Below are 288,358 nucleotides of genomic sequence, written 5' to 3' on the forward strand. Positions count from 1 at the left end.
CCTTGCCTCTGATTAGAGACTATATTTAAGTAGGGTTTTTTCTCATTGTGTTTGTGGGTGGTTATTTTCTGTTCAGTGTTTCATGTACCTGACAGTACTGTTTGGCTGTCGTGTTTTTCTTGTTTTGTTTAGTGTTCTAAATAAAGTTAATTATGAGCACTCAACCCGCTGCGCCTTGGTCTACTCCCTTCGACGGCCGTTACAGTGGTGGTAGGGCTTTGGAGCTGGGGGTAATGATTCATACAGTAGGCATTCACAATGGATCGTGACCAGTGTCATTTTAGAAAAAAAGGCCATTTTATTCTGGCTAGGAAATGTAAATGAATTGAACATTTGCAATGGTTGACAAAGGTACCAATGCGAATAATAGTTTTGCTTGAAAAATATGAGTTTTTCTTTATGGTATTATCATAACATCACACCAAGATGATTTGTTGTTTTTGAGTGGGACGACATTCATGACACGGTGATGGTGGTATAGAATAAGATATTTAAAGGTAGTGTTAAAGTGTTTCCCCCTGACTTACAGTATCAGTGGCTAAAAACAGACCTCCCTCCAATCTTCCACCAGCTTGCTACCTATGGCCCGGCTAGCTGTCTGAATCTCACTGGACCCTTGATCACTCGGCTAAGCATGCCTCTCCTTAATGTCAATATGCCTTCTCCATTGCTGTTCTGGTTAGTGTTTATTGGCTTATTTCACTGTAGAGCCTCTAGCCCTGCTCATTATACCTTATCCAACCTCTCAGTTCCTCCACCCACACATGCTATGACATCTTCTGGTTTCAATGATGTTTCTAGAGACAATATCTCTCTCATAATCACTAAATGCCTAGGTTTACCTCCTCTGTACTCTCATCCCACCATACCTTTGTCTGTACATTATACCTTGAAGCTATTTTATCGCCCCCAGAAACCTGCTCCTTTTTCTCTCTATTCTGGACGTCACAGACGACCAATTCTTATAGCTTTTAGCCGTACCCTCATACTTATTCTTCTCTGCTCCTCTGGGGATGTAGAGGTGAATCCAGGCCCTGCAGTGCCTGGCTCCACTCCTACTCCCCAGGCGCTCTCTTTGATGACTTCTGTAACCGTAATAACCTTGGTTTCATGCATGTTAACATTAGAAGCCTCCTCCCTAAGTTTGTTTTATTCACTGCTTTAGCACACTCTGCCAACCCGGATGTCCTAGCTGTGTCTGAATCTTGGCTTAGGAAGTCCACCAAAAACTCTGAAATCTTCATCCCTAACTACAACGTTTTCAGACAAGATAGAACGACCAAAGGGGGCGGTGTTGCAATCTACTGCAGAGATAGCCTGCAGAGTTCTGTCCTGCTATCCAGGTCTGTACCCAAATAATTTGAACTTCTACTTTTAAAAATCCACCTCTCCAAAAACAAGTCTCTCACCGTTGCCGCCTGCTATAGACTCCCCTCGGCCCCTAGTTGTGCTCTGGACACCATATGTGAACTGATTGCCCCCCATCTATCTTCAGAGCTCGTGCTACTAGGTGACCTAAACTGGGACATGCTTAACACCCCAGCCATCCTACAATCCAAGCTTGATGCCCTCAATCTCACACAAATTATTAATGAACCCACCAGGTACAACCCCAAAGCCGCAAACACTGGCACCCTCATAGATATCATCCTAACCAACGTGCCCTCTAAATACACCTCTACTGTTTTCAACCAAGATCTCAGCGATCACTGCCTCATTGCCTGCACCCGTAATGGGTCAGCGGTCAAACGACCTCCACTCATCACTGTCAAACGCTCCCTGAAACATTTCAACGAGCAAGCCTTTCTAATCGACCTGGCCCTGGTATCCTGGAAGGATATTGAGCTCATACCGTCAGTAGAGGATGCCTGGTTATTTTTTTAAATGCCTTCCTCTCCATCTTAAATAAGCATGCCCCTTTCAAGAAATGTAGAACCAGGAACAGATATAGCCCTTGGTTCTCCCCAGACCTGACTGCCCTTAACCAACACAAAAATATCCTGTGGCGTTCTGCATTAGCATCGAACTGCCCCCGCGATATGCAACTTTTTAGGGAAGTTAGAAACCAATACACACAGGCAGTTAGAAACGCCAAGGCTAGCTTTTTCAAACAGAAATTCACTTCGTGCAACTCCAACTCTAAAAGGTTCTGGGACATTGTAAAGTCCATGGAGAATAAGAACACCTCCTCCCAACTGCCCACTGCACTGAGGATAGGAAACTCTGTCACCACCGATAAGCCCACTATAATTGAGAATTTCAATAAGCATTTTTCTACGGCTGGCCATGCTTTCCACCTAACTACCCCTACTGCATTCAACAGCACTGCACCCCCCACAGCTACTCGCCCAAGCCTCCCCCATTTCTCCTTCTCCCAAATCCATTCAGCTGATGTTCTGAAAGAGCTGCAAAATCTGGACCCCTACAAATCAGCTGGGCTTGACAATCTGGACCCTTTCTTTCTAAAATTATCTGCCGAAATTATTGCAACCCCTATTACTAGCCTGTTCAACCTCTCTTTCGTGTCGTCTGAGATTCCCATAGATTGGAAAGCAGCTGCTGTCATCCCCCTCTTCAAAGGAGGTGACACTCTTGACCCAAATTGCTACAGACCTATATCCATCCTACCCTGCCTTTCTAAGGTCTTCGAAAGCCAAGTCAACAAACAGATTACCGACCATTTCGAATCCCACCGCACCCTCTCCGCTATGCAATCTGGTTTCAGAGCTGGTCATGGGTGCACCTCAGCCACGCTCAAGGTCCTAAACGACATCGTAACCGCCATCGATAAGAAACAATACTGTGCTGCCGTATTCATTGACCTGGCCAAAGCTTTTGACTCTGTTAATCACCACATCCTCATCGGCAGACTCAGTAGCCTTGGTTTCTCAAACGATTGCGTCGCCTAGTTCACCAACTACTTCTCTGACAGAGTTCAGTGTGTCAAATCGGAGGGCCTACTGTCTGGACCTCTGGCAGTCTCTATGGGGGTACCACAGGGTTCAATTCTTGGGCCAACTCTTTTCTCTGTATACATAAATGATGTCGCTCTTGCTGCTGGTGAATCTCTGATCCACCTCTACGCAGACGACACCATTCTGTACACTTCTGGCCCTTCTTTGGACACTGTGTTAACAACCCTCCAGACGAGCTTCAATGCCATTCAACTCTCCTTCCGTGGTCTCCAACTGCTCCTAAACACAAGTAAAACTAAATGCATGCTCTTCAACCGATCGCTGCCTGCACCTGCCCGCCTGTCCAGCATCACTTCTCTGGACGGTTCTAACTTAGAATTTGTGGACAACTACAAATACCTAGGTGTCTGGTTAGACTGTAAACTCTCCTTCCAGACTCACATCAATCATCTCCAATCCAAAGTGAAATCTCGAATTGGCTTCCTATTTCGCAACAAAGCATCCTTCACTCATGCTGCCAAACATACCCTCGTAAAACTGACCATCCTACCAATCCTCGACTTCGGCGATGTAATTTACAAAATAGCTTCCAATACCCTACTCAACAAGCTGGATGCAGTCTATCACAGTGCCATCCGTTTTGTCACCAAAGCCCCATATACTACCCACCACTGCGACCTGTACGCTCTCGTTGGCTGGCCTTCGCTTCATAATCGTCGCCAAACACATTGGCTCCAGGTCATCTACAAGACCCTGCTAGGTAAAGTCCCCCCTTATCTCCGCTCACTGGTCACCATAGCAGCACCCACCTGTAGCACGCGCACCAGCAGGTATATCTCTCTGGTCACCCCTAAAGCCAACTCCTCCTTTGGTCGTCTCTCCTTCCAGTTCTCTGCTGCCAATGACTGGAACGAACTACAAAAATCTCTGAAACTGGAAACACTTATCTCCCTCACTAGCTTTAAGCACCAGCTGTCAGAGCAGCTCACAGATCACTGCACCTGTACATAGCCCATCTATAATTTAGCCCAAACTACTACCTCTTCCCCTACTGTATTTATTTATTTTATTTATTTTGCTCCTTTGGCCCATATTATTTATATTTTATCTCTGAACTTTCTTCAAACTACAAATCTACCATTCCAGTGTTTTTCTTGCTATACTTTATTTACTTTGCCACCATGGCATTTTTTTGCCTTTACCTCCCTTATCTCACATCATTTGCTCACATTGTATATAGTCTTATTTTATTTTTCTACTGCATCATTGATTGTATGTTGTTTTACTCCATGTGTAACTCTGTGTTTTTGTATGTTGTCGAACTGCTTTGCTTTATCTTGGCCAGGTCGCAATTGTAAATGAGAACTTGTTCTCAACTTGCCTACCTGGTTAAATAAAGGTGAAATAAATAAATAAAATAAAAAAATTACTCTATTGATGCCATTTGGCTGTGTGGAGAGAGTCAGTCAGAGGGGAGTTGGGAGAGAGTCGGTCAGAGAGGGGAGTTGGGAGAGAGTCGGTCAGAGAAGGGGGTTGGGAGAGAGTCGGTCAGAGAAGGGGGTTGGGAGAGAGTCGGTCAGAGAAGGGGGTTGGGAGAGAGTCGGTCAGAGAGGGGAGTTGGGAGAGAGTCGGTCAGAGAAGGGGGTTGGGAGAGAGTCGGTCAGAGAAGGGGGTTGGGAGAGAGTCGGTCAGAGAAGGGGGTTGGGAGAGAGTCGGTCAGAGAAGGGGGTTGGGAGAGAGTCGGTCAGAGAAGGGGGTTGGGAGAGAGTCGGTCAGAGAAGGGGGTTGGGAGAGAGTCGGTCAGAGAAGGGGGTTGGGAGAGAGTCGGTCAGAGAGGGGAGTTGGGAGTGAGTCGGTCAGAGGGGGGTTGAGAGAGAGTCGGTCAGAGGGGAGTTGAGAGAGAGTCGGTCAGAGGGGAGTTGGGAGAGAGTCGGTAGAGAGGGGAGTTGGGAGTGAGTCGGTCAGAGAATGGGGGTTGTGAGAGTCGGTCAGAGAATGGGGGTTGTGAGAGTCGGTCAGAGAATGGGGGTTGTGAGAGTCGGTCAGAGAGTGGGGGTATAGCTCTGTGTATAATCTATGAAGTCTCTCTCTCTCTCTCTCTCTCTAGCCGACGAGGTGTTTTGTGAGATGGTAAAGTCCAACCGGCTGTGTGTATAATCTATGAAGTCTCTCTCTCTCTCTCCCTCTAGCCGACGAGGCGTTTTGTGAGATGATAAAGTCCAACCGGCTGTGTGTATAATCTATGAAGTCTCTCTCTCTCTCCCTCTAGCCGACGAGGTGTTTTGTGAGATGGTAAAGTCCAACCGGCTGTGTGTATAATCTATGAAGTCTCTCTCTCTCTCTCTAGCCGACGAGGTGTTTTGTGAGATGGTAACGTCCAACCGGCTGTGTGTATAATCTATGAAGTCTCTCTCTCTCCCTCTAGCCGACGAGGTGTTTTGTGAGATGGTAAAGTCCAACCGGCTGTGTGTATAATCTATGAAGTCTCTCTCTCTCTCTCCCTCTAGCCGACGAGGTGTTTTGTGAGATGGTAAAGTCCAACCGGCTGTGTGTATAATCTATGAAGTCTCTCTCTCTCTCTCCCTCTAGCCGACGAGGTGTTTTGTGAGATGGTAAAGTCCAACCGGCTGTGTGTATAATCTATGAAGTCTCTCTCTCTCTCCCTCTAGCCGACGAGGTGTTTTGTGAGATGGTAAAGTCCAACCGGCTGTGTGTATAATCTATGAAGTCTCTCTCTCTCTCTCCCTCTAGCCGACGAGGTGTTTTGTGAGATGGTAAAGTCCAACCGGCTGTGTGAGAAGAAGCTGTTCCGCCAGTTCTGCTGCAGAACCTGTCTGATGACCGGTTGAGAATCCTAGTAGAGAACCTGAAGAGTGGAACCTGGAGAGGAACCCTGCGTGGAACCCACCACTTCCTCATCTGCTGTACATTTACAAACTAGCTAATGTCTGTGTCTGAATGAAAAGAAAGAATGAATAGGCCTTCACCAGGGTTGGGGGTCAATTCCATTTCCCTCAATGCGTTCCCGAATCCGCTGAATTGAAATGGAATTGACCCCAACCCTGGAACACACACTATTCCTCCCATCAATTTTACCCCGCAAAGGGTAGACTTGATTTTCATACGATATATACAGTATTTTAAAGTTGTCTTTTTTATTAAAAAAACTATATACAGTATGTAACATGTATATTTTTTATTCTAATGCTGCATTGTTGTAAAGTACAGTACTTTTTACGACTACACATGTTAGTCGATAACTCTCTGATTGAACCACTATTTTTTGGAAGTGAATTGGTCACCTGAATAGTATGAGCTGGTTGATAAAGAAACAGCATCACTCAAAATGGGGATCGTATTATAAGGCACCAAATGGAACAAGACAAACTGAAACATGAAGGGACTACTTGAACTTTTCTGTTTTCTGTTGTGTGCCCTACCGAATACGACCCGGATCAACTTTTTCATACTTAAGATACAAACTTCCTCACATTTTTTTTTTATACTGTATAAGGCTTTTCGTTTTTTTTATAAAGAAATATGTAAAACAATGAATTACTGTAATTGTATTTACATTTTAGCAGACACTATTATTCAGAGTGACTAGTGAGTGCATACATTTTCTCATACTGGTCCCCGTGGGAATCACACCCACAACCCTGGCATTGCAAGCACCATGCTCTACCAACTGAGCTACATGGGACTATTACTGAATACTGTACAATTCTTGTATACTGTACCATTTCAAATGCTGTTGTACATTTTAGAATGTGTATTTGATGTTTTTATCGTTTGTTTTTATGTATTAAATAAAATACGTAAATTGTGTATGATCTCTTGTTGCACAGAAATGTTTGACACAGGCTTTCAAACTCACTAAAGCTTCAACCCGAATATGACTCTTATCAAATTTTAACAAACCAATAAAAGGTGTTTGTGAAGTCAACATTGTTGTTAAGTTGTTTCTAAAGCCTCAGGCCTAGATTCAATCGATTCACCATGTTTAGCCGATGTCGGAGGTGGAACTGCGTTGAGCTGCCACATCCACAAGTGGCTTCCAGTCAGTTATGCCAATTTAGCAATTTTGTTGCTAGATTTAGCAACTTTTCAGACTACCCTGGCAACTTTTTTTTTCAAACAGCACCTAGCAACAAATTTAGCTACTTTTAAAATGTATTTGGAACTTTTAGCAACTTTTGAAAAGTGACTCAAACGCTAGAATGCATTTTCCCTCTAAATAACACAACGATTTTCTCTGTCACACACTCAGTCACAACACGTGCCTGGCGGCAAAAGTGTGAGTGACGTCAGCAGCAGGCGCTCAGCTCGTGCACAGGCCAGCAGCAATTTCAGCAAATTGCAAATTATTGTTGGCTGACTGCAGCAGCAATAGTACGAGCCAAACCCAATGAATACAGTTGGTCACGAATGTTTGATCTTGAACAGAACTTACAACATAAATCAACATGTCTCAATCAAATTTGTACAGCCAGAAGTACAGAAAAGAGTGGGAGTCTGTACCTGAACAAATGTCAAATCGTATTTTTTGCCGAGATGGCCAGTCAATTTGAGCAACGTTATTGCGTATTCTACGTAATGACGCAATTTTACGTTTTTAGCAACAAATCAACCTGCCTCTAGCAACTTAACCTGAAAATGAGTTGGCAACACTGCTTCCAGTATTATACCTATCGTAGACATGAGTCGCATAGACGGGCTAGCTGACAACGTCACGTAAACAATGCGCTCGCTTCGATGGGGCAGACGTCTGTCTGTGTGTTGTTGTGATTCTGGATGACCAGATAGCTAGCAACAATGACGAGAAGCTGCAATGTGGGGAATCGTAGGTGACTCGTTTCAGCTCGTTGTATATTGATCACATGTTGTTTTGAGGTGTTTTGACTGTTCATGTCTAAGCTGATATGGCAAAAAAAACCGCTAGCTAGCTAACCAACAACTGTAATGTATCGGTGAAGACAATAAATGCTCATTGTGCAAATTGATTTATGTTTTTAATAAACATTGTGGACGTAATATAGTGTACATGTAAACAGTCGAAGCCAACCCTGTCTGTGTTGCCCAATAGTTGCGCACCCGTCGGCTTAGTTGTTAAACAACCAACGTCTTTTAGTAGAAATCCCATGTGGCACAAGTTGAACACTGGAATGTGTGATGTAATCTTCACTTTGATAAGGCTGATATAGATCTTTATTATTTTGTTGAATGATTTTAAATGTAAATGTAATTTCTATATTTCCTACACTTTCTCGTTCTGAACTTCTAAAGCGAGTGGAAAGGGTGTGGCTTTGTGACAATGACCACATGAGCAGTCGCTCACCGTTACACCTATGACATCGCCTAAATAAAAACAATGATATGCTATGCAATTGTCGGTTAACGCTGAACTGATTGAATCTAAGCCTCAGTTTTCACCAGCATGAATTAAACATCATTTCATTTAGCTTGGCACATTACAATGCGTTCTCTAATTGAAAACACCTTGCAGGGATTTCACTTAATCTCTTTCCCTTTACATTTGCATACCTTCTTACTAACATGATGGTTTAAATAGGATTTAGTGTCAAAATTCTGATCACTTCAGGGTGTCTGATAACACCATGCTCTCTGGAAATCATGTTCGTTTGAGCTTTCTCAGTCTAACGCTGACTTCCCAGAAAACACACAACAACCCCACAACTATGTCTGACGTTGCAATTTACAAAAATGTCCTGTGGTAATCCTGGTAAATTTAACACACAGTCAAATATTCCTGTGGTACTTTTCCTGTGGTAGTCTTGTGGTACTCTGAGTTATTCCTGTGGTACAAGAGGGTTATTCCTGTGGTACAAGCCACAAGAGTATTAGTGAGGTCGGGCACTGACCAATTCATCCCAAAAGTGTTCGATGGGGTAGCGTTCTCCTGGCATCCGCCAAACATAGATTTGTCCGTCTGACTATCAGATGGTGAAGTGTCATTCATCACTCCAGAGAATGCGGATGAAAAACATGGCATTGCCCATGGTGATCTTAGGCTTGTGTGCTGCTCGGCCATGGAAACCCTTTTCATGAAGCTCCCGATGAACAGTTATTGTGCTGACGTTGCTTCCAGAGGCAGTTTGTAACTCGGTAGTGATTGTTGCAACCGAGGACAGATGATTTTTACGCGCTACGCGCTTCAGCAGTCCTGTTCTGTGAGCTTGTGTAGCCTAACACTTCGCGGCTGAGCCGATGCTCCTAGATGTTTCCACTCCACAATAACAGCACACAATAACAGATGGTGCTACATTGAAAGTCACTGAGCTCTTGAGTAAGGACATTCTACTGCCAATGTTTGTCTATGGTGATTGCATGGCTGTGTGCTCGATTTTATACTACTATCTGCAACGGGTGTGGCTGAAGTAGCTGAATTCACAAATTTGAAGGGGTGTCCACATACTTTTGTATATACAGTATATTTTGGACCATTTTACCACACACGTGTTATTGCTGTGGTACAAATCCTGTGTTGTGTGTGGTAATTTTAGTTTTTTAATGTGGTCATTCTATGTTTTTGGTGTGGTTATTTAGTGGTACCACATGGTATGGTAATCTTTGCATTTTATCTATGTGAAACTGATCTGTAAAATGCAACTCACAAATGTGAGGCAACTCACAAATATGTATATACATGTGCCATGATCTATTGAATTGATGTCAAGTATGCCTATTCTTAATTACATTTGATACCTGGGCTCCAGACGAAGTGTATAATGAATAAAAATAAACAATAAACTTGTACAAAATAAATACCTGTCTTATTTCTCCTGAAAGAGGCTGTTTTAAGATTTGAACAGTCCAATTTGTCTAATCCTACTCAGAACATGATATTGAGTTACCTATTAGCTACATTTTGAGGATTATTCTGTTCAGGTTGTATGGTACCACAGGAATAGCTTGCCTTTGATGATTTCTGTCAAATACTGCAAGATTACCACCACATTACCACAGAAAAAGACATTATCACTACATTTCTTTACTCTTGTGGTAACTACCACATTACTTGTATTCTTGTGGTACGGTAGGTACCACAGGACCTTTCTGTTGTATTCCTGTCATTCTAACAGGTTTTAATGAACCTTTTACTGCAGTGGGCTAAATCAGGGTCACACAGAGTGTTTCTTGGTATTAAACAATTCTACTTTGAAACAAAAGTATATACCTCACACACATGGTTATGATCTTCAAAAAGACACCTGAGACACCTGTACCATGTCAGATATGGAGCTGAAATGTATTCCATTTTGAGTTTGCGTCCCAATATTACACTTTATATGCATCACAGAAGACAGAAATATAACAAAACTGTTTGACATAGAAACACAAGATTTTCAGTGTTTTTGTTGTTTAAATAATGTTGATTAATTATGAAAAATATGAATAACGTTCTACCCATGAGGCCACTAGAAGGCGATTTGGTCATTTGGCTTCATGATTCTTGTGGTACTTTCTGATCTGCAATACTAGTCAAAAGTTTGGACACACGTACTCATTCCAGGGTTTTTCTTAATTTTTTACAATTTTCTACATTGTAGAATAATAGTGAAGACATCAACACTATGAAATAACACATATGGAATCATGTAGCAACCACAAAAGTGTTAAACAAATCCAAATATATTTTATATTTCAGATTGTTCAAAGTAGCCACCCTTTGCCTTGATGATGGCTTTGCACACTCTTGGCAATATTTGAGGTGTGTTCTTGAAAACAAGCACAAAAGTGACAATTTCATGCAGCGCTAAAGAGAATTTTTAAGACCCACCAAAAGCCTTAACTGTGACGCAGTTGGTAATGACATGATTTTGAGAGCGGAAGTGCAGCCTACCCAGCAGTGATGCACAGTGCCCATGGAGCAAGAGATCTGCCTTTTGTGCCCGAGAATGTCGTATTTAGAAACAGAGAAAACCGATTGGTTTACCCCATTTAGTTGAATTTTATTTAAAAAAACAAGCATAGCCTACCCTCCCCTTAACTTATGGATGGGTGGCAGTATTGAGTAACTTGGATGATTGACATGCCCAGAGTAAACTGCCTCCTACTCACGCCCAGAAGCTAAGATATGCATATTATGTGTAGATTTGGATAGAAAACACTCCGAAGTTTCTAAAACTGTTTGAATGATATCTGTGAGTATAACAGAACTCATATGGCAATGATGTCAACAGGAGATTTTGGCATAAAATCCAGTTACGCACAACGACCTCAAGATTTGGACCTCGCTGACCCTTTGTGCTGGGAATGTGGCTGTGTATTCTCCTATGGTAAATCACCATGTCTGTGTAAAACATGGCAACCTATTCCCCATTTAGTACACAAAGAAGTGCACTATATAGAGATGAAGGTGCTATTTAGGATGCAGCCCACTTAGCTTTCAACACTCACAGACCCTGAGTTGCCTAACATTGGGAGCATGAAGTTCACTGGAAGAGGATTTGTATGTTGTATTCACTATCAGCACATTGCTCCTTGAGGAGAAAATGTGCTCTGCTGTGTTCGACTGGGGTTATCCTCCTATTAGCCTTGTATTTTGTCCTCTTGCCCTACTTTACTTGTACCCTGAGGATTGTGTATGTGCATGTATGTTTGTGTATTTGGTCGTACGTGTGCGTCAGTCCATTCAATACTGCCCTTGCACATGAACTAATCTCATCCTCTTACAGTCATTTCCTCTCATCATGGATTCCCCAACATTTGACAGCTTTCAGATTTCCATAACGTTTAGCAGCCTGCGCCTGTTGACAGAACGACCAACAGTTAACACATATTTTTGCATCCAGTATTGTTAACTTGCTAACACACACAAAGGAGTCAAGCATATTGAGGAGAAACAGCTGGCTTCTGGTGAACAACCAAAGGGCTAAGAAGTCTTGACCTGACCAGATTAATGCTCATGTGCTGGTGGAGGAACACCTTGTGTCCCACTGCTGCTGTTTCCCCCTCACTGCTACTGTTTCCACCTCAGTGCTGCTGTTTCCCCCTCACTGCTACTGTTTCCACCTCAGTGCTGCTGTTTCCCCCCCACTTCTACTGTTTCCACCTCAGTGCTGCTGTTTCCCCCTCACTTCTACTGTTTCCACCTCAGTGCTGCTGTTTCCCCCCCACTTCTACTGTTTCCACCTCAGTGCTGCTGTTTCCCCCCCACTTCTACTGTTTCCACCTCAGTGCTGCTGTTTCCCCCCACTTCTACTGTTTCCACCTCAGTGCTGCTGTTTCCCCCCCACTTCTACTGTTTCCACCTCAGTGCTGCTGTTTCCCCCCACTTCTACTGTTTCCACCTCAGTGCTGCTGTTTCCCCCCCACTTCTACTGTTTCCACCTCAGTGCTGCTGTTTCCCCCCCACTTCTACTGTTTCCACCTCAGTGCTGCTGTTTCCCCCCACTTCTACTGTTTCCACCTCAGTGCTGCTGTTTCCCCCCACTTCTACTGTTTCCACCTCAGTGCTGCTGTTTCCCCCCACTCCAACTGTTTCCACCGCACTGCTGCTGTTACCCTGTCACTGCTACTGTTTCCCCCTCACTTCTACTGTTTCCCCCTCACTGCTACTTTTCCCCTGTCACTGCTGCTGTTTCCCCCTCACTGCTACTGTTTCCACCTCCCTGCTGCTGTTTCCCTGTCACTGCTGCTGTTTTCCCCTCACTGCTACTGTTTCCCATCACTGCTGCTGTTTCCCCCCCACTGCTACTGTTTCCACCTCACTGCTGCTGTTTCCCTGTCACTGCTGCTGCTTCCCCCTCACTTCTACTGTTTCCCCCTCACTGCTCATTTTTCCCTGTCACTGCTGCTGTTTCCCTCTCACTGCTACTGTTTCCACCTCACTGCTGCTGTTCCCCGTCACTGCTGCTGTTTCCCCCTCACTGCTGCTGTTTCCCCCTCACTGCTGCTGTTTTCCCCTTACTGCTACTGTTTCCACCTCACTGTTGCTGTTTCCACCTCAGTGCTACTGTTCCCATCACTGCTGCTGTTTCCCCCTCACTGCTCATTTTTCCCTGTCACTGCTGCTGTTTCCCTCTCACTGCTACTGTTTCCCCCTTACTTCTACTGTTTCCCATCACTGCCGCTGTTTCCCCCTTACGGCTACTGTTTCCCATCACTGCCGCTGTTTCCCCATCACTTGCTACTGTTTCCACCTCACTGCAGCTGTTTCCACCTCAGTGCTGCTGTTTCCACCTCACTGCTGCTGTTTCCCCCTCACTGCTACTGTTTCCCCCTCACTTCTACTGTTTCCACCTCACTTCTGCTGTTTCCCTGTCACTGCTGCTGTTTCCCCCTTACTGCTGCTGTTTTCCATCACTGCTACTGTTTCCCATCACTTCCGCTGTTTCCCCCTTACGGCTACTGTTTCCCATCACTGCTGCTGTTTCCCCCTCACTGCCACTGTTTCCACCTCACTTCTACTGTTTCCACCTCAGTGCGGCTGTTTCCACCTCACTGCTGCTGTTTCCCCCTCCCTTCCACTGTTTCCACCTCACTGCTGCTGTTTCCCTGTCACTGCTGCTGTTTCCACCTCACTGCTGCTGTTTCCCCCTCCCTTCTACTGTTCCCCCCTTACTGCAACTGTTTCCCATCACTGCTGCTGTTTCCCCATCACTGCTGCTGTTTCCCCCTCACTGCTACTGTTTTCACCTCACTTCTACTGTTTCCACCTCAGTGCGGCTGTTTCCACCTCACTGCTGCTGTTTCCCCCTCCCTTCCGCTGTTTCCACCTCACTGCTGCTGTTTCCCTGTCACTGCTGCTTTTTCCACCTCACTGTGCTGTTTCCCCCTCCCTTCTACTGTTCCCCCCTTACTGCAACTGTTTCCCATCACTGCTGCTGTTTCCCCATCACTGCTGCTGTTTCCCATCACTGCTGCTGTTCCCCCTCACTTTCTGTTTCCCTGTCCCTGCTGCTGTTTCCCCTTACTGCTGCTGTTTCCCTGTCCCTGCTGCTGTTTCCCCTTAGTGTTACTGTTCCCCATCACTGCTGCTGTTTCCCCTTACTGCTACTGTTTCCCATCACTGCTGCTATTTTCCTGTCACTGCAACTGTTTCCCATCACTGCTGCTGTTTTCCCCTCACTGCTGCTGTTTTCCCCTCACTGCTACTGTTTCCCCTCACTGCTACTGTTTCCCCCCCACTGCTACTGTTTCCACCTCACTGCTGCTGTTTTCCCCTCACTGCTGCTGTTTCCCCTCACTGCTACTGTTTTCCCATCACTGCTACTGTTTCCCATCACTTCAGCTGTTTCCCCCTTACTGCTACTGTTTCCCATCACTGCTGCTGTTTCCCCCTCACTTCTACTGTTTCCACCTCACTTCTACTGTTTCCACCTCAGTGCGGCTGTTTCCACCTCACTGCTGCTGTTTCCCCCTCCCTTCTACTGTTTCCACCTCACTGCTGCTGTTTCCCTGTCACTGCTGCTGTTTCCACCTCACTGCTGCTGTTTCCCCATCACTGCTGCTGTTTCCCATCACTGCTGCTGTTCCCCCTCACTTTCTGTTTCCCCTCACTGCTACTGTTTCCCTGTCCCTGCTGCTGTTTCCCCTTACTGCTGCTGTTTCCCTGTCCCTGCTGCTGTTTCCCCTTAGTGTTACTGTTCCCCATCACTGCTGCTGTTTCCCCTTACTGCTACTGTTTCCCATCACTGCTGCTGTTTTCCTGTCACTGCAACTGTTTCCCATCACTGCTACTGTTTCCCATCACTGCTGCTGTTTTCCCCTCACTGCTGCTGTTTTCCCCTCACTGCTACTGTTTCCCCTCACTGCTACTGTTTCCCCTCACTGCTACTGTTTCCCCCCCACTGCTACTGTTTCCCCTTACTGCTACTGTTTCCCATCACTGCTGCTGTTTTCCTGTCACTGCAACTGTTTCCCATCACTGCTGCTGTTTTCCCCTCACTGCTGCTGTTTTCCCCTCACTGCTACTGTTTCCCCTCACTGCTACTGTTTCCCCTCACTGCTACTGTTTCCCATCCCTGCTGCTGTTTCCCCCCCACTGCTACTGTTTCCACCTCACTGCTGCTGTTTCCCTGTCACTGCTGCTGTTTCCCCCTCACTTCTACTGTTTCCCCCTCACTGCTAATTTTTCCCTGTCACTGCTGCTGTTTCCCCTCTCACTGCTACTGTTTCCACCTCACTGCTGCTGTTTCCCCCTCACTGCTGCTGTTTCCCCCTCACTGCTGCTGTTTCCCCTTACTGCTACTGTTTCCCATCACTACTGCTGTTTCCCCCTCACTGCTGCTGTTTCCCATTACTGCTACTGTTTCCACCTCACTGCTGCTGTTCCCCATCACTGCTACTGTTTCCACCTCACTGTTGCTGTTTCCACCTCAGTGCTGCTGTTTCCACCTCACTGCAAGTGTTTCCCCCTCAATGCTACTGTTTCCCATCACTGCTGCTGTTTCCCCCTCACTGCACTGTTTCCACCTCACTTCTACTGTTTCCACCTCGGTGCTGCTGTTTCCACCTCACTGCTACTGTTTCCCCCTCACTTCTGCTGTTTCCACCTCACTGCTGCTGTTTCCCTGTCACTGCTGCTGTTTCCCCCTCACTGCTGCTGTTTCCCCCTCACTTCTGCTGTTTCCACCTCACTGCTGCTGTTTCCCTGTCACTGCTGCTGTTTCCCCCTCACTGCTGCTGTTTCCCCCTTACTGCTACTGTTTCCCCCTTACTGCAACTGTTTCCCATCACTGCTGCTGTTCCCCCTCACTTCTACTGTTTCCCATCACTGCTGCTGTTCCCCCTCACTTCTACTGTTTCCCTGTCACTGCTTCTGTTTCCCCTCACTGCTACTGTTTCCCTGTCCCTGCTGCTGTTTCCCCTTACTGCTACTGTTTCCCTGTCCCTGCTGCTGTTTCCCCTTACTGCTACTGTTTCCCCTTACTGCTACTGTTTCCCATCACTGCTGCTGTTTCCCCATCACTGCAACTGTTTCCCATCACTGCTGCTGTTCCCCCTCACTTCTACTGTTTCCCTGTCACTGCTTCTGTTTCCCCTCACTGCTACTGTTTCCCTGTCCCTGCTGCTGTTTCCCCTTACTGCTACTGTTTCCCTGTCCCTGCTGCTGTTTCCCCTTACTGCTACTGTTTCCCCTTACTGCTACTGTTTCCCTGTCCCTGCTGCTGTTTCCCCTTACTGCTACTGTTTTCCATCACTTTTACTGTTTCCCGTCACTGCTACTGTTTCCCATCACTGCTACTGTTTCCAATCACTTCTGCTGTTTCCCCCTTACTGCTACTGTTTCCCATCACTGCTGCTGTTTCCCCCTCACTGCCACTGTTTCCACCTCACTTCTACTGTTTCCACCTCGGTGCTGCTGTTTCCACCTCACTGCTACTGTTTCCCCCTCACTTCTGCTGTTTCCACCTCACTGCTGCTGTTTCCCTGTCACTGCTGCTGTTTCCCCCTCACTGCTGCTGTTTCCCCCTCACTGCTGCTGTTCCCCCTCACTGCTGCTGTTTCCCATCACTGCTGCTGTTTCCCCATCACTGCAACTGTTTCCCATCACTGCTGCTGTTCCCCCTCACTTCTACTGTTTCCCTGTCACTGCTTCTGTTTCCCCTCACTGCTACTGTTTCCCTGTCCCTGCTGCTGTTTCCCCTTACTGCTACTGTTTCCCTGTCCCTGCTGCTGTTTCCCCTTACTGCTACTGTTTCCCCTTACTGCTACTGTTTCCCCTTACTGCTACTGTTTCCCCTTACTGCTACTGTTTCCCATCACTGCTACTGTTTCCCATCACTGCTACTGTTTCCCCTTACTGCTACTGTTTCCCCTTACTGCTACTGTTTCCCATCACTGCTACTGTTTCCCATCACTGCTACTGTTTCCCCTTACTGCTACTGTTTCCCTGTCCCTGCTACTGTTTCCCATCACTGCTGCTGTTTCCCCCTTACTGCTACTGTTTCCCCATCACTGCTACTGTTTACCTGTCACTGCTGCTGTTTCCCCTTACTGCTACTGTTTCCCATCACTGCTGCTTTTACAGATCGAGAATCGAGAGCATCCTGTCGGGCTGTATCACCGCCTGGTACGGCAACTGCTCCGCCCAAAACCGTAAGGCTCTCCAGAGGGTAGTGAGGTCTGCACAACGCATCGCCGGGGGCAAACTACCTGCCCTCCAGGATACCTACACCACCCGATGTCACAGGAAGGCTAAAAAGATCATCAAGGACAACAACCACCCATCACTGCTGCTGTTTCCCCATCACTGCTGCTGTTTCCCCATCACTGCTGCTGTTTCCCCATCACTGCTGTTGTTTCCCATCACTGCTGCTGTTTCCCCATCACTGCTACTGTTTTCCCATCACTGCTGCTGTTTCCCCATCACTGCTACTGTTTTCCCATCACTGCTGCTGTTTCCCCATCACTGCTACTGTTTTCCCATCACTGCTGCTGTTTCCCCATCACTGCTGCTGTTTCCCATCACTGCTGCTGTTTCCCCATCACTGCTACTGTTTTCCCATCACTGCTGCTGTTTCCCCATCACTGCTACTGTTTTCCCATCACTGCTGCTGTTCCCCCCATCACTGCTGCTGTTCCCCATCACTGCTGCTGTTCCCCATCACTGCTGCTGTTCCCCATCACTGCTGCTGTTCCCCCATCACTGCTGCTGTTCCCCCATCACTGCTGCTGTTCCCCCATCACTGCTGCTGTTCCCCATCACTGCTGCTGTTTCCCCGTCACTGCTGCTGTTTCCCATCACTGCTGCTGTTTCCCCATCACTGCTGCTGTTTCCCATCACTGCTGCTGTTCCCCATCACTGCTGCTGTTTTCCTGTCACTGCAACTGTTTCCCATCACTGCTGCTGTTTCCCCCTCACTGCTGCTGTTTTCCCCTCACTGCTGCTGTTTTCCCCTCACTGCTACTGTTTCCCCTCACTGCTACTGTTTCCCCCCCACTGCTACTGTTTCCCCTTACTGCTACTGTTTCCCATCACTGCTGCTGTTTTCCTGTCACTGCAACTGTTTCCCATCACTGCTGCTGTTTTCCCCTCACTGCTGCTGTTTTCCCCTCACTGCTACTGTTTCCCCTCACTGCTACTGTTTCCCCTCACTGCTACTGTTTCCCATCCCTGCTGCTGTTTCCCCCCCACTGCTACTGTTTCCACCTCACTGCTGCTGTTTCCCTGTCACTGCTGCTGTTTCCCCCTCACTTCTACTGTTTCCCCCTCACTGCTAATTTTTCCCTGTCACTGCTGCTGTTTCCCCTCTCACTGCTACTGTTTCCACCTCACTGCTGCTGTTTCCCCCTCACTGCTGCTGTTTCCCCCTCACTGCTGCTGTTTCCCCTGCTACTGTTTCCCATCACTACTGCTGTTTCCCTCACTGCTGCTGTTTCCCATTACTGCTACTGTTTCCACCTCACTGCTGCTGTTCCCCATCACTGCTACTGTTTCCACCTCACTGTTGCTGTTTCCACCTCAGTGCTGCTGTTTCCACCTCACTGCAAGTGTTTCCCCCTCAATGCTACTGTTTCCCATCACTGCTGCTGTTTCCCCCTCACTGCACTGTTTCCACCTCACTTCTACTGTTTCCACCTCGGTGCTGCTGTTTCCACCTCACTGCTACTGTTTCCCCCTCACTTCTGCTGTTTCCACCTCACTGCTGCTGTTTCCCTGTCACTGCTGCTGTTTCCCCCTCACTGCTGCTGTTTCCCCATCACTGCTGCTGTTTCCCCCTTACTGCTACTGTTTCCCCTTACTGCTACTGTTTCCCATCACTGCTGCTGTTTCCCCATCACTGCAACTGTTTCCCATCACTGCTGCTGTTCCCCCTCACTTCTACTGTTTCCCTGTCACTGCTTCTGTTTCCCCTCACTGCTACTGTTTCCCTGTCCCTGCTGCTGTTTCCCCTTACTGCTACTGTTTCCCTGTCCCTGCTGCTGTTTCCCCTTACTGCTACTGTTTCCCCTTACTGCTACTGTTTCCCTGTCCCTGCTGCTGTTTCCCCTTACTGCTACTGTTTTCCATCACTTTTACTGTTTCCCGTCACTGCTACTGTTTCCCATCACTGCTACTGTTTCCAATCACTTCTGCTGTTTCCCCCTTACTGCTACTGTTTCCCATCACTGCTGCTGTTTCCCCCTCACTGCCACTGTTTCCACCTCACTTCTACTGTTTCCACCTCGGTGCTGCTGTTTCCACCTCACTGCTACTGTTTCCCCCTCACTTCTGCTGTTTCCACCTCACTGCTGCTGTTTCCCTGTCACTGCTGCTGTTTCCCCCTCACTGCTGCTGTTTCCCATCACTGCTGCTGTTTCCCCATCACTGCAACTGTTTCCCATCACTGCTGCTGTTTCCCCTCACTTCTACTGTTTCCCTGTCACTGCTTCTGTTTCCCCTCACTGCTACTGTTTCCCTGTCCCTGCTGCTGTTTCCCCTTACTGCTACTGTTTCCCTGTCCCTGCTGCTGTTTCCCCTTACTGCTACTGTTTCCCCTTACTGCTACTGTTTCCCCTTACTGCTACTGTTTCCCCTCACTGCTACTGTTTCCCATCACTGCTACTGTTTCCCCTTACTGCTACTGTTTCCCATCACTGCTACTGTTTCCCATCACTGCTACTGTTTCCCCTTACTGCTACTGTTTCCCCTTACTGCTACTGTTTCCCCTTACTGCTACTGTTTCCCCTTACTGCTACTGTTTCCCATCACTGCTACTGTTTCCCATCACTGCTACTGTTTCCCCTTACTGCTACTGTTTCCCATCACTGCTGCTGTTTCCCCTTACTGCTACTGTTTCCCCATCACTGCTACTGTTTACCTGTCACTGCTGCTGTTTCCCATTACTGCTACTGTTTCCCCATCACTGCTGCTGTTTCCCCCTTACTGCTACTGTTTCCCCATCACTGCTACTGTTTACCTGTCACTGCTGCTGTTTCCCCTTACTGCTACTGTTTCCCATCACTGCTACTGTTTCCCATCACTGCTGCTGTTTCCCATTACTGCTACTGTTTCCCATCACTGCTGCTTTTACAGATCGAGAATCGAGAGCATCCTGTCGGGCTGTATCACCGCCTGGTACGGCAACTGCTCCGCCCAAAACCGTAAGGCTCTCCAGAGGGTAGTGAGGTCTGCACAACGCATCGCCGGGGGCAAACTACCTGCCCTCCAGGATACCTACACCACCCGATGTCACAGGAAGGCTAAAAAGATCATCAAGGACAACAACCACCCATCACTGCTGCTGTTTCCCCATCACTGCTGCTGTTTCCCATCACTGCTGCTGTTCCCCCATCACTGCTGCTGTTTCCCCATCACTGCTGCTGTTCCCCATCACTGCTGCTGTTTCCCATCACTGCTGCTGTTCCCCCATCACTGCTGCTGTTTCCCATCACTGCTGCTGTTCCCCATCACTGCTGCTGTTTCCCATCACTGCTGCTGTTTCCCCATCACTGCTGCTGTTTCCCATCACTGCTGCTGTTTCCCATCACTGCTGCTGTTCCCCATCACTGCTACTGTTTTCCCATCACTGCTGCTGTTCCCCATCACTGCTGCTGTTCCCCATCACTGCTGCTGTTCCCCATCACTGCTACTGTTTTCCCATCACTGCTGCTGTTCCCCATCACTGCTGCTGTTTCCCATCACTGCTGCTGTTTCCCCATCACTGCTGCTGTTTCCCATCACTGCTGCTGTTCCCCCATCACTGCTGCTGTTCCCCATCACTGCTGCTGTTCCCCATCACTGCTGCTGTTCCCCATCACTGCTGCTGTTCCCCATCACTGCTGCTGTTCCCCATCACTGCTGCTGTTCCCCATCACTGCTGCTGTTCCCCATCACTGCTGCTGTTCCCCATCACTGCTACTGTTTTCCCATCACTGCTGCTGTTTTCCCATCACTGCTACTGTTTTCCCATCACTGCTGCTGTTCCCCCATCACTGCTGCTGTTCCCCATCACTGCTGCTGTTTCCCCTTACTGCTGCTGTTTCCCTCTCACTGCTGCTGTTCCCCCATCACTGCTGCTGTTTCCCATCACTGCTGCTGTTCCCCATCACTGCTGCTGTTTCCCCATCACTGCTGCTGTTTCCCATCACTGCTGCTGTTCCCCCATCACTGCTGCTGTTCCCCATCACTGCTACTGTTTTCCCATCACTGCTGCTGTTTTCCCATCACTGCTACTGTTTTCCCATCACTGCTGCTGTTCCCCCATCACTGCTGCTGTTCCCCATCACTGCTGCTGTTCCCCATCACTGCTGCTGTTCCCCATCACTGCTGCTGTTCCCCATCACTGCTGCTGTTTCCCATCACTGCTGCTGTTTTCCCATCACTGCTACTGTTTTCCCATCACTGCTGCTGTTCCCCCATCACTGCTGCTGTTCCCCATCACTGCTGCTGTTCCCCATCACTGCTGCTGTTCCCCCATCACTGCTGCTGTTCCCCATCACTGCTGCTGTTCCCCCATCACTGCTGCTGTTCCCCCATCACTGCTGCTGTTCCCCATCACTGCTGCTGTTCCCCCATCACTGCTGCTGTTCCCCATCACTGCTGCTGTTCCCCATCACTGCTGCTGTTCCCCCATCACTGCTGCTGTTTCCCATCACTGCTGCTGTTTTCCCATCACTGCTACTGTTTTCCCATCACTGCTGCTGTTCCCCCATCACTGCTGCTGTTTCCCCATCACTGCTGCTGTTTCCCATCACTGCTGCTGTTCCCCCATCACTGCTACTGTTCCCCATCACTGCTGCTGTTCCCCATCACTGCTGCTGTTTCCCATCACTGCTGCTGTTCCCCATCACTGCTGCTGTTTCCCATCACTGCTGCTGTTCCCCCATCACTGCTGCTGTTTCCCATCACTGCTACTGTTTTCCCATCACTGCTGCTGTTTCCCATCACTGCTGCTGTTTCCCATCACTGCTGCTGTTCCCCATCACTGCTGCTGTTTCCCATCACTGCTGCTGTTCCCCATCACTGCTGCTGTTTCCCATCACTGCTGCTGTTTCCCATCACTGCTGCTGTTTCCCCATCACTGCTACTGTTTTCCCATCACTGCTGCTGTTCCCCATCACTGCTGCTGTTTCCCATCACTGCTGTTTCCCCATCACTGCTGCTGTTTCCCATCACTGCTGCTGTTTCCCATCACTGCTGCTGTTCCCCATCACTGCTGCTGTTTCCCATCACTGCTGCTGTTTCCCATCACTGCTGCTGTTTCCCATCACTGCTACTGTTTTCCCATCACTGCTGCTGTTTCCCATCACTGCTGCTGTTTCCCCATCACTGCTGCTGTTCCCCCATCACTGCTGCTGTTCCCCATCACTGCTGCTGTTCCCCATCACTGCTGCTGTTCCCCATCACTGCTGCTGTTTCCCATCACTGCTGCTGTTCCCCATCACTGCTGCTGTTCCCCCATCACTGCTACTGTTTTCCCCTCACTGCTGCTGTTCCCCCATCACTGCTGCTGTTCCCCCATCACTGCTACTGTTTCCCATCACTGCTGCTGTTTCCCATCACTGCTGCTGTTCCCCCATCACTGCTACTGTTTTCCCCTCACTGCTGCTGTTCCCCCATCACTGCTGCTGTTCCCCCATCACTGCTACTGTTTCCCCATCACTGCTGCTGTTTCCCATCACTGCTGCTGTTTCCCCATCACTGCTGCTGTTCCCCCATCACTGCTGCTGTTCCCCCATCACTGCTGCTGTTCCCCCATCACTGCTGCTGTTTCCCCATCACTGCTGCTGTTCCCCCATCACTGCTGCTGTTCCCCCATCACTGCTGCTGTTCCCCCATCACTGCTGCTGTTCCCCCATCACTGCTGCTGTTTCCCATCACTGCTGCTGTTCCCCATCACTGCTGCTGTTCCCCCATCACTGCTGCTGTTTCCCATCACTGCTGCTGTTTCCCATCACTGCTGCTGTTTCCCATCACTGCTGCTGTTTCCCGTCACTGCTGCTGTTCCCCATCACTGCTGCTGTTCCCCATCACTGCTACTGTTTTCCCATCACTGCTGCTGTTTTCCCATCACTGCTACTGTTTTCCCATCACTGCTGCTGTTCCCCCATCACTGCTGCTGTTCCCCATCACTGCTGCTGTTCCCCATCACTGCTGCTGTTCCCCATCACTGCTGCTGTTCCCCATCACTGCTGCTGTTTCCCATCACTGCTGCTGTTTTCCCATCACTGCTACTGTTTTCCCATCACTGCTGCTGTTCCCCATCACTGCTGCTGTTCCCCATCACTGCTGCTGTTCCCCATCACTGCTGCTGTTCCCCCATCACTGCTGCTGTTCCCCATCACTGCTGCTGTTCCCCCATCACTGCTGCTGTTCCCCCATCACTGCTGCTGTTCCCCCATCACTGCTGCTGTTCCCCATCACTGCTGCTGTTCCCCCATCACTGCTGCTGTTCCCCCATCACTGCTGCTGTTTCCCATCACTGCTGCTGTTTCCCATCACTGCTGCTGTTTCCCATCACTGCTGCTGTTCCCCATCACTGCTGCTGTTTCCCCATCACTGCTGCTGTTTACCCATCACTGCTGCTGTTTCCCCATCACTGCTGCTGTTTCCCATCACTGCTGCTGTTCCCCCATCACTGCTGCTGTTCCCCCCTCACTGCTGCTGTTTCCCCGTCACTGCTACTGTTTCCCTGTCACTGCTCAAAACTACCCAGGCATTTAGTTAACCACACCAGTGGCTGTTTGGGAGCTAGGTCAAGTTGTTAACAGAGTGCAGTATTGATATTAATTATAGGCTATCTGTCTATCTCCGCCTATATTGAAAAGTATCTGATGGTTTAACCCTTTGTACAACAACACTAAATATATTGTTTCTGTGCAACAACACTCTAAATATATTGCTTCTGTACAACCCTACTGTAAATATTTTGTTTCTGTACAACGACACTGTAAATATATTGTTTCTGTAAAACAACAAGCTAAATATATTGTTTCTGAACAAGAACACTCTAAATATATCATTTTTGTACATCAACACTAAATATATAGTTTCTGTACAACAATACTCCAAATATATTGTTTGGGGCACATGGATTGTTGCCTTTGTTCATTTGATAGTATGACATTTAAGAAAAATAAATGTATGCCGGTCTAGGGCCCAAGGGATAGTACTTGGTTTCCTAGGTGATCTAATGACTTGCCTAGCTGATAGAGAGATGGCTGTTCTGAGTTATTTTTAATGTGGAACATATATGAAGGTGTGGGGCAGTCAGACCAGAGTTCAAATACATGTATATTAAATCAATACTTATTTTCTGTTCATTTGAGTATTTTCAAATAATGTGGCGGAATCAACTACTTCTATTTGATGTATAAGCAATTGTTTTCTAACAATTTCCTATAAATACTATTTTCAAACTGTTTGAAAATACTTGTTTCCAAATAAGTACATGTACGTGACAGTTTGGCTCCGTTAACAGAGCGTAGAACTTGTAGGTTCGATCACTAAAGGGGTACAGTGTAACTGAAAAGAACACTCTTTGTCCTGACTTTGCATGCACTAAGCCCACTGTAACTAGCTTTTGATGGAAACCAATGTTGAATTGCTAAAGGCCTATTAGATGACACCTGAGAAGTTGATTCTCTGAGCGGAGTTAGACCTACCTATACCTACCTATACACTAATATTGTAGAACAGTGTAGCCTGCATGTGAAAGTTGACACTTGTTTGTTTTGTGCATAATATCAAATATTTTATATTTCCTAAATAGGCAATGAGAATATCAAAGATATTCTCATATTCTCAAATATCAATCTCCATTTTGCTATTTTTTGGGGAAATAAATCATTATGAACTTGCTTTCTTGCTTTTTTCATTGACATGTAGAAAGACATTAAATTATGTGGGGTTGAAATTTGGCCATAGAAACATTGACCAAAAACGTTTCACCAGTTACTTCCAATGGCGTTATAGTAACTGGTGAAACCTTTTAGGTGGATGTTTCTACGGCCCTAGACTAATAAGGAGAACATCCAATGCTTATACTATATTCCTCTATACACATAGAAGTATGCTTTGTAAGCTTACTTTGTGCTCCTTCCAAACAGGACCTTATGCCCTTTAGCAGAGGTGCACAATTGGTGGACCTCGGGCTGGATCCGGACCGAGTGAAGGTTCTATCTGGACTTCAACACATTTCTCATAAATAATTGTTAAATTAAATACTGATGAAGCAACCCTTTTTTTCAATGTACACATACTTCGCTGGCTCAGCGCAGCTGGGAAGGTCCCAGAGAGTGTCCCATACTACCGTGTGGTGTACAATCACGTGCGTTATTTAAATCACTTCACAAAACTCAGCCAATCAAAGTGAATGTTTACAATGCATGTTAGGAGACTGATGTTGTCAGAGAGAGAGACAGCGAGAGAAGCAAAAGCGGAAGCGAGAGGAGAAATTCTAGAATGGCGTGCGCAAAAGTCAGGAAAGTGGATAGAGAAAATGGAGCTTTCATAGAGGAGGACAGACATATGACCATGTTTGTCTCCACGACAGTTGTGAGTCTTCTTTCTCCACTATGAAAATCATTCAAAATAAGTACCATTCTAGACTCACCAATGAGCACCTACATATGTGCATGAGAATGGCACTGACTCCATTCCAGCCAAGGTTCAAATTACTGGCAGGGCAAGCAAAAGCCCGTTTCTCTCACTAAAAAAGAAAGATGGAGAACTGAAGTGTGCGAGAGTAGGAAAGATACAGATTAAACCTGCGGTTTCTTATTTGTTCAAAAATCAAAGCATTTATTTCAGAAACAGGCACTTTTGTTATTTTTTTGTTAAGATGCAGCCTTGTTTTGCTTGAGACGAGAACATTTGTGATAGGCCTACTTTTATTTATGATTTGGCTGCATATTTATTTTACCTCATGTTTAATGTGTCTGCATTGAAAATGTGCAATAAATATTGTTGAAATGTTATTGAAATGTAATACTTTGTTTATTAGCTATACAGCTATAAGAACTACATATGTCCCCAAATCATAGCGCACGTTAGACATTTCAATGGTTTGGACCTTTGGGGGAGAAAATGTTAGGGTTCTGGTCAGTAGTTGGCCTAGTGCACTATATAGGGAATAGGGTCCTGGTCTAAAGTAGTGCACTATATAGGGAATAGGGTCCTGGTCTAAAGTAGTGCACTATATAGGGAATAGGGTCCTGGTCTAAAGTAGTGCACTATATAGACAATAGGTTGTCATTTCGTGATGGAGATAAAGGCCATGGGTTAAGCTCTGTTGGGAAAACCCTCAGTCCTCTCCCCCTCTGGAGCTCCAAACATGAAAGGGTACTTTAATCTTTCAGAGCACAAATTAATTGTCTGACCCCATTTGGCTTCTCTGACACTCCATCCTTACCCATCCTCCTTACAAGCCTATTTAGCCAGCGCTAACATCCAAGCATAGCACATGAATCATCACTCAGTGTGACTTTTATATCTTTTTCGAGCTACCCGTGCTCCTCAGCTCATTGTTTTCTCTGCACTGGAGACAGGTTACTCATGACTTCAATTGCCCAGAACCTTGTTCTTGATGTGGCTGTGTCGCTGTGTGGAGGTGATTACTGCTCTACAGCAACGGCAGTATGGCTCCGCGGTGACCCATTTCTCAGGCCGATAAGCGTGTATGATTAGGAATCTTTCCGAGGTGCAGCATCATTCTGGGTGTGAGTCGCAAATCCACTTCTACGGAGACGTCTCGCCCCATATAGGGAGGGAGGGAAGAAGGGGATAGACGTTTCCTTTTGATGGACCTCCCTGTCTTTCCAGAATAATAACAAAAGTGTAGAACAGTGTGATATCAGAGAAGATTGGTTTCTGTTGCAAAAGTGCTTTGTCTAGACATGAAAACCACTATATAGTTCAGAATCTGACTGATCACATCAGTTCTTTCTGTGTACTGACACCTTATGTACCAATCTGTTGAAGACTACCTGACTGCTAGTATGATGAATAGCTTAATTTGACCTCACACACTCTTAAAACAGTAAAACACTAAAAACACTCTCTTTGGACTTGATAAAGGCGTGATAGCCTTGTGCAGGGCTTTCTCCTATAGAGCTAAATATTTTTTTTTATGGAATGGTCTGCCGATCTATGTGACAGATCTATGTGACAGATTCAGATTCGGTCTCAAACTTTAAAGGGATACTTCAGGATTTTGGCAATTAAGCCCTTTATGTATACTTAACAAAAATATAGATGCAACATGTAAAGTGTTGGCGCCATGTTTCATGAGCTGAAATAAAAGACCCCAGATATTTTCCATACGCACCGAAAGCTTATTTCTCTCAAATGTTGTGCACACATTTGTTTACATCCCTGTTAGTGAGCATTTCTCCTTTGCCAAGATAATCAATTCACCTGATAGCTGTGGCATATCAAGAAGCTGATGAAACAGCATGATCATTACACAGGTGCACCTTGTGCTAGGGACAATAAAAGGCAACTCTAAAATGTATAGTTGTGTCACACAACACATTGCCACAGATGTCCCAAGTTTTGAGGGCGCCTGCAATTGGTATGCTGACTGCAGAAATGTCCACCAGAGCTGTTGCCAGAGAATTTAATGTTAATTTCTCTACCATAAGCCGTTTCCAATGTCGTTTTAGAGAATTTGGCAGTACGTCCAACCGGCCTCACAACCACAGACACGTGTAGCCACACCAGCTCAGGACCTTCACATCCTTCTTCTTCACCTGCAAGATCGTCTGAGACGAGTCACCTAGACAACTAATGAAACAGTTTGTTTGTACAACCGAGGTATTTCTGCACAAATTGTCAGAAACCGTCTCAGGGAAGGTCATCTGCATGCTCGTTGTCCTCACCAGGGTCTTGACCTGACTCCAGTTCGGCATTGTAAACCCACTTCAGTGGGCAAATGCTTACCTTCGATGGCTGCTGGCACGCTGGAGAAGTGTGCTCTTCACGGAGTAATTCCGGTTTCAACTGTACCAGGCAGATGACAGACAGTGTGTATGGTGTCGTGTGGGTGAGCGGTTTGCTGATGTCAACGTTGTGAACAGAGTGCCCCATGGTGGGGGTGGGGTTATGGTATGGGCAGGCATAAGCTACGACAAAGAACGCAATTGCATTTTATCAATGGCAATTTGAATGCACAGAGATACCGTGACGAGATCCTGAGGCCCATTGTTGTGCCGTTCATCCACAACCATCACCTTATGTTTCAGCATGATAATGCATGGCCCCATGTCGGAAATATCTGTACACAATTCCTGGAAGCTGAAAATGTCCCAGTTCTTTCATGTCCTGCATACTCACCAGAAATGTCACCCACAGAGCATGTTTGGGATGCTCTGGATCTATTTGTAGGACAGCGCGTTCCAGTTCCTGCCAAGATCCAGCAATTTTGCACAGCCATTGAAGAGAAGAGGGACAACATTTCACAGGCCACAATCAACAGCCTGATCAACTCTATGCGAAGGAGATGTGTCACACTGCATGAGGTAAATGGTGGTCACACCAGATACTGACTGGTTTTCTGATCCATGTCCCTACCTTATTTTTAAGGTATCTGTGCCCAACAGATGCATATCTCTATTCCCAGTCATGTGAAATCCATAGATTAGGGCCTCATTTATTTATTTAAATTGACTGATTTCCTTATATGAACTCTTAGAAAATGTTTCATGTTGCGTTTATATTTTCTTTCAGTGGACTTCCCCAGAGTCAGATGAACTCATGGATACCATTTATGTCTCTGCGTCCAGTATGAAAAAAGATAGAGGTAGTTTCTTGAACCAATGCTAACCAGCGTTAGCGCAATGACTGGAAGTCTATGGGAAACACTAGTTAGGAATTTCGCTAACACTAGTTAGCAACTTCCTTCAACCTGCTCGCAGAGACATAAAAATGTGTTCATATGACTATGGGGAAGTAGATGAAGGGCTTCATTGCCAAAATCCTGAAGTATCCCATTAAATCTTTAGTGAAGACTAATCTCTTCAGTAGGTCCTATGATTGAGTGTAGTCTGGCCCAGGGGTCTGAAGGTGAACGGAAAGCACGAACCACCCTTGCTGTCTCTGCCTGGTAGGCTCACCTCTCTCCACTGGGATTCTCTGCCTCTGACCCTATCACGGGGGCTGAATCACTGGTTTGCTCATGCTCTCCCATGCCGTCCTTAGGAGGGGTACATCACGTCTAGCCAGGCTTTTTTCACTATACTTGACCTGAGTGGGTTAAGTCACTGACGTGTCCTCAGGCTTGTGTAGTGGGGAAGATCTTTGTGGGCTATACACGGCCTTGTCTCAGGGTAGTAAGTTAGTGGTCTGTTGATATCCCTTTGGTGGTGTGGGTGCTGTGCTTTGGCATCGTTGGTGGGGTTATATCCTGCCTGGTTGGCCCTGTCCGTGAGTAACTTTGGACGGGGCCACAGCATCCCCCAACCCACCCTGTCTCAGTCCCCAGTATCTTTGCTTCAATAGTCTATGTGCCGAGGGGCTAGTGCCAGCCTGTTCTATCTGGTGTAACTCTGCTGTTTTATCTGGTGTCCTGTGTGATCTTAGGTATGCTAAATCTACCCCCCCCCCCTCTCTCTCTCTCTCTCTCTCTCTCTCTCTCTCTCTCTCTCTCTCTCTCTCTCTCTCTCTCTCTCCTCCCTCCCTCCCTCCCTCTCAGAGGACCTGAGCCCCAAGACCATGCCTCAGAACTTCCTGGCCTGATGACTCCTGATGTCTCCAGTCCAGCTGGTCATGCTGCTGATCCAGTTTTTGCTGTTCTGCCTGCAGCTATGGAATCCTAACCTGTTCACCGGTCGTGCTACCCTGACCCGGGCCTGCTGTTTCGACTCTCTCTCGTCTCTCTCTCACTCTCTCTACCGCACATGCTGTCTCGGCCTTTGACTGCTTGGCTATGAAAAGCTAACTGACATTTACTACTGAGGTGTTGACCTGTTGCACCCTCTATAACCACTGTGATTATTATTTGACCCTGCTGGTCATCTATATGAACGTTTGAATATCTTGAAATATGATCCAGCCTTAATGGCCACCCAGCACAGCCATAACAGGACTGGCCACCCCACAGCCTAGTTCCACTCTAGGTTTCTTCCTAGGTTCCAGCCTTTCTAGGGAGTTTTTCCTAGCCACCGTGCTTCAATATCTGCGTTGCTTGCTCTCTGGGGTTTTAGGGTGGGTTTCTGTACAAGCACTTTGTGACAACTGCTGATAAATATAAATACATTTGATTGATTGATTGATTGATTGGTTCAGGTGCATCATTCAAGTCCCCCACATACACAAGGTAAGTAGCTTTGTAAGTTATGAGACTCTGCTATCTCTCTCTGAGATGTCCTCCTCTTCTTCACAGTCTGACTTTCCATTCCAGCCTCTTCTCTCGCTCACGTATGAATCAACTGGAACTTTCAAATCCCCCTCAGTGAACCCTCGGAAGCAGATAACCATTTGAAGGAAGAAAAAGACCAGCGATGTGGAGAGCTGTGCTGAATTCTACAGAGCTATAGCGTATATGCTGGAGACACACACTCACATGTACATGCTCACACCCACACACACACAGGTGGAATTAGATCCCCCCAAGCCAGACTGAGATCTGAGTCTGTGGGTACCTCAGGTTATCACCTACCAGCAGGAAGGGGTAGTTGGAGCTATCGCTCATGCTCCCAGGAGGGGAAGTACTCAAGACAAGTCGAACAAGGCAAACGTGGGCTTAGCCTGATAACAATAACTAAGGCGGTTAAGTTTTGAAGAATTAAACTTTGGAGAAAGTAACGTTATGTGACGTTATCTGGAGAGATGGATTCCAAAGTTGCTAAACAAGATAGCAGTGGTGTAGTAATAGTGTAATATGGTAATTTAGCAGATTATGCTATTCAAAGTGATTTACAGTTGACACATGGTATTCAGTACAGTATTTGTACGGCACCTGCCTGTGGGCATTGCTTGGAGATAGGGATGGGGAAATCTAGTCCTCAGGGTCTGAAGTACTGCTGTTTTTCTGACTGATTCGTGTCACTGATTGGCCAGAGAGTTTTCTCACCTGGGACATGTTCAGAAGGAAAACGTTGTTGAACGTTGCAGATAGAAATGTCATGAATAAGAGACAAAATGATTCATCATTCTACATGTCATAGTCAGGCATGTTTGTTCTACAGTATATATTTCTACCCGAACATTATGCCCCTGATGTCCCAGGTCTCTGACGCAATGGGAAGGGTGAACACCAGCAATGCTGGCAACTTCGACATCTAAATTAGTGTACCCCTGGCTTATGTGATAGCCTACCATACCTTTAGGCTCACCTCTATTTCCCTCCTACCGGCAAGTTGTAAAGATCCCATCCTCTTTTGTTCTGTCCAGTCTCACAGTCCCAAAGGAGGCGCGAAGACACTGTGCCTTCTGAAGCAATTCACAGAAAAACCACAGTGCAGAAAAACCCATTACCTTTGGAAAATAAGACGCCGCTGGTCCACAGAGCAGAAATTGCTTGAACAATCCGCCCTGATCTCAGCCCCAGAAAATAAGTAAAGACGATTCTGAAAGTCAAGAAGATCCATACCAGGTAAATAATAATGTGAGAAAAGGGCGAGGAGAATGCCAGCCAGGCAGTCCCCATGTGTCCATGGGCTTTAGACCTTACACACTCCAACAGGTCGGGGATTTAACTCATCCTGTCTGTGAGTGGCACAGTATTACAGGCTTTTGGGCCTGGAGAGAGAAACATGATTGAGCCTCACTCACAGCGAGAGACATCAAGTCTTTAAATATTTCAATAGCTGTTTGGTGAAAACGGCCCTTGGCTTTGGATTCCATGTGTATCTCAGTCGGAATAAACTGTCTCCCTGGGATCTAATAGTCTTACTGCAAGATGCCACCAAACATGAAAAGCAATATCCACCTGGTCTGTAAGCAATGTCAGCTTATGGAAATATCAATGTTTTAAAAGGGGGGGGGGGGGGCATGCAGAGATCAATGCATTTAATTTACAAATGTCCTGGATTTTTTCTGTATCTGGATATGTCTCAGTTAGGGATAGCCAACATTCTCTACTAATATTCTTATTTGGATTGCTGAGAATTTGGTAATAAAAGGAATACAAAGGCTAATTACCTCATGCATAATCATCTTTCAAACCATAGGTGGCTGTTATTGTCTTCTGAATATAACAAGTGCAAACAAAAGGTCAGAAATACGCATACATTACTTCCTACATTTGGTTATTGCTTTTAATAGTCTTTGAAGACTCATCACAAACCCCAAATGTGCACACATCTGTTTCAAAATAGCTATTCAGGGAATCACTGTTCAACCATAGTGCTAACTTATTCAGAGATAGCACACTGAATATTCATTAGGAAGAACACAAGTTGGTTGGCTTTTGGTGGTTTTATCATTTTGATCAAATAAGTAATAGTTTGTCTATGGATATTTGTCTTCAATAAGTATACTGCTACTTACCTCTCTGCTACTGTCCATGTAGTGACAATTTGTTTGTAAAATAATTTATATTGATATTTAATAGGTCTACTATTCAACAATAGCTGCCTGGAATCAGTCTACTATAACTATTACTTATCTGCCTTATTCAAGAGCTATGTTGTGTTTAGATGTTTGTAAGAGACAGTAAGATGTTTTATCTTCGCAGATTCAGAGAATTCAGCATGGTGGAATGGGAACATTTCTTCACCAGCCCAGTCAAAACCCTCTCAAACCCAGCCCCAAGTATGATTCTGGAAAATATTGCATATTTTTACACCGTTTGGCAAATTATTTTTCACAACATTTATTTTGCACTAAATATATTTATTTCAATAAGATTATTTCCCGAGCTTGACAATTGAACACATATTTCTTCCCAGTAAACTATGCCTAATGTGAAAGGCCAATGTCCTTGCCGGAGTGGCATTCCGCATTTAACAACAACAAAAAACAGCCGCTGCATCTTTGAGTCTAGCAAGCAACCAAAGCAATTCAGCATATGAAACAAAAACAAGCATATACCTTTCTCTCTCCTCCATTATCTACAAGGCAGGCCAACTTGTCTAGCATGTTATCTGATGTATATTACCTTTGATATTGTAGAAAATCAAATAAGTGGACATTTGAAAAAAAACATATTTCCATAGCATGGACAAGAGACCAGGGGTGGTTGGTTTTAGATCTGTACCTCATGCGGATACAGAGTTATTTAAAAGTATGACTAGAAGCACAACACTTGTTTCAGCTAATCAACTATTAATCAAAGCCTTTGGTTGATTGAATCAAGTATTAATGCTGGGATGGAACAAAAGCCTGCAACACAGCGAGTGGGTCCAGGGTCCCTATGAACTGGTTTGAAGATAGGTTGGAGCAGGTGTTGTTGGAGCGCCATTGAGTTAACTTGGAGCTCCACCTAGAGGAACTATTGTAGTATTACAACTACTTATTACATTGCCATTCTCCCCCATCTTTCTGTATAGTCCTACATTATGTATGAGAGCATTACAGTTTTTCTCCATTGGTTTGGCTCATTTCTTGAAACAGAAATTACATTCTCAAAACTATAAGATCATTTGGCAAAACAGTCTTACAGTTCAGCACAACACTATAGCTCACTTGCAAAAGCTCATATCTCTCCTAAAACTGTTCACTCATGCTTCAAAACTAAATTCCTTTCCCATATAAAGAGTCAGTGCCACGAAAATGGCAAAGATCCTTCTCAATTGCTTTGGCTCATTTCTTGAAACAGACCGGACGTTCTCAACACTCTTGGTGCTTTAACCAAAACTACATTTCCTTCTCATTTAAACAGTCAGTGCCCCCAAAATGCTTCGTCCCTTTGGCATTGTGTAAGCACTGCAAGTCAAAATGTTTAGATGTTTTGTCACTATGGCAGAGGACCATTGAAATATCCCTCATGTCCACCTTTCAGTCTTAGCCCAGTCCTTCATTGACAATGGTTACTGTACTGTTTTTTGTCCAGCTAACAGAATACAATTGTGTATAAAACTGAAAAAAAGAAATAGGATTTTAGGGTAAGAGTAGCCTCCAAGGTTTGACATCACACATTGCACTCATACTGCCAAGGAAATTGTAACCATTATCATTCACACACAAAGTAACTTCCATACATCAGAGTAAAAAGAAAATGTATACAGCATAATATACTGTAATATAAACACACAAACAAAAAACAATGAAAATTATATGCAGCCTACAGTGCTGTAAATAAAGCTGGAGTTTCACAACTAACAGTTCTTCACTGGTCGCTGTCCTCACCCTCCCTCTCCTGGCCACCATCCTCACCCTCCTGGCCATCCACATGCTGCTGTCTGTCTGGCCACAGATTCTCGTCCACATCACAGCGTATATGCTCCCTTGCGATGCAACGAGGGAAGAAACGGCGTGCATGTCGCAACCATCCCCTACACTGATCTCCTGTAATATCCTCACACGCAGCGTCCATTGCATGGAGCAGGGACCTCTGATCTTGAGCCTGATGCTCATACACTCTCCACCTCCAAGCGGAGAAATACTCCTCAATAGGATTGAGGAAAGGAGAGTAAGGTGGTAGGAACACCATGACCATCCTTGGATGAGTAGTGAACCAGGCCCTGATGAGCGGGCCACGGTGGAAATTCACATTGTCCCATACAATGACATATTGTGGTAGGTGAGGCCCTACGAGACCTCTCTCATTTTCAGGGATCAAATCAAAATGAAGGCGGTCCAAGAAGATGAGGAGCTTCTGTGTATTGTATGGGCCAAGACTGGGGATGTGAGTGGCCACACCATTCTCAGATATGGCAGCACACATAGTTATATTGCCCCCTCGCTGGCCTGGGACATCCGCCGTGGCCCGGTGGCCAATAATATTACGGCCACGTCTTCGGCCCTTGGCCAGGTTGAAGCCAGCTTCATCCACAAACACGAGGATGTGATGGGTCTCGTTTCCTTCCAATGCCATTATTCTCTACAATAGCGTAAAAAAAGAAAACATCAAATCAGTCATACAGAAGAGTCATACACTACAGTTACAGACAATTACATAGGAATGGTCTATGTTCTCCACAAGTTCAATATACTACTGGCCACTACTGCAGTGGTGCCAAACCTGGGGTACATGTACCCCTATGCAGAGGTACTACAGGGGGTACTTGACAGAAAGGGGAGGGGGGAAATCATCAATGACTAGACTTACTGAAATGTTAAAGTAAAACCCACAGTATTAGATAGATTTACATGGGAGGCACTAATTGCAGCTCTTTGACCCCTTTTCTTATTGTATGTTATATTCTTCAAAATAAGGATTATAATGATAATTACATCATACAGTAAGCTGCAGTTTTTAGGCGAAATGTTGAAGTCAGATAAATCAAATACTTCCATACCTGGTTTACCTGGATACACAAATCAGGTAAAGTGGGTACTGAAGCCAAAAAGGTTTGGGAACCACTGCTTAATTGTAAAAAGGTTATAATGATGGACAACCAGTAACTGACTTACATGTACATACTGGTACCGCAGCTCTTTCACTCTATCAGAGTTCCTCTCAAATGGTACCCTGTAAATTTGCTTCATTGTCATCTGATGCTTCTTCAATATCCAGTCTATTGTGGAGTTGCTTATAGAGTTGACATTTTGGAATATGGCATTGTCTTGTAGGATTGCAGCGTGGATCTGTCTCAATGTGATGCCATTATTTGCCATCACCATGTTACAGATCTCTTGTTCTTGTTGTTCATTGAGAAGTTTTCCTCTGCCACCCGTGCAAGGTTGTCGTCCAATCCTAGATATAGAAGTCAAAGGACAACACTCCATTCGTAATGTATACCTTATGTATTCCTTACAGAATGAGTTACCTATGTAATTGCATTGTTGTTTTACTTACAGTAACTTTACCACAATTCTAATGCATCACTGCACAGTGACTGGAATACTACTGTAAACTGTATCATCAATACTGTAGAAAATAAACTATTCCATAGTTTATTTTCTCCAATGTTTTTCTTGTAATTTTTAGTATCATAACATCCCATTGAGGTAAGATATTACTGTAGGCCTATCACACACACACACACACACACACACACACACACACACACACACACACACACACACACACACACACACACACACACACACACACACACACACACACACTAAATGAATAGGTAAATGTGTAAATAAATATATTTCTTGCTCTATGCAGTGTCCTGTCCTATACAACATATAATTCCATCATTGACTGACTACATACCTGTTTTCCCTTCGAAAGGTTTGGATGATGGAGGAGACTGTTGAGCGAGGCACATTAGGCTGCACTCAGCGACCTGCCTCCGCCATTGTGAGGCCATGGTTGATGACATGGTCTATAATTGTGGCCCGAATTTCATCCGGGACAGCATGGTGTCTTCGTGCTCCTCGGCCTCTTCCCCCTATTCCACCACCACGCACCCTTACTCCTCCTCCTCCTCTTCTTCTTCCTCTTCCTCTTCCTCGAGCAGGCAGTTGCCCTTGTTCATTTACTTGGCCAGGTGCCTCCATGTTCAGAAATTGTACTGGTCCTGCATGGTCAAGCTCTTTACATACATGTTTGGCAGCATTCACAGTCATGGACAGCACCTGTCAGGTAACTAAACATACTGTTTGATTGGTCATCTGAGATGTGTGAAACTCCTCCTTCGTTAGTCTAGTTTCACCTGACTGTCAATTGCTGTAATACATTTATCAAATGTTCCAAGGGATTCATATATGGTATTCATGGTATTATGTTCTTGACTAATTTTGACAATTGAACAGACTATTGTGCATGTGATGACTTATACAATGAAATGACGCTGACACGTTTTGGAGCGAACAACCATTAGAATGAGAATCAACAATCAGTTTAGATCGATAAGATCTATTCACTTGGAAATTGTGCTAAATGTAGGCTACATGTACTTAATCATTTGCGAAGATGTACTTAGACATTTGCAATTTGATGAAATGAATGAGAAATTCAATTCTGTTGTGAACAATTGCCAAGTGGTTTGGAGGTTTGTCCATGTAGTTTTGAGAATGTAATTTCTGTTTCAAGAAATGAGCCAAACCAATGGAGAAAAACTGTAAATCTGTGATGGATTGTTGAAGTTTCCCAGATTATAGGTGTTTTTGAGAGAATTAAATCTGTGACGTATTGAACAGTTTCCCAGATTATGGTGTGTTTGAGAGAATTAAATCTGTGACGTATTGAACAGTTTCCCAGATTATGGTGTGTTTGAGAGAATTAAATCTGTGACGTATTGAACAGTTTCCCAGATTATGGTGTGTTTGAGAGAATTAAATCTGTGACGTATTGAACAGTTTCCCAGATTATGGTGTGTTTGAGAGAATTAAATCTGTGACGTATTGAACAGTTTCCCAGATTATGGTGTGTTTGAGAGAATTAAATCTGTGAGAGAATTAAATCTGTGATGTATTGTTGAACAGCTTCACAGATCCCAGACTGTAGCTTTAATGACACACTACACTGAATCATTTCAGAAGGTATCAGACAAATACATCATTGGTATCAACATACTTTATTGCCGAGAGATAAAAATATACATTTCCACTTGTTTCAGCAATTAACAGTCACAATATTATCTTGTCTTACTCTTAGATGACATGCTAAGGAAACAAATTAAAGCATGTAACGTACATTGGCAAACTTTCACATACGCACAAATACTCTGACGTCACTAGTTAAGATTGTATTTGCACATGAAAAATCCCACCTGCAAATATAATCAATGAAGGTTATGCACGAAAACGGTGGAACGTTTACCACGTCAGCATTCAAACTACGAAATTAAATTGATCGAACAGTGAAGGGCACTCTGCGATATTACACTACATGGGGTGTATTCATAAGTGCACACCATAGCTAAACGTTTTGCAACGAAAACGAGTTTCTTTCCGGACAAGTTCAGGTAGTCCCTTCTCATTTCAGTGTCTAGTGAATACACTCCAGACAACAGCACTGTAGTGGGTGATTCCCTGATGAAGGTACGGACCACAGAAAGCCAGTAGTAGAATATAAAACATTTCCAACTGTGTCATTGTCTACCATCACCCGGATTCCAGCCAGTCCACAGTCCTATTTATTATACATCTCTGCATGTAACAGTCCATTTAGAGTTCCAGTTCTATTACGTCAAATGTCTCACACAGTGGAGGCTGGTGGGAAGAGCTATAGGAGGACAGGCTCATTGCAATGGCTGGAATGGAATAAATTAAACAGTATCAAACATATGGAAACCACATCTGACTTCTTACCATTTATTCCATTCCAGCCATTACAATGAGCCTGTCCTCCTATAGTTCCTCCCACCAGCCTCCACTGGTCTCGCACACATCCGAGTTCACAAACCAGCAGACTAGACCTACACTACTCCACTCCTTTTGGTTTCCAAAAGTCTTTGTATCCACTCCTGAACAGCAGAAGGCACAATCCCTCTAGCCTGGGTGTCGGTCTGTTTCTGCCCTCTTGCCAACTCCTTATGGAATCGTCTTGGACAACAACGGCAATGGACTCAGCCAGAGCACAAACAGATCTGGGATCAGGCTACAATCCTTCCTGAAGTCCGCCATTCCATTCCACTCTCAGGCTTACCCAACCTTATAGGCAGTGCTCATTAGAGCACACCATAGCAAAACATTTTGTAACAGAAAAGAAGCGTTTCTTATTGGACAAGCTCAGGTAGTACCTCCCTGTTGCACTCCGCTTTCCTCCATTCTATGCCTACAAAACATGGCCCAATGTTTAGGTGTGGTAGATTGTGTCTACCTGATCCAGGGCATTGTTCAGCAGAGCACAACATTGTGGAACGTTTCGATAGATATACATTATCTAGAAAAAATATGCCGCAATGAGGCATCACGTCATCTCTATTCATGACGTTTCTAGCTGCAACATTCCAAGTTTGCCTACTGAACACAACCCAGTCGTGTTTACTAGGGAGTCATGTTTAATAGTGCAAGCAACGCAAAACATTTTTTTTTTTAAGTTCTGCAACAGAAACCAAAATGCAAAAATGCAAAAATGTTTCATGGACGAGTTGGGGTAGGACCGCCCCAGTTTCTACAGGACCCAGGTGTGGTGAGGAGTTGTCTAGGTGTAGTAGATGATCTCTGGTATCTGTCCGTCCTCCACTGACGTGCCGTTGTTGTTCCCAGGAGAGCTGAAAAAGAAAAAGGTGGTCTTGGTCCCCGTGGCGGACTCCTGGCTCACTTTCTTTAACCCTTTAGTGCCGTAGTGAGAGTCCGGGCCCTACAGGAGACAAGTGGATTGTTAGGAAGGAGAATTTATGCACAAAACTCCGTTTTTGCTATGTACTGAAATGATCCACTTTGAAAGCTTGACATAAAACATTCCCATTAAATTGTAACAGTGGACTAATAGACACAATATAAAAATACTTGTTTATAGTTTTGTTTTGTGTGAACAATCCCTTTAAGATGAGCTGACGATTAAAATGTTCATTACAAAGTCTCAACTGTGGTCACACACAGGGTTGATGATCTAGTAGAATACAGACCAAAACTAGTTGCAATAACAACAATTGATTCAAGTCTATAATAAACATGCTGCTGTTCGCAGCAGAGGCAAAGTTCAAACTCAGAAAAATAAAACACAATTGCCTATTTGTTTGTAAACATGCACTTGAGTAGTCAGTCTCATGTCTCATGTCGTTATGGGGTGAGCGTACCTTTAAGGTTGCACAAGCGGTGTAGCTAACGTTGGGTAAAATCTCCACAGGCTCCTTGAACATGACTCTGAACGTGTTGGCTGTTCCGTCACAGCTGAAGCCCGTGTCGTTTGTTGCTAGCGTTAGGCTTTTGTCACTCTCTATAATCTGAAAAAAATGATGGATACAATTATTGTCAATTACTGTTTGCACTATAGCTTAAAAAAATATGTATATGTAACCAACATTTTTTTTTTTTTTTAAAAGGTTTTCTGAACAAATTCACTATAATGGCCTGGATCGTGTTCAGTTGGCACCAAACGGGAAAAAACATTTTGAAACAGAAAGGTACTACCTGAACTTGTCTAATAACAACCCAGGATTTTGGTTTTCCATTGCAAAACGTTTTGTTACCATGTGCCCTACTCGACACAACCCTGGTAACCAGATCTCTTAGTGCTTCATACACAGTAAGGAACATTGGAGAAGTTATCGTGTGGCTGAAGCACTAACAGGACACATTTGGTCTGGCTACCAGGCTGATAACATCCTTAGCTCATCATTATTAAATGCTTACCTGAATATTAACCTGATAGTCCGTAGGTCCGTGGATCGAGCCATACAGTCCGAACCCCACCACTGATATTCTTCTATTTACATTAAATCTACAGGAGATGGAAATTACAAGATACTTTTAAAAACCTCAAAGGAACGAACACAGCCTTTATTAAAACACATGCAATAGAATCTCCACCAATGGGGGTGTGGTGAAGAGGTATGAGGCTGGAGAAAGACCATCGTTCAAATTCAACTGGTTGACTCCTTTAACAGCACACGTTGCAACAGAAGAACCATCTCAAACTTTTTTGGGGTGTTGATTTGCATTCAAATGTTCCACCACTGTAAAACAGTGATGTGGCCGTTTTTTTATGGCTCTGCCAGAAGAAAACCCCCTCCAAAAATGTGTTGAACCGACTTATTTTTACATTTTGTCATTCATCAGACGCTCTTATCCAGAGCGACTTACAGGAGCAATTAGGGTTAGGTGCCATGCTCAAGGGCACATCGACAGAACCTTGTCTTCTCTGGGTTTCGAAACAGCAACCTTTGTTACTGGCCCAACGCTCTAACCACTAGGTCACCTGCCACTCATAAGTGTTCCTCTCCACCGAGGTCTGTAGAAAAAGGCTTATAGGTTATTGAAGGACAAACCAGAGTTGTACTGAGGCTGCTTTTGACACACCATCATCTGAATTAGAATTAATAGTTTATATTTTTCCGGCTGAATAATTTGTATGTCCAAAAAACAAATACGAGCCAAATACAAAGTCATTTCTGTGCAAGGGCTTTTAGTCATTCTAATTGTATAGTGTGGGGCCGGTAGGACATTGTCACGGTGTAGACAAGCAGGTACACAGTCTCACCTGATCCTGTCACTGGTGCCACTGTATCCCCAGCGACTTTCAACCTGCTGGAACCTACTAATGCTGCCCTCCTTTCCTCGGAGGCAGCAGCGCGGCCTGTCAATGTAGTCTACCCGCGGCTTGGGGTTTACTGTAAAGTGTAAAAACAGATTTACCACCTCCCGATCGAACAATATTCCAGACTGGGCAGGCCCTGTTGCACAAGAAAGAATATCAAACTGGTTTCAGACTGGGAAGGCCCTGTTGCACAATAATTAATATCAAACTGGTTTCTAGGGCTGGGTTCATTGGACAGCAGAAACACATTTATAAAATGATTATACACCGATATGTTCAATATGAATTCTAAGTTACAAGTATGTTCAAGTATTTACATTTTACAAAACTGAGCTTGATGAAAAGCAGTGCTTACTCGTATTAAAAAGTGATAATTTAGGATATGTGAAATCTGACAAAGCAGAGTCCTAACTTATTTAGCATTTTAAACTACAACTTTAGATAGTGTGTGTTTGTCTTTCTGTTTACGTGCGTCTGTCTCTGTGTGTATGTCTCAGACAGAGAGATGCCCACCCGCAGCAAACTCCTCCACAGTCATGAGTGGGAAGCGGATGAGGGTTAGGGCCTTGCCCAGAACCTTCTGTTTGTTCTCAGAGGTGAGGGGAAGCTGTTGCCTGTAACACTCGGCATCCGCCCAGCGCACCACCGCACCAAATAGACGGTTTTCGCGAATCCCCAGGGTGTCTCTCTCCAGCACAGCACACAGAGTATCTAAAAACACAGGCTCAGTGTTAGGCCTAGTCTACACAGTATGACAAAAAGGGAAGGGGTTAGGGTCAAAGGTTAAACTCAATTGCCTCCAGAATGCACCCAGAAACAAACATACACTTAAAGTAGTCCATTTGTTCTACTACCTCTATGATGGGGATCCTAATAAAATACTGATGGATTGTATTAAAACGTAACATGTTTCAAGTTAAACTGTAGTTTGTATCCTGTGTAGTGAATGATTACTGTGAGTATTAACCTGTTGGGTCTAGGGGGCAGCATTTGCACGTCTGGATAAAAAAAATGTACCCGATTTAATCTGGTTACTAATCCTACCCAGTAACTAGAATATGCATATACTTATTATATATGGATAGAAAACACTCTAAAGTTTCCAAAACTGTTTGAATGGTGTCTGTGAGTATAACAGAACTCATTTGGCAGGCAAAACCCTGAGACATTTTCTGACAGGAAGTGGATACCTGATGTGTTGTATTGAGTTTAAACCTATCCCATTGAAAAACACAGGGGTTTAGGAATATTCTGGCACTTCCTATTGCTTCCACTAGATGTCACCAGCCTTTACAAAGTGTTTTGAGTCTTCTGGAGGGAGATCTGACCGAACAAGAGCCATGGAACGGTGATGTCCCATTAGACACCTGGCGCTACTTCATGTTGGGTACCCTCGTTCCAATACGTTATAAAAGGCTATGCATTCGTCCACCTTGAATATTATTCATGTTCTGGTTAAAAAAGGCCCTAATGATTTATGCTATACAACGTTTGACATGTTTGAACGAACGGAAATATATTTTTCCCCTCGTTCATGACGAGAAGTCCGGCTGGCTTACATCATGTGCTAACGAGACGGAGATTTTTGGACATAAATGATGAGCTTTTTTGAACAAAACTACATTCGTTATGGACCTGTGATACCTGGAAGTGACATCTGATGAAGAGAATCAAAGGTAATGGATTATTTACATAGTATTTTCGATTTTAGATCTCCCCAACATGACGTCTAGTCTGTATCGCAACGCGTATTTTTCTGGGCACAGTGCTCAGATTATTGCAAAGTGTGATTTCCCAGTAAGGTTATTTTTAAATCTGGCAAGTTGATTGCGTTCAAAAGATGTAAATCTATAATTCTTTAAATGACAATATAATATTTTACCAATGTTTTCTAATTTTAATTATTTAATTTGTGACGCTGACTTGACTGCCGGTTATTGGAGGGAAACGATTTCCTCAACATCAATGCCATAGTAAAACGCTGTTTTTGTATATAAATATGAACTTGATAGAACTAAAAATGCATGCATTGTCTAACATAATGTCCTAGGAGTGTCATCTGATGGAGATTGTAAAAGGTTAGTGTATCATTTTAGCTGGTTTTATGGTTTTGGTGACCCTGTCTTTGACTTGACAAAACATTACACACAACTCTTGTAAATGTACTGTCCTAACATACTCTAAATTTATGCTTTCGCCGTAAAACCTTTTTGAAATCGTAAAACGTGGTTAGATTAAGGAGATGTTTATCTTTCAAATGGTGTAACATAGTTGTATTTTTGAAAAATTTGAATTTTGACATTTATTTGGATTCAAATTTGCCGCTCTTGAAATGCACCTGCTGTTGATGGAGTGCACCACGGGTGGCACGCTAGCGTCCCACCTAGCCCCAAGAGGTTAATGGAGTTTAGGTCATGAAACTGTGTGGATGCTCATTTAGAAACCATGACCTAATGAGCAGGGCCAGGCCCAGAACAGAAGATGGACGGGGTGTGATTCTGACATCTGGCTAAACAAAGAGGACCATGGACATTCCACAGGGGAGCCAGAGGGAAACTCATTGGGGTCAGAAAATGTATAGCTGGGGAGGTGACACCTACAAGGGAAGAGTATAAAATGTGTTGTGAGCTTTCTAAATGTATGCACTCAGCTGACTGTATCCTTGGTATTAAACACTTGAAACTTCCCTTGAGCTTTTGGTCTCAATTCCTTATTGCAAAGAGGTTGCAATAGCATTTTTCTTTTTAACAACACCATAAGTCTATTGGCGGTTCATAAATAAAGTGAAAAGGTGCATAGCACCACATACTGTGCTGAGTGTGTTGGTCTTAACAGGTATAAAGCCACGGTGGGTGACGTAGCTACTACCACCTGCAGTTATGGAATGTTTGCTCAGGAGTTGAATTAATTTGCTGACCCCTCCTGTTGTCCTGGAAGGAATTATGTTCTTCCCACCCAGTTGACTACATCAGAAGCACGCATGATGGTTAACCCTCATCGGTTACCCAAATCATCCACTGTATATCATTGGGATATGTTCCTGTGTGAATAATAAGCCATACTGATGCATACCTAGGTCAATGTCAGTGAATCCTTCTGCGTTTATGGCATCACCGGTGCTTTTGTCTATTGTTTCCAAACAGAGGCTGGCAAGCTGCGGCTCATCGAATAGTCTGGCCTGCAGAAAGAATGAGCAGAAAGATGACACATCAGCATGAGACACATGGGGAAGTTGTCTGTTCAAGCACCACCCCGGGAATTTCCACTTGATTTGATAAAGGCATAACTTGATATAGAACGTTCTAGGATCAAAGTTGCTCGCTAAACAGAACAAAAACAGGAAACGAGAACTCTTGAATATACCTTACACTTTTAAAAAACTTTGGACAGTGGACATGGGCAGTGTGGGATGTGACCTGTGTTTAAGCGAGTTATTCTGTAGTACTACCTAAATCATCTAGGCCAGTGGATTATCTTCAGTCATGCCTTAGTTTTTGTATACCCTGTTCTGAATTGTTACCCAAGAGGAATTGGCAGAGATGCCATCCTGGCTATTCTTTCTATGTGATGCACTACAGTAGTCTATTGTATTTAGTGAAGAGCTGGCATATTCTCTAGAACCCACATGAGGGTTTTATGTATTATAGCTAATGCTACCAGTTCTATATACTACCTGAGTGAGTAGTAGTATTATAGCTAATGCTACCAGTTCTATATACTACCTGAATGAGTAGTAGTATTATAGCTAATGCTACCAGTTCTATATACTACCTGAATGAGTAGTAGTATTATAGTTAATGCTACCAGTTCTATATACTACCTGAGTGAGTAGTAGTATTATAGTTAATGCTACCAGTTCTATATACTACCTGAATGAGTAGTAGTATTATAGCTAATGCTACCAGTTCTATATACTACCTGAGTGAGTAGTAGTATTAGGTAGAATAGTATATGCAATAGGAGTTATATTACCAGCCCTATATACCTGAGTGAGTAGTAGTATTACGTAGAATAGTATATGCAATAGGAGTTATATTACCAGCCCTACATACCTGAGTGAGTAACATGAATGCGTTGTCTGCCCTGAGGTGTTTGGTAAGGAACTCCACACACTGAGTCTCTAGAGCAGGGACGGCATATTTCTTCGCCGTGTACAGAGTGGTCATCACCGTCTCTGGTCCTATGTGGACCTCGTCAGAGTACAGGAACCTGCAAGCGCGCACACACACACACACACACACACACACACACACACACTAAGTGGTCAAAGAAGGTGGGAGGGACAGGCTTCCAGAATACCAAAATGTCTGTCTTCTAAAACAAAGGCTTGACATTGCATATAGAAGATTTTTTTTAAGAAGAGGTCATTAGGAATAGCTCAGCAGGAGCCTTGTTTGATATCAGTTCCATCAACTCACATCAAATCAAATTTGATTGGTAACATACACGTAATTAGCAGATGTTATAGCAGGTGTCACAAAACGCTTGAGCTTCTAGCTCCAACAGCGCAGTAATATCTAACAAATTACACAACATATACCCAATACACGCAAATCTAAGTAGGAATCAATTAAGACTATATACATATGGATGAGCGATGACAGAGCAGAACGGACTAAGATACAGTAGAATAAATAGTATAGAATACTGTATATACATATGAGATGAGAAATGCCAGATATGTAAACATTATTAAAGTAACTAGTGTTCCATTCCTTAAAGTGGCCAGTGATTTCTAGTCTGTGTCTATAGGCAGCAGCCTCTAATGTGTTAATAATACATTAATATTATCATACAGCAAATGCAACTCATAATATAAGGGCAACAATATAACTAACGTACTAGGGTAACAACACCTCTCTATAAATATATTATATCGCAATGCAGTGCATTGGTCAATAGATGTTACCTTAGCAAGGCTAGGAAGGCTGCAGGTTCCACATCAGGTAACTCTATCTCGGCCGAGGTGGTGGCCATTCCCCCGTTGAACATGGCGTCAAATACTGCACTACCAGCAGCTAGGACGAATTTATGCGCTGGTATCCTCTGCGCCTGTCTACCTTTACCGACAATAAACCTAACGTCACTGAGCAGTTCGTTATTGAAGAGAAACGCGAAGCGCTCTTTTACTGAGCTCTTCGTGGCCTGCCAGTTGTACATAGGCTCCCGGTGAAGGCCACCCGACGGGGGTGAGATTGGTGCTGCGACCACGGGGACTGGCATATTCGAGGCCACTCCAGCATTTCTTCCCGCTCCAGAATGGGCGAAATTGGATGCTCGTCCTTCAAGATTGGACGGTGGGCCGATGCCACCACCCCCAGTCGCCATTTCGTAACGTTGTCCTTACTGGCTTTTACGATTGATAACCGTGGAAAATATCAATGACGCATATTTGCGTTTTATTGCGAATTTTTCACAGACGAATGGGCCAGTGTTTGTTACTGCTTTCTTTCTCGCTCTCCAGGAATGACGCACACTTCCGCGGTTTACGTCTCTTCCTGTGAATCCTTCTTGTTGTTTTCTTTTAACCCATTAGGTGGCACTGTTTTATGCTGTCACGTCAAGCAGACAGCATCGCTGAATACCTTTATTTTGGAATTACCACAAATCTGTCTGCACCATGCATATTAGACACTAGACACGAAACACGACAACACACAGTTGATCATTTCCACACAATCCGAATGCGGCAGAGCAAAACTGCTTTGCAACAAGCCAAGCATTCTTGAATAGTTTATATAGTCCTTTTTTTAGTTAATACTTTCCAGCTAACTTCTGGAGAATTGTCAAATCTTTGAAACAAAGCTCCACCCCCTCCTTGCCCCCGCGGGTTTTGACAGCCTCTGGTCCCATACTAGACAAAATGTAAATTTGTAGTGCTTTTAATAAGCGTTAGGCTTCAGCTGGTCACCTGCTTGAAAGGATAGTCTCTGAAAGAGGTAGTCCTTTAGTCACATTAACCGATTGTAAAGAATATGCTCTAACAGACTCATATAGTTTATTTTCATTTCAACCATTTGATGTCTGTGATGTACTAAGTGACTTGCTAAAGATCGATGTAAAATACATCCACAGGGGCTGATTCACTTGACCCCTTCTTATTACAGCTCTCTGTCCATAGTCGAGAGAAGTAGGGTTGCTGAGGGTGTTGCAGCTCCCCCTGAAAAATCTGAACAAATATATATATATATATTCATGTAATATTCATCTCTCTCTCTCTCTCCCTCTCTCTCTCTCTCATATATATAGATTAATACATAAAGGCGGAGATCCTTATGCTAATTACCGCCAATCTCCAAGTTATCTTGCCTAGCCAAGGTACTAGAATCCCTGACCAACTCCCAGCTACACATTTTTTTTAACATCTCACTCTATTCTAAATATGCACTAGTCTGGTTTTAGAGCTGGACATAGAACTGTTTCAGCTACTATGCTTGTTTTAGATTATGGGATTGCCTAGATCATAAAAAGCATTGTGCTGCCTGATTTATAGACCTTTCTAAGGCATTCAACACCGTTGACATTCCCTACTCATTCAAAAACTGTCAGAAATGGGCCTGGACAATAAGTATTTCAAATGGTTTAAGAGCGATCTGACAGACAGTACACAATGTGTGCTTTGTGATGGTGTCAAGTCTCATTTTCTCAATATTACGAAAGGTGAACAGCAGGGGTCGGTATTGGGACCTGTTCTTTTTAATGTTTATATAAATAATATTGGTCTATGTATTAAATCCTGTAATATTCATCTGTATGCAGACGATATGGTTATGTATGCCATTGCACCGACTGTTGACCAGAGCTGCGATCTGATTTTGTTGCATTACAGAAAGCCCTTGTTGATTTAAAACTTGAACTTAATGCAGGCAAAACTAAATATATGTTGTTCTCTAATTCACTGAAAAATGGATTGATAAAGATTTAACGTTTTAAAGCATACTGAGGTTAGTTAAAAGCTAAGATTTAAAGTGGGCTTCTTTTTTAGAAATAGATCTTGCCTCTCCATGAACAGCAGGAAGCAGATTATACAGTCAACTTTCCTGACAGTTCTTGATTATGGTGACACCATTTACCTGATTGCAGCAGCCAATACTCTTAGTCTTAAACCTTTGGATGCCGTCTACCATAACGCCCTTCACTTTATTACAGGTGACAGTTTTAATACTCATCACTCCATCCTTTATCAGAAGGTCATCTAGACCTCACTAAAATCCCGTACATCACTTCATTACTCCCTTCTTGTTCACAAAGCTCTGCTTCATAAGCTTCCAACATACCTCACTTCCCTGTTGAAATATAAAATTATGAGATACCAAATCCATTTGCAACTCGAGGTCCCACTTGTCTCCGCAAAGTTTGGTAAATCTGCCTTTAATTTGAACGTACCACAGTTATGGAATAACTTACAAAACAAATTCCACTGCTGTTGGATTCCCTGCTACCAATAGGGCAGTTTAAAAGTCTGTTGTTAAATGAGTTCACTGAAGTGTGCGATTGTTTCAATTGACTATTATAAGTTGTTGTAATAACCTAATGTCATGTATTTATATCTGTCTTGTAGTTCATTTTTTTATTTTTTAAGTTGTGTTGATGGATATTTTGTCCTCAGGGCACCATTGCAAATGAGTCACTGGTCTCAATTGGGCTCTCCTGATTAAATAAAAGTTTTAAAAACATTGTAGGACATGGAAAAATGTTGTCTGATGGATTTATATTGTACTACATAGAGTAGGCCTATGGCATTTAAATAGCCTAAATTCAAGATGGCCTTATAGTTCATCATCACTTTGCTCAGTGGTTTCCAACCTTTTTCAGTTACTCTACCAACAACTGAATTTTGCTCTGCCAGGACCAGGGGTCCTAATACCCCTGGTTGGGAACCACTGATCTTTGTGTGACGTGGTGAGGTTGGACCCAGGTGCAGAGAAGAAACCAGACGAGGGATCAGGGGTTAAGGATAAACATATTACTTTACTGAGAAACGGTAGCCGCAGGATCACAGTACACTTGAAAAACAACAAACAATATATCTCGCAAACTCACTCAGGAAACAACCGCACATGGTAACCAATTCAAGCTTCTGCAAAGGGACAACAGAAAACACACCTCTTTTAACTCTTTAGGGATAGGGGGCAGCATTGGGAAGTTTGGATGAAAAGCGTGCCCAGGGTAAACTGCCTGTTACTCAGGCCCAGAAGCTAGAATATGCATATAATTAGTAGATTTGGATAGAAAACACTCTAAAGTTTCCAAAAATGTTAAAATAATGTCTGTGAGTATAACAGAACTCATATGGTAGGCAAAAACCTGAGAAAAATCCAACCAGGAAGTGGGAATTCTGAGGATTGTAGTTTTCAAATGAATGCCTATCGAATATTCAGTGTCTGTGGGATCAGATTGCACTTCCTAAGGCTTCCACTAGATGTCAACAGTCTTTAGAAGTTGTTTCAGGCTTCTATTGTGAAAGGGGAGCGATAAGACCAGTCAAAGTAGTGGCTCAGCTGAAAGCCTTTAGTTTAGTCACGAGCGTGGCCGTGAGCGTGAGCTCCGTTCCCTTTCCTTTCTAATGAAAACAATGTTGTCCGGTTGAAACATTATTGAATATTTATGATAAAAACACCCTAAGGATTGATTAGAAACATCGTTTGACATGTTTCTACAAACTCAAATGGAACCTTTTTGAGTTTTCATCTAGACTTTGTGCCCGCGATTTGTGCATTTGGATTACTGGACTAAACGCACGAACAAAAAGGAGGTATTTGGACATAAAGATGAACTTTATTGAACAAAACAAACATTTATTGTCTAACATGGAGACCTGGGAGTGCCATCAGATGAAGATCATCAAAGGTAAGTGATTCATTTTAACGCTATTTCTGACTTTTGTGACACCTCTCCTTGGTTGGAAAATGGTTGTATGGTTTTTGTGGCTAGGCGCTGACCTAACATAATCGCATGGTGTGCTTTAGCCGTAAAGCCTTTTTGAAGTTAAGGCCATTTTTCTGGGATTAAAGGTCAAAAACGAAAATAGAGCGCTAATTTGACCGCTTCACGTCAAAGTACATTGTTAAGCTCGTCGTTTGAATGAGGAGACCAAGGTGGAGCGTGGTAGGCGTACATCATTTCCTTTAACAGGGAAACATAACAAGTAAATAGGACACCCCTGAGTGTTGTTAATGTCTCTAGGATGGTCTCTGTCAGTGCTTATCAGCCATTGGACATAAACAAGTTGGAAATCGCAAATTCAACAATGAGAGGTTTGGAAGGAATCAGTGACAGTGGCTAACGTTAACTGCAAGCATTGCAAAGAAATCACTAGCCTGCTATTCAGTGGAGTGGCTGTGTGGTCCCAAATCTGGGATTAAGAGGCTCTTTTCCAAGTTTAAAATGATAAACATTCAACATTGGCCATGCTGTCAATGAAACATGATTTGTGCCACGCTCAAAACAAGAGTTAACTCGGAATTGCGAAAAACTTGACTTCAGTGAGTTCAAGACACCTGGGAAATCAGGAATAAATGAGCTCCGACTGGGAAAATACGTTTTGAACGGTCATCCAACTTGGAATTGTGAATCTGGCCTTTTTCTACAGCTACGACCTTAAGATCAATGACATCAACATGATTCAATCGTTTTTTTCAGAGTTCCCAGTTGTTTTGAAAGCACCATAAATCCAGAGAATGCCAGACTTTGATGACAAAATTTGCCCACGAAGGACCATCGCACCACCTTTCTGTTCAAGTGAGCACAGCACAACAAGGTGAGTCAAAAAATGTATTGTATGCTGCTGCATAAATGATGTAATATGCCAGGGAGATATGTATACTGTAGCTAAGAAAGTAATACTAAGTGTTTGTTGTGTAGTAAGATGTTAGTAGCCCCTGTGCCCCACCCTAATTATTTGGTCTATTTACCCCTCTTAATTTCGCCTACTGTTCTGACTTGGTGGTGCACATGTGGCCTATAACCTGTTTTAGAGAAATGTAATCATAGAATGTTGTAAGAGCTTTCATTGTCTGCTTATATGCCTCCTTTATTAATCCTAAGGTTCTGACTTGGTGTACAGGGAGAACACAGCATCCCACTTTCTTTTTTTTCTCCCCCCATCCAAGATTTACATGATAAAATCACCATTGATCACGTGTCATGTTCAGGGATGTGAACTCCACTTGTGGGATCACGCGTCAACGACAGCAGTCAGAATAGACACCTTAGCGCCATAGGAAAGGGGATCTCAATGCTCTGCAGTCGCTTCCTCTCCTTGCTTCCTTCTCTTCATCCATACTGACCTGTGACACCTGGACAGGTAAAAGCAGATAGCCTGAGCCTTGGTTTCCCGACTTCTGCATTGTCAGTTAGGGAGGGAGAGAAGTGAGCCTTATTTTACGATTGAGATGCGCACAGGGTGCTGGCAGAATAGTAGTTCGCACCCAAGAAAATATATATTTGCTAGTTCTCTGAACATTTTCCTATATTACATGGTCTGAATGGAGAAACATGTTCTAATGTTTTTTAACAGATATAATTTTGTGTTTTATTTTCAGAAACAAATAATTATTTATGCGCGTCGACAGTGTAAGTAGAGCAATGAACGCGTCTGCTGGGACGGGAGTTTTTATCTTGTCCTTGACATCAATACCCATTTCCTTGTTCTTCAACTCTCTGATCTACACTAACAGGTGAGTAGGGATATTGTCGATAATATAGTTGTCATGTGTTTTGTGTTTTATTGTAGCCGTTAATAAACCTTATTATGCTAGATAGTGGATGATGCTATAGCCTAGTAGTTTTGTATGCAGTCTTGTATGCAATCTAGTTTAAAGGCATTAGTAATGTGTATCCTAGTTGATTTGATTCTTAGCAGTTTAGGCCTAATTAATTGAGCATTTTTTATTTCTAGCATTGAGACAGTCTTTTCGCTGGATCTACAACTGTTCTTATCTTGGCTGTATCTGCATGCTTTTTATTCAAGAAGAAGGCACCCAAAGACCCTTTATTCTATGGTGAGAGTTTACACTGTTTTCCTATACATTCACCAGTGTTTTCCTATGCAGGTATTGTCTATTTTAACTTAGACTTGTAGGTTTAGGCTAGTTTTATATACATACAGTATATCCAAAGTGACTTACAGTAGTGTATGCATACATTTTGATATGGGTGGCCCCAGTGGGAATCGAAAACCGACGATCCTGGACCTGGTGTTACAGGCGCTATGCTCTACCAACTGAGCCACAACGGGCTCTAACTTCGCTGTTGTACTCTTTGCTACACACACTAGACCAATGATTTTGCTGATTTTTGAAGAAGGTTTTACTTTGCTATGATTTTGTTATGTGTTTGTTAATTGAAGGAACTGATTGTAAGAGCATCTGCTAAATGACTATAATAACTCAAATAAGTCAAAGTAAAATGTAACTGTATTATTCAGTGTTCTCTTGTTCTGCCAGTGTTTGCAGTGTATGCATTCTTGAGTGTGGTAAACCTGATCATTGGTCTGGAGCAGGACATTATCATCGATGGTTTCATCACCTTCTATCTCAAAAATGCAAGTAAACATCCCTGTGGCGCACGCACGGGCGGACGGACACACATGGACCTAATGGACGCATGTATGGACACACACACACACACACACACACACACACACACACACACACACACACACACACACACACACACACACACACACACACACACACACACACACACACACACACACTACCTACAGTCCATGCCAATGAATACAGAAATGAAAACTGAAAACTGACCCATGCACTGAAGAACCCAATGAAAGCAGACTTTAACAGTGTTATGATAATATATCTTAATCATGTTCATTACAGGCAGACCCCTACATTAACACGGCCCATGGACACATGATCTCCTATTGGGATGGATGTGTCCACTATCTCATGTACCTGCTCATGGTTGCAGCTATAACCTGGGGGTATGTGCTTTACATTGACTTTATAGCCGTTTAGGAGACACATCCAAAGAGGTTTAGAAAAATAACATTTAAGTGAGTTTGTTAAGACTGTATAAGTAAGTTCAATGGAGTCTATTAAGACCGTATAACTAACTAAGTTCAATGGAGTCTGTTAAGACTTATATGTAAATTCAATGGAATCTGTTAAGACTATATAAGTAAGTTCAATGGAGTCTATTAAGACCATATAACTAAGTTCAATGGAATTGTTAAGACTATATAAGTAAGTTCAATGGAGTTTGTTTAAGCAATAAGGCTTGAGGAGGTGTGGTATATGGCCAATATACCACGGCTAAGGGCTGTTCTTAAGCACAACGCATTGCAGAGTGCCTGGGCACAGCCCTTAGCCGTGGTATACTGGCCATATACCACAAACCCCCAAGGTGCCTTATTGCTTTTATAAACTGGTTACCAACGTAATTAGAGCAGTAAAAATAATTGTTTTGTCATACCCGTGGTATACGGTCTGATATACCACGGCTGTCAGTAGGTGGATAAACAGCGATGGGTTTAACATCAGTAGGTGGATTAACAGCGATGGGTTTAACATCAGTAGGTGGATAAACAACGTTGGGTCTATTATCAGTAGATGGATTAACAGCGATGGGTTTAACATCAGTAGGTGGATCAACAGCGATGGGTTTAACATCAGTAGGTGGATTAACAGCGATGGATTTAACATCAGTAGGTGGATTAACAGCGATGGGTTTAACATCAGTAGGTGGATTAACAGCGATGGGTTTAACATCAGTAGGTGGATTAACAGCGATGGGTTTAACATCAGTAGGTGGATTAACAGCGATGGGTTTAACATCAGAAGGTGGATTAACAGCGATGGGTTTAACATCAGTAGGTGGATTAACAGCGATGGGTTTAACATCAGTAGGTGGATTAACAGCGATGGGTTTAACATCAGTAGGTGGATTAACAGCGATGGGTTTAACATCAGTAGGTGGATTAACAGCGATGGGTTTAACATCAGTAGGTGGATTAACAGCGATGGGTTTAACATCAGTAGGTGGATTAACAGCGATGGGTTTAACATCAGTAGGTGGATTAACAGCGATAGGTTTAACATCAGTAGGTGGATTAACAGCGATAGGTTTAACATCAGTAGGTGGATTAACAGCGATAGGTTTTACATCAGTAGGTGGATTAACAGCGATAGGTTTAACATCAGTAGGTGGATCAACAGCGATGGGTTTAACATCAGTAGGTGGATTAACAGCGATGGGTTTAACATCAGTAGGTGGATTAACAGCGATGGGTTTAACATCAGTAGGTGGATTAACAGCGATGGGTTTAACATCAGTAGGTGGATTAACAGCGATGGGTTTAACATCAGTAGGTGGATTAACAGCGATGGGTTTAACATCAGTAGGTGGATTAACAGCGATGGGTTTAACATCAGTAGGTGGATTAACAGCGATGGGTTTAACATCAGTAGGTGGATTAACAGCGATGGGTTTAACATCAGTAGGTGGATTAACAGCGATAGGTTTAACATCAGTAGGTGGATTAACAGCGATAGGTTTAACATCAGTAGGTGGATTAACAGCGATGGGCTTAACATCAGTAGGTGGATTAACAGCGATGTGTGTAACATCATTAGGTGGATTAACAGCGATAGGTTTAACATCATTAGGTGGATTAACAGCGATAGGATTAACATTAGGTGGATTAACAGCGATGGGTTTAACATCAGTAGGTGGATTAACAGCGATGGGTTTAACATCAGTAGGTGGATTAACAGCGATGGGTTTAACATCATTAGGTGGATTAACAGCGATAGGTTTAACATCATTAGGTGGATTAACAGCGATGGGTTTAACATCAGTAGGTGGATTAACAGCGATGGGTTTAACATCATTAGGTGGATTAACAGCGATAGGTTTAACATCATTAGGTGGATTAACAGCGATAGGTTTAACATCAGTAGGTGGATTAACAGCGATGGGTTTAACATCATTAGGTGGATTAACAGCGATAGGTTTAACATCATTAGGTGGATTAACAGCGATAGGTTTAACATCATTAGGTGGATTAACAGCGATGGGTTTAACATCAGTAGGTGGATTAACAGCGATGGGTTTAACATCAGTAGGTGGATTAACAGCGATGGGTTTAACATCAGTAGGTGGATTAACAGCGATGCGTGTAACATCAGTAGGTGGATTAACAGCGATAGGTTTAACATTAGGTGGATTAACAGCGATGGGCTTAACATCAGTAGGTGGATTAACAGCGATGGGTTTAACATCAGTAGTTGGATTAACAGCGATGGGTTTAACATCAGTAGATGGATTAACAGCGATAGGTTTAACATCAGTAGGTGGATTAACAGCGATAGGTTTAACATCAGTAGATGGATTAACAGCGATGGGTTTAACATCCGTAGGTGGATTAACAGCGATGGGCTTAACATCAGTAGGTGGATTAACAGCGATGGGTTTAACATCAGTAGGTGGATTAACAGCGATAGGTTTAACATCAGTAGGTGGATTAACAGCGATAGGTTTAACATCAGTAGGTGGATTAACAGCGATGGGCTTAACATCAGTAGGTGGATTAACAGCGATGTGTGTAACATCATTAGGTGGATTAACAGCGATAGGTTTAACATCATTAGGTGGATTAACAGCGATAGGTTTAACATTAGGTGGATTAACAGCGATGGGTTTAACATCAGTAGGTGGATTAACAGCGATGGGCTTAACATCAGTAGGTGGATTAACAGCGATGGGTTTAACATCATTAGGTGGAATAACAGCGATAGGTTTAACATCATTAGGTGGATTAACAGCGATGGGTTTAACATCAGTAGGTGGATTAACAGCGATGGGTTTAACATCATTAGGTGGATTAACAGCGATAGGTTTAACATCATTAGGTGGATTAACAGCCGATAGGTTTAACATCATTAGGTGGATTAACAGCGATGGGTTTAACATCAGTAGGTGGATTAACAGCGATGGGTTTAACATCAGTAGGTGGATTAACAGCGATGGGTTTAACATCAGTAGGTGGATTAACAGCGATGGGTTTAACATCAGTAGGTGGATTAACAGCAATGGGTTTAACATCAGTAGGTGGATTAACAGCGATGGGTTTAACATCAGTAGGTGGATTAACAGCGATGGGTTTAACATCAGTAGGTGGATTAACAGCGATGGGTTTAACATTAGTAGGTGGATTAACAGCGATGGGTTTAACATCAGTAGGTGGATTAACAGCGATAGGTTTAACATCAGTAGGTGGATTAACAGCGATAGGTTTAACATCAGTAGGTGGATTAACAGCGATAGGTTTTACATCAGTAGGTGGATTAACAGCGATAGGTTTAACATCAGTAGGTGGATCAACAGCGATGGGTTTAACATCAGTAGGTGGATTAACAGCGATGGGTTTAACATCAGTAGGTGGATTAACAGCGATGGGTTTAACATCAGTAGGTGGATTAACAGCGATGGGTTTAACATCAGTAGGTGGATTAACAGCGATGGGTTTAACATCAGTAGGTGGATTAACAGCGATGGGTTTAACATCAGTAGGTGGATTAACAGCGATGGGTTTAACATCAGTAGGTGGATTAACAGCGATGGGTTTAACATCAGTAGGTGGATTAACAGCGATAGGTTTAACATCAGTAGGTGGATTAACAGCGATAGGTTTAACATCAGTAGGTGGATTAACAGCGATGGGCTTAACATCAGTAGGTGGATTAACAGCGATGTGTGTAACATCATTAGGTGGATTAACAGCGATAGGTTTAACATCATTAGGTGGATTAACAGCGATAGGATTAACATTAGGTGGATTAACAGCGATGGGTTTAACATCAGTAGGTGGATTAACAGCGATGGGTTTAACATCAGTAGGTGGATTAACAGCGATGGGTTTAACATCATTAGGTGGATTAACAGCGATAGGTTTAACATCATTAGGTGGATTAACAGCGATGGGTTTAACATCAGTAGGTGGATTAACAGCGATGGGTTTAACATCATTAGGTGGATTAACAGCGATAGGTTTAACATCATTAGGTGGATTAACAGCGATAGGTTTAACATCAGTAGGTGGATTAACAGCGATGGGTTTAACATCATTAGGTGGATTAACAGCGATAGGTTTAACATCATTAGGTGGATTAACAGCGATAGGTTTAACATCATTAGGTGGATTAACAGCGATGGGTTTAACATCAGTAGGTGGATTAACAGCGATGGGTTTAACATCAGTAGGTGGATTAACAGCGATGGGTTTAACATCAGTAGGTGGATTAACAGCGATGCGTGTAACATCAGTAGGTGGATTAACAGCGATAGGTTTAACATTAGGTGGATTAACAGCGATGGGCTTAACATCAGTAGGTGGATTAACAGCGATGGGTTTAACATCAGTAGTTGGATTAACAGCGATGGGTTTAACATCAGTAGATGGATTAACAGCGATAGGTTTAACATCAGTAGGTGGATTAACAGCGATAGGTTTAACATCAGTAGATGGATTAACAGCGATGGGTTTAACATCCGTAAGTGGATTAACAGCGATGGGCTTAACATCAGTAGGTGGATTAACAGCGATGGGTTTAACATCAGTAGGTGGATTAACAGCGATAGGTTTAACATCAGTAGGTGGATTAACAGCGATAGGTTTAACATCAGTAGGTGGATTAACAGCGATGGGCTTAACATCAGTAGGTGGATTAACAGCGATGTGTGTAACATCATTAGGTGGATTAACAGCGATAGGTTTAACATCATTAGGTGGATTAACAGCGATAGGTTTAACATTAGGTGGATTAACAGCGATGGGTTTAACATCAGTAGGTGGATTAACAGCGATGGGCTTAACATCAGTAGGTGGATTAACAGCGATGGGTTTAACATCATTAGGTGGAATAACAGCGATAGGTTTAACATCATTAGGTGGATTAACAGCGATGGGTTTAACATCAGTAGGTGGATTAACAGCGATGGGTTTAACATCATTAGGTGGATTAACAGCGATAGGTTTAACATCATTAGGTGGATTAACAGCGATAGGTTTAACATCATTAGGTGGATTAACAGCGATGGGTTTAACATCAGTAGGTGGATTAACAGCGATGGGTTTAACATCAGTAGGTGGATTAACAGCGATGGGTTTAACATCAGTAGGTGGATTAACAGCGATGGGTTTAACATCAGTAGGTGGATTAACAGCGATAGGTTTAACATCAGTAGGTGGATTAACAGCGATAGGTTTAACATCAGTAGGTGGATCAACAGCGATGGGTTTAACATCAGTAGGTGGATTAACAGCGATGGGTTTAACATCAGTAGGTGGATTAACAGCGATGGGTTTAACATCAGTAGGTGGATTAACAGCGATGGGTTTAACATCAGTAGGTGGATTAACAGCGATGGGTTTAACATCAGTAGGTGGATTAACAGCGATGGGTTTAACATCAGTAGGTGGATTAACAGCGATGGGTTTAACATCAGTAGGTGGATTAACAGCGATGGGTTTAACATCAGTAGGTGGATTAACAGCGATAGGTTTAACATCAGTAGGTGGATTAACAGCGATAGGTTTAACATCAGTAGGTGGATTAACAGCGATGGGCTTAACATCAGTAGGTGGATTAACAGCGATGTGTGTAACATCATTAGGTGGATTAACAGCGATAGGTTTAACATCATTAGGTGGATTAACAGCGATAGGTTTAACATTAGGTGGATTAACAGCGATGGGTTTAACATCAGTAGGTGGATTAACAGCGATGGGTTTAACATCAGTAGGTGGATTAACAGCGATGGGTTTAACATCATTAGGTGGATTAACAGCGATAGGTTTAACATCATTAGGTGGATTAACAGCGATGGGTTTAACATCAGTAGGTGGATTAACAGCGATGGGTTTAACATCAGTAGGTGGATTAACAGCGATGGGTTTAACATCATTAGGTGGATTAACAGCGATAGGTTTAACATCATTAGGTGGATTAACAGCGATGGGTTTAACATCAGTAGGTGGATTAACAGCGATGGGTTTAACATCATTAGGTGGATTAACAGCGATAGGTTTAACATCATTAGGTGGATTAACAGCGATAGGTTTAACATCAGTAGGTGGATTAACAGCGATGGGTTTAACATCATTAGGTGGATTAACAGCGATAGGTTTAACATCATTAGGTGGATTAACAGCGATAGGTTTAACATCATTAGGTGGATTAACAGCGATGGGTTTAACATCAGTAGGTGGATTAACAGCGATGGGTTTAACATCAGTAGGTGGATTAACAGCGATGGGTTTAACATCAGTAGGTGGATTAACAGCGATGCGTGTAACATCAGTAGGTGGATTAACAGCGATAGGTTTAACATTAGGTGGATTAACAGCGATGGGCTTAACATCAGTAGGTGGATTAACAGCGATGGGTTTAACATCAGTAGGTGGATTAACAGCGATAGGTTTAACATCAGTAGGTGGATTAACAGCGATGGGTTTAACATCAGTAGTTGGATTAACAGCGATGGGTTTAACATCAGTAGGTGGATTAACAGCGATAGGTTTAACATCAGTAGGTGGATTAACAGCGATAGGTTTAACATCAGTAGATGGATTAACAGCGATGGGTTTAACATCCGTAGGTGGATTAACAGCGATGGGCTTAACATCAGTAGGTGGATTAACAGCGATGGGTTTAACATCAGTAGGTGGATTAACAGCGATAGGTTTAACATCAGTAGGTGGATTAACAGCGATAGGTTTAACATCAGTAGGTGGATTAACAGCGATGGGCTTAACATCAGTAGGTGGATTAACAGCGATGTGTGTAACATCATTAGGTGGATTAACAGCGATAGGTTTAACATCATTAGGTGGATTAACAGCGATAGGTTTAACATTAGGTGGATTAACAGCGATGGGTTTAACATCAGTAGGTGGATTAACAGCGATGGGCTTAACATCAGTAGGTGGATTAACAGCGATGGGTTTAACATCATTAGGTGGATTAACAGCGATAGGTTTAACATCATTAGGTGGATTAACAGCGATGGGTTTAACATCAGTAGGTGGATTAACAGCGATGGGTTTAACATCATTAGGTGGATTAACAGCGATAGGTTTAACATCATTAGGTGGATTAACAGCGATAGGTTTAACATCAGTAGGTGGATTAACAGCGATGGGTTTAACATCATTAGGTGGATTAACAGCGATAGGTTTAACATCATTAGGTGGATTAACAGCGATAGGTTTAACATCATTAGGTGGATTAACAGCGATAGGTTTAACATCAGTAGGTGGATTAACAGCGATGGGTTTAACATCAGTAGGTGGATTAACAGCGATGGGTTTAACATCAGTAGGTGGATTAACAGCGATGGGTTTAACATCAGTAGGTGGATTAACAGCGATGGGTTTAACATCAGTAGGTGGATTAACAGCGATGGGTTTAACATCAGTAGGTGGAATAACAGCGATGGGTTTAACATCAGTAGGTGGATCAACAGCGATGGGTTTAACATCAGTAGGTGGATTAACAGCGATGCGTGTAACATCAGTAGGTGGATTAACAGCGATAGGTTTAACATTAGGTGGATTAACAGCGATGGGCTTAACATCAGTAGGTGGATTAACAGCGATGGGTTTAACATCAGTAGGTGGAATAACAGCGATGGGTTTAACATCAGTAGGTGGATCAACAGCGATGGGTTTAACATCAGTAGGTGGATTAACAGCGATGCGTGTAACATCAGTAGGTGGATTAACAGCGATAGGTTTAACATTAGGTGGATTAACAGCGATGGCCTTAACATCAGTAGGTGGATTAACAGCGATGGGTTTAACATCAGTAGGTGGATTAACAGCGATAGGTTTAACATCAGTAGGTGGATTAACAGCGATGGGTTTAACATCAGTAGGTGGATTAACAGCGATGGGTTTAACATCCGTAGGTGGATTAACAGCGATGGGCTTAACATCAGTAGGTGGATTAACAGCGATGGGTTTAACATCAGTAGCTGGATTAACAGCGATAGGTTTAACATCAGTAGTTGGATTAACAGCGATAGGTTTAACATCAGTAGGTGGATTAACAGCGATGGGCTTAACATCAGTAGGTGGATTAACAGCGATGTGTGTAACATCATTAGGTGGATTAACAGCGATAGGTTTAACATCATTAGGTGGATTAACAGCGATAGGTTTAACATTAGGTGGATTAACAGCGATGGGTTTAACATCAGTAGGTGGATTAACAGCGATGGGCTTAACATCAGTAGGTGGATTAACAGCGATGGGTTTAACATCATTAGGTGGATTAACAGCGATAGGTTTAACATCATTAGGTGGATTAACAGCGATGGGTTTAACATCAGTAGGTGGATTAACAGCGATGGGTTTAACATCATTAGGTGGATTAACAGCGATAGGTTTAACATCATTAGGTGGATTAACAGCGATAGGTTTAACATCAGTAGGTGGATTAACAGCGATGGGTTTAACATCATTAGGTGGATTAACAGCGATAGGTTTAACATCATTAGGTGGATTAACAGCGATGGGTTTAACATCAGTAGGTGGATTAACAGCGATGGGTTTAACATCAGTAGGTGGATTAACAGCGATAGGTTTAACATCATTAGGTGGATTAACAGCGATAGGTTTAACATCAGTAGGTGGATTAACAGCGATGGGTTTAACATCAGTAGGTGGATTAACAGCGATGGGTTTAACATCAGTAGGTGGATTAACAGCGATGGGTTTAACATCAGTAGGTGGATTAACAGCGATGGGTTTAACATCAGTAGGTGGAATAACAGCGATGGGTTTAACATCAGTAGGTGGATCAACAGCGATGGGTTTAACATCAGTAGGTGGATTAACAGCGATGCGTGTAACATCAGTAGGTGGATTAACAGCGATAGGTTTAACATTAGGTGGATTAACAGCGATGGGCTTAACATCAGTAGGTGGATTAACAGCGATGGGTTTAACATCAGTAGGTGGATTAACAGCGATGGGTTTAACATCAGTAGGTGGATTAACAGCGATGGGTTTAACATCAGTAGGTGGATTAACAGCGATGGGTTTAACATCAGTAGGTGGATTAACAGCGATAGGTTTAACATCAGTAGGTGGATTAACAGCGATAGGTTTAACATCAGTAGGTGGATTAACAGCGATAGGTTTAACATCAGTAGGTGGATTAACAGCGATAGGTTTAACATCAGTAGGTGGATTAACAGCGATGGGTTTAACATCAGTAGGTGGATTAACAGCGATGGATTTAACATCAGTAGGTGGATTAACAGCGATGCGTGTAACATCAGTAGGTGGATCAACAGCGATGGGTTTAAAACATCAGTAGGTGGATTAACAGCGATGGACTTAACATCAGTAGGTGGATTAACAGCGATGCGTGTAACATCAGTGCTCCATTATCGGTTAGACCGGCCATAGCCAGGTGTACCGCGGGTCAGAGAACTAACGTAGCAGGTTAGGAGAATTAACATAGCAGGTTAGGATAATTAACCTAGCAAGTTAGGATAATTAACATAGCAGGTTAGGATAATTAACCTAGCAGGTTAGGATAATTAACATAGCAGGTTAGGATAATTAACATAGCAGGTTAGGATAAATAACCTAGGAGGTTAGGAGAATTAACATAGCAGGTTAGGATAAATAACCTAGCAGGTTAGAATAATTAACGTAGCAGGTTAGGAGAATTAATGTGGCAAATTAGGAGAATTAACGTGGCAGGTTAGGAGAATTAAAGTGGCAGGTTAGGAGAATTAACGTAGCAGGTTAGGAGAATTAATGTGGCAGGTTAGGATAATTAACGTAGCAGGTTAGGATAACTAACGTGGCAGGTTAGGAGAATTAACGTGGCAGGTTATGAGAATTAATGTAGCAAATTAGGAGAATTAACGTGGTAGGTTAGGAGAATTAAAGTGGCAGGTTAGGAGAATTAATGTAGCAGGTTAGGAGAATTAATGTGTCAGGTTAGGATAATTAATGTAGCAGGTTAGGATAATTAATGTGGCAGGTTAGGAGAATTAACGAAGCAGGTAAGGATAATTAACTTGGCAGATTAGCAGAATTAACGTGGCAGGTTAGGAGAATTAACGTAGCAGGTTAGGAGAATTAACGTGGCAGGTTAGGATAATTAACGTAGCAGGTTAGGAGAATGAATATAGTATGTTAGGATAATTAACGTGTCAGGTTAGGAGAATGAGGTTAAGGTTAGGAAAAGGGTTAGGTTTAGCTAAAATGCTACAGTTGTCAACAATCGACTCGTCGTGCCGCCCAATCAGCCACACAAAACGGTCTTGAGTGGCAACAAATCTACCCTATTTGCTGATTCGCTTTCCACACACCCACTTCTGTTAATCCTCCCACTTCTGTTGACACGCCCACTTTCAGACACGCCATGTATGCAGTTACCCATGACTCACTACTTACCTCAAACTATATAGTAGGACCCCTTTTAACCTCTATAGCTGCGTTTACACAGGCAGCCCAATTCTGATCTATTTTCCACTAATTGTTTTTTTTAACCATTCACATCAAATCTTTTCACATATTTTTCAGAGCTGATCTGATTGGTCAAAAGGCCAATTAGTGGAAAACAGATCAGAATTGTGCTGCCTGTGTAAACGCAGCCTATTATGTCTCTGCTGTGTCCTAGATGATAGTGAACATGCTTTACTCCGGTCCGTACTACATCATTGCGCTCTACGGGCTGCTCGTGCCTGGGTGTGAGTGGATGCCTGACCTCACTCTGGTCCACTCTGGGGCAATAGCACAGGTGAGTGGGGAGCATAGAAATATAACTGGAATGAAATTACTATTTTTATTCTAGTCATTCTATTTCTATGGTGGGGGAGTAGACCTGGTTTAAAACAGTATTTGTTTGCTTTTAAAATTGCTTTCAGAGTTTGATTGAGCCTACCTTGAGTGCTAGATGGGTGAGATTTGCACTTATGGGACTGTGGCATTGGTTTCATTGTCAGGGAAGTTCAATGAAGCTCAGTTTAAGTTTGACAGGTGATACAAATACTATTTGAACCCAGGTCCTATGGTAACTAATTGCAGCTTTGAATATTAGCCAGTTTTTCTCTCTCTGGCACAGAAAGCAGTGACAATTGCCCGCTGATTGCTATAAAAAGAAGTAAGGTGAAGTTCCCCTTCCTATATGCTGATCTTGGGTCAGTTGTGCATTTTCCCCACTATAGGTCAAAGTTAGGGTTGGGGGAGAGGATCCTAGATCTATACCTAGGGAATATTACAGCTATACAAATTCCAGTGTGGTTGTAGATAAATTATGTGAATGACTGTTGCTCTGCACATGGTTAACTCATCTGTATTCCTGTGGACAAGCTGTAGTACTGCAGAGGCCAGTGCGCGCGTGCACACACACACACACACACACACACACACACACACACACACACACACACACACACACACACACACACACACACACACACACACACACACACACACACACACACACGCACACACGCACACACACACAAATACACACACAGTCTGATTAGTGCTATAAATACTTGGGTTTCTAAGGTACTCTCCCTAACAAGGGCTCAGGGAGCGCTCTGTGTATGGCCAGTATTGATGCATCCCCAAGGACCGGTGATATTTGCTAAAGCAACTGACCCACAGTGTGCAGGCTTTTGTTCCATTATTGTGCTAAACAACACACCTGATTCAACTGATCAACAAATCATCACACCGTGTCTTGATGAATTGAATCAGCTTTTAGTCACACACAGATAGACATTGGACTGACACATTCTTTCTCAGGTGGATTTACCTTGCTTGCAGACCTATTTCCCTTTGGGTACAATACATTTTGGTTGATTGATTGGTTGATCGGTCAAAATGTGTGTATGTGTACCACTAAAAGCTTATTTAAAGATCACGTGTGTAGTTGGAAGCAGCAAACGAAACAGTGAGCGGCTGCCTTTGCTTTGTTGTGAAGCCAGTAGGCTGTCCTGTGCCATCAGTCCCAAGAGAGACAAAAGCTGGGGCCATCTTTAGACACAGCAGGCACGTTGCCTAACCAGGCTAAATATAGAGGTAGAGAGAGGCCGAGTGGACGGACAGACAGACAGACAGACAGACAGACAGACAGACAGACAGACAGACAGACAGACAGACAGACAGACAGACAGACAAGCAGGAAAACAGGCATGTAGACAAGCAGGAAAACAGGCAGACAGACAGACAGGCAGACAGACAAGCAGACAGACAGACAGGCTCATACATCTTGTTTCAATGCCTCTCCATGCTAGGAATGACAGCAGTAGGCTACAGGGAAATAGGCCCAGTACAGAGATTGATAGTGTAGAGATATTCCACGCATGATACTGACAGAATATGACAGTGAACAGCTCAGGAGAGTGTAGGTCTATGCTATGGTACAGGGTTCATAGAAGACGTATGGTATGCTTGTACAGTATATAGAAGAAAAGTTTCTGAATTTATTCAACACCAGATGCGTACCAAGAAATCCAGCTATTCTAGTGTATCTTCCAGCTTTCATGTTGAGATTGTCAAAGCGGATCCTTCATTTTTTAAAATTCTTTCTCCTCCTCATCTTCTACCTCTTTCTTTCTCCCTCTCCACTTCTTGTTCTTATACTCTCTCTGTCTTATCTTGTCTTCTCTTCTCCTCAGGCCCAGTTGTCCCACATCGGTGCATCTCTCCACACGCGGACGTGGTTCTCCTACAGAGTACCAGTTGACAGCCAGATTGTCTTTCTATTAGTCAACGCCCTGTATGCCATCGTACCCCAAGCCCTCTGCTACCGCTGTGTCACTAGCCCTGCCTTCTTCCTCAGAGACCAACAAAATGACAAGAAGACTGACTGAAGGAACTGGTGGACTGACCGACTGGCTGGCTGGCTGACCGACTCAGGCCCTGACTACACAGAAACCAGTCCAAAAGTATCTCTCTGCCTAGCATAATCTGGTGGCCAGTCTGTTTCATGTTCTGCACTGGCCAACTCCAAGTGTAGTATATTCAATACTCACAACTGTACTCTTTAGTGTATACTACTGTAGTCTCACTGCTGTACTCTACTGGCAGCAACACAACAGTAATGAGACTTAAAAACAGCATCCAAGCATATCTTGCTCAGTGGTACATTCCTTTACATAGAAAGAAAACTTGATACCTTTACTCTTCATTTCTGTTTGTCAGTGACTAGTCTTAGCCTATTATGGGACTGATTTAGGATCAGTGTAGCCTTTTAGATTGCAATGAATAACAGGTTTGTTGTCATAAAATGCGATATGGTGAATCAAAATAGATTGTGTTATGTTTAAAGGTGTTTGGAGAGGATTCAAGGACTAGTTTTGTGGACGCAATATTTGGATATTTGTGTCTAATTTATATTTTCAAGTGTTAAAAACCTGAAATAAATCTTGATTTGTAGAATCTGATTTGTGTTTTCTGGCTCTGTTGGTGCTCTTGCATGTGAGATGTCCGTGTTATCCAAATAATACGTGTTTGCAAACACTGAGTGCATTCCAATGAGTTTATTCTGTAAAAGTCTTGTCCATAAACAGCAAAAAACAGTTTACTATAAACTACAAACCTTTAAAATGTAAAACATGTTCTAATTCCGAGCATTAACAAAGATTGAAATGTTTAAATAAAAAAAATGAAAATGTAGGAGTTTACATTTCACACAGTATTATAATCAACTATCATCAAAAAAATAAATAGAATATATTTTTCATAAAGACATAGGAAGGAGAGCAGGCTACTGGCATACCATTGATGGGAGTGTGTAACAGTAAGTTTGGAAGCTGAACCAAGGCAGAAAACACAATTTTCCAGTATGCCAGACGCCAACTTTACACCAAACACTAAAGCTGCATTCATGACAAGTCGGAAACTCTGAAAATATGACTTGTGAACTCGGAGCAACGAGTTGTGTGCATTTACGTGCCTTGAACTCGTTGAGAACGCTGATAGCTTAATGGCAAACAAGCTGCGTCAATAATTTTGTAAACAAATTATAGTGTTAAAAAAAACATAAATAGCCCGTTTTTTAATAATAATTAGTGGTTTGTTGTTGCATTTAACTGCCAAAAATGTCATTATCGAGGTACTTTCCTTAGTAGGTGATGTCAGAGGTCAGCACAGGAATGATACCCGAATTTCCCACTTGTAAATAGTTCGAGGGCAGTTCAAATGTTTTTTTCACTCGGAAGCTTGTATTTCTGAGTTTCCAACATGTCATAAATGCCTCAGGATGAAAACCAATATATCGTCTGAGAAAGGTGCTTGCAAACATGGTTGTGTTATGTCTTTTTTTCTCCTTCACTGCACTGTGGAAGAAGTGTGAATGGAAAAACAGCAGGTATACTGAACAAATATATAAACGCAACATGCAACAATTTCAAAGATTTTACTGAGTTTATATAAACGCAACATGCAACAATTTCAAAGATGTTACTGAGTTACAGTTCATATAAGGAAATCAGTCAATTTAAATGCATTAATTAGGCCCTAATCTATGGATTTCACATGAGTGGGCAGGGGCGCAGCCATGAGACCAGCCACCTGGACAGCCAATCAGAATGAGTTTTTCCCCACAAAAGGGCTTTTTTACAGACAGAAATACACCTCAGTTTCATCAGCTGTCCAGGTGGCTGGTCTCAGATGATCCCGCAGGTGAAGAAGCTGGATGTGGAGGTCCTGGGCTGGTGTGGTTACACACGGTCTGCGGTTGTGAGGCTGGTTGGACGTACTGCCAAATTCTCTAAAATGACGTTGGAGGCGGCTTATGGTAGAGAAATTAACATTCAATTCTCTGGCAACAGCTCTGTGGACATTCCTGCAGTCAGCATGCCAATTGCACGCTCCCTCAAAACTTGCGACATCTGTGACATTGTGTTGTGTGACAAACTTTTATTGTCCCTAGCACAAGGAGCACCTGTGTAACGCTAATTTAACCTCTTGAGCATCTGATCCCGTTAGCGGGATCAAAATCCAGCGAAAAATCATATCGCCAATTAGCATTAAAAAATTATCATAATTTTTTACAAAAATAAAAAATATTTTTTTTTTTTTTTTATAGATACACCTCTCCTGAATCGACCCACGTCGTCCGATTTCAAAAAGGTTTTACAGGAAAAGCAAATCATTAGATTATATTAGATGAGTCCATCGTAAAAAGCAGCTTCATAGCCATTTTCCGACCAACCACTTCCATCACATATTATCAATAAACAGCTAAATGTAGCACTAACCTTTTACAAACTTCATCAGATGGCACCCCTAGGACATCATGTTATACAATGCATGCATTCTTTTGTTCAATAAAGGTCATATTTATATATAAAAACAGCATTTTACATCTCTGTCTGACGTTGACTACCTAATTTCCCCTCAAAAGCGTCCCGGTAAACAATGCTACGTTTCAATAAATTGCTATACTATAACGATTTTTTAAATGTATATTGTCAATCTAACATTTATAGATGAATATCTCTTGAGAACACCCGTCATACCAGATTTTAAATTAACTTTACTGGGTAATCACACTTTGCGATAAAAGGAGATGCGATACTCAGAAAATCAGCTAATATACAGTGCTCGGCGCCATCTTGGATGCAACAGTATGAACCATCTCATCTTCAATAATATTGTCAATAATCGCCTACCTTTAGTTGTCTTCATCAGAAAGCATCCCAGGTCCACAACAGATGTATTTTCGGTCAAAAAGTCCATACTTCACGTTCCATTAGCCTGATGTTGGTAGCGCGTCCTATGGCTCTCTCCAAACGCAGCTCTGCACTTCATACTGAAAGCAATCCTCGCGCATGTAGGTTCGTTCAAACATGTCAAACGTTGTATAAAATAAATGTTCAGGGCCACTAACACCAAGAGAGCCAATAAGATTCGAGGGGGATGATTTCATTGCCTTTAAAACCGTTTCCAAAGGTGGGGGCAGACATGGCCGCCGGCGTCATAATGGTGATGGCCCATCCCCTGTGACCAATTTCAAACTCCTGTCATTCACTGAGTTTTGACTCTATAAGGCTCAAACCACTGTGAAAGGACTGGCGACATCTAGTGGAAGCAATAGGAAGTGCCAAAATATTCCTAAACCCCTGTGTTTTTCAATGGGATAGGTTTAAACTCAATACAACACATCAGGTATCCACTTCCTGTCAGAAAATGTCTCAGGGTTTTGCCTGCCAAATGAGTTCTGTTATACTCACAGACACCATTCAAACAGTTTTAGAAACTTTAGAGTGTTTTCTATCCATATATAATAAGTATATGCATGCCCTATCTTCTGAGTTTGATTAGTAGGCCGTTGAAAATGGGAACGATTTTTTTTTCAAAATGCGCTGTGGCGCCCCCTATCCTAGGGTATCCTCATAATCAGCTTCTTGATATGCCACACCTGTCAGGTGGATGGATTATCTTGGCAATGGAGAAATGCTCACTAACAGGGATGTAAACAAATTTGTGCACCAAATTTGAGAGAAATAATGTTTTTGTGCGTATGAAACATTTCTGGGATCTTTTATTTCAGCTCATGAAACATTTTACATGTTGCGCTTACCTTTTTTGTTCAGTATAATTGAAAACGTTAAGAAAATAACTAGGTAGTTGTGTACAACAGTTAAGCATGCCACTATAGAAAGCTTTTAAAATATACCATAACCCATTCTACTGACACACGTTAAAACCGATTCATCACTTCCCATAGAAAGATGAAGGCAGTGTAGTGCACTACAGTATGTAGGTGGTATGGTTCCATTTGGGATGCGGACGAGTAGTTAGCTAGATCAGTCAGGTAGAATACTGGCCCTATACTCTACAGCCAAAGTCAAATATATAGATAGAGAGTCGGTTTGTGCACAACACTTCCTACATTTATCTATGTCTTTTTCCATTCATCTTTTGCGGGTTACATAAAAGAGCAACATACAGTGCTGAGTGATATGGATATGTTATACAGTCAGTTAAACACACATTTCAAATTTCCAGTAACTTTCCCCAAATTCTCAGGTTTCCCATGAATTCCAGTCGTATGACCACCGGATTTCCTGCTTATTCCCTCCTGAATTTAGGAATATTCCAACCAGGATTTCTGGAAAACTGGACATTTTTGAAAATGTTCTGGAATTTTGCAACCCTAAGCTAGTCCCTCCCCTTAAACCATTGTTTTATAAAAGCAAATCCAAGATACAACTATTATGATCAGAACACTGCAATACCCAACATATATCAATCATCATAGACCACAAGGGAGTATATTATACTGTATATTCATACAAGTTTTATCAAACATTAGCTAACATTTTTACCTATATGACATCATTGATGGATTAATCAGAGAGTGGAGGCTAAGGGTCAATATAAATATCAATTGATGCTTATTTTACACTGTTTAGATATGAAATGTGGTGTTCTGATTTTGAAAGAGACGGGGACACAAGTGTGTGTGTATGTTGTTTTGAAGCTAGTTACTTTGGCTCTAGTCTAGCCTGGGCGTCTACTGGCTGAAGCATAGTTGTACACATGTAGTGATATACTGTAGTGTTGTTTCTACATAGAGATAGACGTGAATCGCCCATTACAGGTAGTGCTAGAGGTGGTGATTATGGGAGTTTGACCATTCCAATATGACGTGACAGCAATATATATATACCTTCCCTTCCCTCTGCAGCTGTCCTCAGCACCTAATGTTCTTCTCTCAGCAACTGGTTCTGGAACAGAAGACATACAAATATTCTAATTGAAAAATATCCTATTAAACAATTAGAATACACATCAGAAACATAAGTATCTGACAGTGACACAGGACACAATGCAGTGATATAATAATGCTGTTTGAATGATACAACAGAATCAGAACAATTATTTAGCTACCATGCCCCCTGGTGTCAGTATTTATGCATTGAATGAACAATATCTGCAACATTTTCACCTCCATTTTAATCTTTGCTAAATCAAATAAATTAGTAATCAAGTGTTGATCTTGCAACACTAACACTTTGCGGTACTAAGGAAGGAATAAACATACCTGTGACTGAAATGTGTCAGCAATGTCCTGTCAACTAGGTCAATGTCACGCCAAGCTTACAAACAGATCTGGGATCAGGCTACATCCACCATGGTTGGGGTCAATTCAAATTGAAGACAGTCAATTCAAGAAGTAGACCGAAATTCTGACTTAATTGTTGTAAAAATGATATATTTTCAATAAACTGAAAAGGAGAACCTATTTATTTTAAATAAATAAAATGTTATTTTAAATTGAAATCCTTTCCTGATTTAACTGACTTTAATTAGAATTGTCCCCAACCCTGACCCCCCCCCGGGCAGCTCACCTTGCTGTCGGCAGTGTTCTGGATGATGCCGTTATCGGGGTCTCCCCCCTCCGATCCGCTCTTCTGATCCTCCTCTTTCCCGTCCTCCAGATCCTCCTCTCCAGACGAGATCCTGGACAGCTTGGACGACTTCTGGGGACAACACACACAGATCAGCACTATTTATTCATTCAGTGAATGCAAAAAAATGTGGTGCATTGTTTTCTCCACCCCACAGGCCATAGGGGGCTTGCTTTTATGCCCCATCGCTGGAGGTTGGCGGGGCATGGGCCGTGGCCAGTTATGAACCTATTGAGGACCGCTACTTCCTGAGGACGTTGAAACCAGGAAGTTGTTGTGTGCAGGTAGTGATGAGGTGCTTATTTGTCAGAACAGCACTCATGCAACACTAAATGGACGTGCTTGTCATTGCTACGCAGACGACACAATTAATCTTCTCCTTTCCCCCTTCTGATAACCAGACATGCAGAGATGCGAATCGCATCTCTGCATGTCTGGCAGACATATCAGTGTGGATGACGGATCACCACCTCAAGCTGAACCTCAGCAAGACGGAGCTGCTCTTCCTCCCGGGGAAGGACTGCCCTTTCCATGATCTCGCCATCACGGTGGACAACTCCATTGTGTCCTCCTCCCAGAGTGCTAAGAGCCTTGGCGTGACCCTGGACAACACCCTGTTGTTCTCCGCTAACATCAAGGCAGTGACCTGGTCCTGTAGGTTCATGCTCTACAACATTCGCAGAGTACGACCCTGTTTTACACACGAAGCGGCGCAGGTCCTAATCCAGGCACTTGTCATCTCCCGTCTGGATTACTGCAACTCGCTGCTGGCGGGGCCCCCTGCCTGTGCCATTAAACCCCTACAACTCATCCAGAACGCCGCAGCCCGTCTGGTGTTCAACCTTCCCAAGTTCTCTCACGTCACCCCGCTCCTCCGCACACTCCACTGGCTTCCAGTTGAAGCTCGCATCTGCTACAAGACCATGGTGCTTGCCTACGGAGCTGTGAGGGGAACGGCACCTCTGTACCTTCAGGCTCTGATCAGTCCCTACACCCAAAGAAGGGCACTGCGTTCATCCACCTCTGGCCTGCTCGCCTCCCTACCTCTGCGGAAGCACAGTTCCCGCTCAGCCCAGTCAAAACTGTTCGCTGCTCTGGCACCCCAATGGTGGAACAAGCTCCTTCACGACGCCATGACAGCGGAGTCAATCACCACCTTCCGGAGACACCTGAAATCCCACCTCTTTAAGGAATACCTGGGATAGGATTAAGTAATCCTTCTAACCCCCCCCCAAAAAAATAGATATAGATGTACTATTGTAAAGTGGTTGTTCCACTGGATATCATAAGGTGAATGCACCAATTTATAAGTCGCTCTGGATAAGAGCGTCTGCTAAATGATGTAAATGTAAATGTAAATGTGCTTTGCTAGTGGATAGCTAGAGTCCATGATACTGTATCAATAAGTATTTCATAAAATTTCACAGATATGATTTGCTGTCTTGCAATATGTGGGAAACATAGACCCTCATTGAACAATAAAGTAAGTACTTAATGAAGTTTAATGAATGCATCCATTATTCTTTGAACTGGACAATTTTTAAAATAATTTCTGGCCCCAAAATGTTCTGTAGGTATCTGAAAAAGTGAGCATGGCTAATGATGTTTCAACCAATCCCCAGTCAGGCTTCATCAGATCTGCTCCCTGTTAGAGTATCATAATGTATTAACATCCTGTTAGAGTATCATAATGTATTAACATCCCTGTTAGAGTATCATAATGTATTAACATCCCTGTTAGAGTATCATAATGTATTAACATCCCTGTTAGAGTATCATAATGTATTAACATCCCTGTTAGAATATCATAATGTATTAACATCCTGTTAGAGTATCATAATGTATTAACATCCCTGTTAGAGTATCATAATGTATTAACATCCTGTTAGAATATCATACTGTATTAACATCCCTGTTAGAGTATCATAATGTATTAACATCCCTGTTAGAGTATCATAATGTATTAACATCCCTGTTAGAGTATCATAATGTATTAACATCCCTGTTAGAGTATCATAATGTATTAACATCCCTGTTAGAGTATCATAATGTATTAACATAACATCCCTGTTAGAGTATCATAATGTATTAACATAACATCCCTGTTAGAGTATCATAATGTATTAACATAACATCCCTGTTAGAGTATCATAATGTATTAACATCCCTGTTAGAGTATCATAATGCATTAACATCCTGTTAGAGTATCATAATGTATTAACATCCCTGTTAGAGTATCATAATGTATTAACATCCCTGTTAGAGTATCATAATGTATTAACATCCCTGTTAGAGTATCATAATGTATTAACATCCCTGTTAGAGTATCATAATGTATTAACATAACATCCCTGTTAGAGTATCATAATGTATTAACATCCTGTTAGAGTATCATAATGTATTAACATCCCTGTTAGAGTATCATAATGTATTAATATCCTGTTAGAGTATCATAATGTATTAACATCCTGTTAGAGTATCATAATCTATTAACATTCCTGTTAGAGTATCATAATGTATTAACATCCTGTTAGAGTATCATAATGTATTAACATCCCTGTTAGAGTATCATAATGTATTAACATCCCTGTTAGAGTCTCATAATGTATTAACATCCTGTTAGAGTATCATAATGTATTACCATCCTGTTAGAGTATCATAATGTATTAACATCCCTGTTAGAGTATCATAATGTATTAACATCCCTGTTAGAGTATCATAATGTATTAACATCCTGTTAGAATATCATAATGTATTAACATCCTGTTAGAGTATCATAATGTATTAAAATCCTGTTAGAATATCATAATGTATTAACATCCTGTTAGAGTATCATAATGTATTAATATCCTGTTAGAGTATCATAATGTATTAACATCCTGTTAGAGTATCATAATGTATTAACATCCCTGTTAGAATATCATAATGTATTAACATCCTGTTAGAGTATCATAATGTATTAACATTCCTGTTAGAGTATCATAATGTATTAACATCCTGTTAGAGTATCATAATGTATTAACATCCCTGTTAGAGTATCATAATGTATTAACATCCCTGTTAGAGTCTCATAATGTATTAACATCCTGTTAGAGTATCATAATGTATTAACATCCTGTTAGAGTATCATAATGTATTAACATCCCTGTTAGAGTATCATAATGTATTAACATCCCTGTTAGAGTATCATAATGTATTAACATCCCTGTTAGAGTATCATAATGTATTAACATCCTGTTAGAGTATCATAATGTATTAAATCCCTGTTAGAATATCATAATGTATTAACATCCTGTTAGAGTATCATAATGTATTAACATAACATCCCTGTTAGAGTATCATAATGTATTAACATAACATCCCTGTTAGAGTATCATAATGTATTAACATCCCTGTTAGAGTATCATAATGTATTAACATCCTGTTAGAGTATCATAATGTATTAACATCCCTGTTAGAGTATCATAATGTATTAACATAACATCCCTGTTAGAGTATCATAATGTATTAACATCCTGTTAGAGTATCATAATGTATTAACATAACATCCCTGTTAGAGTATCATAATGTATTAACATAACATCCCTGTTAGAGTATCATAATGTATTAACATTCCTGTTAGAGTATCATAATGTATTAACATCCTGTTAGAGTATCATAATGTATTAACATCCCTGTTAGAGTATCATAATGTATTAACATCCCTGTTAGAGTATCATAATGTATTAACATCCCTGTTAGAGTATCATAATGTATTAACATCCCTGTTAGAGTATCATAATGTATTAACATAACATCCCTGTTAGAGTATCATAATGTATTGACATCCTGTTAGAGTATCATAATGTATTAACATCCCTGTTAGAGTATCATAATGTATTAACATCCCTGTTAGAGTATCATAATGTATTAACATCCTGTTAGAGTATCATAATGTATTAAATCCCTGTTAGAATATCATAATGTATTAACATCCTGTTAGAGTATCATAATGTATTAACATCCTGTTAGAATATCATAATGTATTAACATCCTGTTAGAGTATCATAATGTATTAAATCCCTGTTAGAATATCATAATGTATTAACATCCTGTTAGAGTATCATAATGTATTAATATCCTGTTAGAGTATCATAATGTATTAACATCCTGTTAGAGTATCATAATGTATTAACATAATATCCCTGTTAGAGTATCATAATGTATTAACATCCCTGTTAGAGTATCATAATGTATTAACATCCTGTTAGAGTACCATAATGTATTAACATCCCTGTTAGAGTATCATAATGTATTAACATCCCTGTTAGAGTATCATAATGTATTAACATCCCTGTTAGAGTATCATAATGTATTAACATCCCTGTTAGAGTATCATAATGTATTAACATAACATCCCTGTTAGAGTATCATAATGTATTAACATCCTGTTAGAGTATCATAATGTATTAACATCCCTGTTAGAGTATCATAATGTATTAACATCCCTGTTAGAGTATCATAATGTATTAACATCCCTGTTAGAGTATCATAATGTATTAACATCCTGTTAGAGTATCATAATGTATTAAATCCCTGTTAGAATATCATAATGTATTAACATCCTGTTAGAGTATCATAATGTATTAACATCCTGTTAGAATATCATAATGTATTAACATCCTGTTAGAGTATCATAATGTATTAAATCCCTGTTAGAATATCATAATGTATTAACATCCCTGTTAGAGTATCATAATGTATTAACATCCCTGTTAGAGTATCATAATGTATTAACATCCCTGTTAGAGTATCATAATGTATTAACATAACATCCCTGTTAGAGTATCATAATGTATTAACATAACATCCCTGTTAGAGTATCATAATGTATTAACATAACATCCCTGTTAGAGTATCATAATGTATTAACATCCCTGTTAGAGTATCATAATGCATTAACATCCTGTTAGAGTATCATAATGTATTAACATCCCTGTTAGAGTATCATAATGTATTAACATCCCTGTTAGAGTATCATAATGTATTAACATCCCTGTTAGAGTATCATAATGTATTAACATCCCTGTTAGAGTATCATAATGTATTAACATAACATCCCTGTTAGAGTATCATAATGTATTAACATCCCTGTTAGAGTATCATAATGTATTAATATCCTGTTAGAGTATCATAATGTATTAACATCCTGTTAGAGTATCATAATCTATTAACATTCCTGTTAGAGTATCATAATGTATTAACATCCTGTTAGAGTATCATAATGTATTAACATCCCTGTTAGAGTATCATAATGTATTAACATCCCTGTTAGAGTCTCATAATGTATTAACATCCTGTTAGAGTATCATAATGTATTACCATCCTGTTAGAGTATCATAATGTATTAACATCCCTGTTAGAGTATCATAATGTATTAACATCCCTGTTAGAGTATCATAATGTATTAACATCCCTGTTAGAGTATCATAATGTATTAACATCCTGTTAGAGTATCATAATGTATTAAATCCCTGTTAGAATATCATAATGTATTAACATCCTGTTAGAGTATCATAATGTATTAACATCCTGTTAGAATATCATAATGTATTAACATCCTGTTAGAGTATCATAATGTATTAAAATCCTGTTAGAATATCATAATGTATTAACATCCTGTTAGAGTATCATAATGTATTAATATCCTGTTAGAGTATCATAATGTATTAACATCCTGTTAGAGTATCATAATGTATTAACATCCCTGTTAGAATATCATAATGTATTAACATCCTGTTAGAGTATCATAATGTATTAACATTCCTGTTAGAGTATCATAATGTATTAACATCCTGTTAGAGTATCATAATGTATTAACATCCCTGTTAGAGTATCATAATGTATTAACATCCCTGTTAGAGTCTCATAATGTATTAACATCCTGTTAGAGTATCATAATGTATTAACATCCTGTTAGAGTATCATAATGTATTAACATCCCTGTTAGAGTATCATAATGTATTAACATCCTTGTTAGAGTATCATAATGTATTAACATCCCTGTTAGAGTATCATAATGTATTAACATCCTGTTAGAGTATCATAATGTATTAAATCCCTGTTAGAATATCATAATGTATTAACATCCTGTTAGAGTATCATAATGTATTAACATAACATCCCTGTTAGAGTATCATAATGTATTAACATAACATCCCTGTTAGAGTATCATAATGTATTAACATCCCTGTTAGAGTATCATAATGTATTAACATCCTGTTAGAGTATCATAATGTATTAACATCCCTGTTAGAGTATCATAATGTATTAACATAACATCCCTGTTAGAGTATCATAATGTATTAACATCCTGTTAGAGTATCATAATGTATTAACATAACATCCCTGTTAGAGTATCATAATGTATTAACATAACATCCCTGTTAGAGTATCATAATGTATTAACATTCCTGTTAGAGTATCATAATGTATTAACATCCTGTTAGAGTATCATAATGTATTAACATCCCTGTTAGAGTATCATAATGTATTAACATCCCTGTTAGAGTATCATAATGTATTAACATCCCTGTTAGAGTATCATAATGTATTAACATCCCTGTTAGAGTATCATAATGTATTAACATAACATCCCTGTTAGAGTATCATAATGTATTGACATCCTGTTAGAGTATCATAATGTATTAACATCCCTGTTAGAGTATCATAATGTATTAACATCCCTGTTAGAGTATCATAATGTATTAACATCCTGTTAGAGTATCATAATGTATTAAATCCCTGTTAGAATATCATAATGTATTAACATCCTGTTAGAGTATCATAATGTATTAACATCCTGTTAGAATATCATAATGTATTAACATCCTGTTAGAGTATCATAATGTATTAAATCCCTGTTAGAATATCATAATGTATTAACATCCTGTTAGAGTATCATAATGTATTAATATCCTGTTAGAGTATCATAATGTATTAACATCCTGTTAGAGTATCATAATGTATTAACATAACATCCCTGTTAGAGTATCATAATGTATTAACATCCCTGTTAGAGTATCATAATGTATTAACATCCTGTTAGAGTACCATAATGTATTAACATCCCTGTTAGAGTATCATAATGTATTAACATCCCTGTTAGAGTATCATAATGTATTAACATCCCTGTTAGAGTATCATAATGTATTAACATCCCTGTTAGAGTATCATAATGTATTAACATAACATCCCTGTTAGAGTATCATAATGTATTAACATCCTGTTAGAGTATCATAATGTATTAACATCCCTGTTAGAGTATCATAATGTATTAACATCCCTGTTAGAGTATCATAATGTATTAACATCCCTGTTAGAGTATCATAATGTATTAACATCCTGTTAGAGTATCATAATGTATTAAATCCCTGTTAGAATATCATAATGTATTAACATCCTGTTAGAGTATCATAATGTATTAACATCCTGTTAGAATATCATAATGTATTAACATCCTGTTAGAGTATCATAATGTATTAAATCCCTGTTAGAATATCATAATGTATTAACATCCTGTTAGAGTATCATAATGTATTAATATCCTGTTAGAGTATCATAATGTATTAACATCCTGTTAGAGTATCATAATCTATTAACATTCCTGTTAGAGTATCATAATGTATTAACATCCTGTTAGAGTATCATAATGTATTAACATCCCTGTTAGAGTATCATAATGTATTAACATCCCTGTTAGAGTATCATAATGTATTAACATCCCTGTTAGAGTCTCATAATGTATTAACATCCTGTTAGAGTATCATAATGTATTAACATCCTGTTAGAGTATCATAATGTATTAACATCCCTGTTAGAGTATCATAATGTATTAACATCCCTGTTAGAGTATCATAATGTATTAACATCCCTGTTAGAGTATCATAATGTATTAACATCCTGTTAGAGTATCATAATGTATTAAATCCCTGTTAGAATATCATAATGTATTAACATCCTGTTAGAGTATCATAATGTATTAACATCCTGTTAGAATATCATAATGTATTAACATCCTGTTAGAGTATCATAATGTATTAAATCCCTGTTAGAATATCATAATGTATTAACATCCTGTTAGAGTATCATAATGTATTAACATCCCTGTTAGAGTATCATAATGTATTAACATCCTGTTAGAGTATCATAATGTATTAACATCCCTGTTAGAGTCTCATAATGTATTAACATCCTGTTAGAGTATCATAATGTATTAACATAACATCTGCTCTGCATAGCTCAGTTCAACTCTGTGTGTGATGCTGATCTGTTCAACTTTCACTACACCACACTACACGTATAAAGAACACAGGTCAAATGCTATGTGCGCTTAAACAAAACAGCTGTATTTGCACTGAGAAACAAAACAGTAAAAGTATAGCCAGCACTTTGAAGGACAAAAGCAAGAAAATGTTAATCTGTGTAATGCAAGCATGAGTTAGACTATTCCAATTTGAGAGGCTGAGGTCGGTCTTCTGGAATGCTACATTCCATCGAATAGATGTGCGTAATAGAGCCCAGTTGCTAGGCAACAGTGGTTGCTAAGCGAGGACGGGGTGGAGGGGGCTGTGGGTGACTTTTTTCAGCCCAGGCCTCAATGGACACCACAGTAACATTACCTATAACCCCCCTGCCTCTGTATGGGCCCATAGGCTTTGTGTTGTCCTGATGAAGGAAATACCATTCAAATTGAACTATCCGGGTTTCTCAACCCTCCTAGTTCACTTCATAATCATTCTTTTTCAAGATATGCTGACGACCTGGAATGTAATGTATCAGTAGGCTTGTGATAGCCCCTCCCCATTGCTCCCCTGAACATACGCACCTGCACTCTGACCTCTCACCTTTAACCTATAGGTTAGCTATAGCTCCGGAGAGACTTGAGATAGATCTCAATAGTCTCACGTGGCTTCCTCTCATCTTATCGTTTGCTTCATTTAGCTGACATTGCTAAACAGGGGAAGACAGATACCTGGTTGGAAGGCATCCGTCATATTGCTTTCACCTTGTCCGGTCAGTGCAGATGAAGGAGAGGAGGCAAGGAGAGGAAGCCTCTTGAAAGTTTTTAGACGCACTTTAGAGATGCCCCTGAAATGACCCTGTTGGCAACCATCTCATACAAAAAAATCAAAAAACACACCCAAGACCATTGTGACACTTATGTTAAGCCAGTTTTCTTCAACCCTGTTCCTGGGTTCCCACAGGCTGTGCAGGCTTTTTTTAATAGCCCAGCAGTAACACAACTGACCAAACTAATCATTTATCAAGTCTTTGAACCAGGTGCGTTAATGCTGGGTTGGAACAAACATCTGCACACCCTGTGGGTCTCCAGGACTATGGTTGAGTTCTACAGGTTTACAGTGTGATAGAGTGTAATAACAGGTTGAGTCTGATAACTAGTTTGTGATAACCTGTACCTTAGAGGAGGCGGTCTTTTTCCGTTTGGACCCGGCCCTGTCTTCCTTCAGTTTGCCTTTGTCATCTTCCACCTCCTCTATGGAATCTCTCTCCTCTCCTTCACTGCTCCCGTCTGCCACGTCTCCTCCTTCTCCCGCCGTCTTGGAAAAGCTCTGCTGCTGGATGGCCTGAGAACATAGGATAGAGTAGAATAGAATAGAGTACAACTTTATTATCCACACAGAGTGGCAAATCTACCTTTGGCTTCATAGTGACATGAGAAAAATCTACAGAACAGTACAGTGAGCAGACACTATTCACTGATGTGCTATTGAGATCAACTGAGAAAATATTGAGAGCAAAACAAATAAAATAGAAGTCTCTTCTATAAGGAACTCTCCAGGAGAGGACTGCACCAAGGTCAAGCAGCAGCCCATAATATGTGGACACTGGACTATGACAAGCAGTTATGAGACATCAGCAACTAAGATACAACTCTCGTGTGTGTGTGTGTGTGTGTGTGTGTGTGTGTGTGTGTGTGTGTATGTGTGTGTGTGTGTGTCCTTGTTGCTCATGGCTTAGAAGTTATTAGTTATGAGTTTGGCTTATAAGTTATAACTGCTATTCAGAATGCCCTGTCCACATATCTTGATTACTTTTGTATACTTCTGTATGTGCCGACCAATCCACAAAAATGGACTGAGGAGCACGACGGACCTGATAGCCGGTGAATTTGACGCCTGCATTGTTCTCGATCTCCCACAGACCCTCGTTGAAACCTTTCCTCTTGTTGGACTTGCCAAACTTGTCCTTGTACTCCTTGTATGGTAGGAGATCCCTGGGGCCCAGGAAGGCACTGTGGTGGGACAGAGATGGTGAGCAGTACTGCCAACATGACCAGAACCAAATCACTAACATTCATCTGTCATCACAAAAATGTAACTTACACTGAGTGTACAAAACATTAAGAAAAGCTTCCTAATAATATGTACAACACAACACGGAGTGCCTGGGCACAGCCCTTAGCCGTGGCATATTGGCCATATACCACAAACCCCTGAGGTGCCTTTTTGCTATTATAAACTGGTTACCAATGTAATTAGTTAGAGCAGTAAAAATAAATATGTTGTCATACTCGTGGTATACGGTTTGATATACCATGGCTGTCAATCAGCATTCAGGGCTCAAACCTTCCAGTTTATAATAGGCCTATATTATCTGCTGATCACTATAATACAGTGTTATAACGAGCTCCCGAGTGGCGCAGTGGTCTAAGGCACTGAATCGCAGTGCTAGCTGTGCCACTAGGGATTCTGGGTCTGAGTCCAGGCTCTGCCACAGCTGGCCGCAACCAGGAAACGTGGTGCACAATTGGCCCAGCGTTGTCCAGGTTAGGGGAGGGTTTGGCCGGCAGGGATTTCCTTGTCTCATCGCGCACTAGCGACTCCTGTGGCAGACCGAGCACAGTGCACGCTGTCACAGTCGCCAGGTGCATGGTGTTTTCTCCGACACATTGGTGCTGCTGGCTTCTGGGTTAAGTTGGCATTGTGTCAAGAAGCAGTGCGGCTTGGTTGGGTTGCGTTTCGGAGGACGCACGCTCTCGACCTTCGCCTCTCCCGAGTCTGTACGGGAGTTGCAGCGATGAGACAAGACCTTAACTACCAATTGGATACCATGAAATTGGGGAGAGAAAGGAGTAAAAGTAACAAAAAAAAAGCAACAAAAAAAAAGCAGGGCTATAACAGTGTAATACCATAGACCTCAGTGTAATAACATAGACCTCAGTGTAATACCATAGGTCTCAGTGTAATAACATAGACCTCAGTGTAATACCATAGGTCTCAGTGTAATAACATAGACCTCAGTGTAATAACATAGGTCTCAGTGTAATAACATAGACCTCAGTGTAATAACATAGGCCTCAGTGTAATACCATAGGTCTCAGTGTAATAACATAGACCTCAGTGTAATACCATAGGCCTCAGTGTAATAACATAGACCTCAGTGTAATAACATAGGTCTCAGTGTAATATCATAGACCACAGTGTAATAACATGGGTCTCAGTGTAATATCATAGACCTCAGTGTAATAACATAGACCTCAGTGTAATACCATAGGTCTCAGTGTAATACCATAGACCTCAGTGTAATAACATAGACCTCAGTGTAATACCATAGGTCTCAGTGTAATAACATAGACCTCAGTGTAATACCATAGGTCTCAGTGTAATAACATAGACCTCAGTGTAATAACATAGGTCTCAGTGTAATATCATAGACCTCAGTGTAATAACATAGGTCTCAGTGTAATAACATAGGTCTCAGTGTAATACCATAGACCTCAGTGTAATAACATAGACCTCAGTGTAATACCATAGGTCTCAGTGTAATAACATAGACCTCAGTGTAATAACATAGACCTCAGTGTAATAACATAGGTCTCAGTGTAATAACATAGACCTCAGTGTAATAACATAGGTCTCAGTGTAATATCATAGACCTCAGTGTAATAACATAGGTCTCAGTGTAATAACATAGACCTCAGTGTAATAACATAGGTCTCAGTGTAATACCATAGGTCTCAGTGTAATAACATAGACCTCAGTGTAATAACATAGGTCTCAGTGTAATATCATAGACCTCAGTGTAATAACATAGGTCTCAGTGTAATAACATAGGTCTCAGTGTAATAACATAGGTCTCAGTGTAATACCATAGACCTCAGTGTAATAACATAGACCTCAGTGTAATATCATAGGTCTCAGTGTAATAACATAGGTCTCAGTGTAATACCATAGACCTCAGTGTAATAACATAGACCTCAGTGTAATAACATAGGTCTCAGTGTAATACCATAGACCTCAGTGTAATAACATAGACCTCAGTGTAATAACATAGGTCTCAGTGTAATATCATAGGTCTCAGTGTAATACCATAGACCTCAGTGTAATATCATAGGTCTCAGTGTAATAACATAGACCTCAGTGTAATAACATAGACCTCAGTGTAATACCATAGACCTCAGTGTAATAACATAGGTCTCAGTGTAATAACATAGACCTCAGTGTAATATCATAGGTCTCAGTGTAATAACATAGACCTCAGTGTAATAACATAGGTCTCAGTGTAATACCATAGACCTCAGTGTAATATCATAGATCTCAGTGTAATAACATAGACCTCAGTGTAATAACATAGACCTCAGTGTAATAACATAGACCTCAGTGTAATGACATAGGTCTCAGTGTAATAACATAGACCTCAGTGTAATAACATAGGTCTCAGTGTAATAACATAGGTCTCAGTGTAATAACATAGGTCTCAGTGTAATAACATAGGTCTCAGTGGAATATCATAGGTCTCAGTGTAATAACATAGGTCTCAGTGTAATAACATAGGTCTCAGTGTAATATCATAGACCTCAGTGTAATATCATAGGTCTCAGTGTAATAACATAGACCTCAGTGTAATAACATAGACCTCAGTGTAATAACATAGACATCAGTGTAATAACATAGGTCTCAGTGTAATATCATAGGTCTCAGTGTAATAACATAGACCTCAGTGTAATAACATAGGTCTCAGTGTAATAACATAGACCTCAGTGTAATAACATAGACCTCAGTGTAATACCATAGACCTCAGTGTAATAACATAGGTCTCAGTGTAATAACATAGACCTCAGTGTAATAACATAGACCTCAGTGTAATAACATAGACCTCAGTGTAATAACATAGACCTCAGTGTAATATCATAGATCTCAGTGTAATAACATAGGTCTCAGTGTAATACCATAGACCTCAGTGTAATAACATAGACCTCAGTGTAATACCATAGACCTCAGTGTAATATCATAGATCTCATTGTAATAACATAGGTCTCAGTGTAATACCATAGACCTCAGTGTAATATCATAGATCTCAGTGTAATAACATAGGTCTCAGTGTAATAACATAGGTCTCAGTGTAATAACATAGGTCTCAGTGTAATAACATAGACCTCAGTGTAATATCATAGGTCTCAGTGTAATACCATAGGCCTCAGTGTAATAACATAGGTCTCAGTGTAATATCATAGGTCTCAGTGTAATAACATAGACCTCAGTGTAATAACATAGACCTCAGTGTAATACCATAGGTCTCAGTGTAATAACATAGGTCTCAGTGTAATAACATAGGTCTCAGTGTAATATCATAGACCACAGTGTAATAACATGGGTCTCAGTGTAATAACATAGACCTCAGTGTAATAACATAGACCTCAGTGTAATAACATAGACATCAGTGTAATAACATAGGTCTCAGTGTAATATCATAGGTCTCAGTGTAATAACATAGGTCTCAGTGTAATAACATAGGTCTCAGTGTAATAACATAGGTCTCAGTGTAATATCATAGACCTCAGTGTAATATCATAGGTCTCAGTGTAATAACATAGACCTCAGTGTAATAACATAGACCTCAGTGTAATAACATAGACATCAGTGTAATAACATAGGTCTCAGTGTAATATCATAGGTCTCAGTGTAATAACATAGGTCTCAGTGTAATAACATAGGTCTCAGTGTAATAACATAGACCTCAGTGTAATATCATAGGTCTCAGTGTAATACCATAGGCCTCAGTGTAATAACATAGGTCTCAGTGTAATATCATAGGTCTCAGTGTAATAACATAGACCTCAGTGTAATATCATAGGTCTCAGTGTAATACCATAGGTCTCAGTGTAATAACATAGGTCTCAGTGTAATAACATAGGTCTCAGTGTAATAACATAGACCTCAGTGTAATATCATAGGTCTCAGTGTAATACCATAGGTCTCAGTGTAATAACACAGGTCTCAGTGTAATACCATAGGTCTCAGTGTAATAACACAGGTCTCAGTGTAATAACATAGACCTCAGTGTAATATCATAGGTCTCAGTGTAATACCATAGGTCTCAGTGTAATAACATAGGTCTCAGTGTAATAACATAGACCTCAGTGTAATATCATAGGTCTCAGTGTAATACCATAGACCTCAGTGTAATACCATAGACCTCAGTGTAATATCATAGGTCTCAGTGTAATAACATAGGTCTCAGTGTAATATCATAGCTCTCAGTGTAATAACATAGGTCTCAGTGTAATAACATAGACCTCAGTGTAATAACATAGACCTCAATGTAATAACATAGACCTCAGTGTAATACCATAGACCTCAGTGTAATAACATAGACCTCAGTGTAATAACATAGACCTCAGTGTAATAACATAGACCTCAGTGTAATAACATAGACCTCAGTGCAATAACATAGACCTCAGTGTAATAACATAGACCTCAGTGTAATACCATAGACCTCAGTGTAATACCATAGACCTCAGTGTAATAACATAGACCTCAGTGTAATAACATAGACCTCAGTGTAATAACATCGGTCTCAGTGCAATACCATAGACCTCAGTGTAATATCATAGGTCTCAGTGTAATAACATAGGTCTCAGTGTAATACCATAGACCTCAGTGTAATAACATCGGTCTCAGTGTAATACCATAGACCTCAGTGTAATATCATAGGTCTCAGTGTAATAACATAGGTCTCAGTGTAATACCATAGACCTCAGTGTAATAACATAGGTCTCAGTGTAATAACATAGACCTCAGTGTAATAACATAGGTCTCAGTGTAATACCATAGACCTCAGTGTAATATCATAGGTCTCAGTGTAATAACATAGGTCTCAGTGTAATACCATAGACCTCAGTGTAATATCATAGGTCTCAGTGTAATAACATAGGTCTCAGTGTAATAACATAGGTCTCAGTGTAATAACATAGGTCTCAGTGTAATAACATAGACCTCAGTGTAATAACATAGGTCTCAGTGTAATAACATAGGTCTCAGTGTAATACCATAGACCTCAGTGTAATAACATAGACCTCAGTGTAATACCATAGACCTCAGTGTAATACCATAGACCTCAGTGTAATAACATAGACCTCAGTGTAATAACATAGACCCCAGTGTAATAACATCGGTCTCAGTGTAATATCATAGACCTCAGTGTAATATCATAGGTCTCAGTGTAATAACATAGGTCTCAGTGTAATAACATAGACCTCAGTGTAATATCATAGACCTCAGTGTAATACCATAGACCTCAGTGTAATAACATAGACCTCAGTGTAATAACATAGGTCTCAGTGTAATACCATAGACCTCAGTGTAATATCATAGGTCTCAGTGTAATAACATAGGTCTCAGTGTAATACCATAGACCTCAGTGTAATAACATAGACCTCAGTGTAATAACATAGATCTCAGTGTAATACCATAGACCTCAGTGTAATATCATAGGTCTCAGTGTAATACCATAGACCTCAGTGTAATACCATAGACCTCATTGTAATACCATAGACCTCAGTGTAATAACATAGACCTCAGTGTAATAACATAGGTCTCAGTGTAATACCATAGACCTCAGTGTAATATCATAGGTCTCAGTGTAATAACATAGACCTCAGTGTAATACCATAGACCTCAGTGTAATAACATAGACCTCAGTGTAATAACATAGGTCTCAGTGTAATACCATAGACCTCAGTGTAATACCATAGACCTCAGTGTAATACCATAGACCTCAGTGTAATACCATAGACCTCAGTGTAATAACATAGACCTCAGTGTAATAACATAGACCTCAGTGTAATAACATAGACCTCAGTGTAATAACATAGACCTCAGTGTAATACCATAGACCTCAGTGTAATAACATAGGTCTCAGTGTAATAACATAGGCCTCAGTGTAATAACATAGACCTCAGTGTAATAACATAGACCTCAGTGTAATAACATAGACCTCAGTGTAATAACATAGGCCTCAGTGTAATACCATAGACCTCAGTGTAATATCATAGGTCTCAGTGTAATAACATAGGTCTCAGTGTAATAACATAGACCTCAGTGTAATATCATAGGTCTCAGTGTAATAACATAGGCCTCAGTGTAATAACATAGGTCTCAGTGTAATACCATAGACCTCAGTGTAATATCATAGGTCTCAGTGTAATACCATAGGCCTCAGTGTAATACCATAGACCTCAGTGTAATATCATAGGTCTCAGTGTAATAACATAGACCTCAGTGTAATAACATAGGTCTCAGTGTAATAACATAGGTCTCAGTGTAATACCATAGACCTCAGTGTAATACCATAGGCCTCAGTGTAATAACATAGGCCTCAGTGTAATACCATAGACCTCAGTGTAATATCATAGATCTCAGTGTAATAACATAGACCTCAGTGTAATAACATAGACCTCAGTGTAATAACATAGGCCTCAGTGTAATAACATAGGCCTCAGTGTAATATCATAGACCTCAGTGTAATAACATAGGCCTCAGTGTAATACCATAGACCTCAGTGTAATAACATAGACCTCAGTGTAATACCATAGGCCTCAGTGTAATAACATAGACCTCAGTGTAATAACATAGGTCTCAGTGTAATAACATAGACCTCAGTGTAATATCATAGGTCTCAGTGTAATAACATAGGTCTCAGTGTAATACCATAGGCCTCAGTGTAATAACATAGGCCTCAGTGTAATAACATAGGTCTCAGTGTAATACCATAGACCTCAGTGTAATATCATAGGTCTCAGTGTAATACCATAGACCTCAGTGTAATAACATAGATCTCAGTGTAATACCATAGACCTCAGTGTAATAACATAGACCTCAGTGTAATATCATAGGTCTCAGTGTAATACCATAGACCTCAGTGTAATAACATAGACCTCAGTGTAATAACATAGACCTCAGTGTAATAACATAGACCTCAGTGTAATACCATAGACCTCAGTGTAATACCATAGACCTCAGTGTAATACCATAGACCTCAGTGTAATACCATAGACCTCAGTGTAATACCATAGACCTCAGTGTAATAACATAGACCTCAGTGTAATACCATAGACCTCAGTGTAATACCATAGACCTCAGTGTAATAACATAGACCTCAGTGTAATAACATAGACCTCAGTGTAATAACATAGACCTCAGTGTAATACCATAGACCTCAGTGTAATAACATAGGTCTCAGTGTAATAACATAGACCTCAGTGTAATAACATAGGTCTCAGTGTAATACCATAGACCTCAGTGTAATAACATAGACCTCAGTGTAATAACATAGGTCTCAGTGTAATACCATAGACCTCAGTGTAATATCATAGGTCTCAGTGTAATACCATAGGCCTCAGTGTAATACCATAGGCCTCAGTGTAATAACATAGACCTCAGTGTAATATCATAGGCCTCAGTGTAATACCATAGACCTCAGTGTAATACCATAGACCTCAGTGTAATAACATAGACCTCAGTGTAATAACATAGACCTCAGTGTAATATCATAGGTCTCAGTGTAATAACATAGGCCTCAGTGTAATAACATAGACCTCAGTGTAATAACATAGACCTCAGTGTAATAACATAGGTCTCAGTGTAATAACATAGACCTCAGTGTAATAACATAGACCTCAGTGTAATAACATAGACCTCAGTGTAATAACATAGACCTCAGTGTAATACCATAGACCTCAGTGTAATAACATAGACCTCAGTGTAATAACATAGACCTCAGTGTAATACCATAGACCTCAGTGTAATAACATAGACCTCAGTGTAATACCATAGACCTCAGTGTAATATCATAGATCTCAGTGTAATAACATAGGTCTCAGTGTAATATCATAGGTCTCAGTGTAGTAACATAGGACTCAGTGTAATAACATAGGTCTCAGTGTAATAACATAGGTCTCAGTGTAATAACATAGGTCTCAGTGTAATAACATAGACCTCAGTGTAATATCATAGGTCTCAGTGTAATACCATAGGCCTCAGTGTAATAACATAGGTCTCAGTGTAATATCATAGGTCTCAGTGTAATAACATAGACCTCAGTGTAATATCATAGGTCTCAGTGTAATACCATAGGTCTCAGTGTAATAACATAGGTTTCAGTGTAATAACATAGGTCTCAGTGTAATAACATAGACCTCAGTGTAATATCATAGGTCTCAGTGTAATACCATAGACCTCAGTGTAATAACATAGACCTCAGTGTAATAACATAGACCTCAGTGTAATAACATAGACCTCAGTGTAATATCATAGGTCTCAGTGTAATACCATAGACCTCAGTGTAATACCATAGACCTCAGTGTAATACCATAGACCTCAGTGTAATAACATAGGTCTCAGTGTAATATCATAGGTCTCAGTGTAATAACATAGGTCTCAGTGTAATAACATAGACCTCAGTGTAATACCATAGACCTCAGTGTAATAACATAGATCTCAGTGTAATAACATAGGTCTCAGTGTAATAACATAGACCTCAGTGTAATATCATAGGTCTCAGTGTAATACCATAGGTCTCAGTGTAATAACATAGGTCTCAGTGTAATAACATAGACCTCAGTGTAATAACATAGGTCTCAGTGTAATACCATAGACCTCAGTGTAATACCATAGACCTCAGTGTAATATCATAGGTCTCAGTGTAATAACATAGGTCTCAGTGTAATATCATAGGTCTCAGTGTAATAACATAGGTCTCAGTGTAATAACATAGACCTCAGTGTAATACCATAGACCTCAGTGTAATAACATAGGTCTCAGTGTAATAACATAGACCTCAGTGTAATAACATAGGTCTCAGTGTAATAACATAGACCTCAGTGTAATAACATAGACCTCAGTGTAATAACATAGACCTCAGTGTAATAACATAGATCTCAGTGTAATACCATAGACCTCAGTGTAATAACATAGACCTCAGTGTAATACCATAGACCTCAGTGTAATATCATAGATCTCAGTGTAATAACATAGGCCTCAGTGTAATATCATAGGTCTCAGTGTAATAACATAGGACTCAGTGTAATAACATAGGTCTCAGTGTAATAACATAGGTCTCAGTGTAATAACATAGGTCTCAGTGTAATAACATAGACCTCAGTGTAATATCATAGGTCTCAGTGTAATACCATAGGCCTCAGTGTAATAACATAGGTCTCAGTGTAATATCATAGGTCTCAGTGTAATAACATAGACCTCAGTGTAATATCATAGGTCTCAGTGTAATACCATAGGTCTCAGTGTAATAACATAGGTCTCAGTGTAATAACATAGGTCTCAGTGTAATAACATAGACCTCAGTGTAATATCATAGGTCTCAGTGTAATACCATAGGTCTCAGTGTAATAACATAGACCTCAGTGTAATAACATAGACCTCAGTGTAATATCATAGGTCTCAGTGTAATACCATAGGCCTCAGTGTAATAACATAGGCCTCAGTGTAATAACATAGACCTCAGTGTAATATCATAGGTCTCAGTGTAATACCATAGACCTCAGTGTAATACCATAGACCTCAGTGTAATATCATAGGTCTCAGTGTAATAACATAGGTCTCAGTGTAATATCATAGGTCTCAGTGTAATAACATAGGTCTCAGTGTAATAACATAGACCTCAGTGTAATAACATAGACCTCAATGTAATAACATAGACCTCAGTGTAATAACATAGACCTCAGTGTAATATCATAGGTCTCAGTGTAATACCATAGACCTCAGTGTAATACCATAGACCTCAGTGTAATACCATAGACCTCAGTGTAATAACATAGGTCTCAGTGTAATAACATAGACCTCAGTGTAATAACATAGACCTCAGTGTAATACCATAGACCTCAGTGTAATAACATAGACCTCAGTGTAATAACATAGGCCTCAGTGTAATACCATAGATCTCAGTGTAATAACATAGGTTTCAGTGTAATAACATAGGTCTCAGTGTAATAACATAGACCTCAGTGTAATAACATAGACCTCAGTGTAATAACATAGACCTCAGTGTAATAACATAGACCTCAGTGTAATATCATAGGTCTCAGTGTAATAACATAGGTCTCAGTGTAATAACATAGACCTCAGTGTAATAACATAGACCTCAGTGTAATAACATAGGTCTCAGTGTAATACCATAGACCTCAGTGTAATATCATAGGTCTCAGTGTAATATCATAGACCTCAGTGTAATACCATAGACCTCAGTGTAATACCATAGACCTCAGTGTAATAACATAGACCTCAGTGTAATAACATAGGTCTCAGTGTAATACCACAGACCTCAGTGTAATATCATAGGTCTCAGTGTAATAACATAGGTCTCAGTGTAATACCATAGACCTCAGTGTAATAACATAGACCTCAGTGTAATAACATAGGTCTCAGTGTAATACCATAGACCTCAGTGTAATATCATAGGTCTCAGTGTAATAACATAGGCCTCAGTGTAATACCATAGACCTCAGTGTAATAACATAGACCTCAGTGTAATAACATCGGCCTCAGTGTAATAACATAGACCTCAGTGTAATAACATCGGTCTCAGTGTAATACCATAGACCTCAGTGTAATATCATAGGTCTCAGTGTAATAACATAGGTCTCAGTGTAATAACATAGACCTCAGTGTAATAACATAGGTCTCAGTGTAATAACATAGACCTCAGTGTAATAACATAGGTCTCAGTGTAATACCATAGACCTCAGTGTAATATCATAGGTCTCAGTGTAATAACATAGGTCTCAGTGTAATACCATAGACCTCAGTGTAATATCATAGGTCTCAGTGTAATAACATAGGCCTCAGTGTAATAACATAGGTCTCAGTGTAATACCATAGACCTCAGTGTAATATCATAGGTCTCAGTGTAATAACATAGGTCTCAGTGTAATACCATAGACCTCAGTGTAATATCATAGGTCTCAGTGTAATAACATAGACCTCAGTGTAATAACATAGGTCTCAGTGTAATAACATAGCTCTCAGTGTAATACCATAGACCTCAGTGTAATATCATAGGCCTCAGTGTAATAACATAGGTCTCAGTGTAATACCATAGACCTCAGTGTAATATCATAGGTCTCAGTGTAATAACATAGGCCTCAGTGTAATAACATAGACCTCAGTGTAATAACATAGGTATCAGTGTAATAACATAGGTCTCAGTGTAATACCATAGACCTCAGTGTAATAACATAGACCTCAGTGTAATACCATAGACCTCAGTGTAATACCATAGACCTCAGTGTAATAACATAGACCTCAGTGTAATAACATAGACCCCAGTGTAATAACATCGGTCTCAGTGTAATATAATAGACCTCAGTGTAATATCATAGGTCTCAGTGTAATAACATAGGTCTCAGTGTAATACCATAGACCTCAGTGTAATAACATAGACCTCAGTGTAATAACATAGGTCTCAGTGTAATACCATAGACGTCAGTGTAATATCATAGGTCTCAGTGTAATACCATAGACCTCAGGGTAATACCATAGACCTCATTGTAATACCATAGACCTCAGTGTAATAACATAGGTCTCAGTGTAATATCATAGGTCTCAGTGTAATACCATAGACCTCAGTGTAATAACATAGACCTCAGTGTAATAACATAGACCTCAGTGTAATAACATAGGTCTCAGTGTAATACCATAGACCTCAGTGTAATACCATAGACCTCAGTGTAATACCATAGACCTCAGTGTAATACCATAGACCTCAGTGTAATACCATAGACCTCAGTGTAATAACATAGACCTCAGTGTAATACCATAGACCTCAGTGTAATACCATAGACCTCAGTGTAATAACATAGACCTCAGTGTAATAACATAGACCTCAGTGTAATAACATAGACCTCAGTGTAATACCATAGACCTCAGTGTAATAACATAGACCTCAGTGTAATAACAGACCTCAGTGTAATAACATCGGTCTCAGTGTAATACCATAGACCTCAGTGTAATAACATAGACCTCAGTGTAATAACATAGGTCTCAGTGTAATACCATAGACCTCAGTGTAATATCATAGGTCTCAGTGTAATACCATAGACCTCAGTGTAATACCATAGGCCTCAGTGTAATAGCATAGACCTCAGTGTAATACCATAGACCTCAGTGTAATACCATAGACCTCAGTGTAATAACATAGACCTCAGTGTAATAACATAGACCTCAGTGTAATAACATAGACCTCAGTGTAATATCATAGGTCTCAGTGTAATACCATAGACCTCAGTGTAATACCATAGACCTCAGTGTAATACCATAGACCTCAGTGTAATAACATAGACCTCAGTGTAATATCATAGGTCTCAGTGTAATAACATAGACCTCAGTGTAATAACATAGACCTCAGTGTAATACCATAGACCTCAGTGTAATACCATAGACCTCAGTGTAATAACATAGACCTCAGTGTAATACCATAGGCCTCAGTGTAATACCATAGACCTCAGTGTAATAACATAGACCTCAGTGTAATACCATAGACCTCAGTGTAATATCATAGATCTCAGTGTAATAACATAGGTCTCAGTGTAATATCATAGGTCTCAGTGTAGTAACATAGGACTCAGTGTAATAAAATAGGTCTCAGTGTAATAACATAGGTCTCAGTGTAATAACATAGGTCTCAGTGTAATAACATAGACCTCAGTGTAATATCATAGGTCTCAGTGTAATACCATAGGCCTCAGTGTAATAACATAGGTCTCAGTGTAATATCATAGGTCTCAGTGTAATAACATAGACCTCAGTGTAATATCATAGGTCTCAGTGTAATACCATAGGTCTCAGTGTAATAACATAGGTCTCAGTGTAATAACATAGGTCTCAGTGTAATACCATAGACCTCAGTGTAATAACATAGGTCTCAGTGTAATACCATAGACCTCAGTGTAATAACATAGGTCTCAGTGTAATAACATAGACCTCAGTGTAATATCATAGGTCTCAGTGTAATACCATAGGTCTCAGTGTAATAACATAGGCCTCAGTGTAATAACATAGACCTCAGTGTAATATCATAGACCTCAGTGTAATACCATAGACCTCAGTGTAATACCATAGACCTCAGTGTAATATCATAGGTCTCAGTGTAATAACATAGGTCTCAGTGTAATATCATAGGTCTCAGTGTAATAACATAGGTCTCAGTGTAATAACATAGACCTCAGTGTAATAACATAGACCTCAGTGTAATAACATAGACCTCAGTGTAATAACATAGACCTCAGTGTAATATCATAGGTCTCAGTGTAATACCATAGACCTCAGTGTAATACCATAGACCTCAGTGTAATACCATAGACCTCAGTGTAATAACATAGGTCTCAGTGTAATAACATAGACCTCAGTGTAATAACATAGACCTCAGTGTAATACCATAGACCTCAGTGTAATAACATAGACCTCAGTGTAATATCATAGGTCTCAGTGTAATACCATAGGTCTCAGTGTAATAACATAGGTTTCAGTGGAATAACATAGGTCTCAGTGTAATAACATAGACCTCAGTGTAATATCATAGGTCTCAGTGTAATACCATAGACCTCAGTGTAATAACATAGGTCTCAGTGTAATAACATAGACCTCAGTGTAATAACATAGGTCTCAGTGTAATAACATAGACCTCAGTGTAATAACATAGACCTCAGTGTAATAACATAGACCTCAGTGTAATAACATAGACCTCAGTGTAATATCATAGATCTCAGTGTAATAACATAGGTCTCAGTGTAATACCATAGACCTCAGTGTAATAACATAGACCTCAGTGTAATACCATAGACCTCAGTGTAATATCATAGATCTCAGTGTAATAACATAGGTCTCAGTGTAATATCATAGGTCTCAGTGTAGTAACATAGGACTCAGTGTAATAACATAGGTCTCAGTGTAATAACATAGGTCTCAGTGTAATAACATAGGTCTCAGTGTAATAACATAGACCTCAGTGTAATATCATAGGTCTCAGTGTAATACCATAGGCCTCAGTGTAATAACATAGGTCTCAGTGTAATATCATAGGTCTCAGTGTAATAACATAGACCTCAGTGTAATATCATAGGTCTCAGTGTAATACCATAGGTCTCAGTGTAATAACATAGGTTTCAGTGGAATAACATAGGTCTCAGTGTAATAACATAGACCTCAGTGTAATATCATAGGTCTCAGTGTAATACCATAGACCTCAGTGTAATAACATAGGTCTCAGTGTAATAACATAGACCTCAGTGTAATATCATAGGTCTCAGTGTAATACCATAGGTCTCAGTGTAATAACATAGGTCTCAGTGTAATAACATAGACCTCAGTGTAATATCATAGGTCTCAGTGTAATACCATAGACCTCAGTGTAATACCATAGACCTCAGTGTAATATCATAGGCCTCAGTGTAATAACATAGGTCTCAGTGTAATATCATAGGTCTCAGTGTAATAACATAGGTCTCAGTGTAATAACATAGACCTCAGTGTAATAACATAGACCTCAATGTAATAACATAGACCTCAGTGTAATAACATAGACCTCAGTGTAATATCATAGGTCTCAGTGTAATACAATAGACCTCAGTGTAATACCATAGACCTCAGTGTAATACCATAGACCTCAGTGTAATAACATAGGTCTCAGTGTAATAACATAGACCTCAGTGTAATAACATAGACCTCAGTGTAATACCATAGACCTCAGTGTAATAACATAGACCTCAGTGTAATATCATAGGTCTCAGTGTAATACCATAGGTCTCAGTGTAATAACATAGGTTTCAGTGGAATAACATAGGTCTCAGTGTAATAACATAGACCTCAGTGTAATAACATAGACCTCAATGTAATAACATAGACCTCAGTGTAATAACATAGACCTCAGTGTAATATCATAGGTCTCAGTGTAATAACATAGGTCTCAGTGTAATAACATAGACCTCAGTGTAATAACATAGACCTCAGTGTAATAATATAGGTCTCAGTGTAATACCATAGACCTCAGTGTAATATCATAGGTCTCAGTGTAATATCATAGACCTCAGTGTAATATCATAGACCTCAGTGTAATACCATAGACCTCAGTGTAATAACATAGACCTCAGTGTAATAACATAGGTCTCAGTGTAATACCACAGACCTCAGTGTAATATCATAGGTCTCAGTGTAATAACATAGGTCTCAGTGTAATAACATAGACCTCAGTGTAATAACATAGGTCTCAGTGTAATACCATAGACCTCAGTGTAATATCATAGGTCTCAGTGTAATAACATAGGTCTCAGTGTAATACCATAGACCTCAGTGTAATATCATAGGTCTCAGTGTAATAACATAGGCCTCAGTGTAATAACATAGGTCTCAGTGTAATACCATAGACCTCAGTGTAATATCATAGGTCTCAGTGTAATAACATAGGTCTCAGTGTAATACCATAGACCTCAGTGTAATATCATAGGTCTCAGTGTAATAACATAGGTCTCAGTGTAATAACATAGGTCTCAGTGTAATACCATAGACCTCAGTGTAATATCATAGGTCTCAGTGTAATAACATAGGCCTCAGTGTAATACCATAGACCTCAGTGTAATAACATAGGTCTCAGTGTAATAACATAGACCTCAGTGTAATAACATAGGTCTCAGTGTAATAACATAGGTCTCAGTGTAATACACATAGACCTCAGTGTAATACCATAGGCCTCAGTGTAATAACATAGACCTCAGTGTAATAACATAGACCTCAGTGTAATAACATCGGTCTCAGTGTAATATACATAGACCTCAGTGTAATAACATAGGTCTCAGTGTAATAACATAGGTCTCAGTGTAATATCATAGACCTCAGTGTAATATCATAGACCTCAGTGTAATACCATAGACCTCAGTGTAATAACATAGACCTCAGTGTAATAACATAGGTCTCAGTGTAATACCATAGACCTCAGTGTAATATCATAGGTCTCAGTGTAATAACATAGGTCTCAGTGTAATACCATAGACCTCAGTGTAATAACATAGACCTCAGTGTAATAACATAGGTCTCAGTGTAATACCATAGACCTCAGTGTAATATCATAGGTCTCAGTGTAATACCATAGACCTCAGTGTAATACCATAGACCTCATTGTAATACCATAGACCTCAGTGTAATAACATAGGTCTCAGTGTAATATCATAGGTCTCAGTGTAATACCATAGACCTCAGTGTAATAACATAGACCTCAGTGTAATAACATAGACCTCAGTGTAATAACATAGACCTCAGTGTAATATCATAGGTCTCAGTGTAATACCATAGACCTCAGTGTAATACCATAGACCTCAGTGTAATACCATAGACCTCAGTGTAATAACATAGGTCTCAGTGTAATATCATAGGTCTCAGTGTAATAACATAGACCTCAGTGTAATACGATAGACCTCAGTGTAATACCATAGACCTCAGTGTAATACCATAGACCTCAGTGTAATAACATAGACCTCAGTGTAATACCATAGACCTCAGTGTAATACCATAGACCTCAGTGTAATAACATAGACCTCAGTGTAATACCATAGACCTCAGTGTAATACCATAGACCTCAGTGTAATAACATAGACCTCAGTGTAATAACATAGACCTCAGTGTAATAACATAGACCTCAGTGTAATACCATAGACCTCAGTGTAATGACATAGACCTCAGTGTAATAACATAGACCTCAGTGTAATAACATAGGTCTCAGTGTAATACCATAGACCTCAGTGTAATAACATAGACCTCAGTGTAATAACATAGGTCTCAGTGTAATACCATAGACCTCAGTGTAATATCATAGGTCTCAGTGTAATACCATAGACCTCAGTGTAATACCATAGACCTCAGTGTAATAGCATAGACCTCAGTGTAATACCATAGGCCTCAGTGTAATACCATAGACCTCAGTGTAATAACATAGACCTCAGTGTAATAACATAGACCTCAGTGTAATAACATAGACCTCAGTGTAATATCATAGGTCTCAGTGTAATACCATAGACCTCAGTGTAAAACCATAGACCTCAGTGTAATACCATAGACCTCAGTGTAATAACATAGGTCTCAGTGTAATATCATAGGTCTCAGTGTAATAACATAGACCTCAGTGTAATACCATAGACCTCAGTGTAATACCATAGACCTCAGTGTAATACCATAGACCTCAGTGTAATAACATAGACCTCAGTGTAATACCATAGACCTCAGTGTAATACCATAGACCTCAGTGTAATAACATAGACCTCAGTGTAATACCATAGACCTCAGTGTAATACCATAGACCTCAGTGTAATAACATATACCTCAGTGTAATAACATCGGTCTCAGTGTAATAACATAGACCTCAGTGTAATAACATCGGTCTCAGTGTAATACCATAGACCTCAGTGTAATATCATAGGTCTCAGTGTAATAACATAGGTCTCAGTGTAATAACATAGACCTCAGTGTAATAACATAGGTCTCAGTGTAATAACATAGACCTCAGTGTAATAACATAGGTCTCAGTGTAATACCATAGACCTCAGTGTAATATCATAGGTCTCAGTGTAATAACATAGGTCTCAGTGTAATACCATAGACCTCAGTGTAATATCATAGGTCTCAGTGTAATAACATAGGTCTCAGTGTAATAACATAGGTCTCAGTGTAATACCATAGACCTCAGTGTAATATCATAGGTCTCAGTGTAATAACATAGGTCTCAGTGTAATACCATAGACCTCAGTGTAATATCATAGGTCTCAGTGTAATAACATAGACCTCAGTGTAATAACATAGGTCTCAGTGTAATAACATAGCTCTCAGTGTAATACCATAGACCTCAGTGTAATATCATAGGTCTCAGTGTAATAACATAGGTCTCAGTGTAATACCATAGACCTCAGTGTAATATCATAGGTCTCAGTGTAATAACATAGGTCTCAGTGTAATAACATAGACCTCAGTGTAATAACATAGGTATCAGTGTAATAACATAGGTCTCAGTGTAATACCATAGACCTCAGTGTAATAACATAGACCTCAGTGTAATACCATAGACCTCAGTGTAATACCATAGACCTCAGTGTAATAACATAGACCTCAGTGTAATAACATAGACCCCAGTGTAATAACATCGGTCTCAGTGTAATATAATAGACCTCAGTGTAATATCATAGGTCTCAGTGTAATAACATAGGTCTCAGTGTAATACCATAGACCTCAGTGTAATAACATAGACCTCAGTGTAATAACATAGGTCTCAGTGTAATACCATAGACGTCAGTGTAATATCATAGGTCTCAGTGTAATACCATAGACCTCAGTGTAATACCATAGACCTCATTGTAATACCATAGACCTCAGTGTAATAACATAGGTCTCAGTGTAATATCATAGGTCTCAGTGTAATACCATAGACCTCAGTGTAATAACATAGACCTCAGTGTAATAACATAGACCTCAGTGTAATATCATAGGTCTCAGTGTAATACCATAGACCTCAGTGTAATACCATAGACCTCAGTGTAATACCATAGACCTCAGTGTAATACCATAGACCTCAGTGTAATACCATAGACCTCAGTGTAATAACATAGACCTCAGTGTAATACCATAGACCTCAGTGTAATACCATAGACCTCAGTGTAATAACATAGACCTCAGTGTAATAACATAGACCTCAGTGTAATAACATAGACCTCAGTGTAATACCATAGACCTCAGTGTAATAACATAGACCTCAGTGTAATAACAGACCTCAGTGTAATAACATCGGTCTCAGTGTAATACCATAGACCTCAGTGTAATAACATAGACCTCAGTGTAATAACATAGGTCTCAGTGTAATACCATAGACCTCAGTGTAATATCATAGGTCTCAGTGTAATACCATAGACCTCAGTGTAATACCATAGACCTCAGTGTAATAGCATAGACCTCAGTGTAATACCATAGACCTCAGTGTAATACCATAGACCTCAGTGTAATAACATAGACCTCAGTGTAATAACATAGACCTCAGTGTAATAACATAGACCTCAGTGTAATATCATAGGTCTCAGTGTAATACCATAGACCTCAGTGTAATACCATAGACCTCAGTGTAATACCATAGACCTCAGTGTAATAACATAGGTCTCAGTGTAATATCATAGGTCTCAGTGTAATAACATAGACCTCAGTGTAATACCATAGACCTCAGTGTAATACCATAGACCTCAGTGTAATACCATAGACCTCAGTGTAATAACATAGACCTCAGTGTAATACCATAGACCTCAGTGTAATACCATAGACCTCAGTGTAATAACATAGACCTCAGTGTAATACCATAGACCTCAGTGTAATATCATATATCTCAGTGTAATAACATAGGTCTCAGTGTAATATCATAGGTCTCAGTGTAGTAACATAGGACTCAGTGTAATAAAATAGGTCTCAGTGTAATAACATAGGTCTCAGTGTAATAACATAGGTCTCAGTGTAATAACATAGACCTCAGTGTAATATCATAGGTCTCAGTGTAATACCATAGGCCTCAGTGTAATAACATAGGTCTCAGTGTAATATCATAGGTCTCAGTGTAATAACATAGACCTCAGTGTAATATCATAGGTCTCAGTGTAATACCATAGGTCTCAGTGTAATAACATAGGTCTCAGTGGAATAACATAGGTCTCAGTGTAATAACATAGACCTCAGTGTAATATCATAGGTCTCAGTGTAATACCATAGGTCTCAGTGTAATAACATAGGTCTCAGTGTAATAACATAGACCTCAGTGTAATATCATAGGTCTCAGTGTAATACCATAGGTCTCAGTGTAATAACATAGGTCTCAGTGTAATAACATAGACCTCAGTGTAATATCATAGGTCTCAGTGTAATACCATAGACCTCAGTGTAATACCATAGACCTCAGTGTAATATCATAGGTCTCAGTGTAATAACATAGGTCTCAGTGTAATATCATAGGTCTCAGTGTAATAACATAGACCTCAGTGTAATAACATAGACCTCAGTGTAATAACATAGACCTCAGTGTAATAACATAGACCTCAGTGTAATAACATAGACCTCAGTGTAATATCATAGGTCTCAGTGTAATACAATAGACCTCAGTGTAATACCATAGACCTCAGTGTAATACCATAGACCTCAGTGTAATAACATAGGTCTCAGTGTAATAACATAGACCTCAGTGTAATAACATAGACCTCAGTGTAATACCATAGACCTCAGTGTAATAACATAGACCTCAGTGTAATATCATAGGTCTCAGTGTAATACCATAGGTCTCAGTGTAATAACATAGGTTTCAGTGGAATAACATAGGTCTCAGTGTAATAACATAGACCTCAGTGTAATATCATAGGTCTCAGTGTAATACCATAGGTCTCAGTGTAATAACATAGGCCTCAGTGTAATAACATAGACCTCAGTGTAATAACATAGGTCTCAGTGTAATAACATAGACCTCAGTGTAATAACATAGACCTCAGTGTAATAACATAGACCTCAGTGTAATAACATAGACCTCAGTGTAATATCATAGACCTCAGTGTAATAACATAGGTCTCAGTGTAATACCATAGACCTCAGTGTAATAACATAGACCTCAGTGTAATACCATAGACCTCAGTGTAATATCATATATCTCAGTGTAATAACATAGGTCTCAGTGTAATATCATAGGTCTCAGTGTAGTAACATAGGACTCAGTGTAATAAAATAGGTCTCAGTGTAATAACATAGGTCTCAGTGTAATAACATAGGTCTCAGTGTAATAACATAGACCTCAGTGTAATATCATAGGTCTCAGTGTAATACCATAGGCCTCAGTGTAATAACATAGGTCTCAGTGTAATATCATAGGTCTCAGTGTAATAACATAGACCTCAGTGTAATATCATAGGTCTCAGTGTAATACCATAGGTCTCAGTGTAATAACATAGGTTTCAGTGGAATAACATAGGTCTCAGTGTAATAACATAGACCTCAGTGTAATATCATAGGTCTCAGTGTAATACCATAGGTCTCAGTGTAATAACATAGGTCTCAGTGTAATAACATAGACCTCAGTGTAATATCATAGGTCTCAGTGTAATACCATAGGTCTCAGTGTAATAACATAGGTCTCAGTGTAATAACATAGACCTCAGTGTAATATCATAGGTCTCAGTGTAATACCATAGACCTCAGTGTAATACCATAGACCTCAGTGTAATATCATAGGTCTCAGTGTAATAACATAGGTCTCAGTGTAATATCATAGGTCTCAGTGTAATAACATAGGTCTCAGTGTAATAACATAGACCTCAGTGTAATAACATAGACCTCAGTGTAATAACATAGACCTCAGTGTAATAACATAGACCTCAGTGTAATATCATAGGTCTCAGTGTAATACAATAGACCTCAGTGTAATACCATAGACCTCAGTGTAATACCATAGACCTCAGTGTAATAACATAGGTCTCAGTGTAATAACATAGACCTCAGTGTAATAACATAGACCTCAGTGTAATACCATAGACCTCAGTGTAATAACATAGACCTCAGTGTAATATCATAGGTCTCAGTGTAATACCATAGGTCTCAGTGTAATAACATAGGTTTCAGTGGAATAACATAGGTCTCAGTGTAATAACATAGACCTCAGTGTAATAACATAGACCTCAATGTAATAACATAGACCTCAGTGTAATAACATAGACCTCAGTGTAATATCATAGGTCTCAGTGTAATAACATAGGTCTCAGTGTAATAACATAGACCTCAGTGTAATAACATAGACCTCAGTGTAATAATATAGGTCTCAGTGTAATACCATAGACCTCAGTGTAATATCATAGGTCTCAGTGTAATATCATAGACCTCAGTGTAATATCATAGACCTCAGTGTAATACCATAGACCTCAGTGTAATAACATAGACCTCAGTGTAATAACATAGGTCTCAGTGTAATACCACAGACCTCAGTGTAATATCATAGGTCTCAGTGTAATAACATAGGTCTCAGTGTAATACCATAGACCTCAGTGTAATAACATAGACCTCAGTGTAATAACATAGGTCTCAGTGTAATACCATAGACCTCAGTGTAATATCATAGGTCTCAGTGTAATAACATAGGTCTCAGTGTAATACCATAGACCTCAGTGTAATAACATAGACCTCAGTGTAATAACATCGGTCTCAGTGTAATAACATAGACCTCAGTGTAATAACATCGGTCTCAGTGTAATACCATAGACCTCAGTGTAATATCATAGGTCTCAGTGTAATAACATAGGTCTCAGTGTAATAACATAGACCTCAGTGTAATAACATAGGTCTCAGTGTAATAACATAGACCTCAGTGTAATAACATAGGTCTCAGTGTAATACCATAGACCTCAGTGTAATATCATAGGTCTCAGTGTAATAACATAGGTCTCAGTGTAATACCATAGACCTCAGTGTAATATCATAGGTCTCAGTGTAATAACATAGGTCTCAGTGTAATAACATAGGTCTCAGTGTAATACCATAGACCTCAGTGTAATATCATAGGTCTCAGTGTAATAACATAGGTCTCAGTGTAATACCATAGACCTCAGTGTAATATCATAGGTCTCAGTGTAATAACATAGACCTCAGTGTAATAACATAGGTCTCAGTGTAATAACATAGGTCTCAGTGTAATACCATAGACCTCAGTGTAATATCATAGGTCTCAGTGTAATAACATAGGTCTCAGTGTAATACCATAGACCTCAGTGTAATAACATAGGTCTCAGTGTAATAACATAGACCTCAGTGTAATAACATAGGTATCAGTGTAATAACATAGGTCTCAGTGTAATACCATAGACCTCAGTGTAATAACATAGACCTCAGTGTAATACCATAGACCTCAGTGTAATACCATAGACCTCAGTGTAATAACATAGACCTCAGTGTAATAACATAGACCCCAGTGTAATAACATCGGTCTCAGTGTAATATAATAGACCTCAGTGTAATATCATAGGTCTCAGTGTAATAACATAGGTCTCAGTGTAATATCATAGACCTCAGTGTAATATCATAGACCTCAGTGTAATACCATAGACCTCAGTGTAATAACATAGACCTCAGTGTAATAACATAGGTCTCAGTGTAATACCATAGACCTCAGTGTAATATCATAGGTCTCAGTGTAATAACATAGGTCTCAGTGTAATACCATAGACCTCAGTGTAATAACATAGACCTCAGTGTAATAACATAGGTCTCAGTGTAATACCATAGACGTCAGTGTAATATCATAGGTCTCAGTGTAATACCATAGACCTCAGGGTAATACCATAGACCTCATTGTAATACCATAGACCTCAGTGTAATAACATAGGTCTCAGTGTAATATCATAGGTCTCAGTGTAATACCATAGACCTCAGTGTAATAACATAGACCTCAGTGTAATAACATAGACCTCAGTGTAATAACATAGACCTCAGTGTAATATCATAGGTCTCAGTGTAATACCATAGACCTCAGTGTAATACCATAGACCTCAGTGTAATACCATAGACCTCAGTGTAATAACATAGGTCTCAGTGTAATATCATAGGTCTCAGTGTAATAACATAGACCTCAGTGTAATACGATAGACCTCAGTGTAATACCATAGACCTCAGTGTAATACCATAGACCTCAGTGTAATAACATAGACCTCAGTGTAATACCATAGACCTCAGTGTAATACCATAGACCTCAGTGTAATAACATAGACCTCAGTGTAATACCATAGACCTCAGTGTAATACCATAGACCTCAGTGTAATAACATAGACCTCAGTGTAATAACATAGACCTCAGTGTAATAACATAGACCTCAGTGTAATACCATAGACCTCAGTGTAATGACATAGACCTCAGTGTAATAACAGACCTCAGTGTAATAACATCGGTCTCAGTGTAATACCATAGACCTCAGTGTAATAACATAGACCTCAGTGTAATAACATAGGTCTCAGTGTAATACCATAGACCTCAGTGTAATATCATAGGTCTCAGTGTAATACCATAGACCTCAGTGTAATACCATAGACCTCAGTGTAATAGCATAGACCTCAGTGTAATACCATAGACCTCAGTGTAATACCATAGACCTCAGTGTAATAACATAGACCTCAGTGTAATAACATAGACCTCAGTGTAATAACATAGACCTCAGTGTAATATCATAGGTCTCAGTGTAATACCATAGACCTCAGTGTAATACCATAGACCTCAGTGTAATACCATAGACCTCAGTGTAATAACATAGGTCTCAGTGTAATATCATAGGTCTCAGTGTAATAACATAGACCTCAGTGTAATACCATAGACCTCAGTGTAATACCATAGACCTCAGTGTAATACCATAGACCTCAGTGTAATAACATAGACCTCAGTGTAATACCATAGACCTCAGTGTAATACCATAGACCTCAGTGTAATAACATAGACCTCAGTGTAATACCATAGACCTCAGTGTAATACCATAGACCTCAGTGTAATAACATATACCTCAGTGTAATAACATAGACCTCAGTGTAATAACATAGACCTCAGTGTAATAACATATACCTCAGTGTAATACCATAGACCTCAGTGTAATACCATAGACCTCAGTGTAATAACATAGACCTCAGTGTAATAACATAGACCTCAGTGTAATAACATCGGTCTCAGTGTAATACCATAGACCTCAGTGTAATATCATAGGTCTCAGTGTAATAACATAGGTCTCAGTGTAATAACATAGACCTCAGTGTAATAACATAGACCTCAGTGTAATAACATAGGTCTCAGTGTAATACCATAGACCTCAGTGTAATAACATAGACCTCAGTGTAATACCATAGACCTCAGTGTAATACCATAGACCTCAGTGTAATAACATAGACCTCAGTGTAATAACATAGACCTCAGTGTAATAACATAGACCTCAGTGTAATAACATAGGCCTCAGTGTAATACCATAGACCTCAGTGTAATACCATAGACCTCAGTGTAATAACATAGACCTCAGTGTAATAACATAGACCTCAGTGTAATAACATCGGTCTCAGTGTAATACCATAGACCTCAGTGTAATATCATAGGTCTCAGTGTAATAACATAGGTCTCAGTGTAATAACATAGACCTCAGTGTAATAACATAGACCTCAGTGTAATAACATAGGTCTCAGTGTAATATCATAGACCTCAGTGTAATATCATAGACCTCAGTGTAATACCATAGACCTCAGTGTAATACCATAGACCTCAGTGTAATACCATAGACCTCAGTGTAATAACATAGGTCTCAGTGTAATATCATAGGTCTCAGTGTAATAACATAGACCTCAGTGTAATAACATAGACCTCAGTGTAATAACATAGACCTCAGTGTAATACCATAGACCTCAGTGTAATACCATAGACCTCAGTGTAATACCATAGACCTCAGTGTAATAACATAGACCTCAGTGTAATAACATAGGTCTCAGTGTAATACCATAGACCTCAGTGTAATATCATAGGTCTCAGTGTAATAACATAGGTCTCAGTGTAATAACATAGACCTCAGTGTAATAACATAGACCTCAGTGTAATAACATAGGTCTCAGTGTAATACCATAGACCTCAGTGTAATAACATAGACCTCAGTGTAATACCATAGACCTCAGTGTAATACCATAGACCTCAGTGTAATAACATAGACCTCAGTGTAATAACATAGACCTCAGTGTAATACCATAGACCTCAGTGTAATACCATAGACCTCAGTGTAATAACATAGACCTCAGTGTAATAACATAGACCTCAGTGTAATAACATCGGTCTCAGTGTAATACCATAGACCTCAGTGTAATATCATAGGTCTCAGTGTAATAACATAGGTCTCAGTGTAATAACATAGGTCTCAGTGTAATAACATAGACCTCAGTGTAATAACCTAGGTCTCAGTGTAATAACATAGACCTCAGTGTAATAACATAGACCTCAGTGTAATAATCTAGGTCTCAGTGTAATACCATAGACCTCAGTGTAATATCATAGGTCTCAGTGTAATATCATAGACCTCAGTGTAATATCATAGACCTCAGTGTAATACCATAGACCTCAGTGTAATAACATAGACCTCAGTGTAATAACATAGGTCTCAGTGTAATACCATAGACCTCAGTGTAATATCATAGGTCTCAGTGTAATAACATAGGTCTCAGTGTAATACCATAGACCTCAGTGTAATAACATAGACCTCAGTGTAATAACATCGGTCTCAGTGTAATACCATAGACCTCAGTGTAATATCATAGGTCTCAGTGTAATAACATAGGTCTCAGTGTAATAACATAGACCTCAGTGTAATAACATAGACCTCAGTGTAATAAGATAGATCTCAGTGTAATAACATAGATCTCAGTGTAATAACATAGGTCTCAGTGTAATACCATAGACCTCAGTGTAATAACATAGGCCTCAGTGTAATAACATAGGTCTCAGTGTAATACCATAGACCTCAGTGTAATATCATAGGTCTCAGTGTAATAACATAGGTCTCAGTGTAATAACATAGGTCTCAGTGTAATACCATAGACCTCAGTGTAATATCATAGGTCTCAGTGTAATAACATAGGTCTCAGTGTAATACCATAGACCTCAGTGTAATATCATAGGTCTCAGTGTAATAACATAGGTCTCAGTGTAATAACATAGACCTCAGTGTAATAACATAGGTCTCAGTGTAATAACATAGGTCTCAGTGTAATACCATAGACCTCAGTGTAATAACATAGACCTCAGTGTAATACCATAGACCTCAGTGTAATACCATAGACCTCAGTGTAATAACATAGACCTCAGTGTAATAACATAGACCTCAGTGTAATAACATCGGTCTCAGTGTAATACCATAGACCTCAGTGTAATACCATAGACCTCAGTGTAATACCATAGACCTCAGTGTAATACCATAGACCTCAGTGTAATAACATAGACCTCAGTGTAATAACATAGACCTCAGTGTAATAACATAGACCTCAGTGTAATATCATAGGTCTCAGTGTAATACCATAGACCTCAGTGTAATACCATAGACCTCAGTGTAATACCATAGACCTCAGTGTAATAACATAGGTCTCAGTGTAATATCATAGGTCTCAGTGTAATAACATAGACCTCAGTGTAATACCATAGACCTCAGTGTAATACCATAGACCTCAGTGTAATACCATAGACCTCAGTGTAATAACATAGACCTCAGTGTAATACCATAGACCTCAGTGTAATACCATAGACCTCAGTGTAATAACATAGACCTCAGTGTAATACCATAGACCTCAGTGTAATACCATAGACCTCAGTGTAATAACATAGGCCTCAGTGTAATAACATAGGCCTCAGTGTAATAACATAGACCTCAGTGTAATAACATAGACCTCAGTGTAATACCATAGACCTCAGTGTAATACCATAGACCTCAGTGTAATAACATAGACCTCAGTGTAATAACATAGACCTCAGTGTAATAACATCGGTCTCAGTGTAATACCATAGACCTCAGTGTAATATCATAGGCCTCAGTGTAATAACATAGGTCTCAGTGTAATAACATAGACCTCAGTGTAATAACATAGACCTCAGTGTAATAACATAGGTCTCAGTGTAATACCATAGACCTCAGTGTAATAACATAGACCTCAGTGTAATACCATAGACCTCAGTGTAATACCATAGACCTCAGTGTAATAACATAGACCTCAGTGTAATAACATAGACCTCAGTGTAATACCATAGACCTCAGTGTAATAACATAGACCTCAGTGTAATAACATAGACCTCAGTGTAATAACATAGGTCTCAGTGTAATACCATAGACCTCAGTGTAATATCATAGGTCTCAGTGTAATAACATAGGTCTCAGTGTAATAACATAGACCTCAGTGTAATAACATAGACCTCAGTGTAATAACCTAGGTCTCAGTGTAATAACATAGACCTCAGTGTAATATCATAGGTCTCAGTGTAATAACATAGGTCTCAGTGTAATAACATAGGTCTCAGTGTAATAACATAGACCTCAGTGTAATAACATAGATCTCAGTGTAATAACATAGGTCTCAGTGTAATACCATAGACCTCAGTGTAATATCATAGGTCTCAGTGTAATAACATAGGTCTCAGTGTAATACCATAGACCTCAGTGTAATATCATAGGTCTCAGTGTAATAACATAGGTCTCAGTGTAATAACATAGGTCTCAGTGTAATACCATAGACCTCAGTGTAATATCATAGGTCTCAGTGTAATAACATAGGTCTCAGTGTAATACCATAGACCTCAGTGTAATATCATAGGTCTCAGTGTAATAACATAGGTCTCAGTGTAATAACATAGACCTCAGTGTAATAACATAGGTCTCAGTGTAATAACATAGGTCTCAGTGTAATACCATAGACCTCAGTGTAATAACATAGACCTCAGTGTAATAACATAGACCTCAGTGTAATACCATAGACCTCAGTGTAATACCATAGACCTCAGTGTAATAACATAGACCTCAGTGTAATAACATAGACCTCAGTGTAATAACATCGGCCTCAGTGTAATACCATAGACCTCAGTGTAATATCATAGATCTCAGTGTAATAACATAGGTCTCAGTGTAATAACATAGACCTCAGTGTAATAACATAGACCTCAGTGTAATAACATAGGTCTCAGTGTAATACCATAGACCTCAGTGTAATATCATAGGTCTCAGTGTAATATCATAGACCTCAGTGTAATATCATAGACCTCAGTGTAATACCATAGACCTCAGTGTAATAACATAGACCTCAGTGTAATAACATAGGTCTCAGTGTAATACCATAGACCTCAGTGTAATATCATAGGTCTCAGTGTAATAACATAGGTCTCAGTGTAATACCATAGACCTCAGTGTAATAACATAGACCTCAGTGTAATAACATAGGTCTCAGTGTAATACCATAGACCTCAGTGTAATATCATAGGTCTCAGTGTAATACCATAGACCTCAGTGTAATACCATAGACCTCAGTGTAATACCATAGACCTCAGTGTAATACCATAGACCTCAGTGTAATACCATAGACCTCAGTGTAATAACATAGACCTCACTGTAATAACATAGACCTCAGTGTAATAACATAGACCTCAGTGTAATATCATAGGTCTCAGTGTAATACCATAGACCTCAGTGTAATACCATAGACCTCAGTGTAATACCATAGACCTCAGTGTAATAACATAGGTCTCAGTGTAATATCATAGGTCTCAGTGTAATAACATAGACCTCAGTGTAATAACATAGGCCTCAGTGTAATACCATAGACCTCAGTGTAATACCATAGACCTCAGTGTAATAACATAGGCCTCAGTGTAATACCATAGACCTCAGTGTAATACCATAGACCTCAGTGTAATAACATAGGCCTCAGTGTAATACCATAGACCTCAGTGTAATACCATAGACCTCAGTGTAATAACATAGACCTCAGTGTAATAACATAGACCTCAGTGTAATAACATAGACCTCAGTGTAATAACATAGACCTCAGTGTAATACCATAGACCTCAGTGTAATACCATAGACCTCAGTGTAATAACATAGACCTCAGTGTAATAACATAGACCTCAGTGTAATAACATAGGTCTCAGTGTAATACCATAGACCTCAGTGTAATATCATAGACCTCAGTGTAATAACATAGGCCTCAGTGTAATACCATAGACCTCAGTGTAATAACATAGGCCTCAGTGTAATAACATAGGCCTCAGTGTAATAACATAGACCTCAGTGTAATAACATAGACCTCAGTGTAATATCATAGGTCTCAGTGTAATACCATAGACCTCAGTGTAATACCATAGACCTCAGTGTAATACCATAGACCTCAGTGTAATAACATAGGTCTCAGTGTAATAACATAGACCTCAGTGTAATAACATAGACCTCAGTGTAATAACATAGACCTCAGTGTAATACCATAGACCTCAGTGTAATACCATAGGCCTCAGTGTAATAACATAGGCCTCAGTGTAATACCATAGACCTCAGTGTAATACCATAGACCTCAGTGTAATAACATAGGCCTCAGTGTAATACCATAGACCTCAGTGTAATACCATAGACCTCAGTGTAATAACATAGACCTCAGTGTAATAACATAGACCTCAGTGTAATAACATAGACCTCAGTGTAATACCATAGACCTCAGTGTAATAACATAGGTCTCAGTGTAATAACATAGGTCTCAGTGTAATAACATAGGCCTCAGTGTAATAACATAGGTCTCAGTGTAATAACATAGACCTCAGTGTAATATCATAGGCCTCAGTGTAATAACATAGGTCTCAGTGTAATAACATAGACCTCAGTGTAATAACATAGACCTCAGTGTAATAACATAGGTCTCAGTGTAATACCATAGACCTCAGTGTAATAACATAGACCTCAGTGTAATAACATAGACCTCAGTGTAATACCATAGACCTCAGTGTAATACCATAGACCTCAGTGTAATAACATAGACCTCAGTGTAATAACATAGGCCTCAGTGTAATAACATAGACCTCAGTGTAATACCATAGACCTCAGTGTAATAACATAGGCCTCAGTGTAATAACATAGACCTCAGTGTAATAACATAGACCTCAGTGTAATAACATAGGTCTCAGTGTAATACCATAGACCTCAGTGTAATATCATAGGTCTCAGTGTAATAACATAGGTCTCAGTGTAATAACATAGACCTCAGTGTAATAACATAGACCTCAGTGTAATAACATAGGTCTCAGTGTAATAACATAGACCTCAGTGTAATATCATAGGTCTCAGTGTAATACCATAGACCTCAGTGTAATACCATAGACCTCAGTGTAATACCATAGACCTCAGTGTAATAACATAGGTCTCAGTGTAATAACATAGACCTCAGTGTAATACCATAGACCTCAGTGTAATAACATAGACCTCAGTGTAATAACATAGACCTCAGTGTAATAACATAGACCTCAGTGTAATATCATAGGTCTCAGTGTAATACCATAGACCTCAGTGTAATACCATAGACCTCAGTGTAATAACATAGGTCTCAGTGTAATAACATAGGTCTCAGTGTAATAACATAGACCTCAGTGTAATAACATAGACCTCAGTGTAATAACATAGACCTCAGTGTAATACCATAGACCTCAGTGTAATAACATAGGCCTCAGTGTAATACCATAGACCTCAGTGTAATACCATAGACCTCAGTGTAATACCATAGACCTCAGTGTAATAACATAGGTCTCAGTGTAATAACATAGGTCTCAGTGTAATAACATAGACCTCAGTGTAATAACATAGACCTCAGTGTAATAACATAGACCTCAGTGTAATACCATAGACCTCAGTGTAATACCATAGACCTCAGTGTAATAACATAGGCCTCAGTGTAATAACATCGGTCTCAGTGTAATACCATAGACCTCAGTGTAATATCATAGGTCTCAGTGTAATAACATAGGTCTCAGTGTAATAACATAGACCTCAGTGTAATAACATAGACCTCAGTGTAATAACATAGGCCTCAGTGTAATACCATAGACCTCAGTGTAATAACATAGACCTCAGTGTAATACCATAGACCTCAGTGTAATACCATAGACCTCAGTGTAATAACATAGACCTCAGTGTAATAACATAGACCTCAGTGTAATAACATCGGTCTCAGTGTAATACCATAGACCTCAGTGTAATATCATAGGTCTCAGTGTAATAACATAGGTCTCAGTGTAATAACATAGACCTCAGTGTAATAACATAGACCTCAGTGTAATAACATAGGTCTCAGTGTAATACCATAGACCTCAGTGTAATATCATAGGTCTCAGTGTAATACCATAGACCTCAGTGTAATATCATAGACCTCAGTGTAATACCATAGACCTCAGTGTAATAACATAGACCTCAGTGTAATAACATAGGTCTCAGTGTAATACCATAGACCTCAGTGTAATATCATAGATCTCAGTGTAATAACATAGGTCTCAGTGTAATACCATAGACCTCAGTGTAATAACATAGACCTCAGTGTAATAACATCGGTCTCAGTGTAATACCATAGACCTCAGTGTAATATCATAGGTCTCAGTGTAATAACATAGGTCTCAGTGTAATAACATAGATCTCAGTGTAATAACATAGACCTCAGTGTAATAACATAGGTCTCAGTGTAATAACATAGACCTCAGTGTAATAACATAGGTCTCAGTGTAATACCATAGACCTCAGTGTAATATCATAGGTCCCAGTGTAATAACATAGGTCTCAGTGTAATACCATAGACCTCAGTGTAATATCATAGGTCTCAGTGTAATAACATAGATCTCAGTGTAATAACATAGGCCTCAGTGTAATACCATAGACCTCAGTGTAATATCATAGGTCTCAGTGTAATAACATAGGTCTCAGTGTAATACCATAGACCTCAGTGTAATATCATAGGTCTCAGTGTAATAACATAGGTCTCAGTGTAATACCATAGACCTCAGTGTAATACCATAGACCTCAGTGTAATACCATAGACCTCAGTGTAATAACATAGGTCTCAGTGTAATATCATAGGTCTCAGTGTAATAACATAGACCTCAGTGTAATACCATAGACCTCAGTGTAATACCATAGACCTCAGTGTAATACCATAGACCTCAGTGTAATAACATAGACCTCAGTGTAATACCATAGACCTCAGTGTAATACCATAGACCTCAGTGTAATACCATAGACCTCAGTGTAATACCATAGACCTCAGTGTAATAACATAGACCTCAGTGTAATAACATAGACCTCAGTGTAATAACATAGACCTCAGTGTAATAACATAGGCCTCAGTGTAATACCATAGACCTCAGTGTAATACCATAGACCTCAGTGTAATAACATAGACCTCAGTGTAATAACATAGACCTCAGTGTAATAACATCGGTCTCAGTGTAATACCATAGACCTCAGTGTAATATCATAGGTCTCAGTGTAATAACATAGGTCTCAGTGTAATAACATAGACCTCAGTGTAATAACATAGACCTCAGTGTAATAACATAGGTCTCAGTGTAATACCATAGACCTCAGTGTAATAACATAGACCTCAGTGTAATACCATAGACCTCAGTGTAATACCATAGACCTCAGTGTAATAACATAGACCTCAGTGTAATAACATAGACCTCAGTGTAATAACATAGACCTCAGTGTAATAACATAGACCTCAGTGTAATAACATAGACCTCAGTGTAATACCATAGACCTCAGTGTAATAACATAGACCTCAGTGTAATAACATAGACCTCAGTGTAATAACATCGGTCTCAGTGTAATACCATAGACCTCAGTGTAATATCATAGGTCTCAGTGTAATAACATAGGTCTCAGTGTAATAACATAGACCTCAGTGTAATAACATAGACCTCAGTGTAATAACATAGGTCTCAGTGTAATACCATAGACCTCAGTGTAATATCATAGGTCTCAGTGTAATACCATAGACCTCAGTGTAATACCATAGACCTCAGTGTAATACCATAGACCTCAGTGTAATAACATAGGTCTCAGTGTAATACCATAGGCCTCAGTGTAATACCATAGACCTCAGTGTAATAACATAGACCTCAGTGTAATAACATAGACCTCAGTGTAATAACATAGACCTCAGTGTAATATCATAGGTCTCAGTGTAATACCATAGACCTCAGTGTAATACCATAGACCTCAGTGTAATACCATAGACCTCAGTGTAATAACATAGATCTCAGTGTAATATCATAGGCCTCAGTGTAATAACATAGACCTCAGTGTAATAACATAGACCTCAGTGTAATAACATAGACCTCAGTGTAATACCATAGACCTCAGTGTAATACCATAGACCTCAGTGTAATAACATAGACCTCAGTGTAATAACATAGACCTCAGTGTAATAACATAGGTCTCAGTGTAATACCATAGACCTCAGTGTAATATCATAGGTCTCAGTGTAATAACATAGGCCTCAGTGTAATAACATAGACCTCAGTGTAATAACATAGACCTCAGTGTAATAACATAGGCCTCAGTGTAATACCATAGACCTCAGTGTAATAACATAGACCTCAGTGTAATACCATAGACCTCAGTGTAATACCATAGACCTCAGTGTAATAACATAGACCTCAGTGTAATAACATAGACCTCAGTGTAATACCATAGACCTCAGTGTAATACCATAGACCTCAGTGTAATAACATAGACCTCAGTGTAATAACATAGACCTCAGTGTAATAACATCGGTCTCAGTGTAATACCATAGACCTCAGTGTAATATCATAGGTCTCAGTGTAATAACATAGACCTCAGTGTAATAACATAGACCTCAGTGTAATAACATAGACCTCAGTGTAATAACATAGGTCTCAGTGTAATACCATAGACCTCAGTGTAATATCATAGGTCTCAGTGTAATATCATAGACCTCAGTGTAATATCATAGACCTCAGTGTAATACCATAGACCTCAGTGTAATAACATAGACCTCAGTGTAATAACATAGGTCTCAGTGTAATACCATAGACCTCAGTGTAATATCATAGGTCTCAGTGTAATAACATAGGTCTCAGTGTAATACCATAGACCTCAGTGTAATAACATAGACCTCAGTGTAATAACATCGGTCTCAGTGTAATACCATAGACCTCAGTGTAATATCATAGGTCTCAGTGTAATAACATAGGTCTCAGTGTAATAACATAGGCCTCAGTGTAATAACATAGACCTCAGTGTAATAACATAGGTCTCAGTGTAATAACATAGACCTCAGTGTAATAACATAGGTCTCAGTGTAATACCATAGACCTCAGTGTAATATCATAGGTCTCAGTGTAATAACATAGGTCTCAGTGTAATACCATAGACCTCAGTGTAATATCATAGGTCTCAGTGTAATAACATAGGTCTCAGTGTAATAACATAGGTCTCAGTGTAATACCATAGACCTCAGTGTAATATCATAGGTCTCAGTGTAATAACATAGGTCTCAGTGTAATACCATAGACCTCAGTGTAATATCATAGGTCTCAGTGTAATAACATAGGTCTCAGTGTAATAACATAGACCTCAGTGTAATAACATAGATCTCAGTGTAATAACATAGGTCTCAGTGTAATACCATAGACCTCAGTGTAATAACATAGACCTCAGTGTAATACCATAGACCTCAGTGTAATACCATAGACCTCAGTGTAATAACATAGACCTCAGTGTAATAACATAGACCTCAGTGTAATAACATCGGTCTCAGTGTAATACCATAGACCTCAGTGTAATATCATAGACCTCAGTGTAATAACATAGACCTCAGTGTAATACCATAGACCTCAGTGTAATAACATAGACCTCAGTGTAATAACATAGGTCTCAGTGTAATACCATAGACCTCAGTGTAATATCATAGGTCTCAGTGTAATAACATAGGTCTCAGTGTAATACCATAGACCTCAGTGTAATAACATAGACCTCAGTGTAATAACATAGGTCTCAGTGTAATACCATAGACCTCAGTGTAATATCATAGGTCTCAGTGTAATACCATAGACCTCAGTGTAATACCATAGACCTCAGTGTAATACCATAGACCTCAGTGTAATACCATAGACCTCAGTGTAATAACATAGACCTCAGTGTAATAACATAGACCTCAGTGTAATAACATAGACCTCAGTGTAATAACATAGACCTCAGTGTAATAACATAGATCTCAGTGTAATACCATAGACCTCAGTGTAATACCATAGACCTCAGTGTAATAGCATAGACCTCAGTGTAATACCATAGACCTCAGTGTAATACCATAGGTCTCAGTGTAATAACATAGACCTCAGTGTAATAACATAGACCTCAGTGTAATAACATAGACCTCAGTGTAATATCATAGGTCTCAGTGTAATACCATAGACCTCAGTGTAATACCATAGACCTCAGTGTAATACCATAGACCTCAGTGTAATAACATAGGTCTCAGTGTAATATCATAGGTCTCAGTGTAATAACATAGACCTCAGTGTAATACCATAGACCTCAGTGTAATACCATAGACCTCAGTGTAATACCATAGACCTCAGTGTAATAACATAGACCTCAGTGTAATACCATAGACCTCAGTGTAATACCATAGACCTCAGTGTAATAACATAGACCTCAGTGTAATACCATAGACCTCAGTGTAATACCATAGACCTCAGTGTAATAACATAGACCTCAGTGTAATAACATAGACCTCAGTGTAATAACATAGACCTCAGTGTAATAACATATACCTCAGTGTAATACCATAGACCTCAGTGTAATACCATAGACCTCAGTGTAATAACATAGACCTCAGTGTAATAACATAGACCTCAGTGTAATAACATCGGTCTCAGTGTAATACCATAGACCTCAGTGTAATATCATAGGTCTCAGTGTAATAACATAGGTCTCAGTGTAATAACATAGACCTCAGTGTAATAACATAGACCTCAGTGTAATAACATAGGTCTCAGTGTAATACCATAGACCTCAGTGTAATAACATAGACCTCAGTGTAATACCATAGACCTCAGTGTAATACCATAGACCTCAGTGTAATAACATAGACCTCAGTGTAATAACATAGACCTCAGTGTAATAACATAGACCTCAGTGTAATAACATAGACCTCAGTGTAATACCATAGACCTCAGTGTAATACCATAGACCTCAGTGTAATAACATAGACCTCAGTGTAATAACATAGGCCTCAGTGTAATACCATAGACCTCAGTGTAATATCATAGGTCTCAGTGTAATAACATAGACCTCAGTGTAATAACATAGACCTCAGTGTAATAACATAGGTCTCAGTGTAATACCATAGACCTCAGTGTAATATCATAGGTCTCAGTGTAATACCATAGACCTCAGTGTAATACCATAGACCTCAGTGTAATACCATAGACCTCAGTGTAATAACATAGGTCTCAGTGTAATACCATAGGCCTCAGTGTAATACCATAGACCTCAGTGTAATAACATAGACCTCAGTGTAATAACATAGACCTCAGTGTAATAACATAGACCTCAGTGTAATATCATAGGTCTCAGTGTAATACCATAGACCTCAGTGTAATACCATAGACCTCAGTGTAATACCATAGACCTCAGTGTAATAACATAGGTCTCAGTGTAATATCATAGGTCTCAGTGTAATAACATAGACCTCAGTGTAATAACATAGACCTCAGTGTAATAACATAGACCTCAGTGTAATACCATAGACCTCAGTGTAATACCATAGACCTCAGTGTAATAACATAGACCTCAGTGTAATAACATCGGTCTCAGTGTAATACCATAGACCTCAGTGTAATATCATAGGTCTCAGTGTAATAACATAGGTCTCAGTGTAATAACATAGACCTCAGTGTAATAACATAGACCTCAGTGTAATAACATAGGTCTCAGTGTAATACCATAGACCTCAGTGTAATAACATAGACCTCAGTGTAATAACATAGACCTCAGTGTAATACCATAAACCTCAGTGTAATACCATAGACCTCAGTGTAATAACATAGACCTCAGTGTAATAACATAGACCTCAGTGTAATAACATCGGTCTCAGTGTAATACCATAGACCTCAGTGTAATATCATAGGTCTCAGTGTAATAACATAGGTCTCAGTGTAATAACATAGACCTCAGTGTAATAACATAGACCTCAGTGTAATAACCTAGGTCTCAGTGTAATACCATAGACCTCAGTGTAATATCATAGGTCTCAGTGTAATATCATAGACCTCAGTGTAATATCATAGACCTCAGTGTAATACCATAGACCTCAGTGTAATAACATAGACCTCAGTGTAATAACATAGGTCTCAGTGTAATACCATAGACCTCAGTGTAATATCATAGGTCTCAGTGTAATAACATAGGTCTCAGTGTAATACCATAGACCTCAGTGTAATAACATAGACCTCAGTGTAATAACATCGGTCTCAGTGTAATACCATAGACCTCAGTGTAATATCATAGGTCTCAGTGTAATAACATAGGTCTCAGTGTAATAACATAGGTCTCAGTGTAATAACATAGACCTCAGTGTAATAAGATAGGTCTCAGTGTAATAACATAGATCTCAGTGTAATAACATAGGTCTCAGTGTAATACCATAGACCTCAGTGTAATATCATAGGTCTCAGTGTAATAACATAGGTCTCAGTGTAATACCATAGACCTCAGTGTAATATCATAGGTCTCAGTGTAATAACATAGGTCTCAGTGTAATAACATAGGTCTCAGTGTAATACCATAGACCTCAGTGTAATATCATAGGTCTCAGTGTAATAACATAGGTCTCAGTGTAATACCATAGACCTCAGTGTAATATCATAGGTCTCAGTGTAATAACATAGGTCTCAGTGTAATACCATAGACCTCAGTGTAATACCATAGACCTCAGTGTAATACCATAGACCTCAGTGTAATAACATAGGTCTCAGTGTAATATCATAGGTCTCAGTGTAATAACATAGACCTCAGTGTAATACCATAGACCTCAGTGTAATACCATAGACCTCAGTGTAATACCATAGACCTCAGTGTAATAACATAGACCTCAGTGTAATACCATAGACCTCAGTGTAATACCATAGACCTCAGTGTAATAACATAGACCTCAGTGTAATACCATAGACCTCAGTGTAATACCATAGACCTCAGTGTAATAACATAGACCTCAGTGTAATAACATAGACCTCAGTGTAATAACATAGACCTCAGTGTAATACCATAGACCTCAGTGTAATACCATAGACCTCAGTGTAATAACATAGACCTCAGTGTAATAACATAGACCTCAGTGTAATAACATCGGTCTCAGTGTAATACCATAGACCTCAGTGTAATATCATAGGTCTCAGTGTAATAACATAGGTCTCAGTGTAATACCATAGACCTCAGTGTAATAACATAGACCTCAGTGTAATAACATAGATCTCAGTGTAATACCATAGACCTCAGTGTAATAACATAGGCCTCAGTGTAATACCATAGACCTCAGTGTAATACCATAGACCTCAGTGTAATAACATAGACCTCAGTGTAATAACATAGACCTCAGTGTAATAACATAGACCTCAGTGTAATAACATAGACCTCAGTGTAATACCATAGACCTCAGTGTAATACCATAGACCTCAGTGTAATAACATAGACCTCAGTGTAATAACATAGACCTCAGTGTAATAACATCGGTCTCAGTGTAATACCATAGACCTCAGTGTAATATCATAGGTCTCAGTGTAATAACATAGGTCTCAGTGTAATAACATAGACCTCAGTGTAATAACATAGACCTCAGTGTAATAACATAGGTCTCAGTGTAATATCATAGACCTCAGTGTAATATCATAGGTCTCAGTGTAATACCATAGACCTCAGTGTAATACCATAGACCTCAGTGTAATACCATAGACCTCAGTGTAATAACATAGGTCTCAGTGTAATATCATAGGCCTCAGTGTAATACCATAGACCTCAGTGTAATAACATAGACCTCAGTGTAATAACATAGACCTCAGTGTAATAACATAGACCTCAGTGTAATATCATAGGTCTCAGTGTAATACCATAGACCTCAGTGTAATACCATAGACCTCAGTGTAATACCATAGACCTCAGTGTAATAACATAGGTCTCAGTGTAATATCATAGGTCTCAGTGTAATAACATAGACCTCAGTGTAATAACATAGACCTCAGTGTAATAACATAGACCTCAGTGTAATACCATAGACCTCAGTGTAATACCATAGACCTCAGTGTAATAACATAGACCTCAGTGTAATAACATAGACCTCAGTGTAATAACATCGGTCTCAGTGTAATACCATAGACCTCAGTGTAATATCATAGGTCTCAGTGTAATAACATAGGTCTCAGTGTAATAACATAGACCTCAGTGTAATAACATAGACCTCAGTGTAATAACATAGGTCTCAGTGTAATACCATAGACCTCAGTGTAATAACATAGACCTCAGTGTAATACCATATACCTCAGTGTAATACCATAGACCTCAGTGTAATAACATAGACCTCAGTGTAATAACATAGACCTCAGTGTAATACCATAAACCTCAGTGTAATACCATAGACCTCAGTGTAATAACATAGACCTCAGTGTAATAACATAGACCTCAGTGTAATAACATCGGTCTCAGTGTAATACCATAGACCTCAGTGTAATATCATAGGTCTCAGTGTAATAACATAGGTCTCAGTGTAATAACATAGACCTCAGTGTAATAACATAGACCTCAGTGTAATAACCTAGGTCTCAGTGTAATACCATAGACCTCAGTGTAATATCATAGGTCTCAGTGTAATATCATAGACCTCAGTGTAATATCATAGACCTCAGTGTAATACCATAGACCTCAGTGTAATAACATAGACCTCAGTGTAATAACATAGGTCTCAGTGTAATACCATAGACCTCAGTGTAATATCATAGGTCTCAGTGTAATAACATAGGTCTCAGTGTAATACCATAGACCTCAGTGTAATAACATAGACCTCAGTGTAATAACATCGGTCTCAGTGTAATACCATAGACCTCAGTGTAATATCATAGGTCTCAGTGTAATAACATAGGTCTCAGTGTAATAACATAGGTCTCAGTGTAATAACATAGACCTCAGTGTAATAACATAGGTCTCAGTGTAATAACATAGACCTCAGTGTAATAACATAGGTCTCAGTGTAATACCATAGACCTCAGTGTAATATCATAGGTCTCAGTGTAATAACATAGGTCTCAGTGTAATACCATAGACCTCAGTGTAATATCATAGGTCTCAGTGTAATAACATAGGTCTCAGTGTAATAACATAGGTCTCAGTGTAATACCATAGACCTCAGTGTAATATCATAGGTCTCAGTGTAATAACATAGGTCTCAGTGTAATACCATAGACCTCAGTGTAATATCATAGGTCTCAGTGTAATAACATAGGTCTCAGTGTAATAACATAGACCTCAGTGTAATAACATAGGTCTCAGTGTAATAACATAGGTCTCAGTGTAATACCATAGACCTCAGTGTAATAACATAGACCTCAGTGTAATACCATAGACCTCAGTGTAATAACATAGACCTCAGTGTAATAACATAGACCTCAGTGTAATAACATCGGTCTCAGTGTAATACCATAGACCTCAGTGTAATATCATAGGTCTCAGTGTAATAACATAGGTCTCAGTGTAATAACATAGACCTCAGTGTAATAACATAGACCTCAGTGTAATAACATAGGTCTCAGTGTAATACCATAGACCTCAGTGTAATATCATAGGTCTCAGTGTAATATCATAGACCTCAGTGTAATATCATAGACCTCAGTGTAATACCATAGACCTCAGTGTAATAACATAGACCTCAGTGTAATAACATAGGTCTCAGTGTAATACCATAGACCTCAGTGTAATATCATAGGTCTCAGTGTAATAACATAGGTCTCAGTGTAATACCATAGACCTCAGTGTAATAACATAGACCTCAGTGTAATAACATAGGTCTCAGTGTAATACCATAGACCTCAGTGTAATATCATAGGTCTCAGTGTAATACCATAGACCTCAGTGTAATACCATAGACCTCAGTGTAATACCATAGACCTCAGTGTAATACCATAGACCTCAGTGTAATACCATAGGCCTCAGTGTAATAACATAGACCTCAGTGTAATAACATAGACCTCAGTGTAATAACATAGACCTCAGTGTAATATCATAGGTCTCAGTGTAATACCATAGACCTCAGTGTAATACCATAGACCTCAGTGTAATACCATAGACCTCAGTGTAATAACATAGGTCTCAGTGTAATATCATAGGTCTCAGTGTAATAACATAGACCTCAGTGTAATACCATAGACCTCAGTGTAATACCATAGACCTCAGTGTAATAACATAGACCTCAGTGTAATACCATAGACCTCAGTGTAATACCATAGACCTCAGTGTAATAACATAGACCTCAGTGTAATACCATAGACCTCAGTGTAATACCATAGACCTCAGTGTAATAACATAGACCTCAGTGTAATAACATAGACCTCAGTGTAATAACATAGACCTCAGTGTAATAACATAGACCTCAGTGTAATACCATAGACCTCAGTGTAATACCATAGACCTCAGTGTAATAACATAGACCTCAGTGTAATAACATAGACCTCAGTGTAATAACATAGGTCTCAGTGTAATACCATAGATCTCAGTGTAATAACATAGACCTCAGTGTAATAACATAGACCTCAGTGTAATAACATAGACCTCAGTGTAATAACATAGGTCTCAGTGTAATACCATAGACCTCAGTGTAATATCATAGGTCTCAGTGTAATAACATAGGTCTCAGTGTAATACCATAGACCTCAGTGTAATAACATAGACCTCAGTGTAATAACATAGGTCTCAGTGTAATACCATAGACCTCAGTGTAATATCATAGGTCTCAGTGTAATACCATAGACCTCAGTGTAATAACATAGACCTCAGTGTAATACCATAGACCTCAGTGTAATACCATAGACCTCAGTGTAATAACATAGACCTCAGTGTAATAACATAGACCTCAGTGTAATAACATAGACCTCAGTGTAATAACATAGACCTCAGTGTAATACCATAGACCTCAGTGTAATACCATAGACCTCAGTGTAATAACATAGACCTCAGTGTAATAACATAGACCTCAGTGTAATAACATCGGTCTCAGTGTAATACCATAGACCTCAGTGTAATATCATAGGTCTCAGTGTAATAACATAGGTCTCAGTGTAATAACATAGACCTCAGTGTAATAACATAGACCTCAGTGTAATAACATAGGTCTCAGTGTAATACCATAGACCTCAGTGTAATAACATAGACCTCAGTGTAATACCATAGACCTCAGTGTAATACCATAGACCTCAGTGTAATAACATAGACCTCAGTGTAATAACATAGACCTCAGTGTAATACCATAGACCTCAGTGTAATACCATAGACCTCAGTGTAATAACATAGACCTCAGTGTAATAACATCGGTCTCAGTGTAATACCATAGACCTCAGTGTAATAACATAGACCTCAGTGTAATACCATAGACCTCAGTGTAATACCATAGACCTCAGTGTAATAACATAGACCTCAGTGTAATAACATCGGTCTCAGTGTAATACCATAGACCTCAGTGTAATATCATAGGTCTCAGTGTAATAACATAGGTCTCAGTGTAATAACATAGGTCTCAGTGTAATAACATAGACCTCAGTGTAATAACATAGGTCTCAGTGTAATACCATAGACCTCAGTGTAATATCATAGGTCTCAGTGTAATAACATAGGTCTCAGTGTAATACCATAGACCTCAGTGTAATAACATAGACCTCAGTGTAATAACATAGGTCTCAGTGTAATACCATAGACCTCAGTGTAATATCATAGGTCTCAGTGTAATACCATAGACCTCAGTGTAATACCATAGACCTCAGTGTAATACCATAGACCTCAGTGTAATAACATAGACCTCAGTGTAATAACATAGACCTCAGTGTAATACCATAGACCTCAGTGTAATAACATAGACCTCAGTGTAATAACATAGACCTCAGTGTAATACCATAGACCTCAGTGTAATACCATAGACCTCAGTGTAATAACATAGACCTCAGTGTAATACCATAGACCTCAGTGTAATACCATAGACCTCAGTGTAATACCATAGACCTCAGTGTAATAACATAGACCTCAGTGTAATAACATAGACCTCAGTGTAATAACATATACCTCAGTGTAATACCATAGACCTCAGTGTAATACCATAGACCTCAGTGTAATAACATAGGTCTCAGTGTAATACCATAGACCTCAGTGTAATAAGATAGACCTCAGTGTAATACCATAGACCTCAGTGTAATACCATAGACCTCAGTGTAATACCATAGACCTCAGTGTAATACCATAGACCTCAGTGTAATAACATAGACCTCAGTGTAATAACATCGGTCTCAGTGTAATACCATAGACCTCAGTGTAATAACATAGACCTCAGTGTAATACCATAGACCTCAGTGTAATACCATAGACCTCAGTGTAATAACATAGACCTCAGTGTAATAACATAGACCTCAGTGTAATAACATAGACCTCAGTGTAATAACATATACCTCAGTGTAATATCATAGACCTCAGTGTAATACCATAGACCTCAGTGTAATAACATAGACCTCAGTGTAATAACATCGGTCTCAGTGTAATACCATAGACCTCAGTGTAATATCATAGGTCTCAGTGTAATAACATAGGTCTCAGTGTAATAACATAGACCTCAGTGTAATAACATAGACCTCAGTGTAATAACATAGGTCTCAGTGTAATACCATAGACCTCAGTGTAATATCATAGGTCTCAGTGTAATAACATAGGTCTCAGTGTAATACCATAGACCTCAGTGTAATAACATAGACCTCAGTGTAATAACATAGGTCTCAGTGTAATACCATAGACCTCAGTGTAATATCATAGGTCTCAGTGTAATACCATAGACCTCAGTGTAATACCATAGACCTCAGTGTAATACCATAGACCTCAGTGTAATAACATAGACCTCAGTGTAATAACATAGACCTCAGTGTAATAACATAGACCTCAGTGTAATATCATAGGTCTCAGTGTAATACCATAGGCCTCAGTGTAATACCATAGACCTCAGTGTAATACCATAGACCTCAGTGTAATAACATAGGTCTCAGTGTAATATCATAGGTCTCAGTGTAATAACATAGACCTCAGTGTAATACCATAGACCTCAGTGTAATACCATAGACCTCAGTGTAATACCATAGACCTCAGTGTAATAACATAGACCTCAGTGTAATACCATAGACCTCAGTGTAATACCATAGACCTCAGTGTAATAACATAGACCTCAGTGTAATACCATAGACCTCAGTGTAATACCATAGACCTCAGTGTAATAACATAGACCTCAGTGTAATAACATAGACCTCAGTGTAATAACATAGACCTCAGTGTAATAACATATACCTCAGTGTAATACCATAGACCTCAGTGTAATACCATAGACCTCAGTGTAATAACATAGACCTCAGTGTAATAACATAGACCTCAGTGTAATAACATCGGTCTCAGTGTAATACCATAGACCTCAGTGTAATATCATAGGTCTCAGTGTAATAACATAGGTCTCAGTGTAATAACATAGACCTCAGTGTAATAACATAGGTCTCAGTGTAATACCATAGACCTCAGTGTAATAACATAGACCTCAGTGTAATACCATAGACCTCAGTGTAATACCATAGACCTCAGTGTAATAACATAGACCTCAGTGTAATAACATAGACCTCAGTGTAATAACATAGACCTCAGTGTAATACCATAGACCTCAGTGTAATACCATAGACCTCAGTGTAATAACATAGACCTCAGTGTAATAACATCGGTCTCAGTGTAATACCATAGACCTCAGTGTAATAACATAGGTCTCAGTGTAATACCATAGACCTCAGTGTAATATCATAGGTCTCAGTGTAATAACATAGGTCTCAGTGTAATACCATAGACCTCAGTGTAATATCATAGGTCTCAGTGTAATAACATAGGTCTCAGTGTAATACCATAGACCTCAGTGTAATATCATAGGTCTCAGTGTAATACCATAGACCTCAGTGTAATACCATAGACCTCAGTGTAATACCATAGACCTCAGTGTAATACCATAGACCTCAGTGTAATAACATAGACCTCAGTGTAATAACATAGACCTCAGTGTAATAACATAGACCTCAGTGTAATATCATAGGTCTCAGTGTAATACCATAGACCTCAGTGTAATACCATAGACCTCAGTGTAATACCATAGACCTCAGTGTAATAACATAGGTCTCAGTGTAATATCATAGGTCTCAGTGTAATAACATAGACCTCAGTGTAATACCATAGACCTCAGTGTAATACCATAGACCTCAGTGTAATACCATAGACCTCAGTGTAATAACATAGACCTCAGTGTAATACCATAGACCTCAGTGTAATACCATAGACCTCAGTGTAATAACATAGACCTCAGTGTAATACCATAGACCTCAGTGTAATACCATAGACCTCAGTGTAATAACATAGACCTCAGTGTAATAACATAGACCTCAGTGTAATAACATAGACCTCAGTGTAATAACATAGACCTCAGTGTAATACCATAGACCTCAGTGTAATACCATAGACCTCAGTGTAATAACATAGACCTCAGTGTAATAACATCGGTCTCAGTGTAATACCATAGACCTCAGTGTAATATCATAGGTCTCAGTGTAATAACATAGGTCTCAGTGTAATAACATAGACCTCAGTGTAATAACATAGGTCTCAGTGTAATACCATAGACCTCAGTGTAATAACATAGACCTCAGTGTAATACCATAGACCTCAGTGAAATATCATAGGTCTCAGTGTAATACCATAGACCTCAGTATAATACCATAGGTCTCAGTGTAATAACATAGGTCTCAGTGTAATACCACAGACCTCAGTGTAATAACATAGACCTCAGTGTAATAACATAGACCTCAGTGTAATAACATAGACCTCAGTGTAATAACATCGGTCTCAGTGTAATACCATAGACCTCAGTGTAATAACATAGGTCTCAGTGTAATAACATAGACCTCAGTGTAATAACATAGACCTCAGTGTAATAACATAGGTCTCAGTGTAATACCATAGACCTCAGTGTAATAACATAGACCTCAGTGTAATACCATAGACCTCAGTGTAATACCATAGACCTCAGTGTAATAACATAGACCTCAGTGTAATAACATAGACCTCAGTGTAATAACATAGACCTCAGTGTAATACCATAGACCTCAGTGTAATACCATAGACCTCAGTGTAATAACATAGACCTCAGTGTAATAACATCGGTCTCAGTGTAATACCATAGACCTCAGTGTAATAACATAGGTCTCAGTGTAATACCATAGACCTCAGTGTAATATCATAGGTCTCAGTGTAATAACATAGGTCTCAGTGTAATACCATAGACCTCAGTGTAATATCATAGGTCTCAGTGTAATAACATAGGTCTCAGTGTAATAACATAGGTCTCAGTGTAATACCATAGACCTCAGGTTAATATCATAGGTCTCAGTGTAATAACATAGGTCTCAGTGTAATACCATAGACCTCAGTGTAATATCATAGGTCTCAGTGTAATAACATAGGTCTCAGTGTAATAACATAGACCTCAGTGTAATAACATAGGTCTCAGTGTAATAACATAGGTCTCAGTGTAATACCATAGACCTCAGTGTAATAACATAGACCTCAGTGTAATAACATAGGTCTCAGTGTAATACCATAGACCTCAGTGTAATATCATAGGTCTCAGTGTAATATCATAGACCTCAGTGTAATATCATAGACCTCAGTGTAATACCATAGACCTCAGTGTAATAACATAGACCTCAGTGTAATAACATAGGTCTCAGTGTAATACCATAGACCTCAGTGTAATATCATAGGTCTCAGTGTAATAACATAGGTCTCAGTGTAATACCATAGACCTCAGTGTAATAACATAGACCTCAGTGTAATAACATAGGTCTCAGTGTAATACCATAGACCTCAGTGTAATATCATAGGTCTCAGTGTAATACCATATACCTCAGTGTAATACCATAGACCTCAGTGTAATACCATAGACCTCAGTGTAATAACATAGACCTCAGTGTAATAACATAGACCTCAGTGTAATAAAATAGACCTCAGTGTAATAACATAGACCTCAGTGTAATACCATAGACCTCAGTGTAATACCATAGACCTCAGTGTAATAACATAGACCTCAGTGTAATAACATAGACCTCAGTGTAATAACATCGGTCTCAGTGTAATACCATAGACCTCAGTGTAATATCATAGGTCTCAGTGTAATAACATAGGTCTCAGTGTAATAACATAGACCTCAGTGTAATAACATAGACCTCAGTGTAATAACATAGGTCTCAGTGTAATACCATAGACCTCAGTGTAATACCATAGACCTCAGTGTAATAACATAGGCCTCAGTGTAATACCATAGGCCTCAGTGTAATAACATAGACCTCAGTGTAATACCATAGACCTCAGTGTAATAACATAGACCTCAGTGTAATAACATAGACCTCAGTGTAATACCATAGACCTCAGTGTAATAACATAGACCTCAGTGTAATAACATAGACCTCAGTGTAATAACATATACCTCAGTGTAATACCATAGACCTCAGTGTAATACCATAGACCTCAGTGTAATAACATAGACCTCAGTGTAATAACATAGACCTCAGTGTAATAACATCGGTCTCAGTGTAATACCATAGACCTCAGTGTAATATCATAGGTCTCAGTGTAATAACATAGGTCTCAGTGTAATAACATAGACCTCAGTGTAATAACATAGGTCTCAGTGTAATACCATAGACCTCAGTGTAATAACATAGACCTCAGTGTAATACCATAGACCTCAGTGTAATACCATAGACCTCAGTGTAATAACATAGACCTCAGTGTAATAACATAGACCTCAGTGTAATAACATAGGCCTCAGTGTAATACCATAGACCTCAGTGTAATACCATAGGCCTCAGTGTAATAACATAGACCTCAGTGTAATAACATAGGCCTCAGTGTAATACCATAGACCTCAGTGTAATAACATAGGTCTCAGTGTAATACCATAGACCTCAGTGTAATATCATAGGTCTCAGTGTAATAACATAGGTCTCAGTGTAATACCATAGACCTCAGTGTAATATCATAGGTCTCAGTGTAATAACATAGGTCTCAGTGTAATAACATAGGTCTCAGTGTAATACCATAGACCTCAGGTTAATATCATAGGTCTCAGTGTAATAACATAGGTCTCAGTGTAATACCATAGACCTCAGTGTAATATCATAGGTCTCAGTGTAATAACATAGGTCTCAGTGTAATAACATAGACCTCAGTGTAATAACATAGGTCTCAGTGTAATAACATAGGTCTCAGTGTAATACCATAGACCTCAGTGTAATAACATAGACCTCAGTGTAATAACATAGGTCTCAGTGTAATACCATAGACCTCAGTGTAATATCATAGGTCTCAGTGTAATATCATAGACCTCAGTGTAATATCATAGACCTCAGTGTAATACCATAGACCTCAGTGTAATAACATAGACCTCAGTGTAATAACATAGGTCTCAGTGTAATACCATAGACCTCAGTGTAATATCATAGGTCTCAGTGTAATAACATAGGTCTCAGTGTAATACCATAGACCTCAGTGTAATAACATAGACCTCAGTGTAATAACATAGGTCTCAGTGTAATACCATAGACCTCAGTGTAATATCATAGGTCTCAGTGTAATACCATAGACCTCAGTGTAATACCATAGACCTCAGTGTAATAACATAGACCTCAGTGTAATAACATAGACCTCAGTGTAATAACATAGACCTCAGTGTAATAACATAGACCTCAGTGTAATACCATAGACCTCAGTGTAATACCATAGACCTCAGTGTAATAACATAGACCTCAGTGTAATAACATAGACCTCAGTGTAATAACATCGGTCTCAGTGTAATACCATAGACCTCAGTGTAATATCATAGGTCTCAGTGTAATAACATAGGTCTCAGTGTAATAACATAGACCTCAGTGTAATAACATAGACCTCAGTGTAATAACATAGGTCTCAGTGTAATACCATAGACCTCAGTGTAATAACATAGACCTCAGTGTAATACCATAGACCTCAGTGTAATACCATAGACCTCAGTGTAATAACATAGACCTCAGTGTAATAACATAGACCTCAGTGTAATAACATAGACCTCAGTGTAATACCATAGACCTCAGTGTAATACCATAGACCTCAGTGTAATAACATAGACCTCAGTGTAATAACATAGACCTCAGTGTAATAACATCGGTCTCAGTGTAATATCATAGGTCTCAGTGTAATAACATAGGTCTCAGTGTAATACCATAGACCTCAGTGTAATATCATAGGTCTCAGTGTAATATCATAGACCTCAGTGTAATATCATAGACCTCAGTGTAATACCATAGACCTCAGTGTAATAACATAGACCTCAGTGTAATAACATAGGTCTCAGTGTAATACCATAGACCTCAGTGTAATATCATAGGTCTCAGTGTAATAACATAGACCTCAGTGTAATAACATCGGTCTCAGTGTAATACCATAGACCTCAGTGTAATATCATAGGTCTCAGTGTAATAACATAGGTCTCAGTGTAATACCATAGACCTCAGTGTAATAACATAGACCTCAGTGTAATAACATAGGTCTCAGTGTAATACCATAGACCTCAGTGTAATATCATAGGTCTCAGTGTAATAACATAGGTCTCAGTGTAATACCATAGACCTCAGTGTAATAACATAGACCTCAGTGTAATAACATCGGTCTCAGTGTAATACCATAGACCTCAGTGTAATATCATAGGTCTCAGTGTAATAACATAGACCTCAGTGTAATAACATAGGTCTCAGTGTAATAACATAGACCTCAGTGTAATAACATAGGTCTCAGTGTAATACCATAGACCTCAGTGTAATATCATAGGTCTCAGTGTAATAACATAGACCTCAGTGTAATAACATAGGCCTCAGTGTAATAACATAGACCTCAGTGTAATAACATAGGTCTCAGTGTAATAACATAGACCTCAGTGTAATATCATAGGTCTCAGTGTAATAACATAGACCTCAGTGTAATAACATAGGTCTCAGTGTAATAACATAGACCTCAGTGTAATAACATAGGTCTCAGTGTAATACCATAGACCTCAGTGTATTATCATAGGTCTCAGTGTAATATCATAGACCTCAGTGTAATATCATAGACCTCAGTGTAATACCATAGACCTCAGTGTAATACCATAGACCTCAGTGTAATAACATAGGTCTCAGTGTAATACCATAGACCTCAGCGTAATACCATAGGTCTCAGTGTAATAACATAGACCTCAGTGTAATACCATAGACCTCAGTGTAATACCATAGACCTCAGTGTAATACCATAGACCTCAGTGTAATAACATAGACCTCAGTGTAATACCATAGACCTCAGTGTAATACCATAGACCTCAGTGTAATACCATAGACCTCAGGTTAATATCATAGGTCTCAGTGTAATAACATAGGTCTCAGTGTAATACCATAGACCTCAGTGTAATATCATAGGTCTCAGTGTAATAACATAGGTCTCAGTGTAATAACATAGACCTCAGTGTAATAACATAGACCTCAGTGTAATAACATAGGTCTCAGTGTAATACCATAGACCTCAGTGTAATATCATAGGTCTCAGTGTAATATCATAGACCTCAGTGTAATATCATAGACCTCAGTGTAATAACATAGACCTCAGTGTAATAACATAGGTCTCAGTGTAATACCATAGACCTCAGTGTAATATCATAGGTCTCAGTGTAATAACATAGGTCTCAGTGTAATACCATAGACCTCAGTGTAATAACATAGACCTCAGTGTAATAACATAGGTCTCAGTGTAATACCATAGACCTCAGTGTAATATCATAGGTCTCAGTGTAATAACATAGGTCTCAGTGTAATACCATAGACCTCAGTGTAATAACATAGACCTCAGTGTAATAACATCGGTCTCAGTGTAATACCATAGACCTCAGTGTAATATCATAGGTCTCAGTGTAATAACATAGGTCTCAGTGTAATAACATAGACCTCAGTGTAATAACATAGGTCTCAGTGTAATAACATAGACCTCAGTGTAATAACATAGGTCTCAGTGTAATACCATAGTTCTCAGTGTAATAACATAGGTCTCAGTGTAATACCATAGACCTCAGTGTAATATCATAGGTCTCAGTGTAATAACATAGGTCTCAGTGTAATAACATAGGTCTCAGTGTAATACCATAGACCTCAGTGTAATATCATAGGTCTCAGTGTAATATCATAGACCTCAGTGTAATATCATAGACCTCAGTGTAATACCATATACCTCAGTGTAATAACATAGACCTCAGTGTAATAACATAGGTCTCAGTGTAATACCATAGACCTCAGTGTAATATCATAGGTCTCAGTGTAATAACATAGGTCTCAGTGTAATACCATAGACCTCAGTGTAATAACATAGACCTCAGTGTAATAACATAGGTCTCAGTGTAATACCATAGACCTCAGTGTAATATCATAGGTCTCAGTGTAATAACATAGGTCTCAGTGTAATACCATAGACCTCAGTGTAATAACATAGACCTCAGTGTAATAACATCGGTCTCAGTGTAATACCATAGACCTCAGTGTAATATCATAGGTCTCAGTGTAATAACATAGGTCTCAGTGTAATAACATAGACCTCAGTGTAATAACATAGGTCTCAGTGTAATAACATAGACCTCAGTGTAATAACATAGGTCTCAGTGTAATACCATAGACCTCAGTGTAATAACATAGGTCTCAGTGTAATACCATAGACCTCAGTGTAATATCATAGGTCTCAGTGTAATAACATAGGTCTCAGTGTAATACCATAGACCTCAGTGTAATAACATAGACCTCAGTGTAATAACATAGGTCTCAGTGTAATACCATAGACCTCAGTGTAATAACATAGGTCTCAGTGTAATACCATAGACCTCAGTGTAATAACATAGACCTCAGTGTAATAACATCGGTCTCAGTGTAATACCATAGACCTCAGTGTAATATCATAGGTCTCAGTGTAATAACATAGACCTCAGTGTAATAACATAGGTCTCAGTGTAATAACATAGACCTCAGTGTAATAACATAGGTCTCAGTGTAATACCATAGACCTCAGTGTAATATCATAGGTCTCAGTGTAATAACATAGGTCTCAGTGTAATACCATAGACCTCAGTGTAATATCATAGGTCTCAGTGTAATAACATAGGTCTCAGTGTAATAACATAGGTCTCAGTGTAATACCATAGACCTCAGGTTAATATCATAGGTCTCAGTGTAATAACATAGGTCTCAGTGTAATACCATAGACCTCAGTGTAATATCATAGGTCTCAGTGTAATAACATAGGTCTCAGTGTAATAACATAGACCTCAGTGTAATAACATAGGTCTCAGTGTAATAACATAGGTCTCAGTGTAATACCATAGACCTCAGTGTAATAACATAGACCTCAGTGTAATACCATAAACCTCAGTGTAATACCATAGACCTCAGTGTAATAACATAGGCCTCAGTGTAATAACATAGACCTCAGTGTAATAACATCGGTCTCAGTGTAATACCATAGACCTCAGTGTAATATCATAGGTCTCAGTGTAATAACATAGGTCTCAGTGTAATAACATAGACCTCAGTGTAATAACATAGACCTCAGTGTAATAACATAGGTCTCAGTGTAATACCATAGACCTCAGTGTAATATCATAGGTCTCAGTGTAATATCATAGACCTCAGTGTAATATCATAGACCTCAGTGTAATACCATATACCTCAGTGTAATAACATAGACCTCAGTGTAATAACATAGGTCTCAGTGTAATACCATAGACCTCAGTGTAATATCATAGGTCTCAGTGTAATAACATAGGTCTCAGTGTAATACCATAGACCTCAGTGTAATAACATAGACCTCAGTGTAATAACATAGGTCTCAGTGTAATACCATAGACCTCAGTGTAATATCATAGGTCTCAGTGTAATAACATAGGTCTCAGTGTAATACCATAGACCTCAGTGTAATAACATATACCTCAGTGTAATACCATAGACCTCAGTGTAATACCATAGACCTCAGTGTAATAACATAGACCTCAGTGTAATAACATAGACCTCAGTGTAATAACATCGGTCTCAGTGTAATATCATAGGTCTCAGTGTAATAACATAGGTCTCAGTGTAATACCATAGACCTCAGTGTAATATCATAGGTCTCAGTGTAATATCATAGACCTCAGTGTAATATCATAGACCTCAGTGTAATACCATAGACCTCAGTGTAATAACATAGACCTCAGTGTAATAACATAGGTCTCAGTGTAATACCATAGACCTCAGTGTAATATCATAGGTCTCAGTGTAATAACATAGGTCTCAGTGTAATACCATAGACCTCAGTGTAATAACATAGACCTCAGTGTAATAACATAGGTCTCAGTGTAATACCATAGACCTCAGTGTAATATCATAGGTCTCAGTGTAATAACATAGGTCTCAGTGTAATACCATAGACCTCAGTGTAATAACATAGACCTCAGTGTAATAACATCGGTCTCAGTGTAATACCATAGACCTCAGTGTAATATCATAGGTCTCAGTGTAATAACATAGACCTCAGTGTAATACCATAGGTCTCAGTGTAATAACATAGACCTCAGTGTAATAACATAGGTCTCAGTGTAATACCATAGACCTCAGCGTAATATCATAGGTCTCAGTGTAATAACATAGGTCTCAGTGTAATACCATAGACCTCAGTGTAATAACATAGACCTCAGTGTAATACCATAGACCTCAGTGTAATACCATAGACCTCAGTGTAATACCATAGACCTCAGGTTAATATCATAGGTCTCAGTGTAATAACATAGGTCTCAGTGTAATACCATAGACCTCAGTGTAATATCATATGTCTCAGTGTAATAACATAGGTCTCAGTGTAATAACATAGACCTCAGTGTAATAACATAGACCTCAGTGTAATAACATAGGTCTCAGTGTAATACCATAGACCTCAGTGTAATATCATAGGTCTCAGTGTAATATCATAGACCTCAGTGTAATATCATAGACCTCAGTGTAATACCATATACCTCAGTGTAATAACATAGACCTCAGTGTAATAACATAGGTCTCAGTGTAATACCATAGACCTCAGTGTAATATCATAGGTCTCAGTGTAATAACATAGGTCTCAGTGTAATACCATAGACCTCAGTGTAATAACATAGACCTCAGTGTAATAACATAGGTCTCAGTGTAATACCATAGACCTCAGTGTAATATCATAGGTCTCAGTGTAATAACATAGGTCTCAGTGTAATACCATAGACCTCAGTGTAATAACATAGACCTCAGTGTAATAACATCGGTCTCAGTGTAATACCATAGACCTCAGTGTAATATCATAGGTCTCAGTGTAATAACATAGGTCTCAGTGTAATAACATAGACCTCAGTGTAATAACATAGGTCTCAGTGTAATAACATAGACCTCAGTGTAATAACATAGGTCTCAGTGTAATACCATAGACCTCAGTGTAATATCATAGTTCTCAGTGTAATAACATAGGTCTCAGTGTAATACCATAGACCTCAGTGTAATATCATAGGTCTCAGTGTAATAACATAGGTCTCAGTGTAATAACATAGGTCTCAGTGTAATACCATAGACCTCAGTGTAATATCATAGGTCTCAGTGTAATATCATAGACCTCAGTGTAATATCATAGACCTCAGTGTAATACCATATACCTCAGTGTAATAACATAGACCTCAGTGTAATAACATAGGTCTCAGTGTAATACCATAGACCTCAGTGTAATATCATAGGTCTCAGTGTAATAACATAGGTCTCAGTGTAATACCATAGACCTCAGTGTAATAACATAGACCTCAGTGTAATAACATAGGTCTCAGTGTAATACCATAGACCTCAGTGTAATATCATAGGTCTCAGTGTAATAACATAGGTCTCAGTGTAATACCATAGACCTCAGTGTAATAACATAGACCTCAGTGTAATAACATCGGTCTCAGTGTAATACCATAGACCTCAGTGTAATATCATAGGTCTCAGTGTAATAACATAGGTCTCAGTGTAATAACATAGACCTCAGTGTAATAACATAGGTCTCAGTGTAATAACATAGACCTCAGTGTAATAACATAGGTCTCAGTGTAATACCATAGACCTCAGTGTAATAACATAGGTCTCAGTGTAATACCATAGACCTCAGTGTAATATCATAGGTCTCAGTGTAATAACATAGGTCTCAGTGTAATACCATAGACCTCAGTGTAATAACATAGACCTCAGTGTAATAACATAGGTCTCAGTGTAATACCATAGACCTCAGTGTAATATCATAGGTCTCAGTGTAATAACATAGGTCTCAGTGTAATACCATAGACCTCAGTGTAATAACATAGACCTCAGTGTAATAACATCGGTCTCAGTGTAATACCATAGACCTCAGTGTAATATCATAGGTCTCAGTGTAATAACATAGACCTCAGTGTAATAACATAGGTCTCAGTGTAATAACATAGACCTCAGTGTAATAACATAGGTCTCAGTGTAATACCATAGACCTCAGTGTAATATCATAGGTCTCAGTGTAATAACATAGGTCTCAGTGTAATACCATAGACCTCAGTGTAATATCATAGGTCTCAGTGTAATAACATAGGTCTCAGTGTAATAACATAGGTCTCAGTGTAATACCATAGACCTCAGGTTAATATCATAGGTCTCAGTGTAATAACATAGGTCTCAGTGTAATACCATAGACCTCAGTGTAATATCATATGTCTCAGTGTAATAACATAGGTCTCAGTGTAATAACATAGACCTCAGTGTAATAACATAGGTCTCAGTGTAATAACATAGGTCTCAGTGTAATACCATAGACCTCAGTGTAATAACATAGACCTCAGTGTAATACCATAAACCTCAGTGTAATACCATAGACCTCAGTGTAATAACATAGACCTCAGTGTAATAACATAGACCTCAGTGTAATAACATCGGTCTCAGTGTAATACCATAGACCTCAGTGTAATATCATAGGTCTCAGTGTAATAACATAGGTCTCAGTGTAATAACATAGACCTCAGTGTAATAACATAGACCTCAGTGTAATAACATAGGTCTCAGTGTAATACCATAGACCTCAGTGTAATATCATAGGTCTCAGTGTAATATCATAGACCTCAGTGTAATATCATAGACCTCAGTGTAATACCATATACCTCAGTGTAATAACATAGACCTCAGTGTAATAACATAGGTCTCAGTGTAATCCCATAGACCTCAGTGTAATATCATAGGTCTCAGTGTAATAACATAGGTCTCAGTGTAATACCATAGACCTCAGTGTAATAACATAGACCTCAGTGTAATAACATAGGTCTCAGTGTAATACCATAGACCTCAGTGTAATATCATAGGTCTCAGTGTAATAACATAGGTCTCAGTGTAATACCATAGACCTCAGTGTAATAACATAGACCTCAGTGTAATAACATCGGTCTCAGTGTAATACCATAGACCTCAGTGTACTATCATAGGTCTCAGTGTAATAACATAGGTCTCAGTGTAATAACATAGACCTCAGTGTAATAACATAGGTCTCAGTGTAATAACATAGACCTCAGTGTAATAACATAGGTCTCAGTGTAATACCATAGACCTCAGTGTAATATCATAGTTCTCAGTGTAATAACATAGGTCTCAGTGTAATACCATAGACCTCAGTGTAATATCATAGGTCTCAGTGTAATAACATAGGTCTCAGTGTAATAACATAGGTCTCAGTGTAATACCATAGACCACAGTGTAATATCATAGGTCTCAGTGTAATATCATAGACCTCAGTGTAATATCATAGACCTCAGTGTAATACCATATACCTCAGTGTAATAACATAGACCTCAGTGTCATAACATAGGTCTCAGTGTAATACCATAGACCTCAGTGTAATATCATAGGTCTCAGTGTAATAACATAGGTCTCAGTGTAATACCATAGACCTCAGTGTAATAACATAGACCTCAGTGTAATAACATAGGTCTCAGTGTAATACCATAGACCTCAGTGTAATATCATAGGTCTCAGTGTAATAACATAGGTCTCAGTGTAATACCATAGACCTCAGTGTAATAACATAGACCTCAGTGTAATAACATCGGTCTCAGTGTAATACCATAGACCTCAGTGTAATATCATAGGTCTCAGTGTAATAACATAGGTCTCAGTGTAATAACATAGACCTCAGTGTAATAACATAGGTCTCAGTGTAATAACATAGACCTCAGTGTAATAACATAGGTCTCAGTGTAATAACATAGACCTCAGTGTAATAACATAGGTCTCAGTGTAATACCATAGACCTCAGTGTAATATCATAGGTCTCAGTGTAATAACATAGGTCTCAGTGTAATACCATAGACCTCAGTGTAATATCATAGGTCTCAGTGTAATAACATAGGTCTCAGTGTAATAACATAGGTCTCAGTGTAATACCATAGACCTCAGTGTAATATCATAGGTCTCAGTGTAATAACATAGGTCTCAGTGTAATAACATAGGTCTCAGTGTAATACCATAGACCTCAGTGTAATATCATAGGTCTCAGTGTAATAACATACGTCTCAGTGTAATATCATAGGTCTCAGTGTAATATCATAGACCTCAGTGTAATATCATAGGTCTCAGTGTAATAACATAGGTCTCAGTGTAATAACATAGACCTCAGTGTAATAACATAGGTCTCAGTGTAATATCATAGGTCTCAGTGTAATATCATAGACCTCAGTGTAATAACATAGGTCTCAGTGTAATAACATAGACCTCAGTGTAATAACATCGGTCTCAGTGTAATATCATAGGTCTCAGTGTAATATCATAGACCTCAGTGTAATAACATCGGTCTCAGTGTAATATCATAGGTCTCAGTGTAATATCATAGACCTCAGTGTAATAACATAGGTCTCAGTGTAATAACATAGACCTCAGTGTAATAACATCGGTCTCAGTGTAATATCATAGGTCTCAGTGTAATATCATAGGTCTCAGTGTAATAACATAGGTCTCAGTGTAATAACATAGACCTCAGTGTAATAACATAGGTCTCAGTGTAATAACATAGGTCTCATTGTAATAGCATAGACCTCAGTGTAGTAACATAGGTCTCAGTGTAATAACATAGGTCTCAGTGTAATAACATAGACCTCAGTGTAATACCATAGGTCTCAGTGTAATACCATAGACCTCAGTGTAATAACATAAGTCTCAGTGTAATATCATAGACCTCAGTGTAATAACATAGGTCTCAGTGGAATATCATAGGTCTCAGTGTAATAACATAGGTCTCAGTGTAATAACATAGGCCTCAGTGTAATAACATAGGTCTCAGTGTAATATCATAGGTCTCAGTGTAATAACATAGACCTCAGTGTAATAACATAGGTCTCAGTGTAATATCATAGACCTCAGTGTAATAACATAGGTCTCAGTGTAATATCATAGGTCTCAGTGTAATAACATAAGACTCATTGTAATAACATAGGTCTCAGTGTAATAACATAGGTCTCAGTGTAATAACATAGACCTCAGTGTAATAACATAGGTCTCAGTGTAATAACATAGGTCTCAGTGTAATAACATAGGTCTCAGTGTAGTAACATAGGTCTCAGTGTAATAACATAGGTCTCAGTGTAATAACATAGGTCTCAGTGTAATAACATAGGACTCAGTGTAATACCATAGGTCTCAGTGTAATACCATAGGTCTCAGTGTAATAACATAGGTCTCAGTGTAATATCATAGACCTCAGTGTAATAACATAGGTCTCAGTGGAATATCATAGGTCTCAGTGTAATAACATAGGTCTCAGTGTAATAACATAGGCCTCAGTGTAATAACATAGGTCTCAGTGTAATATCATAGGTCTCAGTGTAATAACATAGACCTCAGTGTAATAACATAGGTCTCAGTGTAATATCATAGACCTCAGTGTAATAACATAGGTCTCAGTGTAATATCATAGGTCTCAGTGTAATAACATAGGTCTCAGTGTAATAACATAGGTCTCAGTGTAATACCATAGACCTCAGTGTAATAACATAGACCTCAGTGTAATAACATCGGTCTCAGTGTAATATCATAGGTCTCAGTGTAATAACATAGGTCTCAGTGTAATAACATAGGTCTCAGTGTAATAACATAGGTCTCAGTGTAATATCATAGACCTCAGTGTAATAACATAGGTCTCAGTGTAATATCATAGGTCTCAGTGTAATAACATAGGTCTCAGTGTAATATCATAGACCTCAGTGTAATAACATAGGTCTCAGTGTAATATCATAGGTCTCAGTGTAATAACATCGGTCTCAGTGTAATATCATAGGTCTCAGTGTAATATCATAGACCTCAGTGTAATAACATAGGTCTCAGTGTAATATCATAGACCTCAGTGTAATAACATAGGTCTCAGTGTAATATCATAGGTCTCAGTGTAATAACATCGGTCTCAGTGTAATATCATAGGTCTCAGTGTAATAACATAGGTCTCAGTGTAATATCATAGACCTCAGTGTAATAACATAGGTCTCAGTGTAATATCATAGGTCTCAGTGTAATAACATAAGACTCAGTGTAATAACATAGGTCTCAGTGTAATAACATAGGTCTCAGTGTAATAACATAGGTCTCAGTGTAATGTCATAGGCCTCAGTGTAATAACATAGGTCTCAGTGTAATATCATAGGTCTCAGTGTAATAACATAAGACTCAGTGTAATAACATAGGTCTCAGTGTAATAACATAGGTCTCAGTGTAATAACATAGACCTCAGTGTAATAACATCGGTCTCAGTGTAATATCATAGGTCTCAGTGTATTATCATAGGTCTCAGTGTAATAACATAGGTCTCAGTGTAATAACATAGGTCTCAGTGTAATAACATAGGTCTCAGTGTAATAACATAGGTCTCATTGTAATAGCATAGACCTCAGTGTAGTAACATAGGTCTCAGTGTAATAACGTAGGTCTCAGTGTAATAACGTAGGACTCAGTGTAATATCATAGACCTCAGTGTAATAACATAGGTCTCAGTGGAATATCATAGGTCTCAGTGTAATAACATAGGTCTCAGTGTAATAACATAGGCCTCAGTGTAATAACATAGGTCTCAGTGTAATATCATAGGTCTCAGTGTAATAACATAGACCTCAGTGTAATAACATAGGTCTCAGTGTAATATCATAGACCTCAGTGTAATAACATAGGTCTCAGTGTAATATCATAGGTCTCAGTGTAATAACATAGGTCTCAGTGTAATAACATAGGTCTCAGTGTAATACCATAGACCTCAGTGTAATAACATAGACCTCAGTGTAATAACATCGGTCTCAGTGTAATATCATAGGTCTCAGTGTAATAACATAGGTCTCAGTGTAATAACATAGGTCTCAGTGTAATAACATAGGTCTCAGTGTAATATCATAGACCTCAGTGTAATAACATAGGTCTCAGTGTAATATCATAGGTCTCAGTGTAATAACATAGGTCTCAGTGTAATATCATAGACCTCAGTGTAATAACATAGGTCTCAGTGTAATATCATAGGTCTCAGTGTAATAACATCGGTCTCAGTGTAATATCATAGGTCTCAGTGTAATATCACAGACCTCAGTGTAATAACATAGGTCTCAGTGTAATATCATAGACCTCAGTGTAATAACATAGGTCTCAGTGTAATATCATAGGTCTCAGTGTAATAACATAGGTCTCAGTGTAATATCATAGGTCTCAGTGTAATAACATAGGTCTCAGTGTAATACACATAGGCCTCAGTGTAATAACATAGGCCTCAGTGTAATAACATAGGTCTCAGTGTAATAACATAGGTCTCAGTGTAATAACATAGGACTCAGTGTAATACCATAGGTCTCAGTGTAATACCATAGGTCTCAGTGTAATAACATAGGTCTCAGTGTAATATCATAGACCTCAGTGTAATAACATAGGTCTCAGTGGAATATCATAGGTCTCAGTGTAATAACATAGGTCTCAGTGTAATAACATAGGCCTCAGTGTAATAACATAGGTCTCAGTGTAATATCATAGGTCTCAGTGTAATAACATAGACCTCAGTGTAATAACATAGGTCTCAGTGTAATATCATAGACCTCAGTGTAATAACATAGGTCTCAGTGTAATATCATAGGTCTCAGTGTAATAACATAGGTCTCAGTGTAATAACATAGGTCTCAGTGTAATAACATAGGTCTCAGTGTAATATCATAGACCTCAGTGTAATAACATAGGTCTCAGTGTAATATCATAGGCCTCAGTGTAATAACATAGGTCTCAGTGTAATAACATCGGTCTCAGTGTAATATCATAGGTCTCAGTGTAATATCATAGACCTCAGTGTAATAACATAGGTCTCAGTGTAATATCATAGACCTCAGTGTAATAACATAGGTCTCAGTGTAATATCATAGACCTCAGTGTAATAACATAGGTCTCAGTGTAATATCATAGGTCTCAGTGTAATAACATAGGTCTCAGTGTAATATCATAGACCTCAGTGTAATAGCATAGGTCTCAGTGTAATATCATAGGTCTCAGTGTAATAACATCGGTCTCAGTGTAATATCATAGGTCTCAGTGTAATATCACAGACCTCAGTGTAATAACATAGGTCTCAGTGTAATATCATAGACCTCAGTGTAATAACATAGGTCTCAGTGTAATATCATAGGTCTCAGTGTAATAACATCGGTCTCAGTGTAATATCATAGGTCTCAGTGTAATAACATAGGTCTCAGTGTAATAACATAGGCCTCAGTGTAATATCATAGGCCTCAGTGTAATAACATAGGCCTCAGTGTAATAACATAGGTCTCAGTGTAATAACATAGGTCTCAGTGTAATACCATAGACCTCAGTATAATAACATAGACCTCAGTGTAATAACATCGGTCTCAGTGTAATATCATAGGTCTCAGTGTAATAACATAGGTCTCAGTGTAATATCATAGGTCTCAGTGTAATAACATAGGTCTCAGTGTAATATCATAGACCTCAGTGTAATAACATAGGTCTCAGTGTAATATCATAGGTCTCAGTGTAATAACATAGACCTCAGTGTAATACCATAGACCTCAGTGTAATATCATAGGTCTCAGTGTAATAACATAGGTCTCAGTGTAATACCATAGACCTCAGTGTAATATCATAGGTCTCAGTGTAATAACATAGGTCTCAGTGTAATAACATAGGTCTCAGTGTAATACCATAGACCTCAGTGTAATAACATAGACCTCAGTGTAATAACATCGTTCTCAGTTTAATATCATAGGTCTCAGTGTAATAACATAGGTCTCAGTGTAATAACATAGGTCTCAGTGTAATAACATAGGTCTCAGTGTAATATCATAGACCTCAGTGTAATAACATAGGTCTCAGTGTAATATCATAGGTCTCAGTGTAATAACATAGGTCTCAGTGTAATAACATAGGTCTCAGTGTAATAACATAGGTCTCAGTGTAATAACATAGACCTCAGTGTAGTAACATAGGTCTCAGTGTAATAACATAGACCTCAGTGTAATAACATAGACCTCAGTGTAATACCATAGACCTCAGTGTAATATCATAGGTCTCAGTGTAATAACATAGGTCTCAGTGTAATACCATAGACCTCAGTGTAATATCATAGGTCTCAGTGTAATAACATAGGTCTCAGTGTAATAACATAGGTCTCAGTGTAATACCATAGACCTCAATGTAATATCATAGGCCTCAGTGTAATAACATAGGCCTCAGTGTAATAACATAGGTCTCAGTGTAATAACATAGGTCTCAGTGTAATAACATAGGACTCAGTGTAATACCATAGGTCTCAGTGTAATACCATAGGTCTCAGTGTAATAACATAGGTCTCAGTGTAATAACATAGGTCTCAGTGTAATAACATAGGTCTCAGTGTAATAACATAGGTCTCAGTGTAATAACATAGGCCTCAGTGTAATAACATAGGTCTCAGTGTAATATCATAGGTCTCAGTGTAATAACATAAGACTCAGTGTAATAACATAGGTCTCATTGTAATAACATAGGTCTCAGTGTAATAACATAGACCTCAGTGTAATAACATCGGTCTCAGTGTAATATCATAGGTCTCAGTGTAATATCATAGGTCTCAGTGTAATAACATAGGTCTCAGTGTAATAACATAGGTCTCAGTGTAATAACATAGGTCTCATTGTAATAACATAGACCTCAGTGTAATAACATAGGTCTCAGTGTAATAACATAGGTCTCAGTGTAATAACATAGGTCTCAGTGTAATAACATAGGACTCAGTGTAATACCATAGGTCTCAGTGTAATACCATAGGTCTCAGTGTAATAACATAGGTCTCAGTGTAATATCATAGACCTCAGTGTAATAACATAGGTCTCAGTGTAATAACATAGGTCTCAGTGTAATATCATAGGTCTCAGTGTAATAACATAGACCTCAGTGTAATAACATAGGTCTCAGTGTAATATCATAGACCTCAGTGTAATAACATAGGTCTCAGTGTAATATCATAGGCCTCAGTGTAATAACATAGGTCTCAGTGTAATAACATAGGTCTCAGTGTAATACCATAGACCTCAGTGTAATAACATAGACCTCAGTGTAATAACATCGGTCTCAGTGTAATATCATAGGTCTCAGTGTAATAACATAGGTCTCAGTGTAATAACATAGACCTCAGTGTAATAACATAGGTCTCAGTGTAATATCATAGACCTCAGTGTAATAACATAGGTCTCAGTGTAATATCATAGGTCTCAGTGTAATAACATAGGTCTCAGTGTAATATCATAGACCTCAGTGTAATAACATAGGTCTCAGTGTAATATCATAGACCTCAGTGTAATAACATAGGTCTCAGTGTAATATCATAGGTCTCAGTGTAATAACATCGGTCTCAGTGTAATATTATAGGTCTCAGTGTAATAACATAGGTCTCAGTGTAATAACATAGGCCTCAGTGTAATATCATAGGCCTCAGTGTAATAACATAGGCCTCAGTGTAATAACATAGGTCTCAGTGTAATAACATAGGTCTCAGTGTAATACCATAGACCTCAGTGTAATAACATAGACCTCAGTGTAATAACATCGGTCTCAGTGTAATATCATAGGTCTCAGTGTAATAACATAGGTCTCAGTGTAATAACATAGGTCTCAGTGTAATAACATAGGTCTCAGTGTAATAACATAGACCTCAGTGTAGTAACATAGGTCTCAGTGTAATAACATAGACCTCAGTGTAATAACATAGACCTCAGTGTAATAGCATAGACCTCAGTGTAATATCATAGACCTCAGTGTAATAACATAGGTCTCAGTGTAATACCATAGACCTCAGTGTAATATCATAGGTCTCAGTGTAATAACATAGGTCTCAGTGTAATAACATAGGTCTCAGTGTAATACCATAGACCTCAGTGTAATATCATAGGTCTCAGTGTAATAACATAGGTCTCAGTGTAATAACATAGGTCTCAGTGTAATACCATAGACCTCAGTGTAATATCATAGGTCTCAGTGTAATAACATAGGTCTCAGTGTAATATCATAGGTCTCAGTGTAATAACATAGACCTCAGTGTAATATCATAGGTCTCAGTGTAATAACATAGGTCTCAGTGTAATAACATAGACCTCAGTGTAATAACATCGGTCTCAGTGTAATATCATAGGTCTCAGTGTAATATCATAGACCTCAGTGTAATAACATAGGTCTCAGTGTAATAACATAGACCTCAGTGTAATAACATCGGTCTCAGTGTAATATCATAGGTCTCAGTGTAATATCATAGACCTCAGTGTAATAACATCGGTCTCAGTGTAATATCATAGGTCTCAGTGTAATATCATAGACCTCAGTGTAATAACATAGGTCTCAGTGTAATAACATAGACCTCAGTGTAATAACATCGGTCTCAGTGTAATATCATAGGTCTCAGTGTAATATCATAGGTCTCAGTGTAATAACATAGGTCTCAGTGTAATAACATAGGTCTCAGTGTAATAACATAGGTCTCAGTGTAATAACATAGGTCTCATTGTAATAGCATAGACCTCAGTGTAGTAACATAGGTCTCAGTGTAATAACATAGGTCTCAGTGTAATAACATAGGACTCAGTGTAATACCATAGGTCTCAGTGTAATACCATAGGTCTCAGTGTAATAACATAGGTCTCAGTGTAATATCATAGACCTCAGTGTAATAACATAGGTCTCAGTGGAATATCATAGGTCTCAGTGTAATAACATAGGTCTCAGTGTAATAACATAGGCCTCAGTGTAATAACATAGGTCTCAGTGTAATATCATAGGTCTCAGTGTAATAACATAGACCTCAGTGTAATAACATAGGTCTCAGTGTAATATCATAGACCTCAGTGTAATAACATAGGTCTCAGTGTAATATCATAGGTCTCAGTGTAATAACATAAGACTCAGTGTAATTACATAGGTCTCAGTGTAATACCATAGACCTCAGTGTAATAACATAGACCTCAGTGTAATAACATCGGTCTCAGTGTAATATCATAGGTCTCAGTGTAATAACATAGGTCTCAGTGTAATACCATAGACCTCAGTGTAATATCATAGGCCTCAGTGTAATAACATAGGCCTCAGTGTAATAACATAGGTCTCAGTGTAACAACATAGGTCTCAGTGTAATAACATAGGACTCAGTGTAATACAATAGGTCTCAGTGTAATACCATAGGTCTCAGTGTAATAACATAGGTCTCAGTGTAATATCATAGACCTCAGTGTAATAACATAGGTCTCAGTGGAATATCATAGGTCTCAGTGTAATAACATAGGTCTCAGTGTAATAACATAGGCCTCAGTGTAATAACATAGGTCTCAGTGTAATATCATAGGTCTCAGTGTAATAACATAAGACTCAGTGTAATAACATAGGTCTCATTGTAATAACATAGGTCTCAGTGTAATAACATAGACCTCAGTGTAATAACATCGGTCTCAGTGTAATATCATAGGTCTCAGTGTAATATCATAGGTCTCAGTGTAATAACATAGGTCTCAGTGTAATAACATAGGTCTCAGTGTAATAACATAGGTCTCATTGTAATAGCATAGACCTCAGTGTAGTAACATAGGTCTCAGTGTAATAACGTAGGTCTCAGTGTAGTAACATAGGTCTCAGTGTAATAACGTAGGTCTCAGTGTAATAACGTAGGACTCAGTGTAATACCATAGGTCTCAGTGTAATACCATAGGTCTCAGTGTAATAACATAGGTCTCAGTGTAATATCATAGACCTCAGTGTAATAACATAGGTCTCAGTGTAATAACATAGGTCTCAGTGTAATATCATAGGTCTCAGTGTAATAACATAGACCTCAGTGTAATAACATAGGTCTCATAGTAATATCATAGACCTCAGTGTAATAACATAGGTCTCAGTGTAATATCATAGGTCTCAGTGTAATAACATAGGTCTCAGTGTAATAACATAGGTCTCAGTGTAATACCATAGACCTCAGTGTAATAACATAGACCTCAGTGTAATAACATCAGTCTCAGTGTAATATCATAGGTCTCAGTGTAATAACATAGGTCTCAGTGTAATAACATAGGTCTCAGTGTAATAACATAGGTCTCAGCGTAATATCATAGGTCTCAGTGTAATAACATAGGTCTCAGTGTAATATCATAGACCTCAGTGTAATAACATAGGTCTCAGTGTAATATCATAGACCTCAGTGTAATAACATAGGTCTCAGTGTAATATCATAGGTCTCAGTGTAATAACATCGGTCTCAGTGTAATATTATAGGTCTCAGTGTAATAACATAGGTCTCAGTGTAATAACATAGGCCTCAGTGTAATATCATAGGCCTCAGTGTAATAACATAGGCCTCAGTGTAATAACATAGGTCTCAGTGTAATAACATAGGTCTCAGTGTAATACCATAGGCCTCAGTGTAATAACATAGACCTCAGTGTAATAACATCGGTCTCAGTGTAATATCATAGGTCTCAGTGTAATAACATAGGTCTCAGTGTAATAACATAGGTCTCAGTGTAATAACATAGACCTCAGTGTAGTAACATAGGTCTCAGTGTAATAACATAGACCTCAGTGTAATAACATAGACCTCAGTGTAATAGCATAGACCTCAGTGTAATATCATAGACCTCAGTGTAATAACATAGGTCTCAGTGTAATACCATAGACCTCAGTGTAATATCATAGGTCTCAGTGTAATAACATAGGTCTCAGTGTAATAACATAGGTCTCAGTGTAATACCATAGACCTCAGTGTAATATCATAGGTCTCAGTGTAATAACATAGGTCTCAGTGTAATAACATAGGTCTCAGTGTAATACCATAGACCTCAGTGTAATAACATAGGTCTCAGTGTAATAACATAGGTCTCAGTGTAATATCATAGGTCTCAGTGTAATAACATAGGTCTCAGTGTAATAACATAGACCTCAGTGTAATATCATAGGTCTCAGTGTAATAACATAGGTCTCAGTGTAATATCATAGGTCTCAGTGTAATAACATAGACCTCAGTGTAATATCATAGGTCTCAGTGTAATAACATAGGTCTCAGTGTAATAACATAGACCTCAGTGTAATAACATCGGTCTCAGTGTAATATCATAGGTCTCAGTGTAATATCATAGACCTCAGTGTAATAACATAGGTCTCAGTGTAATAACATAGACCTCAGTGTAATAACATCGGTCTCAGTGTAATATCATAGGTCTCAGTGTAATATCATAGACCTCAGTGTAATAACATCGGTCTCAGTGTAATATCATAGGTCTCAGTGTAATATCATAGACCTCAGTGTAATAACATAGGTCTCAGTGTAATAACATAGACCTCAGTGTAATAACATCGGTCTCAGTGTAATATCATAGGTCTCAGTGTAATATCATAGGTCTCAGTGTAATAACATAGGTCTCAGTGTAATAACATAGGTCTCAGTGTAATAACATAGGTCTCAGTGTAATAACATAGGTCTCATTGTAATAGCATAGACCTCAGTGTAGTAACATAGGTCTCAGTGTAATAACATAGGTCTCAGTGTAATAACATAGGACTCAGTGTAATACCATAGGTCTCAGTGTAATACCATAGGTCTCAGTGTAATAACATAGGTCTCAGTGTAATATCATAGACCTCAGTGTAATAACATAGGTCTCAGTGGAATATCATAGGTCTCAGTGTAATAACATAGGTCTCAGTGTAATAACATAGGCCTCAGTGTAATAACATAGGTCTCAGTGTAATATCATAGGTCTCAGTGTAATAACATAGACCTCAGTGTAATAACATAGGTCTCAGTGTAATATCATAGACCTCAGTGTAATAACATAGGTCTCAGTGTAATATCATAGGTCTCAGTGTAATAACATAAGACTCAGTGTAATTACATAGGTCTCAGTGTAATACCATAGACCTCAGTGTAATAACATAGACCTCAGTGTAATAACATCGGTCTCAGTGTAATATCATAGGTCTCAGTGTAATAACATAGGTCTCAGTGTAATAACATAGGTCTCAGTGTAATAACATAGGTCTCAGTGTAATATCATAGACCTCAGTGTAATAACATAGGTCTCAGTGTAATATCATAGGTCTCAGTGTAATAACATAGGTCTCAGTGTAATATCATAGACCTCAGTGTAATAACATAGGTCTCAGTGTAATATCATAGGTCTCAGTGTAATAACATCGGTCTCAGTGTAATATCATAGGTCTCAGTGTAATATCATAGACCTCAGTGTAATAACATAGGTCTCAGTGTAATATCATAGACCTCAGTGTAATAACATAGGTCTCAGTGTAATATCATAGGTCTCAGTGTAATAACATCGGTCTCAGTGTAATATCATAGGTCTCAGTGTAATAACATAGGTCTCAGTGTAATATCATAGGCCTCAGTGTAATAACATAGGTCTCAGTGTAATATCATAGGTCTCAGTGTAATAACATAAGACTCAGTGTAATAACATAGGTCTCAGTGTAATAACATAGGTCTCAGTATAATAACATAGACCTCAGTGTAATAACATCGGTCTCAGTGTAATAACATAGGTCTCAGTGTAATATCATAGGCCTCAGTGTAATAACATAGGTCTCAGTGTAATATCATAGGTCTCAGTGTAATAACATAGGACTCAGTGTAATAACATAGGTCTCAGTGTAATAACATAGGTCTCAGTATAATAACATAGACCTCAGTGTAATAACATCGGTCTCAGTGTAATATCATAGGTCTCAGTGTAATAACATCGGTCTCAGTGTAATATTATAGGTCTCAGTGTAATAACATAGGTCTCAGTGTAATAACATAGGCCTCAGTGTAATATCATAGGCCTCAGTGTAATAACATAGGCCTCAGTGTAATAACATAGGTCTCAGTGTAATAACATAGGTCTCAGTGTAATACCATAGACCTCAGTGTAATAACATAGACCTCAGTGTAATAACATCGGTCTCAGTGTAATATCATAGGTCTCAGTGTAATAACATAGGTCTCAGTGTAATAACATAGGTCTCAGTGTAATAACATAGGTCTCAGTGTAGTAACATAGGTCTCAGTGTAATAACATAGACCTCAGTGTAATAACATAGACCTCAGTGTAATATCATAGGTCTCAGTGTAATAACATAGGTCTCAGTGTAATAACATAGGTCTCAGTGTAATACCATAGACCTCAGTGTAATATCATAGGTCTCAGTGTAATAACATAGGTCTCAGTGTAATATCATAGGTCTCAGTGTAATAACATAGACCTCAGTGTAATATCATAGGTCTCAGTGTAATAACATAGGTCTCAGTGTAATAACATAGACCTCAGTGTAATAACATCGGTCTCAGTGTAATATCATAGGTCTCAGTGTAATATCATAGACCTCAGTGTAATAACATAGGTCTCAGTGTAATAACATAGACCTCAGTGTAATAACATCGGTCTCAGTGTAATATCATAGGTCTCAGTGTAATATCATAGACCTCAGTGTAATAACATCGGTCTCAGTGTAATATCATAGGTCTCAGTGTAATATCATAGACCTCAGTGTAATAACATAGGTCTCAGTGTAATAACATAGACCTCAGTGTAATAACATCGGTCTCAGTGTAATATCATAGGTCTCAGTGTAATATCATAGGTCTCAGTGTAATAACATAGGTCTCAGTGAAATAACATAGGTCTCAGTGTAATAACATAGGTCTCAGTGTAATAACATAGGTCTCATTGTAATAGCATAGACCTCAGTGTAGTAACATAGGTCTCAGTGTAATAACATAGGTCTCAGTGTAATAACATAGGACTCAGTGTAATACCATAGGTCTCAGTGTAATACCATAGGTCTCAGTGTAATAACATAGGTCTCAGTGTAATATCATAGACCTCAGTGTAATAACATAGGTCTCAGTGTAATATCATAGGTCTCAGTGTAATAACATAGGTCTCAGTGTAATAACATAGGTCTCAGTGTAATATCATAGGTCTCAGTGTAATAACATAGACCTCAGTGTAATAACATAGGTCTCAGTGTAATATCATAGACCTCAGTGTAATAACATAGGTCTCAGTGTAATATCATAGGTCTCAGTGTAATAACATAAGACTCAGTGTAATTACATAGGTCTCAGTGTAATACCATAGACCTCAGTGTAATAACATAGGTCTCAGTGTAATAACATCGGTCTCAGTGTAATATCATAGGTCTCAGTGTAATAACATAGGTCTCAGTGTAATAACATAGGTCTCAGTGTAATAACATAGGTCTCAGTGTAATATCATAGACCTCAGTGTAATAACATAGGTCTCAGTGTAATATCATAGGTCTCAGTGTAATAACATAGGTCTCAGTGTAATATCATAGACCTCAGTGTAATAACATAGGTCTCAGTGTAATATCATAGGTCTCAGTGTAATAACATCGGTCTCAGTGTAATATCATAGGTCTCAGTGTAATATCATAGACCTCAGTGTAATAACATAGGTCTCAGTGTAATATCATAGACCTCAGTGTAATAACATAGGTCTCAGTGTAATATCATAGGTCTCAGTGTAATAACATCGGTCTCAGTGTAATATCATAGGTCTCAGTGTAATAACATAGGTCTCAGTGTAATATCATAGGCCTCAGTGTAATAACATAGGTCTCAGTGTAATATCATAGGTCTCAGTGTAATAACATAAGACTCAGTGTAATAACATAGGTCTCAGTGTAATAACATAGGTCTCAGTATAATAACATAGACCTCAGTGTAATAACATCGGTCAAGTGTAATAACATAGGTCTCAGTGTAATATCATAGGCCTCAGTGTAATAACATAGGTCTCAGTGTAATATCATAGGTCTCAGTGTAATAACATAAGACTCAGTGTAATAACATAGGTCTCAGTGTAATAACATAGGTCTCAGTATAATAACATAGACCTCAGTGTAATAACATCGGTCTCAGTGTAATATCATAGGTCTCAGTGTAATAACATAGGTCTCAGTGTAATAACATAGGTCTCAGTGTAATAACATAGGTCTCATTGTAATAGCATAGACCTCAGTGTAGTAACATAGGTCTCAGTGTAATAACGTAGGTCTCAGTGTAATAACGTAGGACTCAGTGTAATACCATAGGTCTCAGTGTAATACCATAGGTCTCAGTGTAATAACATAGGTCTCAGTGTAATATCATAGACCTCAGTGTAATAACATAGGTCTCAGTGGAATATCATAGGTCTCAGTGTAATAACATAGGTCTCAGTGTAATAACATAGGCCTCAGTGTAATAACATAGGTCTCAGTGTAATATCATAGGTCTCAGTGTAATAACATAGACCTCAGTGTAATAACATAGGTCTCAGTGTAATAACATAGGTCTCAGTGTAATATCATAGGTCTCAGTGTAATAACATAAGACTCAGTGTAATAACATAGGTCTCAGTGTAATAACATAGGTCTCAGTGTAATAACATAGACCTCAGTGTAATAACATCGGTCTCAGTGTAATATCATAGGTCTCAGTGTAATAACATAGGTCTCAGTGTAATAACATAGGTCTCAGTGTAATAACATAGGTCTCATTGTAATAGCATAGACCTCAGTGTAGTAACATAGGTCTCAGTGTAATAACATAGGTCTCAGTGTAATAACATAGGACTCAGTGTAATACCATAGGTCTCAGTGTAATACCATAGGTCTCAGTGTAATAACATAGGTCTCAGTGTAATATCATAGACCTCAGTGTAATAACATAGGTCTCAGTGGAATATCATAGGTCTCAGTGTAATAACATGGGTCTCAGTGTAATAACATAGGCCTCAGTGTAATAACATAGGTCTCAGTGTAATATCATAGGTCTCAGTGTAATAACATAGACCTCAGTGTAATAACATAGGTCTCAGTGTAATATCATAGACCTCAGTGTAATAACATAGGTCTCAGTGTAATATCATAGGTCTCAGTGTAATAACATAGGTCTCAGTGTAATAACATAGGTCTCAGTGTAATACCATAGTCCTCAGTGTAATAACATAGACCTCAGTGTAATAACATCGGTCTCAGTGTAATATCATAGGTCTCAGTGTAATAACATAGGTCTCAGTGTAATAACATAGGTCTCAGTGTAATAACATAGGTCTCAGTGTAATATCATAGACCTCAGTGTAATAACATAGGTCTCAGTGTAATATCATAGGTCTCAGTGTAATAACATAGGTCTCAGTGTAATATCATAGACCTCAGTGTAATAACATAGGTCTCAGTGTAATATCATAGGTCTCAGTGTAATAACATCGGTCTCAGTGTAATATCATAGGTCTCAGTGTAATATCACAGACCTCAGTGTAATAACATAGGTCTCAGTGTAATATCATAGACCTCAGTGTAATAACATAGGTCTCAGTGTAATATCATAGGTCTCAGTGTAATAACATCGGTCTCAGTGTAATATCATAGGTCTCAGTGTAATAACATAGGTCTCAGTGTAATAACATAGGCCTCAGTGTAATATCATAGGCCTCAGTGTAATAACATAGGCCTCAGTGTAATAACATAGGTCTCAGTGTAATAACATAGGTCTCAGTGTAATACCATAGACCTCAGTTTAATAACATAGACCTCAGTGTAATAACATCGGTCTCAGTGTAATATCATAGGTCTCAGTGTAATAACATAGGTCTCAGTGTAATAACATAGGTCTCAGTGTAATAACATAGGTCTCAGTGTAATAACATAGACCTCAGTGTAGTAACATAGGTCTCAGTGTAATAACATAGGTCTCATTGTAATAGCATAGACCTCAGTGTAGTAACATAGGTCTCAGTGTAATAACATAGGTCTCAGTGTAATAACATAGGACTCAGTGTAATACCATAGGTCTCAGTGTAATACCATAGGTCTCAGTGTAATAACATAGGTCTCAGTGTAATATCATAGACCTCAGTGTAATAACATAGGTCTCAGTGGAATATCATAGGTCTCAGTGTAATAACATAGGTCTCAGTGTAATAACATAGGCCTCAGTGTAATAACATAGGTCTCAGTGTAATATCATAGGTCTCAGTGTAATAACATAGACCTCAGTGTAATAACATAGGTCTCAGTGTAATATCATAGACCTCAGTGTAATAACATAGGTCTCAGTGTAATATCATAGGTCTCAGTGTAATAACATAAGACTCAGTGTAATTACATAGGTCTCAGTGTAATAACATAGACCTCAGTGTAATAACATCGGTCTCAGTGTAATATCATAGGTCTCAGTGTAATATCATAGGTCTCAGTGTAATAACATAGGTCTCAGTGTAATAACATAGGTCTCAGTGTAATAACATAGGTCTCATTGTAATAGCATAGACCTCAGTGTAGTAACATAGGTCTCAGTGTAATAACATAGGTCTCAGTGTAATAACATAGGACTCAGTGTAATAACATAGGTCTCAGTGTAATATCATAGGTCTCAGTGTAATAACATAGGTCTCAGTGTAATAACATAGGCCTCAGTGTAATAACATAGGTCTCAGTGTAATATCATAGGTCTCAGTGTAATAACATAGACCTCAGTGTAATAACATAGGTCTCAGTGTAATATCATAGACCTCAGTGTAATAACATAGGTCTCAGTGTAATATCATAGGTCTCAGTGTAATAACATAGGTCTCAGTGTAATAACATAGGTCTCAGAGTAATACCATAGACCTCAGTGTAATAACATAGACCTCAGTGTAATAACATCGGTCTCAGTGTAATATCATAGGTCTCAGTGTAATAACATAGGTCTCAGTGTAATAACATAGGTCTCAGTGTAATAACATAGGTCTCAGTGTAATATCATAGACCTCAGTGTAATAACATAGGTCTCAGTGTAATATCATAGGTCTCAGTGTAATAACATAGGTCTCAGTGTAATATCATAGACCTCAGTGTAATAACATAGGTCTCAGTGTAATATCATAGGTCTCAGTGTAATAACATCGGTCTCAGTGTAATATCATAGGTCTCAGTGTAATATCATAGACCTCAGTGTAATAACATAGGTCTCAGTGTAATATCATAGACCTCAGTGTAATAACATAGGTCTCAGTGTAATATCATAGGTCTCAGTGTAATAACATCGGTCTCAGTGTAATATCATAGGTCTCAGTGTAATAACATAGGTCTCAGTGTAATATCATAGGCCTCAGTGTAATAACATAGGTCTCAGTGTTATATCATAGGTCTCAGTGTAATAACATAAGACTCAGTGTAATAACATAGGTCTCAGTGTAATAACATAGGTCTCAGTGTAATAACATAGACCTCAGTGTAATAACATCGGTCTCAGTGTAATATCATAGGTCTCAGTGTAATATCATAGGTCTCAGTGTAATAACATAGGTCTCAGTGTAATAACATAGGTCTCAGTGTAATAACATAGGTCTCATTGTAATAGCATAGACCTCAGTGTAGTAACATAGGTCTCAGTGTAATAACATAGGTCTCAGTGTAATAACATAGGACTCAGTGTAATAACATAGGTCTCAGTGGAATATCATAGGTCTCAGTGTAATAACATAGGTCTCAGTGTAATAACATAGGCCTCAGTGTAATAACATAGGTCTCAGTGTAATATCATAGGTCTCAGTGTAATAACATAGACCTCAGTGTAATAACATAGGTCTCAGTGTAATATCATAGACCTCAGTGTAATAACATAGGTCTCAGTGTAATATCATAGGTCTCAGTGTAATAACATAGGTCTCAGTGTAATAACATAGGTCTCAGAGTAATACCATAGACCTCAGTGTAATAACATAGACCTCAGTGTAATAACATCGGTCTCAGTGTAATATCATAGGTCTCAGTGTAATAACATAGGTCTCAGTGTAATAACATAGGTCTCAGTGTAATAACATAGGTCTCAGTGTAATATCATAGACCTCAGTGTAATAACATAGGTCTCAGTGTAATATCATAGGTCTCAGTGTAATAACATAGGTCTCAGTGTAATATCATAGACCTCAGTGTAATAACATAGGTCTCAGTGTAATATCATAGGTCTCAGTGTAATAACATCGGTCTCAGTGTAATATCATAGGTCTCAGTGTAATATCATAGACCTCAGTGTAATAACATAGGTCTCAGTGTAATATCATAGGTCTCAGTGTAATAACATAGGTCTCAGTGTAATAACATAGGCCTCAGTGTAATAACATAGGTCTCAGTGTAATAACATAGACCTCAGTGTAATATCATAGGTCTCAGTGTAATAACATAGGTCTCAGTGTAATACCATAGGTCTCAGTGTAATAACATAGACCTCAGTGTAATAACATAGGTCTCAGTGTAATAACATAGGACTCAGTGTAATACCATAGGACTCAATGTAATAACATAGACCTCAGTGTAATAACATAGGTCTCAGTGTAATATCATAGGACTCAGTGTAATAACATAGGTCTCAATGTAATATCATAGACCTCAGTGTAATAACATAGGTCTCAGTGTAATACCATAGACCTCAGTGTAATATCATAGGTCTCAGTGTAATAACATAGGACTCAGTGTAATATCATAGGTCTCAGTGTAATATCATAGGACTCAGTGTAATAACATAGACCTCAGTGTAATAACATAGGTCTCAGTGTAATAACATAGGTCTCAGTGTAATATCATAGGCCTCAGTGTAATACCATAGACCTCAGTGTAATAACATAGGTCTCAGTGTAATAACATAGACCTCAGTGTAATAACATAGGTCTCAGTGTAATAACATAGGTCTCAGTGTAATACCATAGACCTCAGTGTAATAACATAGGTCTCAGTGTAATAACATAGACCTCAGTGTAATACCATAGACCTCAGTGTAATAACATAGGTCTCAATTTCAATAACATAGACCTCAGTGTAATAACATAGGTCTCAGTGTAATAACATAGGTCTCAGTGTAATAACATAGGCCTCAGTGTAATATCATAGGCCTCAGTGTAATACCATAGACCTCAGTGTAATAACATAGGTCTCAGTGTAATAACATAGACCTCAGTGTAATAACATAGACCTCAGTGTAATAACATAGGTCTCAGTGTAATAACATAGGTCTCAGTGTAATACCATAGGACTCAGTGTAATACCATAGACCTCAGTGTAATAACATAGGTCTCAGTGTAATAACATAGACCTCAGTGTAATACCATAGACCTCCGTGTAATAACATAGACCTCAGTGTAATAACATAGACCTCAGTGTAATAACATAGGTCTCAGTGTAATAACATAGACCTCAGTGTAATAACATAGGTCTCAGTGTAATAACATAGGTCTCAGTGTAATATCATAGGCCTCAGTGTAATACCATAGACCTCAGTGTAATAACATAGGTCTCAGTGTAATAACATAGACCTCAGTGTAATAACATAGACCTCAGTGTAATAACATAGGTCTCAGTGTAATAACATAGGTCTCAGTGTAATACATAGACCTCAGTGTATAACATGGTCTCAGTGTAATAACATAGACCTCAGTGTAATAACATAGACCTCATATAACATAGGTCTCAGTGTAATAACATAGGTCTCAGTGTAATAACATAGGACTCAGTGTAATACCATAGACCTCAGTGTAATAACATAGGTCTCAGTGTAATAACATAGACCTCAGTGTAATACCATAGACCGCAGTGTAATAACATAGGTCTCAGTGTAATAACATAGACCTCAGTGTAATAACATAGGTCTCAGTGTAATAACATAGGTCTCAGTGTAACATCATAGACCTCAGTGTAATACGATAGACCTCAGTGTAATACCATAGACCTCAGTGTAATAACATAGGTCTCAGTGTAATAACATAGACCTCAGTGTAATAACATAGGTCTCAGTGTAACATCATAGACCTCAGTGTAATACCACACATAATAGTAGTGTGTTGCTTACGTTTCATGCGTGCCGAAGAAAAATATGGGATATTTATTAGCAGGTGGCTTGACAGCTCCCTCTGGAAGTTCATCAATCTAATGAGGGGGGATGTAGAGAATGAGTGTGAGAGAGAGAGAGAGAGAGAGAGAGAGAGAGAGAGAGAGAGAGAGAGAGAGACTGTTATAACACTCAAGTCAGATGTATCTGTTCATGGGATCTCAAAAACGAACCCATAATACAAACTGCAACAGTGTATGTGAACTGCATTGTTAACACACTTTAATATTTCAGTAAACAGTAATATCATATCTTCAATGTTGTATGTTGGCTACATATTCCAAACAACAGAAATAAGAGTGTAAAGTGTCAGTATCTTGAAACAATGTTGCAGATGCTAGAACACTTGAGGCCAACAGCGTAATCAGAAGCTTACAATGTAACATTGTTGTTGGAAAGGGCTCACACTCACCCGGTTACCTCAGGTCAAGTCTGACTGACTGTAAAGGCTAGCTCTAGTAGGCTACACCAAATCGGCGAGTTGCTACAGTAGCTAATTACTCTATAGGCCTATACAATTACAACCGCTTTGCATTCAAGGGAATTTGTGGAATGTGGAAAATGAATAGTAAAAACAGTACGTAAGGAAGAGACGGATTCAAAAATAGACGTAGTAGCACACCATTCAATAGCGCCCTCATTTCCTGACTGGGAAACACAGGGAAAATGTAAAGGATGGTAAACATAACAATGACTTGTTATTGTGGTTTGCAGCGTATAAAATAGCGAGCAGCAATAGCTGTGTATGTGATGAAGGTAGGCACACTGTGAACTGAGCACTTTGCTGCGAAAGACAGACACGCAAGGTGAAGGTGGCGGCAAGAGCCCATCGCGTATATCCCAAAGCATCGGCGGTATTGTCTCAGGCAACCCCGCCTCCCTGCTTTTCAGCTCGGCTGCATCACCTACTCACCCTCGCTGGCCAGTGTGGGTATCCCTTCATCTTCGCAAAAACCAAATCTCCTGCCTTGTACTCCCGTGGCCGTGGACGAGCCATAATGACTGTGTGCCAGCCTACTCCAATTTGAGATGAAAATAAATGAAGGTGTTTTAGTTCGGCCCTCAACAGAGATGGGAATTATCGACCATCAATGTTTTGATAGCAAGACTGCAGTTTACACGTAAATAAATAATTAAAGCAAAGGATAAGGCCTGGAAACGGTGCCTCATGCACAAAAATGTGTAGATCAGCGCAAGAATACAGGTACAAAACCTAAATCCCAACGTCGAGAAGCTGTCACTGTAGTCTTTAGAGAGTGTTAATAATAATAATAATTTTAAAAAACGTCCTCAATAGTGGATGTATTAATTTAAAAAGGACAGCGGCATGGAGAACATGGACTCTCACCAAAATTAGGCTACTCCTCAAATAGAGACAGAAAATATGGGTAATTCCTAGACTACATGACCAATTTCTTGCCTGTCCTTGCAAAGAGGCACAATTTAAAATGCAGTATTGTTTTCAATTACAGCCTACATTTTGAGTAGCCTGCAGGCTACTTAAATATGCTAAATAAATTATGGCAGAAAATAGGTCTGCCAGTGCCATAGGTGTCAAACTAACCCTAATACTGCCAAAGTATATGCAGCAATATACTACCTTGTGCAAAGAACACCGCGATTAAAGAGTCTGTAAGGAACTTTTGCTTCTGGGGGAGCTATTGATCCAAAAGGGGCCACTTAAAGAAATTCTGCCCAGATTATCTCATTGGATAGAAAGGGGCACACCTTCCCATGAACATGAGCAAAAGATACAGTATATAGAGTGCCACAGTATGAGTCATAATACCCATAAAACCTAGCGGTCAAACAGGGAAATGGCTCCAATAATTTCCCCGCCATTTCTTTTTCCCTTGGGGGTATTTAGAAACATTTAAAATAAGGGCTGTGTAAATCTCTCTAGGACAAGGTATATGTGCCTGTATTTACCCCCCACAAATGAAACGCTAATTAGCTTATCATAAAGAACTACAAATGCCAAAAAGGTACGAATCTCTGGATGAACTATCTAATGTTAGCTAAGTGTAGTAATGGCTAATTTAGCTGCATTTCTTTAAATGGACAATTCTTTGAACTGTCTTGTGCAAGTTTTAAATTGACACAATACCTGTTAGCAAAGGTGTCAGCTAGAGATGACGTGCTGGAGCTTGCAGGGATTTGTAATCTTGCATGACATCTACTTTGATGCTAATTAGCATGTTCAAATCTGAGAGGAAATAGAGCCGAATAAATATATTTATAAAAGTCACCTTGTAAGCCTACACAAAACACAACCCTTATTTTTAAGTGTTTCTAACATCCCCTATGGAAAAAATGAATGGTGGAAAAACGATGTTTATTTTTATTTATTTTTTATTCCAGATTAAAATGATCCTGTGATCAGGTTGGGTTTTTGGTTAAAGCATATATTGTGTTTCGGATTTAGGCCTATTCTGAATGGTTTAAGTGCTAGAAAGAAAAGTGTTTATATGTAGAGTTTACAATGAACTATAACATATGTCCACATAGGTTGTGTTTAATGGGGAAGGCACATGTACATCTAGCCATATAAAGATTAAGAGAGGAAGTCCCACTCATCGAAAGATGTTCACTACAATCCAAGGTTGCATAAATTCATGTTCAAACTCAAGAGGCAAATCTGAATCATGTGCATATATGTTTCAACCAGCAGATGGTAGTAAAACCTAAGCAATGCCAGAGAACCAAACCCTCAAGGATCAGCCAGGGCAGGTTCCCAGGGGTGTTTCAGTTCGATTCAACATTTGTTACGTTGCGTGACGGTTTGTACTGAACGACACGTTTCCCCAAAATGTTCGTCAACTTTCTTGAACAGACTTTGAGGTATATTTGCTCAGTTTGGTGGGTGTGTCGGAGTGTGGCTTGAAACAATGAGTGACGTTTGCCTATTTAAAGGGCAGCCGTGCATTTTGAACCCACAACCCAACCACTCCCGTTTTTTAACTGGCCATACAGAACAGCACCGTTTCCGTTTAATTGAACAGTTGCACTCCGTTTTTTTGTACTGAACGCAGCCCAAATGATAACGGTGCGGTTCCCGGACACAGATTAAGCACAGTCAAAGATTGTCTATCATATTGACAAGATAGTTGATTGACCACTCTAACAATGGAAATACATGTCCTCAAATATGGAAGGCAGGTAGGCAGGAGGCGAGATCTGGTGGGACCATTCTAGCCAATGAGAGGGCAGATACGTGTGCACAGTCAATAGAGATAGAGGAAACTGAGCTGCACTTCCTAACCTCCTGCCCAATGTATGACCATATTAGAGACACATATTTCCCTCAGATTACACAGATCCACAAAGAATTCGAAAAACAAAACCGATTTTGATAAACTTCCATATCTACTGGGTGAAATACCACAGTGTGCCATCACAGCAGCAAGATTTGTGACCTGTTGCCTCAAGAAAAGGTCAACCAGTGAAGAACAAACACCATTGTAAATACAACCCATATTTATGCTTATTTATTTTCCCTTTTGTACTTTAACCATATGTACATTGTTACAACACTGTATATATACATAATATGACATTTGTAATGTCTTTATTCTTTTGGAACTTCTGTGAGTGTAATGTTTACTGTTCATTTTTATTGTTTATTTCACTTGTGTATATTATCTACTTCACTTGCTTTGGCAATGTTAACACATGTTTCCCATGCCAATAAAGCCCCTTGAATTGAATTGAGAGATAGAGGACTCATCGTTGTATCTGTGCCATTAAAGCGTCTGTGACAGCATGGGCAGCATCATTGAGGCTGTTTTCTTCTTCTTCATTGGCTGATTGCTCCCCACTCATAGGTATCCCCACCCATTTGACTAATTCAAAATGGTCGAAGCCCTCAATGGCAATGGCCATGTTAAAACAAGTTATATCTATGACGAGTCCTCTATCTATCTCTATGACAACAGACACAATTCTGATAAAAAGTTGTTTTTCTTAAAGTTGCCGAAATTCCACGTGCGTCCACTTATATCAGTGCATTCCTTGTAACAACCTAACCATTACAAAACGTATATTCGATCAAATAAGCCATACATAGCTAAATATATATATTTTAACCAAATTCGGCACTCTCTCATTGACCCCCATACAAAATTGTCTCACTTCGTGGGTTTATTTTTCGTGGACAGATTTTGGACAGAGTAAAACCTCCTCTTCCTCTCTGGCATAGTCCTGGACCCACCCTGGAAGTGTTGTTTAGTCCATAACTAGGTGTAAACTGTGACTGTGAAAACTCCTCCAAATGTTTAGCTTTATATTGAACAAAAATATTTACGTAACATGCAACAATTTCCACGATTTTACTGAGTTACAGTTCATATAAGGACATCAGTCAATTGAAATCAATTCATTAGGCCCTAATCTATGAATTTCACATGACTGGGTAGGGGCACAGCCAGTCAGAATGAGTTCTTCCCCACAAAAGGGCTTTATTACAGACAGAAATACTCCTCAGATTCATCAGCTGTCCGGGGGGCTGGTCTCAGACGATCATGCTGTTTAATCAGCTTCTTGATATGCCACACCTGTCAGGTGGATGGATTATCTTGGTAAAGGAGAAATGCTCACTAACAGGGATGTAAACAAATTTGTTCACAAAAATATAGAGAAATAAGATTTTTGCGCGTATGGAACATTTCTGGGATCTTTTATTTCAGCTCATGATACATGGGACCAACACTTTACATGTTGCGTTTATATTTTTGTTCAGTATAGTTATCACATTAAGCCTAACACATATACTGTATACCACATTCAATATTTTTTTTAATGGTTTATACTTGATAATTTAATCAAATATTTTGTTTCATGTTGTGTATGGTACATATATTTACATTTTCATACATATATGAAGACTTAAGTTAGTAAAATATTTAGGTAAGGCTCTTGGTAGGCTATAAACTGGTTAAGGTACTGGAAAGTGGAAATAATAAAATATAAAAATAAAAAAATAACATCAAAGGTGTTTTAATCTATTTGGGTTCAAAATGACTTTCCTCAAAATACGTGTTAACATGTGGATCCTTTGGATCAGGTGTTGTTACATAATAATACATTGAATTATAGGACCTCTATAGTGACAGTCTGATAAGGGTTGTCATTATAAAAAATAATACAACATAATGTAATTTGTTGATTATCAATGTAAAGCCATTTTCACAAAGAAGACAGTATTTTACCTTTAAAAAGGTTATTACTTTATGACCTCTATTCAAACAGATCGTTATTCGTTTGTTTTTCGCAGCTATACCCCTTTTTATACATATTAGTGCATACTGGCACACTGGGAGGGGTGGGAAGTGGGGTTGTTGTTCATCCAGAAGGGCTGTTTGCAATTCATACTAGGTTGGTGCTAAACCATATGGAGTTGTTAAAGGTCAATATCAAATCATTTCTGGGTAACAATTAAGTACCTTACTGTGATTGTCTTCAATTAAAATGATAAAAAAAGAAACAAAAATAGCTTCTTAGGAAAGAGCAATTTCTCAAGCATGAATTTTGATAGGACTGTCTGGAGTGGTCTGAGTGGAGAGGGGAAAACTGAAAACGATCTGTTATTGGCAGAGATGTTTGGAACTCTCTTCATTGCTGGTCTATTAACTAATTTACTGCCTGGTGATGTCACCAGGCAGGTCAAAACACCATCCCACCAAAACAGGCAGAAATTTCAGGCGGTCTTTTCAAACAGCTTTTACACTACCAGCGCATTATCACCATTTCACAGTATTATTCCAATCTTATAGTGTGGAAATATCTCAAACTGTCTTTTTAGTGGTCAAAATGTGCCATGTTTTTTACCCCCTACCCCTTTCAAATATACTAAAAAGGTTACATAATTTTTTTTATTTTGTTGTCATTACATATTTTTATTTCCTACATACAAAAGTGGCCTACTTACTCCTAATACACAAGTTTTAGAATCCTTTATCTAAAAACACTATCAATGTCTGACATTGAATTGCTGTCTTTTTACTCTCACTGTTCTGCTGGAGGTCTTGACTAGAGGACAGAGAATATGGTGCTATCCCTGAGACAGAGTGGGTGATGTAAGTTGTCCAGCACTCCAAAATGTTCCTTCTTCCTGTCTCCCCCCTCCTCCCACGCCTCCCCAGACTAGAGTATTAGTAGGAACAAAAGTCATCTGCTGTCCATCTGGCTGCAGTGCCGGGGCGGTAATACCCCCTCATATTCAACAGCTTCCCAAGCCCCTGTGGACAATCAATTTTACCCTCCTCCTTTCTCCCCCTCTCCCTCTCCCTGCCCTCCTCCTTTCTCCCCCTCTCCCTTCCCTCCTCCATCTCCCGTCTCCCCTTCTCCCTGCACTCCTCCATAGCTCAAGACTGTGAGGTGGGATCTAATGTCAGTGCCCCCAGAAAATCTCTCTCCCCCTGCTCCCCCCCCCCTCTCTCTGTGGAACATCTGAGGCTCAAAAGCAGCAGCAGTGCTCATGAGGGTCTGTTGTTACAGTGGTTGGACTCATAGTGGTGTAGTAGGCTATAGAGCTGAAGAGAGAAGGGAGAAGACTATAATCTAATCACAGGAGGCTGCTGAACGGCTCATAATACTGTCCGGAACATAGAAACCACGTGTTTGATGTATTCGATACCTTTTCACTTATTCCCGCTCCAGCCATTACCACGAGCCTGTCCTCCCCATTTAAGATGCCACCAACCTCCTATGAATCTCATGTAGAAAAAATATGTTGATTTGGTAAACAACAGTTATCTGTAGTTGTCAGTCATGCATACTATTAACTTTTCTTCTAACAAATCATTATTTGGGAACATACGTCTCTTTGTGGATATGGTTTCTGCTGCAGTGGTTCCTAAACTTATTTTGTGCCATGATTCATCACCTGAAGCTGATGCATAATTTTCATTCCAACCTCAAGATAAACAGAACAATGTTTCTAGCTATACCGCCTAACCTTCGGTTGCGACTCAGTAGGAATTGGCTACGATCCACCAGTGGGTTACATCCCACCAGTTGGGAACACAGGATACCAGAAACAAAGATTCCTCCTCAGGCTATGTAGCCAACGAATATTACTCCATCACCACTTAAAAAGTTGGATACAAATGTTTAAATTCTGCTGTGAACAGTGTGTGGAGGGAAATAAACAAGTGATCCACCTCCTACAAGGTTTTCTATGGTTACTGTCGCCTACATACAGTGCACTGAGGGGACGGAAATAACCGTCGCACCCCCTTTGAGTGGTACTACATTCCCACACCAGCAATAAAGGATCGAGGCACTTGTCAGAACTGGGCTTTTCAGCAGCAGCCAAGTGGTAATGGCCAGCTCTGTGTAAAACATGTAAATGGAAGCTGTGGGTTGACTGAAAATGAAAAGTTACGCAATCAGCGCTTTCATCCTCGGTTTTGCAGCATTAGTTTTAACGTACACTTTGTTTCGTTGCGCAACAGATTCATCCTCCTCACCTGGGGGTGTGGACGTACCGGAACTACTCCTACCACCAGAACTACTCCTACCACCAGAACTACTCATACAATCAGAATTACTCCTACCACCAGAACTACTCCTACAATCAGAACTACTCCTACAATCAGAACTACTCCTACCACCAGAACTACTCCTGCCATCAGAACTACTCCTACCACCAGAACTACTCCTGCCATCAGAACTATTCCTACAATCAGAACTACTCCTACCATCAGAACTACTCCTACCATCAGAACTATTACTCCTACCACGGGGGTTACTCCTACCATCAGAACTACTACTCCTACCACCGGAACTACTCCTACTGTACCACCGGAACTACTCCTACTGTACCACCAGAACTACTCCTACCACCAGAACTACTCCGACAAACAGAACTACTCCTACCATGGGGATTACTCCTACTGTACCACCAGAACTACTTCTCCTACCACCAGAATTACTCCTACCACCAGATCTACTCTTACCACCAGAACTACTACTACCATCAGAACTACTCCTACCATCAGAACTACTCCTACCATCAGAACTACTCCTACCACGGGGATTACTCCTACTGTACCACCAGAACTACTACTCCTACCACCAGATCTACTCTTACCACCAGAACTACTCCTACCATCAGCACGACTCCTACAATCAGCACTATTCCTACCACCAGAACAAACCTCTACCAACAGAACTACTCCTACCATCAGAACTACTCCTACATCAGAAATACCGCCACCATCAGTACTACTCCTACCACCAGAACTATTACTCCTACCATCGCTGGTCCATTTCTATGTCTATACCCTCTGACAATGACGCTACACTATGGCAACACTTATCCATCTCAACATCTCTTGAATGATTAGCCTCAAGGCCTACTTGGTTACTACTGGCCCTCAGTGCTTTTTAGTTGGATTCATGTGAATGACTTGTGAGACAAGGCTCATATATACAACTCATATATTTATTGTTGTTGATGTGTGCTGCGTGTGTGTGCGAGCATGTGTGTGTGTCCAGGCTTATGCAGCTTTATATGTGTAGACTCCTCGAAAAAAAGGTGCTATCTAGAACCTAAAAAGGTTCTTTGCCTGTCCCCATAGGAGAACCCTTTGAAGAACCCTTTCTGGTTCCAGGTAGAACCCTTTTGAGTTCCATGTGGAACCATTTCCATAGAGGGTTCTACATGGAACCCGAAAGAGTTCTACCTGGTATCAAAAAGGGTTCTCTTATGGGGACAGCCGAGAGCGTGTATGCACTTGTGTCTGCCTCAGTGGTTCTGTGGTTGTTTTGTCTGGGTGGTGGGGACAGACAGCAGGCATAAGGTTAGTAGGGAAGTTTTATTTATTTAACTAGGCAAGTCAATTAAGAACAAATTCTTATTTTCAATGACGGCCTAGGAACAGTGGGTTAACTGCCTTGTTCAGGGGCAGAACGACAGATTTTTACCTTGTCAGCTCAGAGATTGGATCTTGCAACCTTTCAGTTACTAGTTCAATGCTCTAACCACTAGGCTACCTGCCACCCCAAGTTAAGGTCAGGGTTAGGTTAAAAATCCCATTTTAAGAAGATCAATTGTAGAAATAGGCGGGGTTTATGACTTTGTGGCTGTGGTAACTAGTGACGAGCCCTCAGAATCAATAACAACACACTGCACGGTGACCTCACAACAGTGATATTTTTTTTACTTTACCTTTTATTTAACTAGGCAAGTCAGTGAAGAACAAAAAGGGTGCCATTATATCCCAAATGGCACCCTATTCCCTATATAGTGCACTACTTTTGACCAGGGCCCATAGGGCTCTACTCAAAGTAGTGCACTACGTAGGGAAAATAATGCTATTTTGGACACATTCAGTGTTCTACCTGGTATGGAACACTAGTAGGCCTTAGGAGATAGACGGGGGCACAAAACGAGAGAAAATGCTTCGATTCAGAAGAGGTCCAACAAGAACACTCATTTCATTTGTACCGTTTAAAAGCTTTTTCTGTTTCTTGCCTACTGAACATGATTCTATTATGCAGTAATTTCCATTTTGTAGTTATTTATAAAACAAATACTCCTGTAAGTGTAGCTTTTATATAATTGAGGATGAAGTCGTGTTTTTAAATTCCCAGCACCACAAAGAGAAGACAATGTAATAACTGTGTGTTAATATTAGTCGAAATTGGCACTGAAAATATTGTGGCTAAAGCAGATTCATATTTTGTTACAGGTGGCTAATCGTATGATAGTATTTACTTTAAGAAAACGAAATAGATAAATATTATATATGAAATGAGACCAAAGTGTGCTAACAGATATGGCTTTTTATTGAGTAGGAACGAATATTGTAACATTAAATCAAAAAACACGGTTTATTTTTACAAATCCATACAACTTCACAAAGAAATTGATATTTTATCTAGCTCAATGTAATTAAATACATAAGGTCAAATACACACTGAGTGTACAAAACATTATGACAGACTGACCAGGTGAATCCAGGTGAAAGCTATGATCCCTTATTGATGTCACCTGTTAAATCCACTTCAAATCAGTGTTGATGAAGGGGAGGAGACAGGTTAAAGAAGGATTTTTAAGCCTTGAGACAATTGAGACATGGGTTGTGCATGTGTGCCATTCAGAGAGTGAATGGACGAGACAATACATTTAAGTGCCTTTGAGCGGTGTATGGTGGTAGGTGCTAGGCACACCGGTTTGAGAGTGTCAAGAACTGCAACGCTGATGGGTTTTTCACGCTCAACAGTTTCCCGTGTGTATCAAGGGTCCATCACCCAAAAGACATCCAGCCAACTTGACACAACTGTGGGAAGAATTGGAGTCAACATGGGCCAGCATCCCTGTGGAATGCTTTCGACACCTTGTAAAGTCCATGCCCGACAGATTGAGGCTGTTCTGAGGGCAAAAGAGGGGGGTGAAACTCAATATTAGGAAGGTTTTTTAATGTTTGTACACTCAGTGTATATGCAGAATACCTAAACCAAAAAACTATTGTGAAATAATACAAGAACGTAACTTTGGACATCTTTTTCCTCCCAATAAACATCTCTTAGGATGCAGAATGAGTCCAGTAAAATTAGCATATTTGATACAGTATACGTGTTTTGGTTTCTTTTAGATTACAAATGACTCTATTCACAAAATATACAATTCAATAATTATTTAGGTACCATATGTTTTGAAGGGTGTGCGTGGACATTGGGCCCTGGCTACTTATCTTTCAGTTAGGTTTTGTTTTTCTCAGTGTTTGACTTGTTCACAGTACAATATCATATGATCCAACTCTTGGAGACAATGACCGTCTGTATGTCTAGAATGATGCCCTCACCCACTCTAGTGCACAAGATGTGATCAGATTTGATTACAAAAGACCATGAAAATATATAAAAGTTCTTCCAATAAATGTTTTCTTCCAAGAGTTGTAATAGCTTTTTAAGAGCCCAAGTCTGAATACTGCTTTTTCTATGATGTGTTTTCAGATAAGAGCGTCAAGAGAAGGCTGTTTTAATACTGCAAGCCTCAACTATACGGTGTCCATATTAGGACAGCCTCAATCTTGGCCCAAGACTGAGGCAATCCTAATAGGGACACCGTACTGCATGAGACGGTTGGATTCGTATGCACCTCGGGACTGAGAAATCTTTGGTCAACGTTATCACAGTAGCATAATGCAACATCCAGAAACAGCAACGATAGGAGAGGAACAGAACCACACATACAACATCAAACAATAACTTATATCGATCAAGTTCACAATACTTATAAAACTATTTTTTTTTTAAACAAAGATCTTTACAGACCACAGTCCAAAGAAACTAACGTACGCCACACTTCTAGAATGTCACAGATGCTTTTGATTGGAACAATACGTGTAAACTCACAAGGAAAGTCGACGATAACTACCAAGAAGAACACCGAAAATATTGAACTTGTTATAGTTGATAACCAGTGGTGTAAAGTACTTACGTAAAAATACTTTAAAGTACTACTTAAGTCGTTTTTTGGGGGGGGGGATCTGTACCTTACTATTTATATTTTTGACAACTTTTACTTTACTACATTCCTAAAGAAAATAATGTACTTTTTACTCCATACATTTTCCCTGACACCCAAAAGTACTTGTTCAATTTTGAATGCTTAGCAGGACAGGAAAATGGTCCAATTCACGCACTTATCAAGAGAACATCCCTGGTCATCCCTACTGCCTCTGATCTGGCGGACTCACTAAACACAAATGCTTAGTTTGCAAATTATGTCTGAGCTTTGGAGTGTGCCCCTGGCTATCTGTAAATTTAAAAATCAAATGGTGCACCCTGGTTTGCTTAATATAAGGAATTTGAAATTATTTATACTTTTACATTTACTTTTGATATTTAAGTATATTTAAACCCAAATACTTTTACTCAAGTAGTATTTTCCTGGGTGACTTTCACTTTTACTCGAGTCATTTTCTATGAAGGTATCTTTACTTTTTCCAACACTGTTGATGATTGGAGATAAGTGTCACTTGAACAGTATGTGATTTAGAAACTAGCAGGTGATCCTAAACTGGATGTGAGTGAATTATACTAGACTGTAAGGCTAACTATTTAGAATTAGTGCATAGAAATAAAAGAGCTAGAGAGAGGGGTTGAGATGCACAACGTTTTAAAAGATGATGCATGATTAAGTGTTTTAAATCAAGACAAAAATACATGATAGGAAAATGACTTGTCAATTTCGTGTCCAAAATAAATTGCTGTTTTTCTACATGTACCATCAATAAATATCAATTTAAAAGAACATATTTCAAAAATGTTGGCAGGGGGAAGGAAACATAATTAGTCTAAAATGAGTGTCCAAGGAATGGAATGCAGAAGGTCTTCATGTGTACCTCAGAACAATTTGAGGTTGCTGAACTTGATGTACCTGGAGAAATCCACTCAACATTCAGGGAGATATACTGTCCTGTAACATTTGCACAAAAAAAGCAGATACAATCTGCCATAACAAAGAAAAATGCAGCTGGATTCCACAATCCCAAGCTCACTACAGACATTGCCCCCCCAAAAACAATGGATTTTTTTTCAAAAAGTGCTAACCTGCAAGCCTGTTCTGGTGTGAAATAAACAAACACTAAAGAATACAGTGAGAGTGAATCAGGGTCTGTGTGAGCTGAAGCTTGGGCAAGGCCCTACTCCTGGTCTAGAGTGGTGCCGCCGCCACTGCCAGTCAGGTTGCGGTGCAGGTTGGGGTTCTGGCTGTGTCTATTGCGGCTCCGTACTGACGAGAATGTGGTGTCACAGCCTGGGACTTTACACTTGTGCAGCAGGCGCAGGTGGACAGTCTTGTAGTGGGCTCTGAACGTCCCCTTGTTGCTGTATACCTTCTGGCACACGTGGCAGGTAATGGGTGAGCCACCTCCGCCCCCCTGCGGCCCCACCTGTCCTCCCCCCACACAGCCCAGGGTCCTCTCCCCGCCCGAACCTAATCCTTCCCCACTGGGGCCTCCAAGACCAATCCCATCGCAGCTCTCCCCATCGCTGTCCTCCTCCATTGGCAGAGGCTCCTCCTCTAGCCCTTCCCCTTCCTCACTGCCTGCCCCATCCGAGTCCCAGGAGGAACGGGCGCTGCTGCCACCACGAGGAGGTACAGACGATGACGTACTTAGGTCCAGTACCGTCCCCTCCTCCACCCCTCCTCCTCCTCCCAGCTCCTCTCCTGCATTCTCCCCTGTCCTTTCATCGGCCATCTTGCTCATGGGGAAGACCAGGCCCATGCGGTTGTGTCCTCTGAAGATGACGGACGTCTGGCTGCCTGGGTCTCTCTGGAGCTCTCTATCCCTCTGGAGGTCTCTCAGGTCCTGGCGGTAGTCCAGGCTGACAGGGTCTTTGTCCCTGCAGAGGGAGGCTGGGGAGTATAGGGAGCGGGGTGATGGGCTGTACAGGTCTTTGGTCAACAGCTTGTGGTGGAGGTTGAGGTTGGAGCTGTGCCTGGAAGACACAAAATGTAGGAAAGGTTGTTTCTTGGTTGGTGTTTTTTCAAAGGTACCTTTAGCAATTGTTCTATCTTTAATTGACCATTCATCTCTGTTAAATAAGTCTGTAACTGACGTATTTGTGGTTGCTGCCAGTTTTGTGTGGTTTTATTAGATCATTTGAAAAGACATACTAACCATATCACTTCAACAGAACCTCTGACATCATATCCTATATTGTGCTAGAGAATGACAAATCCCTTTCATAAATCACTGACAGACTATACAACTAAATGACAGACTATTAACTTATATACTTGGGATAGGGGGCAGTATTTTCACGGCCGGATAAAAAACGTACCCGATTTAATCTGGTTACTCCTCCTGCCCAGAAACTAGAATATGCATATAATTAGTAGATTTGGATAGAAAACACTCTAAAGTTCCTAAAACTGTTTGAATGGTGTCTGTGAGTATAACAGAACTCATATGGCAGGCCAAAACCTGAGAAGATTCCATATAGGAAGTGCCCTGTCTGACAATTTGTTGTCCTTCTGTTTCATCTCTATCGAAAATACAGCATCTGAGCTGTAACGTGACATTTTCTAAGGCTTCCATTGGCTCTCTAAAGCCGCCAGGAAGCGGAATGGGGTGTCTGCTGTCTCTGGGCAAAGTATAGGAGCAGAGTTTGTAAGTGGTCAGCCTGAGGACAGTGAGACTGGAGATGAGCATTCACGAGACTTCTCCATTTTTTTTCTTTCAGTCTTTGAATGAATACAACGTTGCCCGGTTGGAATATTATCGCTATTTTACGAGAAAAATTGCATAAAAATGGATTTTAAACAGCGTTTGACATGCTTCTAAGTACGGTAATGGAATATTTCGAATTTTTTTGTCACCAAATGCACTCACGCGTTACCATTCGGATAGTGACCTGAACGCACGAACAAAATGGAGGTATTTGGATATAACTATGGATTATTTGGAACCAAAACAACATTTGTTGTTGAAGTAGAAGTCCTGGGAGTGCATTCTGACGAAGAACAGCAAAGGTAATCCAATTTTTCTAATAGTAATTCTGAGTTTAGGTGACCCCGAAGTTGGCGGATGTCAAAATAGCTAGCCGTGATGGCCGAGCTATGTACTCAGAATATTGCAAAATGTGCTTTCGCCGAAAAGCTATTTTAAAATCGGACATAGCGATTGCATAAAGGAGTTCTGTATCTATAATTCTTAAAATAATTGTTATGTATTTTGTCAACGTTTATCATGAGTAATTTAGTAAATTCACCAGAAGTTTTCGGTGGGTATGCTAGTTCTGAACATCACATGCTAATGTAAAAAGCTGGTTTTTGATATAAATGTGAACTTGATTGAACAAAACATGCATGTATTGTATAACATAATGTCCTAGGAGTGTCATCTGATGAAGATCAAAGGTTAGTGCTGCATTTAGTTGTGGTTTGGGTCTATGTGACATATATGCTTGCTTGGAAAATGGCTGTGTGATTATTTGTGTCTATGTACTCTCCTAACATAATCTAATGTTTTGCTTTTGCTGTAAAGCCTTTTTGAAATCGGACAATGTGGTTAGATTAATGAGAGTCTTGTCTTTAAAATGGTGTAAAATAGTTGATTGTTTGAGAAAATTGAATTGTGGTATTTTAGTTGGTTTTGTATTTCGCGCCGTGCGATGCCATTGGCTGTTGGCTAGGGGTTCCGCAGGCGGAACGGGGTTCCGCTAGCGGAACGTCTGTCCTCAACAGGTTAACTGACTGATGTGTGTTCGTTCTCTCTCACCTGTCTCTGCTCCTGCGGGAGGGGAAGGCAGCGTTGCAGCCAGCCACCGTGCACATGTGCATCTCCTTCAGGTGCACGTTGCGGTAGTGCATCTTCACACTGTACTGGTTGTTGAACGTCTTGCTGCAGATCTCACAGTGGTGTGGAAGGTCATCCCTGTCCAGTGGCCCCTCAGAGTCCATACGAGACTGCAGGAGGCTAGAGTCGGTGTAGTCTTCCATACAGCCCTCTGGTCCATCCTTCCCTCTGTCACCTAGTCTGAACAAACCGCCGTTGGTCAGTCGGTGGTCCATGTCGTCGCACAGCTTGTCTTGGTGCCGGGAGGTTGGTTGGTCGCCCTCCTCTCCCTCTGTCTCTGTGTGGTCTCTGCTCAGAGAGAGGCTGTGGTTCTCTCTGTGGTTGAGTTTTCCATCATAGGGGGATGAGGCGCAGGTGATCATACCTGTCTCTGCCTGCTGGGATCCCTCTTCTTTTTCGTCTTTGTCCTCCTCTTGTTCCCTGCTTCCACACATCTCTCTCTCCGGGCTGTGGGACCTTTGCCGCTTCACCCCCTCCCTCTCGCCTCTCTCCCCAGCTAGAATGACTCCTCTCTCCTCTCTTTCCCTCTCCCTCTCTACACCCATCTGTCTCGTACACAAATCCCCCCCTCCTCCTACCCCTCTCTCACACTCCTCCTTGTCCCTACCCTGTATAGGGCTCATGTCCTCTGAACCGCTGTCCTCCCCCATCCCTCCCTCCCTCTCTACCACTTCCTTCTCGATCTTGATGGGCATGCTCGACTTCCGCGACTTCTTCTTGGGCACAGGGTCGATGATGGCACCGCAGGCGTCTGGGGCGGTGATGGAGGTAGGTTTGAGGGGAAGCGAGGAGGAGAGGACGGGGAGGGATGGGAGGTGTTGGCCGGGGCTGTTGGCCAGCTCGGCAGGGGTCACCAGGCTCCGGTAGAAAGGCAGCACAGGCTGCACTGTCTTCAGGTTGGGGAAGAGGATGCCGTGGCCCAGGTGCCCCATGCTGGGGAAGGAGCTGCTGTGGTGCAGCTTGGTGCTGCTGGTGGTGGAGTCCACATGGCTCACCATGTAGCTGGCAACCGACTTCTGGCTGTCGGGGGACGAGGTCAGGGACACCGGGATGGATGAGTGGGGGTACTCAGACTGCGGTTTGTCGCTTGCTTCGGAGTCTTCGTCGGCCGAAAGGCTCCCGCCGCCTCGCAGGTCCTTGTCGCGGTTGTTGCGGTTCATGGGCATGTGCAGGCGCGGGTTGGGGTTGGCGCTGTGGCGGTTGCGGCTGCGCAGCGAGCTGAACACCATGTTGCAGCCGTCGATGGTGCACTTGTGCTTGATCTTCAGGTGCACAGCGTTGTAGTGGATTTTCAGCGTGCCCTTGTCGTAGAAGGTCTTGTCACACGCACTGCAGTACACACGCCCCTTCTTGAGACTTCCTCCCCCGCCTCCCCCATTCCGGTCCATGGAGCGTTGGAGCTTGCTATCCGGGGACATCTGGGTAAAGTCAGAGTTCATCATGGAGGGGGTGCAGGGTGTGGAGCGGCCGTCTGAGTAGTTGTCGCTGGTGGGGAAGTCCTCAGCCTCCATCTTGGGCGTGGCCGAGAGGCCGTCCATAGGGTTGTCTCCACCCCTGTCCAGGTCAGAGGTGAATGAGGCGGAGCTAGAGCCCACCAGGCTGCTCTCGGTGGGAGGCGGCCCGGGGAGGGGGAGGGCGTTGGGGTTCTCGTCCCCCCGTCTCTGCCCCTGCTCCATCTGCCCCCCTTGCTGCTGCTGCAGCGCCCCCGGTGGTGACCCCAGGAGAGGCGCTGGCACGGAGCCCAACAATTGAAATGGTAGCATAAACGCCATACTATTAATAAAGTTCTCAAAGTGGTGCGCTTTGGACGAGCTCAGTTTCTCCACCTTGGGGGTCAGGACGTTGTTGGTGGTGGCAGTGCGCGGGGTGCTGCGCTCGATGAAGGTGCGGATGTCTGAGTTGGTGCGGGTGCTGGGGACCAGCACGGCCTGGCCCTCCTTGTCCTGCAGCGCCATCAGCTCCACAATGGACTTGGTCTCGCCGAAGCGGAGGAACTGCTGCAGCGTAGCAATCTCCTCCTCGAACGTCATGATGGCCCAGCGGTCCAACACCTTCCCTGCTATGTCCTGGAGAGGGTGTGAGGGAGGGAGAGGGGGGAGAGGGAGGAAAGGATAGGGGGTCGGTGGAGAGCGGGAAGGGGGGAAAGCGAGAGAGAGAGCGAAAGTGATTTATATGCAGAGAGAAAGAGAGAGAGAGCATTTCATCATTAGTATATTCACACACCAAGAAAGATATGAAGTCATCTAAAACACAGACTGACTGTGTCTAAACAGGTGTAGGGTGAACTTGCCCTTAGACACTGATCTTGGGTCAAATGAGCATTTTCCCCACTAATGGCTAAGGTGAGGATTGGGGAGTGGAAGTTGATCCTAGATCTGTACTTAGGGGAACTTCAGCCCAGAGCGTCTTAATAAAGGGTTCAGTTGTAAAGTTAATGCAGAGAGGAGGGAGTCCTCATTACAGCGCTGCCTTTCATCTTGCCTGTCATTTCTCTTCATTTAAATCACGTGGATTTTCCCTCTCTCCATCAGCATCAGAGAGGACATGTGCACACACACACATACCAATGAACGAACACACACACACACACACACACACACACACACACACACACACACACACACACACACACACACACACACACACACACACACACACGCACACACACACGTCAGGGTGGAGTGAGATCAGAGAGGAAGGAGAGAGGAGAATGAGGTTCCTCCACCCGGCCCCGTAGTAATTACATAGGAGTTGTGGTGTCTGTGAAAGTCAGACCGCAGCCTCTTCATACAGTAACCATGATCAATATTTCATCACACAGCATTCGCTTGGCTCTGACTGTCGAGGATTCTGACTATGTGTTCACCATTAGAGGAGCTAACATTAAATGCAGAAAGAAAGCTGAATAGTTGATGACGGACTAATCGAAGTGAGCAGCGGCTGGCTGACAATGACTGTGTGCCGGGTGGTTCAGCCTAGCTCAAGTTTGAGAGGGAAATCATGGAACTAAATAATATTTACAAATCTCCCCTCCATCAGTCTGGAGACGTCCAGAGAGGAGGATGAGGAGAAAAGGAGCGTTCCTATAGAGAAGCTTTGTTTCTCCCCCTCTCTCCTGTGTTCCTCTCTCCTGTCCTCCTTTCTCTCCCCTCTCCTCGTACTAAAGTAAGAAAGAAGAGCCCCCCCACCTGTAGGACGTATCCTCGGATGTAGTCCTGTAGGGTCCAGTCCAATGCATTGAGGATCTGGATGACCTCCTCCTGTTTCAGGACACTGAACAGCCGGTCCAGCAGGATCTTTAGTCTGACCGGGATTGCCTGGGTCCCGTAGAGCATCAGGCTGCAGATGTCAAAGACCACGTTGGAGTGGACGATCTCCACCTGGCTGCCCTGGTACATGTGGTGCAGCTTCAGCTTGCTCAGAGCTGCAGGAAGACGGAGGGGTGGAGGACGCACAGGAGTGAGTAGAGAAAACACAGGCGAACCCACACACACACAGACATGAATATAGAAAACAGCCCCCCCCACACACAGACATGAATATAGAAAACAGCCCCCCCCACACACAGACATGAATATAGAAAACAGCCCCCCCCACACACAGACATGAATATAGAAAACAGCCCCCCCCCCACACACACAGACATGAATATAGAAAACAGCCCCCCCCACACACACAGACATGAATATAGAAAACAGCCCCCCCCCACACACAGACATGAATATAGAAAACAGCCCCCCCCACACACACAGACATGAATATAGAAAACAGCCCCCCCCACACACACACAGACATGAATATAGAAAACAGCCCCCCCACACACAGACATGAATATAGAAAACAGCCCCCCCCCACGCACAGACATGAATATAGAAAACAGCCCCCCCCACACACAGACATGAATATAGAAAACAGCCCCCCCCACACACAGACATGAATATAGAAAACAGCCCCCCCCCACACACAGATATGAATATAGAAAACAGCCCCCCCCACACACAGACATGAATATAGAAAACAGCCACCCCCGCCCACACACAGACATGAATATAGAAAACAGCACCCCCCACACACACACAGACATGAATATAGAAAACAGCCCCCCCCACACACACAGACATGAATATAGAAAACAGCCCCCCCACATACACAGACATGAATATAGAAAACAGCCCCCCCCACACACACAGACATGAATATAGAAAACAGCCCCCCCCCCACACACACAGACATGAATATAGAAAACAGCCCCCCCCCACACACAGACATGAATATAGAAAACAGCCCCCCCCACACAGACATGAATATAGAAAACAGCCCTCCCCCCACACACAGACATGAATATAGAAAACAGCCCCCCCCCACACACACACAGACATGAATATAGAAAACAGCCCCCCCCACACACAGACATGAATATAGAAAACAGCCCCCCCACACACACAGACATGAATATAGAAAACAGCCCCCCCACACACACAGACATGAATATAGAAAACAGCCCCCCCCACACACACAGACATGAATATAGAAAACAGCCCCCCCCACACACACAGACATGAATATAGTAAACAGCCCCCCCCCCACACACACAGACATGAATATAGAAAACAGCCCCCCCCCACACACACAGACATGAATATAGAAAACAGCCCCCCCCACACACACAGACATGAATATAGAAAACAGCCCCCCCACACACAGACATGAATATAGAAAACAGCCCCCCCACACACACAGACATGAATATAGAAAACAGCCCTCCCCCCCACACACAGACATGAATATAGAAAACAGCCCCCCCCACACACAGACATGAATATAGAAAACAGCCCCCCCACACACAGACATGAATATAGAAAACAGCCCTCCCCCCCACACACAGACATGAATATAGAAAACAGCCCCCCCACACACAGACATGAATATAGAAAACAGCCCCCCCACACACACAGACATGAATATAGAAAACAGCCCCCCCCACACACAGACATGAATATAGAAAACAGCCCCCCCCCCACACACACAGACATGAATATAGAAAACAGCCCCCCACACACACACAGACATGAATATAGAAAACAGCCCCCCCACACACACAGACATGAATATAGAAAACAGCCCCCCCCACACACAGACATGAATATAGAAAACAGCCCCCCCCACACACACAGACATGAATATAGAAAACAGCCCCCCCACACACACAGACATGAATATAGAAAACAGCCCCCCCACACACACACAGACATGAATATAGAAAACAGCCCCCCCCACACACAGACATGAATACAGAAAACAGCCCCCCCACACACACACAGACATGAATATAGAAAACAGCCCCCCCCACACACAGACATGAATATAGAAAACAGCCCCCCCACACACACACAGACATGAATATAGAAAACAGCCCCCCACACACACAGACATGAATATAGAAAACAGCCCCCCCCACACACAGACATGAATATAGAAAACAGCCCCCCCACACACACAGACATGAATATAGAAAACAGCCCCCCCCCCACACACAGACATGAATACAGAAAACAGCCCCCCCCACACACACACAGACATGAATATAGAAAACAGCCCCCCCCCCACACACAGACATGAATATAGAAAACAGCCCCCCCCACACACACAGACATGAATATAGAAAACAGCCCCCCCCCCACACACACAGATATGAATATAGAAAACAGCCCCCCCCACACACAGACATGAATATAGAAAACAGCCCCCCCCCCACACACAGACATGAATATAGAAAACAGCCCCCCCACACACACAGACATGAATATAGAAAACAGCCCCCCCCCCCACACACAGACATGAATATAGAAAACAGCCCCCCCCACACACAGATATGAATATAGAAAACAGCCCCCCCCCCACACACACAGACATGAATATAGAAAACAGCCCCCCCCCACACACAGACATGAATATAGAAAACAGCCCCCCCCCACACACACAGATATGAATATAGAAAACAGCCCCCCCCCACACACAGACATGAATATAGAAAACAGCCCCCCCACACACACACAGACATGAATATAGAAAACAGCCCCCCCCCACACACAGACATGAATATAGAAAACAGCCCCCCCACACACAGACATGAATATAGAAAACAGCCCCCCCCACACACACAGACATGAATATAGAAAACAGCCCCCCCCACACACACAGACATGAATATAGAAAACAGCCCCCCCCACACACAGACATGAATATAGAAAACAGCCCCCCCCACACACAGATATGAATATAGAAAACAGCCCCCCCCCACACACACAGACATGAATATAGAAAACAGCCCCCCCCACACACAGACATGAATATAGAAAACAGCCCCCCCCACACACACAGATATGAATATAGAAAACAGCCCCCCCCCCACACACAGACATGAATATAGAAAACAGCCCCCCCACACACACACAGACATGAATATAGAAAACAGCCCCCCCCACACACAGACATGAATATAGAAAACAGCCCCCCCACACGCACAGACATGAATATAGAAAACAGCCCCCCCACACACACACAGACATGAATATAGAAAACAGCCCCCCCCACACACACAGACATGAATATAGAAAACAGCCCCCCCCACACACAGACATGAATATAGAAAACAGCCCCCCCCACCCACACACAGACATGAATATAGAAAACAGCCCCCCCACCCACACACAGACATGAATATAGAAAACAGCCCCCCCACACACAGATATGAATATAGAAAACAGCCCCCCCACACACAGACATGAATATAGTAAACAGCCCCCCCCCACACACACAGACATGAATATAGAAAACAGCCCCCCCCCACACACAGACATGAATATAGAAAACAGCCCCCCCACCCACACACAGACATGAATATAGAAAACAGCCCCCCCCACACACAGATATGAATATAGAAAACAGCCCCCCCCCACACAGACATGAATATAGTAAACAGCCCCCCCCACACACACAGACATGAATATAGAAAACAGCCCCCCCCCCACACACAGACAGGAATATAGAAAACAGACCCCCCCACACACACAGACATGAATATAGAAAACAGCCCCCCACACACACAGACATGAATACAGAAAACAGCCCCCCCCACACACAGACATGAATATAGAAAACAGCCCCCCCCACAAACAGACATGAATATAGAAAACAGCCCCCCCACACACACACAAACATGAATAATGACACACCTACCCCCACCCCCATTCCCACCCCCTGATAGAAATGTACACTGAGTAAAGTAACAATTGAATCTGTGCTTACCGTGCGCTACCCATCCATGCTTGCAGTGCTCACACAGTCTTTTCTTCAGTTTCCCAGGTTTGAAACTATCACAGGTACAGTTCACCAAGGTGCAGCAGATCGCCTGGCAGAGAGACACAGAAGTTCAGAAGGTCCAGAAACATTTAGAAGCTATATGAGGCAGGATTCGCAAATGGAATGATCGGAATACCTGGTGTTGGTAAAGTAGGGGTATAGCTTTAAAACACTGAAGTGCATTGTGGGTAACGTAGTAAGTTAACTTTTGCTTTTGATGCAAATGTGTGGAGGAGATGTAGGGAAACTGTGAGCCACGCTCTTTTTGCTCCATTAGCCTGCTATTTTATTTAGTCATTCAGACTACCTCACAAGTTTAATAAATGTCAACTACTTCAGTGGAATTCCAGACTAACTCGTCATTAGCAGCGGATAAGATCCCCAAATGGGGGAATTACCCCAGAGCATCTGTACATTTCTCTGGCCTTAGAGCTAGCAAGTGAAGGCTCCCCTAAGCCGCCCTGACTACGTTCTGGAGGTGAGGAAGTAAAGGCAACACTGGGTTCCATTATAGAGCCACACAGAACAAAATAAAACATTGTTAACTCAACTTTGATTTTCAAGTACCACTAACAACACACATTTCTGTTCAAGCTCCTCACTAGCACACCTGATTCAACAACTCAACTAATCATCACGTCCTTTAGTTAGTTGAATCAAGTGTGCTGGACTAGAACTGTTCAGGGTTCTTTCTCAACCAGAAGTTGCCAGTTGAGAAACACTGACATAAAACACAGCTCTACTCAGGAGAAAGGGAAAGTATAACAATAGATTAATCAGGAGAAGAAACCAATATGCAGTTTGATCACATGGATAACACTTCCTATCATTCACTTCTATAGTGAAATACACATTCAGCCACAACCAACGGAAACAGCTTCTCTTCCCACTTAGAGCTGAGGGAAACAGATCCACTATGTTTCACAGGGAGGGAGTTATCTTTTGTACATTAATAAATGCACAGCCTTACACCTCTCTCTCTTCTGGATGTATAGCTGCAGAGACAGAGATTGCCTGCAGTCATCTGTTCTCCCATTGTGAATAAATCATCCCTGCCCTGGGATGAGCAGTGCATGTGAGAGAGATCAGGCAAGCTTCTCACACTAACACACAGCAGTGCTGCGGGCCTGTTCTCCCCATGCAAGGATCATCTACAGCAGGCCTGCCCTGTTCTCCCCATGCTAGGATCATTATAGATCCAAGATGGCGTAGTAGTCAGACATCTTCGTCTTGTCGTGTCCCATGTATATATCTTTTTCTATATTTTTCTTCGCATATCCTTTTTTATATTTTTCTAAGCCTCAACTTCAAAATACTCTTCTGCAACCCACCTCACCCAATGTGGTGTGGATCTGCATTTTCTAAAGTATTTTTCTTTACTTTGGAACTGGAATCCCCCAACAGAAGCTAGCCAGCTAACTTGCTACTAGCTAGTAGTCAGCTAACCACCGCTAGCGGTCATCAGCTAACCTTTAGCTCGGAAAACTCTCGCCAATTTGCACAACGCGATTCAAACCAGAGCATACCGGACCTATTTTCTCTCCATATCCCCAGATTCCTATCGCAAGCTCTGAACCTTTTCACCTGGATCATCGCAGCTAGCTAGCTGCAATCCGAGTGGCTACTCCCGGCTAACGTCTCTGTCCTGAAGCAAGCACCAATTAGCCTGGAGCTAACCCATGCTAGGTCCATCTCCTGACTAACTGAAGAGGTCCATCAGCCACTCTACAATACCTATTTTGCCAATTGGCCCGGACCCTTTTACTGCCGGAACGGAGGTCCTTCACAACTGGACCACCGACGTAATCTGCCCGAGGGGGTTATTCAACTGGCTCCTACGTCGCGACGTCCCCTGAATGCCCATCTGCTAGCCTGCTAGCCGCGGCCCGCTAGCTGTCTAGAGCATATCGGACTGTTAGCTGAATAGGTCCAGCGGCCAATTTCTTGGGCCACTATACCTATTTTGACAATTGTCTTGGACACCTTTTACTACAGAAAGCCCTGCTTATCCATCACAACTGGACCACCGACGTAATCTGCCTGAGGGTTTTTTTTTCCTTCTTTTTTTTCCCCAACAGGCCCCTCCATCGCGACATCCCCTGAATGCCCATCTGCTAGCCTGCTAGCCGTGGCCCGCTAGCTGTCTAGAGCATATTGGACTGTTAGCTGAAGAGATCCATCGGACAATTTCTTGGGCCACTATACCTATTTTGCCAATTGGACTCAACCCCTTTGCTACACAGAACCCGAATACTCCATCACGACTGGTCTATTCGACGTAACTGCATGTGGAGGCTATAACAGACTGCCTCCATCGCAACGTCCATCTAAGGCCATTCTGCTAACTTGCTATCCCCGGCCTGCTAGCTGTCTGAATTGCTGTGTCTCCAGCCAGCCTAACTGCTCACTGGACTCCTATGATCACTCGGCAACGAATGCCTCTCCCTAATGTCAATATGCCTTGTCCATTGCGTTCTGGTTAGTGATTATTGTCTTATTTCACTGTAGAGCCTCTAGCCCTGCTCAATATGGCTTAGCCAACCCTTTAGTTCCACCTCCCACACATGCGGTGACATCAGCTGGTTTAAATGTTTCTAGAGACAATATCTCTGTCATCATCACACAATGCCTAGGTTTACCTCCAATGTATTCACATCCTACCATACATTTGTCTGTACATTTTGCCTTGAATCTATTCTATCGCGCCCATAAACATGCTCCTTTTACTCTGTGTTCCGAACGTACTAGACGACCAGTTCTTATAGCCTTTAGCCATACCCTTATCCTACTTCTCCTCTGTTCCTTAAATGATGTGGAGGTTAATCCAGGCCCTGCAGTGCCTAGCTCCAGTCCTATTCCCCAGGTGCTCTCATTTGTTGACTTCTATAATCATAAAAGCCTTGGTTCCATGCATGTTAACATTAGAAGCCTCCTCAAGTTTGTTTTAGTTACTGCTTTAGCACACTCTGCCAACCCGGATGTCCTAGCCGTGTCTGAATCCTGGCTTAGGAAGACCACCAAAAACCCTGAAATTTCCATCCCTAACTATAAAATTTTCCAACAACATAGAACTGCCAAAGGGGACGGAGTTACAATCTACTGCAGAGATAGCCTGCAAAGTTCTGTCTTACTATCCAGGTCTGTACCCAAACAATTCGAGCTTCTACTTTTTAAAATCCACCTTTCCTGAAACAAGTCTCTCACCGTTGCCGCTTGCTATAGACCACCCTCTGCCCCCAGCTGTGCCCTGGACATAATATGTGAATTTATTGTCCCCCATCTATCTTCAGAGCTCGTGCTGCTTGGTGACCTAAACTGGGACATGCTTAACACCCCGGCCATCTTACAATCTAAGCTTGATGCCCTCAACCTCACACAACTTATCAATGAACCTACCAGGTTCAACCCCAAATCCGTAAACACGGGCACCCTCATAGATATCATCCTAACCAACTTTCCCTCCAAATACACCTCTGCTGTTTTCAACCAAGATCTCAGCGATCACTGCCTCATTGCCTGCATCTGTAATGAGTCTGCGGTCAAACGACCACCCCTCATCACAGTCAAACACTCCCTAAAAAACTTCAGCGAACAGGCCTTTCTAATCGACCTGGCCCGGGTATCCTGGAAGGATATTGACCTCATCCTGTCAGTAGAGGATGCCTGGTTATTCTTTAAAAGTGAGCATGCCTTTTAAGCATGCCTCAATCAAAAAATGTTGAACTAAGAACAGATATAGCCCTTGCTTCACTCCAGACCTGACTGCCCTTGACCAGCACAAAAACATCCTGTGGCGTACTGCGTTAGCATCGAATAGCCATTTTCAGGGAAGTTAGGAAACAATATACACAGGTAGTTAGGAATGCAAAGGCTAGCTTTTTCAAACAGAAATTTGCATCCTGTAGCACAAACTCAAAAACGTTCTGGGACACTGTAAAGTCCATGGAGAATAAAAGCACCTCCTCCCAGCTGCCCACTGCACTGAGGCTAGGAAACATTGTCACCACCGATAAATCCACTATAATTGAGAATTTCAATAAGCATTTTTCTACGGCTGGCCATGATTTCCACCTGGCTACCCCTACCTCGGTAAACTGCCCTGCAGCCCCCACAGCAACTCGCCCAAGCCTCCCCCATTTCTCCTTCACTCAAATCCAGATAGCTGATGTTCTGAAAGAGCTGCAAAATCTGGACCCCTACAAATCAGCCAGGCTAGACAATCTGGACCCTCTCTTTCTAAAATGATCTGCAGAAATTGTTGTAACCTCTCTTTCGTATCGTCTGAGATTCCCAAAGATTGGAAAGATGCCGCGATCATCCCCCTCTTCAAAGGGGGAGACACTCTAGACCCAAACTGCTACAGACCTATATCTATCCTACCCTGCCTTTCTAAGGTTCTTCGAAAGCCAAACAGATTACTGACCATTTCGAATCCCACCGTACCTTCTCCGCTATGCAATCTGGTTTCAGAGCTGGTCATGAGGGCACCTCAGCCACGCTCAAGGTCCTAAACGATATCATAACCTCCATCGATAAGAGACATTGCTGTGCAGCCGTATTCATTGACCTGGCCAAGGCTTTTGACTCTGTCAATCACCACATTCTTATCGGCAGACTCAACAGCCTTGGTTTCTCAAATGACTGCCTCGCCTGGTTCACCAACTACTTCTCTGATAGAGTTCAGTGTGTCAAATCGAAGGGCCTGTTGTCCGGACCTCTGGCAGTCTCTATGGGGGTGCCACAGGGTTCAATTCTCAGGCTGTATACATCAATGCTTTTGCTGCTGGTGATTCTCTGATCCACCTCTACGCAGACGACACCATTCTGTATACTTTTGGCCCTTCTTCGGACACTGTTAACTAACCTCCAGACGAGCTTCAATGCCATACAACTCTCCTTCCGTGGCCTCCAACTGCTCTTAAATGCAAGTTAAACTAAATGCATGCTCTAATACCGATCGCTGCCCGCACCGGCCCGCCCGTCCAGCATCACTACTCTGGATGGTTCTGACTTAGAATATGTGGACAACTACAAATACCTAGGTGTCTGGTTAGACTGTAAACTCTCCTTCCAGACTCACATTAAGCATCTCCAATCCAAAATGAAATCTAGAATCGGCTTCCTATTTCGCAACAAAGCATCCTTCACTCATGCTGCCAAACATACCCTCGTAAAACTGACTATCCTACCGATCCTCGACTTCGGCGATGTCGTCTACAAAATAGCCTCCAACACGCTACTCAACAGATTGGATGCAGTCTATCACAATGCCATCCGTTTTGTCACCAAAGCCCCATATACTACCCACCCCTGCGACCTGTACGCTCTCGTTGACTGGCCCTCGCGTCATACTCGTTGCCAAACCCACTGGCTCCAGGTCATCTACAAGTATTTGCTAGGTAAAGCCTCGCCTTATCTCAGCTCACTTGTCACCATAGCAGCACCCACCCATAGCACGCCCTCCAGCAGGTATATCTCACTAGTCACCCCCAAAGCCAATTCCTACTTTGGTCGCCTTTCCTTCCAGTTCTTTGCTGCCAATGACTGGAATGAACTGCAAAAATCACTGAAGCTGGAGACTCTTATCTCCCTCACTAGCTTTAAGCACCAGCTGTCAGAGCAGCTAACAGATCACTGCACCTGTACATAGCCCATCTGTACATAGCCCATCCAATCTACCTCATCCCCATACGGTACTTATTTATCATGCTCCTTTGCACCTCAGTATCTCTACTTGCACATTCATCTTCTGCACATCTATTCACTCCAGTGTTTAATTGGTATATTTTAATTACTTCGCCACTATGGCCTATTTATTGCCTTACCTCCCTTATCTTACCTCATTTGCACACACTGTATATGGACTTTTTTTTACTGTATTATTGACTGTATGTTTGTTTATTCCATCTGTAACTCTGTGTTGTTGTATGTGTCGAACTGCTTTGCTTTATCTTGGCCAGGTCGCAGTTGTAAATGAGAACTTGTTCTCAACTAGCCTACCTGGTTAAATAAAGGAAAAACATTTAAAAAAAATAATTAAATATACAGCAGGCCTGCCATGTTCGCCCCATGTTAGGATCATCTACAACAGGCCTGCCCTGTTCTCCCCATGCCAGGATAATCTACAGCAGGCTTGCCCTGTTCTCCCCATGCCAGGATAATCTACAGCAGGCTTGCCATGTTCTCCCCATGCTAGGATCATCTACAGCAGGCCTGCCCTGTTCTCCCCATGTTAGGATAATCTACAGCAGGCCTGCCCTGTTTGCCCCATGTTAGGATCATCTACAACAGGCCTGCCCTGTTCTCCCCATGCCAGGATAATCTACAGCAGGCTTGCCATGTTCTCCCCATGCCAGGATCATCTACAGCAGGCCTGCCCTGTTCTCCCCATGCTAGGATCATCTACAGCAGGCCTGCCCTGCTCTCCCCATGCTAGGATAATCTACAGCACCAAAGAGGTGTCCTCCACACCTGGCCCACCAACTCCATGTCAGCCACTCCATGTCAGTGTAAAGGCCATAAGACCCTTTACACAACACAAAGATGATGCCTCTGTCTCTGGTTGTGGCCCAAATGGCACCGTATTCCCTTTATAGTGCACTACTTTTGACCAGGGCCCATTGGAAATAAGGTGTAATTTGGGATGCAACCTCTGTTTCCCACTAATGGTCCTTATCTCTCAGGACAAGCACTCAGCAGCGAGTGTGTGTGTGTGAGAGATTCTAGTCACTGATGCTACTAGTGCTGTTGCCCTGTGTGTGTGTACAGTGTGTGATGATATCTGATGCTTTGTGTTTCCTGCTCGCTGTACAGTGCTGTGTTAAGTGGTTGGGGTGAGAGAGAGCAGTAGAGTGACTGGGCTGAAACAGAGCTCTCCAGACCACCACTACACAACACTGAGTCAATCACAGCTCTCCAGACCACCACTACACAACACTGAGTCAATCACAGCTCTCCAGACCACCACTACACAACACTGAGTCAATCACAGCTCTCCAGACCACCACTACACAACACTGAGTCAATCACAGCTCTCCAGACCACCACTACACAACACTGAGTCAATCACAGCTCTCCAGACCACCACTACACAACACTGAGTCAATCACAGCTCTCCAGACCACCACTACACAACACTGAGTCAATCACAGCTCTCCAGACCACCACTACACAACACTGAGTCAATCACAGCTCTCCAGACCAGAGTCAATCAGAGGCCCAAAACAACACTTCACACACTTTCATTCTCTGAACGAAGCATATTGTATTCCAGGGTTCTAGGGTTCCAGGGTTTTATATACAAAAGTGTGTGTGTGTGTGTGTGTGTGTGTGTACGTGCTTGTGTTGATGCTCATTAGATTGCGTTGAGAAGTTATTGTGAAAGTGATTAATTAGATTCTGTTTCACCTGACAGGAAGAATCAACATTTTATGTGTCAGAAAATAAGAGTATAAATCACAACAACAAACAGGGTTTCCGTAACATCAACAAGAACAGTATGCATGCCATTTACCACTAGCCGATGACTAACTAGCATCCCTTGAGAAGTCATCAGATTTGTGATCAAAGCAACTTGTGTTAGCACTACATGCTACCCCCCCGTGCTGCGCTAGCACCTCTCTCTCTCTCTCTCTCTCTCCTGCCATCTATAATATATCAACAGCATGTGTTAGCATACATGAGTAGCATGCTTAATGGTTAGCAATTACTGCTGCTGTAGCACTAACCCCCTCAACGGGGGGGAGGAGGAGACTCTCTCTCTCTCTCAGTTAATCACACAGTCAACTCCTCCCACTGGTTTGTTAGCTGGATCTCTCTCTCTCTCGTTAGCAGGGCAGGGTTCCATTCCAAAAATATGTCCCCTTGTTCTCTTCCCTTCGGTCTGACAGGACAGGATATGCTAGAGTAAAATGGAGGAAACCGGGTAAAACATGCTTGAACTACTCAGTTATTTCAGATGTACAACGGGGAGTGAACATGGACAGATGGGAGACCACAACTTTCTGGAATGAAATACAGCCAATTAACGCTCCAATGCATCCTTCCTGTTATCTGTCCTCTTTCCATTTCTTTCCTTCTGTCTCTGTCTTTTATCGTCTCCTCCATCTCCCTCTCCTCCGTCTCCCTCTCCTCCCTCTCTCCATCTCCCTCTCCTCCCTCTCTCCGTCTCCCTCTCCCCGTCCCTCTCTCCCTCTCCGCCTCCTCTGTCGCCGTCTCCCTCTCCCCCGTCTCCCTCTCCTCCTCAGTCTCCCTCGTCTCCCCCGTCTCCCTCTCCCTCTCCATCTCCGTCTCCATCTCCTCATCTCCTCTCCTCCTCATCTTCAGCTGATCTTCTCCTGTGGGACTGAGGTGATGTGGAAGAAACTCTTGGTCACCTCCGACCACCATAATCCCATCATTACAGGGCCCAACCAACACGGCCCAATTACACTAATCCCATCACACACAGGCACACACACACACTCTTATGTGCTCGCACACACTCAAATGAACGAAGGCACGCCTGCACACACACAAAGACAGACAACTGCACAGACACAAATGTGCACACACACACACACACACAGACACATAGCCCTTTGATGTTTCCTCTAGTGTACAACTCAATCTGTTCCTCTGGACAATCAAAGGACACACACACTTGTGCACACACACAGAAGCACACACAGCAGGCATTGCGGCGCTCAGTCCTCCCTGTCGTTCGTTTGTCTTAATTAGCTATTCATTTTATCATTAGTCCCTGAGATTAAGAAAAAAAAATGTCACTTTCACAGAACACCGCTGGGCTGGCTAAGTCTGCTGCTGTGACCATGACCGAACAGACAGACAGACCAGCGCTGGGCTGGCTAAGTCTGCTGCTGTGACCATGACCGAACAGACAGACAGACCAGCGCTGGGCTGGCTAAGTCTGCTGCTGTGACCATGACCGAACGGACAGACAGACCAGCGCTGGGCTGGCTAAGTCTGCTGCTGTGACCATGACCGAATGGACAGACAGACCACCGCTGGGCTGGCTAAGTCTGCTGCTGTGACCATGACCGAATGGACAGACAGACCACCGCTGGGCTGGCTAAGTCTGCTGCCGTGACCATGACCGAACGGAATAACAGACGGACAGACGGAGTTAATGAGTTGTTAGATCAAGGCTGATCAAGGGTGATATAGTCATTGAACACAGATGCCTCTATTATTCTTAAATGGAAGATGATTGGAACCACCAAGACTCTTCCTAGAGCTGGCCGCCCAACCAAACTGAACTATCGGGGGAAAGGGCCTTGGTCAGGGAGGTGACCAAGAACCTGATGGTCACCCTGACAGCGCTCTAGAGTTCCTCTGTGGAGATGGGAGAAACTTCCAGAAGAACAACCATCTCTGCAGCACTCCACCAATCAGGCCTTTATGGTAGAGTGGCCAGACAGAAGTCACTCCACAGTAAAAGGCACCTGACAGGTTGCTTGGAGTTTCCCAAAAGGCACCTAAAGACTCTCAGACCACGAGAAACAAGATTCTCTGGATAAAACCAAGATTGAACTCTTTGGCCTGGATGCCAAGTGTCACGTCTGGAAGAAACCTGGCACCATCCCTACGGTGAAGCACGGTGGTGGCAGCATCATGCTGTGGGGATGTTTTTCAGTGGCAGGGATTGGGAGACTAGTCAGGATTGAGGCAGAGATGATTGGAGCAAAGTACAGACAGATCCTTGATGAAAACCTGCTACAGAGCCCTCAGGACCTCAGACGGGGGCGAAGGTTTGTCTTCCAACAGGACAACGACCTTAAGCACACAGACAATGCAGGAGTGGCGTCGGGAATAAGTCTCTGAATTTCCTTGAATGGCCCAGCCAGAGCCTGGACTTGAACCTGATCAACCATCTCTGGAGAGACCTGAACATAGCTGTGCAGCGATGCTCCCCATCCAACCTGACAGAGCTAGAGAGGATCTGCAGAGAAGAATGGTGTGGGCCACTCGTCATACCAAAGAAGACTCAATGCTGTTATCGCTGCAAAGGTGCTTCAACAAAGTACTGAGTAAAGGGTCTGAATACTTATGTAAATGTGAAAATTCAGTTTTTTTATTTGGATAAAATTAGCAAACATTTCTATAAACCTGTTTTTACTTTGTCATTATGGGGTATTAATTCAGACCTATGCAGGCCAGAGTGTTAAATCCTCCAGTATGTCAGTTATTCACTATATTCAGACCCATGCAGGCCAGAGTGTTAAATCATCCAGTATGTCAGTTATTCACTATATTCATTGTCTGGGAGTTCAGGGTCTATGTCCCTAGTGGAACCTTATTCCTAATGTAGTGCACAGGGCCCTGTTCAAAAGTAGAGCTCGATCTAGGGCCCTGTTCAAAAGTAGTGCACGATCTAGGGACTCAGAAATGGTCTCCAGTCACTTCTGCGTCACAGCCATAACATCCCTGACAAACATTTAAATTGTTCCTCTCCGGCTCGTAAAATAAATCCTGCCATATGTCCATAATATCCACACTGGTTTGGTTTATAGAGTCAACAGCAGTCAGTGGTTCAGAGCAAGACGGGAGGGAAGGGAACAGCTGGGGGGTGTGACAGTGTGTATTGACTGGGCCACGTTGGAATCATTTAGTGGAAAGCAAATCAATTAGGAGAGGATTGGTGCAGATTGCCACACAATGTGAAACTAGCTGTGCCTGTGCCAAGATGGTAAAGACTGGAATGGGATAAGAAATTCAACTGGCTGGCAAGGAACTGAGTGTACTAAACATTAGGAACTTTCTTGATATTGAGTTGCACCACTTTTTGCCCTCAGAACAACCTCAATTCCTTTGTGTGGTGGACCATTCATGATACACACGGGAAACTGTTGAGCGTAAAAAAATCCAGCAGCGCTGTAGATCTTGACACACTCAAACCGGTGCGCCTGGCACCTACTACCATACCCTGTTCAAAGGCACTTCTTTAACCTGTCTCCTTCCCTTCATCTACACTGATTGAAGCGACATCAATAAGGGATCATACTGTAGCTTTTACCTGGTCAGTCTGTCATAGAAAGAGCAGTGTTCCTAATGTTTTGTACACTCAGTATATGTATGTAGTATATTTATGGAGGATCTCTCTCTCCCTCTCTCATTTCAAAAGTGATAATGCACACAGACCTAATGCCCCTTGTTGACCTTATTTATTTTTTATCTCAAATGTGCAGAATTGTTTTTAAAGTTACAAGTAAACATGAAACAACCTATATGTGTTCAGTAATAGAAATGCAGAGAGTATTAGGCAAAAACAATTAAGCAAAACTACTGCTAAAAATGAGTGTAATATTTCTGTTCAAATCTCTTCATATCATTTAATGCTTGACACCATAAAAAAATGGATAAACCACCACCTATCTGCATTAAATAAGACACACTTTTAATTTGAAAGAAATTTATTCAGATAAGATAGAAACATTGTTCTAATCTATCACGTTTATTTATACGGTGCAAAATAATCTATAAAAACTCAAGATATAGCACAGTGAAACCATCTGTAACAAACACTGACACACATTTTCCTCATATCTTCATTCCAGGCCAAAACTGCAGCCAAAATACAGAGCAGCCTGGTAGTACCAGGAACTAAGAAAGTCCTGCAGAATTCCTCTAATAAAACCACACAGACTAGCACGGAGCAGCTACAGGAAATAGGATTTAGGAATACAGCAGTCTAGGAGGTCGCTGCGTGTAAAAAAAAAACTACCTGCAGCATTAAAACAAGTTGTCAAAATCCAGGAGCTAAAACCAGAAGCTAAAACCAGGAGCTAAAACCAGGAGCTAAAACCAGGAGCTAATGGTTCACAGACAGAGGACTTCCTGCTTCTGAACATCTCAGTGTGTGTGAGTGTGTGTTACACATGCACAGAACATGGCCACATTCATAAATCATACGCCACTGAAACACATGTACGGCTGTGTGGCAGTTATAACGCTAAGCTAATTGATGACAAGTGTTGAGCTACTTAAAACAGACTGATATAAAGCTGTTATGTATGTAACACGACCCAGTGTGAACTTGAACACGAACGTCATCCCCTCTAAAATAAAAATAGCAGTAGTATTTCCGTGGAGTGTTTTTAAAGGAATGACCCTATATCACAAAGTGACTGGGAAAACTGGGAAAGTCACCCAGTTAAAGGACATCTCCTAGACATGTTCACCAGCCATTCTATCTGACACACAACTCACTTGGTACAAAATCCAATAGCCCCATTTAAAAAAAGAATTATAATAATAAAAAACATATATTTTTTTTTTTACAGGATTCTGCTGTAAAAATAGGTTCAAAGATGAAAAGTGAGAGTTTGAACTCCTGTCCTGAGAGTGAAATGCGAGAGCAAAGCATGAGAAGCTAAGGCTCTGCTTGTGCAAGTAGTGACAGGCTGTGCTTTAGCCTATTACGAGTCAATGGAGACCAAAGACAGCGTGAAAAACTCATTATTCCTCCTAATTCAGCAGTCAATCACAGAGCAAACACACACACACACACACACACACACACACACACACACACACACACACACACACACACACACACACAGCCAGTTTCAACACAATACCTGAAAACAAAAAGTTACCTGAATCTCCATGAAAAGTGGGTTAGTCTCGTCTACGTAAAAAACACAAATCACAGATGAAGAAAAAGAAAAGCCACAACTTTTATTACTGGCTCCCCAGCAGTTCTAGCCACCCGTTAGAGGAGAGGAGAGAGAGACAGCGAGAGAGAGAGAGAGAGAGAGAGAGAGAGAGAGAGAGAGAGAGAGCGAGCGAGGGAGTGTATAGTAAATGAGAGGAACATGTTAGTACACTGCGTCGGAGAGAGTTTAGCTCCCAGCTACGCTCTGATTAATATCATATCTCCCCTCTCTCTCTCGCCTGCCTCTTGACAATCTTGTCACATCTGGCTGACAAATCCTCACAAGCCTCTCGGTGGCAGCGCAGGGCTGGGGTGGAGAGGGGCTCAAGGGGGCTATAGGAGGGGGGAGGCTGGGGCGCAGAGGGGCGGATCACGCCCTGGGACTGGCTGGAGGGGGTGCAGGCTGCAGCAGAAGCCCCTCGCTGACGGACCATCATGAAGCTAATGAAGCTGACTGGGCTGGCAGGCTGCAACCGCTGCACACACACACACACACACAGCAGCCCCGCTCAGAGGAGCCCAGCCCTGCTCTGTTCTGCCCCGGGGCCCTACAGCACAGACACACACTCACACCCAGAGAGAGCGAGAGAGAGAGCGCGAGAAAGCGAGAGAGAGAGTTAAGGAGAATGGGAACCAAGGGAAGAGAGGGAGAAAGAAATAAGAGTATGAGAGACAAAGAAGGAATAGAGAGAGAGAGAGAGAGAGAGAGAGAGAGATACAGAGAGAGAAAGAGAAACAGAGAGAGACACAGAGAGAGACACAGAGAGAGAAACACAGAGAAAGAGTGAGAAATAGAGAGACAGAGAGACACAGAGAGAGACAGAGAGAAAGAGACACACGGAGAGAGGGAGAGATACAAAGAGAGAGAGTCACATTATCATCCCACTCAGTTCAGAGGGTGAGGTGGAGCCAGTTCAGAGAGAGATAAGTCAACAGCCAGCTCACTAACACAGAACCAGAAATCTGATTTCAATGGTTCCACTGAACATGTCAAGGAAACAAAAGGCATTTTCAAATACCATGGAGAGTAACTTGGTTGGTCTTGTTTTGTAATGATTAGATATGAACTCTGTTTAGAAACTATGTCTGTTTGCATACATGCCTTATTAATGCACATCCAAACATCTTATTCTGTAGACTGGAAGCATCTACCTGTGTCTACCTGGTAGTTGTACAGTATTCAGCAGTTTTATTCAAGCACATTAATTTGATGTTTTTTATTATTTATTTTACCTTTATTTAAACAGGGAGTCACCATTGAGACCAGGGTCTCTTTCACAAGGGAGCCCCGTATATACAATTCATAAGACACAATCAAATCAAAATCAGATACAATGTAAAACAAGTCATTAACATAGAGCACAACACAAATATTCAAGAAAAACAGTTACATTCCTCAGTATGAATATTCAATATTTTCAATTGCCTGAGTAGCACCAGAACATTGTAATATATTTTGTACTTGGTTCCAGCAATGAGGTGCTTTAAAACTAAAAGCGGATTTACCTAGTTCGGTGGAGACCCGAGGAACCTCAACAGTTCACCAACTCTGTATCTCATGTTTTATACTTTAAAAACAAAGTTAGGTAAGTTGGAAGCTTGTGCACGAAACCTTTCTAAACAAAAAGAGAGTAATGACGTGCTCTAGGGGACTTTAATGAGGAGCAGCCAACCTTTTGATACAGGATGCAGTGGCGAGTATTAAAACTGTCACCTGTAATCAAAAATGGTATATGCTTCTATGTCGCGGCTTCAATATCATTTAGAGCAGTGATGTTTTTAATGAATAACCCATTCTTCTCTATTTAAAGTAATGTCAAACATTTCTAACAGCCAAAGGATTCTCATAGCTTTTGTGTCCTGAGTGAGTCGTATTATTAAGTTATTTTCCTCGATTTACATCAGATATGACAGGTAAAAAACTGTTACCAAAACAGGTAAATGAAAGGACGTGCCACTGTAATTGCTATGTAAATGTGGTAGCACTTAACTGTCACTTTACAAGTTGATCTAATACATTTGTTGTATAATTATGCTAGTAACAACTATGTGTTAATAACATGTTTTAGACATGTTTTATAACAAAAACGGCTCATGTTCAACAGAACACTGTACCAGTTGCAGCAACATGCTGAATTCTGGGTACAACATACATTTGAATATTAAAATGAGAAATTTTAACATAAATACAATAAACAGGCCAAAAAAATTATGTTAATCACAAAGAACTGTGGTAATGATACAATGCTGTTACTGTACAAACCAGTCTTGGATCAGGTGGGACATATTTTGTGTTAAAGAAGTCTATTGGAGAGTTAATTCTCGATCACAAAAACAACGAGGAGATAAAAAAAACACTAAGCAAGGCCATGTGAGTCAATAACAAAGATGGTTTTAAATCTGCCGAGAAGCTTGAAGGACCTCTGTTTTCAGTTCTATATTCACCTGAAAGAAGTTAATATAATCAAGATTCTATTAAATACCTGTCACCTAGATTTAAAAGGTCAGAACACAACACACACACACACACACTCTGCAGAACAAGATGTGGTTGTGGTGTGTTGTTCACACCGACAAACACAGAGAGATAGAGAGAAAGAGAGTAAGTGTTTGCTCCTAACAGCACCACACAGACACTTGTGCTAATTGTTACATTATGGCTGCAACAAAACATTAGGCTGCTCTTAAATTACATTCCACTAGTGAGTGGCCAGAAGCCAGCACACATAGAGAGGCAGACGGGGCTAAAGCAAGCATGCCTAAGCAGTCTTCTATACAGGGCTACACAGCAACAGACTGAGCATGCCTTAGCAGTCTTCTATACAGGGCTACACAGCAACAGACTGAGCATGCCTTAGCAGTCTTCTATACAGGGCTACACAGCAACAGACTGAGCATGCCTTAGCAGTCTTCTATACAGGGCTACACAGCAACAGACTGAGCATGCCTTAGCAGTCTTCTATACAGGGCTACACAGCAACAGACTGAGCATGCCTTAGCAGTCTTCTATACAGGGCTACACAGCAGCAGACTGAGCATGCCTTAGCAGTCTTCTATACAGGGCTACACAGCAACAGACTGAGCATGCCTTAGCAGTCTTCTATACAAGGCTACACAGCAACAGACTGAGCATGCCTTAGCAGTCTTCTATACAAGGCTACACAGCAACAGACTGAGCATGCCTTAGCAGTCTTCTATACAAGGCTACACAGCAACAGACTGAGCATGCCTTAGCAGTCTTCTATACAGGGCTACACAGCAACAGACTGAGCATGCCTTGGCAGTCTTCTATACAAGGCTACACAGCAACAGACTGAGCATGCCTTAGCAGTCTTCTATACAAGGCTACACAGCAACAGACTGAGCATGCCTTAGCAGTCTTCTATACAAGGCTACACAGCAACAGACTGAGCATGCCTTGGCAGTCTTCTATACAAGGCTACACAGCAACAGACTGAGCATGCCTTGGCAGTCATTCTTCTATACAGGGCTACACAGGAACAGACTGAGGGAGAGAGAGTGCTGGGAAACTCACAGTAGTAATGAAACAAATGACAGGACCACTAAATAAACCCTCCACTGGAATAGACCAAATTCCAAGCAGCACCCAGTTAGAATAGATCAGAATGGAAACGTCTGTATAAACCAGCACTAACTTGGAAAGGAATAGAAGCATCTGTATAAATCAGCAATTCATTCAAATGGAACAGAATAGCTTAGACAAATACACACAGGTCCCGTGTGGCTTAGTTGCGGGTTGTGGGTTCGATTCCAACGGGGGACCAGTATGAAAATGTACGAAAATGTATGCACTCACTACTGTAAGTTGGTCTGGGTAAGAGCATCTGCTAAATGACTAAAATGTAAAATTGAGTTTGAATAGAATAGAACCATGTGGATAACTAGCCCTGAGTTGGAATATAATAGAAACATGTGGATAACTAGCCCTGAGTTGGAATATAATAGAAACATGTGGATAACTAGCCCTGAGTTGGAATATAAGAGAAACATGTGGATAACTAGCCCTGAGTTGGAATATAATAGAACCATGTGGATAACTAGCCCTGAGTTGGAATTGAATTGAATATATAACAGAGGAGGGCCTGTAGTCATATTGTCAGGTTAAAACAACTTCCTGTCTGGTTGGCTGCTTTAAAGTTCCTCCTTTTGTTTTAAGGGAGTTGCCGCAGTAAGTAAGCAGCGTCTTATGGCAGGTAAGGACAACCTCTACCTCCCTCAGCAAGCATGGACACAGCCCGGCCAGGACGCATACATCAATCACCAAATGATTCACGTGGAAAAAAAGAGACGAGAAATGATCTAGAAGTTACTGAATGCAAACCAGGCGTATTCTGTGAATAAACATGAATAATGACGGCATCAGCAAACGCTGGGAAACGACAGCGCTACAACGATACATGTTTTTCTAATTTCTACCTCAGGAGCATGTAGCAAGATTTGGCGAAAGGAGAGAAAAGAGGAGAAGAATGTGGAAAAGAAATAAGACAAGATGTTTCTCACCTCAGCCATTGTCATTAGAGATAGGTTTCCAGGGTTACCGTGTAGTTTGCCATTCCCTGCGAGTCCTACAAAAGAACTGCCTCCAACTCTCCCGTCTGAACAAGTACTAACGCAAAAGAGCCATCACACGCCAGCACTCTGTCACACACACTCATACACACACTGTGACACACTGTCACACACATACACACACGCACAGAGACACACACACACACACACACACACACACACACCTGTCCTCAACGCTCACACCACATAAAAAAAAACAATAAACGTACTACTCTTACACACACCTTTTTTCCACTCTCTCTTCCTATGTTGCTGAGGACTGTCTCTAAACTACTCAAGATGTGCTCTGTAGAGTGTGTGTGTAAGTGTGTGTGTTGAAACCGGGCACAGGGGATTGGAATGAGATCCTCCCACTCGGCATTCTCACCTCAGCTGCCTGCTCCCTCCCCAGCCAGCAGAGCAATCGCACAAACACACACACACACACACACTCCCACCCCCATAGTCACAGGGCAGCCCCCCTCACAGCTGGCTAGAAGAGGGCATGACACTCATCTTTCACAGAGATTTGATCAAAAGGAATCACAAAGGCTGGAGGCACTCCTAATGCAGTCAGGAGAGACTCTACCTCTCCCTCTCTCTTTCCTTTCCTCTCCCTCTCTCTCAGCCTGAGTAATGCTTTAAATCAATGCTGCCCCTCTCAGAGCAGAGAGCTCAGTCCAGCATGGTTGTGTGTGTTCACCTTAATGGAGCTCTGTGAACAGCCTCCATAACAAGTTGTGCCTTGTGCCGTCTGGAATGTGTCAGTCTCTGTGTTAAGTATTTCTTTAGGACAAAGTACATTCACAATACTTCTGAAACATTATTGTCCCTACTCACTGACACATTTCTTCACACACCTTTCTGACAGAACACAAGGTAGAATAACTCCAAGTATTGTTATGAAGTCTTAGTCAGTTATCAATGATACAATTGACTCGCATGCACACACAGACCTTTGTTTTGACAGCGTATTGGACCTTAAGTCCACCTTATTCAAGAACATGATCATCCAAATAAATGTGCAGGAGTAAATTTACCTTTGTGTGAATAATCAATTGCCTTTCTTTTTCCAATCATCATAATGATAAAAATAGGGACAAAATGTGTGTTCACTCATTCAGAAATGGTCCACAGTGACTGTTTCACATCAGTGTTTAGGGCTATTGTCTCATGGTGACACACTTAAACCATGTCAGAAAAAAATGCTAATGAAGCGTCGGACTGCTTCTTTTTTTGTTGCTTCAATTATGAGCCACTCACAGGGGTTAGAGGTCAGAGCACCCTGCAAAGTCTGCTATGAGCAGAGTAGCCTAATACTCTCTCTCTATCGCTCTCTCCTGTTTTTACACGTCTCTAATTCGCTCTTCCTCATTAACTCCTTCACCGTTTCAAATGTTCTCTCTCTCCTTTCTGTCTATCTCCTTTCATCTCTTTGTTCTCCTTTGCCAATGTATTTTATTTTACTTTGTCTCTCTCTCCCTCTCTCTGAGAAAGCTCTCTCTTCTGCAGATCTTAGCCATTAGGGGCGTCTGCTAATCCACAAATTACACAGCAAGTTTAAACAGGTATGCTGTTGCTGCGTCTGTCTGTGTGTCTGTGTGTGTGTGTGTGTGTGTGTGTGTCTGTGTGTCCTACCTGTGCTTTGTTAGCTACCAGTGGAGGAGAGGAGAGGGTTTCCACCAGGAAAATAAATCACTCAAATGCTAAACATCTCAGGCTGCATTTTTTTTTTTACAAGCATTAAGTATAAATCTAAGTATTTACAGAATTTGCAGAGAGCGTCTGGGACGGTAACTGATTAAACCTATCTAATAACCCTTGAAGTTGGATATTAACCCTCCATTACTTTCACACATGACATCAAAGCTTTTCTGATTTGTGAATAAGCCCAAATGTTATGAGGTTATTACACATGGATCAGGAGAGATAGTCAATCAGGCATGCAACGCAGGGTGGAGGCGCTTCAGTCCTTCTTCCCCATCAGGGAGATACATATGCCTGGAACTCTTCATTTATTCCTTACCTAGGGGATGCATACCAAACAGACAGACAGACAGACAGACGGACGGATGGACACAGAGACCTGGGTTGGATTATGAGGTCCTGCTGGTTGGTTAGATTGCTGTTCTACGGTAGGCTAGAACCGCTGTTGCCGTATGCACGCCCCAAGGGCGGCGGAACAGAGGAGGCTCCCGCTAAAACCACAGTAAATAAACACCATGTGCAGAGAAAGAGGTCACGCTGTTATTTATATGTTGGCGTTTTGGTTTCCGAAAAGAATCATAATAATGCTTGAGGATGAGTTGTGTTGGTATGAATGTTTGGCTTGGACTTGGAAATATCAATGGTTTATTTGAGACAACTTGACCATAGCCTTGTTTTTGTACAAATAAAATAAAATAAACCCATAAACATTTAAATCAGTATTAGATTTAGTTTGTTAAGGTGACAGAATCTTTTTACATTTTTTCAGCGCTGGTTTTATAAACAATATTTATTTTGTTTCTCCTCATAGTGAAACATTGAAGTGGATTACCTAAGTGGCATCTTACTGTGAAAAGTTAACAAAACGTCATTTTTTTACATGGCAAAAATAGAACTAATTCGACATGAAATGTGAGGTGAAATAATCCACGTGTATGATTCAATGAAACAATGATTACTGATTATTCTCTCTGCTGTATCATAATGAACCAAAACAGAAAGGAAGTGCCTATCAGAAGACTTCTGTCTCAGGTTTTGGTCAGCTGTGCTATAGAAAGTCTACGTTGTCTGTCTCAGATGTTGAAAATCTTTCTCTTTCTCTCTGTGAAGCGCCTGCTTATGGGGCGGTCAAAACAACAACATCAGCTTGTGGGAGCTGTGTATAGAATGTATTTCCTGTCTGATTTTTACTTTTTTTATTTAACTAGGTAAGTCAGTTAACAACAAATTCTTATTTACAATGACAGTCTAGGAACAATGGGTTAACTGCCTTGTTCAGGGGCAGAACAACAGATTTTAACCTTGTCAGCTCGGGGATTCGATCTAGCAACCTTTCAGTTACTGGCCCATCACTCTAACCACTAGGCTACCTTTCCTGTCTGATTATGGGAGCTATGTATAGAATGTGTTCCCTGTCTGATTATGGGAGCTGTGTATAGAATGTGTTTCCTGTCTGATTATGGGAGCTGTGTATAGAATGTGTTTCCTGTCTGATTATGGGAGCTGTGTATAGAATGTGTTTCCTGTCTGATTATGGGAGCTGTGTATAGAATGTGTTTCCTGTCTGATTATGGGAGCTGTGTATAGAATGTGTTTCCTGTCTGATTATGGGAGCTGTGTATAGAATGTGTTTCCTGTCTGATTATGGGAGCTGTGTATAGAATATGTTTCCTGTCTGATTATGGGAGCTGTGTATAGAATGTGTTTTCTGTCTGATTATGGGAGCTGTGTATAGAATGTGTTTCCTGTCTGATTATGGGAGCTGTGTATAGAATGTGTTTCCTGTCTGATTATGGGAGCTATGTATAGAATGTGTTTCCTGTCTGATTATGGGAGCTGTGGATAGAATGTGTTTCCTGTCTAATTATGGGAGCTGTGTATAGAATTTGTTTCCTGTCTGATTATGGGCTCTGTATGTTATAAAAGGCAGGTTGTGTCCTCCAGGTAGTCACTAGATGACCATGTCTGAAGGAACTAAAACGTCAGTAGTCGTTCTATAAAAGACAAAAGTGACAATACATGAGCTACTTATACCTAAACTAGGGTTAGACTTCGGATTATTAGTAGGATGAAGGTAAATACTAGAGGAAGGGTTCTTTCATATTTGTGGTTATAAAGTGCCAAAGTACTTCCCTCCTCTCTGGAATGACCAGGTAGTGACGACCGTGTCGTCCTGACCCAGGCTGGACCTGTCCAGACACAGCCAGGTGGAACGAACTGGAGTGGCTTGTTGTGAAGAGCTGTGTGTCTGGGTTGTGTGTGTGTCCTTGTGTGTGTCTGCAGCTAACGTATCTACCTGTGTGTGTGTGCGCGTCTGCCTTTACTTTAGCTGACAGTAAAAAGGGTAGAGGAGAAGCCATTACCCACAGACACTCAGCCGGACTGGCCTCTGGCTACATCCAGCAGCCTCTGTGGTACCAGGCCCCGACCGTCACCTCCCCAAATGGCAGGCGTTTACCTGTCATGCCCGGTCATTACTCAATAAACACTCTCGCATCCACGGTCACTTTAAAATCACATTACAGAGGACAGAGAGAGGCTAAGAGAGCCTGGATGTCTCCCAAATGGCACCCTATTCCTATGGGCCCTGGTCGAAAGTAGTGCACTATATAGGGAATAGGGTGCCATTTGAGCCGCAGCCTAAGAGAGCCTGAGTTCACTTCAAATTAGGCTTTAAACAGACGTGTCAGTGGTTGGGCTGGAAGATATTTAGTGGGGAAACAGGGCATGTGTATGAGCGTGTCCAATACAGCTTAGTTTGTTGAATGTTCGGTGAGTGATAAGATGGGTTTAGTCGTTAACAATGACTCCATGTATGCAAAAGAAACAACGCAGAATTATTTTTTAGAGGGCCATTTTGACTCAAGGTAAATTATGCTAGCGCAACACACTGGTGTAGGTGTGTGTGGACGGTTTTAAAGTGTGCTTGTGTACGTGTGTGTGTGTGTGTGTGTGTGTGTGTGTGTGTGTGTGTGTGTGTGTGTGTGTGTTCGTTCATGGTGGTTTAATGAAGACCAGTTTAATCTAAAGCAGTGAGAGTAAAAGCATGGATGGTCTCTAAGTGCACTTCAAATGTAGGTTTAGAGCACCTGTTTTAACATTCAACTAGAGAAATATATCAACTACGTGAGTTGCTTCAGTGAAAGGGAAGAACATTCTGATAAATATTGAAATAAGTATCAGATCTTAGACTAAATGCAGCCCATTAAAACTCTCTTAAGATAAATAATACTATTGATTACTGTCAAAATGTAATTGTAACAGAAACGTAAATTACTATTAAACACTTGCTATTTAGCATCTATTCTATAGTGTCAACCACCTTGTTCACCTCGCTGCCAATCAAGGTTTTGGACTGGAACCCTCAGAGAGCTGTGGACAGCGGTCTGGCTCATATGTGAGGGTGACTGATGCAAACCATGTGTCTGTCTGTTCTATCGGCCGTTGAGAGTGTGAAGGGATCCTAACATGGGGCTCACCTGCAGGAAAACACATTAGCAGAAACAAAAACAACTCACACGCAGAGAGAGAGAAAGACAGAGTGAAGGGATATAGAGAGAGCAAGAGAGAGAAGGGATATAGAGAGAGAAAGAGAGAGAAGGGATATAGAGAGAAAGACAGAAGAGATAGAGTGTGTGTGAGAGAGAGAGAGAGAGAAAGAAAGAAAGAAGAGAGAGAGGGCTGGCTTCACTGTCTATTATTGTGTCAGATTAAAAAGCATTACTTGGCTGAAGTGGAACCATTGCGCTCCAAACCTACTGTTGCGAGAGGTAAATGGAAACTGGAGTCAGCGCTCACATTTCTCTAACATTTTATTCTAAGCATCGTTGTTTCTTTGTTTGGGGGGTAATACTCACATGTGAGTGATGCCCGATCCGAAATGTAGCCCTATACCACCGATGCACCCAATGCAGTTGTTGTGATTGTTGGCTGTATGGCTGCACCTTATGTTGTTTGAAGTGCTTCCTACTCCTCTCCTCTATAGTTAGTTTGTTGTCCCATGTTAGAATCAATCTCACAGACCCCCCCCCGATCAGATCACGAAGGAGAATAGAGAGAGATTAATAAAACTACTCCCATCCTTCTCATCCCTAATCTCTCCATCCTTCTATTTCTCCATCCCGTGAGTCTAGTATTGATCAGGCTTGTGGGGCATTAGAGGCAGGGGGAAGATGCTTTTATGATAATCTCTGTCAGGCGCAGCGAGCACCGGACAGTAATGGCTGCATTAGACCCCCATCCCCTTTCCACCCGACACCTTGCCGGTTCTCCTAGGACCGGCTGTTTGCATTACAACACTGTGTTAATGGGCTCTTTAGTGGCCGGGGGGGTGGGGGGTGGTTGGACTTGTTGAGAGACATAGGAAACTTTACAGGAGTTTCCAGTACAGGAGAAGAGCAGAGAGCAAGGAGCCATTGGGAGCGTCCAGAGAGATAATGAGTGAAGTGCATTATGGGAGGGAATGTTTTGCCTGCGATGCCATTGGTTGATGGGGAAACTGGGAAGTGGATGAGTGGAGAGGGGAGGATATGTCTGGATCAGTGCAGACCCAGACAAACGGCTGATCAATATTTCCCTCCCTCCCTCCGTTCATTGCTTTCTCACTCTGCCCCATCTCTCTCTCCCACACTTTCTCTCTGTCTCTCTTGCACTCCCCCTCTCAATGCTGTCCACTCAAGACATTCCTGACTCTTTGCAATGGGGCTTTGTTTGAAGCGTTTAGAATCTGAAGGTAAAGCTAAATGGTGTCTGTGGTGGACTGTTAATAGATGAAGAATAGTCATTCTTGCTGGCTTGTTTAGTGGATTAACTTAAGATCAATAGGAGTATGAAACCTGGATGTTTGCATAAACCAATCAGAGAATTTTGGAGAAGAAAAAGGAAGTTACCCAAAAAATACAAGTTAGGAACTGGCCCTAAAAGATCTGGGCCCGATTTCATAAAGCATCGCAGAGTAGGAGAGCTGATCTAGGATCAGGTCCCCCCTGCCCATATAATCATATTCATTATGACCTAAAAGGGGAAACCGATGCTACATCAGCATTCCTACTCTGCGACTTTGAGAATACGGGCCCTGGGGATTTTTTTCTCCTTTTCACCCTCACATATTTCACCAGGCAGTTCTTAGGGGGTGAAGCCTGGGGAAACCTTCCCTGCCCTACCCTGCCTGACTGCCTGCCTGCTTGGCTGGAGGGAAAACAGACTACTGGGGGAAAAGAACGAGAGAAAAAAGACAGAAGAGAGAGACACCTGGACACCATCAGTCTCAGCCAAGGTAAACATCTCTGACATTCCTCCTGGCACACTGGCCTGCTGGGGTTAAAGGTCATGATGACAAACGAGTGACCCAGGAGCCCTGAGAGGCCGACAGAGGGGAGAGGCAGGAGAGGGGAGCCTCTGGAATCTCTCAGTAGGGGACGGCCAGGGAGGGGACGGGGGACAACAAGTAGCATTCATAGGGCCAGGGATTTAGGGGTTAGGAGCCAGGGTTAGGAACCAGGACAGGGCGACAGTCTATAGGGGCCAGCACTCAGGGGCTTAGCCTGTGACCTTCACACCTCAGACTGCCTTAGCCACCTTTATATATCTCTTTCTTCCTTACACTCTCTACTGTAAGGGCCTGTGGCCCTCAGAAAGTCTTTTTCTTTCTTTCTCTCTCTCTCTCTCTCTCTCACATACACACATCTCCATCTCTTTCTACCTCTGTCCTTTTTTCCTTATGTCCCAACCTTCCTCTCTCTTTCTACATCCCACACAGTGATGTGGACCTCCAGGCAGGGATGGCTCTCCCCTTGTGACATCACATACGGCCTGAGGACTGCAATGGCAAGTAGTTTAACGATGCTGGTTTCCTGCAACTTCACGTTAGGGCTCCAATTTGAACCAACGAGACACATTTCAGCCCGAGTGCTGATCTAATATGAAGTCAGCTACAGCTTGGCAGCGTGTAACGACAATATCTAATGAGAAAGGAATGGTGAATATGTGCAGGAAGGCAGGGTGGTGATAAGAACCAACTGGAAACAGACAGGCTTTCCTCCACAGCTAGCTAATCACATCTGTTAGCGTAAAGCTAAGATACAGTACTGGAATGGCTAACGGTATGAGGCTCGCATAAAGCACATGATACTGTAATAATAACTAATAGCATAAGGTTAAGGTACTGACACTTCGCATAAAACTAAGATACTGCAATTACTTTTAGCCTAAAGCTAAAAATTACTGTAGCCTAATTACTGTTAGCATGAAGCGAAGATACTGTAATAAGTGTTAGCATAAAGTGTAGCTACTATAATAACTGTTAACTTAAAGCTAAGATACTGGCAAGACTATTAGCATAAAGCTAAGATTCCGCAATTACAATTAGCATAAAGCTAAGGTCAGTGGTGTAAAGAAACTTAAGTCGTTTCTTTGTGGTATCTGTACTAGGGTTGTCACAATACCAGTCTCGTGGCAAGGAAACAAAACATGAAGTGAACTGAATTTCCTGAGGAAAACAGTCATAATGTTGGAAACAAGCAGCCTTATGTTGTCACCCAGAACCACATTTATTTTCCAAGCTGTAGCACACAATATTGTAGGAAAATCAGGCATTGTAGTATTGTGATACTGGTATCGTGACAACCCTAATCTGTACTTTACTATTTATATTTTTTTTTTTACTTTTACTCAACTACATTCCTAAAGAAAAATTGTATTTTTTACTCAGATACATTTTCCATGACATCCAAAAGTACTTGTTGCATTTCAAATGCTTAGCAGGACAGGAAAATGGTACGCACTTATCAAGAGAACACGTGGTCATCCCTATTGCCTCTGATCTGGCAGACTCACTAAACGCCAATGCTTTGTTTGTAAATTATGTCTGAGTGTTGGAGTGTGTCCCTGGCTATCTGTAAAAATAAGAAAAATATCAAATTAATATAAGGACTATTAAATGATTTATACCATTTACTTCTACTTTTGATACTTAAATATATTTTTGAAATCACTATTACCCTTGACACTTAAGTATATTTAATACCAGATACAACTTTCTCAGAGTTAAATTGCTGAGGATTTATGATATTGTAGGCAAACCCCCCCCCCCCCAATCGCAGTGACAGGAACATGGCAGGGACTAGCAGTAGTATTATCTGAATAATTTAGCCCAGATGTTCTGTAGACAGTAAAGATAAGGTATTATCAGTGAAGATGAGGTGAACAGTCCAGCTGAGTGATGAGTCAGTTGTTTAGAGTGCTCTGTGGTGAGGTATGCCCACTGACTTACAGCAGGAGTAGCGGGTGTACTGTGACCTCCCAACTTTACCCTCACGCTGAACCACACCCTGCCTCACCGCACGTACACACAGTTTCATGTATACACATTTTCCAACAAACTCTCCCCACTCATTGATATAGTTACTCACAAAGGGGCATCTGCAGCTTCTCACACACCCTCTCTCTACCTCCCTTTCCCTCATAAGATCTCTCTCTCTCTCTCTCTTCATCCATTTATTTCTCTAATCCCTCTCCCCCTTTAAACCATTCTATTACAGTATCTCTCTCTCTCAAATTGATTTATTGGAATGAGAAACATTGCATAAATACTAAAAACATGATAAAAAAAACAACAATAGAATGACAACAGTGGATAGTAATAGAAAAATAGAATAGATAATGGGGACAATACTAGACAACCTACTACTACCACCACCACCACCACCACCCCTACTATTACTACCACCATCATTAAGCTACTACCGTTACCACCACCATTAAACTACTACAGCTACCATTTTTTATTTTTATTTTTTTATTTTTTTTTGTATATTTTTTTAATTATTATTTCACCTTTATTTAACCAGGTAGGCAAGTTGAGAACAAGTTCTCATTTACAATTGCGACCTGGCCAAGATAAAGCAAAGCAGTTCGACAACATACAAAAACACAGAGTTACACATGGAGTAAAACAACATACAATCAATGATACAGTAGAAAAAATTAAGATTATAAAGGCGGTAAAGGCAAAAAAGGCCATGGTGGAGAAGTAAATAAAGTATAGCAAGTAAAACACTGGAATGGTAGATTTGTTATTTGAAGAAAGTTCAAAAGTTAAAATATAAATAATATGGTACAAAGGAGCAAAATAAATAAAATAAATAAATACAGTAGGGGAAGAGGTAGTAGTTTGGGCTAAATTATAGATGGGCTATGTACAGGTGCAGTGATCTGGGAGCTGCTCTGATAGCTGGTGCTTAAAGCTAGTGAGGGAGATAAGTGTTTCCAGTTTCAGAGATTTTTGTAGTTCGTTCCAGTCATTGGCAGCAGAGAACTGGAAGGAGAGACGACCAAAGGAGGAGTTGGCTTTAGGGGTGACCAGAGAGATATACCTGCTGGAGCGCGTGCTACAGGTGGGTGCTGCTATGGTGACCAGTGAGCGGAGATAGGGAGGGACTTTACCTAGCAGGGTCTTGTAGATGACCTGGAGCCAATGTGTTTGGCGACGATTATGAAGCGAAGGCCAGCCAACGAGAGCGTACAGGTCGCAGTGGTGGGTAGTATATGGGGCTTTGGTGACAAAACGGATGGCACTGTGATAGACTGCATCCAGCTTGTTGAGTAGGGTATTGGAGGCTATTTTATAAATGACATCGCCGAAGTCGAGGATTGGTAGGATGGTCAGTTTTACGAGGGTATGTTTGGCAGCATGAGTGAAGGATGCTTTGTTGCGAAATAGGAAGCCAATTCTAGATTTAACTTTGGATTGGAGATGATTGATGTGAGTCTGGAAGGAGAGTTTACAGTCTAACCAGACACCTAGGTATTTGTAGTTGTCCACAAATTCAAATTCCATTACCCCTACTACCACTATTAAACTACTACCACTACCCCTAGCACCATTAAACTACTATCGCTGCCATTACTTCTACCACCATTAAACTACTACCACTACCCCTACTACCGCTACCATTACCCCTACTACAATCATTACCCCTACTACCACTACCCCCATTAAACTACTAACCCTACCACCATTACTGCTACTACTGCTACCATTACCCCTACTACCACCATTAAACTACTACCACTACCACTACCCCCACTACCATTACCCCCATTAAACTACTACCACTACCCCTACTACGGCTACCATTGCCCCTACTACAACCATTACCCCTACTACCACTACCCCCATTAAACTACTAACCCTACCACCATTACCACTACTACCGCTACCATTACCCATACTACCACTACCACCATTACCCCCACTACCATTACCCCTACTACCACCATTAAACTACTACCACTACCCCTACTACCGCTACCATTACCCCCACTACCACCATTAAACTACTACCACTACCTTTACCCCCACTACCACTACTGCCATTATCCCTACTACCTCTACCCCATTAAACTACTAACCCTACCACCATTACCCCTACCATTACCCCTACTACCATTACCCCCACTACCATTACCCCTACTACCACTTCTACCATTACCCCTACTACCACTTCTACCATTACCCCTACTACCATTACCCCTCCTGCCACTACCCCCATTCAAATACTAACCCTACCACCATTACCCCCACTACCACCACTAAACTATTACCACTATCTTTACCCCCACTACCACTACCCCTACTACCACTACTGCCATTATCCCTACTACCTCTACCCCATTAAACTACTAACCCTACCACCATTACCCCTACCATTACCCCTACTACCACTACCATTACCCCCACTACCACATTAATCTACCCTTACTGCCATTACCCCTACTACCACTACCCCCATTAAACTACTAACCCTACCACCATTACCCCTACTACTACCCCTACTACCATTACCCCTACTACTACCACCACTATCTTTACCCCACTACCACCATTAAACTACTATCACTACCCATGCTACCTTTATCCCCACTACCACTACCCCCACTACCATTACTACCACTATCACCATTAAACTACTACCACTACCCCTACTATCACTACCTTTACCCCCACTACCACTAACCCTACTACCATTACCCCTACTACCACTACCCCATTAAACTACTAACTTTACAAGCATTACCCCTACTACTGCTACCATTGCCCCATTACCCCCTACCATTACCCCTACCATTACCTCCACTACCCTTACCATTACTCCCACTACCCCTATCACCATTACACTACTACCATTACACCTACCAATACCCCAAATACCACTACCACCATTATCCCTACTACCACCATTACCCCAATACCGCTACCATTACCCCCACCATTACCCCTACTACCCCTACCATTACCCCCACTACCCTTACCATTACCCCCACTACCACAACCACTACCCCATTAAACTACCACCGCTACCATTATCCCTACTACCACCACCGTACTACCCCATTAAACTACTACCGCTACCATTATCCCTACTACCACCACCACTACCCCATTAAACTACTACCGTTACCATTATCTCTACTACCACGCCCACTACTATTTTGAGTAATCAGTAATAACAACAACAATAAAAACTACTACCATTACCCCTACTACCACTACCTTTACCCCCAATACCGCTACCCCTACTACCATTACCCCTACTACCGCTACCATTACCCCCACTACTGCTACCATCACTACCATTACCCCCACTACCCCTACCATTACCCCCATCAACACTACCATTATCCCTACTACCACTACCACATTAAACTACTACCGTTACCGCTACTACCACGACCTTTACCCCCACTACCGCTACCATTACCCCTACTACCACCATTAAACTACCACCTCTACCATTATCCCTACTACCACAACCCCATTAAACTACTACCACTACCATTATCCCTACTATCACATCCACCACCCAATTAAACTACCACTGCCACCATCACCACTACCCCATTAAACTACTACCACTACCATTACCCACTTCCACGGCCACTACTATTTTGAATAATAATCACAGTAATAATAACAACAATAAAAACATTAATCTCTTCCTCTAAACAACAATAAAATTAAAAACAGTAATAACAAATCTCTCTCCCTAGACTTGATTCCCTCCATTTCTCTATCTCCTGTCTCCACCCCCATCTGATGCTGGGTTACATTCATCTACTCCCGTCTTCACCCCCATCTGATGCTGGGTTACATTCATCGACCCCCGTCTCCACCCCATCCGATACTGGGTTACATTCATCTACCCCCCTGTCTCCACCCCTATCTGATGCTGAGTTACATTCATCTACCCCCGTCTCCACCCCCATCTGATGCTGGGTTACATTCATCTACCCCCCCGTCTCCACCCCCATCTGATGCTGGGTTACATTCATCTACCCCCCCGTCTCCACCCCCATCTGATGCTGGGTTACATTAATCTACTCCCCTGTCTCCACCACCATCTGATGCTGGGTTACATTCATCTACCCCCCTGTCTCCACCCCCATCTGATGCTGGGTTACATTCATCTACCCCCCGTCTCCACCACCATCTGATGCTGAGTTGCATTCATCTACCCCCCTGTCTCCACCCCCATCTGATGCTGGGTTACATTCATCTACCCCCCTGTCTTCACCCCCATCTGATGCTGGGTTACATTCATCTACCCCCTGTCTCCACCCCCATCTGATGCTGGGTTACATTCATCTACCCCCTGTCTTCACCCCCATCCGATGCTGGGTTACATTCATCTACCCCCCGTCTCCACCACCATCTGATGCTGGGTTACATTCATCTACCCCCCTGTCTCCAACCCCATCTGATGCTGAGTTACATTCATCTACCCCCCTGTCTCCACCACCATCTGATGCTGGGTTACATTCATCTACCCCCCCGTCTCCACCACCATCTGATGCTGAGTTACATTCATCTACCCCCCTGTCTCCACCCCCATCTGATGCTGAGTTACATTCATCTACCCCCCTGTCTCCAACCCCATCTGATGCTGGGTTACATTAATCTACCCCCTGTCTTCACCCCTATCTGATGCTGGGTTACATTCATCTACCCCCCCCTGTCTCCACCCCCATCTGATGCTGGGTTACATTCATCTACCCCCCGTCTCCACCACCATCTGATGCTGGGTTACATTCATCTACCCCCCTGTCTCCAACCCCATCTGATGCTGAGTTACATTCATCTTTGTCCCCCCATCTGATGCTGCGTTACATTCATCTCTGTCCCTCCATCTGACAGCCATGTGATCTGCTCAGTGAAATCTAAATGTCACTACACCTGCACCTGGCAGCACTGGGCTGAGAGAAACACACAAAGGGAATAATTCAATCCCTGGAGAGCAACTTCCATATGCTCCCTCCTGTTCCATGTCATCACATCAAACCACAGCAGGGTGTTACTTCATGGGACAGCAGACCGCTCGTTTTTGCCTGAGCCTACATGGAGCGGTGAAGTATTATATATTCTTTTTTTTTTTTTTAAAAACCTTTATTGAACTTACCGTTACCGGCAAACCAGTAAAGCAACAAACCAGTAAACAATGAAGCAATGAACCAGTGAAGAAATGAAGTAAACATTGGTGAAGGCTAAAAATGGACACCTTTACTAAATTCTAGTGCTGCACACTGCAACAGCCCGTATCACAGAACCATGGCCTTGAATGAGCACAACACAAATTGTTCCATTACATTATCTAAAAAGCAAACCATTTTGTTCACTTCAAAAGGTAACTGAAAAAGAAATCAAGATTTTGGCCAAATAGTCTTATTTTGTTCCAAACCACTGCCAGTTGTTTTGAGTTCCAGCTCGTTGTCCTGTGGGGCCGTCTCTCTCTCGCCCCTCAGGTGGTGGCAGCGGTGAGGCACTGAGACTTGAGGGGTTATTTACCCAGAGGACTTTGCTGTGGTGACACAACGTGACCTCCTCTGGGCTGGGTTAGGGGTGGGCTCTGGGCGCAGGAGGAAGAGAGCAGGAACAGAGGGAATAAGTGAGGGGACAGATTAAAGAGATGAGGGCCTGGAGATTGTTGTGGGTCTGTGCGTGTCTTGGCTGTGTTTAGGTGTCATTAAGACCAACACAAACACTCACTCTGGTGGCTCTTACTCTATAGGACTCTCAGGGGTGGGTTTGTCCTCCTGTGTCCACCCTCTGACCCTGCACTGGAACACACACACACACACACACACACACACACACACACACACACACACACACACACATTTAGTTGATGATGTTATTCAAAACGACTTACATTAGTGCAGTCACACAAACACCCTACTTTGAGACACTCTGACACACTCGGACACACACATTGAGACACTGACACACTCAGAGACACACATTGAGACACACTGAGACATCCACAGCGTGGCCCAGGGCTGTGTTAGGGCTTGTAGGGGCTGAGTGAGGCTTGGCTGTGGCACTACAGTAGTCTGTTTGTGGACAAACATCACTGGGTGAAAGCTCCAGTCGTCACATGTTTAAAGGAAGAGAGAGTCAAAGCTGTCTGGGTCAAACACCTGGGTCATGGTTTAACACACACACACACACACACACACACAATAGCATTTTAAAACAGAGAAGCTATTAACTGAACAAGAAATCTCATTTTTATTTTCCTTTTCAGAAGATTTTGAGCTGCACTTCGTGTTTCCTAGTAAACATAGCCTACAACCCAGCCAGGTGATTTGGAAGGAGTTTTTTATTAAATAACATCTAAAGGAAAACCTCTCTGAAAGATGTTATTCAAGTCTGATCAATGCTCACACCGCACAAAAAGCCTTCTCTGGGGCTATCCTTTTATTAACATGAGAGAAAGGTGATTCAGACATGCTTCATCTTAAAACACATTGGCTTACAACACAAAACTACACCCATCACCCAGTGGAACCTTATTCCCCATGTAGTGCACTATGTAGAGAATAGGGTACAATTTGGGACGGACCCACTGATACAAGCCCATTCAAAGCCAGTCAAATGAGAGACCTAACCCAGCCCAGTTTTCTGCCCAGTCAGCCACGGCCCAGAAACAGCACCAGCAGCCAGAAACTGTAATGTAATGAGTGTTTTCTTTCTTAAAATGGTCTTCTGTAGACAAGCCCTATCAGACAGTAATAATCACCACAGTGGTGTGTGTTGTGTGTGTGTGTGTGTGTTGTATGTGTGTGTGTGTGTGTGTGTGTGTGTGAGACACTCACAGCTAATAAAATACGCAATTTATTAGGCTTCCAGATGATCCACTAAACTCTTGCTGGTCGTCACACACACACAACACACACAAAATACACACACACACACACACACACAGCGCAGCACTAAAGCTGTTCAATATTTAAACAAAACAAGCATGACACGGTGTCTCACACGATCACAGACAACATGGGCCTCAACCACTGGGGTGACTTGTTTTTCCCCCCTCTCGCTTTCGCACTCTTTCTCTCCATTTCTGCCTCTTTAGTGAAATGTGAGACCCCAGCAGCGACATTCCTTTGTGAAGAGCAGGGGAGAGAAATGCTCTCTGTCTCTGTCGACTCCAACCACACAAATAAAGTTTGTTTCCAAACTGGTGAGAGAAAAAAAAAACTATTCTATTCCAGAACACTAGAACGAACACTAGAACAAACACTAGAACAAAGAGCGACATGGCTGTGTGTTGTAGTACTAGGCTAAATGACAATGTACCATCATCCACCGGCACAATGTAACGACAGGGACACAGGATTATGTCAAACAGAGTCACAAAGAAAGTACTAGGCTAGCTGACAATGTACTGTCAATGACAAGTATTTATACACAGGGACACAGATTTATGTCAAACGAAGATACACGTGTACAGGATCGGTGCTGTCTCTGAGCTACTTGACATCTCCTTGGGGACTTAGTAGTTAATCAGAGCAAGATGTTGATTTTCAGTTTTAATGATGAGAATGGGCCGATTCCACACAGACACAGACATGTTTCCTCCCCACATACATCTGTTTGTGTCACAATCAATCAGCGCTGACACACACACACACACACCACTTCCACCGGTCGGCCCGGACACACACACCGGGGCCTTCCCATCAGGCATGGGGACATAATTACCCAGCCTGCCCATGACATTCCTGTTTAAGGGTCACAGAGAATACCCTCCCACCTCCCACACACACACACTTCATCCATGGCTGGATTAACCACGTCACCAGGAGTGAGTAGTGAGTAGAGAGGGGTAACAGGGTTGGGTAGAGAGGGGCAAGGGGGGCATGGTGGGGGAGTGAGGGCGGATGAAATTGGAAAAGCATGTGGGAGATGGAGCTTTGTGTGTGAGACGGATCCAGACACTTCCAGATGCCCGTGCTGGGAGGCAGGCTGAAGCCAGGGTTGAAGGGGGGTTGAGGGGGGCTGACTGAGAGCCACCTTCCCCAGGGTCGTGATTCACCTGGAAGGAGGGCCAAGCACTGCCAGATGTGGAGGAAGCTGCCTGGGACCCACACGCTAACACTGGCCCGATTGTGCGGCAGCATATGCTTCCAGTCAAGGGTGAAAAATGCAGGCACCAGCACATGCCAGAAGTCTTTCAAGCATGGCCCAGCAGTCAGCCCCGAGCTCTAGCACACTGATCCATACACACACACAGAGATCCTCCCAGTCATCCAGTCAGTGCAGGCATGTCACCACACAGCAAGTCAAGGCTGGTTAAACTATAAAATAGCTAAGGGACCTGGTCCAGACACCCAACCCGGGCTATAGCACCACACACACACACACACACACACACACACGTTGAGGGAGAGTGAGCATGAAAAGTAGAAAGACAAAGACGGATAAAGAAATAAAAGAGAGAGAGAGAGAAAGCGACAGAGCGAGGGAAGGAGTGACAGAACCACAGCTCAGAGGAGTGCAGTTTGAGGTAAAACAAGTCAAGGTGCTGATCCAAACAAACCCAGATGCCCACGGTTCAGATGCTGACTCTGAGAGATGACTTCATTTGAGAAAAACACACATCGTCTCTTTTAACACTAAAGTACATGTTCTACCAGGAGACTGGCCCCATTCACATTACCCCGGAGACTGGCCCCATTCACATTACCCCGGAGACTGGCCCCATTCACATTACCCAGGAGACTGGCCCCATTCACATTGCCCAGGAGACTGGCCCCATTCACATTACCCAGGAGACTGGCCCCATTCACATTACCCAGGAGACTGGCCCCATTCACATTACCCAGGAGACTGGCCCCATTCACATTACCCAGGAGACTGGCCCCATTCACATTACCCAGGAGACTGGCCCCATTTATATTACCCAGGAGACTGGCCCCATTCACATTACCCAGGAGACTGGCCCCATTCACATTACCCAGGAGACTGGCCCCATTTATATTACCCAGGAGACTGGCCCCATTTATATTACCCAGGAGACTGGCCCCATTCACATTACCCAGGAGACTGGCCCCATTCACATTACCCAGGAGACTGGCTCCATTCACATTACCCAGGAGACTGGCTCCATTCACATTACAAGAGGTTTCTTCACAGTCCCCAAGTTGATTTAAAAAAACATTAAAAAAAACACCTTATGGAACAGCGAGGACTGTGAAGCAACACAAACATAGACACAGACACATGCATACACACACGATAACATTTGCACTATACACACATATATTTAGTACTGTAGATATGTGGTAGTGGTGGAGTTGGGGCCTGAGGGCACACAGTGTTGTGAAATCTGTAAATGTATTGTCATGTTTTCAAAATTGTATTAACTGCCTTAATTCTGCCTTCGCAGCAGCTAAATGGGGATTCATAATAAATACAAATACAAGATATTACCCCGGAGACTTGTTCCATTCACATTACCCACGAGACTTGTTCCATTCACATTAGCCAAGAGACTTGTTCCATTCACATTAGCCAAGAGACTTGTTCCATTCACATTAGCCAAGAGACTTGTTCCATTCACATTAGCCAAGAGACTTGTTCCATTCACATTAGCCAAGAGACTTGTTCCATTCACATTAGCCAAGAGACTTGTTCCATTCACATTAGCCAAGAGACTTGTTCCATTCACATTACCCAAGAGACTTGTTCCATTCACATTACCCAAGAGACTTGTTCCATTCACATTACCCAAGAGACTTGTTCCATTCACATTACCCAGGAGACTTGTTCCATTCACATTACCCAGGAGACTTGTTCCATTCACATTACCCAGGAGACTTGTTCCATTCACATTACCCAGGAGACTTGTTCCATTCACATTACCCAGGAGACTTGTTCCATTCACATTACCCAGGAGACTTGTTCCATTCACATTACCCAGGAGACTTGTTCCATTCACATTACCCAGGAGACTTGTTCCATTCACATTACCCAGGAGACTTGTTCCATTCACATTACCCAGGAGACTTGTTCCATTCACAGTACCCGAGAAGACTGGCCCCATTCACAGTACCCGAGAAGACTGGCCCCATTCACATTACCCGAGAAGACTTGCTCCATTCCCACTTGGAAAAGGAATAACGTTGTAGACAAGGCCATGACATGTTCCAAAATCATTAGACTACTGAGCACTCCCATTAGCTGAGCACCATTCACTTTAGTCACAAGATGAACATTTTAAGTGTGTGTGTGTGTGTGTGTGTGTGTGTGTGTGTGAGAGAGAGAGAGTGAACAGGGACACACAACTGGCGAGCACACATCCCCTGTCATACTGTAAATCTCATCCAAATCCTCCTAACCTGGACACACATACACACGGACAAACACAAACAGACACACACACACACACACACACACACACACGGACACCCACACATGCAGATGGCCACCTCCAGCCCTGTAACAGTCTGAGGCCCTTGCTGAGTGAGGAATGTGTGTGTTCCACAATGACCTCATTGTACCGTGATATGGCTTGTCTGAGCCGAGCTCTCTGTGGCAGAGTCACACCTGTTCCACCTTTGCCAAAGAGCTGACAAAGCCAGAGCTACATCAATCAGCATTTAAACACAGGCCCACACACACACACACAGAGGCACAAAACCACACGCACACACACGCATAGATACAGAGACAGACAGAGACACACACAGACACGCAGGACGGACACATAGGCACGGGCAAGCACCCACACACTCACACACTGCTAATGTGGCTGTCTGTCTGTAGCCCCAGCCCTCCTGACAGGGTGGCTCCATGACTGCAGGCAGGTATGTTGTTAACCCTTTGTGAGCACAGAGATGAAGACCGTCATTCCACTGCTCCTCTCTTCAGAGTTGTGTCCTCTCTCAGTGTTTTAATCTACACCAATGTTTCTCGACATCACTCCTAGGTACCTAGGCATCATTAACGCATCATTAAATGGGGCGGCAGCGTAGCCTAGTGGTTAGAGCGTTGGACTAGTAACTGAAAGGTTGTAAGTTCAAATGCCCGAGCTGACAAGGTACAAATCTGTCGTTCAGCCCCTGAACAAGGCAGTTAACCCACTGTTCCTAGGCCGTCATTGAAAATAAGAATTTGTTCTTAACTGACATGCCTAGTTAAATAAAGGTAAAATTAATGACAGATTTTTACTGATAAGGTGCATGTAATATGTACAGTTGAAGTCAGAAGTGTACATAAACAGTTGGGTGAATTTTGGCCCATTCCTCCTGACAGAGCTGGTGTAACTGAATCAGGATTGTAGGCCTCCTTGCTAACGGTATAAGCGGTATGACACACTTTTTCAGTTCTGCCCATAAATTTTCTATAGGATTGAGGTAAGGGCTTTGTGATGGCCACTCCAATACCTTGACTTTGTTGTCCTTAAGCCATTTTGCCACAACTTTGGAAGTATGCTTGGGTATGCATTGTCCATTTGGAAGACCCATTTGCGACCAAGCTTTAACTTCCTGACTGATGTCTTGAGATGCTACTTCAATATATCCACATAATTTTCCTTCTCATGATGCCATCTATTTTGTGAAGTGCACCAGTCCCCCCTGCAGCAAAGCACCCCCACAACATGATGCTGCCATCCCCGTGCTTCACGGTTGGGATGGTGTTCTTCGGCTTGCAAGCATCCCCCTTTATCCTCCAGACATAACGATGGTCATTATGGCCAAACAGTTCTATTTTTGTTTCATCGTGTTTCATTCTTTCATTTCTCCAAAAAGTACGAACTTTGTCCCCATGTGCAGTTGCAAACCATAGTCTGGCTTTTTTTATGGCGGATTTGGAGCAGTGGCATCTTTCTTGCTGAGCAGCCTTTCAGGTTTTGGTGATATAGGACTCGTTTTACTGTGGATATAGATACTTTTGTACCTGTTTCCTCCAGCATCTTCACAAGGTCCTTTGCTGCTGTTCTGGGATTGATTGGCACTTTTCGCATCAAAGTATGTTCATCTCTAGGAGACAGAACGCGTCTCCTTCCTGAGCGGTATGACAGCTGCGTTGTCCCATGGTGTTTATACTTGCGTACTATTGTTTGTACAGATGAACGTGGCACCTTCAGGCATTTGGAAATTGCTCCCAAGGATGAACCAGACTTGTGGAGGCCTACAATTGTTTTCTGTTTTCTGAGGTCTTGATTTCTTTAGATTTTCCCATGATGTCAAGCAAAGAGGCACTGAGTTTGAAGGTAGGCCTTGAAATACATCCACAGGTACACCTCCAATTGACTCAAATTATGTCAATTAGCCTATCAGAAGCTTCTAAAGCCATGACATAATTTTCTGGAATTTTCCAAGCTGTTTAAAGGTACAGTCAACTTAGTGTATGTAAACTTCTGACCTACTGGAATTGAGATACAGTGAAATAATCTGTCTGTAAACAGTTGTTGGAAAAATGACTTGTGTCATGCACAAAGTAGATGTCCTAACCGACTTGCCAAAACTATAGTTTGTTAACAAGAGATTTGATGAGTGGTTGAAACACTAAGGTTGGAGTCATTTAAACTCCAACCTAATGAAACAACACGATGAAACAAAAATAGAACTGTTTGGCCATAATGACCATCGGCCAGGTCTCTGACCTCCCTCCCAGGTCTCTGACCTCCTCCCATCGACCAGGTCTCTGACCTCCTCCCATCGACCAGGTCTCTGACCTCCTCCCATCGACCAGGTCTCTGACCTCCTCCCTATAGGCTGTCTCGTCGTTGTCGGTGATCAGGCCTACCACTGTTGTGTCGTCTGCAAACTTAATGATGGTGTTGGAGTCTTGCCTGACCATGCAGTTGTGGGTGAACAGGGAGTACAGGAGGGGACTGAGCACGCACCCCTGGGGAGCTCCAGTGTTGAGGGTCAGCGTGGCAGATGTGTGTGTTGCTAGTAGAGGTCGACCGATTAATCGGAATGGCCGATTAATTAGGGCCGATTTCAAGTTTTCATAACAATCGGTAATCGGTATTTTTGGCCACCGATTTGCAGATTTGTTTTTATTTATTATTATTATTATTTTTACACCTTTATTTAACTAGGCAAGTGAGATTAAGAACACATTTTTTTCAATGACGGCCTCTGAACGGGGGTTAACTGCCTTGTTCAGGGGGGATTCGTTTTTGCAACCTTCGGTTACTAGTCCAATGCTCTAACCACCTGCCTTACATTGCACTCCACGAGGAGCCTGCATGTTACGCGAGGGCAGCAAGAAGCCAAGGTACGTTGCTAGCTAGCATTAAACTTATCTTATAAAAAACTATCAAACATAATCACTAGTTAACTGCACATGGTTGATGATATTACTAGTTTATCTAACGTGTCCTGCGTTGCATATAATCGATGCGGTGCCTATTAATTTCTCCTTGAATCAGAGCCTACTTCGACAAACGGGTGTTGATTTAACAAGCGCATTTGCGAAAAAAGTAGTCGTTGCACCAATGTACCTAACCATAAACATCAATGCCTTTCTTTAAAATCAATACACAAGTATATATTTTTAAACCTGCATATTTAGTTAATATTGCCTGCTAACATGAAATTGTGTCACATCTCTAGCGGTCATTGCACGCAGAGTCAGGGTAGATGGAACAGTTTGGGCCGCCTGGCTCGTTGCGAACTAATTTGCCAGAATATTACGTAATTATGACATAACATCGAAGGTTGTGCAATGTAACAGGAATATTTAGACTTAGGGATGCCACCCGTTAGATAAAATACGGAACGGTTCCGTATTTCACTGAAAGAAAAAAACTTTTGTTTTTGAGATGATAGTTTCCGGATTCGAACATATTAATGACCTAAGGCTCGTATTTCTGTGTGTTTATTATATTATAATTAAGTCTATGATTTGATATTTGATAGAGCAGTCTGACTGAGCTGTGGTAGGCAGCAGCAGACTCGTAAGCATTCATTCAAACAGCACTTTTGTGCGTTTTGCCAGCAGCTCTTCGCTGTGCTTCAAGCATTGCGTTGTTTATGACTAAGCCGGGTGGGTATAATTTGTGGAACGTTCCAACAGGAATCATCTATTCCAAAAACTTCGTAAATAACAAGGTTGCCAAAAAACAACGCATACAAAGTTGTATTGCGGCAGAATAAGATACTGAGTAGGGAGTGGTCTATTTCATTGCGTTTTTCACTCGTCACATTTATTCCGAAAAATGTCTGTCCTCACTCTGGTTGCCTATGGACAAATATTAAGAATAAGCTACGTGGTGAGTTGACGCTAATAGCGTTTCAAACGTCACTCGAGACTTGGAGTAGTTGTTCCACTTGCTCTGCATGGGTAACGCTGCTTCGAAGGTGGCTGTTGACGATGTGTTCCTGGTTTGAGCCCAGGTAGGAGCGTGGAGAGGGACGGAAGCTATACTGTTACACTGGCAATACTAAAGTGCCTATAAGAACATCCAATAGTCAAAGGTATATGAAATACAAATCATATAGAGAAATAGTCCTATAATTCCTTTAATAACTACAACCTAAAACTTCTTACCTGGGAATATTGAAGACTCATGTTAAAAGGAACCACCAGCTTTCATATGTTCTCATGTTCTGAGCAAGGAACTTAAATGTTAGCTTTTTTACATGGCACATATTGCACTTTTACTTTCTCCTCCAACACTTTGTTTTTGCATTATTTAATTAAACCAAATTGAACGTTTCATTATTTATTTGAGGCTAAATTGATTTTATTGATGTATTATATTAAGTTAAAATAAGTGTTCATTCAGTATTGTTGTAATTGTCATTATTACAAAAAATAAAAATAATAATAATAAAAAAATATATATCGTAATAATCAGCCGATTAAATCGGTATTGTTTTTTTTTGGTCCTCCAATAATCGGCATTGAAAAAGCATAATCGGCAGACCTCTAGTTGCTACCTACCCTCCCCACTAGGAGGTTTTATTTTTTTATTTTACCTTTAATTAACTAGGCATGTCAGTTAAGAACAAATTCTTATTTTCAATGACAGCCTAGGAACAGTGGGTTAACTGTCTGTTCAGGGGCAGAATGACAGATTTGTACCTTGTCAGCTCGGGGATTTAAACTTGCAACCTTTCAGTTACTAGTCCAACGCTCTAACCACTAGGCTACCCTGCCGTCAGGAAGTCGAGGATCCAGTTGCAGAGGGAGGTGTTTAGTCCCACGATCCTTAGCTCAGTTATGAGCTTTGAGGGTACTATGGTGTTGAATGCTGAGCTGTAGTCAATGAATAGCATTCTCACATAAGTGTTCCTTTTGTCCAGGTGGGAAAGGGCAGTGTGGAGTGCAATAGAGATTGCATCATCTGTGGATCTGTTTGGGCGGTATGCAAATTGGAGTGGGTTTCTGGGATAATGATGTTGATGTGAGCCATTACCAGCCTTTCAAAGCACTTCATGGCTACGGACGTGAGTGCTACGGGTCTGTAGTCATTTAGGCAGGTTGCCTACGTGTTCTTGGGCACAGGGACTATGGTGGTCTGCTTGAAACATGTTGGTATTACAGACTCAATCAAGGACATGTTGAAAATGTCAGTGAAGACACCTGCCAGTTGGTCAGCACATGCCCGGAGCACACGTCCTGGTAATCCATCTGGCCCCGCAGCCTTGTGAATGTTGACCTGTTTAAAGGTCTTACTCACGTCGGAGAGCATGATCACACAGTCGTCCGGAACAGCTGATGCTCTCATGCATGCCTCAGTGTTGCTTGCCTCGAAGCGAGCATAGAAGTCATTTAGCTCATCTGGTAGGCTCGTGTCACTGGGCAGCTCCCAGCTGTGCTTCCCTTTGTAGTCTAACAGTGAAAAATCTAAATCTTTCTCCATTTGTGTACACCCATTTGTGTATAGATTCAATACATGACGTATTCAGGTACAGAGTAAAAAAGTGTGTAAACAGCATTTACATGTACTCCACTACATACAGTGGGGCAAAAAAAGTATTTAGTCAGCCACCAATTGTGCAAGTTCTCCCACTTAAAAAGATGAGAGGGGCCTGTAATTTTCATCATAGGTACACGTCAACTATGACAGACAAAATGAGAAAAAAAATCCAGAAAATCACATTGTAGGATTTTTTATGAATTTATTTGCAAATTATGGTGGAAAATAAGTAGATTTTTGGCTCTCACAGACCTGTAACTTCTTCTTTAAGAGGCTCCTCTGTCTTCCACTCGTTACCTGTATTAGTGTCACCTGTTTGAACTTGTTATCAGTATAAAAGACACCTGTCCACAACCTCAAACAGTCACACTCCAAACTCCACTATGGCCAAGACCAAAGAGCTGTCAAAGGACACCAGAAACAAAATTGTAGACCTGCACCAGGCTGGGAAGACTGAATCTGCAATAGGTTTGCAGCTTGGTTTGAAGAAATCAACTGTGGGAGCAATTATTAGGAAATGGAAGACATACAAGACCACTGATAATCTCCCTCGATCTGGGGCTCCACGCAAGATCTCACCCCGTGGGGTCAAAATGATCACAAGAACAGTGAGCAGAAATCCCAGAACCACACGGGGGGACCTAGTGAATGACCTGCAGAGAGCTGGGACCAAAGTAACAAAGCCTACCATCAGTAACACACTACGCCGCCAGGGACTCAAATCCTGCAGTGCCAGACGTGTCCCCCTGCTTAAGCCAGTACATGTCCAGGCCCGTCTGAAGTTTGCTAGAGAGCATTTGGATGATCCAGAAGAGGATTGGGAGAATGTCATATGGTCAGATGAAACCAAAATCTAACTTTTTGGTAAAAACTCAACTCGTCGTGTTTGGAGGACAAAGAATGCCGAGTTGCATTCAAAGAACACCAAACCTACTGTGAAGCATGGGGGTGGAAACATCATGCTTTGGGGCTGTTTTTCTGCAAAGGGACCAGGACGACTGATCCGTGTAAAGGAAATAATGAATGGGGCCATGTATCGTGAGATTTTGAGTGAAAACCTCCTTCCATCAGCAAGGGCATTGAAGATTAAACGTGGCTGGGTCTTTCAGCATGACAATGATCCCAAACACACCGCCCGGGCAACGAAGGAGTGGCTTCGTAAGAAGCATTTCAAGGTCCTGGAGTGGCCTAGCCAGTCTCCAGATCTCAACCCATAGAAAATCTTTGGAGGGAGTTGAAAGTCCGTGTTGCCCAGCGACAGCCCCAAAACATCACTGCTCTAGAGGAGATCTGCATGGAGGAATGGGCCAAAATACCAGCAACAGTGTGTGAAAACCTTGTGAAGACTTACAGAAAACGTTTGACCTGTGTCATTGCCAACAAAGGGTATATAAGAAAGTATTGAGAAACTTTTGTTATTGACCAAATACTTATTTTCCACCATAATTTGCAAATAAATTCATAAAAAATCCTACAATGTGATTTTCTGGATTTTTTTTCTCATTTTGTCTGTCATAGTTGACGTGTACCTATGATGAAAATTACAGGCCTCTCTCATCTTTTTAAGTGGGAGAACTTGCACAATTGGTGGCTGACTAAATACTTTTTTGCCCCACTGTATGTAGTGGGGTACATGTAAATGCTGTTTACACACTTTTTTACTCTGCATATAGTTTGTTTTTCCCATATTAGAATAGTTAGCATTAAAGAAAAAAACATGCATAGCTATAGGTACAAGTAGCTGTTCAGTTCTGGGACAGGGAAGGGCAACTCCAGTCCTCAGGGGCCTGATTGGTGATACACTTTTGTCCCAGGCCTAGCTAACACACACCGGACACCAATAATTAACTTATCAAAGTCTCCAGTTTAGAATATAATAAGTTTAATCAGACGTATTAGTTAGGGCTGGGGAAAATGTATGACACCAATCAGGCCCCCTAGGATGCAGAATCACGTTATTGGAAACGAAGGCTGTTCTGATGGCAGGCCTGGTTGTGGCTAGATATGTTTGAGTTGTGTCAGAGACAATTGTAGAATTTTAGTTTAACCCTAACCCTTTTCCTAATCTTAACCTAATTCTCCTAACCTGCTACGTTAATCCTCCTAACCGGCTACGCTAATCATCCTAACCGGCTACGCTAATCATCCTAACCTGCTACGCTAATCATCCTAACCTGCTACGCTAATCATCCTAACCTGCTACGCTAATCATCCTAACCTGCTACTTTAATCATCCTAACCTGCTACGTCAATTCTCCTAATCTGTTACGTTAATTCTCCTAATCTGTTACGAAAAATCACTTCAGCTGTACTCCATCTAGTCAGAACCGGCAGGTCTGCCCGCAGAACAACGTGTTTCCAATAAAGCGATTCCCCCCAAGGACTCGAGTTGCCAATCCTGTTCTAGGATGTTTTGCTGAAGTCCATTTCAGTGGGCATGTCCTAAAGTCTTTAGGTGGCACCCTATTCCCTATATAGTGCACTACTTTTGACAGAGCCCTATGGGGAATAGTGTGCCATTTGGGATGCAGGCATTGTCATACGATCCATTATCCATCAGTCCCCAGGCCAGAAGAGTGAAGAGTGCACTGATGAAGGCGCCGATGGTTGTGTGTGCTTGTGGCTAAAGTGATGTTTGGGAGTGCAGTGAGGAAATGGCCGTCTGTTTGTCACATTAACAGGGTCATCCCACTGAGACTTAATCAATATCCCCATACACTGTCTGACACTATACTGGGGCCCTATAAAATCTGTGATGCGGAGAATGCGGACAGAATCATGGAATCCAGACATTAAGACATAATTTCAACAATATTCAAAAATGTATTGAACTTAGTAGGAAATCAACTAAATGTATTAAACTAGTAAGAACATTTATTAATATGCCCAAAATTATCATAAAATATGAACAAAATTCAATGATTCGTATTTTCCTTTAACTTTCTGAAGAGGCAATGCAGGAATGCCCCTGTCTGTGTGTGAGTGTTTGTCTACCACTTGTAGCCATTAGTGATGACGCTAACAATGATAACCTTCTTCTGGTAGATGGAAAGGCTTTCTCAAAAACCTTCTCAATTAAATGTTAACTACAGTATGTCTATCTGGTATCATAATATCATGATTATTTGTGTCAATCCAATGGCGATTTGTTTAGCAAACTCTGCAATGACATGTGTGCTACAAAAATAACCAAATTAGTCTCTTGTCGGTGCACAGTTGAATTAAAGGGCATCTTAGATTTTTCCCAGACCTCAAAAGTGGTCTCCTGATGCGGTTTAAGCATTGTTGTGGACTTAAAACATCCAATGTTGTTGTTATTCAATTAAAAACGTGCGATTTTGAGAGCAAAAATCTGAGGGAAAAGAACTGAAAACGGAGAAAATTGAATTTTGGAAAAAAACGGAATTAGGCTAAAAATAAAATGTATATGGGCCCAACTAATAGCTACAGGTAATTGCCAAAATAATGGAAACACTTGAGTAAAATCAGGGATACAAAGTATAATGAAAGGAGGTGCTTCCACACAGGTGTGTTTTCTGCGTTAATTAGGAAATTAACATCCCATCATGTGTAACAGTATAGCTTCCGTCCCTCTCCTCGCCCCAACCTGGGCTCGAACCAGGGACCCTCTGCACACATCAACAACTGACACCCACGAAGCATCGTTACCCATCGCGCCACAAAAATCGCGGCCCTTGCAGCGCAAAGGGAACAACTACTTAAGGTCGCAGAGCGAGTGACGTCACCTGATTGAAACGCTACTAGCGCGCACCACCGCTAACTAGCTAGCCATTTCACATCGGTTACACATGCTTAGGTTCATGAATAAAAATGCTGAGCAGGCCATTATTTTGGCTACCATGTCTATGCCCCCATAGGATGACAATGCCCCCATCCACAGAGCACAAGTGGTCACTGAATGGTTTGATGAGCATGAAAACGATGTAAACCATATGCCGTGGCCGTCTCAGTCCCCAGATCTCAACCCAATTGAACACTTATAGGAGATTCTGGAGCGGCGCCTGAGAGTGTGTTTTCCACCACCATCAACAAAACACCAAATGATGGAATATCTCGTGGAAGAATGGTGTCGCATACCGCCAACAGAGTTCCAGACACTTGTAGAATCTATGCCTAGGTGCACTGAAGCTGCCTCTGCATCTCATCTCTGGGGTTTTAGGCTGGGTTTCTGTATAAGCACTTTGTGACAACTGCTGTTGTAAAAAGGGCTCTATAAATAAATGTGATTGATTGATTGTTCTGGATCGTGGTGGCACAACGCCCCATTAAGACACTTTATGTTGATGTTTATTTTATTTTGGCAGTTACCTGTATTAGGCTATTATCTGGAGGCCAGTGGTGTACCGTTTTCATCCGTGTTTCAAATCACTGTGGAAAAAGACACCAAAGCAACAGTGAAAAAACATTTAAATCTGCGAAAGCAATTCGAAAATTTGCCATGTCCTATCTGACAAATTTGAGCAGTCGGATATTTCAAGCTTTTATTCTCCGACAAATATACATTACCATCACTAAACACTGACAAATGAGAAGTGTTTAAACAGTAAAGAATTGGTTGTATACAGACACATTGACACGAGTGTGTGTATGGTACCACAGCATCTTGGCTGTGGAGCTATGAGGCACAGAGCCAGGGGCTGGATGGAGGATTGTGTCCGGGCTGAAAGGGATCCAGAGAAAGGGCTGGATAGGCTCACACCGACCCCCTCACTCCTGGAACACACCACTAACACACTGCCAAGTTCTCAGGATCCCACACACGCACAAGCACACATGCACAAACACGCACACACATGGACGCATACACAAGGCTCTGCTGACACAGAGAGCACACCAGATACCATTCTAGTCTTCCGTTTTCTTCTGTGATATTCCTTTTTTTCCAGAGGGAATGAGAAAGAGAGAGAAACTAAAACAGAGAGAGAACACACTACTAACTGCCAAGTGCAGAGTATTTATTTGTGTCAGATCTGTCTTGTCCTTCTCCCTATGGTTCAAGGAACATAGGTCTCTGTTGCTCCACTATGAAGAAGAATACTGAATTAATCCATACGAGACATAAATGTGTCTTCTGCTGTATCCAACCCCTCCGATACACACACTCACACAAAGTTGGAGAGGCTGGAGCAGAGGGCAGCCACCCTGCGGCGCCTACAATGTACAGCTAGCAGATTTTACTTTTAGATTTTGCCTAATAAAATGCAGGTTCTGATTCCGGGCTCCTGGTGTCCAGCTTCAGAGCATATCTAGCTGTGGGAAACACTGGTTTGAGAACGACTGGAGAGTGGTTAAAAGGAATCCATCAAGCGTGCCATCACCCCCACCCCACTGTCCTAGTGATGGGATCCAGACTGGTTCCAGACCCCCATCCCAGGTCTACCACCCCTTCTCCCCACCCATCATCAATACCCCTCAAACCCTCGGTCACCCCATGCACACACACACACACACACACACAACCCTACTCAACCCCCCTCTGGAAGCGCTCACATGAAAGGGGACCAGCTTAACGTGTCATTGATCAGGCCAGCCAGTGTAGTAGGTACAGCGATATAGGCCAGTGGTTCCCAAACTGAGGGGCGACCTCGACAGGCCCCTCCCCTCAACTCCGTCCAGCTTTCAACTTGCTCTTGAAAGTTGTAATAGTAGAATGCACAAGGTGCAGATTCAAAACTGGGTAGTGCATCATCAGTTTCTCTTGTCATGTCAGTCATTATATACCTTAGAGATATTTATAACTTGTCAGAAATGCTCAGATCAACAAGCATAGTTTTTTATCTAGGTTTTTTAGCCCTTAGATTTTGTAGTAATGTTCGAGTCACTCAAATATCATATGAATACACATTAGACATGGCAAAATGTATATAATTGCAAGAAAATATGCTTTAAAAACAGCAAAACCTTCTTTGCACCCCTTGGCCCCTTATATCTATAGAAATAGATATGGTGCGCACCCTCGGGGGGGGGCTGAGTGAAAACGTTTGGGTATATAGGCCCCCAAACTACATACACCCCGATATATAGGCCCCCATATATAGGCCCCCAAACTACATACACGCTCTCCCTACTTCTATTGCAACACATATGGTAGTTAACTTACCTAAACAGTATATAGCAGGGTAAAACACCCTCTAACACAGACAATACCCTTACCTACACCTCAATGTCTAGACTTTGTCACCGTGGTGATGAAGATAATTGGCATAATTAGATGCTTGCATCACAGACAATGATGAATGTCAACAAGCTATTAAGAGGTGATTATGCCTTGAGCAATGTCTTTTAGCACATGGTTTAAGCACTGTGTTCACACGCGCACATGGACAAACACGATCACACACTCACAATCACAGACACATGCACACACACGTACATGTAAACAATTGTAAACAGACACACGGACACACACAGTAGGTTAGGGCTGGGCGATATGGCCTAAAAATCATATCATGATTTTGTTTTCGAACTTATGGGCGATTAACGATATATTGTATGTAAAAAATTATATGTTCTCTAAATAAGCTTGTTTTTTTTGCAATAATCACTGATCTGGCTTTCAAGTCTGTCTATGAAAATGTATTTTTGTTAAACATTTAACCAGAACCATGCATAATGCACATCAACTAATCAAATCAAATGTATTTGTCACATACATATATTTATCAGATGTTATTGCGGGTGTAGCAAAATGCTTGTAATAATGACTTCTGGTAGCAGGCAAATTAACACACATAAACAATCTCTCAAGCACAAGCCCACGTGCTAGTGAGTAACCAGCTAATCTTTAAAATTGAAGTTCAGCCAACTTGGATCTACAGTATTTGCCAGCTAACAAGGTAGAACAGTTGAATTGTTATGAACACACCCTTCTGTCTCCAACTGTTTGAAACAGCATGCTAGCCTGTCAACTTTTCAGGTGTTGAAATCAAGTGGCCTACTTACAGTGTTGTGTTCAACACCACCTAAAGCAAGACCGATTCAAGACCAAGACTGGAGGAGGGAGACCGAGTCAAGACTAAGACAGGGAGGGGGGCGAGGGTTCTGAGACCGAGTCAAGAACGAGACCAGAAAAATGTGAGTCCGATTCAAGAACATGATTGAAATTGTGTCCATGGCCTAAAACTATATGTTTTTGTATACTAGCCACTGTGGCATGTAGTTTTTTTTTTAAAATCAAACAGCCATAATATTTTTTTTTGCCATAATTACACTAAAAATCCACCAAAAAGGATGAACATGCTTAGTAATGTTTCTAAAACAAGAAATGTATTACTAGTAAGAAGTAACATGGTATATTTTAAGCAAAAAAAATACATGTTTTGTCATACCCGTTGTATACGGTCTGATATACCACGGCTGTCAGCCAATCAGCATTCAGGACTCGAACCACCCAGTTTATAATGCGCAATTTAATCTAATATTCTGTGAGTCTTTCAACCAAAATATCTGACAAAGATGTTCAGCTGCCCCTTTAAGGTTACCTTGGTAACGGGGCCATTCGAGTCATAATGTGAGCCTGTGAGAATCTCACTAGTAAAGGCCAATGATGTCTCTTTGCTAGAAATGGAAGCAAACTCAAACATTGAAAAGCAACCTAGCTTGTGAACAAAACAATGTAAATAGCCAAGAAACACGAGGACAAAGTTTCACTAGACTTTCGAGTGAAATAGACCAACTTTTATGCCTGCTTCTAAAAATAAATCTTTCAGGACTTCACCCAGTGCGCACAGCCCCCCAGACAGGCAGTGTGCTGGGCAAGGTGGGATAGCCATAACGTTAGGATTCGTATTTCTTTGTGTATTACCAGATATGAAACAAAAATGTTGAAATACTCTGAAAACAGCTACTGCAGCATTTATTTAGCTATAAATCACAACTTGCACATTACCCATACTTGACTTTTTACTATTTTTATTAAATGCTCGCACTGTAGAGTCTACTAGTGTGACCACCCGCCAATGTAGCTGGTGAATTAGACAGTCTTACCAGTCAAAACCAAAATCTATCAGAATTTGCAGGTGGCGGTGTTAATTTTAGGCCCTGATTGTGTCAAATTGCCACCATGATAAGAGTTCAAAATGTCTAGTATTTCTGTGTTCATACAGTATTTCAGAAGAATATATGGATTCTTTAGACCAGAGGTTCATAAACATTTTCAGTCTAGGACCCAAATGAGAAATTCAGTGTTTTCCTGGGACCCAAGCTCATGAAAACATGCCACCTCTTGGAGGTCGTAAGCAAGATTTGGTTGGGGGGCTCCCCCACCTTGTGGGCAAAACTATTTAGTGGCTTCCGTATTCACAGCAGAGAGAACAATGTACGTTTTAAAGTTAATTTCCTGCTATTCTACACATTTTGCCATGGGGCAGAGATCAGAAAATTGCAGTTTTAAAGCAAATTTCCTACAATTCTACACATTTTGCCATGACAATATATCGGAGTGAGAGTGACTAACAAAATCAATGTGGGGTCCCTGCAGGTCAGGGCCCCTGGGCACGTGCTCTGCTTGCATGGTCGGTATTTGGTCATGATTACTACAAGTTTAGATAGCTGGCTGGACTAACTTACCAATCTAAAAATGTTTAGCTGACATGGCTAATTGTGTGACTGTCAGTGATGGACATAAGAGAAAAACTGCTGATGGACAACCAAATTTCCAAATTGTACCCATTTTTTAATTCTACATTAAATTTGTGGTCCTTTGAAGCTCAGTTGGTAGAGCATGGCGTAATACCAGGGTAGTGAGTTTGATTCCTGGGACCACCCATACGTAAAATGTATACTTGCATAACTGTAAGTCGCTTTCGATAAAAGCATCTGCTAAATGGTATATATTATATATTATAACTCTCAACAGTAAGTTGAGACCCGACTGAGTACCCCCCCAAAAAATGTTTTACTTGTCCACAAACTACTTTGGGTTATATGTTTACATTTTTAAATGTTTTACATTTAGCCAACACTCTTTTTCAGACCAACTTACAGGAGCAATTAGGGTTAGGTGCCTTGCTGAAGGGAATATCAACAGACTTTTCATCTAGGGGATTCAAACCAACGCCCTTTCGGTTACTGGCCCAATGCTCTTAACCACTAGGCTAACTGCGACCCATACTTTAAGAAAGGCTGCTTTAGACATTCTGAACGGTGAAAGAATGCCTGCTGAGGGCTATTTAGAGAGCCACTGTACAAATGATCACTAACCCAAATCGGTCTATAATAGTTTAAAAGACTGAATATGTTAGAACTTCCTGCGCTCTCCCCTTACTAATAGTGAGTGTGCAACTTCAAATAATTTCCCCCCACTCTTCCCTACCAGCCAATTAAGTAAGTTCTGACAAGTGTAACAGAGTTTGAGGATATTTTTCAACGAAAGTAAAGGACAGTAATGTTACGAGTAAAGTAGGAACCCTAGGATTTGATAGGCCATAAGATATTAATGTGTCATAAAAGAAGTGTGGATATTTGGTCTGGCAAAGCGGTTTTATGCACTGACTGAATGGGAGCTGATAATCACAGCTGGTCTCAGGAAGAAATTATGATTTATTATTATCTAAGACCAAGTCAAGACCGAGTAAAAATGTATCTGACACCGAGACAAGACCAAGACACTCAATGTGTGGTCTACAACACTGCTACCTTATTTCTCAGAATGAGAACGAGTTTGTAATTCCTAATACAATTGTGTTTTATGCTTATTGCACATTTATAAAACACAAACTAGACAGCTAGTATGCTGCTAGCGGTACGTGGTACCGCAATGCTGCTCGCAACAAACTGAGCATTACATTTCCAGAATCAATGTTTATTGATACTCTCGTTGTAGTAGTGTCTGTTCTGCTCTCAATCTGAGTAGTTGAGACATAAACAGGGTATGGTTAGAAAGGTCAACATCTCCTCCATTACAGTAAAATAATGTCTCAATGTGTTTCAGTGTCAATACGACCCATTCTGTTGGACCAAACCTCAAACAGCGAGTTGAAACCGCTTGTCAGAGAAGAAGAAGTGATCTCTCATCTTTGTTGTTGTGAGTGGCAGGGGGAGTGGCTTGGTGTGTGTAAATGGGAAGGTGCACAGAGAACAAAAGGAGCGAAGGAGAGCTAAAACATACATTCAAAGTAATCAAATGAATTGGATATATCGCCCAGCCCTAAAGTACATCCACTTAGACTACCCCTGTCTCTCACAACGTGCTCTGCTGTGACACTATGGAAAACAGTCATTGCTGCTGCACTGCTGGGTACTTGGACCATCCATGTAGAGGCTCTCTATATCTGTATCATGTTCCAATAGCATAATATCCACTTACACACGCCCACGCCAACAAGCTGTATATTCATGAGAGACAATGACACAAGGGAGTTTCACATTCGAGTCCCAAACGATGAGCTCTTCACACTGTAGCCATTATCTAACTCTGGCTGTGAACATGTACTCTTAGTTGACACAGAACTGCCACTGCGTAGAAGTGCTGCCATAGAATGTGCCTACAAAATCACCAGTGCCAGAGTCATCGATATTCAGTGTGGCACACTATCCTCCATGTAGTCTCCAAGTGTTCAATAACAATAATATACTAATTGGAAATCTCAATGGAATGTCTGGTATGTGTGTGTCCCCCAGAGGGGAGCAGTGGAGTGCTGTCTGACCAGACCCCCAAACGCCTTTCATCTTTGATTAGCAAGGCCTCTCTGGGGTGCTACACCCCCCCCCCCACACCTTACCTCCACACACCCCTCATCCCCCCCAACTCCTTCAACCCTGAATACTGATCAGCCTGATCCAGCTCTTTCTCCTTTTCTCTGTCTCACTCTAACTCTCTTCCACTCTCTCCATCCCTCTCCACCCCCAATACCACCTCCTCTCTTTCTGCAGCCCTTGGGTTATAGTCAGTGTAGGTTCTCTAAGGTCTCAGTAGAAATCAGTGGTGCTGTATGAGTAGGTAGGTAGTGAGGTAAAGAGCAGATAGGCTAGGAGAGAGACCTAGGAGGCCTGGGATCTCTGGCCCTGAGGAGAGGGTTGAGGGTTCTGCTCTCCTTCTGGCTGTTTGAAGGGGGGTAGAGTGGAAGGAAAATCAATAGGCATGGAGCGCCAGGCTCTGTGATGGCATTGGTAATCGGCTTTCTGCATTAATGTTTCAGAGGCTGGGAGAGAAGCCTAGCTGGCAAGGGGTGTGCGGCGAGCACAGAGGGCCCCAAACACACACACACAAAAGCAAAAGTAAAAACTGTTACACATACAGTCACCACCACTACACCTCCTTTAGTTTCCTTCAAAACAGAATACTCAAGTATCCAGACATTTGAAACTGGACGGGAGGTTCCGATGTGAACCTCGCTTTCGTGATGAGTAACTTAGACCGAGACCTGAAGACCTTTAGCTCCCCAGGCTAATACTTAGCTCAGTGGGCTAATGTAGTCGTGTTACCAAGGTTCAAACCCAGTCGGTCACACTTGCTTACAGCAAAATAAATAAAGTCGTGGTAGAGTTTTTGTGAACCGGATGCTTACACATACTCACTACCTAAGACAGGAGGGCAAGGCTATTCACCAAACCATTGGAGAAAATACTAATACTGTCACGCCCGGACCGTAGAGAGCCTTTTTATTTCTCTATTGGGTTAGGTCAGGGTGTGATTTGGGTGGGCATTCTAGATTATTGTATTTCTATGTTGGCAAGATATGGTTCCCAATCAGAGGCAGTCGTCTTTCGTTGTCTATGATTGGGGATCATATTTAGGCAGCCTTTTCCCACTGGGTTTTTGTGGGATCTTGTTTTTGTTAGGTATCTGTGTAGCCTGCAGAACTTTACGTTCGTTTTTGTATTTTGTTGTTTTGACGGTGTTCATTTTTAAAGGAAAAATGTTCGCCTACCACGCTGCACCTTGGTCTCCTTCTTCAGACGAGCAAAACAAATACACTGTACAAAAATTGGTGTTTCAACTTATTATTTCCAGTCATGTAGTTGCATTGTCTTTTTCAAGCTCTACCAACTTTCAATTTCAAGCTATCCTAACTTACACCAAATTTGCTTTGACTGATAGAAGACAGTTAAGTCAACTTCACCATTTGTCAGAATTTTATTTATTTATTTCACCTTTATTTAACCAGGTAGGCAAGTTGAGAACAAGTTCTTATTTACAATTGAATAACGTATTATTCCAGGTTGAATCAATGTCAAATTTAAAATGTAGAGTTATCCTAACTAACACCAAATGTACTTTGACTAATATAAGAAAGTCAAGTCAACTTTAGTTTGACAGTATAACCTAATTATAGTTTAATCAATTTACATTTTAGTGGAGATAACCTGTCTGGGCTAGGGGGCAGTATTTTCACGGCCGGATAAAAAACATACCCGATTTAAACTGGTTACTACTCTTTCCCAGAAATGAGAATATGCATATTATTAGTATATTTGGATAGAAAACACTCTGAAGTTTCTAAAACTGTTTGAATGGTGTCTGTGAGTATAACAGATCTCATATGGCAGGCAAAAACCTGAGAATATTCCAAGCAGGAAGCGGCCTGTCTGACAATTTGTAGTTCTTTCTAGTCCCTTTCGAAACTACAGTATCTCTGGGGTTACGTTGCACTTTCTAAGGCTTCCATTGGCTCTTTAAAGCCTTCAGAAAGCGGATTGAGGCGTCTCCTGTCTCTGGGCAGAGTATGGTAGCTCGCGACCATGCTCGCGACCATGCTGTTTTTTCTTTTCCTCTTTGAATGAGGATTTTACGAGAAAAATACCTTAATAATGTATTTTATACAGCATTTGACATGCTTCTACGTAACGTAAAGGAACATCTCGAATTTTTTTGCCTCCAAATGCGCTCGCGCGTTACCCTTTGGATAGTGACCTGAACGCACGAACAAAACGGAGGTATTTGGACATAACTATGGATTATTTGGAACAAAAACAACATTTCTTGTGGAAGTAGATGTCCTGGGAGTGCATTCTGACGAAGATCAGCAAATGTAATACAATTTTTCTAATAGTAATTCTGAGTTTAGTGAGCCCCGAAGTTGGCGGGTGTCAAAATAGCTAGCCGTGATGGCTGAGCTATGTACTCAGAATATTGCAAAATGTGCTTTCGCCGAAAGGCTATTTTAAAATCGGACATAGCGATTGCATAAAGGAGTTCTGTATCTATAATTCTTAAAATAATTGTTATGTATTTTGTCAACGTTTATGGTGAGTAATTTAGTAAATTCACTGGAAGTTTTGGGTGGGAATGCATGTTCTGAACATCACATGCCAATGTAAAATGCTGTTTTTGGATATAAATATGAACTTCATTGAACAAAACATGCATGTATTGTATAACATAATGTCCTAGGAGTGTCATCTGATGAAGATCAAAGGTTAGTGCTTCATTTAGCTGTGTTTGGTGTTTATGTGACATATATGCTTGCTTGGAAAATGGCTGTGTGATTATTTGTGGGAAGGTACTCTCCTAACATAATCTAATGTTTTGTTTTTGCTGTAAAGCCTTTTTGAAATCGGACAATGTGGTTAGATTAACGAGAGTCTTGTCTTTAAAATGGTGTAAAATAGTCGTATGTTTGAAAAATTGAAATTATTGCATTTGAGGTTTTGTATTTCGCGCCACGCTCTTCCACTGGCTGTTGAATAGAGTGGGACGGTGACGTGCCACCTAGCCCATAGAGGATAACAAGCCTCAATTTTTAAATGACTTTATATTTTCAATTAATCTAACCTACTATGAAGTTAAGTTCACAATATTCACATTGACTAAATAACCCTAACAATGATATAATAGAGATTACAGTAGGGAACATTATGCTGCCATCTGTCTCTTTCTCATGTGTGGACGTTGTTACCAGTTTCAAAACTGGCAGTGCACTCAGTAATGTTAACCAACTAACAAACCACTTTAACTACAACATTCTCAGTAGCGGTTACAGAAACATTTTACATGTGGTTGTTTATCTACCTTTGTTGAATGCACTAACTGAAGTCGCTCTGGATAAAAGCGTCTGCTAAATGACCAAAATGTAAATGTACAAATGAACGGTTACAAAGCTTGCTGGGTATTATTATAATGAACCTTCCAAAATAATTCGGTCATCTGACATCTGTCATATTTTGTCAATACAGCAGATACAGTTTAGTTTCAGTTTATTTGACTTATTGGTTGTGAATTTCTAAGTTGAGTAAAAGCGTTGATCTTTGTTGATTCAACTTAGTTACTGTCACGGCGCTGGTGTCAGTCCGTGACAATGTATTTCTGACTTTACATATTAAAACAACCAGACATGGAAATGGTTTATGGGTTTATGAAATGCACATTCCTTTATTACATATAATATGTGTATGATGCCTCGTCCTTCGGTGCTTCGGATGTAACCTGTCGAGAGAAAAAATGGTTGAGAGTTCGCTGGCAATTCATTTGTTTGTGGTGCCGCATTTACTGTTTCTTATCATGCGTTTTCTGATCAATGTTGTCATTCAAGTGCACAGGTTTTGGTAATGAAATTTCTGGAAGTTAAAAGAATTGTTTGCAAACATAGCCTTACTGTACTCCTCATAGGTTAAACTCCCACACTAGTAGAAAGCCACTTTTTAGAGCTGAAAGATGATTTCCAGAGCTTATCCATGATGTTGCACAACAATGTAAGTCAATAAGTCATCGTTTTAGTCAAAGTATGATATACTTGGGCTTGAAGTGCCAAGTCCTAATGTTTGACTTCTGATGTTTCCGTGAGTGTTATGTTTCTTATCCTATGAGATGGCGTGCAAATTACTTTCATCCCTTGTTTTGTTTCAGGGCTGGGTTTTATTTCAATGATACCAACCACCAGCATGGCAATGTTTATTAATCAGAAATACCTGCTGCAAAGTTCTTCCTATTCGCAAGTCATCTGAGAGTCAAACAGCTTTTTTCTGTAGCCTACACTCGGGTTTCCACAAGATAAAACAGCCACAAAGTCAAAATGGGCTATATCGTACGAATGAAAACCAAAATGAGCTTAGAGTTAGGTTTAAAATCCTATTTTAAGAAGAGAAAATGTAGTGTAGACAGTGTCTATGATTTTGTGGGTGTGTTAAATAGTGACGACCCTACACTTGGCCACCTTTCCATGGAGCAAATGAAAATAGAGGGGTGAAAACGAATCTTTTGGAACCTCCCCTTTTTACCAGCAAATTATCATAATCCATTGGATAATTTGTCCAATTTCACTTATTACTGAGCTAGTCTGCATAAAAAAAATATATATATGACAATTTTATAAATGTTAAATTACGTGATATGATTGCATTTTAGAACCCTACTCCCCCCAGTCTCCCCAAGATTAATGGTTTTGACCACTAACATTTCAGGCAAATTCATTTTGCATGGCCCGGTGCTCCAGCGTGCAGGGTTTGCTCATTTTCAACCATTCCATTGATCCTAAAGAGAAATCTCCACCCACCCAAGGCACCGGGCCATGCGAAACGAACTCGGCCATTGCTTCATCAATACACAATCCAAACCGTTCAATAGTTTGGCTATTCATATTACTGGAACTTATATTCATTATATTTCTATGGCGGATTCACAGCCACAATTTAAATAATGCATTGAAATATAGCTAGCGAGCTTTCTGAAATGATAACAGAGAGAACAAAGAATATAGCTATTGGATCATGTCTGTGTGCATGTCTAAATATTAATGACATCTGGAATCCGACACGGTTTTACTGGAATTATCAAACGGCAAGAGTCAGACAAACGGCAACCCTCAACATGTCAACAGCTCATATAGGCACAGTTTTGCTGAAACGCATCTCGACAGGTAGGCTGGTAGTCTTTTTCTGAAACTATTTTCACCTGACTTACAGTATGCCTGTCTTAACTGAAATGGTGCTCACATAACTTTCATTAGCTGGCTAAGGTTAGCATGATAGCTAGTTACTCTGACCGCTGTCAGTCAGAGTGCCCTACATTCCCACCCCGAATTCCTGAATATGTATTAGCAGCATGCGTCAGTCTTCGAGCTGGAACCTAAACAGGTTTATACCGGGACCTACACAATTTATTGAAGTGTGTTTGTATTAAGGAATGTTTGATTCATTGCCTAAATATGTTTATTATGCTGTTCAAGCTTTTATGTAAGAAAATTGTTACCATTTGTGATTTTTCTAAAATGGTACAGTCCAAGCTGAGGTCTGATTGGAAGTATACTTAAACCCTACCATTTCATTGTGGGCAGACAGGACAGGGGTAAGGTTGCCATGCTGGCTTTTCATTTATTTCCCAGTTTATGTTCCTGTCCAGTAATTGTTAAGTTTGTTTATTTATTGTTTATTTTAGTTTGTACATAGTGTACAGTTTCACCACTGTAAATAAACACCCTCATTCTCAGTTTGCTCGAGAAGTCCCCGACTGCAGCATGCAGTTCGGGGTCGGGCTCAATGTGGGCGGAGTCAAATGCGTTTAACCCGAACCCTTCCCGTCTCCTTCAAGGTCTCCCAAGTAGAGGGTCACGTCGTAGGTATCGTCAACGAAAGCGAATCTTAATCGAACCTAACCTACATTACAGGCAGCATCCGCACTGAGCTAAAGGCTAGAGCTGCCGCTTTCAAGGAGCGGGACACTAACCCGGAAGCTTATAAGAAATCCTGCCATGCCCTCCGACGAACCATGAAACAGGCAAAGCATCAATACAGGACTAAGATCGAGTCGTACTACACTGGCTCTGACGCTCGTTGGATGTGGCAGGGCTTGCAAACCATTACAGACTACAAAGGGAAGCACCGCTGAGAGCTGCCCAGTAACACGAGCCTACCAGACAAGCTAAACTACTTCTATGCTTGCTTCGAGGCAAACAACACTGAAACATGCATGAGAGCACCAGCTGTACCGGAAGACTGTGCGATCACGCTCTCTGCCGCTGATGTGAGTAAGACCTTTAGACAGGTCAACATTCACAAGCCCGCGGGGCCAGACGGATTACCAGGATGTGTACTGCGAGCATGTGCTGACCAACTAGCAAGTGTCTTCACTGACATTTTCAACCTCTCCCTGTACGAGTCTGTAATACCAATATGTTTTAAATCAGACCACCATAGTGCTTGTGCCCAAGAACAGTAAGGTAACCTGCCTAAAAGACTACCGACCCGTAGCACTCACGTCTGTAGTCATGAAGTGCTATGAAAGGTTGGTCATGGCGCACATCAACACCATCATCCCAGAAACCCTAGACCCACTCCAATTTGCATACCGCCCAAACAGATCCACAGATGATGCAATCTCTATTGCATTCCACACTGCCCTTTCCCACCTGGACAAAAGGAACATCTATGTGAGAATTCTATTCATTGACTACAGCTCAGCGTTCAACACCATAGTGCCCTCAAAGCTCATCAATAAGCTGAGGACCCTGGGACTAAACACCTCCCACTGCAACTGGATCCTGGACTTCCTGACGGGCCACCCCCAGGTGGTAAGGGTAGGTAACAACACATCCTCCACGCTGATCCTCAACACAGGGGCCCCTCACGGGTGCGTGCTCAACCCCCTCCTGTACTCCCTGTTCACTCATGACTGCACAGCCAGGCACGACTCCAACACCATCATTACATTTGCCGATGACTCAACAGTGGTAGGCCTGATCACCGACAACTAAGAGACAGCCTAAAGGGAGGAGGTCAGAGACCTGGCCGTGTGGTGCCAGGATAACAACATCTCCCTCAACGTGATCAAGACAAAGGACATGATTGTGGACTACAGGAAAAAGAGGACCGAGCACGCCCCCATTCTCATCGACGGGGCTGCGGTGGAGCAGGTTGAGAGCTTCAAGTTCCTTGGTGTCCACATCACCAACAAACTAACCTGGTCCAAGCACACCAAGACAGTCGTGAAGCGGGCACGACAAAACCTATTCCCCCTCAGGACACTGAAAAGATTTGGCATGGGTCCTCAGATCCTCAAAAGGTTCTACTGCTGCACCATTGAGAGCATCCTGACTGGTTGCATCACTGCCTGGTATAGCAACTGCTCGGCCTCTGATCGCAAGGCACTACAGAGGGTAGTGCGAACGGCCCAGTACATCACTGGGGCCAAGCTTCCTGCCATCCAGGACCTCTCTACCAGGCGGTGTCAGAGGAAGGCCCTAAAAATTGGCAAAGACTGCAGCCACCCTAGCCATAGACTGTTCTCTCTGCTACCGCACGGCAAGCGGTACCGGAGCGCCAAGTCTAGGTCCAAGAGGTTTCTAAACAGCTTCTACCCCCAAGCCATAAGACTCCTGAACATCTAGTCAAATGGCTACCTATTTGCATTGCCCCCCCCTCCCCTCTGCCATGCTGTTGTCATCTATGCAGTCACTTTAATAACTCTACCTACATGTACATACTACCTCAACTAACCGGTGTATTTGCCGCATGTGACTAATAACATTTGATTTGAAGAGCACCCAGAGGCCCTTAAACAGTCCCCAGAGGGACTGTGTTATGTGTTATGTTATGTTGTTTAGTAAAGATGACGTAGAAGTCAGTAGAGTCTCTGATCTCTTTACTGGAGCTGGTATATCTTCATGTACAAAGCACATTCAGCTTGTCAGTATGTCTATATGTTATAGTCTGTCTCCATTCTCATGAGGAAAGTAAATAACATAAATCAGGATAGGTAGTAACTATATATTTGCTCAATGAAATAATAGCATTACGAAGTTAACATTTATCAACACAATATTAACAGTACATGACAAGTCTGTTGTTCACTGCAACAATATCAGTAGCTTGTCTCAAATATAGCAAGAAGCAAAAAGTGTTACAACACGTGCTGGTACCACTTTATATAATATTACTTACGATCTTCAAAAATGAAATACGTTTGTATTCAACGTGTGCCTTGCACAAACGTGTGTGTTTGTATTCAGTGTGTGACTGTCAAACCTCAGATGGCCCCCCAAAAACGTGGGCGGGGTTAAACGTGGGCGGAGTCAAACGTTTGACCCCGCCAACATTAAGCCCAGGCCCGACGTTTGACCCCGCCCACATTGAGCCCCACCCCTGAATTGCACACTGCAGTGAGGGGTACTTGGTTTGCTCCGTATTGAAGTGTCTGCCTCCTCACTGAAACCTCCACCACTAGGGCAGCCTCCGTTACAGTTACATAAGTGTAGACAACTAGACAAGTCATTTTAACTTGACATTTTATGTCAACACAACTGTTATGTTGCTTCAGTAGATTTGACTTTATGGTTATGAATTTCTAAGTTGAGTCAACACATAGTTCTTAACTTATAAAGTCAAGTAGAATCAGCTAACTACAACTTATCAAATTGTCTTATCTAAACTTGACATGTTTTGTCAGCACAACTATTATGTTGCTTTAGTTGTTTTGACTTCATGGGTGTGAATTTCTAAGTTGAGTAAAGTAAATAAAAAAAAATGTATAACTCAACTTGAATTAATGCATTTATACATTGAGTGAGTTTTTTGGCAACACTACAAATGTAGCAAATTTAGTGCACTTGGCTAGATAAAACGAGTCATTTTGACTAAATCTCTCTCATATATATATATATATATATATATATATATTTTTTTTTTTTACAGTGTACAGTAATTCTAAAGATCGGTACACCCCCTGTCACCCAAGCCACAGAAATCCGGTTAACTCCAGAGCAGAACAAGAAGTGATAAGAGGGAGTTTTGGACCCAGGGACAATTACCTAAAGCCAACACAGAGAGCAGGGAGGGAAGAAAAAAAATAGAGAAATTGGCCTAAAAAAATGCAAGCTGCAGGTCACTGGCGAGATAACAGAAGCCCTCTCAGTGGTCGAGATTGCTCCTTTGTGTGCACATGTGAGTGTATGTGTGTGTGTGCTCTATACAGCAGAGTGCGATCCTTTCCAGACGCTGAATCATAATCTCTGAGCTCTTAAGGTATTTGGTGTTTATGCCACAGTTTCCACATTGCTTCCCCTTGACGTTAGTGGGTGTGTGCGTTTCCCTTGACATTAGAGTGGTATAAATCAGTAGGGGGACAGACAGCCCCCTTGTAGAGACTGGTACGAGAAGGGGAGCTGCCATAGGCAACACTCACGGCCCCGCACCCCCCCACCCACTGAACACTCCCTCGCTTCTTTCTCAGCCAGATGTGCTCTCCTCTCTACAACACCTCCACCTACACACTGACACCAGTAGTGCTGAAACATTCACTTTCTGTCCCCTGTTCCACTTAGTTGAAATACTATTGGCTACTTTTGGTCTGCAAGAAAGCGCTTCATTATGAAGATAGGTGACGTAGGCCTATTATACAATGTTAAAAAGTGAAATTAAAGGTTGACATTCATTTGATTTGAAAAGATAATTTATTTTCTCACTTCGATAATTGTAGCGTTGATGGATAAGTTATACTAACCAAACACTGGAGGCAGTTCATTCTACCATAAACACAAGGTTCACTCGCAAAGGCTCTGTTCTTTTTACTGCTGGAATTAGATCTGATGGGACTATTCTAAATTCAACCGTTATTAATATAACCACTATTCATTTTCCCTCATTTATTAACCTTCCCCTGCTTGTGCAGTTCAGTTTCATTATATCGTTCGTCCTAAAGACAATGAAGATTGCCATTTGTCAAATAAGCGCATTTAGGTAATTTATGACAAACCTGCGAATCTTTTCAATAAAATGCACTTCAATAATGACTACGGCGTTCAATGAAAACAAATAGGCCTATCAATAGCTCTTCATTAGTTTTTGGGCAACGAAAGTCCATTTGTTTTGCAATGTGCTAACCTGGTACTCACCGAAGCCATCTTCCATATCTAACTTTAGGGACAGGACACGTCTACTATTTTCCGTCGCAGTTGAGGTGACTTTCTATGTTTCTGGAATGACACATTGATAGAAAAACGTATCCTACAAAATCAGACTCTTGAATAATGAACTGTGTATTTTAGTTACACTCTACAAGCAAATGTTGGGGTATCGAAAACTCCTGAAATGCGACACCATACGTGTCATCTGTTGGATGTAACTGCGCGCCACTCATTCGGTTGTCACGAGATGCTTGACCACCTGGAGCTCATCAATATCGACAGGGTATTGGCAGTGGCGCGCGTGAGCTACATTCCCGCCTTTATTGATGAAGTGACAAACATGACTGATGGTTTTCACCTTGTCACCTCCTAGTCATAATTATACAGGCTATCGTAAAAACAGAATAGTCATTGACAGTGAAGATTGTATTCTTACTTCTGTTGACATCGGAATATTTATTGATTTTCAGTAGGCCTATTAGGTGCATTGGTGACGTTTGTTTTTCAGTCTTTTTAAACTTTAATAATCATATAAATACCGCTACTGTAGATGTAGACCTAGCTTATAACTGCAGATTTTACCCAGGTGAAGTCACCTTTTTTGTTCCTCTTCATTTGTAAGCATTCTGAGACCCCCAGGGACATCTTTATATCTCAGTGTGTAATCAAAACACTTTGTTGTGGCTGAAGACAGTTTGCAGACTCTTTGACACACACTTTCTATCTCCTGCAGCACTCTCTCTATGCTTACACACACACACACTTGCGCATGCAAGCACACACACACACCTATTTTCTGAGTTGCTGTTGGGTCTTGTAGCAGTGCCATTCCTCAGTGACAGTATTGATTGCAGGGCCATTAGACAGACGGTGTTATTTCTCTCAGTAGTTATCTATTGGACTCCCTGTGTGGTGATTTCTGCCCCTCAGGCTCCCTGCTATTTCCTGTCGGTCGCTGGTCAGTGTCTTAGGCTGAAGTTATGCTTTGGTCATGTACAATGGTGTACTGTAATTAGGACTTCTCTCCATGAATAGGTATGTAGTATGTAGCTCTTGTAAGGACTGTGGACTACACACAATGTAAGAGATTGAGTATTATGTAAAAACAGTGACCTAGTGTGTGTGTATATGCGTGTATACCTGCATGTGTGTGTATGTGTGTGTGTGTGTGCGTGTGTGTCTGTCTGTATGTCTGTGTGTGTGTGTGTGTACGTGCATGTATGTGTGTGTGCATGCGTGCATCTGTGTGTGTGTCTATGTGTGTGTATCTGACCTCTTGGCTGCAGGGTAAAGGGTCATCAGCAGTGCACAGTGCTGGCAGTCCCACCAGAGGAGGGCTGCACTAATCCTCTCCTAGCCTAGGAATGCCACCTCCAGCTCAGCCTGCCCAGCCACCAAACACACACACACACACACACACACACACACACACACACACACACACTTACTCAGCTACCACGTACGTAGGCTTGCAGCCGGCTGGCCCCAGATGAGCCCTGGACACTAATTGGAGTCTTTGGAGCGTTTGGAGTCATGCAAATATCTCCGGCTTTACTCAGATACCCTTCTGTTCCACTTCCACTCCTCTCCAATCCCTTCATTCCACCTGACTGGAGGATAGAAGAAGAGAGAGAAGGATTGGAGGAGAGGGGAGGGTGGGGGACACACAGCTGCCTGTTGTTGCATTCCCTTGGGCTCTGTGGCTGGGGTAGCGGGGGCCACACTGCGGCCTGGCTTGATGATTAGGGGCTGGTTGTGCAGGTGTGTGTGCATGTGTGTGAGCGCTTACGTGTGTGTGTGTGTGTGTGTGTGTGTGTGTGTGTGTGTGTGTGTGTGTGTGTGTGTGTGTGTGTGTGTGTGTGTGTGTGTGTGTGTGTGTGTGTGTGTGTGTGTGTGTGTGTGTGTGTGTGTGTGTGTGTGTGAGAATGAGAGCGTGTGTGTGTGTGTGTGTGTGTGTGTGTGTGTGTGTGTGTGTGTGTGTGTGTTGTAGGGGCTTGTCATGTACAGTACATCACAGGAGATCAGCAAGCCAGCCTGAAAGTCAGATGACACGAGCACATGCACAATACCCCCCTCACCCCTCTACCACACTCTCATCCACTAACCCCCCCCCCCACTGTCCTTAAACCCAGACAGAGGAAGGGAAGGAGTGAGAATGAGGGGGAAGGGAGATATATATATAGAGATAAGTTGGGTTTGCTAAATAAAGAGAGAAGATTAAAAGACACAAGTAAGTTGCTTAGACTGGTGGAGAAGCTGTTCAGACCATCAGGCTGTTTAGACTGGTGGAGAAGCTGTTCAGACCATCAGGCTGTTTAGACTGGTGGAGAAGCTGTTCAGACCATCAGGTTGTTTAGACTGGTGGAGAAGCTGTTCAGACCATCAGGCTGTTTAGACTGGTGGAGAAGCTGTTCAGACCATCAGGTTGTTTAGACTGGTGGAGAAGCTGTTCAGACCATCAGGTTGTTTAGACTGGTGGAGAAGCTGTTCAGACCATCAGGTTGTTTAGACTGGTGGAGAAGCTGTTCAGACCATCAGGTTGTTTAGACTGGTGGAGAAGCTGTTCAGACCATCAGGCTGTTTAGACTGGTGGAGAAGCTGTTCAGACCATCAGGTTGTTTAGACTGGTGGAGAAGCTGTTCAGACCATCAGGCTGTTTAGACTGGTGGAGAAGCTGTTCAGACCATCAGGTTGTTTAGACTGGTGGAGAAGCTGTTCAGACCATCAGGCTGTTTAGACTGGTGGAGAAGCTGTTCAGACCATCAGGCTGTTTAGACTGGTGGAGAAGCTGTTCAGACCATCAGGTTGTTTAGACTGGTGGAGAAGCTGTTCAGACCATCAGGCTGTTTAGACTGGTGGAGAAGCTGTTCAGACCATCAGGCTGTTTAGACTGGTGGAGAAGCTGTTCAGACCATCAGGCTGTTTAGACTGGTGGAGAAGCTGTTCAGACCATCAGGCTGTTTAGACTGGTGGAGAAGCTGTTCAGACCATCAGGTTGTTTAGACTGGTGGAGAAGCTGTTCAGACCATCAGGCTGTTTAGACTGGTGGAGAAGCTGTTCAGACCATCAGGCTGTTTAGACTGGTGGAGAAGCTGTTCAGACCATCAGGCTGTTTAGACTGGTGGAGAAGCTGTTCAGACCATCAGGCTGTTTAGACTGGTGGAGAAGCTGTTCAGACCATCAGGTTGTTTAGACTGGTGGAGAAGCTGTTCAGACCATCAGGCTGTTTAGACTGGTGGAGAAGCTGTTCAGACCATCAGGCTGTTTAGACTGGTGGAGAAGCTGTTCAGACCATCAGACTGTTTAGACTGGTGGAGAAGCTGTTCAGACCATCAGGCTGTTTAGACTGGTGGAGAAGCTGTTCAGACCATCAGGTTGTTTAGACTGGTGGAGAAGCTGTTCAGACCATCAGGCTGTTTAGACTGGTGGAGAAGCTGTTCAGACCATCAGGTTGTTTAGACTGGTGGAGAAGCTGTTCAGACCATCAGGTTGTTTAGACTGGTGGAGAAGCTGTTCAGACCATCAGGCTGTTTAGACTGGTGGAGAAGCTGTTCAGACCATCAGGCTGTTTAGACTGGTGGAGAAGCTGTTCAGACCATCAGGCTGTTTAGACTGGTGGAGAAGCTGTTCAGACCATCAGGCTGTTTAGACTGGTGGAGAAGCTGTTCAGACCATCAGGTTGTTTAGACTGGTGGAGAAGCTGTTCAGACCATCAGGCTGTTTAGACTGGTGGAGAAGCTGTTCAGACCATCAGGCTGTTTAGACTGGTGGAGAAGCTGTTCAGACCATCAGGTTGCTTAGACTGGTGGAGAAGCTGTTCAGACCATCAGGTTGTTTAGACTGGTGGAGAAGCTGTTCAGACCATCAGGCTGTTTAGACTGGTGGAGAAGCTGTTCAGACCATCAGGCTGTTTAGACTGGTGGAGAAGCTGTTCAGACCATCAGGTTGTTTAGACTGGTGGAGAAGCTGTTCAGACCATCAGGCTGTTTAGACTAGTGGAGAAGCTGTTCAGACCATCAGGTTGTTTAGACTGGTGGAGAAGCTGTTCAGACCATCAGGCTGTTTAGACTGGTGGAGAAGCTGTTCAGACCATCAGGCTGTTTAGACTGGTGGAGAAGCTGTTCAGACCATCAGGCTGTTTAGACTGGTGGAGAAGCTGTTCAGACCATCAGGCTGTTTAGACTGGTGGAGAAGCTGTTCAGACCATCAGGCTGTTTAGACTGGTGGAGAAGCTGTTCAGACCATCAGGCTGTTTAGACTGGTGGAGAAGATGTTCAGACCATCAGGTTGTTTAGACTGGTGGAGAAGCTGTTCAGACCATCAGGCTGTTTAGACTGGTGGAGAAGCTGTTCAGACCATCAGGCTGTTTAGACTGGTGGAGAAGCTGTTCAGACCATCAGGTTGTTTAGACTGGTGGAGAAGCTGTTCAGACCATCAGGCTGTTTAGACTGGTGGAGAAGCTGTTCAGACCATCAGGCTGTTTAGACTGGTGGAGAAGCTGTTCAGACCATCAGGTTGTTTAGACTGGTGGAGAAGCTGTTCAGACCATCAGGTTGTTTAGACTGGTGGAGAAGCTGTTCAGACCATCAGGCTGTTTAGACTGGTGGAGAAGCTGTTCAGACCATCAGGTTGTTTAGACTGGTGGAGAAGCTGTTCAGACCATCAGGTTGTTTAGACTGGTGGAGAAGCTGTTCAGACCATCAGGTTGTTTAGACTGGTGGAGAAGCTGTTCAGACCATCAGGTTGTTTAGACTGGTGGAGAAGCTGTTCAGACCATCAGGTTGTTTAGACTGGTGGAGAAGCTGTTCAGACCATCAGGTTGTTTAGACTGGTGGAGAAGCTGTTCAGACCATCAGGTTGTTTAGACTGGTGGAGAAGCTGTTCAGACCATCAGGCTGTTTAGACTGGTGGAGAAGCTGTTCAGACCATCAGGTTGTTTAGACTGGTGGAGAAGCTGTTCAGACCATCAGGCTGTTTAGACTGGTGGAGAAGCTGTTCAGACCATCAGGCTGTTTAGACTGGTGGAGAAGCTGTTCAGACCATCAGGTTGTTTAGACTGGTGGAGAAGCTGTTCAGACCATCAGGCTGTTTAGACTGGTGGAGAAGCTGTTCAGACCATCAGGCTGTTTAGACTGGTGGAGAAGCTGTTCAGACCATCAGGTTGTTTAGACTGGTGGAGAAGCTGTTCAGACCATCAGGCTGTTTAGACTGGTGGAGAAGCTGTTCAGACCATCAGGCTGTTTAGACTGGTGGAGAAACTGTTCAGACCATCAGGCTGTTTAGACTGGTGGAGAAGCTGTTCAGACCATCAGACTGTTTAGACTGGTGGAGAAACTGTTCAGACCATCAGGCTTCATTCTTTTGACTTGGACCTCTGGCTTTGAGACTGGGCTGAGGGGGTCAATTGACATTTAGAAACAATTACTGCTTGTTATTAAGCACCATACCTCTTCCCTATGAGGTCTACTGATCTCAGATGTTTTATATTGGAGATGTATGGCGTTTTGACTTTGATAGGTTATAGCATGCTATTTGCTGAATACCAAGTTAGCTGTTCAGTTCATTGTTTGACAAGTTTACAAGCTGCACTGCCCATTAACACCCCTCCATCCCTCCCTCTCTCTCTCTCTCGCTCTCTCTCTCTCAGTTCTCCGGCCAACATGTGCCAACCATAAGGGGAGTAGGATGACTCCTCAGAGACCATTATGGCAGTAACTCTTTGGGCATACCAACTTGTAAATTAGGCCCCTTTCTCTCCTGCGTCTTTACCACAGGCGGCTGGTGTCACCTTAATTGGGGAGGAAGGGCTCATAGTAATGGCTGGTTTCCATGTTGTTCATACAATTACATTTACTCCATTCTGGACATTATTATGAGCCGTCCTCACCTAAGCAGCCTCCTGTGGTCTCTACCTACCACTGGACCTTCCCCTGCACTCCCCAGAGGCCCGGGACTCCGGTGCAACAAGTCAACGACCACATGTCACACAGAGAGAGCTAGTGTTGAGTGGCTCCTCTTCACAACACCGCCACACACCATGCTTCCTGCCTCACCGTCCCCCCGTCCCCCCCAAAGATACTTTAGTCCCCCCTTTGGTCCCCCATCAGTTCTCAGAGGATGTCCCCCCTTCCTGAAGCCATCAGTCCTGCCTCCCATAGGCGAGGCATAAATGTTACCTTTCGTGTCGGGTTGGGGGTGGGCGCAGCGGTAGCGCTGTGAGGTCGACACTTGGCTGTGTTGTTTTAGCGGCTAAAATAAACACAGGTTGAGAGGTTCGAGGGGTTCAGGGTGAGGGTGCCAACGGGTTTTCTTTATTGGGTTGTTCTCTCTCACTGGAAGGACGTGTCTGTTTTATGTTGTCTTCCATGACAGGTCCTTTAAGATTCAGCTGCATGCGCAAGTGCCCTTAAAATGAATTTGAAGCGAGCTCCCAAAAAAGAACATTGCACATGCTTTTAACAAGGACTGAAATTATAGTTGAAAATTGTGCGATAGTTGATTTGATAGTTGATATTGTGCGATAGTTGATATTGTGCAATAGTTGATTTGATAATTGATATTGTGCGATAGTTGATTTGATAGTTGATATTGTGCGATAGTTGACATTGTGCGATAGTTGATATTGTGCAATAGTTGATTTGATAGTTCATATTGTGCGATAATTGATATTGTGCGATAATTGATTTGATAGTTGATATTGTGCAATAGTTGACATTGTGCGATAGTTGATTTGATAGTTGATATAGTGCGATAGTTGATAGTTGATATTGTGCAATAGTTGATATTGTGCGATAGTTTATAGTTGATATTGTGCAATAGTTGATAGTTGATATTGTGCAATAGTTGATTTGGTGCAATAGTTGATATTGTGCAATAGTTGGTAGTTGATATTGTGCAATAGTTGATAGTTGATAGATGATATTGTACAATAGTTGACATTGTGCGATAGTTGATTTGAAAGTTGACATTGTGTGATAGTTGATTTGATAGTTGATATTGTGCGATAGCTGACATTGTGCGATAGTTGATATTGTGTAATAGTTGATAGTTGATATTGTGCGATAGTTGATATTGTGCGAGTTGATATTGTGCGATAGTTGATAGTTGATATTGTGCGATAGTTGATAGTTGATATTGTGCGATAGTTTATAGTTGATATTGTGCAATAGTTGATATTGTGCAATAGTTGATAGTTGATATTGTGCAATAGTTGATAGTTGATATTGTGCAATAGTTGATAGTTGATATTGTGCAATAGTTGATATTGTGCAATAGTTGATAGTTGATATTGTGCAATAGATGATATTGTGCAATAGGTGATATTGTGCAATAGTTGATTTGATAGTTGCTATTGTGCGATAGTTGACATTGTGCGATAGTTGATATTGTGCGATAGTTGACATTCTGTGATAGTCGATATTGTTGCGATAGTTGATATTGTGCGAAAGTTGATAGTTGATATTGTGCAATAGTTGATAGTTGATATTGTGCAATAGTTGATAGTTGATATTGTGCTATAGTTGATAGTTGATATTGTGCAATTGTTGATATTGTGCAATAGTTGATTGTTGATATTGTGCAATAGTTGATAGTTGATATTGTGCGATAGTTGATATTGTGCGAAAGTTGATAGTTGATATTGTGCAATAGTTGATAGTTGATATTGTGCAATAGTTGATAGTTGATATTGTGCTATAGTTGATAGTTGATATTGTGTTATAGTTGATAGTTGATATTGTGCAATTGTTGATATTGTGCAATAGTTGATAGTTGATATTGTGCAATAGTTGATATTGTGCAATAGTTGATATTGTGTAATATCTGATATTTGAAATTGTGCAATAGTTGATATTGTGCAATAGTTGATAGTTGATATTGTGCAATAGTCAATTTTTGATATTGTGCGATAGTTGATAGTTGATATTGTGCAATAGTTGATAGTTGATATTGTGCTATAGTTGATATTGTGCAATAGTTGATAGTTAATATTGTGCAATAGTTGATATTGTGCAATAGTTGATAGTTAATATTGTGCAATAGTTGATATTGTGTAATAGTTGATAGTTGATATTGTACAATAGTTGATATTGTGCAATAGTTGATATTGTGCAATAGTTGATAGGTAATATTGTGCAATAGTTGATAGTTGATATTGTGCGATAGTTGATAGTTGATATTGTGCAATAGTTGATAGTTGATATTGTGCAATAGTTGATAGTTGATATTGTGCAATAGTTGATATTGTGCAATAGTTGATAGTTGATATTGTGCAATAGTTGATATTGTGCAATAGTTGATATTGTGCCATAGTTGATAGTTGATATTGTGCGATAGTTGATGGTTGATGTTGTGCAATAGTTGATAGTTGATATTGTGCAATAGTTGATATTGTGCAATAGTTGATATTGTGCAATAGTTGATATTGTGCAATAGTTGATAGTTGATATTGTGCGATAGTTGATATTGTGCAATAGTTGATATTGTGCAATAGTTGATATTGTGCAATAGTTGATAGTTGATATTGTGCGATAGTTGATATTGTGCGATAATTGATATTGTGCAATTGTTGATATTGTGCTATAGTTGATATTGTGGGATAGTTGATAGTTGATATTGTGCTATAGTTGATAGTTGATATTGTGCAATAGTTGATATTGTGGGATAGTTGATATTGTGCAATAGTTGATATTGTGCTATAGTTGATATTGATATTGTGCAATAGTTGATATTGTGGGATAGTTGATATTGTGCAATAGTTGATATTGTGCAATGGTTGATAGTTGATATTGTGCAATAGTTGATAGTTGATATTGTGTTATAGTTGATAGTTGATATTGTGCTATAGTTGATAGTTGATATTGTGCAATAGTTGATATTGTGGGATAGTTGATATTGTGCAATAGTTGATATTGTGCAATAGTTGATAGGTAATATTGTGCAATAGTTGATAGTTGATGTTGTGCAATAGTTGATAGTTGATTTTGTGCAATAGTTGATAGTTGATGTTGTGCAATAGTTGATAGTTGATGTTGTGCAATAGTTGATATTGTGCAATAGTTGATATTGTTTAATAGTTGATAGCTGAAATTGTGCAATAGTTGATAGTTGATATTGTGCTATAGTTGATAGTTGATATTGTGCAATAGTTGATAGGTGATATTGTGCAATAGTTGATAGGTAATATTGTGCAATAGTTGATAGTTGATATTGTGCAATAGTTGATAGTTGATATTGTGCAATAGTTGATATTGTGCGATAGTTGATAGTTGATATTGTGCAATAGTTGATAGTTGATATTGTGCAAAATTTGATATTGTGGGATAGTTGATAGTTGATATTGTGCAATAGCTGACATTGTGGGATAGTTGATATTGTGCAATAGTTGATAGTTGATATTGTGCTATAGTTGATAGTTGATATTGTGCTATAGTTGATAGTTGATATTGTGCAATAGTTGATAGTTGATATTGTGCAATAGTTGATATTGTGCAATAGTTGATAGTTGATATTGTATTATAGTTGATAGTTGATATTGTGCAATTGTTGATTGTTGATATTGTGGAATAGTTGATATTGTTCAATAGTTGATTTGATAGTTGATACTGTGCGATAATTGACATTGTGCGATAGACGATTTGATAGTTGATATTGTGCGATAGTTGACATTGTGCGATAGTTTATAGTTGATATTGCGCGATAGTTGATAGTTGATATTGTGTAATATTTGATAGTTGAAATTGTGCAATAGTTGATATTGTGCAATAGTTGATAGTTGATATTGTGCAATAGTTGATATTGTGCTATTGTTGATATTGTGCAATAGTTGATAGTTGATATTGTGCGATAGTTGATATTGTGCGATAGTTGATATTGTGCTATAGTTGATAGTTGATATTGTGCTATAATTTATAGTTGATATTGTGCAATAGTTGATAGTTGATATTGTGTTATAGTTGATAGTTGATATTGTGCAATAGTTGATATTGTGGGATAGTTGATATTGTGCAATAGTTGATATTGTGCTATAGTTGATATTGATATTGTGCAATAGTTGATATTGTGGGATAGTTGATATTGTGCAATAGTTGATATTGTGCAATGGTTGATAGTTGATATTGTGCAATAGTTGATAGTTGATATTGTGTTATAGTTGATAGTTGATATTGTGCTATAGTTGATAGTTGATATTGTGCAATAGTTGATATTGTGGGATAGTTGATATTGTGCAATAGTTGATATTGTGCAATAGTTGATAGGTAATATTGTGCAATAGTTGATAGTTGATGTTGTGCAATAGTTGATAGTTGATTTTGTGCAATAGTTGATAGTTGATGTTGTGCAATAGTTGATAGTTGATGTTGTGCAATAGTTGATATTGTGCAATAGTTGATATTGTTTAATAGTTGATAGTTGAAATTGTGCAATAGTTGATATTGTGTAATAGTTGATAGGTGATATTGTGCAATAGTTGATAGGTAATATTGTGCAATAGTTGATAGTTGATATTGTGCAATAGTTGATAGTTGATATTGTGCAATAGTTGATATTGTGCGATAGTTGATAGTTGATATTGTGCAATAGTTGATAGTTGATATTGTGCAAAATTTGATATTGTGGGATAGTTGATAGTTGATATTGTGCAATAGTTGACATTGTGGGATAGTTGATATTGTGCAATAGTTGATAGTTGATATTGTGCTATAGTTGATAGTTGATATTGTGCTATAGTTGATAGTTGATATTGTGCAATAGTTGATATTGTGCAATAGTTGATATTGTGCAATAGTTGATAGTTGATATTGTGCAATAGTTTATAGTTGATATTGTGCAATAGTTGATAGTTGATATTGTGCAATAGTTGATATTGTGCAATAGTTGATAGTTGGATATTGGCAAAGTTGATAGTTGATATTGTGCAATAGTTGATATTGTGCAATAGTTGATAGTTGATATTGTGTTATAGTTGATAGTTGATATTGTGCAATTGTTGATTGTTGATATTGTGGAATAGTTGATATTGTTCAATAGTTGATTTGATAGTTGATACTGTGCGATAATTGACATTGTGCGATAGACGATTTGATAGTTGATATTGTGCGATAGTTGACATTGATGCGATAGTTGATAGTTGATATTGGCGCGATAGTTGATAGTTGATATTGTGTAATATTTGATAGTTGAAATTGTGCAATAGTTGATATTGTGCAATAGTTGATAGTTGATATTGTGCAATAGTTGATATTGTGCTATTGTTGATATTGTGCAATAGTTGATAGTTGATATTGTGCGATAGTTGATATTGTGCGATAGTTGATATTGTGCTACAGTTGATAGTTGATATTGTTTAATAGTTGATAGTTGATATTGTGCAATAGTTGATAGTTGATATTGTGTTATAGTTGATAGTTGATATTGTGCAATAGTTGATATTGTGCAATAGTTGATATTTTGTGCGATAGTTGATAGTTGATATTGTGCGATAGTTGATAGTTGATATTGTGCAATAGTTGATATTGTGCAATAGTTGATAGTTGATATTGTGCGATAGTTGATAGTTGATATTGTGCGATAGTTGATAGTTGATATTGTGCAATTGTTGATATTGTGCGATAGTTGATAGTTGATATTGTGCAATAGTTGATAGTTGATATTGTGCAAATAGTTGATAGTTGATATTGTGCAATAGTTGATACATTGTGCGATAGTTGATATTGTGCAATAGTTGATAGTTGATATTGTGCTATAGTTGATAGTTGATATTGTGCTATAGTTGATAGTTGATATTGTGCAATAGTTGATATTGTGCAATAGTTGATATTGTGCAATAGTTGATAGTTGATATTGTGCAATAGTTGATAGTTGATATTGTGCAACAGTTGATAGTTGATATTGTGCAATAGTTGATAGTTGATATTGTGCAATAGTTGATAGTTGATATTGTGTTATAGTTGATAGTTGATATTGTGCAATAGTTGATATTGTGCAATAGTTGATAGTTGATATTGTATTATAGTTGATAGTTGATATTGTGCAATTGTTGATTGTTGATATTGTGGAATAGTTGATATTGTTCAATAGTTGATTTGATAGTTGATACTGTGCGATAATTGACATTGTGCGATAGACGATTTGATAGTTGACATTGTGCGATAGTTGATAGTTGATATTGCGCGATAGTTGATAGTTGATATTGTGTAATATTTGATAGTTGAAATTGTGCAATAGTTGATATTGTGCAATAGTTGATAGTTGATATTGTGCAATAGTTGATATTGTGCTATTGTTGATATTGTGCAATAGTTGATAGTTGATATTGTGCGATAGTTGATATTGTGCGATAGTTGATATTGTGCTATAGTTGATAGTTGATATTGTGCTATAGTTTATAGTTGATATTGTGCAATAGTTGATAGTTGATATTGTGTTATAGTTGATAGTTGATATTGTGCAATAGTTGATAGTTGATATTGTGCAATAGTTGATAGTTGATATTGTGTTATAGTTGATAGTTGATATTGTGCAATAGTTGATATTGTGCAATAGTTGATAGTTGATATTGTGCGATAGTTGATAGTTGATATTGTGCGATAGTTGATAGTTGATATTGTGCAATAGTTGATATTGTGCAATAGTTGATATTGTGCGATAGTTGATAGTTGATATTGTGCGATAGTTGATAGTTGATATTGTGCAATTGTTGATATTGTGCGATAGTTGATAGTTGATATTGTGCAATAGTTGATAGTTGATATTGTGCGATAGTTGATATTGTGCGATAGTTGATATTGTGCTATAGTTGATAGTTGATATTGTTTAATAGTTGATAGTTGATATTGTGCAATAGTTGATAGTTGATATTGTGTTATAGTTGATAGTTGATATTGTGCAATAGTTGATATTGTGCAATAGTTGATAGTTGATATTGTGCGATAGTTGATAGTTGATATTGTGCGATAGTTGATAGTTGATATTGTGCAATAGTTGATATTGTGCAATAGTTGATAGTTGATATTGTGCGATAGTTGATAGTTGATATTGTGCGATAGTTGATAGTTGATATTGTGCAATAGTTGATAGTTGATATTGTGCAAAATTTGATATTGTGGGATAGTTGATAGTTGATATTGTGCAATAGTTGACATTGTGGGATAGTTGATATTGTGCAATAGTTGATAGTTGATATTGTGCTATAGTTGATAGTTGATATTGTGCTATAGTTGATAGTTGATATTGTGCAATAGTTGATAGTTGATATTGTGCAATAGTTGATATTGTGCAATAGTTGATAGTTGATATTGTGCAATAGTTGATAGTTGATATTGTGCAATAGTTGATAGTTGATATTGTGCAATAGTTGATATTGTGCAATAGTTGATAGTTGATATTGTGCAATAGTTGATAGTTGATATTGTGCAATAGTTGATAGTTGATATTGTGTTATAGTTGATAGTTGATATTGTGCAATAGTTGATATTGTGCAATAGTTGATAGTTGATATTGTGTTATAGTTGATAGTTGATATTGTGCAATTGTTGATTGTTGATATTGTGGAATAGTTGATATTGTTCAATAGTTGATTTGATAGTTGATACTGTGCGATAATTGACATTGTGCGATAGACGATTTGATAGTTGACATTGTGCGATAGTTGATAGTTGATATTGCGCGATAGTTGATAGTTGATATTGTGCAATATTTGATAGTTGAAATTGTGCAATAGTTGATATTGTGCAATAGTTGATAGTTGATATTGTGCAATAGTTGATATTGTGCTATTGTTGATATTGTGCAATAGTTGATAGTTGATATTGTGCGATAGTTGATATTGTGCGATAGTTGATATTGTGCTATAGTTGATAGTTGATATTGTGCTATAGTTTATAGTTGATATTGTGCAATAGTTGATAGTTGATATTGTGTTATAGTTGATAGTTGATATTGTGCAATAGTTGATAGTTGATATTGTGCAATAGTTGATAGTTGATATTGTGTTATAGTTGATAGTTGATATTGTGCAATAGTTGATATTGTGCAATAGTTGATAGTTGATATTGTGCGATAGTTGATAGTTGATATTGTGCGATAGTTGATAGTTGATATTGTGCAATAGTTGATATTGTGCAATAGTTGATATTGTGCGATAGTTGATAGTTGATATTGTGCGATAGTTGATAGTTGATATTGTGCAATTGTTGATATTGTGCGATAGTTGATAGTTGATATTGTGCAATAGTTGATAGTTGATATTGTGCAAAATTTGATATTGTGGGATAGTTGATAGTTGATATTGTGCAATAGTTGACATTGTGGGATAGTTGATATTGTGCAATAGTTGATAGTTGATATTGTGCTATATTTGATAGTTGATATTGTGCTATAGTTGATAGTTGATATTGTGCTATAGTTGATAGTTGATATTGTGCAATAGTTGATATTGTGCAATAGTTGATAGTTGATATTGTGCAATAGTTGATAGTTGATATTGTGCAATAGTTGATAGTTGATATTGTGCAATAGTTGATATTGTGCAATAGTTGATAGTTGATATTGTGCAATAGTTGATAGTTGATATTGTGCAATAGTTGATAGTTGATATTGTGTTATAGTTGATAGTTGATATTGTGCAATAGTTGATATTGTGCAATAGTTGATAGTTGATATTGTGTTATAGTTGATAGTTGATATTGTGCAATTGTTGATTGTTGATATTGTGGAATAGTTGATATTGTTCAATAGTTGATTTGATAGTTGATACTGTACGATAAATGACATTGTGCGATAGACGATTTGATAGTTGATATTGTGCGATAGTTGACATTGTGCGATAGTTGATAGTTGATATTGCGCGATAGTTGATAGTTGATATTGTGTAATATTTGATAGTTGAAATTGTGCAATGGTTGATATTGTGCAATAGTTGATATTGTGCAATAGTTGATATTGTGCTATTGTTGATATTGTGCAATAGTTGATAGTTGATATTGTGCGATAGTTGATATTGTGCGATAGTTGATATTGTGCTATAGTTGATAGTTGATATTGTGCTATAGTTTATAGTTGATATTGTGCAATAGTTGATAGTTGATATTGTGTTATAGTTGATAGTTGATATTGTGCAATAGTTGATAGTTGATATGGTGGAATAGTTGATATTGTTCAATAGTTGATTTGATAGTTGATACTGTGCGATAATTGACATTGTGCGACAGACGATTTGATAGTTGATACTGTGCGATAGTTGACATTATGCGATAGTTGATAGTTGATATTGCGCGATAGTTGATAGTTGATATTGTGTAATATTTGATAGTTGAAATTGTGCAATAGTTGATATTGTGCAATAGTTGATAGTTGATATTGTGCAATAGTTGATAGTTGATATTGTGCAATAGTTGATATTGTGCTATTGTTGATATTGTGCAATAGTTGATAGTTGATATTGTGCAATAGTTGATATTGTGCGATAGTTGATATTGTGCTATAGTTGATAGTTGATATTGTGCTATAGTTTATAGTTGATATTGTGCAATAGTTGATAGTTGATATTGTGTTATAGTTGATAGTTGATATTGTGCAATAGTTGATAGTTGATATTGTGCAATAGTTGATAGTTGATATTGTGTTATAGTTGATAGTTGATATTGTGCAATAGTTGATATTGTGCAATAGTTGATAGTTGATATTGTGCGATAGTTGATAGTTGATATTGTGCGATAGTTGATAGTTGATATTGTGCAATAGTTGATATTGTGCAATAGTTGATAGTTGATATTGTGCGATAGTTGATAGTTGATATTGTGCGATAGTTGATAGTTGATATTGTGCAATTGTTGATATTGTGCGATAGTTGATAGTTGATATTGTGCAATAGTTGATAGTTGATATTGTGCAATAGTTGATATTGTGCAATAGTTGATAGTTGATATTGTGCAATAGTTGATAGTTGATATTGTGCAATAGTTGATATTGTGCAATAGTTGATAGTTGATATTGTGCAATAGTTGATAGTTGATATTGTGTTATAGTTGATAGTTGATATTGTGCAATAGTTGATATTGTGCAATAGTTGATAGTTGATATTGTGTTATAGTTGATAGTTGATATTGTGCAATTGTTGATTGTTGATATTGTGGAATAGTTGATATTGTTCAATAGTTGATTTGATAGTTGATACTGCGCGATAATTGACATTGTGCGATAGACGATTTGATAGTTGATATTGTGCGATAGTTGACATTGTGCCGATAGTTGATAGTTGATATTGCGCGATAGTTGATAGTTGATATTGTGTAATATTTGATAGTTGAAATTGTGCAATAGTTGATATTGTGCAATAGTTGATAGTTGATATTGTGCAATAGTTGATATTGTGCTATTGTTGATATTGTGCAATAGTTCATAGTTGATATTGTGCGATAGTTGATATTGTGCGATAGTTGATATTGTGCTATAGTTGATAGTTGATATTGTGCTATAGTTTATAGTTGATATTGTGCAATAGTTGATAGTTGATAATGTGTTATAGTTGATATTGTGCTATAGTTGATAGTTGATATTGTGCAATAGTTGATAGTTGATATTGTGCAATAGTTGATATTGTGCAATAGTTGATAGTTGATATTGTGCAATAGTTGATATTGTGCTATAGTTGATAGTTGATATTGTGCAATAGTTGATATTGTGCTATAGTTGATAGTTGATATTGTGCAATAGTTGATAGTTGATATTGTGCAATAGTTGATATTGTGCAATAGTTGATATTTGATATTGTGTTATAGTTGATAGTTGATATTGTGCAATAGTTGATAGTTGATATTGTGCAATAGTTGATAGTAGATATTGTGTTATAGTTGATAGTTGATATTGTGCAATAGTTGATATTGTGCAATAGTTGATAGTTGATATTGTGCGATAGTTGATAGTTGATATTGTGCGATAGTTGACAGTTGATATTGTGCAATAGTTGATATTGTGCAATAGTTGATAGTTGATATTGTACGATAGTTGATAGTTGATATTGTGCGATAGTTGATAGTTGATATTGTGCAATTGTTGATATTGTGCAATAGTTGATAGGTGATATTGTGCGATAGTTGATATTGTGCAATAGTTGATAGTTGATATTGTGCAATAGTTGATAGTTGATGTTGTGCGATAGTTGATAGTTGATGTTGTGCTATAGTTGATAGTTGATATTGTGCAATAGATGATAGTTGATATTGTGCAATAGTTGATAGTTGATGTTGTGCGATAGTTGATAGTTGATGTTGTGCGATAGTTGATAGTTGATATTGTGCAATAGATGATATTGTGCAATAGGTGATATTGTGCAATAGTTGATTTGATAGATGATATTGTGCAATTGTTGATTTGATAGTTGATATTAAGCGATAGTTGATATTGTGCGATAGTTGATATTGTGCAATAGTTGATAGGTGATTTTGTGCAATAGTTGATAGTTGATATTGTGCAATAGTCAATTTTTGATATTGTGCAATAGTTGATAGTTGATATTGTGTAACAGTTGATGGTTTAAATTGTGCAATAGTTGATATTGTGCAATAGTTTATAGGTAATATTGCGCAATAGTTGATATTGTGCAATAGTTGATATTGTGCAATAGTTGATAGTTGATATTGTGCGATAGTTGATATTGTGCGATAGTTGATATTGTGCAATAGTTGATATTGTGCAATAGTTGATATTGTGCAATAGTTGATATTGTGCTATAGTTGATATTGTGGGATAGTTGATAGTTGATATTGTGCTATAGTTGATAGTTGATATTGTGCAATAGTTGATATTGTGGATAGTTGATATTGTGCAATAGTTGATATTGTGCTATAGTTGATATTGATATTGTGCAATAGTTGATATTGTGGGATAGTTGATATTGTGCAATAGTTGATATTGTGCAATAGTTGATAGTTGATATTGTGCAATAGTTGATATTGTGCTATAGTTGATAGTTGATATTGTGCAATAATTGATATTGTGCTATAGTTGATAGTTGATATTGTGCAATAGTTGATAGTTTATATTGTGCAATAGTTGATATTGTGCAATAGTTGATAGTTGATATTGTGTTATAGTTGATAGTTGATATTGTGCAATAGTTGATAGTTGATATTGTGCAATAGTTGATAGTTGATATTGTGCAATAGTTGATAGTTGATATTGTGCAATAGTTGATAGTTGATATTGTGCTATAGTTGATAGTTGATATTGTGCAATAGTTGATATTGTGCAATAGTTGATGGTTGATATTGTGCGATAGTTGATATTGTGCAATAGTTGATGGTTGATATTGTGCGATAGTTGATATTGTGCAATAGTTGATAGTTGATATTGTGCTATAGTTGATAGTTGATTATGTGCTATAGTTGATAGTTGATATTGTGCAATAGTTGATGGTTGATATTGTGCAATAGTTGATATTGTGCTATAGTTGATAGTTGATATTGTGCAATAGTTGATAGTTGATATTGTGCAATAGGTGATATTGTGCAATAGTTGATAGTTGATATTGTGCACTAGATGATATTGTGCAATAGGTGATATTGTGCAATAGTTGATAGTTGCGAGTTGATATTGTGGAATAGTTGATTGTTGATATTGTGGAATAGTTGATATTGTTCAATAGTTGGTTTGATAGTTGATACTGTGCGATAATTGACATTGTGCGATAGACGATTTGATAGTTGATATTGTGCGATAGTTGACATTGTGCAATAGTTGATAGTTGATATTGTGCAATAGTTGATAGTTGATATTGTGCAATAGTTGATAGTTGATATTGTGCAATAGTTGATATTGTGCTATAGTTGATAGTTGATATTGTGCAATAGTTGATATTGTGCAATAGTTGATAGTTGATATTGTGCTATAGTTGATAGTTGATATTGTGCAGTAGTTGATAGTTGATATTGTGCAATAGTTGATAGTTGAAATTGTGCAACAGTTGATAGTTGATAGTTGATATTGTGCAATAGTTGATATTGTGTAATATTTGATAGTTGAAATTGTGGGATAGTTGATAGTTGATATTGTGTAATAGTTGATAGTTGATGGTTGATATTGTGCAATAGTTGATAGTTGATGTTGTGCAATAGTTGATAGTTGATGTTGTGCAATAGTTGATATTGTGTAATAGTTGATAGTTGATGTTGTGCAATAGTTGATAGTTGATATTGTGTTATAGTTGATATTGTGTAATAGTTGATACTTGAAATTGTGCAATAGTTGATATTGTGCAATAGTTGATAGTTGATATTGTGCAATAGTTGATAGTTGATATTGTGCAATAGTTGATAGTTGATATTGTGCAATAGTTGATATAGTGCGATAGTTGATAGTTGATATTGTGCAATAGTTGATAGTTGATATTGTGCAAAATTTGATATTGTGGGATAGTTGATAGTTGATATTGTGCAATAGTTGATATTGTGGGATAGCTGATATTGTGTTATAGTTGATAGTTGATATTGTGCACTAGATGATATTGTGCATTAGGTGATATTGTGCTATAGTTGATAGTTGATATTGTGCACTAGATGATATTGTGCATTAGGTGATATTGTGCAATAGTTGATAGTTGCGAGTTGATATTGTGCAATTGTTGATTGTTGATATTGTGGAATAGTTGATATTGTTCAATAGTTGATTTGATAGTTGATACTGTGCGATAATTGACATTGTGCGATAGACGATTTGATAGTTGATATTGTGCGATAGTTGACATTGTGCGATAGTTGATAGTTGATATTGTGTTATAGTTGATAGTTGATATTGTGCAATTGTTGATATTGTGCGATAGTTGATAGTTGATATTGTGCAATAGTTGATAGTTGATATTGTGCAAAATTTGATATTGTGGGATAGTTGATAGTTGATATTGTGCAATAGTTGATAGTTGATATTGTGTTATAGTTGATAGTTGATATTGTGCAATAGTTGATAGTTGATATTGTGCAAAATTTGATATTGTGGGATAGTTGATAGTTGATATTGTGCAATAGTTGACATTGTGGGATAGTTGATATTGTGCAATAGTTGATAGTTGATATTGTGCTATAGTTGATAGTTGATATTGTGCAGTAGTTGATAGTTGATATTGTGCAATAGTTGATAGTTGAAATTGTGCAACAGTTGATAGTTGATATTGTGCAATAGTTGATAGTTGATATTGTGCAATAGTTGATAGTTGATATTGTGCAATAGTTGACATTGTGGGATAGTTGATATTGTGCAATAGTTGATAGTTGATATTGTGTTATAGTTGATAGTTGATATTGTGCAATTGTTGATATTGTGCGATAGTTGATAGTTGATATTGTGCAATAGTTGATAGTTGATATTGTGCAAAATTTGATATTGTGGGATAGTTGATAGTTGATATTGTGCAATAGTTGACATTGTGGGATAGTTGATATTGTGCAATAGTTGATAGTTGATATTGTGCTATAGTTGATAGTTGATATTGTGCAGTAGTTGATAGTTGATATTGTGCAATAGTTGATAGTTGAAATTGTGCAACAGTTGATAGTTGATAGTTGATATTGTGCAATATTTGATAGTTGAAATTGTGGGATAGTTGATAGTTGATATTGTGTAATAGTTGATAGTTGATGGTTGATATTGTGCAATAGTTGATAGTTGATGTTGTGCAATAGTTGATAGTTGATGTTGTGCAATAGTTGATATTGTGTAATAGTTGATAGTTGATGTTGTGCAATAGTTGATAGTTGATATTGTGTTATAGTTGATATTGTGTAATAGTTGATACTTGAAATTGTGCAATAGTTGATATTGTGCAATAGTTGATAGTTGATATTGTGCAATAGTTGATATAGTGCGATAGTTGATAGTTGATATTGTGCAATAGTTGATAGTTGATATTGTGCAAAATTTGATATTGTGGGATAGTTGATAGTTGATATTGTGCAATAGTTGATATTGTGGGATAGCTGATATTGTGTTATAGTTGATAGTTGATATTGTGCACTAGATGATATTGTGCATTAGGTGATATTGTGCTATAGTTGATAGTTGATATTGTGCACTAGATGATATTGTGCATTAGGTGATATTGTGCAATAGTTGATAGTTGCGAGTTGATATTGTGCAATTGTTGATTGTTGATATTGTGGAATAGTTGATATTGTTCAATAGTTGATTTGATAGTTGATACTGTGCGATAATTGACATTGTGCGATAGACGATTTGATAGTTGATATTGTGCGATAGTTGACATTGTGCGATAGTTGATAGTTGATATTGTGTTATAGTTGATAGTTGATATTGTGCAATTGTTGATATTGTGCGATAGTTGATAGTTGATATTGTGCAATAGTTGATAGTTGATATTGTGCAAAATTTGATATTGTGGGATAGTTGATAGTTGATATTGTGCAATAGTTGATAGTTGATATTGTGTTATAGTTGATAGTTGATATTGTGCAATTGTTGATATTGTGCGATAGTTGATAGTTGATATTGTGCAATAGTTGATAGTTGATATTGTGCAAAATTTGATATTGTGGGATAGTTGATAGTTGATATTGTGCAATAGTTGACATTGTGGGATAGTTGATATTGTGCAATAGTTGATAGTTGATATTGTGCTATAGTTGATAGTTGATATTGTGCTATAGTTGATAGTTGATATTGTGCAATAGTTGATAGTTGATATTGTGCAATAGTTGATAGTTGATATTGTGCAATAGTTGATATTGTGCAATAGTTGATAGTTGATATTGTGCAATAGTTGATAGTTGATATTGTGCAATAGTTGATAGTTGATATTGTGTTATAGTTGATAGTTGATATTGTGCAATAGTTGATATTGTGCAATAGTTGATAGTTGATATTGTGTTATAGTTGATAGTTGATATTGTGCAATTGTTGATTGTTGATATTGTGGAATAGTTGATATTGTTCAATAGTTGATTTGATAGTTGATACTGCGCCGATAATTGACATTGTGCGATAGACGATTTGATAGTTGATATTGTGCGATAGTTGACATTGTGCGATAGTTGATAGTTGATATTGCGCGATAGTTGATAGTTGATATTGTGTAATATTTGATAGTTGAAATTGTGCAATAGTTGATATTGTGCAATAGTTGATAGTTGATATTGTGCAATAGTTGATATTGTGCTATTGTTGATATTGTGCAATAGTTCATAGTTGATATTGTGCGATAGTTGATATTGTGCGATAGTTGATATTGTGCTATAGTTGATAGTTGATATTGTGCTATAGTTTATAGTTGATATTGTGCAATAGTTGATAGTTGATATTGTGTTATAGTTCATATTGTGCTATAGTTGATAGTTGATATTGTGCAATAGTTGATAGTTGATATTGTGCAATAGTTGATATTGTGCAATAGTTGATAGTTGATATTGTGCAATAGTTGATATTGTGCTATAGTTGATAGTTGATATTGTGCAATAGTTGATATTGTGCTATAGTTGATAGTTGATATTGTGCAATAGTTGATAGTTGATATTGTGCAATAGTTGATATTGTGCAATAGTTGATAGTTGATATTGTGTTATAGTTGATAGTTGATATTGTGCAATAGTTGATAGTTGATATTGTGCAATAGTTGATAGTTGATATTGTGTTATAGTTGATAGTTGATATTGTGCAATAGTTGATATTGTGCAATAGTAGATAGTTGATATTGTGCGATAGTTGATAGTTGATATTGTGCGATAGTTGATAGTTGATATTGTGCAATAGTTGATATTGTGCAATAGTTGATAGTTGATATTGTGCGATAGTTGATAGTTGATATTGTGCGATAGTTGATAGTTGATATTGTGCAATTGTTGATATTGTGCAATAGTTGATAGGTGATATTGTGCGATAGTTGATATTGTGCAATAGTTGATAGTTGATATTGTGCAATAGTTGATAGTTGATGTTGTGCGATAGTTGATAGTTGATGTTGTGCTATAGTTGATAGTTGATATTGTGCAATAGATGATCGTTGATATTGTGCAATAGTTGATAGTTGATGTTGTGCGATAGTTGATAGTTGATGTTGTGCGATAGTTGATAGTTGATATTGTGCAATAGATGATATTGTGCAATAGGTGATATTGTGCAATAGTTGATTTGATAGATGATATTGTGCAATTGTTGATTTGATAGTTGATATTAAGCGATAGTTGATATTGTGCGATAGTTGATATTGTGCAATAGTTGATAGGTGATTTTGTGCAATAGTTGATAGTTGATATTGTGCAATAGTCAATTTTTGATATTGTGCAATAGTTGATAGTTGATATTGTGTAACAGTTGATAGTTTAAATTGTGCAATAGTTGATATTGTGCAATAGTTGATAGGTAATATTGCGCAATAGTTGATATTGTGCAATAGTTGATATTGTGCAATAGTTGATAGTTGATATTGTGCGATAGTTGATATTGTGCGATAGTTGATATTGTGCAATAGTTGATATTGTGCAATAGTTGATATTGTGCAATAGTTGATATTGTGCTATAGTTGATATTGTGGGATAGTTGATAGTTGATATTGTGCTATAGTTGATAGTTGATATTGTGCAATAGTTGATATTGTGGGATAGTTGATATTGTGCAATAGTTGATATTGTGCTATAGTTGATATTGATATTGTGCAATAGTTGATATTGTGGGATAGTTGATATTGTGCAATAGTTGATATTGTGCAATAGTTGATAGTTGATATTGTGCAATAGTTGATATTGTGCTATAGTTGATAGTTGATATTGTGCAATAGTTGATATTGTGCTATAGTTGATAGTTGATATTGTGCAATAGTTGATAGTTGATATTGTGCAATAGTTGATATTGTGCAATAGTTGATAGTTGATATTGTGTTATAGTTGATAGTTGATATTGTGCAATAGTTGATAGTTGATATTGTGCAATAGTTGATAGTTGATATTGTGCAATAGTTGATAGTTGATATTGTGCTATAGTTGATAGTTGATATTGTGCTATAGTTGATAGTTGATATTGTGCGATAGTTGATATTGTGTTATAGTTGATAGTTGATATTGTGCGATAGTTGATATTGTGCAATAGTTGATAGTTGATATTGTGCTATAGTTGATAGTTGATATTGTGCTATAGTTGATAGTTGATATTGTGCAATAGTTGATAGTTGATATTGTGTTATAGTTGATAGTTGATATTGTGGAATAGTTGATTGTTGATATTGTGGAATAGTTGATATTGTGCAATAGTTGATAGTTGATATTGTGCACTAGATGATATTGTGCAATAGGTGATATTGTGCAATAGTTGATAGTTGCCAAGTTGATATTGTGGAATAGTTGATTGTTGATATTGTGGAATAGTTGATATTGTTCAATAGTTGGTTTGATAGTTGATACTGTGCGATAATTGACATTGTGCGATAGACGATTTGATAGTTGATATTGTGCGATAGTTGACATTGTGCAATAGTTGATAGTTGATATTGTGCAATAGTTGATAGTTGATATTGTGCAATAGTTGATATTGTGCTATAGTTGATAGTTGATATTGTGCAATAGTTGATAGTTGATATTGTGCAATAGTTGATATTGTGCAATAGTTGATAGTTGATATTGTGCAATAGTTGATAGTTGATATTGTGCAGTAGTTGATAGTTGATATTGTGCAACAGTTGATATGCTAGTTGATAGTTGATATTGTGCAATAGTTGATATTGTGTAATATTTGATAGTTGAAATTGTGCGATAGTTGATAGTTGATATTGTGTAATAGTTGATAGTTGATGGTTGATATTGTGCAATAGTTGATAGTTGATGTTGTGCAATAGTTGATAGTTGATGTTGTGCAATAGTTGATATTGTGTAATAGTTGATAGTTGATGTTGTGCAATAGTTGATAGTTGATATTGTGCTATAGTTGATATTGTGCAATAGTTGATACTTGAAATTGTGCAATAGTTGATATTGTGCAATAGTTGATAGTTGATATTGTGCAATAGTTGATATTTATTGTGCAATAGTTGATAGTTGATATTGTGCAATAGTTGATATAGTGCAATAGTTGATATTGTGCGATAGTTGATAGTTGATATTGTGCAATAGTTGATAGTTGATATTGTGCAAAGATATTGATATTGTGCGATAGTTGATAGTTGATATTGTGCAATAGTTGATAATTGTGGAATAGCTGATATTGTGCTATAGTTGATAGTTGATATTGTGCACTAGTTGATATTGTGCAATAGTTGATATTGTGCGATAGTTGATAGTTGATATTGTGCACTAGTTGATAGTTGATATTGTGCAATAGTTGATAGTTGATATTGTGCAATAGTTGATATTGTGCAATAGTTGATATTGTGCAATAGTTGATATTGTGCGATAGTTGATAGTTGATATTGTGCGATAGTTGATATTGTGCAATAGTTGATATTGTGCGATAGTTGATAGTTGATATTGTGCGATAGTTGATATTGTGCGATAGTCGATATTGTGCAATAGTTGATATTGCGCATAGTTGATATTGTGCGATAGTTGATAGTTGATATTGTGCTATAGTTGATAGTTGATATTGTGCAATAGTTGATATTGTGCGATAGTTGATATTGTGCAATAGTTGATATTGTGCTATAGTTGATAGTTGATATTGTGCAATAGTTGATATTGTGGGATAGTTGATATTGTGCAATAGTTGATATTGTGCTATAGTTGATAGTTGATATTGTGCAATAGTTGATAGTTGATATTGTGCTATAGTTGATAGTTGATATTGTGCTATAGTTGATAGTTGATATTGTGCAATAGTTGATATTGTAGGATAGTTGATATTGTGCAATAGTTGATATTGTGCAATAGTTGATAGTTGATATTGTGCAATAGTTGATAGTTGATATTGTGCAATAGTTGATAGTTGATATTGTGCAATAGTTGATAGTTGATATTGTGCAATAGTTGATAGTTGATATTGTGCAATAGTTGATATGTGCAATAGTTGATATTGTGCAATAGTTGATAGCTGATATTGTGCAATAGTTGATATTGTGCAATAGTTGATAGTTGATATTGTGCAATAGTTGATAGTTGATATTGTGCAATAGTTGATAGTTGATATTGTGCAATAGTTGATAGTTGATATTGTGCAATAGTTGATATTGTGCGATAGTTGATAGTTGATATTGTGCAATAGTTGATAGTTGATATTGTGCAAAATTTGATATTGTGGGATAGTTGATAGTTGATATTGTGCAATAGCTGACATTGTGGGATAGTTGATATTGTGCAATAGTTGATAGTTGATATTGTGCTATAGTTGATAGTTGATATTGTGCAATAGTTGATAGTTGATATTGTGCAATAGTTGATAGTTGATATTGTGCAATAGTTGATATTGTGCAATAGTTGATAGTTGATATTGTGCAATATTTGATAGTTGATATTGTGCAATAGTTGATAGTTGATATTGTGCAATAGTTGATATTGTGCAATAGTTGATAGTTGATATTGTGCAATAGTTGATAGTTGATATTGTGCGATAGTTGATAGTTGATATTGTGCTATAGTTGATAGTTGATATTGTGCAATAGTTGATATTGTGCAATAGTTGATAGTTGATATTGTGCTATAGTTGATAGTTGATATTGTGCAATAGTTGATAGTTGATATTGTGCAATAGTTGATATTGTGCAATAGTTGATTTGATAGTTGATACTGTGCGATAGTTGACATTGTGCGATAGCGATTTGATAGTTGATATTGTGCGATAGTTGATATTGTGCGATAGTTGATAGTTGATATTGCGCGATAGTTGATAGTTGATATTGTGTAATATTTGATAGTTGATATTGTGCAATAGTTGAAATTGTGCAATAGTTGATAGTTGATATTGTGCAATAGTTGATATTGTGCGATAGTTGATATTGTGCGATAGTTGATATTGTGCTATAGTTGATAGTTGATATTGTGCTATAGTTTATAGTTGATATTGTGCAATAGTTGATAGTTGATATTGTGTTATAGTTGATAGTTGATATTGTGCAATAGTTGATAGTTGATATTGTGCAATAGTTGATAGTTGATATTGTGTTATAGTTGATAGTTGATATTGTGCAATAGTTGATATTGTGCAATAGTTGATAGTTGATATTGTGCGATAGTTGATAGTTGATATTGTGCGATAGTTGATAGTTGATATTGTGCAATAGTTGATATTGTGCAATAGTTGATAGTTGATATTGTGCGATAGTTGATATTGTGCGATAGTTGATAGTTGATATTGTGCAATTGTTGATATTGTGCGATAGTTGATAGTTGATATTGTGCAATAGTTGATAGTTGATATTGTGCAAAGTTGATATTGTGGATAGTTGATAGTTGATATTGTGCAATAGTTGACTTGTGATAGTTGATATTGTGCAATAGTTGATAGTTGATATTGTGCTATAGTTGATAGTTGATATTGTGCAATAGTTGATAGTTGATATTGTGCAATAGTTGATATTGTGCAATAGTTGATAGTTGATATTGTGCAATAGTTGATAGTTGATATTGTGCAATAGTTGATATTTGTGCAATAGTTGATAGTTGATATTGTGCAATAGTTGATAGTTGATATTGTGCAATAGTTGATAGTTGATATTGTGCAATAGTTGATAGTTGATATTGTGCAATAGTTGATATTGTTCAATAGTTGATTTGATAGTGATAGTTGACATTGTGCGACAGACGATTTGATAGTTGATATTGTGCGATAGTTGACATTGTGCGATAGTTGATAGTTGATATTGCGCAATAGTTGATAGTTGATATTGTGTAATATTTGATAGTTGAAATTGTGCAATAGTTGATATTGTGCAATAGTTGATAGTTGATATTGTGCAATAGTTGATATTGTGCAATAGTTGATATTGTGCAATAGTTGATATTGTGCTATAGTTGATAGTTGATATTGTGCTATAATTTATAGTTGATATTGTGCAATAGTTGATAGTTGATATTGTGTTATAGTTGATAGTTGATATTGTGCAATAGTTGATAGTTGATATTGTACAATAGTTGATATTGTGCAATAGTTGATATTGTGCAATAGTTGATAGTTGATATTGTGCAATAGTTGATATTGTGCTATAGTTGATAGTTGATATTGTGCAATAGTTGATAGTTGATATTGTGCAATAGTTGATAGTTGATATTGTGCAATAGTTGATACGTTGATATTGTGCAATAGTTGATATTGTGCAATAGTTGATAGTTGATATTGTGCGATAGTTGATAGTTGATATTGTGCAATAGTTGATAGTTGATATTGTGCAATAGTTGATAGTTGATATTGTGCTATAGTTGATAGTTGATATTGTGCAATAGTTGATTGTTGATATTGTGCAATAGTTGATATTGTGCAATAGTTGATTTGATAGTTGATACTGTGCGATAATTGACATTGTGCGATAGACGATTTGATAGTTGATATTGTGCGATAGTTGACATTGTGCCGATAGTTGATAGTTGATATTGCGCGATAGTTGATAGTTGATATTGTGCAATATTTGATAGTTGATATTGTGCAATAGTTGATATTGTGCAATAGTTGATAGTTGATATTGTGCAATAGTTGATATTGTGCTATTGTTGATATTGTGCAATAGTTGATAGTTGATATTGTGCGATAGTTGATATTGTGCGATAGTTGATATTGTGCTATAGTTGATAGTTGATATTGTGCTATAGTTTATAGTTGATATTGTGCAATAGTTGATAGTTGATATTGTGCAATAGTTGATAGTTGATATTGTACAATAGTTGATATTGTGCAATAGTTGATATTGTGCAATAGTTGATAGGTAATATTGTGCAATAGTTGATAGTTGATATTGTGCGATAGTTGATAGTTGATATTGTGCAATAGTTGATAGTTGATATTGTGCAATAGTTGATATTGTGCAATAGTTGATAGTTGATATTGTGCAATAGTTGATATTGTGCAATAGTTGATGGTTGATATTGTGCAATAGTTGATAGTTGATATTGTGCAATAGTTGATATTGTGCAATAGTTGATATTGTGCAATAGTTGATAGTTGATATTGTGCGATAGTTGATATTGTGCAATAGTTGATATTGTGCAATAGTTGATATTGTGCAATAGTTGATAGTTGATATTGTGCGATAGTTGATATTGTGCGATAATTGATATTGTGCAATTGTTGATATTGTGCTATAGTTGATATTGTGGATAGTTGATAGTTGATATTGTGCTATAGTTGATAGTTGATATTGTGCAATAGTTGATATTGTGGGATAGTTGATATTGTGCAATAGTTGATATTGTGCTATAGTTGATATTGATATTGTGCAATAGTTGATATTGTGGATAGTTGATATTGTGCAATAGTTGATATTGTGCAATAGTTGATAGTTGATATTGTGCAATAGTTGATAGTTGATATTGTGCTATAGTTGATAGTTGATATTGTGCTATAGTTGATAGTTGATATTGTGCAATAGTTGATATTGTGGATAGTTGATATTGTGCAATAGTTGATATTGTGCAATAGTTGATAGTTAATATTGTGCAATAGTTGATAGTTGATATTGTGCAATAGTTGATAGTTGATATTGTGCAATAGTTGATAGTTGATATTGTGCAATAGTTGATAGTTGATGTTGTGCAATAGTTGATATTGTGCAATAGTTGATATTGTGCAATAGTTGATAGTTGATATTGTGCAATAGTTGATATTGTGCAATAGTTGATAGTTGATATTGTGCAATAGTTGATAGGTAATATTGTGCAATAGTTGATAGTTGATATTGTGCAATAGTTGATAGTTGATATTGTGCAATAGTTGATATTGTGCGATAGTTGATAGTTGATATTGTGCCATTGTTGATAGTTGATATTGTGCAAAATTTGATATTGTGGGATAGTTGATAGTTGACATTGTGCAATAGTTGACATTGTGGGATAGTTGATATTGTGCAATAGTTGATAGTTGATATTGTGCTATAGTTGATAGTTGATATTGTGCTATAGTTGATAGTTGATATTGTGCAATAGTTGATATTGTGCAATAGTTGATATTGTGCAATAGTTGATATTGTGCAATAGTTGATAGTTGATATTGTGCAATAGTTGATAGTTGATATTGTGCAATAGTTGATATTGTGCAATAGTTGATAGTTGATATTGTGCAATAGTTGATAGTTGATATTGTGCAATAGTTGATATTGTGCAATAGTTGATAGTTGATATTGTGTTATAGTTGATAGTTGATATTGTGTTATAGTTGATAGTTGATATTGTGCAATTGTTGATTGTTGATATTGTGGAATAGTTGATATTGTTCAATAGTTGATTTGATAGTTGATACTGTGCGATAATTGACATTGTGCGATAGACGATTTGATAGTTGATATTGTGCGATAGTTGACATTGTGCGATAGTTGATAGTTGATATTGCGCGATAGTTGATAGTTGATATTGTGTAATATTTGATAGTTGAAATTGTGCAATAGTTGATATTGTGCAATAGTTGATAGTTGATATTGTGCAATAGTTGATATTGTGCTATTGTTGATATTGTGCAATAGTTGATAGTTGATATTGTGCGATAGTTGATATTGTGCGATAGTTGATATTGTGCTATAGTTGATAGTTGATATTGTTTAATAGTTGATAGTTGATATTGTGCAATAGTTGATAGTTGATATTGTGTTATAGTTGATAGTTGATATTGTGCAATAGTTGATATTGTGCAATAGTTGATAGTTGATATTGTGCGATAGTTGATAGTTGATATTGTGCGATAGTTGATAGTTGATATTGTGCAATAGTTGATATTGTGCAATAGTTGATAGTTGATATTGTGCGATAGTTGATAGTTGATATTGTGCGATAGTTGATAGTTGATATTGTGCAATAGTTGATATTGTGCGATAGTTGATAGTTGATATTGTGCAATAGTTGATAGTTGATATTGTGCAAAATTTGATATTGTGGATAGTTGATAGTTGATATTGTGCAATAGTTGACATTGTGGGATAGTTGATATTGTGCAATAGTTGATAGTTGATATTGTGCTATAGTTGATAGTTGATATTGTGCTATAGTTGATAGTTGATATTGTGCAATAGTTGATAGTTGATATTGTGCAATAGTTGATATTGTGCAATAGTTGATAGTTGATATTGTGCAATAGTTGATAGTTGATATTGTGCAATAGTTGATAGTTGATATTGTGCAATAGTTGATATTGTGCAATAGTTGATAGTTGATATTGTGCAATAGTTGATAGTTGATATTGTGCAATAGTTGATAGTTGATATTGTGTTATAGTTGATAGTTGATATTGTGCAATAGTTGATATTGTGCAATAGTTGATAGTTGATATTGTGTTATAGTTGATAGTTGATATTGTGCAATTGTTGATTGTTGATATTGTGGAATAGTTGATATTGTTCAATAGTTGATTTGATAGTTGATACTGTACGATAATTGACATTGTGCGATAGACGATTTGATAGTTGATATTGTGCGATAGTTGACATTGTGCGATAGTTGATAGTTGATATTGCGCGATAGTTGATAGTTGATATTGTGCAATATTTGATAGTTGAAATTGTGCAATAGTTGATATTCTGCAACAGTTGATATTGTGCAATAGTTGATATTGTGCTATTGTTGATATTGTGCAATAGTTGATAGTTGATATTGTGCGATAGTTGATATTGTGCGATAGTTGATATTGTGCTATAGTTGATAGTTGATATTGTGCTATAGTTATAGTTGATATTGTGCAATAGTTGATAGTTGATATTGTGTTATAGTTGATAGTTGATATTGTGCAATAGTTGATAGTTGATATTGTGCAATAGTTGATATTGTGCAATAGTTGATTTGATAGTTGATACTGTGCGATAATTGACATTGTGCGCAGCGATTTGATAGTTGATATTGTGCGATAGTTGACATTGTGCGATAGTTGATAGTTGATATTGTGCGATAGTTGATAGTTGATATTGTGCAATATTTGATAGTTGATATTGTGCAATAGTTGATATTGTGCAATAGTTGATAGTTGATATTGTGCAATAGTTGATATTGTGCTATTGTTGATATTGTGCAATAGTTGATAGTTGATATTGTGCAATAGTTGATATTGTGCGATAGTTGATATTGTGCTATAGTTGATAGTTGATATTGTGCTACAGTTTATAGTTGATATTGTGCAATAGTTGATAGTTGATATTGTGCTATAGTTGATAGTTGATATTGTGCAATAGTTGATAGTTGATATTGTGCAATAGTTGATAGTTGATATTGTGTTATAGTTGATAGTTGATATTGTGCAATAGTTGATATTGTGCAATAGTTGATAGTTGATATTGTGCGATAGTTGATAGTTGATATTGTGCGATAGTTGATAGTTGATATTGTGCAATAGTTGATATTGTGCAATAGTTGATAGTTGATATTGTGCGATAGTTGATAGTTGATATTGTGCGATAGTTGATAGTTGATATTGTGCAATTGTTGATATTGTGCGATAGTTGATAGTTGATATTGTGCAATAGTTGATAGTTGATATTGTGCAAAATTTGATATTGTGTGATAGTTGATAGTTGATATTGTGCAATAGTTGACATTGTGGGATAGTTGATATTGTGCAATAGTTGATAGTTGATATTGTGCTATAGTTGATAGTTGATATTGTGCTATAGTTGATAGTTGATATTGTGCAATAGTTGATAGTTGATATTGTGCAATAGTTGATATTGTGCAATAGTTGATAGTTGATATTGTGCAATAGTTGATAGTTGATATTGTGCAATAGTTGATATTGTGCAATAGTTGATAGTTGATATTGTGCAATAGTTGATAGTTGATATTGTGTTATAGTTGATAGTTGATATTGTGCAATAGTTCATAGTTGATATTGTGCGATAGTTGATATTGTGCGATAGTTGATATTGTGCTACAGTTGATAGTTGATATTGTGCTATAGTTTATAGTTGATATTGTGCAATAGTTGATAGTTGATAATGTGTTATAGTTGATATTGTGCTATAGTTGATAGTTGATATTGTGCTATAGTTGATAGTTGATATTGTGCAATAGTTGATATTGTGCAATAGTTGATATTGTGCAATAGTTGATAGTTGATATTGTGCAATAGTTGATAGTTGATATTGTGCAATAGTTGATATTGTGCAATAGTTGATAGTTGATATTGTGCAATAGTTGATAGTTGATATTGTGCAATAGTTGATATTGTGCAATAGTTGATAGTTGATATTGTGTTATAGTTGATAGTTGATATTGTGCAATTGTTGATTGTTGATATTGTGGAATAGTTGATATTGTTCAATAGTTGATTTGATAGTTGATACTGTGCGATAATTGACATTGTGCGATAGACGATTTGATAGTTGATATTGTGCGATAGTTGACATTGTGCGATAGTTGATAGTTGATATTGCGCGATAGTTGATAGTTGATATTGTGTAATATTTGATAGTTGAAATTGTGCAATAGTTGATATTGTGCAATAGTTGATAGTTGATATTGTGCAATAGTTGATATTGTGCTATTGTTGATATTGTGCAATAGTTGATAGTTGATATTGTGCGATAGTTGATATTGTGCGATAGTTGATATTGTGCTATAGTTGATAGTTGATATTGTTTAATAGTTGATAGTTGATATTGTGCAATAGTTGATAGTTGATATTGTGCTATAGTTGATAGTTGATATTGTGCAACAGTTGATATTGTGCAATAGTTGATAGTTGATATTGTGCGATAGTTGATAGTTGATATTGTGCGATAGTTGATAGTTGATATTGTGCAACAGTTGATATTGTGCAATAGTTGATAGTTGATATTGTGCCGATAGTTGATAGTTGATATTGTGCGATAGTTGATAGTTGATATTGTGCAATTGTTGATATTGTGCGATAGTTGATAGTTGATATTGTGCAATAGTTGATAGTTGATATTGTGCAAAATTTGATATTGTGGGATAGTTGATAGTTGATATTGTGCAATAGTTGACATTGTGCGATAGTTGATATTGTGCAATAGTTGATAGTTGATATTGTGCTATAGTTGATAGTTGATATTGTGCTATAGTTGATAGTTGATATTGTGCAATAGTTGATAGTTGATATTGTGCAATAGTTGATATTGTGCAATAGTTGATAGTTGATATTGTGCAATAGTTGATAGTTGATATTGTGCAATAGTTGATAGTTGATATTGTGCAACAGTTGATATTGTGCAATAGTTGATAGTTGATATTGTGCAATAGTTGATAGTCGATATTGTGCAATAGTTGATAGTTGATATTGTGTTATAGTTGATAGTTGATATTGTGCAATAGTTGATATTGTGCAATAGTTGATAGTTGATATTGTGTTATAGTTGATAGTTGATATTGTGCAATTGTTGATTGTTGATATTGTGGAATAGTTGATATTGTTCAATAGTTGATTTGATAGTTGATACTGTACGATAATTGACATTGTGCGATAGACGATTTGATAGTTGATATTGTGCGATAGTTGACATTGTGCGATAGTTGATAGTTGATATTGCGCGATAGTTGATAGTTGATATTGTGTAATATTTGATAGTTGAAATTGTGCAATGGTTGATATTCTGCAATAGTTGATATTGTGCAATAGTTGATATTGTGCTATTGTTGATATTGTGCAATAGTTGATAGTTGATATTGTGCGATAGTTGATATTGTGCGATAGTTGATATTGTGCAATAGTTGATAGTTGATATTGTTTAATAGTTGATAGTTGATATTGTGCTATAGTTTATAGTTGATATTGTGCAATAGTTGATAGTTGATATTGTGCTATAGTTGATAGTTGATATTGTGCTATAGTTTATAGTTGATATTGTGCAATAGTTGATAGTTGATATTGTGTTATAGTTGATAGTTGATATTGTGCAATAGTTGATAGTTGATATGGTGGAATAGTTGATATTGTTCAATAGTTGATTTGATAGTTGATACTGTGCGATAATTGACATTGTGCGACAGACGATTTGATAGTTGATATTGTGCGATAGTTGACATTGTGCGATAGTTGATAGTTGATATTGCGCGATAGTTGATAGTTGATATTGTGTAATATTTGATATTGTGCTATTGTTGATATTGTGCAATAGTTGATAGTTGATATTGTGCAATAGTTGATATTGTGCTATTGTTGATATTGTGCAATAGTTGATAGTTGATATTGTGCAATAGTTGATATTGTGCGATAGTTGATATTGTGCTATAGTTGATAGTTGATATTGTGCTATAGTTTATAGTTGATATTGTGCAATAGTTGATAGTTGATATTGTGTTATAGTTGATAGTTGATATTGTGCAATAGTTGATAGTTGATATTGTGCAATAGTTGATAGTTGATATTGTGTTATAGTTGATAGTTGATATTGTGCAATAGTTGATAGTTGATATTGTGCGATAGTTGATAGTTGATATTGTGCGATAGTTGATAGTTGATATTGTGCAATAGTTGATATTGTGCAATAGTTGATAGTTGATATTGTGCGATAGTTGATAGTTGATATTGTGCGATAGTTGATAGTTGATATTGTGCGATAGTTGATAGTTGATATTGTGCAATAGTTGATAGTTGATATTGTGCAAAATTTGATATTGTGTGATAGTTGATAGTTGATATTGTGCAATAGTTGACATTGTGGGATAGTTGATATTGTGCAATAGTTGATAGTTGATATTGTGCTATAGTTGATAGTTGATATTGTGCAATAGTTGATAGTTGATATTGTGCAATAGTTGATAGTTGATATTGTGCAATAGTTGATATTGTGCAATAGTTGATAGTTGATATTGTGCAATAGTTGATAGTTGATATTGTGCAATAGTTGATATTGTGCAATAGTTGATAGTTGATATTGTGCAATAGTTGATAGTTGATATTGTGTTATAGTTGATAGTTGATATTGTGCAATAGTTGATATTGTGCAATAGTTGATAGTTGATATTGTGTTATAGTTGATAGTTGATATTGTGCAATTGTTGATTGTTGATATTGTGGAATAGTTGATATTGTTCAATAGTTGATTTGATAGTTGATACTGCGCGATAATTGACATTGTGCGATAGACGATTTGATAGTTGATATTGTGCGATAGTTGACATTGTGCGATAGTTGATAGTTGATATTGCGCGATAGTTGATAGTTGATATTGTGTAATATTTGATAGTTGAAATTGTGCAATAGTTGATATTGTGCAATAGTTGATAGTTGATATTGTGCAATAGTTGATATTGTGCTATTGTTGATATTGTGCAATAGTTCATAGTTGATATTGTGCGATAGTTGATATTGTGCGATAGTTGATATTGTGCTACTGTTGATAGTTGATATTGTGCTATAGTTTATAGTTGATATTGTGCAATAGTTGATAGTTGATAATGTGTTATAGTTGATATTGTGCTATAGTTGATAGTTGATATTGTGCAATAGTTGATAGTTGATATTGTGCAATAGTTGATATTGTGCAATAGTTGATAGTTGATATTGTGCAATAGTTGATATTGTGCTATAGTTGATAGTTGATATTGTGCAATAGTTGATATTGTGCTATAGTTGATAGTTGATATTGTGCAATAGTTGATAGTTGATATTGTGCAATAGTTGATATTGTGCAATAGTTGATATTTGATATTGTGTTATAGTTGATAGTTGATATTGTGCAATAGTTGATAGTTGATATTGTGCAATAGTTGATAGTAGATATTGTGTTATAGTTGATAGTTGATATTGTGCAATAGTTGATATTGTGCAATAGTTGATAGTTGATATTGTGCGATAGTTGATAGTTGATATTGTGCGATAGTTGATAGTTGATATTGTGCAATAGTTGATATTGTGCAATAGTTGATAGTTGATATTGTGCGATAGTTGATAGTTGATATTGTGCGATAGTTGATAGTTGATATTGTGCAATTGTTGATATTGTGCAATAGTTGATAGGTGATATTGTGCGATAGTTGATATTGTGCAATAGTTGATAGTTGATATTGTGCAATACTTGATAGTTGATGTTGTGCGATAGTTGATAGTTGATGTTGTGCTATAGTTGATAGTTGATATTGTGCAATAGATGATAGTTGATATTGTGCAATAGTTGATAGTTGATGTTGTGCGATAGTTGATAGTTGATGTTGTGCGATAGTTGATAGTTGATATTGTGCAATAGATGATATTGTGCAATAGGTGATATTGTGCAATAGTTGATTTGATAGATGATATTGTGCAATTGTTGATTTGATAGTTGATATTAACCGATAGTTGGTATTGTGCGATAGTTGATATTGTGCAATAGTTGATAGGTGATTTTGTGCAATAGTTGATAGTTGATATTGTGCAATAGTCAATTTTTGATATTGTGCAATAGTTGATAGTTGATATTGTGTAACAGTTGATAGTTTAAATTGTGCAATAGTTGATATTGTGCAATAGTTGATAGGTAATATTGCGCAATAGTTGATATTGTGCAATAGTTGATATTGTGCAATAGTTGATAGTTGATATTGTGCGATAGTTGATATTGTGCGATAGTTGATATTGTGCAATAGTTGATATTGTGCAATAGTTGATATTGTGCAATAGTTGATATTGTGCTATAGTTGATATTGTGGGATAGTTGATAGTTGATATTGTGCTATAGTTGATAGTTGATATTGTGCAATAGTTGATATTGTGGGATAGTTGATATTGTGCAACAGTTGATATTGTGCTATAGTTGATATTGATATTGTGCAATAGTTGATATTGTGGGATAGTTGATATTGTGCAATAGTTGATATTGTGCAATAGTTGATAGTTGATATTGTGCAATAGTTGATATTGTGCTATAGTTGATAGTTGATATTGTGCAATAGTTGATATTGTGCTATAGTTGATAGTTGATATTGTGCAATAGTTGATAGTTGATATTGTGCAATAGTTGATATTGTGCAATAGTTGATAGTTGATATTGTGTTATAGTTGATAGTTGATATTGTGCAATAGTTGATAGTTGATATTGTGCAATAGTTGATAGTTGATATTGTGCAATAGTTGATAGTTGATATTGTGCAATAGTTGATAGTTGATATTGTGCTATAGTTGATAGTTGATATTGTGCAATAGTTGATATTGTGCAATAGTTGATGGTTGATATTGTGCGATAGTTGATATTGTGCAATAGTTGATGGTTGATATTGTGCGATAGTTGATATTGTGCAATAGTTGATGGTTGATATTGTGCGATAGTTGATATTGTGCAATAGTTGATAGTTGATATTGTGCTATAGTTGATAGTTGATATTGTGCTATAGTTGATAGTTGATATTGTGCAATAGTTGATGGTTGATATTGTGCAATAGTTGATATTGTGCAATAGTTGATATTTGATATTGTGTTATAGTTGATAGTTGATATTGTGCAATAGTTGATAGTTGATATTGTGCAATAGTTGATAGTAGATATTGTGTTATAGTTGATAGTTGATATTGTGCAATAGTTGATATTGTGCAATAGTTGATAGTTGATATTGTGCGATAGTTGATAGTTGATATTGTGCGATAGTTGATAGTTGATATTGTGCAATTGTTGATATTGTGCAATAGTTGATAGTTGATATTGTGCGATAGTTGATATTGTGCAATAGTTGATAGTTGATATTGTGCAATAGTTGATAGTTGATGTTGTGCGATAGTTGATAGTTGATGTTGTGCTATAGTTGATAGTTGATATTGTGCAATAGATGATAGTTGATATTGTGCAATAGTTGATAGTTGATGTTGTGCGATAGTTGATAGTTGATGTTGTGCGATAGTTGATAGTTGATATTGTGCAATAGATGATATTGTGCAATAGTTGATATTGTGCAATAGTTGATTTGATAGATGATATTGTGCAATTGTTGATTTGATAGTTGATATTAACCGATAGTTGGTATTGTGCGATAGTTGATATTGTGCAATAGTTGATAGGTGATTTTGTGCAATAGTTGATAGTTGATATTGTGCAATAGTCAATTTTTGATATTGTGCAATAGTTGATAGTTGATATTGTGTAACAGTTGATAGTTTAAATTGTGCAATAGTTGATATTGTGCAATAGTTGATAGGTAATATTGCGCAATAGTTGATATTGTGCAATAGTTGATATTGTGCAATAGTTGATAGTTGATATTGTGCGATAGTTGATATTGTGCGATAGTTGATATTGTGCAATAGTTGATATTGTGCAATAGTTGATATTGTGCAATAGTTGATATTGTGCTATAGTTGATATTGTGCGATAGTTGATAGTTGATATTGTGCTATAGTTGATAGTTGATATTGTGCAATAGTTGATATTGTGGGATAGTTGATATTGTGCAATAGTTGATATTGTGCTATAGTTGATATTGATATTGTGCAATAGTTGATATTATGCTATGGATAGTTGATATTGTGCAATAGTTGATATTGTGCAATAGTTGATAGTTGATATTGTGCAATAGTTGATATTGTGCTATAGTTGATAGTTGATATTGTGCAATAGTTGATATTGTGCTATAGTTGATAGTTGATATTGTGCAATAGTTGATAGTTGATATTGTGCAACAGTTGATATTGTGCAATAGTTGATAGTTGATATTGTGTTATAGTTGATAGTTGATATTGTGCAATAGTTGATAGTTGATATTGTGCAATAGTTGATAGTTGATATTGTGCAATAGTTGATAGTTGATATTGTGCAATAGTTGATAGTTGATATTGTGCTATAGTTGATAGTTGATATTGTGCAATAGTTGATATTGTGCAATAGTTGATGGTTGATATTGTGCGATAGTTGATATTGTGCAATAGTTGATGGTTGATATTGTGCGATAGTTGATATTGTGCAATAGTTGATGGTTGATATTGTGCGATAGTTGATATTGTGCAATAGTTGATAGTTGATATTGTGCTATAGTTGATAGTTGATATTGTGCTATAGTTGATAGTTGATATTGTGCAATAGTTGATGGTTGATATTGTGCAATAGTTGATATTGTGCTATAGTTGATAGTTGATATTGTGCAATAGTTGATAGTTGATATTGTGCAATAGGTGATATTGTGCAATAGTTGATAGTTGATATTGTGCACTAGATGATATTGTGCAATAGGTGATATTGTGCAATAGTTGATAGTTGCGAGTTGATATTGTGGAATAGTTGATTGTTGATATTGTGGAATAGTTGATATTGTTCAATAGTTGGTTTGATAGTTGATACTGTGCGATAATTGACATTGTGCGATAGACGATTTGATAGTTGATATTGTGCGATAGTTGACATTGTGCAATAGTTGATAGTTGATATTGTGCAATAGTTGATAGTTGATATTGTTCAATAGTTGATAGTTGATATTGTGCAATAGTTGATATTGTGCTATAGTTGATAGTTGATATTGTGCTATAGTTGATAGTTGATATTGTGCAGTAGTTGATAGTTGATATTGTGCAATAGTTGATAGTTGATATTGTGCAACAGTTGATAGTTGATAGTTGATATTGTGCAATAGTTGATATTGTGTAATATTTGATAGTTGAAATTGTGGGATAGTTGATAGTTGATATTGTGTAATAGTTGATAGTTGATGGTTGATATTGTGCAATAGTTGATAGTTGATGTTGTGCAATAGTTGATAGTTGATGTTGTGCAATAGTTGATATTGTGTAATAGTTGATAGTTGATGTTGTGCAATAGTTGATAGTTGATATTGTGTTATAGTTGATATTGTGTAATAGTTGATACTTGAAATTGTGCAATAGTTGATATTGTGCAATAGTTGATAGTTGATATTGTGCAATAGTTGATAGTTGATATTGTGCAATAGTTGATAGTTGATATTGTGCAATAGTTGATATTGTGCGATAGTTGATAGTTGATATTGTGCAATAGTTGATAGTTGATATTGTGCAAAATTTGATATTGTGGGATAGTTGATAGTTGATATTGTGCAATAGTTGATATTGTGGGATAGCTGATATTGTGTTATAGTTGATAGTTGATATTGTGCACTAGATGATATTGTGCATTAGGTGATATTGTGCTATAGTTGATAGTTGATATTGTGCACTAGTTGATATTGTGCATTAGGTGATATTGTGCAATAGTTGATAGTTGCGAGTTGATATTGTGCAATTGTTGATTGTTGATATTGTGGAATAGTTGATATTGTTCAATAGTTGATTTGATAGTTGATACTGTGCGATAATTGACATTGTGCCGATAGACGCATTTGATAGTTGATATTGTGCCGATAGTTGACATTGTGCGATAGTTGATAGTTGATATTGCGCGATAGTTGATAGTTAATATTGTGTAATATTTGATAGTTGAAATTGTGCAATAGTTGATAGTTGATATTGTGTTATAGTTGATAGTTGATATTGTGCAATAGTTGATATTGTGCGATAGTTGATAGTTGATATTGTGCAATAGTTGATAGTTGATATTGTGCAAAATTTGATATTGTGGGATAGTTGATAGTTGATATTGTGCAATAGTTGACATTGTGGGATAGTTGATATTGTGCAATAGTTGATAGTTGATATTATGCTATAGTTGATAGTTGATATTGTGCTATAGTTGATAGTTGATATTGTGCAATAGTTGATAGTTGATATTGTGCAATAGTTGATAGTTGATATTGTGCAATAGTTGATATTGTGCAATAGTTGATAGTTGATATTGTGCAATAGTTGATAGTTGATATTGTGCAATAGTTGATAGTTGATATTGTGTTATAGTTGATATTGTGCAATAGTTGATATTGTGCAATAGTTGATAGTTGATATTGTGTTATAGTTGATAGTTGATATTGTGCAATTGCTGATTGTTGATATTGTGGAATAGTTGATATTGTTCAATAGTTGATTTGATAGTTGATACTGCGCGATAATTGACATTGTGCGATAGACGATTTGATAGTTGATATTGTGCGATAGTTGACATTGTGCGATAGTTGATAGTTGATATTGCGCGATAGTTGATAGTTGATATTGTGTAATATTTGATAGTTGAAATTGTGCAATAGTTGATATTGTGCAATAGTTGATAGTTGATATTGTGCAATAGTTGATATTGTGCTATTGTTGATATTGTGCAATAGTTGATAGTTGATATTGTGCGATAGTTGATATTGTGCGATAGTTGATATTGTGCTATAGTTGATAGTTGATATTGTGCTATAGTTTATAGTTGATATTGTGCAATAGTTGATAGTTGATATTGTGTTATAGTTGATATTGTGCTATAGTTGATAGTTGATATTGTGCAATAGTTGATAGTTGATATTGTGCAATAGTTGATATTGTGCAATAGTTGATAGTTGATATTGTGCAATAGTTGATATTGTGCTATAGTTGATAGTTGATATTGTGCAATAGTTGATATTGTGCTATAGTTGATAGTTGATATTGTGCAATAGTTGATAGTTGATATTGTGCAATAGT

At 39.9% G+C, this 288,358-nt stretch overlaps 4 protein-coding genes and 1 pseudogene across 14 annotated transcripts in view; 2 read left to right on the forward strand and 3 right to left on the reverse strand.

The window, feature by feature from the left end:
• Window positions 1–6,743, forward strand: part of LOC106562734 (proprotein convertase subtilisin/kexin type 6) — a 101,544-nt gene extending 94,801 nt beyond the window's left edge. For 5 of the 8 annotated variants that reach the window (XM_045708232.1, XM_045708233.1, XM_045708236.1 and 2 more), the window contains one exon: window positions 5,667–6,743. In XM_045708232.1, the coding sequence (XP_045564188.1) occupies window positions 5,667–5,764 (98 nt within the window). In that variant the 3' untranslated portion in view covers window positions 5,765–6,743. Of the gene's footprint in view, window positions 1–5,022; window positions 5,091–5,666 lie in introns of those variants that run through there. The other 3 variants (XM_045708235.1, XM_045708237.1, XM_045708240.1) reach the window with 1 other exon arrangement.
• Window positions 6,744–37,369: 30,626 nt separating this feature from the next.
• On the reverse strand, window positions 37,370–46,501 carry LOC106587839 (BTB/POZ domain-containing protein 1). Of its 2 annotated transcripts, none has more exons than XM_014176492.2 (8): window positions 45,924–46,501; window positions 45,067–45,223; window positions 44,087–44,192; window positions 41,528–41,725; window positions 40,958–41,087; window positions 40,111–40,198; window positions 39,555–39,701; window positions 37,370–39,115 (listed from the first exon to the last, which is right to left on the reverse strand). In XM_014176492.2, the coding sequence occupies exons 1-8, from the start codon at window positions 46,340–46,342 to the stop codon at window positions 38,957–38,959; spliced, it is 1,404 nt and encodes a 467-aa protein (XP_014031967.1). In that variant the 5' UTR covers window positions 46,343–46,501; the 3' UTR covers window positions 37,370–38,956. The 2 variants fall into 2 exon arrangements, with proteins under 2 accessions (XP_014031967.1, XP_014031966.1); XM_014176491.2 differs by having other exon boundaries at window positions 40,958–41,150.
• A 4,811-nt stretch (window positions 46,502–51,312) lies between these two features.
• On the forward strand, window positions 51,313–66,701 carry LOC106587710 (transmembrane 6 superfamily member 1-like; annotated as a pseudogene).
• A 2,820-nt stretch (window positions 66,702–69,521) lies between these two features.
• Window positions 69,522–161,917, reverse strand: LOC106587711 (hepatoma-derived growth factor-related protein 3). Of its 2 annotated transcripts, XM_045708738.1 has the most exons (7): window positions 161,808–161,917; window positions 161,121–161,221; window positions 160,169–160,245; window positions 81,596–81,734; window positions 80,899–81,066; window positions 71,381–71,512; window positions 69,523–70,756 (listed from the first exon to the last, which is right to left on the reverse strand). In XM_045708738.1, the coding sequence occupies exons 2-7, from the start codon at window positions 161,202–161,204 to the stop codon at window positions 70,730–70,732; spliced, it is 627 nt and encodes a 208-aa protein (XP_045564694.1). In that variant the 5' UTR covers window positions 161,205–161,221; window positions 161,808–161,917; the 3' UTR covers window positions 69,523–70,729. The 2 variants fall into 2 exon arrangements, with proteins under 2 accessions (XP_045564695.1, XP_045564694.1); XM_045708739.1 differs by lacking the exon at window positions 161,808–161,917 and having other exon boundaries at window positions 69,522–70,756; window positions 71,381–71,509; window positions 161,121–161,759.
• Window positions 161,918–172,034: 10,117 nt separating this feature from the next.
• Window positions 172,035–200,449, reverse strand: LOC106592271 (zinc finger protein basonuclin-1). Of its 2 annotated transcripts, none has more exons than XM_045708606.1 (5): window positions 195,483–195,616; window positions 182,833–182,935; window positions 178,713–178,948; window positions 175,447–177,590; window positions 172,035–173,662 (listed from the first exon to the last, which is right to left on the reverse strand). In XM_045708606.1, exons 1-5 carry the CDS (start codon window positions 195,492–195,494, stop codon window positions 172,864–172,866), a joined length of 3,294 nt encoding a protein of 1,097 aa, XP_045564562.1. In that variant the 5' UTR covers window positions 195,495–195,616; the 3' UTR covers window positions 172,035–172,863. The 2 variants fall into 2 exon arrangements, with proteins under 2 accessions (XP_045564562.1, XP_045564561.1); XM_045708605.1 differs by lacking the exon at window positions 195,483–195,616 and adding an exon at window positions 200,063–200,449 and having other exon boundaries at window positions 172,036–173,662.
• Between the last annotated feature and the right edge of the window lie 87,909 nt (window positions 200,450–288,358).

This window comes from Salmo salar, chromosome ssa26, assembly GCF_905237065.1.
Source record: "Salmo salar chromosome ssa26, Ssal_v3.1, whole genome shotgun sequence".
Classification (NCBI taxonomy): domain Eukaryota; kingdom Metazoa; phylum Chordata; class Actinopteri; order Salmoniformes; family Salmonidae; genus Salmo; species Salmo salar.

Bases quoted from the DNA above. Each gene is read 5' to 3' on its own strand.
- LOC106592271 (XM_045708605.1), bottom strand. The intron at 178,949-182,832 runs GTAAGCACAGAT...GTCTTCCTGCAG, and splicing joins GCATGGATGGGTAGCGCACG to CTCTGAGCAAGCTGAAGCTG. The intron at 177,591-178,712 runs GTGGGGGGGCTC...CACCCTCTCCAG, and splicing joins TCCGAGGATACGTCCTACAG to GACATAGCAGGGAAGGTGTT.
- LOC106587839 (XM_014176491.2), bottom strand. From the start codon at position 46,342: ATGGCGACTGGGGGTGGTGGCATCGGCCCACCGTCCAATCTTGAAGGA. The intron at 45,224-45,923 runs GTAACATCTATT...GCGCGCTTGCAG, and splicing joins GCCTTCCTAGCCTTGCTAAG to GTTCCTGTACTCTGACGAGG. The intron at 40,199-40,957 runs GTGAGACTGTGT...CATCTCCTGTAG, and splicing joins GGCACCAGTGACAGGATCAG to ATTTAATGTAAATAGAAGAA.
- LOC106587711 (XM_045708738.1), bottom strand. From the start codon at position 161,204: ATGGCTCGTCCACGGCCACGGGAGTACAAGGCAGGAGATTTGGTTTTT. The intron at 160,246-161,120 runs GTGAGTAGGTGA...CCCCCTCATTAG, and splicing joins ACCCACACTGGCCAGCGAGG to ATTGATGAACTTCCAGAGGG. The intron at 70,757-71,380 runs GTGAGCTGCCCG...CTTCTGTTCCAG, and splicing joins AGAACACTGCCGACAGCAAG to AACCAGTTGCTGAGAGAAGA.